Here is a 288,358-nt window from a genome sequence, read left to right as displayed (position 1 = left end):
AAAGGGAAATTGTCCTTAAGATGGTAGAGGATGAAGTCCAAAAGTGGGCACAAGAGGGGTGCAAAAGTCAGCTTCCCAAGGGCTTTATCTCTAAGAGGTAAAGCTTCCAAGCTTTACCTCTCCAGGTTGATGCAGGAATATTTATTTCCTGCATAGAAAGTATAGCTTTTGCTGTTTCTTATAGTTAAAAAAAGCCCCTGACAATTATTGGTAGGAAGGGGAGTTTTCCTTGTAGTGTAGCTTTAGGCATAGAGAAATAACATTTGAATGCCATGTCACATTTCTTGCCATTTTCAAGTCCCTTCACTGCTCCTGGGAACCCAAGTCATCTATTATTCAATTGTGATGAATGTGTTATACTTCTATTGATCCCCCTCATTGGAGTCACAGATTGAGAAGTCTTCATGCCTTGGTTGAGACATGCTTTCTCACAAGCATGGAATCCATGAAGCCTTGATAGTAAAATTTGCAGAAATAGCATGTAAGTTTGTGAGAGGCAAAGCAATAGGTGCTCACATTTGAAAGAAGAAGAAGGAAAAGACCCAATTACAAGACATTGTAACTATGAAATTGTAAATCTCTATATGGTCTAGGGCCAGAAGAGTAAGCAGGAAATAAAGTATCAGCAACACTACAGAGGAAGGCAAGAAAAGCAGCTTAGTGTGAGGTTAGAGTTAAAAACAAAACAGAAATGGATATCAAGTATTGATGAGATCATGCACAATGTGACCCACACATTAAGCTGGTTTTGCTGTCTTGACCTTCTTCCTAGGAACGAATTTCAGCTGTGGACAGCTCCCAGTTTCCGTTTGTCTCCTTTATTTGAGATGAGTTTAAGAAGCAGTAATCACTGACAATAAGATAGTGGTAATCCTCTGGACCAAACTTAGTAGCCCTGGCTAGTTCCACAGGGAAGATAGCATAATTAATCAAAATCTAGTTTTCTTTAAACCTTTTTTAGGAAAAAAATCCCCTAATTTGAACTAATGTTAAAAAGGACAACAATCAATTCAACCTGTAAACTTTTATTTCACAAATTATTAGAAGTCAGGCTAGACATTAGATGGTTTAAAGTTCTTTCTCTCCCTCTCTCTCTCTCTCTCTATCTCTCTCTCTCTCCCTCTCTCTCTCCCACTTTCTCTCTCTCTCCCTCTCTCTCTTTCACTCTCTCTCTCTCTCTCCCTCTCTCTCTCCCTCTCTTTCTCTCTCTCTCTCTCTCTCTCTCTCTCTCTCTCTCTCCCTCTCTCTCTCTCTCTCTCTCTCTCTCTCTCTCTCTCTCTCTCTCTCTCTCTCTCTCTCCCCCCCCCACCCTGTGGATTGTCCTGTGGCAAATCAGTGTATTTGGAACTTATTACTTCCCCCCCCAATTTCTGTGAAAATGTCAAAAGTATTAAAAAGAAGAGGCAGTGTCAAGGTTCATTTGGTCTAGGCAGTAATGTCTTGATGAAAATAAGCTAGTATAGCATTGAGAATTACTTTAGCTAACTACTTGTCAAAGCACACTAGGAAACAGAAACAAAGCTTTCTGGTTATTGAAATTGTTGAAATATGACCTTTGGACATAGAGAAGAAAACCATTATCTTTTCAGGATGGCTAAAACATATTTCTGACTAGAAAGAGGCAGGGATTAGATGACCTCTTGAGGTCCCTTCTAGCCTTAAGATTTTATGAAATTTCCACTTGTAGCTATTTGATGTTCTCATAACTATTATTTTACGTGGTCAAGTAGATTTCTTCTCTAGCCTAGATACAATTTCAAATATGAAAAAAAGAATTTTCAAGTAGTATAGCAGCTCTAAATAATTAAAAACAAACATTTGTGTGTTTTGTTTTTAATGGAGAAAACAAAGGGGTTGTAAAAGGACAGCATAATCATTCTTCTGTATTGTTTTCATTTTGGTTCAAAACTAGAATTATAGAATGTTAGAACTGAAAGGACTCTTAGAGCAAACATATAGCATAACAGCTAGAAGTAACCCAAAGTACAGAATTTTAGATTGTGGACTGTTATCTAGAAGAGAGATTAGAATGCCAGATCATACATGAGAGGTATCTGTAGCACAGGAAGAAATTCCTTTGGACCATGAGTCCAAATGTTTCATCCTTATTTCCATTACTAATGAGCCGAGGTAGCATCAATTGGTCTTTGCTCAAATGAGAGATGGATAGAATTGGGAGATAGTAGATATAGTGGAAAGGACTTTGCATGAGTCAGAAGTACTAATTCTGGATATGCCATTACACTAACCATGTCTTTCAATAAGTCTCTTCCCCTGTTTTGACCTCAGGTTCTTCCTTTGCAGAAATTAGGAGATACATAGATTTGAAGTTCTTAACCTTTTTTGAGTCATCAACATCTTTGGCACTGTTTTGAAGCTTCTGGATCTTTTCTCAGAATACTGTTTTGAAATTCATGAAATAAAGTATGTAGGAATATAAAGGAAACCAATGGTTAGTTACAATAAATATATATTATCCCCATCCAAGTTTACAGACATCTTGAAATGTATCCATAGAACTATGGGATCTATGGATCCCAAGCTCAAAACTACATTAGATATTATTTAAGGTCCCCTTAAAAGCTTATCAAGGAGAAAATGAGAACACTGAAGTTCCCTTGATGAGTTCAATTCTCAAGACATAGGTGAACTACATCTAGGTTACAGAAAGGATGAGCAGATGCTATTATTAGAGTAGTAGTGATATTGAAAAGTGCATAGAGAAAGAGAGAGGTGACATAAAACTGGAGAAAAGTAAATACTGTCTTCATTTTCAAATAGAGGAAAGGAAATGAAGCATGTAAATCATTAGCCAGTAGATTTGATTTTAATTCCTGGAAAATTTTTAGAAGGCATTACTAAATGACAGTTAGTGAACATTTACAAAACAAAAACAAAAACAAAGATATCAGAGAGTTCACATGGGTGCATCGTCAAAAGAGCCTGAATGATCACATGTTGCTTTATTGACAGGATTACTAGAATAATAGATCAGAGAAATGTTGTTGATGCTGCTAACCTTTTGGCAAAACATTTAACAGTATCTCATGATTAAAGATGGAGAGATGTGGATTAGTTAGCAATGGGTGAATTGGAACTGGTTAATGGGTTTCATAGAGTGGTCGTTAATGAAACAATGTCAGCCTCAAAGGAGATCTCTACTGGATGACCCCAGGGAACAATGCTTGGTCATGTGCATTTTCAAAAAAATTCCATAACTTATAGGAAGACAGGATTATAAGGCTTACCAAATTTGAAGATCACAGAAAGCTGGAAGATATAGGTAACATGCTAGATAACTAAGTCATGATCAATATTTGAGACAGATATAATTAGATGAAATTCAATAGAGGCAAATGAGTATCTTATATTTGGATTTTTTTAAAATAAACTATATAATTTACCAATTTGCAGCAGGGAAATGGTTCATTTTAGTGAACTAAAAGCCCAATGGAAATGAATAGTGTGGTATGTAAGCCAAAATGTTGATGCATGATTAGGATGCATTACAAGAGATGTAGGATAAGGAAATATAGTGGTGATGTTCTTATTTTACTCTTCCCCAAACAGACCACATCTAGAGTATTGTGTTTAGTGTTCAGTGGACTCTTTATGTGAGTTTAAATCTGGCCTCAGATGCTTACTAGCTGTGCGACCCCGGACAAGTCGCTTAACCCTTTTTGCATGTTCCCTCATCTGTTAAATAAGCTGGAGAAGGAAACGGCACAGCATATCTTTGTCAAGAAAATCCCCCAAAAAGTGGTCATGAAGAGTTGGGCCTGACTGAAAATGACTAAACAACACCACCACACTTTAGGAAGTATGTTAATAAGGTAGAAGGGATCCAAAGGAGATCTGGTAGGATGGTGAAAAGCCTAACATCTGTGACATATGTGGATCTTATTTCATGATTATTGCAGGATTTGGGGATATTTGACCTGACAAAAAAAATACTCAGGTACCAGATACTTGTGATTAAGTATTTGGATGGCCATGGAAGTAGAATTAGACTTTGCTGCATGATTCCAGAGTGAAGAATGAGGAAGGTAGAAGTTGTAGAAACAAATTTAATCTTGGAGGATTGGGGGAAAAGAGAGAAAAGACTTCATAAAACAGTTTTTCATCTTACAGTGGAATTATCTCCTAAGAGGTAATAGCTTTGCCCTCAACAGAGGTGGGTAAGGCTGACTGGCCATTTCTTAGGTATTTCACTGAGGCCATGAGGTCCTTTTTATCTTTGGGATTTTGTGGTTCTTCTTAGTATATTATGATGATTTCCATAACAGTGCAGGGTGGGTTTTATGACTTGACTAAGAAAGATAATCTCAGCCATATGTTCACTAGCTTTTCAGATGCAATAGCATTTTGGAAACTTTTTTTTCCTTTCCTTTATTGGATTGCTTTGGGTCATCCCCCCACTATACCTCCATTATGGATTTTGTCTTTTTTCGCTTCAATTAACTCAACTAGCAATACGATTGAGAATGATTGGACTTTATCAACCTCACTGAATTTCCTGAAGAAAATAAAAAGCCATGCCTTAGAGCGGGAAGACACAGGTCACACTAGGCTGAGCACATAGCAGGTGCTCAATAAATACTTGCTGATTGGTTACCTGATCAGATAGAGCCCTAGGCTTCATAGTAAATGTTCACTATTCTTTACTTGGCAAGTTTACTGTGTTCCAAGTAAGGCATTAAAACACACAGCATGAGCATCATCAAGGGGTGGGGCTAATTCTGTTATGTAGAGGTATCTTAGAAAGAATTGGTAAGACTTCCTTCAGAGGCCATGCCGTTGATTTAGGAACCTCTGATTATTAGAGCATTTTAAAAAATTTCTTCCTTGATGGGTCTATGATTTCAATGGTACTAGAAAATTTCTAACAAGCAAACTCCCTCTGCCAATTCAAATCAGATTATATATATTTATCAAAGTCAGGAGTTGATCTAGGTCTTTTGACTCTGAGGCAAGCTCTCTATTAAGCATCTCATATTCCCTCCCTATATTTAAAAGCTGATCATATTCAAATGTGGATTAGATATGCATCATATAATTAGGCTTTTTTTGTGTTCTCCATTTATACTTCCTTACTAGGTTGTAAGATTTTTGAGGGCAAAGGTTGTATTTTATTTGCTCTTGTAACTGCTACATTTAATGCAGTGTGTAATAAGTGATTGATAAATATTTGTTATTAATGAATTAATAATAATTCGTGAGCAAATGAATTTGGGACTTAAAAGATGTGTTAGAAATAATCAAATCTAAATCCCTCCCTTTTATTGGTGAGGAGTTTGAGGACTGGGAAGGTTAATTGATTTCCCTAAGGTGAGACAGCTAGTCAGGGGCAGCAATGTTATTTCAATGCTGATTCCTTCAATCCTAAATTATTTTACTCTGTAATGATGTATGTTGCAAAATATGCTCTAATATTTTACAGGCTTATGTTGGCAATCATTCTCAAGTGGATTCAGTTATTCTATGTATAAAAATTTACGTTAATATAGAGCCTTAAGACTTAAGAAATGTTTTCCTCACATAACCCTTTGAGTTAAGTAGTAATAAATCCATATTTAAATAATAATAGCTGGCATTTATGTAATGCTTTGAGGTTTACAGAGTACTCTACCTACCTTATCCTGCTTGATTTGGCTCATTGTCATCACCAAAATAATAAGTGGCATTTTTATATGACTTTGAAGTGTGGAGTATTTTAGATGCATTATCTCATTTGAACCTCACAAGAAGCCTGGCAAGTAGGTTCTAGTAGTATTCCCATTTTATTGATGAGCAAACTGAAGTTCAATGAGGATAAAGGATTTCCCTTAAGATCAATATTTGAACGCTGGATCAAAATTCAATATTATTTTTCTCTATATTCTGCTAATTTTCTGTGCAGATCATCTTTTGTGTCTTATTTTCCCTGCAGGGTTGTAAATTTCTAGAATTCAAGCATTGTGCCTCAGTTTCCTTGTTATTTCCCCAGCGTCTCCATGGAAAGCAATGTAGTATTCAGCCTAAAGTGGATATTTAATACGTGCGGAAGTACTGCATGCCTTGATGGAAAGAGAGAGCTTGGTTTCTGCCATTATGATATATGTATTCTGATAACATTGATGGTAAGAATCTGCCTCCTTTCGCAGAGTGGGTCTTACAGAGAAAGTGGTAGAAGTGATGAATTTTAATCAGGGTTAGAAGTACTGTGAGACTCACTTCTCAAAATGCCCCTGAGATGGAGTGATTTGGGAGCTCAGATGGAGTTTGGCTATTTGCATAGGTGGCTGGTCATGTTTGTCTACTGCAAAGGGCAAAATTGTCCCTGAAGAAACAAGGTTTATGTAGTGTAGTAGAAAGAATAATGCAGTGTAAAGGACAGGATCAGAAGCTCTCCCTTCAGATTCTGGCCTGCATGACCTTGAAGAATTTATTTTTTCCCATTTCTAAACTTTATATTTCTCCTCTCCAAAACTATGGGGTTGGGGGATATGTTCTCATAAGTCCTTTCAGTCTATGGAGACTAAGACTCAATGCGTTCTGAGTATTATGACCTAATACTTGAGTCTCAATGGTTTGAGTCCCAGTACATGGAAGACAAGGTGGTGTAGAAGAATACTGAACTGTGGTACCAAAAATAGCTAGATTATTGCCCGGTGTCTTCATTTGCTAGCCATAAGATCTTGGTTAAGTCATTATAGTTCTGGGAGGTTCAGAAGGCATTTTCTTATTTATTCAAAATAGATGGGGGCTGTAGAGGCACAGAGTGGCATATATGAAATACAAAGTAGAACCCTGGGGATTGAAGAGTCATTAACTAGAATTCTTGAGTACCAGACTAGATGTCTTGAGTTCCAGTCTCTGACTCTAGCAGCAACTATAGGACAACTAGGTAGTATAGTGGACAGAGTGCCAAGGGTGGGGTGAGGAAGACATGAGTTCGAATCTAACCTCAGATATTTACTAGCTTTGTGACCCCAGGTAAATCATTAAGCCTGTTTGTCTCAGTTTTCCAATGCATAAAATGGGAGTAACAATACATCTACCTTCCAAGATCAAATGAGATAACAATTGTAAAGCACTTAGCCTAGTACCTGGCTCACAGTAAACTCTAGCAATGTTATCTATTATTATTGTTATTAGCACTTACTAATTTGGTCGTCAGCAAGTTGTTTTCCCCCCCTTTTTACCTCAATTTCTTGAACTGTAAAAATAGGACAATATAAATCTCAGTTTGCTATTTTAAGGGTTAAATGAGGTAATACATGCAATACTTTAAAAAATTGCAGTACTGAATAAGTGCAACATAGGATAATAAAATGATTATTGAATAATGAGTATGTTTAAATAAATCAATATCACTAAGGTCTCAGGTCCCAATTTTATTAAGTTCAACATACATATATTAAGTGCCTATTATATGCAGGACTGTGGTAGGCACAGGGGATGTCTTAAAGAAGCTGATGAGGCCACTACATTAGTAGATAGAGGGATAGATAGAAATATAATATATATTATAAATATAAAACATGTCTGAAAGAGATTAGAAGATGATTAAGTACAGAATGTCCTAAAAAAAGTTAAATAAGGAAGAAGCATAAAACCTAATGGCTGTCAGGAAAGGCTTCATGGAACCTTGAGCTGGGAGCTTGGAGCATATGAGCTCACATGGCACACGTGAGCTAGGCCTTGAAGGATTGTAACACTGTTAGTGGGCAGATATTGCTGGAGAATATATTCTAAGTAGGGGGAAGGCCTATGCAAAATTACATGGAGGTAAAGGAAGCCAGGGCAGGATAACAACATGATTTTAAGCCTTGATGATGGGAAGATCACTGGCGTCATCAGGAGAAATGGAGAAGCAAGAAGGAAGAATAATTTTAGGAGTAAGTCTCCATGCCCTGAGAATTCTGGTAGATATGCTTGTTCCCTGGACTAGGAAATGGAGGCAGGAGGCAACTTCTGTGTCTGAACCTTTGAATTCTGGGTTATACCAGCCCTCTCATCGAGGAAAGATTTGACCAGTCTCCTTTATTTCCTTTACTCTTACCACCAAGTCAAAGAATGTACCAGATCTGGTAATGGTGAGCTATGTTATACTAGAAGGTATGTATTGATGAAGAAGTTCACAGATAGCACAAGGGAAAGGATTTTTTGTTTGTTTTTGTTTTATTTTGTTGATGCTGAGCAATGAAAGTGGGTACAGTCTTCCTTAAATGATTTTCTCGTACAAGCATCATGAAGGAACTATCCCCAGATAACACGGATGTGCTTAGAAGAACAGATTGGCATTACTTCTTGAGACCCTTTCCAGCTCAGTTGGCCTCTGATGGCTCAGATTATTCTCTTGCTGATACAGCTGCTCCAATTTGCAAAGTTAAAGAAAAAAACCCTAAAATTTCCCTTCATGAATAGTCCCTGGCTATTGCCACTTTGTAAATTAATTTCTACTATATGATTTTGTTTCCCCTAAAATTTAAGTTAAATGAGTGCATGAAGCATATCTGAGCTCAGGAAGCTGGAATTATTGCTTATTATACCAAAAGAGCCTAGAAACTGCTGCAGCCAGCAAACACTAGATCTCCTTGCCAAATTGAGAGAGATGACAGCCAAGGGCAACACTGGCTTAACATATAAACTCATTTGCAAAAAAAAATACTTACGGAAGAGGAGGAGGATGATGGAGTTGCGTCAACCTCATAAAATAGCAAGAAGCAGTGGAGAGGAAATCAATTTATAAAAAAAAAAGCTTGGCTAGAGACCCAAGTGAGCAAAATCAACACAAGGGAATTTAAGGATGAAGCTAGAAGAATGACAATAAATAGATGAAAACAATGAGAATATCTGGAAAGGTTTTGATAACAAGATATATTCTCCAAATATGACAGTGAACTATTAAATTTAGACTCTAATATCATGTTTCCTAGTGTGTTACATGAGACAGTAGAAATGAAACTAAAGAAAATAAAGATAAGAAAAGAAGCTGGACTAGAAGACATCTAGTAAGGGATGTCCATGTTGGATTTGACACAATTTGAAGGGTGTTGAATGATCAAATTTCAAGGTATCTGAAAAGAAAGGCATTGAAAAATATCTTAATACATTTACTACTCCTTCACATACATACACCCCCATGAAAAGACTAGGGAAACATATGTCTAAATTGTTCTATGACTTCCTTGATAGACATTATCAAAGAATCCTCAGTTAAAGTATTCCCTGTTGTTATATTGTTCAAGGACTCTTCTATGCTTTTAACATGTGTGCATATGTATATATGCAGAGAGAGAGAGAGAAAGAGAGAGAGAGACAGAGACAGAGACAGAGACAGAGACAGAGACAGAGACAGAGACAGAAACAGAAACAGAAAGGTAAGTAGGCCTGTGGGTAAATGATCATTCATGCCAAAGCTGTTTGCACCATCATGGAGGTTGCCCAGTGTAGAGTCTAAATGCAATAGGAATTCCTTTTAGATGGTGAGGTCATACAGATGGTCTTTTTTGTAAAGGGCAGTGTACTGACTGCATCATGCTCTGGAACATTGTAGAGCTTCCTAAATGAAATCTATGATCATTTAAAGAAGTTTATATACATATATAGGGAGGAAAGGCAGAATGAAGAATGCCTGTTTTATAACCTGTGATATGAAGTTAGTTGAACAACCCATGGAAAGCTTATCTATTGATGATTATTATCTATTATCTATTGATGATTATTACTTGAACAAGCATTTTAGATGGACAATGAGTTGGATTCTGAAATGAACGAGACAATATGAACAGATTGGATAGCCCTTGGTTAAGTTGTTCAATGCCTTTTAATGACCCCCACACTTTCTTTAAACACAAAGGTTCATGCACGTTGTTTAATAGCAGTGGTCCTCTTTATGCTGTAGTTGCAAGTCATATAATACTTGAGTCTCTGGACAACTATGGCTAAATTCAACCAAGGGGCATTGGAGAGGAGCACAATGGAGAAGAGTTGTCTGAACTCATTATTGGCAAAGAATTACATTGAAGAAGTGGCATAACAGAAGTATTTTCAGAAAGATGTATGCGATGAAATAGGAGGACTACTTTCGTGGTAAGAGTGAGGGATTGTAAAGCAATTGTGCTCCTTTAGCAACTATGAATAGCAAGAAAACTAAGGGTGATAAACAGATGATGATCATCAAAACAAATGGAGTTCAGAGGAGAACATTTGGAAAGGATATTCCTTTTTCTGTGCACTTTGGTAATATATTTGTTCCCAGATCCAGGCATTGGAGACAAAGGACAAGAAGATAGCATCTAGGGTTTCCCAGTAATACAGACTCTTTGGATTCTGGGTTATTTTATTTTAGGCTTTTTTTATTAAGAAAACCTTGAACTAATCTTTTCTGGCTAGTTGACCCCTGTCAATACTACACAGAACTTAGGATTATCAGAGGGTATGCATTTTACGCAGAAGTTCACAGAAGGCACTGGGGAAAGTGGATGAAGAAGAGAGCAAACTGGCACATTCTTCCTTGGTTTTCCCATATAGTCATTTTGTAATAACCATCATCAGATAGCACAACACCTTAGACAGACCACCTGTCAAGAATTTTATGAAAATGTGGCTGATTGTAATGTAGATGAGGAGACATGAGTGGGTTGAGGTCTTTGTTTCTGGAGGGAATTCATACTTCAGTGAAATCAAGGTGCCATTGAAGTTTTGAAATACTCTTATTATTCTGGGAAAAAATGAATTACTAGAAGTCTAGATTTAGGGAGACTATAAAACAAATAATGTTAGAACTAGATGATACCATAGAACAAAGGATATTGGAATCATGTCATGTTAGAGCTAAAAGGGAACTTAGGACCCAAGACTTAGAACTTTAGAGGTAAAAAGGATCTTTGAGCATGATTATAATAATTCGCTTACATTTATACATCAGTTTATAGTTGGAAAAATGAGAACACTTTCTACACAATATTATTTAATCCTCATAGATACCCTAAGTAGTAGCAAGAAAAAAGATATTAGTTTCTTTTTATAGATGAGGAGAGAGACAAATTTACATACAACTAGGTTGCATCACTAGTATGAATTCTCCTTATGCCTTCTATAGGGATACTTCTGCCATACCCAAGCTGCATAGTTAAATAGCATGCTAAAGCTGGGAAAGAGCCTTGGAAACCATAGGAACATAAATTTAGACCTCATTGGGCTCTCTCCTCTCATTTTAGAGATGAGAAACCTGAGGCCCAGAGTAGTTTGTATAGTGGCATGGTAGTAAACAACAACCAGGTATCAGAATAAAAGCACAACAACCTATGTTATTAAGATTCTCTCCATTGCTGTCCTAAGTCTACAAAACAATAAGTTAAGCCCTAATTTGTAATACTTTCTAATTACCACGGTGTAAATGTTCACAGTGAAAATTTCAAAATCTGGTACCTTGAGCTGGTTTGAGCACACCACTCTGTGTGCATGAGAGAGAGAGTTAGGGGGTGAAGCATGAAAGAAGAAAAGTGATGACATTCTCCAATAATGAGCAGCATATTCTTTGTTTAAATAGCATGAATTAGTGAGAGGATCAGCATTAGAATTCGGGTGACCTGATTATCAGAGTCATTGTCTTTTCCGGGAAGGGAATAAGCATTTTTATAGTGCCTTCTACGTACCTACTGCTAGGTTGATTTTTTTGTTTTTTTTTTTTAATAAATATTATATTATTTGATTGTACAACACCCCTGTGAGGTAGGTGTTACTATTACTCCCTCCCATTTTGCAATTGACAAAACTGAATTGCCTCATAGGTTAACATGACTTTCCAAAAGAGTCAAAAAGGAGTAAGAATCTATGGCTAAATTTGAACTCGGGCGTTACTGATTCCAGGCCCAGTACTCTTACCACCAACCAGCTCCTTTTCAGCAAAATCAAGCTATCATAGAACAGAAGCAATTAAGACAGCATTTAATGACTATAGTTTTAAAACTAAAAATAATGAAAATTGAAATAATCCTCAGCATTTAATAATAAGACTTATCTGTCTCTTAAATTTTAAAAAGCTTAGAATGTTACCTATACATTGATATTGTGAAACTCTCTTTGCATACATTCAAAGATTTTAAACTAATGATCCCTTTAGAAAATGTTCTCAATCTATGGCAAATTTCACTAACACTGTCATCAAAAAGTTCTTTAGCACAAACTCACAGACAGCCAAAATGTTTCCTGTAATTTGCATATATTTTCCACACTTAAAATGTTAGTAATTAAGATTTTTGTGCTCACTTGAAATAATATATTATTACTGAAAAATAAATAGAATAATAAATGCAAAGTGTTGGCCCTGGAGGCCTATGCAAAACATTTTCATGGTGCAGCAAAGCATATGCTCAGTTCTTCATTAAGAGATTTTAAAATAACTTAGATTTAGCAAGAAACTATTCTCTTTTATTCAGAATTAATTATATGCTGTTTTGTGCACCATAATTTAAAGTGCTACCCACTTCTAATATGTAATACACAGAAGAAACTATGGTTACGATTCATTAGAATTGGCTTCCTCTCTGGTATTTAAGAACATAATGAATACATGGCCCAGAAATGGTGTTTGCTAAGTGAATCAAAGTTGCATAAAGTACTGATAACTAACACTTACCAATCCTACATTTTCTAGCACAGTGTTTCTCAGTAGGATGTGAAAAGTCAAAAGTGGAATTTGTGCATAATTAGCCTTTGTCTTTTTTTTTCTTTATTTAAAAACTTCAGTGTGAGTTTTCTTAAGGACTATGAAAACTAAGGAAGCTGGATGTGCATTTAGATATACTTTCTGTCTTAATGGAACACAAAGGAAAATTTGTTATTTGTAGGAAACATTATTTTGTAGTAGAAAGGGTACTGAATTAAGAGTCCAAAGACCTCAGTCATAGTCCAGGCTCATTCCACATCTATAAAGAAGATGCTTCAGCTAAGTTGGGGTTTCTTAATCTGGAGTCCATTTAAAAAATCATTATTTGTTTTTTTTAACATTGATTTACAAAATTGAGTTCCAAATTCCCTCCCTCTCTCTAGCCCCTTCTTGACCCATTGGGAAGAATAGCAATATGATATTAATTATAGATGGAAATCATGCAAAATATATTTCCATATTAACCATGTTATAAGAGAAAATACAAATATAAAATTAAAAAAATGTATGCTTTGATCTGCATTCTGAGTTTATTAGTTATCTCTCTTGAGGTGAATAGCATTTTTTACTATGGAACTTTGGGAATTGTCTCGGATCATTATGTTGACTGGTGTAGCTTTCAAATTTGATCATCATTGCAATATTGCTGTTACTGTGTATAGTGTTCTTCTGGCTCCGCTCTCTTCAGTTTACATCAGTTCACTTAGTTCCTCCCAGGTTTTTCTGAAACCATTTTTGGTCATTTTTTTCGAGCACAATAAGTATTCAGTTGCAATCATGTACCACAACTTATTTAGCCACTCCTCAACTGGCGAGCATCCTTTCATTTTCCAATTAAAAATAATTACTGCATTTCAATATAATTTTCCATTTGATTCCTATGTATCTTATGTGTCTAAAATATTCTTCTTAGAAGTGGTCCATAGCCTTCACCAGGCTACCAAAGGAAACCATCTCTCTCTCTCTCTCTCTCTCTCTCTCTCTCTCTCTCTCTCTCTCTCTCACACACACACACACACACACACACACACATTCACAGTGTTAAGAGTCTCTTTGTAGTAAATGAATTCTAAAGTCCTATCCTACTAGGATCCAAATATGTTTTATCTTTTTTGACTATCCTGTCACAGTATAGCTCATGCTGAGTTTTCAAGGCATCCAATGTACCATGTCTTTTTTTGTTTTTGAACATGAACCATCATCAAGCTATTTCTCCCCGACCTGTTCCTGCCCTTGAACTTTTTTAATTGAATGTTAAAATATAACACATACTTTGAGCTGGAAAGAATAAAGCTATCATTTGGAAAAGATCTTAGAGCACAAAATGTCAAATTTGAAAGGACCAGAGAAATTATATCATCTAACCCCTTCATTTTACTGGGGAAGTGCCTTCCTCAGAGGCACTCAGAAAGTTATTTACAGAGCTAGGACTAGAAACAAGGCCTCCCAGTTCCCAGTCCTAGGCTTTGCCTACAATACATATCAGGATGTGCATGGACTGAATCTTGGAATGCCATTTGGAAAACAATGCAGCTGTGTTTGGTTAGTGTCAATTGTGGGTGCTTTAGGAATGGCGCCCACTTGCCACGATCAGAGGAGGAGGGGTTGATTAGTAAGAACACACTTCATTAACACTGCACTTTCTCAATCACAGTAATTGTGGCTCTTCCCTGAAAACATCAAGTGGAACAGGTTTCATTTTAACCAAATCAATCTAATGTGTCGAGATTTACATAATTCCCCCTCACTGCATTTTTAGAGCAGCAGGGCTTTTAATTTACATTGTCTGTGTAGTCTGTAATCAAAGTGTTAAGAACACAAGGTTTATTCATTACATGTGCCATGTGGTGAAAGATTTACATAATATGCTGAATCTTGCTGGTAGATTACCCTGTCCCCAACCAGCCCTCATTCCCATCCTAGATCTAACTTATTTCCTCTAACTGGATAATTTGATTTGACCAACCTCTGTGTTCTACTGAACATTTATTATACAAAACTATTCACATAAACTCGATAGTAGCTGACAGTCAACAGTCCCCGAGGTGAAATTCTGCAAAGATCAACCAAGTTCCCTGTATTCAGAAAAAAAAACGGGGAACTTATTATGCAGATGCAGCTATACAGTGGGCTCAGGATGTGTTCCTCTTTTCATTGGAAGAAGAGATACCTGTATTTGGCAAAATGTCTGATAGCTCTGATTACTCAGAACCCATCTTCTGGGACATATCAAATTCATACATAGGTATGCAACCTGTGCAAGAAGGAACATTGCCCAGTGTGCTATTCTGTGACTCCCAGGCTTTCTTTCATCTTGAATTATGTCTTTTTTGCTCATTTGAAATTCCCTTTCAAAGTGCCAAAGAAGAGGAGATTTTGCTTGAAAACTTCAATAGTTAAAACTGTAAAGGAAAGATCTGATCTTTCTTATAGTTGTAAATATGATAAGAAAGTGGAGGAGTGTGGTTTAAAATGCTTAGGTCAAATAATTTCCGTCATTATCCTCTCACCTCAAAAAAAATTATGAAGGGCTGATCATGTTCCAGTCACTGTGCTATCTCTCATGTGAGGAGGAAACCAGTTTTCCAACAGTACTCCCATCCATTGTCTCATTTTTAATCATCCTACACGGTTCTCTGTACAGAACTCAGTAAGGTATAGACAGTATTTAATAAATGTTTGTTGAATAAATGAAAGTATGCAAGACAGATATGATAATCATCCCCATTTTTCAAATGAGGAAACACACTCAAAAGTGAAGTGACTTCCCCAATTTTATGGGATACTGAGCCAGAAGGCATCCCAGAGATCAGATCGCCTACCTCAGTCCCCCGATTTTGCAGATTCGGAAACTGAGAACTAAAGAAGTGGATTGACTTGGACATAGTTTCATAACCACAGAAAGGCTCAAAGTCAGGAATTGAAGCCTGGTCCCTGAGCACTGTTCCCAAGGTTGTTTCTAAGGGGCCGCATTAAAAAGACAGAACTGCAGCCTAAGCCCTTGAATTCCTCGAGCTTGGTTCCTTCCTACTTGACTGTAGTGCTTTCCTAGAAATGCTCTCTATGAATTTATCTGTTGTTGTTCAGTTGTTTCAGTCATGTCTGACTCTTCGTGACCCTATTTCGGGTTTTCTTGGCAAGGATGCTGGAGTAGTTTGCCATTTCTTATTCCTGTGAATTTAACTGCATGTCACACTAAGGTTCCCACATCCCAACTAGCTTAAAACATAGATTATGTATCCCTACCTCTGTTGGAGAGGATAGGTGTGGGAATGAATGCCAAGAGATTTCATATAAGTACCTATTATATTCAAGGCCCTAAATTTACACAAAGTTGAAGAAGACATTCTCCCTGCCCACAGAGGGCTTAAATAGAAGACACAAAATCAATTCAGTTCAGTTGAATTGAGTAAGCATTTATTGGGGGCTAGAAAGGACCACTGATATTGTCTAGTTGAATTTGCCAATTGAAAAATATAGGAATTAAGGGTAAAATCAGGGAGGTGACTTGCCCAAAGTCCCTTGGAGGAGAGTTAATCCTTAAAACATTTTTTTTTCTGCTTGCAACCCCATCCCTTGGGTGTATGTGTATATCATGGAAAGTACATGGGGTTTGAATTCAAGAGATCTGGGTTTGAATTCCAGTTTTGCCTTGAATCCCAGTTTTGTTTCATAAACTTGAACAAGTAACTTCCTTTCTTTTAGCTTCACATGGACAAAGCTGATAGACTGGATTGGATTATCTTAATGGTCCCTTCTAGTTTTACATCCAGTGTTATCCCATCTTCACAAATATTAGCATAAAAGACCTTCCTCATACTATTGCCATGTGGACAGTAACATACTTTGAACTTTAAAGTGTCATTGAAATGAGAACCATATTATAACTATTATTATCTTCTGTGCGTAATGAAGGTATTGGACTGAATCCCAGGTATGTAAGCTATATCAATGAACCAAAAACTATGTGTCACAGGGATCCAGTATGAGAGAGTTCATTTGTGAGCCACACCCCAAAGTTATGGCTTTGATGCTTCTGTGGTTCCATTTTCAAATACTGAGTCATCCTGTGGACAGCTGAAAATGCTGTACATAATAATCTGAATAAGTCATTACAGAATGTGTCAAATCATAGAATGAGATTTGGAAAACAATACAATGTTAGAACTTAGAATGTTCTAAAATGAACCTGAAATACCTCTGTGTGCTAGAAGCTTCAGGACCTGCCAAGCTGATTTAAGGGATCAAAGTTGGAAGGAATGTTGAAATTGAATGTTGGTGCATAAAATGCTAACGTTAAAAGAGACCTTAAGATGTAGACTATTGGAGTTGGAACCTTTAAACATAAACTATTGGTAAGAAAGATAACTTAGAACAAATAAAATTTCAGAGATAAGAGGGCCCTACTAACATGGAATGTTTGAAATTCAAGGGACCTTCAAGATAATCTATTTCAACTTCCTTATTTTGCAGAGGAGACACCCAAGGGAGTGTGGGAGTCTGACTCACCCAGTGTTCCACAGATAGCCAGAGAGGAAAACCCAGAAGAGAACTCTTCCAACTCTAAATTTTATAATCTAATCATGTAGGTAAATTGGGGATACTCTCAGTTTTTCCATAAGATAAGGAATGTGTTTGTTAGTCATAACAATTGCCAAATACTTCCTGCTATCATTGAGGATAAGGTCCGGGTACATTAATAGCACCTGTCTCATGGGCAGCTAAGCGGCACAGCGCCTGGAGCAGGCTTATCTTTGTGAGTTCAAATTTGGCCTCAGATACTTATTAGCTGTGCGACCCTGGGCAAGTCACTTACCCCTGTTTGCCTCAGTTTCCTCATTGGTAAAATGAAATGGAGAAGGAAATGTCATAACAATCCAGTATCTTTGCCAAGGATACTCCACATAAGGTCACAAAGAGCTGGACATGACAGAGGAGCAACAACCTCACAGGTTCTTTTGAGGAAGAAAGTAAGTAAACAAACAAATAAAAAAAATGAATAAATGAATGAATGAATCTATCTGCAAAGTATTTGAAACCTTAAAAACCTCATATCAATGTTATCTAAGTATTAGGAAGAAGTTAAGAAATTTCATTCTCCCTACTGTTAATAGGAGCTTACTATGGTATAGTCTTCCAAGCTCAGATCCAGCTGATCAGCCACATTTGGACATAAGGTAATTTGACCTTAACATAGTAATGTCATTTTGATCTTCTTCAATCAGCTAAGCTCAAAAAAGCTGTGTTACGTACAGGATAACAACAACAGCAATAGCCAGCATTTATACCATACGTGCTATGTTTCATACACTGTACTGTCTCATTTGATTCTCACAACAACTCTTTGAGATAGGTACCATTATTAACCCCATTTTTACAGGTGAGGAAACTGAGGCAGATAGAGAATAAGTGACTTGCTTAAGGTCTCACAGCTAGTAAATGTCTGAGGGAGGATTTGAACTCAGGTTTTCTTGATTCCAAGCCCAGTGCTCTAACACAGGGTGATAAAGTATGCATACTGAAATAATGTACATCTTAGATCCTCAAATAATTTACAATGTAATAGGGTAGATAAGAAATGGACAGAGAAGGTTTTATTGCAATTTCGAATATGGGTAGCTAATGGAAGATAAAATACTTAAAGGTGTTTTATACACCTTAAAGCACTATAAAATGTTTGTTTTATAAGTCAAGAGATATATAGAGGTAATTGGATAGATACATGCATGTATCAAAAAGTAATTATGTGTACATATAAATATCTATATCTTCTCTCTCTGTGTCTCTCTGTCTCTGTCTGTATCTCTCTGTATCTGTCTCTCTGTTTCTCTCTGTCTCTCTCTCAGACTGTCTCAGAGAGAGAGAGAGAGATACAGACATACAGAGAGAGAGAAAGAGACAGAGACAGACAGAGACAGAGAGGAAGACAGAGAAAGAAGTTGACCATAGGTTTACAAGTCAAGAGGTAGAAAGTATTCAAGATTTCATGAAGACAAATTCCTTCATTTTATAGGTGAGGACACTGAGACCAATAGGTTTTCAGTGTCTTTCCAGATGTCACAGAAGCAGTCATTTTCAGAGGTGAGATTTGGAGCCATGTTCCCTAAATCTACAGTCAATTCTCTTTCCATGCCCCATAGCTTTCCTGATACCCAGCCCATCTTCCCAGTCCATCATGGGGCATCTAAACAGAAACAGCATTACTTGAGGAGACCTGCAGTGCTTTTATTCTTGTCTATTATTGCTCTTGAGAGTTTAGGGTCACTTTTATGCCATGTGGAGACATTAGAGGAAGACTCTAATGACAGAAGGGGATCCCAAAGTCCTTTGAAGTGAACATAGAACCACACACTATTAATAAAAGAAGGGACTTTTGAAAGTAAAATGTCAGAGTTAGAAGGAGCCTTACAACGAAAGAACTGAGGGGAAAAAACACAGTAAAGACCACCTAGTCCAATATTCTCATTTTGTAGAGGCAGGAAATGAAGGAGTAGTCATATGACTTATTCAAGGTCACACAGCTAAGTAGTAACCAAAGTCGGTTTTGAGCCTAGATTCCCTGAGTCTTTGCATAATGCTTTTCCTGCTGAATTATGCTGCTTTAGAGAGGCCATAAACTATAGGTGTTGTCCACATGAACCATGGGTTTCCACCAGCGTTGGCAGTTTTTTTGGCGTTCGTTTTCTTGTGGTAAAGCAAACATAGCTAATCCTGGTTTAGATTGTTAGTTTAGTTCCCCGCCCCACCCCCCCAAAGTTAAACAATGCAAGTAAAATATTGCCAACTTATAATTCCTTTCCATTGTTTTGATATTTCAAAATATTGAGTTTTAGGGCTGGCATCCTTTACTTGAGCACACTAAACTGAAAATCTGGAGACATTTTTATTGAGAACAATGTGCCTTCATAGTCAATTTGTGGAGGGTGAAGCCGTGCTGAAATTCCACAGCCTCCTTCACTCTACTTTTACTCTGGGTGTTAGTGCAATGGATTCTTGACAGCCACCCTATAGAAAGACCCTGGGACCAGGAGGCATGGCTTTGGAAGAATATTTACTGCTTGCCAAGTTCTACCTGTACCTTTCAATCACTCATTGCCTCTGTCCAGATACAGTAAAATAAACCACCTCTATGTAAAGTTCTTGCTATTTTCTTTGGGTGATATGAGGTAGTTGGAGGCTTGGTCCAAGATGGTTTGATTCCCATCTTTAATACCCACCAAAGAAAACTAGTCCCAGTTTAATCTGGCTAAATATGTATGAGAGGTTGGTTCTAAGGACCTACCTTTGTGTACTATCAAGGAAGAATTATGGGGAACAAGTAGTAACCTCATACCCATTGAATTGGGAATACTTCCTCAGGCAGTGGGCAATGGCTTAACCTCAGACTGGTGATTTAAAGTGATATATAACCCACTGGACATTGTTTCTTTAACTATGTATTGTCTAATCCAACGTGTATATCCTGACGGTCTGTTATGTACAAGGCTTTGTGTGGGCTGCAAAGGTGAATACTTCGTCCCTCACAGGGAGGTCTAATGAAAACAGTTTGTATATATGAAGGCATTAAAAAAATGGAGCCATTATACATGAATACTTAAATTGTAATCTTTCTACCAATGTAGATAATTACCTCTCTAGGCCAAATCAGTTCATCTTTATGAGTTATTGTAGTTAAAAAAATTAATCATCCTGTTTGGCCAAGCTGGTCTTGAGACCCTCTGTACTTTGATTCTTTTTTGAGAAATACTTAGTTCATCCCTGGACTTGTCCTCAAGGTATGACTGGCTTTATAAGACCTGGCCAGTGCTTGTCATACATAGCTTTAGTCTCCCAAGGTCATCTTCATACCAAGAAGTAACATCAGAGTAATGGGAAATGGTGGTGGTGGGGTATTTATTCTGCTGATACTGCTCCTGTTGCTGCTACTGACCATGATCCATGTTCTCCACTCTTGTGGGACTCACAACTTAGAAGGGGAGATAAGATATGTACACAGATGACTAAAATACAAGGTAGTGTGAATAAAGGGACCTAATAGTGATACAAGCAAATTGTCTCTGACTTCTCATTCAAACACATAACAATTCTATTCAGTATCACTCTTGAACTAGGTGAGTCATCGTCTACAGTCAAGGTAAACTGCAAAACTGCCTTTAATGAGTGAATCAGACAGATTACACGCTGGGTCATTATAGCTCCCCATTGAGCCTAAATTCACGTATTTTCCTCAACTCACACATTGCCTTTAAATCCATCTCTACTCATCAGAACTAGCAGCACAACTTGGTAACAACCAAATTGTAAGGACAAACAGCTTTGAAGGAGAATGAGAACTCTGATGACTGTGATAACCAACCACAATTTCAGAGGACTCATGATGAAACATATTACTCACCTGCTGACGGAAAGGTGATGAAATCGGTGAAATAAATGAGACATATAGCTTTTAGATATTGCCAAGGTGGACATTTATTCTGCTTGACTGTGCATATTTGCTCCACATTTTTGCTTGATTTTTGTTAATTGAAAAAATGAATTTTAAAAGAATCTCTCTCTCTGTATATATATATATATATACATATATATATGTATATATGTATATATGTATGTATGTATGTATAGCTATATACCTATAGATATCTATGTCTATATCTGTTCATGTGCTGCTAAAGAGTGTATTTCTACTAAGGAAGTGCTTTTGTCAATTACTCACTAACAGGTAAAACACTTTAAAAATATTTATTTTATTTTTAATTTATGGAATAAAACCAGCATTTCCAGAACATGGTATAATTTTTTTAAAAGCTGATTGTACATAAAACTGAAAATCTATTATGTACAACTTGCTAGTCCTTTTAAATATAATAAAATTACCATGTAAATTTCTTTGTTTTTCTTTTTTGCCTCCCCACCCCCAACTTAGGGACACTTTTTTGAATGTTTCATGCTTTTTCTAGATTTTTAACAGTTAGTAAAAGTTTTATTTTTCTTCCCAAGCTGTATTGTAATTTATAAATGTCCTGTTGGAGAAATAGTGTCCTGTTTATGTATTTGGTTTTTAAAAAAATGTGTTTAATTAGTGAAAGATCCTGCTTATATATTGTTTCAACTTTTATTGAGCACTTGCCTCAAAACAACCCTATAAAGTAGAAAAAATAGGTATCTGCCATTCCATTTGGTTTCAACTGTATACTACCAGATGCCCCTCCTAGGATAAGTACATCATTTGTCATCTCATCACCATGCTGCTAAATCAAGTCCTGATTGCCACCACTTCCTTCAGCCTCCTCTTGCCTCTGATCGGTGGGCTGGAGCTTGAGGGAAAGGGGAGTGGCAAAGTCTCCCCAATACCTTACTTTAGAGAGGGCAAAAACTGAACTCTCAGCTCTCTCTGCTTTGTATCAGCTCCCTCTCCCTGGTTTCAACTCCAGGCAGCAAGATTCTCCACCCTTTTCTTGCCTTCTTTTGTGTGCTATATCCCACCCCCCATTAAACTGAAAGCCACTTGAGGTCGGGTCCTGTCTTTCTTTTCAATTAATTGTATCACTGGTTCTAATCACAGTGCATGACATAGTAGTTGCCTAACAAATGTTTATTGGATTTGGATTTTGGGAAATATTTGGAGGATTTTTATTGGGACTGTAGGGTGGGGAAACTCAATTTACCAAAGCAAATCAGGACTTCCTTTTGATGGACAGCAGTAGATAAATTCTAGAGAGTAACTTGAGATCCCCCAATAGTTAAGTGACTTGCCAAGGACTGCCACATTGGACAAGTATCAGAACAAGTATTATACCCATTATAAGTACATATGAGACTGAGTCTCAGAAAGAGAAAGTGAGCTTCCTAAAGTAATAAGGATAGATACTTGGGCTGGAACTTAAACTTAGGCCTCTTGACTCCAATTTTGTTACTTTCTCTAACATGGCTCATCATCTCCACGCTCATAATTTGAGATACCACCACCAGCATAGAACTATTCAGTACATCAATATTAATTTCCAAATGGAAATATGCATTATTTTTTATGTGTGTATTTTTTTCCTTCTTTTGAATCAGAAAGTAAAGGTCTCCCATGGAGAGACTATTTACTCTGTCTTGTGTCCTGGCTCTCAGTTCCCTCTATCTGCCCCCTCCCCCCCCCCCACCCCTATGGTATTTAATGAAAGACAGAACACTCAGGGGCCTTGATAAACGCTTGATAAATTATTGACTGAATCCCTATTTAGATTTAAATTCTAAGAAGTTTTATATCCATATCTGAATATTCTAGAGCATTTTATAACCAGCATCAGATTAACTGATTAAGAAAAATTAGGAAAATTAGGAAAAATTAGGAAAAAAAAATTTCCATATGATCTAAAAATATCTTCTAACATGAAGAGTGCCCTTCATTTGGACCTGTTGGAAGATTGAATTAATCTATGGATTAATTCAAGGTGCTGTCTTTCTTAGGGCAAAATAAAAAAGATTTCCAGCCAGTCACTTTTTTTCCCCCGAAAGCTTGTCTGACACTATTAAATATGAATGCTGCCAGCAAGAATACTAATTTCTCAAATGTCTGCAGCTAAAAGCAGTAGTTTGTGAGTTCAGTAAACACTCATATTTGCTCACTATCTAGTAAGCATATTTCTGCACATGTAAGAGACAGAAGAAAGATAGGCAACCATGAAGTGTTTCAGACCAAAGTGATTACTAATATCTCCCTGCTGCCTGAAGTTTAGGAAGATTTCTTAGATTTTCAACATTTTTCAGAACATTTCAAAAAGAATAAAACATACGATTGCATAAATTGCATTTAGTGGTAATGTCTGTAGGAGAAAAAAAGCTGATTGAAAAAGTGATCATAGTTTCATAGTGGGTGGCCACTATGAAACAGAATTCTGCTAGGGAAAGAAGTACATGTACTAAACAAACACACACACACACACACAGAGACCCCTTTAAGCGTTATAATTTTATGTCTCCTTTTCAGTTAATGTAGCTATGGAAATATTCTTTTACATATATTGAAGTGATATGCATTTAGTTAGAATGAATTCATGTTCAAATATTTAAGGAAAAGATGCAAAATCCTCTTATTTTGAGAAGAATAAATTGAAACATAAAGAAATCATTTGATTCAACAGTCATAAAACTTCATTAAGTGATGGGAGAGGAAATATACATACTGCTGAAGCTGCTTTATAAACCACATTACCATAATTACGTAGATATTCTTCATCTGGAATCCATGAACATTTATACACATATATTTATATTTACATACATACACACATACATACACTCATTTGGTGACTATATTGGTTTTCTTTGTAATGCTATGAATTTTATTTTGCTCATTTAAAAAACTATCTTCTGATCAGGGGTCCATTGGCTTTATTAGATTGCCAAAGGGTTCTGTGACACACAATAATAATAATTATTAATAACAACATCAATAATAGCAATTATATAGCACTTTGAGGGTTTTCAAAGGATTTTATAATTATTATCTAGTTTTATCCTCAAAACACTCTTGGGAGATTGGTGCTATTATCATCTCCATTTTGTCTCTCCTATTTTACAGATGAGATAATTGAAGTCCAAATAGGGAAAAATGATTTAAACTAATAATACAAATAACCCTCCATAGTTGGAACTTCAACCTGGATCTCCTGATCCCGAGTGCAATTTTCTTTCTATTAGGTCAAATTTCCTTCACTCTATTATTAAGTACTGAGTCTGTATGAGTACCTTATTTACTTTACTGAACCTGTTTCCTCCCCCTTAACATGAAAGAGCTGGACAAATACCCATCGCAAGTCTCTTAGAGCTCTGATAGTCTGTCATGAATGAACTTGATTTGATAGAACAATTAATCACATGGCTGGATTCCTTATCAAGAGATATTGGGTAGATGTGAGATAATGTGGCTATTCCTTTTTCCTTGGGCTGATGTTGCTGGTTTTGTTTATGACCCTTGGGTAATTACATTGTGTGCCATAATTATTGTCGTCACTATTCATTTTTCTCCTTTAAAAAAAAATTTCCATTCTCTCTCTCTGCATTTCATGAGTTTGAAAACAATTTAGTCTTGTTTTCCTGGAGTGGGAGAGCAAGACACACATCGTCTCAGCAGGCATCGATGGCTCTGAGACTAGCAGGAGATCCTGCAATTCCCTTCATGTCACCTATTTCCCCAGACCAACCCCATTCATCCCTGAACATGTGCCTGCCATTCAGGCAGGTTAATGAGGGCTGCCCAGGGTAGGAGATTGGCTGTCTGGGACCAACTGCTTTGAGTGGAGCTTCTTGTTTTTTTGGTTTTTTTTTTCCCTCTGTCAGATTTGCCCTTCAGAAAAGAAAAGAACAAGGAGAGAAAGCTGTGGTTTTCCAGCTGAGACACAGGAATTGGAAGAGGGGGTTTGCAGGAGATAAATCAAAGAAAATTGACTAAGAATTGGTACAAACAAAATTTGAGCTTAACAAGTGCCCTCCTGGCTGAGAAAAAATTACTTCTCATCTAGGGGGGAATGGAAAGCATGTTGGCAAACCTTTAGCTGCTGGGGGATTGTCATGCTTTCCAGATACTCAGGACCAAAGTGGCACAATTCGCCACAGCAACCCACTAAGCCTGGAGCCTTCCTGGACTCCAGATAGTCCCCCTCCCCAGCTCTTTGCCTGATTCCAAATGAGAGAGATGTGGCTAGGAAGCCAGTTGTAAGGGAAAACAGAAAAACAAACAAACAAACCTCAGTGTATTATTGTTTTTGTTGTTTTAGCATACTACAAGCTTCATAAGAAAAAAAGCATTTTGTCATAACACTTAAGGAAGCAAAAGTTCAATTTAATGAACAATGGAGTGAGTATTTCTGAAACACCCACTATTGGCCTAGAATTGTGCTAAACCAAAAAAAGAAACAAAAGACAATTCTAGCCCTCAAGGAGCTTGCAGTCTGATCTGGGAGACAACATGTCACGCATGTATACAAAGCAAGCTGTTTACAAGATAAATAGGAAATAATTCCCAGAGAGAAAGCACTGGAAATGAAGAGGGGTTACAGGCAGCTTCATGTAGAAGGTGGGATTTTATTTGGGACTTAAAGGAAGCCAGAGTGGTCAGTAGTCAGAATGCAGGAAGAATAGCATTCCAGGCATGGCAGAGAACCAGAGAAAAATGCCTGGAGCCAAGAGATAGATGGAGTGTCTTATTCCTGGAATAAGCAGGAGGTCAGCATGCCTGGACTGAAGAGCTGAAAAGTACATGTCAAGGAGTAGGGTGTAAGAGGACTGGAAAGGTAGGAAGGGGCTTAGTAATGAAGGGCTTTTACCCTGCTTCTGGAGGCAATAGGAACCCACCGTAATTTATTGAGTGAGAAGGGGGTGGTGACATGATTAGACATGTGATTTTGGAAAAATCATTTTAGTGGCTAAATGGAGAATGGATTGGAGTGGTAACTATTTTCAGATTGACCCAAAATTTCAAGGAACAGTGTTTTGAAATCTGTAATTTCTAGAACCATGTCTACTAAACAATGGAATGACATGGGCGAGGAGGGTGTAGCAGGAAGGCAATATGTTGTATTCAGACATTTTTTTTTCTTTTATTAGATTAGCATTAAGAATTGGATTCAAATCTTGACTCTAATATTACCTTGGTGACTTTATATGATACACTTTTCCCATCCAGGTTTCAGTTTCATCATTTTTTAGAGAGCTGGTTGAACTTGATGGTTTCTGTGGTCCTTCCCAGTTGGAACATTATATATTTTTAGTTCTGTACCTGATCTTCCATTATGTTCTAACATTCTAAGTTTGAGAGTTAAACTCTCAATGTTCTGAATTTTCTTCCAGCCATAGTTCAAAGTCATTTCCAATTCTAACCATCCATTAACCTCCTTCGAGTGCAACTAAGCAGGGGACTTATCTGATAGATAATAAGCCAAATTTGGGAAGTTCATTTCCTTAATGACTGCTTTTTTCAGTTGCACTTCCCAAGTCCTTTGCCTCTAGACAATGGTTAAAGTATTGTTCTCTTAGAGACCCCATGACTTTATTCTTGGGAAGTGCTGTGTTCCTTGGTTTGGTGTCTGATTCCTGGATTGGGCTGAATTATAAATTCAGAGCTTCTGAGTGACTATGCCTTTTCTATTGCTGGTCCCTTTGGCCTGAAAGGGACTAGTCAAACAAAGTGTAGAGATGTGACATAATAGCCAGCCACTGAATGTTGAAAGTGGAAGGAGCCTAGAAACAGACAGTGTCAAGGCTGGAAGGATATTGAAAGTGAGAAGAGAGGATATAGAAAACTTAAGTAAGCAGAAGCCTTAATCATCATTGTCACGATATTTATAGAATGTTTGAAAGTTTGCATTACATAAATTATCTCATCTGGTCTTCATAATATCACTGAAAGGTAAGTGTGATTATTACCCCCATTTTATATATATAATACACTAACACAATCACCAATCTCGTTCATCAATGTTGTCATTTTGCAGTAAATGAGGACAACATGTTTTACAAGCTCTTTCTATGATTTGCTACCAAGAGTTCTGTTGCTTATAAAAAGTCGTCATCCTGCAGCTGACATCGTGATGAGCCTCTCCACTCTCAGCTTAGTCTGATCCTCAGATGTCAGACATATATATTCTCTCTGTATCTATACTTGCATATTTCCATTTGATGACATGCTAGAGTTTGCATAGCCTTTGGGTACCTAGGATCACCATTATGAGGCATCAGAAAAGGAAATTAATTTTAGAATATAGGACAAACGAATGTTGGATTTGGAGGAGACATTAGAAATATATAATGTTAAAATAGTCTGTCAAATCCAGGTGTCATTTCTCCTTTACAAATGGGGAAATTAAAGATCAGAAGGGGATAGTATATGTCCAGTATTCTTACAGGAGGTCACCTAATGAATGTCTGCCTCAGTTTCTTCATCTGTGAAATGGAAATAAAAAATATTACTTACCTTTCATGCCTGCTGTGAAAATAAAATTAGATATTTGTAAAGTGTTTTGTAAATCTTAAAGCGCTATTTAAATGGCAGATATAATCATTACCATGCTGTTATAGATAAGTTTGAGAAGGTCCTTCCTCCCTCCCTTCCTTCCTTCTTTTCTTTCTTCCTTTCTTCCTTTTTCCTTTCTTCCTTTCTTTCTTCCTTTCTTTTCTTCCTTTCTTTTCTTTCTTTCTTTCACCCTTTCTTTCTTTCTTTCTTCTTTCTTTCTTTCATATCTTTATCTTTATTATTCATTATTATTCTTCCTTTTTCCTCCTATATTTCTGTATATATGCATATATACATGTATCTGTATATATATATATATATATGTGTATGTGTATGCATATATACATACACATGTATGCAGAGAGAAAGAACAAAAGAAGGGAAGGAAGGAAGAAAAGGAAGGAAAGAAGGAAGGAAGGAAGAAAGAGAGAGGTAGAGAAAGAAAAAGAGAAAAAGAAAAAGAAAGAAAGAAAGAAAGAAGGAAAGGAAAAAGGGATGTTAAGAAAAGTTGGTGGTCAGCTTTTTAGACAAGATCCCTTCTAAACTCTGACTGGTTCTCAGGAAAAAAGATGCCTTATCTACTTCAGTCCTGTATTTGAGGCCTTTATAGCTTGGATGAATCCACCAGGACTTTTATTCCTCCAGTGTAGCCTTCAAGAGCCAAAGATCACTTCCATGCCATAAGGAAGTAGATATCAGAAGACAGCTCACTATTATCAGTCAATCAATCAATATTTATTAAGTGTTTACTATGTGCCAAACACTGTTCTAAGTTCCGGGGATATTAAAAATAGCAAAAGAAAGTTCCTACCCTCAAGAAGCTTACAATCAATATCACTTGTCATAGGCTCAGAACTTACTTCCCCAAAATCTTTGGGACAAACAGTGCAAGAGTTGTTATCCTCATTTTGCAGTTGAGGAAGCCAAGGCTCAGAGAGATAAAGGGAGTTCCCCCATGTCACACGGCCCTTCTTCAATTATCAGAAGAAAAAAACTGAGATCCAGAAAAGCAATGTGATCTTCCAATACTACAAAGACAGGATATTTCTGAACAAGTCTTCAAACTCAATGCTTCTGAATCCAATTCTAATACCCAGCACTTAAACCCAGGTCTTCCGACTCCAAAGCTAGTGCTTTCTCCATGATGCTACTTTGTCCTTTGGTTTTATTTAAGATTGCGAGTGGGGGTGACAGTTTTGACCTAATGTTGCAAAATAGAGCTATGCCTTTGTATAACTGCCATCAACAACTCAGTCTTTTGGATTCTGGGTATTTTTTTCCTGCTAATTAATGAGGAGCATAGTCCTTTGAGGTGTTTTATTATTCTTCATGCCTATAGAGTCAGGAGAGGGGAAGGCAAAAAAAGTGGAGCCAATGCCCCTGAAGGAAGTCAAATCAGGATTTGTTGAATTTTGTTTTCTCTCTCTCTCTCTCTCTCTCTCTCTCATAGGCATGTGCACACACACACACACACACACACACACACACACACACACACTTCTAAGTTGCTTCTTTTTGCCTCGGGGATAGGGACATATCTATAGGCTTAAAAAGAACAGCAACCCTGATAAATAATTTAAACTTTTTCAAGTTGATCTCAACCCATAACCACCAAGAGACAAGTCAACCCAGCTCTTGCAGCCAGGCCAGCAAAGGCTTAGAACAAATGGACAGAACAGATAAATTAGCAAACGAGGAAAGGAAGGCCAACATGCTGAGGGGAGGCAGGGAAAGGTGGAAAACAATCTTAGGTCTTAGGGACTACAAAGACCAACTGTTCCTCCTCTCAAATTTAAGGTATATAAAATCTTGTAAAAGCCGCTTTATAAAAACATATCTGTCCACTGAAGATCAGAGATGTCGAGTGATTTGCTCAGAGATTAGTAGCTTGATAAAAGGGTTGGAAATTCCATAGGTCTTCTGCTTTGTAGTGAAGTTGTACAAAAATTCTAGCTCTTAGGGAAAGCTAACAAGAAGAAAAGGAGGGTGGGAATGTTGGAAAAATCCCAGCTCTTAAAGATAGCAAAGAACCCTGTCCTTTATTTAAGGCAGATAGAGTTTTTATCTTTTTATATTATATATTTAAAATTTGCCACTGAAACCCAGAGAGGTTGAGTGATTTATCCAAGGATGCACAGCATATTAAGATTGCTGTTTTTTTTTTTTTTTAAATCAAAATACTTTGTTGAGACTAGGCTAGGATCATATGATCAACATATACAGAATATCTTTTATTTTGTTTAATATTTTATTTTTATTCCCAATATAAAAATAATTTTAACATTAGTTTTAAAAAAAGTTCCAAATTCTCTCCCTTCCTCGCTCCCTTCCCCCACCCTGAAACAGCAAGCAATTTGATATAGGTTATACATGTTCAATCATGTGAAACATTTTCATATTAGTCATGTTGTGTAATAAAACATAGACCCCTAAAACAAACACACACACACACACACACACACACACACACACACACAGAGTGAAAAATAGTATGTTTCAATCTGCATTCAGGCTCCATAGTTCTTTCTTTGCAAGTGGATAGAATTTTCCATCATGAGTCTTTTGGAATTGTCTTGGATCATTATATTGCCAAGACTAGCTATGTCATTCACAGTTGATTATCACACAATGGTGCTCTTATTGTATAATGTTCTCCTGGTCCTGCTAACTTCTCTTTGCATCACTTCATTTTAAGCCTTCCCAGGTTTTTCTGAAATTGTTCTGCTCATCATTTCTTACAGCACAATAGTGTTTCATTAAGTTCATATATCACAACTGGTTTAGCCATTCCCCAATTGATGAACATCCCCTCCCTTTCCAATTCTTTCTCACCACAGAAAAGGTTGCTATAAATATTTTTGTACACATAGGTCCTCCCCCACCCCTTTTATTTCTTTGGAATACATACCTAGTGGTAGTGTTGCTGGATCAAAGGATATGCACGGTTTTAGATCCCTCTGGACATAGTTCAAAATTGCCCTCCAGAATGGTTGAATCAGTTCACAACTCCACCAACGGCTGAAAATTCTCTAGTTGTTCCACCTTCTAGTAAAATCCTTTTTAACTCTGTTTGTGAAAGGAAGACTTAAGGGAACTTAGTTCGTTTGGGTCAAAAAAGGACCTGGATACTGTTGTTTATATTTGAATTAAATCTAATAACTATTTATTAAACCTCTCTTCTTTGAAAGGTCTTGAGCTGGGTATTGGGAGAAATGCAAAGGAAAATCAGATGTTTCCTTCTGCCTGGGAAGGGACAGTTAAATAAAGGCATTAAGCTCATGGAAACAAACATTTATTAAGTACTTACCACTTCCCAGACACTGTGGTAAGTACTTTACGCATATAATCTCACTTGATCCCCATTCTATAGCTGATTAAACTGGGAGAGGTAGAGGTTAAATGACTTGCCCAGAGACAAATAGCTTGTAAGCATTTGAGTCTGAATTTGAACTGTTGTCTTCTTGACTTGAGGGTCAACATTCTATGGACTGTGCCACCTTTATGCCTCAAGTAATTAGAATAAAATTTGGCTGAGATAATGACAGAGTAGACAGAGCTGTATTCAAAGTAATAGCCAAGGGACTCTAGGAGGGAAATGCTACTTTGTACTTGGGCGATCAGTAAGGGCTTCATGGAAGCGATGACTTTTGTGATGGCCCTTGAAGTATGGTGAGGATTACAAAGAGCAAGACCAGGGGATTGAAGATGATATCCCTAAGCATAAGGGAGTCTGTGGGCAAATACCCAGGGGTGCAAAATGAGGTCAGTGAGCAGGATTTTTATTTCTGGAAAAATCCTTGTAACATATTTTAAACAAGATACCTTGTAAACATCTAGAAACTCACAAAGAGCCAGCATGGCTTCATCCAGCCAATGCTGGATGCTTCAATAAGCATATTTTAATTGCTTGCCATGTGCTGTGCTTACTATGGAGAAAAAGAAAGGCAAAAAATACTGTGTGCCTTCAAAAAGCTCAGATTCTACTAGGGGAGACAGCATGAAAATAAGTAGACAAAAGATGCATACAAAGGAGATGGAAGGTTAACTTAGAGTGTTACCTCTAATTTCTGTTTTTTGGCAAGGTTACTATATTAGTAGATAGGGATAGTGCCATAGACTTCTCCTGTATTTTAGCAAAGCTTGGGACAGCATCTCCCATAATAGTTCCATGGACAACATAGCAAGATAGACACAGGATGGTCATACCATTAGTGAGGGTATGAGCTGTTTGAATGACTATAGCCATAGAGTTGGTATTAATGGTTTTTAAAGGGCATCTTAGGAGGTCTCTATTAGAGTGGGGATCTGGCATTGACTGTGCTGTTTAAAACATTTTTTTTTGGTTTTCACATCAGTGACATAGATAAAGACATACATAGCATGATTATCAAATGGGCAGTGAATGTTAAATGTAGAGTCAAAGGCGACACTTTGGACCTACAAAGATCCATATATGCTGGATTGTTGAGCCAAATCTAACAATACGAAATTAAATAGAGACAAATGTAGTCATAAGTTCAAAAAATAAACTTTACAAGTACACTATTATGGAGTTATGGGGTTTTAGTGGATTGCAAACTCACTGTGAATTGACATTGTGGCACCAAAACAAAGAGAAAAATAATATGGTTTTAAGCTGTTTTAGAAAATGAACGCTTGCAGAGCCCGACAGAACTTTCAGAGTCAGCTGCATCTCAAAGATGCTACTTTCCCACCCTGATGTGAATGTTCCGTTAGTCTCAAATGGGCTTTGGATAATTTTATTGATTCTCCTTGATTCACAAAAAAGTGTTTGTCTTCTGTTTACTGGAATTTGGGGGATGGTTATGTCTTTATGGGGTCTATGAAGTCACTGGCACAGAGGGCCATCATCTTGATATGCAACCTGGGCACACAGTAAGCACTTCCTAAGTGCTTGTTAACTGTCTGACTATATGGGCTGTTTCCTTTTTGTGTGATGTTTCCTTTACCTGGAGTATCAGCTATAGGACCCTGATTGAGGGGTGGGGGGGTCTTCACCCAGTGAGTTTGCATTCTCAGGGGAAAAAAAGAGCTTACAAACTGAGGTGCCCACAGAACATATGCCCTGCCCTGCCTGGAAAAGCCATTTTTCCAGTGTATCCTCGGCAATGGGCCAGTTGTACTGAAATTAATTGAACTTCACCTCCCCTTTCCCATTAGCTTGGGCTGTGGGGTGAGGTAGCTGCCCGCAAGGGGGCTGGGCCTGGGTCATCTAAAGCAAGCTCTCATTAAGGCAGGTCACTAAGGCTTGACTAATTCATCTCTGCTCTTCTGCTTGCACCATAAACCTTGGCAAAAACTCTGACTCATTTTTTGGTCCTGTGATTTCATCAGATTAGGGGGTCCCCTGTGAGGAAACTCCTTCTCCTAATGCAAATAGGCAACTGCTCTGAAACTTGGAGCTTTGAGGAGTCGCCTGCCTCTGTTCTTTGTGCAACTGATGGCCTCAGAGCCAGAGTTCTTAGACTTGTTTGCATCATAGACCCTTCTTGGATTTTGGTGAAGTCCAAGGATTCTTTCTCAGAATTATGTTTTAAAATGCATAGAAAAATACAGAATGTCATAAAGGAAACCAATTATGTTGTATTTCATATTATATATGTGTGTATATGTATACACATATATGTATACATATGTGTATGTATTTATAAAGTATATCTTTAATTTATGTAGATGTATATATTTATAACTACATATAAATATGAAACATAATATATCATTAGTTTTCTTTGCAATGTAAGTTGTTTTCCATTTGCATATATACTTACATATACACATGCACGTATATATGTATATGTATATATGTGTGTATACATACATATATACATACATACACATACATACACATACAATATATGTGTATGTATATGTATATGTGTGTGTATATATATATATATATATAAGATCAGGGCCCAAGGTTAAGAACTTCTGCCTTAGAGAGTAGCCTGCCTCACCAGAATATCAAAAACTATCTATGGGTGTTGTGATGTTCAAAAAGTTCAGGAGACATAATTTCTGTGAAATTGAATCACTTTATTAATAATGCCAGTGTTTTAATAAAAGGACCAGTGGCAATCTTGAATGCCAAAGGCATCATGGCAGCAGGATCCCAGCTTATATGCCCATTGGAAGAGGAGTGTTCCTGGGGGTGGCAATCATTGCTGACCAGTTAACAATTAATGAGAGGTGGCGTTTACAAAGAGAAGCGAGCTCACTCTAATGTGAGGCTGAGAGTGACCTGTCATACATGAATTGCTGTGGGCAATCCAGACAAAGAATCTGTATCGCACACCCACACCTGAACTACTTGGATAGAGCATCAGTACCCAGAATGAGTAATGAGGTAATCCTATCTTCTATCAGCCCTGTCCTTGAGAGATTGGACAAGAAAACAGAACAGAGAAAAGTATAGCTAGGGTCTCCTCAATTTTAATAATTGACTATTAATATGAGAAAGAAATAATCATTTCACCATAGGAGTTTAAGGCTTCCAAACTGCTTTCCTTACAACCAATCTGTGATGTAGGTTATGCAAGAGTTACTATCTTATTTTATAGAAGGGGATATTAGGATTCAGACAAAAGAAGTGACTTGTCCAAGGTCACAGGGCTAGTAAGTGGCATTTAAAATCTGTATTCCAGATCAGCATTTGTCTGTCCTCTGTACTATCAAGCAGCTGCTGGAGACTTTATAGGCCTCCAGAAGGACATAGATGCTCCCAAATATAGGATGAAGACTTTTCTAGGAATTGTGGGTAAGAAGAAAGACGTTAATCAGAACTGAAAGGTCCCCAAGAGATAGTGGGGCCCAAGAGAAAGAGTATTAGAATTGGAGTCAATCAATCAATACCAATGCACATTGAGTACCTACTACGTACCAGACACTGCAGTAAGCACTGGGGATACAAAAAAGAGGCAAAAGGCAGTCCTCCCTTCAAGGAGTTTATGATCTAAGGTGGCACTTGGTCTGTAGCACATACTTTACTGCTTACTCATGGCCTTTGTGACCTTGGACCATGCATTCCATCTTGCTGAGACTCATTTTCCTCATCATTGGGGATCAGCCTGCAGGAGGCATGCCCACTGTCTTCAACCATTTAAGGAGATGTGATACAGCATAGTAGATAACAGAGCTCAAAGTTGCCTTAGGAGATATTCAGTCCAACAGCCTCATGGTGCAGCCACATGCTTTGAGGCCTAGGCAGATTACAACTTGCTCAATGTCACACATGTGCTAAGTATCACAGGTGGGATTTGAAGCCAGGCCCTTGGATTCTTGAACCTTTCTACTTTCAACAGCCTTATGCTATGCAGCAGAGATCAGACTAATTCGCTTGTTCTCTAGGAGCAGAACTATGATCAGTGATTGGAAATTGAAGAGAGACAGATAACATAATATAAGGAGGGAATATATGTATAATATAAGGAGGGAAAAAAACCATCTTCCTAACAATAGTAGCCAATCAAAATGAATTGCCCTGCTTTTGTACAGAATGATTTCTCCATTACTGCAGGCCTTCAGATGGATTACTATGTGTCCATTAAGTTTCCTTGTGAGCTCAATTTCTCCTTTTCTAAAATGGAAGGTTGCTTCTTATTCAATTCCAGGTTGGACCAATTACTCTCTGAAGTTCCTTCCAACTCTCAAATTCCGGGCTTTTTGATTGGTACAATATGGAGGCTTTATTTCATGATCTCTAAATTACTTTCCTCCAAATTTTTTAAGACTCCAGAAGGCTGGGATAGGAGAGAGGTGGTACCACATGTGGGTGGTCCCTTCCTCTCTCTACATCAATTTCCTCATTCATTAAATGAAGGATGTGAACCAGGTGACTTCCAAACTTCCTAAGACTCCATGATTCTACTTAGTAAAATTTGGATGCTGAAGGGGGAATGGATGAGAAGGAGCCTTTGTTGTGTCTCTGAAAGTGTTATGGAATAGTTGTTCTCATCAGGGTCGAAGCAGTGTCCTGAGTGTTGGGAACCCAGAAATTGTCCCTGCATCCTCTGGGACTGCATACCCATACCCAGACTCAACACTTATTCTTCACATCAGGGTTTTCAGTGGGCAGACAAACTAGCTGGCATGTTTATCTCCTACTTGTATGAGTGTGGAAGTCATTAGCAGCGGGCGTGTTTTTAGTTACAGTGGCCCATTCACAAAGCAGGCCAGTCATGCCAGAGAGGACAAGATGGCAGGCTTCCTTTCTAGGGATTCTGCAGAGGGCCAAATTTCCCTGACTCATTATAGCTTTGTTTATTTCATTGCCTCTGAAGGGTCAAAGACTACATCCATATCCTTTCACTCTCCCTGATACCACTGGACAGTTTTACATCATTCTCCTACCCTGAAACCCAGTAGGGAACAGGACCATAAGGTGGCATACCCTGTCACCGTCTCACACCCTATGCATATCCCTCCCCCCCATAGAACAACATTTTGACTGGAACAATCATGGTCCATACAAAGACTGAGTGGACAGACCTCAAATCCCAAAAATCTGGCTTTGCACACATCCAGCTTAAGAGGGGGTGCGGCTGGTCTTACTGAGCCACACAAATATTTACAGGATACAGAAATGCAGTGGCCAGATCCTGACGTGGCCTGGTTTTTGTTTAAGCAGGATCTGGCTGCAGGCTCTTTCTAGCAGTGACTTTCCAGCTGCCAGTCTCATTTTCCGTTGCGTTGGGCCCAATTTCTACTTGCTTTAGATATCCATTTTGTGTCATTGTCAGTCTTGTAGTTATATCCAGCATCCAGCCTGCCTCCCTCTAAGCCAGGGTTGGAACTACCTTCTCAGGCTACCCTAGAACCTTTAAATTTGTTTGTAGCTGATAATTTAGGTCTATCCATTGTGACTACTGTGTGGATTAGATCCTTTTCGGCGGTCTTGATTTCCTTTGGGGGCACCAGCTTGTGGAAACATTGCAATTGTCCTTCTTTGAATCGTAAGTTCCTCATTAAATCTTACTGGGTCTGTGGAGGTGACTACCAATTGCTGTCTGACCTAGTTACGGAGGCCTCCAAAGTTAGCACTTACTTATCTTAATAAGTAGATGGTAATGATTTGCTTGTTGCAACTGAAAACATGTTTCAGTTTTAAATCTTCCACTTTGTGGCTGTAACTTTAGGAAAGGGTTTGGGGGGAGGTGCAGGAAACAAATTGGTTTTGATTATGTAATTAATTGCCAGAAAAAAAGGTGGTGTTTTCCATTGGGGGGCTCAACATTTGTTTTTGTCAGCAGCTGATGGGGCTGACAGAGGAATATCTAATGCTTCATTTATTTTTTTTTCTCTTACTATTTCCTCTCCTTGATCTTCTTCCATGTTACACTTGGAAAGTTTTCTTTGGAGTAACAATTCCCTTAATTCTCCGATTCCAAAGTTGTCTCCATTAAACTCAAACAAGCAAATGGACACTAGAGAATTGCTCCTAAGGTCTTTGGAGCTATTCGTGTTTTTCCTAAATTCGTGGAGATTTAAATCAGAACAGTTTGGCGTCTAGCTGATGACTCAGTGGGATTCCTGTTTGAAAATTGCATTGCCATGATAAATTTATTTGGCACTCACTGTCACATAGCTTAAAAGTCATGTAAAACATTCTTTTTTTCCACTATATCTAGGTCTAAAAATATTACCTTTCTGTGTTTTTTGCTTTGCTGAACATCTTTTGAGGAATTTAGGGAACTGACATTTTCATAGGCTCATAACAGCACAGAGGTTCCAACCAGAAGATGCCAATGAAATTATCTTGTCCAACCACTTCATTTTGCCACACTTGAAAAGGATTTTTACCCCTAAAACGTGTGGTTTCCCTCTTTTATTTTTCCCTCTTTAGAAATGGGCTAAATGTTAAGAAACATCAATAGCTGAACAATTCACACCCCCTGAGCATTCAGTTAAGGGCAGTATTAGGGCTGATGTGGATGTTAGCACCCTGGGCAGTAAACTTCAGGGGAAGATGTCTCTCTTATTTTTAAATTGACATCCTTTTGTTTTCACTATACCTTCATTTCTAAATATATCTGGCCACTAATTTCTATGCAAAGAGATCTTTTGTAAGAAAGAATAAAAAGGAAAGAGAGGAAAAATGGTTAAAAATAAAAACAACTTGGCAATCAATCAACAAGTACATATAAATAGACGACTATATGCCAAACACCATGTCAAGGCCTGAAGGTACAAAGATAAAAAAAAATACTACCCTCAAGGAGCTTACAGTCTAGCCAAGGGTGACAACATGCACACATAGTAGTACATACAAAATAAAAATAATGTCATTTCAGGGTTGGGGAGCTAGTGATTCTATGTGTGTGTGTGTGTGTGTGGATCTAAGACTTGAAGGAAACTAAGAATCCCAAAAGGAAGAGATGGGGGTGGAGAGCATTGTAGGCATAAAGGCCGGTATAAGGACACAAAGACAGGAGACAGAACAAGTAAGAAGATCACTTTGGTCATACTGTTTTGAGCATGAAGGGGAGTAATCCATTTTTTTTCTCAATTACATGTAGACACATTTTTTAAACTTTTTAAAAAAATTTTGAATTTCAAATGCTATCTCTCCTTCTCTCCCTTCCCCACTTCTCAAGCAGACAAGAAATTTATATAGATTATACATGTACAGTCATGCTAAACATTTTCACGAAAGCCATGTTGAAAAAGAAAAATGCAGACCAAAAAAACCCCAAAATAATAAAGAAAGCAAAAACAAACCCAAAAAAACATGCTTCAATCTGCATTCAGATACACACATACATATACATACACATGCACACATATACACATACATATACATATACATGCATGTACACACACATATATACACAGACGCATATGTATGCACACATATATATATACATACATATATACATGCATATATATATACACACACACACACATGTGTGCATACTTTCTCTGGTGAAAAGGCTTTTCATCAAAAGTTCTTAGGAATTGTCTCAAGTGTGGGAAACCTGAAGCTTCAAGGTGGTCCCCACTTGTGATGATTGTATTGCTGAGAATAACTAAGTTATTCACAGTTGATCATCATACAATGTTGCTGTTACTGTTTACAATGTTCTCCTCATTCTGCTTATTTCATTTTGCATCAGTTCATGTAAATCTTAAGGGAACAATCCATAATAAACTCAAAACGTAGATTGGGGCCAGGTTGTGAAGTTCACTGAATAAGGGAGTGACATGGGCACTTCAACAATATCAGTTTGGTACTTGTGGGAGGGCACTTGTAGAAAGAGGAGATTTAAGGCAGGAAGACCAAATTAAGAGGCTAGTACCAGCAGTCTTGGTAAGACATGATGAAGTCCTAAACTAAGTTGCTAGATTGACAAGTGAGAGAGGGAGACTAATTTGAGATGTTTTAAGTGGTAGAACTGATCAATCAACAAGCATTTATTAAGTGCCTATTAAGTGCTAGGCACTAAGGATACAAAGACAAAATTGAAGTCCTAGTCCTTCAAGAGTTTATATTCTGTAAGAGGAGACAACAGGTATGCAAATAAAAGACAGTTTGGTTCTGAGACTAGTGATCTTCCTTCTGTGCTAATTACATTGTCTTCCACGATAACGAGAGGGCAAGCTATTCCAAGTTAGATTCAAGGTAGAAATCATATTGTGAAAAAATTAGAAATTGAATCTCATCCCATTATTTTAATTATCTGTGTGAGCTTGAGTAAGGCACTTCACTTTTTATGGGCCTCAATTTCCTCATTTGTGTATGAATGGATTGAACTAGATTATCTATAATGTTGTTTTATTTGTTCTACCCCTCCGGGTCTGACAGTTTATTTGGGTATGTAGGGTGAGTGAAAATGAGGAGCAGAGGATGGCACTGGGATTGTGAACCTGGATTCCTGGAAGGAGGGAGGTGCCTCTAACAGAAAGTGAGAAGTTTGAAAGAGGAGTGGGCTTGGCTCTACTTTGGGCATGTTGAGCTTGAGAGGCTGACAAAATATTCAGACTGAAATACCTAATAGGGAGCTTGTATTGTGGGGCTAGAAGGCAGGAAAGAGACTAAGACTGGATATGTAGATCTCAATCATCAGCATAGAAATAATAATTAAATTTATTTGAGCTGAGGAAATCAGAGACAGACAGGTATACACACACAAACAAAGATAGACAGAGACAGAGTTAGACAGACAGAGACAGAGAGATAGAAACAGAGAGAAAGACAGAGAGATGGAGACAGAGAGACAGAGACATAGCATGAAGGGAGAAAAGAGTAAAGGGTCAAGGACAAAGCCTTGTGGGTGTGATATAAAAGGGGATACAGCAAAACGCAATCAAGAGTGGTTAGAAAGTTAGGAGAAGAAGGAAGAAAACATAGTGTCACTAAACCCCAGAGAGGGCAGAGTATCCAGGAGGAATGAGTATAGTATTAAATGTTGTAAAGAGGTCAAGAATGATGAGGATTGGGGAAGAGGTCAGAAATAAAATTCAGGTCTTTGGCCACTAACACCAGTGCCGTTTTCTTACCCCACTTTGCCTCTCCAGCAGGTTCTGGGATTAACAATAGATCTTCTTAAACTAATTTGTCAGACTGTTATAGTATTTTCATCAAGTTCTGGCCCTGTATTCTTCCCAGTTAGAGGCTCCCAGAGAGCCTATTTCATAAAAAGAAATGCCCATCTTGCTTTCCCATTCAAGCGAAATCTAATCAGCACTCTCCAACCCCCAAATCTGTGGATCCTTATAACAACTCCAGATAAGTCATGTGCTCTAAGAGTTTTTCAGCACCTGCTACTTCCATACAAACTGCCCTTCCTTTTCCCACTCTGCCAATGCCAGATGCTTCAAATCTTCCTAGGTTTAACCTTGTTTTCTTATGGGGAATCAATATCCGGAAGGTTCAGGACATGATTTGAGGATCCAAATGTTAGATTTCCTTTGCGCCTTGGTTTCACCACAACGCTCAAAAATTGTCTCAGTATGTGGCTGAGACACAAATCTGCCCTGCTAGATAGGCATTGCTCTCCTTGTTTATTCACCGCCATGAATACTGACCCTAAAGGACAAGGCCTACAAACTGTTCCAACTGTTTCATCTACTTCTTCATGCTAGACCAACTCCCCAAAAGCTTGTGGCCTATTTAGATTGCTTTATTTCATGTGGCCTCTGAGAGAGTTTCTGTATGCAAATCATTTCACCTGCACTGTTCAAAGGAGGTGCTTAATAAGTGTTTTTCACTGAATTGAGGAGTCTCATTTAATCCAATAATGAAAATAACAATGATAAATCGCAAGACAAATTTGCATTTAAATAATTCATTTTTCTCCCCAAAGTACCTTTATTTCATTTGCCTTCTCAATAACCTTACAACACTGGTTGAACTAGTCATTATCCATAATTTACAGATGAAGCAATTGAAGCAGTAGCATAAAGTGACTGGTTCAGGGTCCCACAACTAGTGGCAAAATGAGGAATCTGATCTCTGATCCCAAGTCCAGGGGTCTTTCCAAAATTCTTTAAGCTTCAACAAATATCAGGGGATCTATGGAAGTACTTGAAAGTTTCATAGTCTCCTCTCACAGGTTTCTATTATTAATAATTGTCATAATAATCATCAGAATGTACGGAGTGTCAGACCTGGAGGGGTAGAACAAATAAAACGTTATAGATAATCTAGTTCAATCCATTCATACACAAATGAGGAAATTGAGGCCCATAAAAAGTGAAGTGCCGTACTCAAGCTCACACAGATAATTAAAATAATGGGATGAGATTCAATTTCTAATTTTTTCACAATATGATTTCTACTTTGAACCTAACTTGGAATAGCTTGCCCTCTCCTTATCTTGGAAGACAATGTAATTAGTACAGAAGGAAGATCACTCGTCTGAGAACCAAAACTATTGAGTTCCCATCCTGAGCCTATCACTGAATTTTTGTTTAATATTTATTTTTCTACTAAAATTAGTATTTTTAAACATCACCTTCATTTCGAGCGTTTGTCCTTCTCCCTCCTGTACTGACATCTCCTGTAACGAAGGATAAAAAAGAGAAAATCAAAGTTCGGCAAAAACCACACAATACATCAATTAAAGTGATATTTGTGGTTTCTATACCCAGAGTCCTTCACCTTAGTACAAAAAGGGAGGAAAGTACTTTTTTTCCATTCTTTTTCAGGGCCAATATCCTTGATCATTATAATGACACAGTACTCACTTTCTTTTTCTTGTTTGTGGTTGTTTTTCTTTTCATTTGTATTGTATTATTTTGTAAATATTAGTTTTATGATTTTTCTTACTTGATTCTACATCAGTCCATAAATGTTTATTGACCCACTGTCTGTGCTTATGAATATTCTGGTGTATATTTCTTTACACATTTTAAAGGGTGTATGACTAGTAATGGGATTTCTACGTCTAAAGACATAGACATTTTGGTCATTTTTAAAAACAGAATTCCATGTTTTCCAGAATGTTTGAACCAAATCACACTCTATGAACAGTGAATTCCTATGCCCATAATTTCACAATCCCTCCAACATTATTTCCATCTTTTGCCACTTTTGTGATTTATTTAGTGCAAAGTGAAATTGCAGTTTTATTTTTATTTACCTGTTCTTTTTATTCGTGATTTGCAGTATTTTCATGTGACCATTAACTATAATTCTTTTTTGCAAACTTTTTTGGCTCATTGAGCGATAACTCTTATTCTTAAATATTTTAATAAGATATTTATTAGAACATTATTAATTGCTCCCATACCCTTATCAGATTTTTAATGTCAAGATTGTTTTTTTCTGTTACTTCCATCAATAGCTTCCCTTCTTATCCTAGCTTCATTGATCCTGTTTGCAGAAAATACTCCCAATTTCATGTAATCCAAATCATTGCTCCATATTATTTTTTTTGTGATTGCCTCTATCCATTATATGGTTAGAAGTCTCATTCCATGAAGATAATTTTGAGATGTATTAAATCTCATTATCTTTTATTTTTAAGGTTAAACAATATTTAGATTATTTTTTCATATTGTTATATATAGTGTGAAATGTGACTTTATCAAGTTACTTTCTTTGTCTAGGTCATCATCGATAAAATAAGGATGTGGTAGACCAGAAATGAGCTGAGGTATTTTCCAGTTCTAAGATTCTCATTCTAATACTCTCAGTTCTAAGGTCCTTTCCAGCTCAAATATTTGATTTTTTTTGTTCTAACCCTGTACATTTTAGGGTACTTTCCAGTTCTGACGTGTTTTATTATGAGACTTCACACAATCCAGTCTTAAATACAATGAGTTTCTATACCTATTAACCCAAAATTTGTATCAGTGATCTCAACGATATTGAAGGATAATATAAAGTTCTTTAAATCTTGAAATTATTTAGATTTCAAATGAGCTATTCCATTACAATAGGTTTGTCAAAGCACTAGTGCTTGCCTTCACTAATGAAACAAACAGCTTCCTCCAAAAATGTTGAGTAAGAACAAAAAAATAGTCAATATGTTATGTAACACACATCTTTATCTGTTATCTATGTATCTATCCATAAAATCTAGAAATAAATGTATCCCTGTCAATGCAGATATAGATGCTATAGGTATTGGACTCAAATGGAAAGAACTGTGCATATCTCAAATGAAGCTTATGCATATTTCTTTTTTAGAGAATAGTTGTGCAAACTAAAAGACTCATCTGAGGAACTAAAACATACACAATTAAAACACACTGTAGGAAAGGCTAATGGGAAGATTGTAATTTCCTGCTTTAATATCGTGATGGTATTTCTCCCTTCTTCTAATACCTGCCCTTCCGCCTCCACAAACACACACACACACACACACACACACACATATGCACACACACACTAAACTTCTGTATTTCTTTCAAGGGCACCACCATCTTTCTGGTAGCTCATGTTTGTAAACTTGACATTGTCTGTCAGATTCTTGACCAAAAAACAGTCCTAACACTGACATTTGTGCCGTCATCATTGGTGTCATTGTTCTTGCTTGATGCCGCTGGGCACTAGTAGCTTTTCTCTTCTAGTATGTTATCACTAGTACGTATTTGTTAGGAAAACTTTTATTTTGTTTTAATTTAGATTTTAATCCATCAGTGAATGATTGACTTAGTCCAGTAATGGTTATTATAGAATAGTGAAGACTTAGCATTTTCTAATTTGCACAGGAGTAGAGGAAGTAGGAATTCATTAAACAGTCATGATCTGTTTAGATAATGATAGTGGCAGTAGCAATAATAACATTTATATTGCACTTACTCTGTGCCAGGCACTACACTAAGCACAATTATTATCTCATTTGAGCCTCATAACAGACCTGGGAGGTAGGTGATATTATTATCCTCATTTTACACATGAAGAAACTGGGTAAAACAAAATTGAAGTGACTTGCCCAGGATCTCACAGCTAATATAAGTCTCTGAGGACAGGACCTTGTATTTAATTGGCATAAATAACTCCCAGGTAAGGAAACTCCCTCCACATTTGTAGGGATGGCTTGGATTAACTTCTACAAACTTTAGCTGAAAGTGATTTCAGAGAATAAATAGTTCCTTACTTCTTGTTGTTGTTCAGTTAGCTTTCAGTCATAACTAACTCTTTATGACCCTGTTTAGGGTTCTCTTAGCAGCAATACTGGTTTGCCGTTGCCTTCTCCAGTTCATTTTACAGATGAAGAAACTGAGGCAAACAGGATTAAGTGACTTGTCCAGCCTCACACAGCTAGTAAATGTGTGAGACCAGACTAGAACTCAGGAAAATGAGTGTTCCTGACTCTAGGACCAGCACTTAATCTACTGGTCCACCTAGCTGCCCCAGTTCATTACTTACGTATGAGGAAACTGAGGCTCACAGAGAGGGAGTGGCTTGGCTACTCTCTGTAGGCCAGTAGGTGGATGGATGTAACTGAAGCTTTGTCCTTAAATCTTTTCCTACAGTTCTCCTTCCCACTACATGACACACACTACACCAAGTAATTCTGGATATTAAAGCTGAGCAGTCTAAAAATATAATTAAAAATAAACAGTTCTCAAATCTGGCTCCAGTCCTTCAGATGAATTTGTAAGGACAGAGGATTGTTAAATGAATGGCCCTTTTCAAGTTCAGACCTCTAAGAGCTTTAGATCTGACTCAGTCTTCTATATAAAGAGGATTTTCTCTTCATCCTTTGTCCACTTAAGATCTTTTAACCATCCCGTAAAATATCATTAATATAAATGGCTTCTGATTAATGCATAAGAGTTTCCTGCTTCATATGTGATTCTTTATTTTTAGATAAGTAAATGGCATCAATACTAGGAAAGGATTGGTAAAGCTATGAAAATTAGAGCCAATCCCATTTCAGGGATAAAGAATAAAGTTTAAAAAATGGTGGGGGGGGTGGTTATTTTAGAGGAATTATTTTTGAGGGGAGGTAGGTTTTTATTTTTTGCTCATGAAAAATCACTGGCTAAAAATCATAAAATCATAGATTTGCTGAGTCAATTTGGCTGTAAAAGAAATGATTAATGAAATAAAAGATAAGAGAGATCAACCCTTGCTGTTATATATTTGTGTCAATTTCTTCCCATAGATATCAGATTCATATTAAATACATTTCATGCAAAGATTTTAACTTACTCAATGTTTTCTCCCTTGATAGATATAATTTATTTAGTTTTAATTTGTTTAAAATTCTATTTAAAAATAAAAGCATTTTTAAGAACAAAATCAATGCAGCCAAAATAAGGAGCTAAATGATTAAGTAGAGGAAAAGATTTTTGTCAGATATCTTCCATAATTATCTTACACGCATGAAAGATATGGAATAGATACAGATGTAAAATTCCAAGAGCTGTAGCAGTAAAACTGTAATCTACCAAGATGAAGCAACAGTTTTCAAAAGATTTGAAAACTACCAAAAACTGCATGAAAGATCATATCAGGCCACTAGTAATGTGAACTACAAATCCAAACAACTCCAGTCTTTCACCTCTTATCTTCACAAGTGCTAAGTGATATAGTCACTTCTGTAGGAGATGTGGGAATGTGGGCCTGCCATTACATTGTTGATGGAGCTGGAGATTAGTCTATCCATTTTGGAAAATATTTGGAATTATACAATGAGAGTAATGATCTTAGCCTTTGTCCCTATGATGAATACTGGAAAAATATACTAAAGAGGTCAAAGACAGAAAGACTCCTCCCAAATCAAAATATTCATAAAATTGCTTTATGGCATTAAAAAATAAGGGAAAAAAGTGGCTTCTTGACTGCTGCCTACAAACATAACCATATCTTCTGCATCTTCAAAAACCCTTACTTGATGCTTACCACAGTTCTTGGCACAAAGTAGGTGTTTAAAAATGTTTATTGATTTATTGAGTGATTCATTCTACCATTTCCACTATCTGTTGCTGAGATTTTTCTTTTTCTTCTGTACCAAACTCTGGGGGAGGGGGGTGGGGAATCATTTCTACAAGGAGCCACTATTTCCTCTCTTTTCACTTTCTTCTAAACCCATCTAGATCTGGCTTCAGATGTCATTCAATTGAAATTGCTTTCTCTAAAGTTATGAGTGATCTTTTAATTGTCTAATCCAATGGCCCTTCATTTGGACACATCCTAATTGAACTCTGCAGCATTTGATACTGTTGATCACCTTCTCCTACTGGATATCTCTTCTCTTGGCAATACACGATCACTCTTTGTTGCCAGTCAGGCAATATTATGTTTTGGGCTATGTGCTGAGCACTAGGGATAACAAAAAAAGGCAAGAAACAGTTCCTCCCCTCAACAGGCTTACAGTCTAATGGGGGAACTCACCTTCTACCTCCTGCAAAGTAAAGTAAGCAAAAGCAGGAGATTATATATATATATGTATGTATGTATGTATTATAGCCCTCAGCATGCTTAGCATGACACAAATCAAGTAATTAAGTAATTAATGGTCTTTAAATATTTCATTCCATTCATTCATTCATTTACAATGACTTCAATAATATAAATGCAAATGACACTAACAGACATTGTAGCTCTAACTAATTGTAATAAACGATATCAATCTCAGAGAAATATTGATGAGACATTTCAGTAGAAAGATGAGAGACTCCGGATATGGTATTTAGTATGTGCTGTCATGCAAAGCTACATTTTATTGATTGTTTTTATTTCTTACCTGATACATCTAATGAGAGATGTGAAGGGATAGAGCAGGTTTAAGGAAAAAGACAGTAGTGAAGTGTAAAAAGTAAAAATCTGTAAAACTAAGAATTAAAATTCTTTAGAAAAGCTTATCAAGATTGAACTCCAAGTTTTCCCCAGCCCAACCCATACTTGAGCAGAAATCCCTTCTAAAACATTCCCAATATATCATCATCCCTTCTCTCCTTGAAAGATGTTATTGAGGGGGAATTCTCTGACACCTGAGGGATCTTGTTCCATTTTTTTGGACGTGCTGTTTGGCAAGGATTTTTTTTCCTTAGACTAAGCTAGAATTTGTCTTCCTGTCTCTTCTATCCATTGTTCTTTTTGTACTTTCTAAGTTTAAGCCGAATAAATAGAATTCCTCTTCCATGTGATGGACCTTTAAATGCACGGAGTACTCATGTCCCAGTCCTACCCAAGTCCTCTCCAGGATGAATATCCCTAATTATTTCAATCAATTATTGTATGAAATACTTTCCAGTTCCCTTACCACACTAGTTACCCCTTTCTGTTTGTACGTCAACTCATCAATTTCTCCGCTAATCTATGAAACTATGAAAAAAATATAATACTTCAGATATGGTCTTAGGAAGATTTATTTTCCATATATTAATTTATTCAAGGAGATAAATAGAGCAAGAAGATAAACAATCTTTAAAACTTTCTTATATTATCACATTCTTCAGTCCCAGCTTCTTACCCTTTTCATTTGTAAGTACTTTGGGTTTGACCACTTCTGAAACTGATAATCCCAGAGGGAAATGGTTTCGTATTCTGTAATAGCACTGATTCTTATCAAACTTTAGAGTTTATAAAGCAATTCTTGGTCACTTTAGGAATAATAGGGAAGATGTTACCCTCAAGGAAACAGATTTAGCAAAATTATGTAACTTGCATGTTGCCACATAGCTCAGAAATGGCAAGGCTAAGTAAGATTAAAACCTGTGTCTTCTAACTCTAAACGTAATACTTTAAAATTACTTAAATGAATATCATAAACATGTAGAATATTAGCAAATGCAGTGCAATTGGCTTTTTTCTTTGTATGAGGCATAATATGTCTCCCCCCCAGGAGCATTACCTCACAAAATATTATCAACAAACCATTTTCTTCTTTCCTAAAACATGTTGGGGGAATTTCACCCCTGAAGATGACAAATAATTTTGAACTGTGGGGAAGTTATACTATGGTTCCATCTTTTTTTTTATTGATAACATTTTAATATTTTTATCGTCATCTGAGATTCTATAGTATCAATTGAGGGTATAGTTAGACAATACCAAATATCAAATTAATCATATCAGGTTACACAGAGAGGCATCATTCGGTATTGGGAAAGTATAGTCTTTACAATCAGGAAAGATCTTAATTTTAATACAGTCTCCAACATTTATTTACATTGTATCTAAGCACAAGTCACTCACCATCTCTGAAACTCAGCTTCCTCAGTTGTAAAATTTGCTGTCCCTAGTTACTTCACCTCCCAACTTTGAGCATCTTCAGTGGCTGCCCCTCAAGCCTGGAATTCTCTATCTCACTACATCTCCCTAGCTTCAAGCCTTAACTAATCCCACCTTCTGCAAGAAGCCTTTCCTAGTTTTCCTTAATCTTAATGTCTTCCTGCTAGCTAACATTATCCTCAATTAATCCTGCATTTTTTATACATTTTATTTTTACATGGTTGTTTGGTTGTTTGTATCTTGTCTCTCCTATGAGACTCTGAGCTCCTTGAGAGTAGAATTGTTTTATTTTTGTTTTCTGATTTTTTCCCCTTTCTTTCACTTTCCAGTGCTTAATACAGTCCTTGGCACACAGTAGAGACTCAATAAATGCTTGTTAATTGATTAACTATATATACAAGCTGATTTATAAAACAAAGGCTTTTGAATTGGGGTAAGACATCTGTTTATTAGTTTGTAACTTTGTGTTTGTTATGTAGCTCATTGTTCTTTTTTTAATTTTTTAAAATTCATTTTGAACTTAAATACAAAAAGAAAAAAAACATTTCTATGTACACAGTACAATATTAAAAAGGATTTAATGTAAAACCATGAATTTCCATTTAAGCTTTTTAAAAAAAAATATGTAATACTTACTATGCAATGTTTTCAAAGCTACCCTGCTTTTCTGTGTTCCCTTCTAAGTTTTCTTTTGTTCTCTGTTGTGCACTATACAGCTAGTTGTTTGTTTGTTTTTTTTTAAACAATCTGGTGTTAAACTGAATTTAGCTGGCCCTTAAAAACTGTTTTGTAAGTATAATTGCTGCCATATTAATTGCTTATCTGAGTAAAAATCAAGTTGTTTATTTGGTCAATTGAGCAAATTAGGAAATTCACGTTAAAAATAGACATTGAACCAGTGTTGTTTATTTTGTTTTCATGACTGGAATTTTCACTTTTCAGAGGTTTAGGATGTTAGGGTTAGAAAGGAAGCTTGCAATACAGAATGTGCATTTTGGATGGGGCCTGAGAATACAGAAGACTATTAGAACTGGAATGGCAAATATGAATTGAAAGATAGTAGAGCTTAAAGGTAATCTAGAGATCACATTAAAACATGCAGTACTGGATTGCAGTTCTGGTTCTGACATGAGACCTAAGACAAATCCCCTCACTTCTCTTAAGCTTTGTACCACCTGTTTTGCAATTCCTATAGAATTGGAAATTGTTGTATTCTATTCCAACTCTCTCATTTTATGTGTGAGGAAATTTCAGTTCAGAGTGTGAACTTGGAAGTCACTTGTCCAAGGTCACATAGAAAGTTAGAGGCTGATCAGTTTTATTGTCATTCTATAGCCATGGACTTTTTGTAAAAACACCAGTCAATCAGCCAATCAGTCAAAAATATTTATTAAGTACTTAATTTGTGCCAGTACTTATTACGTACTTAATTTGTGGGTTAAATATTAGGAATAAAATTTATCTAAGATCTACCCGATTATTTAATTTTAATCCTCTTCATATTTCTTTTGGGTTTTGGTACCTGTGAGAACTTCTCTCTCCATAGGGAGAGATCTATCTCTATGCTTACAAGCTGTTAAAAATAAATGAATTCAAGTAGACATAAAACAGTAGATTGGTACTGTTTAGCAACTTTGTGGTTGTTAATATATGCACATATACAAGCACATATACACATGCACATCAAGATATACGTGAATATGTTTGATATATCATGTAATATAATATACATAATTAGATTAGATTATTTTACATCACATAATATCGTAGTGTACCGTATTATATTACATTATAGCATACTATTTTGGACTATATCATATTGTATCACTTTATGTCATGTCATGCCATGCCACATTACGATACTCCTTCAGTTTATTTCATTGAACTTAGCCTACCTGGAAGAAAACAACACATACATAATTTCTTAGTACAGATACTTCCATAGAAGTTTTTATTTTTCTGAATATGGGTCACAATACCAGAACAGGAAGCAATTTGGTCAAACTTTAGGATAGAAGAAAAAGAGTATTAAGTAAAACATTTTATTTACACTCATTTCTGGCAATGTACTAGCAATCTCAGAGCTTCTTGCATGTTCAATACTAGACCTACAGAAGTCCTGGGGTCATAACTGTCCATTATAATGTTTGCTAGTCTAGAAAAGGTAGTTGATGCTTATAGATTGAAGAAAAAATATTACTACTAATAATTCATATTTCTGTAGCACTTTAAGGATACAAAGTGATCTTAATGCTCACCATATCTCTATAAGATAGTTATCACTACATTATTATATCTAATAATTAAATGACTAGACATTTATATTTAATATTAATATTTGAAATATAAGTATTATATAAAATATAATTTAATGGTTATTAATTATCATCAAAATTATTGTTTTCCCTATTTTAGAGAGAAGGGAGCTCCAAGTGAGATCTCTTCAAGTTACCTTGCATAGGGATTGAGATATAAACCCCCACTTCCTTGAAGACTAACGTTTAATGACATTCTCCTATAGCAGACTGTGTCTTCTATGTTCTACTATGGGATAGTCTAGATTTATTCTTTTTTTAGAATAATTTTTAAAAGTGCATTTAACACCTTTATATAAACATGGTTAGAATATTAATGTATTTTTTAGTCACAAATTCTCTCTACCCCCTTCCCTCTCTCTCTCCCTCTTTCCCTCTCTCTCTCCCTCTCTCTCCCCCTCTCTCCCCCTACTTTCCTTCTCTCTCCCTCTCTCTCCCTCTTACCATTTCCCTGACACTTCTAATAACCCTACTGGAGAGGAGAGGAAAAGAGAAAATCTACAGTTAAAATTTGTATGGAAGAAGAAAGGGAAGCCCCTGACCAGACAGTGGTTTTCTCATATGCTGGGTGACTGTTTGTTTATTCGTTTCCCAAATATATTAGAAAGGCTGTGAATATTTATTTAGTTCTGCTTCTAATAGCCCTTCTAATAGGGAATTATTTGGGCACAATGAAAGACATTTGTAAATGAGGCAGATAAGACCGGCAGCAGACAAGGAGCGTTTTGTCCAACACAAGAATTCTATTGTTCCCTGTTCAGTTGTCAAGTGCCTGGGGAACCGAGAATTTATGGTGCTGGGACAATGGTCCTTTCAGTGGTAAGGCTAAGAAGCTGTGAGATTCCGTTCCTCTGCTTTTCAGACCCTCTAATCTTTTTATCGGGCCAGGACAATGCCGGATTCAGCTGCTGGGAGATCCACAGGGCTGTCCATTTACCATCAGGTATTGTGGAGTAATTACCATAGTGACAATGGACTTTTTTTTTCCTTTTCTTTTCTTTTTTTTCTATCAAAGTAGGAACACTTGGAAAGATGCTAAGGTTGTCACTTTGCATTAGACAACGCTGAAGACATGGCTTACTTAAAAAAAAAAAGATAATCTTGTTAAGGATTGGACTTAAAGTGCCACTATGTCAAATCCATTTGGGGCCCAAGAACTGTTTATTGGCCATTCATTGAAGTTTTCTTGTAATTACGGGTAGACTTTGAACATGATACCCAGTAAATACAATGGACTGTCTGATTGCTTCAGAATTAAAATGTGCACTACAGGCAGCTTTTAGGCCTTGGACACAGCACCAGAACGTCATTTAAAGACGTGGCAAACTATCAAAACAATCAGAAGCGTACCACACATATTTGCTGTTCCTCACACAAGGCATCTCCAACTCCTATTATTGCGCCTGAAATTCTTTCCCTCTTCATCTCTGCCTCCTGGCTTTCATGGCCTCATTTAAGTCTAAATGAAAATTTTTCCTCCTGCAAGAAGCCTTTCCTGGTCCTTCTTTCCTCTGTGATTATCTCCAATTTAATATGTATACATATCATTGGATATATTATACATCAATATTGTATATAAGTCTAAGATTTTATATATATACATATATACACACACATGTACATATGTATATGTGTAGATACATACATATAAATATAAATCTCATTTGTGCGTAATTCTTTGCATGATGAGTCCCACATTATACTGTGAGCTCCTTGAGAGAAGTTTTCAATATTTTTTTTGTGTCCCCAATGCTTAGCACAGTTTTTCACTCATAGCAAGCAATTCATAAATGCATGTTGTTGACTAGACAAATGGGTACTGGGCTTGGAGTCAAAGAGAAAAAAAAAAAGGTATTTATTAAGCATCTACTACATGTAAGATATGGATAGCTAGGTGGCTCAATTGATAGAGTGCTGGGCCTGAAGTCATGAAGACTAATTTTCTTGAGTTCAAATCTGGCCTCTTACACTTCCTAGCTGTGTGACCCTGGGCAAGTCACTTCACTCTGTTTGCCTCAGTTTCCTCACCTGTAAAATGAACTGGAGAAGGAAATGGCAAATCACTCCAGCAATTTTGCCAAGAAAACCTCAAATCGGGTCATGAAGAGTTGCATATCCCTGAAAAACAACTGAAGAACAAAAGAGTAAGTAAGTCACTGCTAAGCACTTTTCATATACCATCTCCTTTGAGTCTCATAACACCCCTGGGAGGCAGGTCCGATTATGATCCCCATTTTGAAGTTGAAGTAACTTTAACAAAAAGAGAGTTAATGACTTAACCTTAAATGTCTAGATTTGAACTCTTGACTCCAAGACCAGCACTCTGACCACTGGGCTATCTAGTTTCTGCAGATTTTTATTTCTATAACAAGTAATGCACAAAGGGGTGTTTTATTTTCCTTTTTTTTTCTTGGTCCCAGAAATCAGAAAAATAGTAGCAGTAGGTGTACATTCCAGAGAAGCTGGTTTTAGCTCAGTCTAAGGAAGGACCTGTTAAAAATCAGAGCTATGTGTAATTGGAATCGACTGCCTCATGAAGTAGACAACTTCCTGTCACCAGGAGTCTGTAAGTTGAAGCTAGACGGTACTTGTTAAGGGATATTATAAGAAGGATTAGTGTTCAGTACAGATATAACTGTACAAGGCAAATGGGATCTGAATTTAGAGAGAATTGATGGCACTTGTAGTCTTTTAGTAGCTAGGAAAAAAATATATAGTTTAGCACCTAGTTAGTAAGAATAATTAGTTAAAAGAGACTACCAGATGGCCACTTTCTCTCCTCCTCTCCTCTGGCTAATCTACCTAGGCATCAATCAACTTCCCAGAAACAGCCTACAGATGCTATCCCATAGTCTCAGTCCTCCCCACCCCAACAGTGACCTTTTAATAGGATGGCTTCCTGCCACTTGCCCCAGGCATGGTTTATGTTACTTATCCAGGGGAGGAGAAGGGAAAGTGCTGCTTACCGTTCTGGGAGCAAGTAGGACCAGGTAACATGTGAAGTTCCTTCTAGCACTGTAATCTATATTCCTATATAACCTTAGGCCAGTCATTTTCAACTTCTCATGTCATACAGCTGTAAAAAAAAATGACCTAAAACACCAAAAAAGAAAACAAAAACAAAAACAAAAAACCCAAAACTATGGTTCCTTCTAGCTTTAATGTTCTATGAATGTGTGTTCCAATGCTGGTGATATTTATCATGTATGGCTCAAACTCACTGAATTAAGCATACACTATTTTGTGACTAGTTTCATCTACCTACATATATGCATATGTTTATATGTGTATCTGTCCATCTATTTCTAAACATAGATGTGTGTGTGTGTGTGTGTGTGTGTGTGTGTGTGTATGAAAATAGGGATTACTTTGATTGGTTCCTTTAGTAGCCTATTTATAGCTTTAAAAAAGACAATTTTCAGAGGCATAAAAATATTTTTATTTTGGGTAACTTTTTGATTCCTCATCATGGAATGGATGAATATATCCTGTGTTCTTAGAGTCTGTGCTAGAAAGTCTTAGACTATCAGCCCGGTGACCAAACTTAGCCTCTTTTATTTGAATTAGCTTAGATAAATTCAGCACCAGGTTACCTGAAGTGGGGATTATTTATTATCATTATTATTGTTTTTATTATTCACAGCAATTCCTCAAGGCCTTCAACTAAGTTGCATTATGGTTGTAATCCATATTTATGGAAAATATACCCACATTGTTGAAATTAGAGGTCTCTTAAGTTTTTAAGAATTAAGCATTGGTAATTGGTAAAAAAAGGTAATCAAGAAAAAGAACAAGAAAAAGAAATTGCAAGGGACTTTCTAAAGTTGAACTGTTTTGTTTACATTCCTACATGGAAAGATGATGTGTATGATTCATGAGACCTCAGTATTAGGGTAGCTGAAGGGAATATGCATATATATATATATATATATATATATATATATATATATATACACATATGTTTATGTATATATATAAGTGAATGTGTATGTATATATCTGTGTGTATATGTGTATATATATGTATATATGTGTGTGTGTGTGTGTATATATATATATATATATATATATATATATATATATATATATATAAAGAGAGAGAGAGCAGACACAGGGTGAGTTGAAGATGAAGGGAAGGTATCTGAAAGAAATAAAATCAAATTAAGGGATGAGAGAGGAATATATTGAGAGAGGGAGATAGGGAGAGATAGAATGGGGTGGCTCAATCGATAGAGTGAAGACTAATCTCACATAAAGGTGGCAAAAGGAAGCAGTTCTGTGGGAGGAGGGGAGAGGGCAGGTGAGGGGGGAATGAGTGAATCTTGCTCTCATCAGATTTGGCCTGAGGAGGGAATACCATACATACTCATTTGGGTATCTTACCCCACAGGAAAGAAGAGGGAAGAAGATAAAAAAGGGGGGGGGGATGATAGAGGGGAGGGCAGATGGGGGTGGAGGTAATCAAAACAAACACTTTGGAAAGGGGACAGGGTCAAGGGAGAAAATTCAATAAAGCAGGATGGGTTGGGAAGGAGCAAAATATAGTTAGTCTTTCACAACATGAGTATTGTGGAAGGGTTATACATAATGATACACATGTGGCCTATGTTGAATTGCTTGACTTCTTAGGGAGGGTGTGTGGGAAGGGAAGAGGGGAGAGAATTTGGAACTCAAAGTTTTAAAAACAGATGTTCAAAAACAAAAAAAAAATAGTTTTTGCATGCAACAAGAAAATAAGATACACAGGCAATGGGGCGTAGAAATTTATCTTGCCCTACAAGAAAGGAAGGGAAAAGGGGATGGGAGGGGAGTGGGGTGACAGAAGGGAGGGCTGACTGGGGAGCAGGGCAACCAGAATATACGTTATCTTGGAGTGGGGTGGAGGGTAGAAATGGGGAGAAAATTTGTAATTCAAACTCTTGTGAAAATCAATGCTGAAAACTAAATATGTTAAATAAATAAATTTTAAAAATAAAACAAACAAACAAAAAAAAGAATTAAGCATTGGATGCCAAGGATAAGTGCTGGAATGTAAGGATGGTACAACCTCTGGAAATTCCTCTCTACTTGTAAAGAATTCATGAATTAATTCTCTGTGGTCCCAGATCCTGAGCAGAAGAATTTATGGAGATATCAACAAGAGTTGGTCATTGGATGATGAATGTGTACATTCCAGAAATTCATAAATCTTTGACTCATTAAAGTACGGAAATTTGGGGATGGGATTCAACAAAAGGAGGACCTAGTCTAATACAATGAAAAAATCTGTGGTAGTACTGGAGTGTTTAGCATCTAGGGATCACAGCGGATAAAGCAGTGGACCCAGGTTCAGGAAGCCCTGGGTTAACATCCAGCCTCAGTCACTTTTTAGCTAAAGATGTCATCTAAATATGCCTGCCTCAGTTTCCTCACCTGTAAAATAATGAGCACCAAACTGCCAATGTTGTTCTGAGGTTCAAACAAGATCATATTTATAAAGTACTCTGTAAGCCTTAAAGTACAGTTAAAGACAGTACTATGAACAATGATTATCATTTAGGACTATTAGTCATGTTCTCTCTGTGTATGTGTGCGTGTAATTGATACTTATATTCGTCTCTATCATTAACACCTTCCATTGGCTTGCCTTTCTCTCCATGTAGAGTCTGCCATTATAACTATATAAATGCATATATTTATATGTTAGAAAAGCAAAATAAACCAACATAGGAGAAACATCTGAAGATATTTGCCAAATTCTGTATCTAAAGCCAAATGATTCTCTGAAAAAAAAGCAGAAGTCAATCTTAACTATTAATATTCTGAAATCACGTTTGATCTTAGTCAATCTGAGTTTCAAAATCTTTTCTATGGTTTTTACCCTAAATTAATGTGCTTATTATTTAAACTATTCTCCTGGGTCTATTTATTTCACTCTGCTTCAATCCATATAAAGTCTTTTGAAGTTTCTCTGAATTCTTCACAATCATGTTTTCCTATGGCACACTAATATCTCCTTCCAGTTATATACCAAAATTTATTAAGACATTCCCCAGTTGATGGATATCCACTTTGTTTTCAGTGTGTGAACATATTAAAATGCTGCTGTAAATGTTTTCACAAATGTCCATATGGGAACGTTTGATCTACCTTGGACCTCTATAGGGTATGTACTTAGTGGCAGAATAATGATGTTAAAGGTTGTATTTGATTGAGTGAGTTTGCAATATAATTGTAATTTTTTTTCTTCTGGAAGTAGACAAATTCACTGCTCTTGAAACAGTTCTTTGGTTGCCAGACCTGTCTTCCCACAGTCCCTCCAACATTTGCCAATTTTATCATCTGACTGACTGATGGGTTTAGGCTAAAGCTCAGAGGCATTTTAATTTGCATCTTCTTATTAATAATTTAGAAAAGAAGTGTCAAACTTATTACATGTGGCCACTTGCTGGGGAACCAAATTAAAATGTAACTAAAAAATTTACAACAAAATAAATAAAAATACAACAAAACATAGATAATATTAATTTATGGTTTTCTAAGTCAATATGCTATGGCAGGAATCTATTTTTGACTTTGACACCGCTGATTTAGAACATTCAGATGGTAGGTGATAATTTTCATTTCTTCTTTAGAAAACTGACTGTTCATATCCTTTGGACTACTTGTCTATTGGGGAATAACATTTGTTCTTAATTATTTAATATCAATTCACAATATACCTTGGAAATAAGACCTCTGAAAGAGATAAGCATGGCAGATTTCCCCTGCTAATTAATCACTTCTCTTCCAATTCTAGTTGCACTGATATTTTTTTTTTTGTCTGTGCAAAAGCTTTTACATTTTTGTAATATAAAATGCTCATTTCTTTTCCCCTGTGGATACTTTCAAACTTGAAATCAGGTTGTTGCTCCCATCCCCTCTCCTCTCCTCCCTTTCCTTCCCCTCCTTTTCCTTCATCTCTGATTCTATCACTCTATGATAATACTAGCACTACCTACCTCACAGCATCATTGTGAAGATCAAATCAGACAATGTGTGGTAAATTATTTTAAAACTGAAAAGCCACATAAATATAAGCTGTATTTATTGTTCTTGCAGTAAAGGAGAGTTCTGATAAAGAGCAGAAAGCCACACAGGGAAATAAATTAATAATATTTTATGATATTTATTACTCGTAAGAGGAGATGCCAAAATGGATGTGAAAAGTATAAGATCTCAATGTGTGTCCATGATCTACGGTGACCCCCAGATGATAGTCCATAGTCGGCACACATAGTAGGGTGACTCCAGGACGTAGAATCATGCAGTGCCTTTCCACACTGTGAGAGAAGTCCCAGAACCCCTTAGGGTTATATAGAGTTTTAGACAAAGAACCAAATGACAGGGTAGGAGACTATTCTGTCAGTCATCCAAATTAGAAGAGAAAGAGAGTAGTATATCAAGGACTAATGAAATAAAGATATTTTCTAAATTGCCTAATGGGGGGTGAGAAACAAAGGTCAAGGATATAAAAAATTTAAATTTAACTGTGCTAACCAAGCAAATGGCTGAGTGCGGTGAGGTGTGAAGGGTACAGATAATGTCTAGTCCCTGGGTTCATTGACTTTGCCTTGTTGTTTGTCCTTCATTCTTGAAGAGGGCTGTGACATCAGGAAGGTGATGCTATGACTTGCAAGTGAATTGGATTTAAGTGAGGAAGGGTACTCTGCCCAAAGGAATGTAAATTCTGATTGCTGAGCCTCCTTAAAATATGTTAAGGTTTATGGCCTAGATCTTTCTTTCTTAAGGGTCACGCCTTAGACCCAAATCACTCTGGCTCTTGTTGATTGGCCAACAGTAGGTCCCAGCCCAAGCCCATCATGATCCCTCCCAGATTTTTTTATACACACACACACACACACACACACACACACACACACACACACCTGTGTGTGTATGTGTGTATTTGATGAGACAAAAGAGGTCATTCTTTGCCACGTCACTTACCTAGCCTTAAGAGGGAGAGGGAGAAGGAGAGGGAGTGGGAAGCAAGGTACATTTCCATGGCTGAAGGCTGCCTTCTTAACTTTGGGTTTACTGGCTAGAAATCTTTCTCAAAAAACAAGTCTTAAACCCAATTTATACTGGAGCTCATAGAGTGGACAATAGATCCCAGCCCTCTTAGAACAGAATGTAAATACTAAATAGTAACTGTTTCTCTTTTGGGCAAGAATCCTGAGGGTCTTTGCCTCCCAGTTCGATTTTTTTTTTGAGTTTTTGATTAAAGGGGCCATCCTTTAATTAATTTCTTAAAGAGGCCTATTCCTTGAATGGGTGTTATTTTACTCAAAGGGAGAACCCGAAAAGACCTTAGCCTGAAAGTGCCAGGGTCTCCTAATGCATCCTGGGCCATCTCCAGTAGTCCTGGTGAATATCAGGCCACTGAACCCAGATGGCTCCAGAGGAGAAAGTGAGACTAGTGACCTTACACAGCCCTCCCTCACTTAAATCTGATTCACTTGCAAGTCATGGGTCCACCTTCCTGATGTCCTGGTCCTCTTCGAGGACAAAGGACAAACAGCAACAATAAATGTGCATTATCATAAATACTTGGGAGGCTGAGGACATAACATCAGTTCAGATTTTCTTTGAAAGGAAACAACATGGTTTGGTGAACACATGAGACTTGGGTCTTATGGGCTCCTTTACTGATTATCTTTGTGTCTTGAGCAAGTACCATCCTCTCTCTTTGTGTTAATTCTTATCTGTAAAATTAATTGTTTGACTAAAGGATCTCTCAGGTCCAATTCATCCTAAATAACCTATAAAAACTGTTCCTGCCCCAATACTGTATCAAAGCTAGGCTTGAGAATACAGTGGATGTGTGTTGAATTTGACTTTAATTGGCATATCTGTGAGACTATTTGACTTAGTAATTATATTTGTTTTACAGTTCCAGCATCCTCTTTCCAGTTGTTTATATGTGATTTTATGAGTTTTTATGCTACCTTCCTCATTCACTAATATATGGGAAACACTGTGGTATAAAAATGAAAAGTGCCTTTGACTAATATCAGTTCTGTCACTCATTACATGGTAGATCTTTAGCTAGCCATTTCATTTTTTGAGGCCTCAGTTTCTAACACTACAAAATAGCAGATTTGTCTTTAATGAATCCAGGTGACTTCAGTTCTAGCAGTTTATGCTCTAAGTTCTTTACCAGCTCTGCTGATCTGTGTTCTATTTTGTAATGCTTCAGTATTCCAATATTCTATGTTCTAAGTTTCCTGCTGATTCTAAATGCCCCATGTTCTAATTTTCTGTTTCTAATTTCCTTCCATCTTAAGAATTTTATGATTCTCATCCAGTTATATTTTTGTCTGATGGTGATTATTCCTCTGACGATTTCAGTTTAGGATTGGAAACTAGGGTTCGTGAATCTTCCACATGAGTCAGAGATGAGTTAGAGAATCCCACAATGATGATACATGGCAAAGATCAAGTTTGTATCATAACAAAGAAAATTAGCAAACCATATATAGAAGGAAATCTGAAATCACAGTTGATGATTATTTACCATAGAACATAACAAATTGTGAAATGATTCAAACCTCCTGAATTGAATTATGGGATACTCCCTCTACCCTGACATCTTCTGTGTGAGATTTCAAGCTTATCTATAGCAGAGGAAAGTGTTGTAACAACTTAATTACTGAGGAAGTACTTTGGGTAGAATGTCACATATTATAGTTGGCAGTTCATTCAAGCTCAGGATGTTCTGTGACTTCTAGTCTTTCACGCAAACCTGATCATCTCTGAAGCACACCTGATTATCTTTGAAGCACAGATGTTAGAGTAGAAAGGAATATTGGAAGATCAAATTAAACTACTAGGAATTTTAGTATACTACATTTTGGAGCTAGGATGTAGCTTAGAACATATAACAAAAAAGATCAGTCCCAGAAGCAAGAAATGTAAGGAAACGACATCTAGAAAGAGGATATAATTTACCCAAAGTCATAAAGTATGGTTGGTGACAGTCAAAATGAAAGCATGGGTCTCATGCCTCTAACCCTAGTGATTTTTATGACAGATGAAATTAATCATGGACAAGGGTGTTCTTTTTATTCCTCAGTTTCCCCATTGCTTCACCTGAGCTGATTCCTGTCACTTTCTTAGTTTCTACGGATTTCGTGTATCAGTAAATAAGTCAAATGTAGTATTTGAACCCCTTAAGAGGTTTGGCCTTGGAATCAGTAAAGTTAAAAAAAAAAGCATCAGTTGCCAAAAAGTCACAGGATTGTGGTCTGAGGGGATGCTGAGGGAATTAAGCAGGCTTTGTTACTATTGCCTGAAGGGCTAGAAAGATAAGGTAATATGGCACAGAGATGGAGGACAGATGGGCTCAGAAGGGAAGTGAATTTGTAACAAATGATTTGACGACAAGGAGAGTCAGGAGGTGTGGGGGAGGAGAGGGAAGATGAGTATTCCAGTCAAGGATGTCATGTCAAAAACAGCAGATCTGCACAAAAATGTCATAATATACCTTTACAGCCCTCTTAGACATAATGAACTCTCTGTTCTCTCAGCGACTCTGCTAAAAGCTTGAAGACCAACTTAGATGTCGGAATGTTCAAACACTTTTTAAGAAAGGTGTTACAGACACGAACTGAGTTGATTAATTTTCTTGTTCCCTTTCCCCACCCCCACCCCTGACATACAGCTCCTTCTTTTCCTTTCTCTACTTTATGAAAGCAACTAGAGCTCAAAGCTGCTCTGGATAGTTGTGGCTGCCGCTCATTCATATGAACTTTTAGGTTCACTCTTTTAATTGGAAGAAAAAGTTATTCAATAACTTTTTTTGACAGTATTTTATTAATTTATCTTTTGCAGGACATCATTGGGGAAACTGGGAAAATCTAAGACTTGTGTCTGTATTCAGTGGGAGAAAGCGCTGTTCTTAAAACCATAACAAGGAAGTAGTTGGGCAAGGGACCACTAATTAGGAGCAGAAACTTCTGGTCCAGTGGAAAGAATAATGGTTTGAATCAGAAGACCTAGCTTTGAATTCTAATTCAGTTATGTTCATTATTCCCTATGTAACTTTGGGCAAATTAATTAACTTTCCTAGGCCTCAATTTATTTTTCTGTAAAAAGAGGGCGATGGCTTGAGTAGTCATAGCTAGCACTTAGAGCACATGTGAAGCTTTACAAATGACCCCATATATATTATCATTTGAGGCTCTGAATAACTCTATGAGGTAGGTACTGAAATAATCCCCATTTTACAGATAAAGAAACTGAGGCAGAGAGAGACTATCTTAGACAAAGTCACCTGGATTTGAACTCCTCTTATCCTGACTCCACACTTAACATACTGTCTACTGTGCCTCTGAGCTCTCTCCAGCTTTACATGACTTTAAGGTCACATAGTAAACTAGCTAGCACAGTGGATAGAAAAGTAGGCCTAGGCAAGTCACTTGACCTCTGTCTGCCTCAGTTTTTTCCACTTTAAAATGGGTCTAATTATATCAGCAACTGCCAGGATTGTTTTGAAGATCAAATGAAATACTATTTATACCGTGCCTAGCACATGGTAGGTGCTTAATCAATGCTTGTTCCTTTCACCTTCCTTGCAGTTTGAGGTAGGATGTAAACACAAATCTAGTGGCCTTTCTCCCATACCACATTTAACTTCTTAAGTTCCCCATTTGTGAAATAAGGACTGGAGTAGATTATCTGCAAGGTCATTTCCAAAGCGCTATCCCACAAGACGCTGGTGCCAGGCTTACTGGTGTATACAATCTCAGTCCCTCATATGATATGACTCCCTAGGATTGTGTTTCTAACTCTCTTTGAACCCGGGTTGCGACTACAGCAAGAAGCATCCTCTCATCTTCAGCGAAGGACAGTTGTGAAATGACTTGGCTCAATCTACTATACTATAAAAATGAAGGTTCTGTGAAATTTATTTTGGAGATTTAGGGTGGGTGAAACTGAAAGATTATTTTAGAGACTTAAGGTGGAGAAAGTTTGGTTTCTGGATGTTGGAAATTTGAGCGAACTTCAAAAAAAAATCTGTCACAGTGGGAGGGTGTTGAAGGCCTCTAATTCTCTCTGAGTTGGCTTGGGAAAGCAGACATCAGGTCTTTCTGTTGGAAAATGTCACTCATTTGTTCTTTTTAACTCTTTGAAATTGGGCAATTTCCCCTCTGCTTTTCAGTCCAATTATCAGATTCACAGGTTCAAAGTCAGGCCATTATGAAACCAATGAAAGGAATACTGATGGATGGGGGTGGGGGTAGAATTAGCCTCTTCCTTTTACTCACCCATCAAGACTCACACCCTTTTCCCATTCTTGGGAATTTTAGGGCAGGAGAAGGGATTATTTCGTTATTATTGTTTTCTCTCTGTATAATGGAAACCTCTAGGCATTGGCTCTAAGCAATGAGTACAAAGAGGATCCAAAAGGGGGGCAAATGAGCTGCTTTTGCAACACTATCTTAGGATCATGGGATGGGATTTAGATATGGAGAAGACCTGGAGAGGCAATTTATTTCAACCCCTGAGTTTTACAGAAGAGAACATAAAGGAGCATACTGGCACAAATGGGGTCACTTACTATCAGTCTATGTTCATATGTGAAGTTATTGGATGCCAGCTCTTATCCTCTTTCAAATTCTAGACTCCTTAGGCCAGGAGGTGTGTAAAGAAACACCCTAGATTACCCCACAAACAAAACTTTTTGTAGGCCTCTTCCACTGCTGACTTTCTTTGTGACAATGAGCATTTCATTTCCTCTCTGGGCATCAGTTTTCTCATTTATAAAATGAAAGCAGTGGATATAGAATTTCTAAGGCTTCTTTAAAATTTAGTATCCTGTAAGACTATGAATCAATACTACAGTCTTACACAGCAGTGTTTCTTTTCAGATTTCTAAATCTTCATTCAAGTCCTATCTACTAACCACAGATGTGTTCTGATGATCTGTCTTGGGTACTTAACTCTTTTCCTTCCATACCAGCTTTCTTATTGATGTCATCAGTTGCTTTGAGTTAAATTGTCTCTACACAGATTGTTCCATGATCACATACCCAGTGATAACCTCCATCTTGAGCTCCAGTCTAACATTAGATTGCCTATGATACATCTCAACTAGCTACCTCTTAGGCATCTCAAACTAGTTATTCTGAAATCACCTCAAATTTTATGTTTGAAAAAAAGAACTCACTCCAAACTACCCTCCACTCATCTGCCAATATGATTTTTCCTAAAATACAGGTCTTACCAAGTTACTCCCCTATGTAATAAACTCTAGTGACTCCCAATTACCTCCATCATTCTAGTGTTCTTTAAGACTCTATTTAAATGCCTCCATATGCTGGAGCCCTACCCTGACTCCCTCCCCTTCTAAATGCTAGAAACTCTTCCCTCGGGTTACTTTCTATGTATGTATGCATGTATATGTGATGCATGTATGTATATATTTGTATGTAAATATGAATATGTATGTGTACATATATATATATTATATCTTGCATATAGATAGGTATTCACATATCATTTCCCCGACTAGAATGTGAACTCCTCCAGGATAGGGACTGATTTTTTTTTCCTGTCTTTGTATCTCCTTGTGTAGCACAGTGCCTGGCACGTTGTAAATGTTTAATGCTTGGAGACTAAGAGATTAATAATTTTTTTATATATAGATCAAACATTGGCGGCCTTTTTTACTCTTTGCGTTAATTATTGGTCCCATGTACTAGTATCTATTCATCGTCCTTCCTCATTGATTCATTCTTTCTACTAGTATGTATAACCCACCTACCCTTTGCAGTGTACTTAGCTGGGTACTAGAAAAAATAGAGAACATAGAATTTTTGAGTTGAAAGCAAACTTAAAGGTCATAGTGAAATGCTATCTGACCTTGGAGTCATGTGACAAGGGTTCACATACTGGCTGTGAGACCACGGATAAGTCATTTCTCCTCCTATGTGTCTTAGCTTTCATATCTACTAATAGCATCTTAATTAACTCTCTCATGGGATTGTTGTGAGAAAAGTACTCTGGAAAATAGTAATAAAAATTACCAATGATTATATATAGCATATATAATTATATATTATAATACTATAATTGTTATAGCATATTATATATTCCATATATAATAACATCTATCTATCTGTCATCTATCCCACCTACTGTGTTCCAAGCGCTGTGATAAGCCTTTTACAAATATTGTCTCATTTGACCTTCTGAGGTAGGTCCTATCATTATTCCCATTTTATAGTTGAGGAAACTGAGGCAAACAGAGATTACGTGACTTACCTAGGGTCATATAACTATTAAGTATCTGAAGCTAGATTTGAATCCAGGTCTTTGTGACTCCAGGCCCAGTGCTCTATCCAGCATGCCCCTTAATTACATCGTCCCTTTTGACATTTTTCATACATGCCACATCTTCCATCTCCTTGACCCTGCACAGGCTATCGCTTCTGCCTGGAATACACTCCCTCCTCAGCTCTGCATCTTAGAAGCTTTCCTTTCAAGAGAGTTCTGAAGCTCAAATGAGATGATTGATATAAAGCACTTTGCAAATCTTAAAGGACTATATAAATACCAGTTACTATTATTAGTCTGCAGCCACCAGGCGTCCACTCTGGTGATGACTGCCTTCCCTGATCCTTTTACCACACTCCTACTGAGCTGAACCAATGCTCATAGAGTAACATAGGGGTATACTGCTCAATGTTTAATTGGGGTAGAGGAAGGAGGATGTATACATACTTATTAATATGTTTTTTAAATCTACACAATCAATTGATATGAACGCTCCCACTGAAAATTTAACAATTGGTTCTTCTCTTGCAAGCCGATGAGAGCTGTCTCCAACATACCTTTGCCTCTTTTCTCTCCAAGACCAGTTCCAATGTCACCTCTCAAATGAGATCTTGACTTATCTACCCAACTGCTAGTCAGTCATTCTCCCTCAAAATTACCTCTTATGTATTTTGTATGTCACATACATGTACTTGTATATGTTTATGGGTTTCCCCTGACAGAATATAAGCTCTGTGAAGGCAGAGGCTGTTTCTTTTTTGTTTTTATATCTTTAGCATCAACGGGGCCTGTCACATAGTAGATTTTTAATAGATGTTTGTTGACTGATTCATTAATTGATTGATACAGATGAAGAAATTTAGTTTCGTAAATACTCAGTAGAGTTTTGAATATCCCCCAAGTTATTGACAGAGCTGGGACTTACTCCGGCTCAGTTCCACGCCCCTACCCCCGCCACGCTGTCTGAATGCTATGCATAGACATTTCAGACAACTATATGCTTAATGCTTTTGTCTTGGATTGTTTCTCATTCAATAACAAATGGACTTTTCCTCCTTTGCAGCCAGAACTACAGTTTTTGGAGAAGCAGTCCCAGGAGAGTGATTTTTGCAGTGACTCGTTAAGTGACCAATCAGATGGGTGGTGTATGTTACAGAAATTGGCAACAAGTGTCCAATGGGTGAAGAAGGTAAGCCCAATTCGTGCTGTGAAGAATGTGTAAACTCGCTTAGAGATCTAGATTCAACTTCACATCTCCTAGCTTTGATCGGGGAATTTTTCACACTTGGTTTTAGAATCTCCTGAAATATCTACCTAGATTACAGTCATACACTGTGGAATGTTGCCCTATTGGAAATTATTTCCAAATGATGCTATTAACCAATTATATCCAAACCCATTTTACCTTTGCTGAACACCTGCTGGGACATGATTCAGCCCATGATCTTTCAACCTTAGCCAGGGGGTTGATGACAAGAGCATAATGTGATGAAAAGGTCACCAGACTTGTAGTCTGCAGACCTGGGTTCTAGTCTTTTCACTTTAGTCACCGTGTGACCTTATGTGAACATGTCACCTCTCTGGGCTTTGGTTTCCTCATCTATAAAATGAGCGTATTGCAATAATTGATCTCTAAAGTCTCTTCAAGCATTAATATTTTCTGAGCTGGAGCTCACTTACCTCCATAATATACTTTTTGTGCCCTCCATGTATTTTCATGGAACTAATTTTCACAGAAGTATAAATAGTTAGGGGCAGCTAGGTGGCACAGAAGATAGAGTCAGGAAGACCTGAGTTCAAATCTGTTCTCAGACACTAGCTATTTGACTCTGGGCAAGTCATTTAACCTTGTTTGCCTCAGTTTCCTCATCTGTAAAATAAGCTGGAGAAGAAAATGGCAAACAGCTCCAGTATCTTTACCAAGGAAACCCCAAATGGGGTCACGAAGAGTCAGACATGACTGAAATGACTAAACAAAATAAGTTGTTAATGCTGAAAGGAACCCAATTCAGTCCCATTATTTGGGTGAGGAGACTGAGGCCCAGAGAGATTAGGAAATTTGCTGAAGAGGGTAGTATGGCAGAGTAGATAGGGTGGTTGAAGTACTAGATTCAGAGCCAGAAAGACTTGGACTCAAATCCTGCCTTCACTTACTGGCTTAAACTTGCAAAATCTTAGTTACCACCTATGTCAAATGGATATAATAATGACACTTGTCATGCCTACTTCATAGGGTTTTTGTCAAGGAAACAAGCATTGGTTCAGTATTTGCTATGTTCCAGGGACAGTGAATTTCAAAAATAAGATAATTTATGTAACATTCTCAGCATTCTTTAACACGGTATACAAATGGCAGTTATTATTATTATTATAAAGAGGTAGGGCCGTGATCAGTTTCATGACTTCCAGCCCCTTGCTTTTTTCCAGCACATCACTATGTTGGCAGGGTCTCCCCTTATTTCAGGAGGATTGTTTTGGAATGCTTGCCTTACTGGGCTCTGATTAATGTGATTATTATGGAAGGAGCCACTAAGTGAGATTTCATTGCTCTGGCAATGTCAGAACCCTTGTCTAATATGCTGCCTCAAAGGCAAACAGCAGGAGGTCACCTCCTTTCTGAAAGGCTACTGCTTCAGCCTGACAGCACTGTGACCTTTTCTAGATCTTTACTCAAGAAGGTGATGGGGGTCTTTGACTTGGGAAGAGCCAGAAAGCAGGGAGCTGCTCCCACTGGGCTAGCTCTCATTCTGCTGAAGCCAGGCTGGAAAAATTAGCTGGACAGGCTCAACTACAGCTAAAAATCTTGTTTCTTTTCAAATGGAATCTCAGAGGGTCCTTTTAAAAATAGCTTTTTCTACTAAGGCAAGGAAGATACTTTGTTGAGTAGTTAGGAGGGAGCTGGAAGGAGAGATTATAGCCATCAGTTATCCTTAACCTTGGGAGGTAGTGTGGGGAACAGAGAAACTGGGATGTGATCCGAATTATACCCTTGTTGATCTGGGTGATTTTTAGTGCCTCTTCCTATCTTTCTGCCTCATTTTACTCTTAAGAGAGGCCATTAGTCTAGAAAATCCAAGGTCTTTTCCTTTTCCTGATGACAGAATTTCAGGGTTTGAAAGGATTTTAGACATGATCTAGTCCAGGAGAGTTTAACCCGGGATCTGTGAACTTGTTAATATACAAAATATCCCTGCAGTCTTATTACAATGTTAAGCTTTACAGACACGAGGTGACTGCTCCTAGTCAGATTACTAGCTTAAAACTTCTCTGAAACTTTTGAAATGTTTTGGAATATCGTATGTATATGTGTATATATGAATACATATGATACATTCGTGTATGCTCACACATATAGTCATGCACACATATACATGCATATATACACAAATATGTATGAATATATAACTATCTTTTTGTAATTGGTTTCCTTTGTAATTTTGTGTATTTTATTTTATAAACTAAAAAAATATATCATTCAGAAAGGGGGTCAATAGGCTTTCCCAAGCTTCTGTATGGGTCCATGACACATGCAAAAAAAGTTCAAAACCCTCTGACCTAAGCCAAGCCAGACCCAAATAAGTATAATTTAAGAACACATCTAGAAATGATCAGGCAGATTTTAAGGTCTACCAGTGAGAGAACCCACTATGCCCCAAATTAGTGATTCTTTAAATAGGTCTGATTTTTAGGAAAATGTTTCATGTCTTAGTCAGAATTTACCTCTTTGCAACTTTAACTTTTTACATCTAGTTCTGCCCTATGGGTCCAAGTACAACAAGTAAATTTCCTCTTCTATGTGATAGTCCTTCAAGTGCCTCAAATTGGTCATCATGTCTTTTCCTGAGTATTCCTCCCTTCTTTGGGCTAAACATTCCTAGTTCCTTTCAGTCAATTCTTAAATTACAATGTGACTTTATTAAATGCATGAGTACATTTTTGTTTGGAGAACTTAGGAGAAGTAGCATGGCAAAATTGAAAGAGCATAGAATTTGCATCCAGGATTTTCTGCCACTTATAACCTCTAGGACCTCAAAAATATAATTTAAACCCTCTGGTCTTCTACTTCCTTACTTGTAAAACAAGGGAACTAGACTAGATCATCTCCATGTCTTTGGCTGTTCTAAATTTATGACTTTATGGTCCTCAGTGCCTAGATCTCTATGATTTCATAAATATGTGCTGAAAACAAATCAATAAATAGATTCTTCATGAAATGAGAACTCAGCTCCTGCCAGAATCACAGGGATGTCAATAATGAGGAATGCTCCCATGTAATTGTGAAATTGTATGTATTGCTCCTATCCCATCCATATATTTTACATTCACTTATGTTAAACCTCTACTTGACAGATGTCTCGTGCTGGGGGAAATGTCCTTGAATGATGATCGTTTTATTTCTGGCAGAGAAATTGGGGCCCTCTGCTTCACAGTCCCTTTGAACATTTCAGTAGGCTTCCTGCCTGACATTTTCTAGGAGAATTAGACAATTAGAATTAGGCATCAATGGAAACGAGTCAGGAGTTAAGTATTAAGAGCTTATATTTAATTTTTTGAGGAAATCTATTGGATTTTTTCATACAGAAATGAAGAGGAACCAATTTTGGATAGTTGTGTGTCTGGCATAATTGCCATTTCAAAGGGCAAAAGTGAACTAATCTATGGTTCCCCATATATGGAAATAACACATCTGAGCGGGGGCGGGGGGCATTGGAAACATAATCTTCTGAAAGTGGGTTTTCGCGTGTTAAGATAATTAGCTCTCTAGCTGAAGTCCATTGAAGTTCACAGAAACAGAGTTTAAAGCCGGAAGACATATTAAGCATTATCTATTCCAATTCCCTCATTTTATAGGGCTAGGTGATGGTGCCTGAGTCTCATGTGAGTCAATACTGTGGAATGGAGGAAGAAATACTTAAAGCTACCTGGAATCTGCATTAACAGATACAAGTGACAAAAATAAAGCAAGATCGATCCCTCTTTCCTCAACTCTGGCATGAACAAATCCAGACTGTTGTCTTTAATTCTGTGAACCCCATTTCGGGACCAACATTGACAAATTAGAGTTTGGACATAATTGTGAGAGGATATAAGACTATATCATATAAGAGTCAACTATAGGAATTGGAGAAGTTTAGCCTAGAGAAGATAAAATATAGGGGGAACATACTCAGTGTTTTCAGATATTTGAAGGCCTATCATGGGAAAGATGGATTATGCTTGTTTTGTTCTGCCTCCACCTCTGGCTTCTCCAGCATCAGAAAAGCAGAGAGGCCAATTATGGCTCAATATGATCAAGACAGGAATCATCATTTGTTAAGCACCTAGTATGCAATAGGTACTATGCTAGGCATATAGAAAACATGGACAAAGAGTGAAATGAGCTGTCATTCACAATCAGCTTACATTTTAATTGGGAAGATGAGTATATAAAACATGTATTGTACACATTAAGTTAATTTAAGCAAATATATACAATGTAGTTAAATATAAGGTATTTAGAAGGGAAGGCACTAGCAACTTAGTGAATAAGGAATGACCTCCTGCTGAAGAGGGTGCCTGAGATGATTGCTTCTTTAAGGAAGAAAGGGACTCTGTAAAGTAGATCTGAAAAAAAGAGATAATTAGGTGTGTGGAGGGCAGTCAGTGCAACTTCACAGATGTGTGGAAAGAGTGTGTCCTGAATGAGGAATAGAGAGATGACCACATTGGCGGAATATCCAAGTAGGGAAGACAAGTAAAATCTGAAGGTGTTGGAAATACAGGTTGGGGCCAGATTGGGTAGGGTTTTAAAAGCTAAACAGAGTAATTTTTATTTTATCCTAGAAGAATCACAGTCCATTAGAATTGGTTGAGTAGGGGAATCAAATGGTCAGATATGGGCTTAAGGAAAATTACTTTGGCAGCAGTATATTGAATGAAGTAGGAAAAGATTTGATTCAGGGAAACCAATTAAGAGGCTGTTGGTAATGAGAAACTAAACTAAGGTAGTAACTGTATGGATGGATTGAGTGGGGAAGTGTTATAAAGGTAGAAAGGGAAAGATTTGGCAATTGATTGGATATTTGTGGTGTGGGTGAATTAGGAATTGTAGATAATGCTGAGGTTACAAACCTCAAAGACAATGGGAATAGTGGTGCCTTCAGCAGAAAAAGAGAATTTGGAAGAGGAGAGGGTTTAGGGGAAAAGGTAATGAATTAAGTTTAGGATGTTTCGATGTCTCTGGAATATCTAAATGGAAATATCCAATAAGAAACTGGTGATCTGGGACTGAAGATTTGGGGAGAGATTGGAGCAGGATATATACAGATCTGGGAGTCATTTAAGGTATAGATAGAATGTCAGGGAATGCTGCCTACCAACTAGAGCTATACCAGGGTGAAATAGATTGGTTCTGGTGCTCATGTCTTCCTTCTTCATTAGTAGTCTTCTAGGAATGCCTGGATGGCCATCTCTTGCCTATATTGGGAATACAGTAGAGGGAACTGACAGTTTAATGTTGGGCTTAAAGCAGAGAACTTTTCTGGTTCCTTCACATTCCGAAGTTTTGAGTATAGTGACAGAATCAAGACTAGTACTAAAGAATCCTGATTCCTAATTTGGCTCTATTTCTACTATACCAGCTTCCTTCCCGATGGCTACTCTGTATTGCTTTACTGACAGTACCCTCACTAAGTTTTCACATTGGTCTAGTTGAAAGGAGAGTATAAGAAACATCCTTTTATCACATGTAAAATTCGAGTTTGGGTTTGATGAACTTCTCTAAGGCAGCTCCTAACTCTGCTTTCTGTGATGCTGTGAACAGATAAGCTCTAAAATAGCTTCCAATTTGAATTACTTTTATCCAGTAGTCCTCTGATCACTTTTGGCTCCTGGCTGTACTCCCAGTAGTGTTTCCATTAGGGGGTCTCTTGAAAAAGGGAATGGGAAATAGAATACCCTACTAACTTTGGGAAGTTGATTCAATCCCCACACACTATGTAGGATTCCAGAAGCTAGTATTCAGATAATAAAAGATTTACTAAGCACTTACTATGTCTCAGGCACCATGCTGAGTGCCAGAGGTACAAAGAAGGGAAAAAAAAATCATGCTGTCATTGAGCTCATAGTCTAATGGGGGAAACAACATGTAAACGGCTATGGACAAACAAGTTATATATTGGATAAAGCTTGCATTAGAGGTCAAACATATGCATAGTCACTTCCATTGTAAATACTGAAATATATTTAAATTCTTCCATAAAGAGAAAGGAGATTACTTTGGTGGAATGTTTTATGTGTTTCTCCATGCATTAGGCTTATCAATACCCTATTCATTTTGATTGGTTTGAAGGTGTTTTTAAAATCATTTTAATTTACTTAATTCCTGATGAATCAAAGAATTTGCATTCCCTTTTTCAGAATCTAGACTGAACAGGAAAGATTATCCTCATATCATTCTGTAATTAGAGGTGTTGGAACCATAAATAGTGACAAAATTGAGATAATACCTTTTTGGCAGCCAGCCAATTTTAAACAGTAACCATTATACTGTCTGAAACAATGGGATGAGACCTTACTTGATTCAACCTTAAGAGCTCAACAACAGTTGTCTCTTCAATCTCTTTCTCTTACTAAATCACCGAGCGAAAATAATTTAGAATTTACATATTTAATGGCAGGCAGTGTGACACAGTAGCTAGAAAGCAAGACTTAGGGGCAGCTGGGTGGTGCAGTGAGTAGATCACTGGCCCTGGAGTCAGGAGGACCTGAGTTCAAATCCAACCTCAGACACGTGACACGCGTACTAGCTGTGTGACCTTGGGCAAGTCACTTAACCCCAATTGCCCTGCCAAAACAAAAAAACAACAACAGAAAAAGAAAGCAAGACTTGAAGTAGAATTGTAATTTTCTCTTATGCACTTAGTATTTTTGTGACCCTTTGAAAGTCATTTAACATATGACTCAGTTTCTTCATTTGTAAAATGTGAATAACTGTAGCACCTACTATATAAGGTTGTTACGTAGATCAAATGAGATAATGTATATAAAGAATTAGATGAAAGTCATTTCATAATCATAATCATCCTTGTCAAAATTATCCTTCCTTCTGACTGATTCTCATGGTTATTAGTTTCTTTTAGGAAGCAAGGAGAGGAATGTCTTATTCCCAAGGTCAAAATTACTTTTTAAGAATTATTCCAAAGCTCCTAGAATCAGTGTTGGGAGGGTTGCCAGAGATCACTTATTCTGGTATTTCTTATCTAGTCTGCTCTATTAATATACTTCTCTATTTTTAACCATTATCAAACGGTTTTGTTGAAAGGAAGGCATTTGTTATTTTTAGTACAGATCTTTGGCTCCATATTCTCCAGTTTCCTATGATCTTCAATGGCTCATTGGTGAGCCAAGGTAAATCAACTAATTGCTCAGTATCTTAGAATATGGCAAAGTGAAACTAACCCTGGCCTGGGAGTAGGAAGACCCAAGGTCTAGTCACTGGTCTTCTAACAGTTTGCTATGGACAGCTTGGTGTTCCTTTCTGGGCTTCAGTTTTTTTCATCTGCAAAATGAGAAGGGTGGACTGAAAAATCTCTAGTTACTTCAGTGTAGTAACAATTTAGATTTGAAGATCTTTTCCACCCATTGATAGGCCATGTGACCTGCTTACCTCACCAGAAGCCCTGTGGTGGGAGGAACTTGCTGAGAGGAAAAGGAAAGTGTGTCACAGGAAATGCTGACAGAGGGAGAGAGAGAGAGAGAGAGAGAGAGGAGAGAGACAGAGAGCAGTCAGAGCTGCAGGCCCCAGCAGAGGGGTGGAAGGTTATAGGATGGTGAGGTTCTATGCTGTGATATTGTGTTTTAAGTTCCTTGCTGTTATGATAAAGCGGGCTTCCTGGTTTTAGTAGTTGTTTGCTGCTTGGATGGGTTGGACTTATTGGTTATGGGATCTGGTCCTCTGGTGTCTTAATAAATGTTTTACTTCTTCTACCTTCTATATGGAGAGTCTCTCATATTTTGTGATACAGAATTATGTAGGCATATTCATAATTGTTGTTGATATTGTGTTTATTGCCTTGTTAATAATTCAGTTAAACAAAAGTCTCTGGTAGTTCTAAATTTCTATCTTCTGTGATCTCTTTCTTCTGCAGTAGTTTATAATTATAGTACCTAATTGCTCTAAAATTTTGTTTTCACCTTCAATGACCCAAACTCCTCCGACCTCTAACTTGTTATGTACTGTGTTCTGAAATTCTATGTTCTGTTATCTGTTCTACCACGTACATGTTATAGTTCTCGCCTACCTTAAGTGGAAGTAAATTCAGAAAATATCACAAAAACCTATGATTATGATTTGGAAAGGACCTCAGAGATTATCTAATCCAGCACCCTCATTTTGTAAATGATGTAAAAAAAAGGACCAAAAAAGTTAAATTACTTGCCAATAGTCATGCAAGCAAAGGAAATTGAATAACATCCTGGAACTGAAATTGGGAAAGTAATGAAAATAGCTTTGTCCCCAGGCTTCTAGAGAATGGAAAGGATGTATGTAATATCTACATGTTCTATCTCTTTGTGGCCATAGTAACCATTACAAGACAGAGGATATGTAGGACTATTGTGATAAATGTTAACAAATGACTCAAAAAAATCTACACAGAATGCATTTTTAAGTTTCATCTACGTTAACTTTTTCTACATCATTTTCCTAATTCTAGATAATCAACAAAACAGTGAATTGAGGCTCGAGCCCTTTTGAACTTAGCTCCTACTCACCCTGGGAATATGTTTAGAAATGGTGTGAAAACAATGACTAGCTATTAATTAGTTCTTGTTGGTAGGTAAAGAAAGGTTTTCACTTCAGTTACCCTTTCAAACAATGGGTGTTTCATGTGAGTATCTTATCAGAATAGTGTGCATATGAAAAATTTTGCGAGAACTAGAGATTATGGATAAAAATAAATAAAATTTAAAAATGATAGAAAATAAAAGGTATGGTAGTGTTTCTCAGAACAGCTTCAAATCTTCAGTCCTTTTTAGATAGACAGCAATGACTAATGTGAGTTTATTTTGTCAGTCAGTCAGCAAGAATGTGTTAAGTGCTCACTACTCACCAGGCACAAGGTTAAGGGCTGGGATTAATTAGGAGGATGGTGGTTGACCAGTCTCTGTCCTCAAAGAGAAAACATTCTAGTGAGGGAGATGACCTGCACATAACTATAACTATAACTATGTTTTTATATGTATATAAATGTATATATCTATGCATATATATATTTATGTATTTATACACATATTTATTTATATATAACAAGATATAAACAAGGTATGTGAAGGTAATCTGAAAGGAGTAGATGTTAGCATCTAGGAGTACTGGAAAAGGTCTTCTGCAGAAGGTAGGAATGGAGCTGAGTCTGGAAGGAAACTAGAGATACTAAGCATTGCAGGTAAGGGGGCAGAGAGTTTTAGTCATCCTGAGAAAAAACAATGAAGAACAGTGATGGCAGGTAGAAAGAAGTGTCTGAGGAACTACAAGTAAGCCAGTGTGGCCTTAGTGTGGGCTGCTAGTGGAAGAGAGGTTAGGTGTAAAACATCTGAAAGAGACAAAAAGTAGTCAGGTTGTAAAGAACTTTAAACATCAAAAGAAGGACTTTCTATTTGATGCTGGAGGTAAAAGTGGGTGGCTGGAGCTCATTGAGCAGGTGAGTGACATGGTCAAAAAAACTTTTTAGAAACATTATCTTGGCAGCTCAGTGAAGGTTTAATTGGTGTGGGGACAGACTTGAGTCGGGAAGACTGGTCAGAAGGCTATTGCAACAGTCTAGTTGAGAGGTGGGGCAATGGGCTGGAAATCAAGAGGACTCATCTTCCTGAGTTCAAATCTGGCCTCAGACACTTATTAGCTGTGTAACCCCAGGCAAGTTATTTAACCCTGGTTACCTCAGTTTCCTCATCTGTAAAATGAGGAAATGGTAAACTACTCCAATATCTTTGCCAAGAAAACCCCAAATGGAGTCACAGAGTTGGACATGACTGAGCAGCAACAAGTTGAATAGTGTTGAATACCTGTGTTATGGTCATGGTTATGTGAGTGGATAGAGGGGGATATAATGGGGAGAAGTTTTGAAAACAGATTGGATATGTGGGGTGTTTTAGTAGAGTGAGATGACACCAAGGTGGTAAACCTGGTGCCTTTAACAGTAATAGGGAATTTTGGAAGGGTTTGAAGGAAAGACTAAGATAAATCCAGATTTCCTGTATACACCTAGGGGAAAAAAAATCAGAGATTTATTCACATAGTAATAGGATTATGTATTTGGAAGGGATCTTGGAGATCATCTAAACTATATCCTTATTTAACAAATAACAGATAATATTTCTGTGACCTTAAGGAAATCATTTTCTGAGTGAAAGAAAATGATTTCCTTAAGGTCACAGAAATATTATGTATAAATAAATGAATAAATGAATGAGTGACAAAATTCAAACCCAGATCTTCTGATTCTATATCCATTAGCCTCTGAAAGTATAATAACATGAACAGTGTCCTTAATAGGTCACATTTACATAGTATTTTGTGTTTATAAAGTGATTTCCATTATCTTCTTTACTTATAAAAGATTGCTATCACGTAGTAAGCATAAGTATTAATTGGCACTATTTTACAAAAAGGTAAATTGAGGTTCATAAAAGTTAAATAAAAAGGCAGCATAACATGGTAAAGAGGTCAATATTTCATGAGAAAAAGGCCATGGTTCTAGTCCTGCCTCCAATATGTACTGGTTAGATGACCGTGGGCATGTGACTTGACTCGTGAAACTTTCTAACACCATGTATAGATATAGACATAGATATAGATATAGATATAGATATAGATATGGATATGGATATAGATATATAGATATGTATATATATATATTTAAAACACTATATTTGTTAATATGTATTAGTTAAGAGTTTCCATACTAGAAATTCTTCATTTTACTTTCATAAAATAGCAAGTTCAGCCTCAAAAATTAAAATAAAATAAGGATTGAGAAACTTGCCCAAGCTGGTATAGCTATTAAATAGACAAATCAAGACTGAAAGCAATGGAGGTTTTTGTTCATTTCTATTTTCACTATCGCTTTGCTCTCTAAACTTTGTATTTCTTTATTTGTTTGTTTTAAACAAGTGGTCATAGAGCAGGTGCTTCCCCTGCTGCTGAGCAAGCGAAGCTTTTCGCGGCCTTTCTCACCCTAGAATTGGGCCAATTATTCTGAATGGGGAAAGACTCAAGTGAGTATTTCCTTGCAATCTTACACTAACATTTCCCATGCACCTGATAATGTCGCTATTCTCTTCTGATTGTCAAAGTCAAAATGGCATCTCTGAGGCTAGTATTAGATTTCTCACCTTTTAGAGATCAAAGCCACACAGTTGCTGATGTTATTCAAAGTCTTCATGTCACCAAATAAAGAGTCATCAGTTCATTTATTAAGAACAGTACATCCGGAGAGATAATTTATATCTTTCTCCTTAAACGTGCTGCCTTTAAGGTAAGGACATATATTTACATTTCATTTTCAATGGCTTCCTTTGTCAACTTCTGGTCTCAGTGCTGATCAGTAGTGGGGTAGGTAAAAGGCATTTAAAAGAGATATTTTGAGGGGCCAAGTGTATGATACAGTATTTAACCACATACTAGCTTGATGTTATATATTCCTATATAGATACTTTGCTTTTTAGACAGTAATTTTCAAATTTATTGAAAAAATGAATATTTTTTCTTCACTATACATATTCCCTTTGTACTCCAACTCCTTTTGTGGGCCCTGGGCATGATGAAACACCTGTCAGTGATACTACTCTGCCATTATCTGTCCCTCAAATAATGTATCCAGTAGGACACAATAAGAGACCAAGTCTTCTTTGTCCTAATCCAACGCTTTTCCCATTATATGTGCTGCCTATAAGAAGAGGACATATATTTACCTTTCGTTTCCTTGAGTTTCCCTTGCCAACTTCTGGTCTCAGTGTTGTCCAGTGTTGGGAGAGATAAGGAGAGAGAGAGAGAGAGAGAGAGAGAGAGAGAGAGAGAGAGAGAGAGAGAGAGAGAGAGATATGATGAAAGGCTTAAATGAGCCTTAAACTAAATAGTTAAATACCATATAATTCTCACATGATTATAACAATGATAGTAGTAACAATAACTAATTATTTTAAGATATTAGGGTCACAAAGTATTTTATAATAATAATAATAATGTGGATATTTACTAATGGGTGATATGAAGTTTAGGGAAGTGAAGTAATTTGTCCAAGGTTACCCAGCCAGGAGGTGCTCCAGGTGAGACTTAAACTTGAGTATTCAGAATGGAACTGCAGAGCTGTTTTATAACAGGCAATGCTGTCCCTTAAACATTTTAGAAACATCGTGTTGGCAGCTAAGGGAAGGATAGACGGATATAGGGAGAGATTTGAGTCAGGAAGACTGGTTAGAAGACTATTGCAATAGTCTAGTGTAAAGGAGGGGCAGCTAGGTGGTGCAGTGGATAGGATGCCAGTCCCCGAGCCAAGAAGACTAATCTTCCTGAGTTCAAATCTGGCCTCAGACACTTAATAGCTACGTGACCATAGGCAAGATACTTCACCTTATTTGCCTCAGTTTCCTCATCTGTAAAATGAGCTGGAGAAGGAAATGGCAAACCTCTCCGGTATCTTTGCCATGAAAACCCAAATGGAGACATGGAGAGTCCAAACATAACTGAACAACAACAATTAATTTATAATCTATTGACCTTTAGGATATGTCCATTATTTATGTTAAGCTGTTCTGTAAAGGATTTTTGGTTTTGTTTTGTTTTTCTTCTATACTAGATGGGGGGCGGGGGGAATCATTCACATTGGGAAAATTGTTCCTGAGGGCAGCGAAAATCATTTCCTTTTATTTGATGGAAAAGCTTATGTTAGATTGGATAATAAGGATAGTCATTCTTGGAGCCTAGGAAATTGTAAAAAAATACTTCATTTCTTCCGCTCCACTCTCTTACCCACTCCTCTTGTCCCTTCCTCTCCCCTCCCCATCACTTCCCTTCCTTTTCCTTCTTCTCCTTTGCCTTGAATGGAAACATGATGGAACAAGTCAGTTCTCCCCAAAGCAGACTGGAAAATGGCCCAGGATGTCCAGTCACTACTCAGAGGTCCTGAGGGAAATAGGCCACTGCTACTCAGGCCTCCCCATATTTCCCTAAGGGATAGAAGAACCAGTTCTTCCAGAGGCAACTAACCCAAATTACCCATGTGTCCTCTGGGGCACAGGGTGCCTCCGGCAGTTCATAGAATGAAGGAGGCTAACAGGATATTTTGAAATTTCTTCTCAATTAATTGTGACTGGAGTGGACCTGGGAGATTGCAGGGAGGGAAGGGGCAGGTGTCTAAGCATGGAAGTCAGAGGAAAAATAAATCGTAGGACTCTGGAGAGCTGAAATAGAGACCGTACAAAATCTATATACAGTCATAACACAATAGAGATCCTAGAGCTCATATGTGATCTACCATAATCTCTGATTTTATAGATGACAAATTGAGATTTGGAGTGGGAACAGAAGCTATGCATGTTATACTGCTAGTAAGCCACAGGATGGGGATTCAAATACATATCTCTGTTTTCAAGTTGAATTTCCCTTCCATTAATAAAACAAGTGGTTATTAAGTGCACACTATAAGAAACCAATGTGTAAGGAGCTTAATAACATACTTAGTTTGTGTAAGATAGGGTCCCCATTCTCATGAAGCTTACAGTCTAGTAAGATAGTAAAATACTACCCCCCAACAAAAGGTAGAAACTATATTATAAAAAACAAAAAAAATTGAACTTATATTCATATAATTATATAAATAAAATGTATAAATGCTTTTTAGGAATTACACTTTATGAGATCTGAGAGGGAAGGTCTGTATCTACTAGGAGGATCAGATGAATTTGCCTGTGGAAGGAAGCTTTTGAGTTATACTTCAAAGGAATTAGTAGGCAGTTTGGAAGTGAAAAATGGAGAGAGGGACATCTAAGGCACAGGGAATAATATAAGCCAAGTGTTGGAGTTGTGAAAATGTAGGGCATGTCCAGGAAACAGGAGGAGCTCAGGTGTGCTACAGTATAGTGTATCTAAAAGGAATTACTATAAAATTATTCAGAAAGGCAGGAGGGCCTGTGGATCCTGATTGTCTCCAAGATCAAATGTAAAATCCTTGGGTTAGCATTTAAAACCTATCACAGCTTGAACCCTTCCTACATTTCCAGTCTTCTCATACCTTATTTCCTTCCACACACGAGACAATTCAGCTACTCTGGCTTAATGGCTGTTTTGTACAAAAACCATTCCATCTCCCTTCTCCCTGCATTTGTGCTCATTTCTTCCCTCCTTCCCCTCCCCCAATCCCAGCCCTATGTCTGGAATCCTCTGTGTCTTCAGCTTCCACTTCCACCTCTCCAGGTTTACTTCAAAAAACCCCAAACTCACCTTCTCCAAGCCTTCCTTGTTGCTGCCTGGTTTCATCCATCTGAGACTGTCTTCCCTTTGCTCACTATCTTGTATGTGCAATGTTATCTGCATGTCTCACTCTCTTTTGAATATGAGAGTAGGCACCATGATTTTGTTTTTCTTTTATGGGGGGGTTTGTTTTTTGTTTTGGGGTTTCTTAATTTTTTTTTCCTTTCCTTGTCTCCAGAGTACTTAGCACAGTGCATGGTATAGAGTAGCTGCTTCATTTATGCATATTGACTGACTGACCAATTGACAGGATCAAAGCATCATAGGGCATCTAGTCCAATCCTCTTCTTTTATAGATGAGTTACTCGAATTTGACAGGCAATAGAGAATCCGCGAGGATTTTTGATTGGAGGTGTGATAAGACCAAATGGATACATAAGGAAAGTGAATCTGGTGGTGGAGTACATATTGAGTTTTAGAGGGAGAAAGCACAAGCAGGATAAAGCTTTAAAATGTTCTTAGAATAGTCCAGGTGAATGGTGATGACTTGACTGGCTAGCTTTATTGTTGCTTTCAAATATATTCTCAATTTCAAAATTCTAGGATACTTCCAAATATTGTTGAGTGGTCATAAGCAGAGAGTCCTGATTTTTCTTTCTTTCCTTCACTATCTTCCTCCTTCTATGCCTTCAGTTTTTTAAAGTAGAGAATGAATTTATATATTTTTAAATCTAGTCCCCTGAATGCATGGAGTGATCCAGAGAACATCTCCACATGAATATAAAAGACAGATATTTTTTAATATCTTTCAATGTGTCTGTCCCTGTCTGATTCTATTTCAGAGTTTAGGGAGGCACAGAGTCATGTGGAGTGTTTGAACACTGTTGTTTTGCCTCCAAACTTACCTTTGAAAGATGGGCTCAGCAAAATAATCGTTCTTTGCTTCAAAAATTTTTCTCTCAGGCTTTGTGGCAAAGATGAAAATCTTTTCTTTTTCTTTTTTTTTTTTCTTTGTCCTTCGCTCATTGTCCTTCCCATGTAAAGATGCTGGCATGCTTACATAGGTGCAGTGACTAGAGAATCAAGTCAGATAATTCTCCTGGGTTCAAAGTTGGAAATCTTGCGATTTTGGGGGAGGTTCCCTTCTCAGAGTGTCAGGGACTTTGCCTGTCAAATGGGAAAGATGGTTCTGTCTCTTATAAGACTCTTCTGCTGATCATATGAGATACAGCATGTGCACAGTACACTAACACAATTTACAGTCAATCACTGTCAAAATGTTAGATGTTTTTGCTGGTATTGTCAACTACAATAATTCTTACGGTAAAAGCAAGCTAATGATTGTTCCATCTTCTGTTTTGCTTGGGTTTGTGCAATCTTGGCTTGGAATGGGTCAGCACCAATCAAACCGACTGTGTGTAAGGAAGGGCATGGCTAGATGATTCTTGTTTTTGTCCTATTCCTCAAAGAGGCAAGTAGTTTGCTCTATGGCAGGGCTGAAAATGCAGCCCACATGTGGCCCAGCCTGCAGTGCGATTTATGTGGCCCTCCTGCAAGCATAGAAATGTACATAAATGCATGAGTAAAAGAAGCCAAGCTACAGTAGAGCTCTCACTAAAATGGCAAATCAAAATATATTGTCTATTGTTTCAATAAAAACCTAAGGTTGGACAGCCCTGCTCTATACCATAAATAAGGATGCTACATATTCACCTCTAAGTTGGCCAACCATCCTTCAAATGTCTGCTGCTGGGCCCAAAGTGGAAAGAGCAGAAGGAAAGTTCTCAGTAACCATGGAACCAGATTGAAATTGTATTCCAAAAAAAAGACATTTATTTATTTTTTCTAACAACAACAACACTCTCTACTCATTCAGCTACTTTTGTGAACCTCGGTGAAGGACTTTTATTTTTCTCCAACCTCTATAGATTAGATGCATCATTCTAGCCTCTTGGGATCTTTTTAGATCTAATTCTGTCAAACTTGACCTCAGCTATGTCTCTATGCTTTACTTCATTTGAAAGATTAGTACATGTGCATAATATATGTACTCTACAAAGCCAAAGGCTGATTCATTATAACACTTTTCCAGAGAAGTGTTATGTTCAGGTCACAGCCCAGCCATTCATTACTGGTCTTTAGGTCTGGTAATTTATCAAGTAGAGGAATCCACTGATCTAGCAAGAGGAAGAGAAGGAACTCAAGCAAACTTAGACCTTCTAACTCTAGTCTGATAGCTCTTGTCTCTGTACCGCACTGCACCTTTGGACTATTACAGTTCATGACATGATATGCCCACAGTTTGACAGGTGGAAAATGGACAAATGACAAGGGTCATGGGATGTAACAATTCCCTACATCATATTACAGTAGAACAGCCTGTTGATCTGGAATTAAAGAACTCTGGTACAAATATGAACTCCTCTATTTACTGGTTATGTTATCTTGGGCACTCCTTTTGCTCTCTGGGGATTTATATGATCCATAACCTTGACTTCCCTTTGAAAGTCAAAGTAATCAGGAGCTGCTAGGTGGTATAGTAGATAGAGCACTAGCCGTGGAGTCAGAAGGATCTGAGTTCAAAACCGGCCTCAGATACTTACGAGCTTTGTGACCCTGGGCAAGCCACTTAACCCCGATTGCCTTAAAAAAAAATCAAAGAAATCTTGCACATGAATTCTTGGGCCTGAACATGTTGAGAACAATGAGCAGTAGTTGAAGAAAGCCCAATTTTAGGCTTGATGTAAAGAAAAACTTCCCAACAATTTGAATCATCTGGAAGTAGACTAGACTGTCTGTGGAAGTAGGGTTCTTTTCAGTAGAAGTTTTCTAGAAAAGGCTTGGCAGAGATTTTAAAGGTATTTTATCTTGGGTTTCTTCAGATATTAGTTGGACATGACAGCCTTGGAGCTCCCCATCTCTGAGGTTCTGCAATTCTGTAGGTCAGCTTTTATTCTTTTAAAGCAGGAAACACCATTTTGTCTGCCCAAGTCCCTCTGGACATTCACAAGGACCTTTTAGACCTGCTCCATTTTTCCCTGCAGGAAAATGTCTTGAAAAATGTGAGCAGACATGAGTCTTGATTTCTCAGAATGGATTCACTTTAACACACACACACACACACACACACACACATACACACACACACACACACACACACACACACACACACACACACACACACCAACACAGCCCTCTGCACTTCAAGGCCTCAACAGGTATCACTTGTGACTATGACACAATAATCCATGTTTTTAGAGTCTATTAGAGCCAATTTTGAAATAGTGCTTCCCCCACTTCATTCCTTGACAAACGGTATTTACAGTCATTGAGATATTTCATTTCAATTATGCTCTGGTGTTGTTAGAAGACAGTTCCTGACAATAGCTGCATTGCATAAACCATTTATATTGTAGTTCCAGTGCAGCTTCAGTTGCCAAACTAGACTGGACAGTTCATTAAGAAGAAAAATTAACAGCATATGCTTTGGGGATAATAGTAACAGAGAAGGACAACCTGCATTCAGGGAGCCAGTTAGGAAGGTTGTCTGACAAGGGATCCATTTATCAAAAAAATGCCATGACTCACTTAAGGCCCCTGCATAGGAATCAGCAGCTCTCACACTGGAATCCCAATGGAACCATATGCCAGTAGTGGTTAACTTTGTCTCGAAATGTAGTTTGGTGTGGTGGATAGAGTAACGGTTTTTGAATCAGGAACTCCTCGGCTTGAATCCTGACTCAGACATTCATAAACCATGAGACCCTCGGCAAATCAGTTATCTTCCTCAGTCTTTAGATTCCTCATCAATAAATCGAGGGGATTTGGCAAAATGGTCGTTCTAGGTCCTTGCTAACTGTTACTCTATGATCTCATAAGGGATTGCCAATGCGTAATAAAATGTCCATATGTGACGTCACTTCCGTATCGGATATAAACATTAAAGATGTCGTCTTGACCCTTATTGAATGCTAAGGCTAATTGGAGTTGGGGTGCGTATGTGGGGACTGCTAGTTGGTAGAAAGGATTCCTGCTCAGACCATAGTGGAGCATGAGGGCCTCTGTATCCCTTCCAACTCTAAGATTCTAATGAACCATTAAAAAATAGGAATAAACTATATATAATTAACTATGTTATGTAACTTGCCAGTGCAGTAGGGCGAGATCTTGGGGTTTTAGTGGACTTTAAACTCAGTATGAGTCAGCAGTATTTCATGGAAAGCAACAAAAGTTAATTTGATCTTAGGCTGAATCAATAATAGAGTCCAGAGTGAACAATATGCTATACATATGGTCCTCTTCCCTAGGCAGATCACATTTGGAAGATTCTGACCAATCCTGGGGCCCACATTTTAAAGGTATAGACAAACTGAAGGTTTTTTATTGTCTTTCTATTGATCATTCTGTCACACAGCTCTATTACATGACAGTCACAATTTTGAATAAATCCCATGTCTTCCTAATAAAGCTGCATACACTGGTGTTTTGTCTTAAGAGATTCTAGTTATCAAGGTTTAACAGTATTATATTTTATATCTTTAAAAACAGAAATTGATTCAGGAAATTTACCATCAATCAGTTATTTGTTATGCATAGTTTGGATCCTAGAACTTTTTTCCCAGATAAATAAATGGGAAAGCATTTATCAACTGGTTATTGAATCCCTAGAACTGTGCTAAGTTCTGGGGATAAAATTATGAAAGCAAAGACAGCCCCTGCCTTTAACAAGTTTGTATTTAATTGACAGGGGCGACATGTGTAGGGGAATAGGGATTAGGGAGGAGTATTTTAGTTTTAAGGGGAGTAAATGGAGCTGTAGGGGAGTAGATTTCCTCCCCTTTTAAGAGCGACAATTAGGTTGATTTGACCGTGATTAATTTTTCCAGAAATGGAAGGAGTAGGGGTTTGGGTAGGGCAAGGAAGGGTTCTAGGTGGTGAGATAGTTCTGGAGGAGGTGTCCAGGGAGGAAGACTAGTTATTTTAGTACTTCCATATAGGGCCTATTGATGAGAATTAGCTTGATATTTAAAGATAATAATAATAATGATGTTTCTGTAATTATGAAATATATTACCTTCAAAAATACTGTGAATTATGGAGTTCAAATATTGATTCCATTTTATAGGAGGAAACAGAAATCCAAAGAACTTAGCTTTATAAAGATCACACAACTTACAAGGAACAGAATTGGGATGGGCATCTGGATCTTCATTCTCCCATGTTTAGTGTTTCTTCTGCCATACCATTTAGAGGCTGCTAATTTCTCCACCACACAGTGTTGTACTGTGTTGAGCCCACAGTAGATGCTTAACTGATGTTTTCATATTTTATTGTACCAAACTTTACATGTTTGGTCTATGGAATGGTAGAAATTATTTTTGTTGCTCTCCATCTCTGAAAAAGGACTCAATCAATTGGAATCAAGGTGGACCAGGAGGAATTTGAGTTAGTGACAAATTGTCGGAGTCCAAGTAGAACTAATTATCGAGTAAAGTAATGGAAACTTAGAAGTCTGGGTAGATTAACAAGGAGAAAAGATTTTCTGCCTCCCAGAGAAAGTTTGATCAGAAGCAAGGGGGCAGAATTAGCTGACCTATTGGGCTCTATATCAGATTTCAGATCCAATGATAGTTGCTCCTCATGGAAGATATACTGTGGGACTGTGAATCACATGTCTTTAGATAAAAACTACTTCAATAATTCTCTGACATTCAGTTAATGAGAGGTCTTTTGATGTTGGTTTCAGCTTACCAGTGTGAATACTGGGTCAGGTTCTCATCCTGTTAGACAGGATGGAAATCCGACTCAGGATTTGTAAATGTGAATGCTTTTAATTTATTTTCACAAAGATTTAAAAAAATAATAAGCCACATGCAATTTTTACCACATATGATAGAATAACAGGGTCCCGGGAAGCGGGACTCAGATGAGTCATAGCACATCAACCTGAGGAGGAAAATGAAAACAAAGCTCTGTTTACTGACTTCCAATAAACCCCAAACCCAACTCTGCCATTCAGATGTATTTGGGAAGTATAAATACAATTAGAGTTTAGGAGTGGACAAACAAAAGACTCTGGCAACATAGCATAGACTCCCTTTTCAGGCTCATTTTTTCCTCAAGAATTGGTTTTAACTTTAAAATATTTTATTTTGAATGGCCTGTGATAACATTTATGTGGGAGCTTTTACCACTGAGGTCATAGAATCTCTGATAGCTACTAATTTTTGACTCTTGTAAATGGCTTCCTGTTCTATTTTGTTCTTCAATGTCCTTCACTGCAATTCTCATGCACAAATCATGGTTGGTAATGTACTATTCTCTGCATCCATCATATATCTCATTTTTTTTAAATTTCCATTTTAAGTGTTTTTAGTCTTAGTTCTCACTGTGTTTCATGCTTGCTGCCATATAGCATCACTGGGAGAGTAATACTCATTTTTAAAACAAACTGCTCCACAGGTACTAAAGAAAGACCATTGAGTCTGTAATAACAAGGCTTGGGATTGAATCCCAACATTTCCACTTAATATTGTGTTACCTTGGGCAATGCATTTCCTATCTCTGGGCCTTGTTTTTTTGGTTTTGGTTTTAATCTGAAAAATGGGAAGAGGGGTGAATTTAACCGAAATGGTGACTAAGGTTCAGTTTCTGGTCAAAAATCTCATGATCCTGCCACCTGGAAGTGATGTCAATATATATTTCCTAACTTCTGAGAAATTCTATTTAGAGAGACTACAAGATAAGCGGAATTCAAATGTCATCAAAAGTAACTGTGATTATAAATCAGAAGTTGGTTTTTTCCTCTTTAAAAATGAGGGGGTTTTAAGGTGATCTCTAAGATTCTTTCCAGCTGTAACAATTTCTGATTCTTCTCTAATATTTGAAAGGATCTATTATCTCACTGATGTAAGTACTTCCTGCAATAGCACTCGTCAAATTCCTGCGATTCAATTTAAGCCTCACTTTTATTTTAGGTATTCAATTTATTTTAGATGTACTTTTTTTAAACTATGATTTCAATAGCTGAAAAAAGTTTTGTACCTCTCCAAAACTTACTGAAGAAGAATGGATCATTGGAATTTAAAGCTGGAAGGAACTTTAAATAAATATGTCATGCCGTCCAAATACTGTGTGATCCTTGTTTATAACTTCATATATGTGTATCGATACTCTATCCATCTGTCTATCTATCTGTCTATCTATCTATCTATCTATTATTCATCTATCTGTCTCCTTCATGGAGCTCTCCTAATGAACTCAGGTCTTCCTAGAGATATCTTGACATTTTATGGAAATCAATGGTGCTAGGGGGTACAATGAGTACAGTGCCAAACCTGGAATAGTAAAAATCTATCTTCAAACTCAACCTCAGACACTTACTAGCTTTATAATCCTGAGCAAGTTACTGAACCTTTCTGCCTCAGTTTCCTTATGTGGAAAATCAGGATAATAATAGCACCCAGTGTTACTGTAAGGATAAATTTAGGTATTTTTAAAGAGCTTTATGAACCTTAAGAGTGCCTTTTAAGTGCTAGGTATTGTTATATTATCTCTTGACATTCCTTGAATATCAATGGACCATAAAGGATGTGTTTTTCCTTTAACGCTTCTCTTTTGTTGTGGTTATATGTCTCTCAGATTTATGCCATTTCCAATTCACCCCCAACATGTACATGCTTTTCCATAGTCCTTTCTACTAATTGCAGTTTTAGTGCTTCAAATATAAAGACATATAGTCTTATGGAATCACTGGGTGAATATTGACATTAAAAAAAGACCTCTGTTAAAGGGAGTTCATGGTCATTAAAAGTACTGTACAATTTCCCAAAGGTAATCCAGCCTTCTCTTATTCCCCTCTTCAGTTCCATTTTCCCCAGGACACGTGTATCAAAAAATCATCTCTATGCGCTGTAGTCCAGAGACATATCCAATTCTTGGCAAAACATATTCTTCATTCTCTTGTTTTTGTTGTTTTTTTTTCTTGTGTTGGTAGTTAAACCAAAATCATTTTTTAAAATGTTTTAAAATTTTTATTGAAATATTTTATTTTTTACATTACCTTAATTTTTGAATACCTCCCATTCCCTTATTCATAAAAGTCATCACTTGTAACAAAGAATTAAAAAAGAAAGAGGAAAAAAAATTACAAAACTAACAAACACGTCAACCAAGTGTAACAACACATATTGTATTTCACACCTATAGTACCTTACTTCTAGAAAAAAAAAGGCAGTGAGGTCCATTTTCCCTGCTCGTCTGTATTCATATTTGATTTTATTTGCTGCGCTCATATTTCCTTTTGTTTTCTTTATCTTCCCTCTCCCCATTTTTTTTGAAATTGTTAACAAAGCATGGAGATGCTATGAAAAGAACACAGAGTTTTGTATTAGACGATCTGGGTTTGAAAACCTACTCTGCCACCTATTAAAAGCATGATGTTGTATTAGTCAGTTATGCTTTCAGGTCTTTGGTTTCCTCATCAATAAAAGGAGGAGTTTGGACTACATGATCTTTAACTGCTTCCAGTTCTGAATCTGTGAACTGTCCCACCACTCCCCACTCCTCCTAGTTTCACCCTTGAATGCCCTTGCTGAATTCAGTTTCCTTCCCAGCTTTCTGCTGATGTCTAGTGAAAGAATCTGTAAGTCCATAATTTCCTCCATACAAATCATCTCCTAGGAAAGCCACGACCGAGGACAAAGATCTATTTGCACGGTCAGCATGTGGAGTTAAAATCTGCCTGAGGAGGCAAGCTATAAATCAAACAGTATCAACACTATGTAGTCTAGGACTTGAGCCCATGGTCATACCTAAATCACTCAGCCTAGGGAGCACATTGTCCAGGGAGTACTGGTAGATCGTTAAAGAGGAAACCAAACCAAGGAGACCCACAGATTTCCCACAAAGCTTCAAGACCAGGAATGACACTAGTGTGGTGTAGAGCCATCCACCACCAACACGTAAGGAAATCGAATGAGATGGTATTTTTAAAGCACTTAGCATAGTACCTGCAGGGCACCATATAAATGGTTATTAATCCTCCTCTTCACCTTCTTGGCTTTGAAACTTAGATTTGTTGACCCAGCAATACCACTTCTAAGGCTGTATCCCAAAGAGATCATAGAAGTAGGAAATGTACCCGTATGTGCAAAATATTTATAGCAGCTCTTTTTGTGGTGGCAAAGAATTAGAAATTAAGGGGATGTCCATCAATTGGGGAATGGCTAAACAAGTATGGTATTTGAATGTAATGGAATATTATTGCGCTATAAGAAATGGGGGGCAGACAGATTTCATAATAATCTGGAAAGACCTCCATGATCTGATGCTGAGTGAGGGGAGCAGAACCAGAAGAACATTATACACGATTATAGACACACAGTATCTGTGATGACGAACTTTGATAGACATGGCTCTTCTCAGCAATGCAAGTCAGAGACAATTCCAAAAGACTCATGATGGAAAAAGCTACCCATATCCAGAGAAAGAATTACAGAGTCTGAATGATGGTTGAGGCAAACTATTTGCTCTCTCTTTTTTTGTTCTTTTTTCTTCTTTTTTGGTCTTGTTTCTTCTTTCTCATGATTCATTTCATTGGTTATAATTCTTCTTTACAACTTGACTATTGTGTAAATAAGTTTAATGTGCAGGTATATATAGAACCTATATCAGATTACATGCCATCTTGGAGAGTGAGGGGGAGAAAATTTGGAACTCAAAAACTTGTGGAATTGAGTGTTGTAAACTAAAAATAAAAAATACATTTAAAAAAGAATCTTAGATTTGACCAGTTTCATCAAGAATTGCTTCAGATTAAAGACAATACTTAGTCTACCACAGGAAAAAAATATCAGGACTAATTAGGGAGGGAATCAGGAGCTTCATACTTAAAAAGTCAAAACTATCCCCCTTCAATCATGGGACCAGACCATCTGAATTGTCTCAGTGGCTTTTTATATCCACTGTGCCATCTCAGAGAGGTTTGATTTGTTTTCTTCAATAATAATAATTAGTGTTTCTACAGCACTTGAAGATTTGCAAAACATTTTATAAATATGACTTCAGTTTATCCTTGTAGCAAGGATAGGAGGTTGGTGCTATTAATGTCCCAATTTAATAGATGAAGAAACTGAGTCAGAGGCTAAGTCATTTGTCAAGGTCAAACAGCTTCTAAATATGTGAAGAAGTGTTTGAACTCAGGTCTTCCTGACTCCACTGTGATATCCAAATAATGTATCAGCATTGAAAAAGGCTAAGAATACATTTGGCAAATTAACAAGAACAGCTGGATGGCAGAGTGGATAGAGTGCTTGGCCAGGAGTCAGGAAGACTCATCTTTGTGAATTCAAATCTGGCCTCCAACATTTACTGGCTGTGTGACCCTGGACAAGTCACTTCACCCTGTTTACCTCAGTTTCCTCACCTGTAAAAATGAGCTAGAGAAGGAAATAGCAAACCATAACAGCATCTTTGCCTAGAAAACCCCAAATGGGGTCACACAGACTATGGCATGACTGAAAACGACTGAACAACCACAAACTAACAACTGAAAAATGTTATTATTCAAAATATGCCTCATTTTTATTTTGGGTGCTTTATTATCCATTATATGCCATCTTTAATATATTATAACCTCTGAAGTTAGCAAGCTATACCTCTCTGAGTCCCTATTGAGGGAGAATGGATCAATTAAAGATTATTCCATAGAAACCTCTTATTTTACAAATTAGGTTGAGGCTTAATGAAGAAGTATCTTGCCCAATGGCACCCAAGTGCTGAGAGGCAATGCCATCACACTACTCAGCCACTCAAGTGTGATTGTATTTTGCCTCATTATATATCACATTCACTCTAATCCTCTAAGATCCTTCCTGAAAATGTCTTAAAATATAGAGCCACGCAGTGAATATGATCCACTCCTTTATTTAACACTTTTAAACAACTGCTGTGTGCTGAGCTCTGCACCAAGGGCTGGAGAGATGTAAAGATTAGATAAAATAGGAACCCTGCCCTCTTGAAGCTTACAGTCAAGTAGAACACAATTCTGGAGTGGCAAATACTTTGAAGGCTTAAAGGTTTGTTAGTCACACAGAAGAAAACTTCTAATATCCACAATAAGTGCCCCACCACCTACCTTGTCTGGAGGGGCTCTGAATTTCTTTAAATGAGGTTGTTGGTTGAGGCATTTTTGGAATTCTGCTTTGGATATTTCCTGTAGATTCCAGGGCACATTCTTTTAGGACTTTTGCCTTAGTAATGGTGATTCTTCCTGTGAGGGTAGATTGGGTGCTTTGGAAGAGGGGCAGAAGGCTATGCAGAGCCAGAATAATGTTGTGGGGACCATAGTAGCACCTGTCTCCCAGGGTTGTTGTGAGGATCAAGTGAGATAACAATTAGGACAATGCCTGGCACATAGTAAGCACTACACGAGTGTTGGCTCTTACAGAAGAAAACACAGTGGTTTTAGGATCAGAAGAAGTGGTTTCAAATCCTATCTCTGGCACTTCTTAGTTGTGTGACTCAGGCAATCCATTTCTCCTTTGGGGCTTCATTCGCTACATCTCTTTAAAAAGGGGAAATTGGAAGAAATGCTTTACAACAGAAAATTGTTGAATCAAAATCTTTGGCCCTATCAAGTGGTTCAAAATCAGGAACAGTTAAGATTTTATTAGTGGAAATGGCAATACAAAGATGCATGTCCTTGTTCTTGGTCATTGCCCTGTAAGGACCATAAGATCTTCCATCTGACTTGCACCTGTAATGTCCTCTATATATTGTCACCCCTGTTAAAATGTCATTTCCTAGAGAATAGAGACTGACTGTGCCTTTTTATTTGTATCCCCAGTGTTTATGATAGTGCTTCATAATAATGATTTTTTTTAAAAAGTCTCTTTATTCATTCACTCATTTATCTTAAAGGTCCCTTGAAGCTCTAAATACTACAAACTGTGATTTTCATGATCATTGGGATTTCAGATCTGGTGATTTAGATGTGAGAGAGGTATGTTTCATATAGAGAGAACATCATTGGAATCTCTATATGGGGGAATACTTTTGAAGAAAACAACTCTCAAAATGATTTACTGTTGTTGTCATTTCAGTCATGTCATGTCTGACTCTTCATGAACCCATTTGGAGTTTTTTTTGGCAAAGATACTGGAATGTTCCTTCTCCAGTTCATTTTACATGTGAGGAAACTGATACAAACTGGGTTAAGTGACTTGTCCAGAGCCACCAAGCTAAAAAGTATCTGAGGCTGTATTTGAACTCAGGAAGATGAGCTTTCCTAATTCTAAGCACAGTGCTCTATCCACTGTACCAAATTTGTCTCTATGAGTCATGACAGCATCTCCATATAGTGAGTGCATCACTAATCAAAGAGCAGTGTTATATGGCAGCCTATCACGAAGTAGTTAAGAATGCAGGAGGTGGGGAAGGGGGAGATAAGAAAAAAAAGATATTGACATGATAACCTTATTATATATTTAAAAGGAAGAGCAAGCTATACATAACAGATTTGCAGTTTCATGTGCAATCATCTTTTTTATTATGCTTTGTTATAGAAATGCTTGTTTTATTCCATATAATAAAAGTTAAATAAATAAAAAAAGAATACAGGGTAGAAGATAAACATTTAGGAAGTCCATACAGAAGGACATGTTTAAAATCGAAGTTCCCACATTGAAGCTCAGGAAACACAAGCATCAGGTGGACCAGGAGGAGCCAGTTTTGCTCATTTGGAGAATGGACCTGAAGAATATTAACAGGATGAGAGAATTTAAAAACAAAAAGTCATGAACTCTGCAAACTTTGGCTGTGGTTACTAATCCAAGGGCTGCTTTCCCCCACAATCCATGAACAAAGGATTGATGTTATCACACATTTCTTTTTTCAGATTCTTTCCAATAGCTCTCAGGCCCATAGAATATAAAGTAGCTTGATGTATCTTCCCTTCACACCACAAATTCCTTGATATGTCGCTAATGCTACTAATAACTGGTATTTATATAACACTTTAAGACTCACACAATGTTCTGCATAAGTTATGAGAATAATTTAATAACTTATTAAGCTTCAAACTACACTAAGGCATTTGAAACACGTACAGTCATTTAAAACCTTTAAAGTATACGTACATTATCTCCCTTAAGCCACACAACAACCATGTAAGATAGATAATGCAGGTATTTGCAGATTAGGAGGCTGAAGCTAAGAGTGACTTGCACACTGTAAGACTCCTGGCAACTGTCAGAGTCAGATTTTGAACACAGGTCATTGTAATGGCACCAGCCAGATGGGGCAGTTGGTAGAGTGATGGACCTGAAGTCAGAACGACCTGAGTTCAAATGTGATCTCAGACATTTAATATCTGTATGACCTTGGGCAAGTCATTTATCCTGTTTACTTCAGTTTCCTCATCTGTTAAATTAGCTAGAGAAGGAAGTGACAAGAAAACTCTAAATGAGGTTACACAGATATGGACATGACTGAAAAATACCTGAACAACAACTTTATGACTCTGAGTTCCGAACTCTGTCCATTGTGCCATATAGCCCAAATATTGCAAGATGGAAATCCAGGTCATTCAGTTCTAAAGCAGTTGTCTTAGAGTCTGAGGATTCTAAGGATTTGAGTCCTAGACTTGCTCTTTGGTAAGGATGTGACCTTATCATTCCCTGACTTAGCCCTCAGTTTCTTCCACTGTAAAATGTAGGCTTGGACTATGTCTCCTCCCAACTCTAATCTCATAATCCTTGCCTTCCTAAGTATTTCAAAGTGTGCTCACAATGGGCACTTAAATATTTTGATGGAAATTACAGCCCCTCCACTTTGCAGTAAGCAAATTAATCAATGGACAAACCATTTATTTATCACTTATTATGGGAAACTGCATTGTGCCTATTCTAATGATTAAAAAAAAAGGAAAAAAAGTCCTGTCCTCCAGGAGCTTACATACCAATGGGGAGAGAAGTCTGAATATACACTTACTTATTTGAGATAGAATAGACTAGAAGAAAGGTAAACTTAGAGAGGAAGGCACAGATAACTCTGGGAGCCAGGGACAGCCTCCAGGAGAAGGTACCATTGGGACTCGTTCTTGAAAGCAGCCATGTATGTCAAGAGAAGAGAAGAGTACATTCCCTGGCTTGAGTACTACCAATACAAAAGCAGGGAGGTGGGAGATGAGTGTGAAGAAGAGCAAGGAGGAAGCCATAGATGAATGGAGGAGAACAAAGTGTGAGAAGGCTGTAACGGCAGGAAGTGTCCAAGTGGTAAGGGGCTTAAAATTCCAAATAGAAAACTGTGTATTTGATACCAGAAGTAAGGGTGGTTGCTGATAAGTCACCCTCCTGGGTTAGCTTGGCCAAACCAGTCTATCACCTGCAGTGGCCAGCTCTCTATTGAGAAGGTGTTCTGCACTTGGTTGATGTAGTTCTTTGATTTCAATCATCCAAGTCCATCTATTCAGTCTATCCAAGTTCACTGATGGTCTGTAATGAAAAGCTTTACAGCTCAGTATCTTGGACTAGACTGTGTGAAATGTATTTGAGAACCCAGGGTCAATGCCACCCCCTACAGTTAAACACCAAAGGTTGAAAAGAAAGAATAATCAGGTGCCAGATATTAATGGTTGATTAACAGGATTTGCATTTATAGAGGTATCATTTCCCTTACAGTGCTTTTCAGCAAGAATGGGCCTTCTCTAAATGGAGTGTGATTTCTCACAATCTGCAGGAGTGATTTCCCCTCTACAGGTGGGGTGTAATCACAGCCCTCTGAAACAGAACCTTGAAAAGGATGTAATTTTAACTAGGGTGTATCACTTATTGGTGGAAAGGCAATTAGCTGGTGTTCTATTTAATTAAGACTCATTTGATGGGGGAGCATTTACTCTATCTGCCTCGTTGTCACCTCATCAGTTATTTAAGGCAGTTTGTTTCACAGGATGAAAAATGTCTATTTGCTCAGACTCCACTGGTTTCTGGAAAAGACTAGACGTGGAGTAACATTCTAATCCAAGCTCGGACATTATATTTAATGACAAGCTCCTCATTGAAATGCTAATCAAGGCTATGTCTCACCTGTTAATGAATAATTTTGGAGAAAAAAAAAACACCACACAGATGTTCTTTAACTGGGCATTTCTGAATATAACAGCAATTCCTTTGCAATAAAGAAGCTAATGAAAGTCCTGTATGTAACACATAAGACTGAGGTTGCACATATTTCATATCAATCAAAAAAACTGAAATAAAATTAATTACCTCTATGTTGTTATGGGCATCATGTCCAACTATACAATACTGGAAGGCACATTAGAAGTCATCTCGTGTAACCCCTAGTCCAGTGAATTGAACTCCACTAAAACCATCCCCCGACAAGTGTTCAACCCACTTTCTTTTTAACCCTTCCAGTGATGAAAGACATGCGTTGATAACCATGAATCAGAGGCAGTAGTGGAAAGAACACTTGAGTTGGAATTAGTTTCCCTCAGTAATTAGTAGCCCTTCATTCTGCCTTTATACTTATTAGCTATGTGACTATGAGTAAGCTAATTAACCCCGGGTAGGTTTTCCTCTATTCATATCTTCGAAGTAGGAAAAAAAAATCCTTGTAATTTGCTATCTTAAGCGTAGTTGTGGGAAAATTGGTTCAACAGTCTTCAAGTGTTCTAAGAGGAAATTTCTTTTGCTTGAATATACATATTTTGTAATTTTTTTTTTACTTCTCTTTCCTGCCCTTCCCTTCCTTTCCCATTTTTTTCTTTTCCTTTCCTTTATTTTCTTCTTCCTATAATGAAAGTATGGGAAATAGAAAACTTGATTTTACTCCTTAAAGAAAAAATGAAAAACACCTTTAAATGAATGTTAAATGTTATTTTTTTTTCTGGAAGAATATAAGCTCCTTGAGGGAAAAGGTTATTTTGTTTTTGTTTTTGGATACATAGAACCCAGAAGAGCATAAGGCTCATGATTGGTGTTTACCAAATGCTTGTTGATTGTTTTTATCAGTTTTGGAAATCTATCCTGTGATGTAGATTGAAGCCCTTTATGCTCTACTAGGGGACAGTTTAGCTGTCACAGATTGCTGAGACTGGAGTCAGGAAGACCAGAGTTCAAATGTGGCTTCAGACACTTACAAACTGTGTAACTCTGGGAAAGTTACTTCACCCTGTTAACATCAGTTTCCTCATCTGTAAAATGAGCTGCAGAAGAAGGAAATGGCAAAACACTTCAATATCTTTGCCAAGAATACCTCAAATGGGGTCATGAAGGGTCAGAGAGGACTAAAAGGACTGAATAACAACAACAAAAGTTCCCCAATAGATACTTTCCCAGCTTCCTGTGGATTCCAGCCTCTCTAGGTGAAAAAAAAAAAGAAAAAAGGAAAGAAAAAAAATTAGAAAAAAATATACTATCCTGGTGGCAAGCTTTCTGGTGATGAGAATATCCTCACAACTTAGGTAGGCTGCTTGTTCCTCTGTTAGTCTATCAATGAATAAATGAACTAGCGTTTATTAAATGTTTACTCAGGGCCAGAGATACAAAGAAAAAGTGAAGATAATGCTTGCCCTTAAGGAGCTTCTATTTTAATGAGGGTAAAACCATACTAACTTTGAGTTTACTGGCTAGATTTCTTTCTCAAAAACCAATTCACTCTGAAGCTCATAGATTAGACAATGGGTCCCTGCCTTCCAGAACAGAGTGTAAATAGTAAATAGTAACTGTTTCTCTTTTGACCAGGAGCCCCCAGGGTCTTCCCCACCTGGTTTGATTTTTTTTTTTGAGTTTTGATTAAAGAGTCTATCACTTGATTAACTCTTAAAGAGGCCTATTCCCTGAATAGGCATTACCTTACTCCAAGTGAGAACCTGAAAGGACCTTAGCCTTGAAGGGCCAGGGTCTCCTAATGCATCCTGGGCCATCTCCAGTCATCCTAGTGCATATTAGGCCACTGGACACCAATGGCTCTGGAGGAGAAAGTGAAGATGGTGACTTTGCACAACCCTGCCTCACTCAAATCAAAGTCAACTGGAAGTCATGTTATCGTTTCCCTGATATCATGGTCCTCTTCTAGAACGAAGGACAAACACAAACACAACAAGGCCACACACATACAACACTAATACAGAGCATAGAACCTATACAGAGAGGGGATGGCACCAGCAGCAGCTGGGAGAGGTTGGGGACAGAAAAAGTCTCCTTGAAGAGTTTGTGCTTAAGGAAGTCAAGGATTTTAAGAGTTAGTGGATGGAAGGAAGTACATTCTAGACTCGAAGAACAGTCCAGGTCTGAAGAAGAGCCAGGACAAAGGTATATACATAGGAGAAGTAAGCTGGAAAAAAATGGAAGGCAATAAGAGAATATGGCTGGATCGTAGGGAATGTGGAAGAGATTAAATATAAGAAGATTGGAATGGTAGAAAGGGGCCATGTTGTGAAGAGCTTTTAATGTTAAACAAAGGACTTTATGTTTGATCCTGGAGGTAGCATTAGAGCATCGATGAAGTACATTGAGCAGTAGGTGATATGGTCAGACCGATACTCTAGGAAAGTCTCTTTAGTAGTTGTGTGGAAGAGAAATTGGAGTGAGGGGAGACAAGAAGCAGGGGAACTAATTAGATTACTGAAGTAGTATTAGGTGGAAGGTAATGAAACCCAGAACTTGGGCGGTAACTGGTGGAGTAGCGATAAGGAGACTTATATGAGAGATGTAGGAAAAAAAAAAAAAAACAGGATTGGGCCATCGATTGAGTAGATGATGGGAACCAAGAAGCAGAGTTGAGACTGCCATTGAGGTTGTGAACCAAGGATACCAGAAGGATGGTATTACCCTTAACAGTAATTGCTAAACTGAGAAAAGGGGAGAGATTAGGGAGGAAATAATGAGTTCTCTTTTGGATAATATTTCAGATGCCTTCACAGCATCCAATTTGAAAGGCACATAGGTTTATATTGTGTTAGTAGTTCCTGCTTTTAAATTGAAAAGTGGAAATGAATGTCTTGCACTCTCAGATTTTAAAATACATTACAAAGAGATTATCATTAAAACTATCTGCCACAGGGCAAAACAAGAAGAAACAAATCAATGAAACAGAATAGATTTATCAGACATCCAACCAAATACATACAAAAGATTAGTGTTTGATAAACTTTTATAAAATGAAGCTGAGGAAGGAATTCATTATTTAATGAATTTACTTGGGAAAATTGGGTAGCAATTTGGCAGGAAATGGATTTAGATTTATATCTATGTCTCACCCCTCAGAGAATTTCACCTGGGTGATAGACTTGAATATTTACTTTTCAAAAACCATAAAAGAAAATAGAAGAATGCAATTTATCTCAATTGCAAAAGGCTATTTTTTTAAGATATATTCAACAAATACAAAGCATTTTTGGAGAAGGAAGAAATCACTGATTACATGAAGGAAAACATTCCGAACAATATCCAATTAAAAGAAAAACATTGGGAAATTATTTCCAGTAAATCTGACAGATAAAATTTGGCATCTAAATATATATAAGGAACTATTAAAATTTAGACATGTAACATTCTGTCCATTATAGATAAATGGTAAAAAAGAAAAAAAGAAAATATGAAAGTATAATTTTGAAAAGCAGAAACATATTTTAATAATCATTTTCAAAAATGTTCCAACATAGTAACAAAAAAAATGCCCAAGTGGATCTGTGCCCTCGTTAATTTGGAAGTTCCCTCCAAAAATGTAACTCATAACCAATCCATGCTTACCCAATCTATGTGATTCTTATCAATATACATCTCTCTTTCACTTTGTCTATATACTCATTCATTCATTCTTCTATTCATTCAGTCATCAAATATTCACTGAGCACCTATTTGTAAAGCTCTATACTAGGTGTTGTAAAGAAGACAAAGAAATACAACTGTTCTACTCTATGTCTTTGTATACACAACACTGAGTATAGTTCCTCCATAGGGAGTTGACCAACCAATAGATAAAAATAAAATAGATAAAAATTAAGGATTTGGGGTACCATTTAATAACTATTAAATTAGCAAAAATATAATTAAAAGGAGCAAGAAAACTCAAGCTGCGGGGATTATAGAGGAGTGGATATATCGATTCCTTGCTGATGGAATATTAAACATAGATTGATAGATAGATAGATAGACAGATAGACAAATATATACATTCATTCATATATTATAATACGTACATACACGTATATGTAGACATGTATATGTTTTTACATTTATACCCACACACACGTATGTATCTATACATGCATTTATGCATGTGGGTATATGTATCACATATATATATATATATACAAAGTTTAGTCCATAATAGATTGCATTTTATTGCATTTCTCAGAATATTTAGGCAGAATTTTTCAGCTTTTTCCTCCTGATGTTTTTATATTGTCACAGAATCTCAGAATTTGAAGGTTGGAAGTGACCTTTAATAGTCGTTTATTCCAATCTTTATATAAAAGAAATCTCTTCTCTAATGTAAACAACATATACAAGTTGGTATGGTCCCAAGAGTCTTTTCATCTTCACTGGTAAAACAGTATCACCTAAGGTATCACAACTTACTGCACTCTGTGAAGGACACATGAATCCTAACATGGCTCACACTGATTATTAAGCTCATCACAGCCAAAAGGTCATGTGTGTTTTCCTGGTTTTTGTTTTTTTTTGTATTTTGTTTTTCTTTGGATTGCTGTCTGCTCAGGGGATGAAAGAGAACATCATTCCTCATTTTGAAATCAATTAGCACAGCATATAACCTTTTAATCCTTAGGCCATATTCATTGTAGTTCATTTTCTAATAACTTCTGACAGGCTTTGATGATTTTCTCTGTGAAAAATCTAAAATATATCTTTGGGTTATCTTTGACCTTAATAAATATTTGTATTTATGTATGTATGTATGTATGTATGTATGTATGTATATATATAGATATATAGATATATTAAAAGTACAAGAACATCTCTCTTCTTTTTCTTGATGTTTCTTCTACCCCTTTTCCATCCTGCTCCTTGCTTGCTCCACAGCCTTTCCCTGCTACTCATTTGTAGACCAACTGTTCATATTGATATCAGGCCTAGAGTTCAAGTCAGATTAACTGGGTTCTAAGTCTGAAGATTTTTTTTATTGAGTTTGAGAGAAATATATATATTTTCAAATGTACAATGGGGAAAATGTGTAGAACAATTACATTATTTAGAAGACTATTTAGAACTGGAACAGACTTTTTTTAATGGAATATTATAGTGTCAAACACAAAATATTGGAACTCAATAAAATCATAGAACACAGAATGGCAGCGATCAAAAAAAATGTTACAGATCACCAACATAATGACCAACCACATTTCCTGAGGACTCCTGATGAAACCTTTTACCCACTGCCAGATAGAGAAGGGATGGACTCAATGCAAATTGAAGCATTTTTTGAGGGGTTGGCTAAAGCAAGAATTTGTTTTGCTTGACTATTTGTAATGGGTTTTACTTCTTTTACATTTTAAATGGGGAAAGTAGAGAAACATGGGAAGGAGAGAATTTGGAATTAAAATAAAATTGAATTTAAAAAATTTTATCACCATATCACATATCACCGTATTTTATCACTATATCACAATATCACCATGTTGAGTGTCTTCATTTTGTAAATAACGTCGTGCTGATATTGGGAGTATCAGGTATTATTTTAAATTCAACCTAGGGAAAATTATTGCATGGGGTTTTATTAAGGTGATTAGAACATAGACTCTTACAGCTGAAGGGAACCTTAGAGAAGATGTAGTATGGTGAGCATACCAAGGATTATGGAAGCGATGTGACGTGTCCTAGATCATACATGGCTTGCTGATAGTACTTGTAATATTTCTAATATAGGGTTATTATGAGAGGCAGCTTGATATAGTTTAGAGAAGCACTGACCTAGGGTCAGAAAACATTTAAATCCTACCTTATACATTAGCCATGACCAAGGCGGAGTTATTTAATTGTTCTTAAAATGTAGGCAATAATAACTTTAATATTTATCTCATAGGGCTGTTGTAAAGATAATATGTAATACTGGTGTATATATATACATATATATATATATGTGCATATATACATACATGTGTGTGACTATATGTATATATATATTTATATATCTCTTGGTAAATTGTAAAGTGGCTATATAAATGTCAGTTATTACTATTAGGGAGCTAAGTAGCATAGCAAAGTGCTGGACCTGGAATCAGGAAGATGTGAATATAAATACTGCCTCAAACACTGTGTAGCTGTGTGACCCTGGGCAAGTCACTTGGTTTCCATCTGCCTCAGTTTCCTCAATTGTAAAATAGGGATAATAATAACACCTGCCTCCCAGTGTTGTTATGAGGATCAAACGAAATAAGTGCCTTGCAAAACCTAAGGTGCTACATAAATGCTAGTTATTTACTCAGTTTGGAAGGATTCAATGAGAGGAGAAATGGAAACGGATGCTTAGTAAATCAGAAAGGGCTATATAAGTAGAAGTTAGCATTCATCATGCTTTTAGGATCTCCTTGTTGCTTCTTGTGCTTGAGCTTCTCTAGTCTGTTGGTGCTGACTTCTCTAGAACAAGAGATCTTTAAACTTGACAAGAATCACAGGCACAGTCCATCTCTTCAGCTGGAACTGTCTGGGCCAAAAATGCCTCTGATGACTTTGTTATTTGGGCTATCTCATAGTTGATACTTTGCCAAACAATCTTTCACTTACTCATATTTGTGTGGTCATTTGATTTCAAAGGTTTTGCAAAAGATGTGCAAAATAAAGTAGCATAAATGAAATTGAAGGAATATCTAAAATACATACTCAAACCCAGCCCAGTAATTTAATTTATAAGATCAAGGGATTTAAAGCAGGAAGGGACTTTAGAGATCATCTTCTAATCCAAGTCTATCATTTTGCAAATGAGAAAACCAAGTCCCCCAATAAGAGAACGGACTTTGTCCAAAGCGGCATAATTAGTCAGTTGTAGAATTACAAGCAAGGTTCTTTCTTCTACTACGCCATTACATTACTTATAATGTTTATAACATTTATTTATAACATGATTTATAACAGCAACAGTAATAGCTAATATTCTTATGCTCTTTAAAGTGCAGAGATAATGTGATTTGATCCTGGTAATAACCCACCTTGGCAAATCTAGCATTGCTTTACACAAAAAAAGAGTCAGTGAAAATCTGATTTTATGACATGAGGTTCACATATTTGAAATCGAATCAGCTTGTTTATTGCAGAGGGTCTGTGTGATATTGCTAGTGGTTAGATACCCTAGTTTTTAATGCAGTGGCTTGAGTTCTAGGCCTAGCTGACTGAGAGAAGGTTTATAATTTTTAAGCCCTGGGTCAAATTCAGGGGAGTGCTGGTAAATATTTAATAACAGACTCCTCAGGAAAAAAAAATCACTTGTGATATATTTTTAAGCTTAATTTAAATTACCATTTTTCTCTATCACTTTAAGTCTTGAAATCAATGAACCAATGAATTTATAATTTTAAAAGTTTGACAATTTCTGAGGTATAAATACTTACATTGAAAATTTAACTATTGGCTTTCCAAAACATATTGGAGTACTAGCACCAGAAAACGTACCTTCTCTAAGAAGTATTCCATGCCCTTTCTTTGAACAATTTCTTTTGTGTTTACTATTTATAGTGTACATTTATCTAGAAGTTTTATTTTATTTTTTAAATGTGTATATGACTTTTTTCCACGAGTAGATTGATGATTCTGCCTAATGATTCTGTCTTCTCTATACTTCCTAGCATGGGTCCTTCCAAAATGATGCTCAGTCAGTATTTGTTGACTGCAATAATAGATGGATGGGTGGACGGGTGGATGGATGGATGGATGGATAGATAGATGATTTATGGATGATGAATAGATGACTGCATGGATGGATTGATAAATAAATGAATGAAGTAAAGGAATAATAAAGCATATATGTATTTATGAGGTACAAAAGAAATGGGAAGAAAGTCATATCTCTTAGCACTTTAATAATCTACAAAATAAACTCCCCACAGTAACCTTGATAGAAAGGTGGTGGAATAAGCATTACTCCTATTTTAAACTTGAAGAAACTGAGCCCCAGAGAGATTGTGACTTGCCCAAGATCACACTGAGGAAATAGGATTCAACAGGAAGTCCTGTATGCTAATGAAGTTAAAAAGATATGATTGCCAAACAAACTCCTCAGTACCTCATTTCTTGGCATATTCATCATAGCAGAACTCATCATTTAAGGAGAAGATGCATTCAACATAAAAATTACACTTTCAGAAATTACCTGAAGACAAGGCACATAATATGGGAATGATTCTCTTGACTTCCTTCTAAACTGGTGAAAGTAGCAGAGGGTTCTGAAGTGAATAATTACCTTTAAGAAATGTAAAACACTATCTCTAAACCTCATCCCCCATAAACATATACCCTATAGAACTGCAACAGCTCTGAATGCATCAGAGACACTCAAGCCTCATATCCACTGGACAACCAATTCTAGCAGAGCTGAATGTTAGCAAAATTCTGCAGTGAGTGATTTTTCTCTGTTCTGCCCAGACTTCTTTCTGTACCCTCTGCTTCCCATCATGCACAAGCACTATTTCTTTCCCCTTCTCTCTTTCTCCCTTAAAATCTTCTCTGAAAGAAAGACTTGGGTAGTAAATGATCATTGTCATCAAACATTTTCTGTAAGGCCTGTCATGTGGAAGAGGGCTGTGATATTAATTAAGGTGGGGCTTTTTTTTTTTTTTTTACTGTTTTCTCTTTTGGAGCACTTATTTAATCAAGTGTCCTTGATGAGTCCGGCCTTTGTTTCTTTGATTAAATTAGGAGTCTTTGATGACCTCCTTGCCTCGAGGGAAAGCCTGGTTTGCATGGGTTTGAGTGACATGTTTGCAATGCCAGAGGCTTTTAGATCATGTGGGTTTGAATCGCACATTGTGGTGTCCTTTGACCCTGAACAAGATACATAAACCCAGAGGTTGGCGTTCTCGCTTGGGGCTCTCACTCACTGGAAGAGTGGCAAGTGACTTGAAGAGACTCTGGGCAGCCGTTAAGAGACTCCTCGGGCTTGTAAATCCATATGTTGGTGCTTTCTTGGTAACTATGAATTGTGATTTGAATCAGACAAGGTCTGCCTGTTGATGTTTGTAATTTCTATTTGTTTGTATTTGCTCTGAAGTTCAGGTTGCTGGCTTTTCCTCCTGAACTAAGTGAGTTTATATATGTATGTGTGATCCAAATGAGATTGTTAGCCCCATAAAATTACTTTCCTTAAAGCAGATCAAAGAACCTGTGTTAGTGGCCTTCTGTGTGCTGGTTACTGTTGGTCTTTCACAGCCACAGTAACTACTGGCTAGATGGTTGTTACAAGGGCTTAGGCTTTTTCTTCATGGACATGAGGAAAACTCCAAGGAATGGCCAGAGAGGGAGATTTCAGATCCATATGAGAAGGACTTCCTAAAGAATTAGAGAAAGGGGAATGGTCTGCCACAGAGGTAATGATTTCCTTACATCACTGGATGTCTCATTTTGGGGATGTTTTATAGGGAGATTCTCATGGAAAAGTCTAGATTTTCCAGGACTTGGCTCAAATCAAGGGTATGGTGGTCAGTGTTTTAACAACACATTTTCTATAGCGAAAAATATTCTCATCATATAATTATAAGCTTATTTTGCATTAAAAATTTTCTCCATCGCTTTCTCAAGTCTAGAGGAGACAATACACAAAAATTTTTAAAAGAAATCAAACCATGACAACAACTTAACTAGATGGACTCTGAGATCCCTTTTAACTGATGACTTTCTGTGGATCTACTATGAAGATCAATCAGAGAACAGGGATATAACCAGAGAAAATAAAAAACTCATAAGGGCTATGTTTGATTCAGCAGCATACATACAAAAAATGGACAAATCCAGAGAAGATTAGCAATTTTGGGAAATATTGGGGTTTTTTGACATGGAAAATGTTCAGATGTGTTTTTCTTGATTATGTATTTTGCAAGATCTCATATTTTTATTTCTTACTTTTATTTCCCCCAATGTGAGATGGCAGAAGAGTATGTGTGTGTGTGTGTGTGTGTGAGAGAGAGTCGTAAGAGAGCAAGTAAGAGATTATTGTTATTTAAAAAATATTTTAAAAAAATCTTTAAAAAGATGACAAATAAATTACTTTCCAACTCCATACACACATCCACATACACACACACACACACACACACACACACACGCATACGTACACTCATACAGGGGCAGAGTAAAGGGAGGGGATGTGATTGCTCTTATAAGATATCTTAAGTTCTAAGGAAAGGAGCAAATAGACTGAACAGATTTGATGAGGAAATCCTTGAGATTTGTATCCATCTTTTGATCTTCCTATCGTAAGTCTGTGAACATAGCAGATACTTAAGAAATAATTATTGAATTAAATCAAGTCGAATCATATAAAGGGACAGAACAAGGACTAATGAGTTGAAGTTTGTGGAGGTAAATTTGGGCCCAACATGCTTCATTTTCTAATTAATGGGGATACTTTCTCCATTCTTTCAGTAGGTCACAATCCATCCATGTCTTCTTAGTGATGCGATTATTGTCAATATCCTTCCACAAATCTTTCAGTAAAATATCTACTTTGGGTGTTAAAGGTTTGCCTTTCCATGGCTCTGTTATTTTTATATTGGTATCAGTACGATATTTTGTTGGTTATTTCTCATTCTCACTACATGATGAGCCGATCTCAATATGACATTCTCAAACATGCATAAAAGTGGCAAAAACTCACTCGCAATATTTTGATTTCCCAGTCATTAGAGACACTTCAGTAGTGGCTGGGTCAACTCTTGCCAGGCCTTTTGCAGAGAGGATGCCTGCACTGGGTGAGAAGTTAAATCAGGATGACCCATCAAATCTTTTCTAACACTAAAATTGTTATTCTTTCGTCCATCATTTAAGAATATGAATAAGTTTTAGTCCTTGTTTTACTTTTCACCAAAAAAAATTCATTTTAAGTCCTTTCACTGTTAATGTAGTGAAAGGTTTGGCATACTTCTAAAGAAATTTCCAGTATGGTAAACAGTGAAATGAGATTTTTCTGTGGCTATGGAAGACCATTACAAATGTCTTCCCCTTATAGCCATGACCTCCCAGAGTGTCAATAGTAGGAGACTGACTGTATTCATTCCTTTGCTGCATTTCCAAAAGGATGTAAAGCTGAAAGCTGTGGCTTTATTTTGAATCAGTATTTTCTCTTCTTCTGTGATGGGATCTCTCTGGCATTTCAGCTTTGTCAGTGGTTAATTCAATTTACCTCTAAGGAAACCAATATTTGCAGGAGTATAGTGACCCAATTTTTCAGGTATCAGGTCAATAGAGGCCTGTTAAATTTCATTTACATAGCAATTTTCTTCTTCAAAGAAAGGGATAAATATCTAGGCAAATGCTGAGAGGGTAGACCAGGCCTTGAATAGTCTTTGAAGCCAGCAGAAAGCCTAGCTGTATATAGAAGCTTCTGCATTAAGGATGCTAATTTGGCCAATCAAGTAATTAAGTCCAGAATCTTCCCTATGATTTAAGTAAGTAATATGATTGGTATTCTATCATTTCTTATGGCATCCCAAAGATTGAAAGCCAGCAGCAGTGCCAGAAAAAGATGTTACACCATTTCCCCATTCTATTTTCTGAAATCATGAATGAGCTTACATTTAAATGATCTATTTTATGTTGATACTTATTTCATATGATTTTGGTTTTTTTCAAGGGTTAGGAGGCACTCATAAAATCAGAGTTAAAGAAATAAAAGGGACCTTTGAGGCCATCTAATCCAACTTCCTCATTAAATATTTGAGGAAACTGAGGCCCAGGGTAGTTAGTTAATAATAAAAATAATGTTATAATCTCTCTCTCTCTCTCTCTCTTTCTCTCTCTACATATATATATATATATATATATATATATATATATATATATATATATATATATATATATACACATATATATATGAATACAGAGAGAGACAGACAGAGAGAGAGAGATGATCTAGGTCCTTTGAGTCCAGACAGTAATCTCTCCACTTTGTCCCTTGCTACTTAAGACACTCTATCCCTGGCTAGATGTAGCATGGCTTAATTAGAATAAAGGACTGGCAGTCAAAAGACTTAGCTCTGCTATCTGTTTTATCAGCCTTGTGACACTGGGCAAGTGACCTTACTTCTGGAGTCTTTTGTCCATCTGGAGAAATGGAAATAACACAATCTACATCACAGGGTGGTTACTGGTGGAAGTGAAACAATGTTTAGAAAGCACTCCTTGACATAGAATGTTCTAGATAAGTCAGAAATAAGGGCATTATATGTTTTAATGCATGCATATGTGAATAGGATTGAGAACTAGAAGGAACTTTGGAGAACATCTAGTCTAATTACTTGCCCTTCTTCTTCTTAAAAATGAGCACACTGAGGTCCAGAATAATAGAGATTTATACAAAGTCTTCCATGGAAAAAATAGCAGAGAGGATATTTTAGCTCCAATAGTTTGATTCTATTTCTAGTGGTCTTTTTCTTATACCACTGTACTTCAGGAAGGGATTCATGCTGTCACTAATGTCAGGCATCTTACCCAGAGAAACGACACATAATCATTTAAGATATGACTCTTCATCATGTATAATTCTCATCTATGGCCTCCAACAACCTTTCTCTAGGTCTTTGGTTTTGTTTCGCTTTTTTGTTTCTTTTTAACATTTTATTTAGAGATAGTATAACTCATGGGCTGTTCATCTCTTATTGTTTTCTGTTACTCAGTGGCATTCCTAGATCATTTCCAGATCATACATTTTGTGGGCAATATATTTTATACCACTTATGATGTGTAAGTCCCAACACCATCATTTAAGTACCGTATACATTACGACATTGCCTTTGAAGTGTATCATGGAGACTTCCTTGGGGTTGGCATAGCAAACATAGTTTTAGTTACTATTTTATTTGTTCATTTATATTTGAAAATCCAAGTTACTTGGATCCTGGAAGAATTGGAAGAAGTGTTGAAAGCAGATTTTAGTGGAGTTCAGTTAGGAACATTCTCCCTGAGACCATTCAGAACACCAGCTACCTAAGTTCAACATATCCTTATAAAATGTGGATGTTAACTACTCCTAATTAAATTTCATATAATGGTTCCAAAAATGCTTATTTTCTCATTTTATAATGAAAAGTGAATAATGTGTAGAGAATCAGAAAGATATGGCTTCAAGTTCTGCCTTTGACATAATGGCTTTGTTTCTGTGAGGAAGTCATAATCTCTCAGTGGCTCAGGAAGCTCTCCAAGTCTTGTCTATCCCTCATAGAAAAGTATAACACTTACCCTTCTTAGACAGAATGATTGGGAATGAATAAGAGGGTTGAAATACTCCCTGTAGTGATGTCTCTCTGACATACCCACCCATGACTGACTTCCTTCTTAGGGACACTGTAGGTTGTCAAGTGTAAAAGCTTGAGAATATTCTCCAAAATAGGCTTTCAGACACTGATGTTCCACTTTTTGTAGACAGTATTAAAGGAATGTGTATATACATATATATATATATATATATATGTATATAATTTGTGATTCATTTTGTTCCTTTAAATATAGGGTGAGCAAAAGAAGAGTCCATCTCATTTGCATAGTGATATCACCAACTTAATAAGTATTAACAAGTATTATCATTCATAGGGGCAACTAGGTGGTACAGTGGATAGATCACTGGGCTTGGAGTCAGGAAGACTTAGCTTTCTGAGTCCTGGCCTCAGACACTTACTAGCTGTGTGACCCTGGGCAAGTCACTTAACCCTGTTTGCCTCAGTTTCTTCTCTTGTAAATTGAGCTGGATTATCTTTGCCAAGAAAACACTAAATGAGATTACAAAGAATTGACATGACTAAGACAACTGAACTACAGCGATTATTTTCCCATTATAAATATGAGAAAATTGAGGTCCAAATAAGTGGATCCCTTGCTCAATTTCATATACCCTGATTAGTGTCAGGACAGATCTTCTGACCCTGAATTCCATGTCTTTCCATTATTGTGTTGTCCTCTTTGATATTTATCATAATATCATAGAATTTAGATTCAGAAAAAAAATTCTTAGAGGGAATATAGGTTTGGTCTAGAATTTATTCTAGACCAAACTCCTTATTTTACAAATTAGGAACTTGATGCTCAGAGAAACTGAATTATCCAAGATTATGCAAATATTAAAATACTATCACCAAACTTGTGCCATAATCCAAAGTTTCTCCATTATACCTTCCTGCTCCAATAAGGATAACCTACTATATAACTCTACAAGTTCCCAGGTGGCCTCATTGTGGCATGAATGTGACATTCAAGTCTTGAAGATTGTGCCCACAGAGTATATAACCTTCCACCAAACTGAAAAGAAGCTTCAGATATATTTTCAGCAATATATTAAATCTGATCTTCAATGAGTTCAATGATTTCCAATTCAGCCAATGACTAGTTGTCTAATCCTTAGGCAAGTCATTTTCTTTTGCCAGGCTTCAATTTTCTCATCTGTAAAAAGATAAGTTGTACTGAATGGTATTTAAAGTTTTTTTTTTGCATTCTATGTTTTAATACTCTCTGTCCACAATCTCACTTTATAAGGTCCATTTTAGCTTAATATTGTATTTTCTGATATTCTATATACTAAGCGTCTTTCCAGCTCTGTTATTCCATAAGGGTCCATTCACATCTAGTATTCCATGTTTAGGCATTTTCCAACACTAACAATCTGTAATTCTGTGATTATACTAATCAGATTGACTTTTGGCCTATTGATCTTATAACAATTTAATATCAACTTATTTATTCTTAATAAACCTATTTCTATGAGGTTCTCTGGGGACATTTTTGGCATGTATATTTTAAACACATTTTCTTGGTATTCAATGTGGTTAGAAATATTTATGCCTTATACAAAGCTGTATTTTCTTTGTCTCCAAGTCAGTAGATAGGCATCTTAATTGTGTGTTCAAATAATTTTGCTATAAAGGAAGACATTGTTGAGTTATATAGGAACTGACTTTTTGTCTAATTTTTGTAAAGGGAACAGAAGAAAACCTTCATCCCTAAATTTCCATCCTTTGTGGTTTAAAGATTGTAACATGGAAAAGTTTCTGGTAATGTCCGTTTAAGAAATGAATCTTTTGTCCTTTATGAATATATTAAGAACTCATCTTATGGAAGAAATTTGTACAGCAGAGGAAGTGTGACTGTTATATAAAGAAAAATGCAAGGATGGCACTAAAACACTTTGTGACCTTGTTAGAGTTACCATACCTTCTCAGGTCTTTGTTTTCTTATGTGTAAGATAAAGGGCATTAATCTAGATCTGGGGCTTTTAACCTTTTTATATCCTGGGCCTCTTTGGAAGTTTGGTGAAGCCTATAAAGTCCTCCTCAAAATAATATTTTTAAAAGCATAAACAAACAAATGAATGTGTGCATATATGTATGTTTATATGTGTGTATATATGTTACACAAACATGCATATAGAGACTTGTGTATAAAATTTACATGTGTGTGTTATATTTGTGTGTGTATGTCTATTGGAAAAGAAAACCAACTGTATTGACATAAAGATGTATTTATTTTCCCCCAATCCAGTTTATGATTCCCTAAAATCTATCTCTGGATGTCAAGTTAAGAACACCTAACCTCTAGGATATTTAATGTTCCTCACTCAAATACATTATATGCTATAATATTCCTTCTAACTCTAAGGTTCTGTGATCTATGTCCTAACATTTTAGATTACTTTCTTTCAAATGCCCCTTATGAAAAGTATATCCTTTAAAACTACAAAGTCTAGTGCTAGGGTCCAATGTAAATTACTTGGTAAGTATGCAGCCAATTTGATTAACACTAAGAATAGGATTTAACAGACTTTCTAACCTGAAGGCCTTAAAAATAGCATAGGTAGTTATTCATCTTTGGGGATGATGTGCTCTTGCCTTGAGTAAAGTTGATGGAATTCAATTGGATGGCTATTTGGCTTTATGGCATTGAGAATATGACCCTTATTGGCACAGAGTTGAATTAGATCTGCAACATTCCTGCCAAATACATCCTCACATGACTCCTGATTCTATTATAGGCCAAAAACTACTGATTTAAAGATCAACCAGCTCTTGATTATTTTGTTTTGAATATCTAAACCCAATTTCTCACTGCAATGTAGCATCGAGCTGTAATTGAAGTCAAGAGCCATTGATACCATCTCTGGGATTCATTTTCCTCATGTGTAAAATGGTGGCATTGGATTAGACATAGTATCCATCTTTAGATGTTATAATTATCTTCTTTAACAACACTACCCCCAATTAAAAAAATCTCTTCCCTGATAGTGATTGTCCTTTTTCTTATGCTGCCATTTGCTAAGGCTTAGAATGACCATAGCCTATCCACCCCATGCATGTACCTCTGCTACTGACTCCATCAGTGTCTTTAATGTCAATGCCTTCATTGCTGTCCCGACTATCACCCTAGTGTAGATTTATCTCATCTTTCATGTTAACTTTTACTGTAGCTTCCTACATGGTCACTCTGCAAACAATCTACTCCACCCTCCCCTTCTGCCCTTTGGGTCTTGATAAACTTACCTCTTACATTTTGCCAGTGACATCTTCCTGAAACCCAATTTTCATAATGTTAGTTCCCACCGACACAGAATCCTTCAATGTCTCCCCTTTGTCTACCACAGAAAGACCAAACTTCTGACTATGGCATTCAAGTCTTTTCACAAGTTAGCTTTCAGTCCTTTATATTATCTTGGTGCAGTGGATTTGGAGGAGCTTTCTTATATAACTCTTTATTTAAAAAATATTTTTTTAAAATTATTATGAATTGAATAAACTATCATGGAGATTTAGATTTACAAAGAAGAAAAAGAAATATATATGAAACTAAGAATGTTAAATCAGCAAAAGTTTTTTTTTTCTTAATTTATTTTTCTGAGCACTTTCTTTTTATTCTGGCTATATCTTTATTTTTAAGTACTTTTCTTATAAGCAACAGATTTTGGAATTTCGTTTTATCTAATGTCTTCCTTTTTTTATTTTATTGGATCATTTAATCTATTCACATTTGAAGTCAACTAAACGCATTGCCCTGGCCTTGCCTAAAAATGCATATCACAATCTAATCATCTGGTCCTTCACCTTTCTAGCAAGTAGTGGGAGCCAAGCTTCATTATCAGACTTCTGAAGTCATGCCTGGTCAGTATATAAAGCTGTAGGCTGTAGTTCTGTAGGCTTCCAGAGTTGTTTTCCTTTCAAATTTTGTACTTACTATGGGCATTATTCTGGTTCTGCTCATTTTGCTCTGCTTGGGTTCTTATAAGAATTCACATATCTCAAAATTTGTCATATTTATCATTTTCTACAGTACCATTGTGTTCTATTACATTTATATACTACAATTTGTTCAACCATTCCCCAGTTAATGGGCACTCACTTTATTTCCAATTTGTTGCTACTACAAAAACTGCTGCTATAAATATTTTTTGTTCATATGGATTCTTTCCCTCTGTCTATGAAATCTCTGTGGTGTATGACTAGTTGTCATGTCTCAAGGTCAAGAAGGTGTGCACACAGTTTCCTGACTTTTGGGGTATAATTCCAAATTGCTTTCCAAAATGATTAGACCTATTCATACCTCAGCCAACAGCATGTTGTTGTACTTCTCTTCCCAAGGACTTTCCAACAATGATCATTTTCCTCATTTATCATCTGCCAATCTGATAGGTGTGTGTATGTGATGTGTGTGACATGTATATATATATGCACATGTGTATACATGCATATATGCACATGTATATATGTGTTTGTGTCACATGTGACATTCACTTCATCATGTGAAAGCTACCTATTCATATGCTTGGGCCCCTTATCCGTGAGGGAATAGATTCTATTATTGTATATTCTTCTAAACTTTTTTTATATTCCAAAACTCTGGCAATTCCTCTCTGACAAGCTCTAAACCAATGCTTCAAGAACACGTTACAATAAAGTACAGGGGAAGGAACTTAGTGGTGGTTTCTCATTTCTAAAATGGAAATAATACTACTTAATCCTTTCAATCCATAAACTATTATTTAAATGTAAGCTGGTTTAAATTTTACACACACACACACACACACACACACACACAGACACACAATACACATATGGGTATAGATTGCATATATAGTAAATATAAATATACATATATGTGTATATATTTATACATGCACAAACATGTATGTGTGTGTATATATATATATATATATATATATACATATATATATATATATGCATACTTTCAGTTCTCTGGGTACTGCCACTCATCCCTCTGTTCGACATTTTTATTAACTTGCAGGAGTTAGACATTAACATTGCTGTTACTCCTCTTACTGGCCCTGCACTCTAAGGGGCAGGAAGTGTGACCAAACTCATCTGGCACAATTTAGATAGGCAATTATAGACAGGCTCTGATAACAACACTGACTCATCATCATCACCATTTTCTCTCCATGATGATACACACTGTTTGGGCTCCATAGCAAGAGTAACCACAGCTCATCCTGATCCAGGTGCCTGAGTTCACTCCTGCCCACCCCAGTGATAGTATAAGGGAGGATATACCTGACCCAACACCACAGTCTCTGCATCTGCCCCATGATTTTCCCTATCTTCCTCAGCACTCTCTCTGCAGCATCGGCCTCCTAAAATTCTCTCTCTGAACCAAGTAATACGTTCTATGCTCACATACTTATCACCTGTAAAATAATCCTATATTCAACACCTTCTGAATCAATATCTCTATAGCCAGATATCCTTAACCATTTCTTTACCAATGCTGACATGATTAAGCATCCCTCTCCCCTGGTGCCAGAGTTTTCCCTTGGTCTCATGAAGGATAACAGCTATCCTGCTCCCATCATCTCAGGAGTTCAGTATCCCTGTATCCTGACATCATAATGAAAATTGTACTGTTGAAAATGTCTTATTGGTAGCAACTTCAACAGGTCAAAGGAACTATAATTTAGTTAATAAAGGTACTCATGCTAAAAACTCTCGATCAGTTTGTTTATGTGTATCATAACCATTAGGTTAACAATTCTTTGGCAATCTACTGGAGCTTATGGATTCCTTATGAGAATGTTGGTTTTAAGTGCATAGGATGAAATGCGTAGTCATTACAAAGAAAACCAAATATGTGGAAATGAAATATCAATATACTTAAAGGCAGCTAGGTGGTACAGTGGATAGAGTATAAGGCTCAGAGTCATCAAGACCTGAGTTCAAATTTGACCTCAGACACTTACTACCTGTGTGATTTTAGGTAAATCGTTTAACCACTGATTGCCTCAGTTTTCTTATCTGTAAAAATGGGGATAATAATAGTACCCATCTCCCAGGACTTCTTGTGAGGATCAAATTAGATATTTGAATATGTTAGCTAAATGATCTGAAAATAGGCTACATCTCCCAAATCTAGCCAATATTAAAACTGAGTGCGGGCTATCATTCATGTTATTTTTCAGTGTATGCCTATATTATATACCATTTCCTTTCAAAGAGATCCGTGGAGTGAGTATTCAAAGCAATTATTCATTTATTCAAGTTGGCAAATATCCAAAGCAAAACACTTTAGTGAACTGTTCTTAGTCTACAGAAAATTTGCATTTATCATTTAGCACAGTACTTGGCACATAGGTACTATATGAAAGTGACCTATTATTAGGATTGTGATTATTACAGTTATCAAATTATTTTTAAAAACAAGTTTAGAGACTGCAGTTAAGAACTCTTGCCCTATACTGAAGGTGATAACATCCCCTCCATATTATGCTAGACAATTTTCATGAGTTTCTGTGATCTCCCTAAAATTCACACAATTACAAACTCAAAAGAGTCCCCAGAGGCCCTCTAGTCTAACCCATACCTGAGTAAGAATATCCTCTATAACATCCTCAAAGGTGGTTTTCCAGACTTTGCAACAAATGAGGGGAGATCTACAGCCTCTAGAAGTTACCCATTTCGCTTTTGCATAGCTATAGTTTTTAGGAACCTAATCTCCCCCCTCCCCCTGCCCCATGGCCACCTCAATCCCTTACATCCAACCCAAATCTGATTATTTGAATCACATGGTGACCACCCTCCTTGTTTGAAGCCTCTTTTTCATGTGGGTAGTTTAGGTTTGTGGTGTCAGATGCTCAGTCCTCTACTCTTCCAATACTTCAGCCCTTTCCTGACATAGTCTATACTCTCATCTTCTTTGAGAACCCAGGCCCCTTTCTACACTAAGTGAAGTTGAAAGAGGATTTTTATTTAGAGGTATGTATCTAAAGACATGTAAATATGCTTCTTTTCTAAATCAAACTTACTGCAGGCTCAGATCTGCTTCTCTAACTTGTTGACTTAAAAGAAAGTTCTGTATAAGATCTGGAGGCTTTTATGGACCTGAGCTCAGTATTGGTTGGCAGTGTGATACGGCAACAGAGAAAGCTAATACAATCTTAGACTTCATTAAGAGAGCTATAGGGACCAGAACACCACGGATTGGGGCAGGCAGAGTGATGGTTTTGCTATGCTTGATCCTAATCAGGACACATCTAGGGAACTGTATTCAGTCTGGGATGCCACAGTTAAAAGACATTGATAAACTGGAATGTCTAGAGGGTGACAAGATCCTGAGTTCCTGATATAAGATAATTGACTCAAGAATTTAGGGATGCGTAGTCCCAGAGAAGTAAGTGTATAAGCCTGTGTGTGTGTGTGTGTGTGTGTGTGTGTGTGTGTGTGTGTTTGCATTGTATTGAGGAGTTGTAGGAAGGAGATGATAACAGCCTTAAAGGGCTGTCTTATGGAACAAGGAACAGACATGAGAATAGAAATTGATATAGTGGGTGAAGATCGAAAAGTGAAAAAATATTGAAGAAAAACAAACCTAGGCTTTCAATTACCATCATCCCTAAAGTGGAATGGGCTTACTGTGAGCTAGCTATTTCTCCTTTGCTGAAGGTTTTCAAACAAAATCTCAATGTCCATTTTTCAGGTGTTTTCTTGTTCAAGTATGGGGGTCAACTAGATGGCCCCTGAGGTCCCTTCTAATCCAAAATTCGGTGATTCTGCTTTTCCTGGAAAGGACTGGAGAGTAATGGATATGATCCATGCCTTGAGTTCTGTCACAGTTGAATCATCAGCTCTTCCCCACTGTCCCAGGGTATAGCTTTTGGTGGATAAAGACAGCCTACCCAGAGCCTCCTAAACTGAACACACAGGCTCTGCATCTGAGCTGTTTGTTTGGCCTGCTGTGTGGGCCTCTTCTTCCAGGAATCCTTTGTGCAGATGTAACTCCTCCAGGATAGCAGCAGGCAATAAAAGGCCTATAATACGCTCTTGACTGTTCTCATTTCAGGGGAGCAACGTGCAAGGAACATTTTTCAGAGGTGAAGAATATTTTCGTCTACTTCAGGAAACTTTTAGAGATTATTATATACAGCAGAACGAAAACTGAGCAGGGAGTCAGGAACCCTGGGGTCAAGTCATAGCTCTGCAATTGCTATCTATGGCCCCTCCACTTGCTTTCTCTAGGACTCAGGTGTGTGTTTGCTTGTTTTAATCTGTAAACTGTTTTCATGTGGCTGAAAGGCAATGTATTATAATGAAATGAGGGCTAGACTAGAAGTCAACAGAAGTTGAGGGTTACATCCTGGTTAGGAGAATCACTAGTTTTATAACCATGGGAAAGTCACTTACTTTCTTATAGTCTCATTTTCCACATTTGTAAAATGGGAATATTTATGTTTTGGCTACTTACCCATGTAGTGGAGAAAGCATCTGAAGGATGAGGGAAAATGTCAGCAGGCAGAGATCATAGGAGTTAGTCAGTCAGCAGGCATTTATTAAGGGCCTACCATGGACCAGGCAATGTATAAGCTCCGGGAATACAGAGAAAGGCAAATGGCTCCTCCTCTGCCCTTGAGGAACTCACAGTCTTGAGGAGACAACATGAAAGCAACTATATACAAAAAAACGATATATGCAGGATAAATTGGAGATAATCGTTGAGTGAAGGCACTAGCTTTAAGCTAGCTAAGGAAAGACTTCTCCTCGAAGGTGGGATTTTAGCTGTGACTTGGGAAAAAAAAACAGGGAAAGCAGGAGGCAGAGATAAGGAATGAAAGTATTCCATCATGGGGTAGAGCCAGTGAAAATACCCAGAGTCTGGGGATGGAGTGTCTTGTTGGAGAAAGAGAATAGAAGCCAGCAGAACTGGATTATAGAGTATGTTTAGGGCAGTAGAATGTAAGAAGACTGGAAAGGTACATAGCAATCAAGTTATGAAGGGTTTTCATGTCAAACAGAAAATGATAGAGAGACATAGATGTATAGTGATACATACACACGTACATATACGTACACACATATGTTGGTTGGTTGTTGTTCTTCATTCTTGAAGAGGACCAGAATGAGATCACTATACTAGAGTCAAGTTTCAATATGTCCAACTGTGGCTGATCAGACCAATATGAGCTCAGAATCCTCTACCATAGGTTGAGCACAAATAATCCGTGTGAACATTTGGGGTGGATACTCTAAACTTATGCATCCTGCTTCCCTTGAGCTGTTTCAGTCCTGCTTTGCTTATAGAGCACAGCACTTTCTCTAATGTGGGCACACCATGCTGAGCGGTCCTGTGCCAGTGTCCCCTGTGTTACACAATCAATTCCAAAATTCTTAAGAGAGACTCTTAAAGGACTATTTTATAGGGAACTCACATAGGGCAAGTGTTCACATGGTGGTCAGAAGAAGCAATACAAGGACACTCTCAAGGTCTCTCATATATACATATATATATGTATTAGATATTGAGATGTCTATATATGTATGAATGTATTTATGTATGTAATTGTGGAGGTGGTACAGAGCCATTGAAATTTATTGACTAATGAGTTGACATGGTCAGATTTGCATTTTAGGAATATTAATTTGATATCTGATTGGAGAATGGAATGGAGTGTGAAGAGACATGTCAGGAAGACTAACTCTCAGGCTATTCCATAATCTAGGTATGAAGGGATCAAGGAGTGCACTATGGGGGTGTCAATATCAGAGAAGAGAATATTCAGGGTGAATTGGAAGTAATCTCAGAGAGAAGCCACTAGCATTAAGGGGGACTAGGAAAGGTTTCTTGCAGGAGATGGGATTAGCTGAGACTTGAAGGAAGCCAGTGAAGCCAGGAGGCCAAGGCAAGGAAGTAGAGCATTCCAGACATGGAAGACAACCAACCTAAGATAACCAGGGTTGGGAGATGGAATGTCTTGTATGAGGAATAGAAGGGAAGCCAGTGTCATTGGATCATGGGGTATTTGGAGGGGAGCAAGATTTAAGAAAACTGGAAAGAGAGAAAGGGGCCAACTTATGAATGGTATTAAAAGTGAGAGAATTCTAAATTTGGTCTTGGGGTAATAGGGAGCCACTGGAGTTTATTGAGTGTATGGAAGGGGATGGAGGAGGCAAGAAGGCAGTGTTGGATAAGTGACCCAATCAAAACTATGCTTTAAGATCACTTGGGTTGCTGAGTGAAGGAGGAATTGGGTTGAGGAGAGACTGGAGCCAGGGAGTCTGAGCAGCAGGAGGTAATGAGGGCCTGCACCAGTAGGGTGGCAGTGTCAGAGGAGAGGAGGGGATATGTATGAAAGATGTGGCAAAGGTAGAATCAATAAGACTGGGCAATAGATTGGATAGGTAATAAAAAGGGGACTTTAAATACGATCAAACCTAACCTCCTTAGGCTATATATCAGGAAAATGAGGGAACAGGATAAGCAACTTTTACAGATCATGCAGATACTTAGTGGAGCTGGGAATCCAACCTAGGACTTCTTACTCAACATTTGCATGTGCACTCTTAGAAATCATCTAGTTCAATGACTTTGTTTCACAATTAAGCACAACGAAGCTCAGAGAAAGAAAGAAAATTGTCCAAGGTCACGCAGCAAGGTAGCAATAGGATTTTAGACTATCAGGTCCACAGAGCCTCAGCCCCATATTTCTGTCTCCATGCCACACTACAGGGAGCTTAATCTAGGAATGTGGGATGGTGTATGTAAATTCAGGGTAGAGTGAGAAGTAACATAAACAATCTTCGGGCTGCAGATTTTGATCAGAGCATGGACCATGGGAATACTTGGAGCAATCTGGTCATATTAAGCTCACGGTAATTGGAAGCAGCTTGATTTCTGTTGTTCTTCAGTTCAGTTCAGTGTGTCATCAACTCACATTGATTAAACTGGAAAGATACGTTTGAACCAAAGTGGATTGGGGTCACAGGTTGGATTTGGGAAAATGTTCCCTTTCCGCTCAGAATTCTAAATACTCTAAGCAATTATTATTTGAAACAGACTCTTCCCTTATCTTAGCAATTATGCCAGCAGACTCCATTAGCTCCCTTGTTGTTTTCTTAAGACCACCTCCTGATGATCCGTCCTATGACTGTTTATACTTAAAAAAGAGGCAATTTATCGAAAGTGGTTCTCTGCAGGATGTCAGCTCAAATGGAAAGGTATCCAAATTGCTTCCTTTCTCAGACACTTAACAGTCAATCTTTCATGCTGTCTTCTGGGTCATCATGTACTTTTTCTTGCCTTTGCTCCTTTAGTTATTGGAGGTAGTCGTTTCAAAGGAAAGTGTAGACTAGTGTTCAGTGCCCTCTACTTGCATTCAGAAGATCTGATTTCTTTTTAGACTCAGCCACAGATTCATTCTTTAAGTCTCTCCATTTTGGTCCTCGTTTTCTTCAGATATTAAAATATTGGGATTAAATTGAATGATCATGGGGATCGCTTATATCTCTTGACACTTGTGGTTCTTGAAGGTCAAGTCAAGAAGCATTTATTAAGCACCTACTGTGTTCCAGGCACTGTTCTAAGCAATGCAGATACAAAGAAAAGCAACAACAACAAAAAAATCCCTTTTCTCAAGGATTTCCCAAGTCTAAGAGAGAAGACCACATGCCAACAACTATGTACAACCAAGACATGTGAAGGATAAATTGGAGATGATCTCAGAGAGATTATCTGGTATTTTTTGTTCAGAGGTCTGTCCAAGCTCTGACCTTCTACATTCTAAGGTCTTTATGTAGCTCTGAAGGCCTGTTGTCTGTTTGTTCAAATTTCTCAGCACCCTTCCATCTCTGAACTTTCCCATTCTAAGTTCTTTTCTAATTCTCAAATTCTTCAAGATAAATAAACTGGAGGGGCAGCTAGGCGGTGCAGCAAGTAGAGTACTGGCTCTGGAGGCAGAAGAATCTGAGTTCAAATCCAGCCTCAGACACCTGACACACTTACTAGCTGTTTGACCTTGGGCAAGTTGCTTAACCCCAATTGCCCTGCCTTCCCCCCTGCAAAAAAAAGTAAAAAAAAAAGATAAATAAACTGGGTTCCAGGAGTCAAGATGGTGAAGCAAGCAGTAAAGTACCATAACTCTTCCATATTCACCTCCAGACAATGATAAAATAGAGCCCCCAAACATATCCTGGAACAATATAACTGGCAAAAATGTGGGGTGAAACAATCTTTTAACCCAAGAAACTTGGAAGATTGGAAACAAAGGTCTGTCTTGCTCAGGTAAAAGGGGGACACAGTCAAAGACAAGAAGTGTTCTAGCAAGTCAGCATCAGGTCCCATCTTGGCAAACCAGTGGGAGATCCTGAGTCCCAGTGAGGTGGAGCAGGCAGATGCCAACACCAGGAATCCCCACTTGCCTCAGCATAGACAGGGGAACAACCAGACTCCAGTTCCAAGAACAGCCATATGCTTGAGCCCTGGACAGACACCCTACAGTTGCTAGACCACCATATGCTTCTGTGTAGCCCCTGGGAACTGCAGAAACACCTCATCGTTCTCAGCACGTACCAAACACCAGTACTAGGACTTCAGCTCAACACCAGGTAACCTGCCAGACTCCTACAGCCTCCTACAATGCCAGCCATCCCCCACCCTACCCCCTCAGGGCAGCACCAGGTAAACATCCAGGGCCTGCAGCCCCTAGCACAAGAAGCCTGAGACAACCCTCCTTCCACCTTGGGAGCAGAGCTTAAATTTAAAAGAAAAGGAAAAGGTCAAAAAGGATGAGCTAAAAGGCAACAAGAAAGAATATGACCATAGAACATTATTATGATGACAGGGAAGATCAAGACACAAACTCAGAAGAGGACAACAAGACAAAAACACCTATGGTTAAAACCCAAAGAAAAACAGGAAGTGGTCTCAAGCCCAGAAAGATGTCATGGAAGGGCTCAAAAAGTTTAAAAATCATATAAGAGAGATAGAAGAAAAATTGAGAAGATAAATGACAATGATGCAAGAGAATTATGAAAAAAGAGTCAATGGCTCGGAAAAAGAAAACAATTGCTTAAAAAGTAGAATTGGATGGAAAAGGAGATATAAAAATCCACCAAAGAAAACAACTCCTTAAAGAGTACAATTGGCCAAATGGAAAAGAAAGAACAAAAGCTAATTGAGGAAAACAACTCCTTAAAAATTAGGTTTGGGCAAGTGGAAGCTCATGATTCTATGAGACATCAAGAATCAATGAAACGAATTCAAAAGAATGAAAAAAAATTGAAGATATGAACAGGAAGTTTTCAGATGAAGAAATCAAAATTATCTATAGGCATATGAAGAAGTGCTCTATGTCATTTTTGATCAGAGAAATGCAAATTAAAACAATTCTGAAATACCACTTCACACCTATCAGACTGGCTAATATGACAAAAAAGGAATATAATAAATGTTGGAGAGGATGTGGGAGAATTGGGACATTAATGCATTTTTGGTGGAGTTGTGAACTGATCTAAACATTCTTGATAGCAATTTGGAACTATGCCCAAAGGACTATAAAATTTTGCATACCCTTTGACTCCGTAACACCACTGCTAGTTTGTATTCCAAAGAAATCATAAAAAATGAAAAAGGACTTATGTGTTCAGAAGCATTTATAGCAGGCCCTTTTTGTGATGGCAAGATATTGGAAAATGAGGACACTCCCATCAATTGGGGAATGGCTGAACAAACTGTTATATGAATGTAATGGGATACTATTGTGCAATAAGAAATTATGAACAGGCAGATTTCAGAAAAACCTGTAAAGACTTGTACAAACTGATGCAAAGTGAAATGAGAAGAACCAAGAAAACATTGCACACAGTACCAGCAACATTGTGCGATAATAACTATTAATGACAGCTTTTCTCAGCAATGCAATGATCTAAGACAAGTACAAAGGCACTTGAAGGAGATGTTATCCACATCCAGATTAAAAAAACTGATAGACTCTGAATGCAGAGTGAAGCATACTTTTTTCACTTTATTCTTTTTGTGTTTTCCCCCTTTTAATCTGTTTCTTCTTTCACAGGTATAAATAGTATGGAAATATGTTTTAAATGATAGGATATCTACAACCTACATCAAATTTCCTGCTATATTAGAAAGAGGGAAGGGAGAGAGAAAAATTTGGAACTCAAAATCTTTTAAAAATGAATGCTAAAATATTTGTCTTGACATGCAAGTGGAGAAAATGCTATTAAAAATAAACTGGGATTAAAAGGAATAATCTCCAGAAACTTTTGAATAGGTATAAAGAGTGTTGTAGGATGTGTTGGAAGAAAAAGAAAACATTTGAAAATGAAATATGGGCATATTTGTGGGTTTTGTTTCATTTTGTTTTCTTTGTAATGATGGTGTTAGATTTTATTTAACTTCTTCATCATGGCCTTCCCTAACAATCTATCCCACCTTTCTGGGAATTCTATCATTGCTTATTTATGTCCTACTTAACATTGCTATCTGCCAACTTTCAAAATGTGTCTTATCCCTTCCTACTAAGCTGTAAACTCTGTGAGGACAGGGATGGTAGGTTATTCAGTTCTGTATCTCTGTCATCAGTCAGTGTATACACACACACACACACACACACACACAAATATACACATATATTTATATTGACTGATGATTATTCTTGGGGTCAGTAAGGTTATATTTGATTTAAGTCTCATAGACTTAGAAGTCAAGTATGCAAATGTTATGCTTGACTTATATTGGTTTAAAATATAATTTATTTTTCTTACCAGGTATGAGGATTTGAGTGTTCATTGTGAAATCTTTCCCCCTCTTTTTCTTTCCTCCTTTCCTCTCCTCTATACATGCAAAAATATTCTGCAATATAACATAGGAATATATGAACCTGAATGATTGATTTAATAGCTCTTTACCCTTCACAAGAACAGAAAATTTTCAGTTATTAGATGTGCACACTATTTATTGCTCTAAGGCATTTGTAAGTGGGTTCAGGGCCTTTGATGTCATAAATAATATTACATTATGTAAAACATCTGTTTATTACTGACATTTTGCCCTAATCTTTCTTCTTTGTACTTTAGCTCAGAGGGAAAAAATATTTTCAAAGAAAAAATAATCTTTCTTCATCTTCTTCCCCCTCCTTTTCTTCCCTCCCTTCTTCCCTCTCTCATTACCTCCTTTTTTCTCCTTCTTTTCCTTCATCCCTCAATTCTTCTCTATCCCTGTCACTTCTTCCCTCCCTTTTCATCCCTCCCATTTTTCATTCACTTTCTTCCCCCCCTTTCTCTTTTCCTCTCCCTACATCCCCCCTCCCTCTATCCTCACACATACATATGCAGTTGTTATTCATAGTCAAAGCTGACACTGCTGACAGTGTTGTTTCCTGCATTGGCAATGTATTTTATTCATCTTAATGATTAACATTTTAAAATATTACAGTGAGAAAAAGAAAATCGAATGGCTTAAGTTGGGCATAGATAATAAGTTCCTCCTCGGATAAATGACACTCAGTTGCTATATTTCCTTTATTCCAATGATTTCCACTCTCTTTGCTATAACTCTCTGTTAGACAACATGAGATTTCATGACCCTAAGGCTTAGAAGTCACTAGAACTAGTGGTAATTACATTTTAAGGAATGATGAAATTTGCTCATACAATGAGGCCTCATGGGAAGAACCCTGAGCTTGGAGCTAGAAAACCCATATTCACATTTACCATTCATGTAGCTATGTGAATGTGGACAGTAATTTCTGTCACCCAAAGTTTCCATCACCATAAAACTGGTACAATAGTACATGTTGATTATCTCTGTTTCTATTAGCTCCTCCCCATTAATATTGTGTTCAGAGAGTGGGAGGTAAGAATAGGCCATGATAGGTGAGAGAGACTTTGAAGGATCAGAACATGATGAGTTCAAAAGGATAGTTTCAACTTCAATGTTAACATGGCCCAGACCACTTTCAGAGGAAGAAGATGTAGATGAACATGACCATAGCTAAGAAGGTAGGAAAAATCAGGAGTGTGATATTTTATTTTCTCAGCACCATATTTTGGGTGAGATGTTAACAGGCTGGTAGATGTCCAAAGGGGTATATCAGGATGGTGATAAGATTAGAGATCAAGCCATATTTTACTTAGAGAATAACTGTTGCTGCTGTTTCATTTCAGTCGTGTCTGACTCTTTGTGACCCGATTTGGGGTTTTCTTGGCAAAGATACTGGAGTGAGTTGCCATTTCCTCCTCCAGCTCACTTTACAGATAAGGAAACAGGGTTAAGTGACTTGCCTGGGGTCACATAGTAATGTCTGAGACTGGCTTTGAACTTGGGTCTTCTTGACTCCAGGCCCATCATTTCATCCACTGCAATGCCTTGTTGCTCCAAATAGGACCAAACTATTTCTATGTGGCTGAAAAGCTCAAAACTAAGAGGGATGACTGGGCAGTTACAGGTAGACTAATCTCTGTTCAATGTAAGTAGTGGTAGAGGTGGGTTTAGAATTAGAAAGGGCCAATAGAAGAATAGGTTGCCTTCAAGGCACTAGTGAGTTGCCCATCACTAGAAGACATTTAAGAAGTGTGCTTGCCTTTAAGAGACTAGCTGAGTGAAAAGTATGGCATCTTGCCCTTCAAAGAACCCACTTCAATTCTGCCCATCTCCCATAGAATGGAGATGTGGAATGGACCTCAGATACCCTCATACTGTAAAGGTGAGAGATAGAAGGAAGGTAACAATCATTTCCTACATCCTAGGTACTATGATAAGACCTGGGAATACAAATACAAGCAAAAAGAAAAGATAATCCTTGCCCTCAAGGAGCTTACCTTCTAGTGGGAGAAGACAAAACATAGAAAGGGAACTGAAAAATGTATTCAGGGGCACCCACAAGAGTGCTCGGTGCTGAAATCCGGACCGTCAAAAATACATCCATTAATGGAGTGAAGTATGGCTGGTCTGGGTACATCCTCATCATAGATACCCAGGAAAGAACTCACCAATGAAAAAAGTGAATTGGCATGGTGGAGAGAGATTTCTGGGTGAGAAGACCCCAAGCACGAAAGGAATCTTCATAGTAACAAGACAGTTGAGTTATGGTAATAACGTCCAAAGAGTCAGAAACACAGTAAAGGGGGAATAAAATGAAATGGATGAAATGATAAATGAAGAAACTAAAGCTCAAAGAGGTTTGAGCTGGGTGGCCCAGTGGATAAAGCGCCAGGCCTAGAGACAGGCAGATTCATCTTCCTGAGTTCAAATATGGTCTCACATACTTACTAGCTGTGTGACCCTGGATAAGTCACTTAGTCCTGTTTGCCTCAGTTTCCTTATCTGTAAAATGAGCTGGAGAAGGAAATAGCAAACCACTCCAGTAACTTTGCCAAGAAAACCCTAAATGGGGTCACAAAGAATTGAACAGGATTGAAAAACAACTGAATGGCAACAACAAAAACAGGTAATAAATGTCAATGCTAGGATGTGAATCTTGTCCTCTGACTCTAAATCCAATGTTTCTCCACTGAAGCACACTGACTTCCTAATGTATTTTCACAGCATAGACCCCAAATTTTATAGTACCTAGCTACAGTGGCCTGCATGGGGCTATATACTTCTTAATACTCATGGGGAGCTCTCTTTAATTCTTGTCATTTGGATTAGTTCTGATTCAGAAAATGTTTTCTGCTCCCCCTAACTGTGGGTGGGTAGATAAATAGTAAAGAGTCCCTGCTTAGGTCAGGTTCATCTTCAGCTTTCACAGCACCCTTGTAGAATGGGGGGGGGGGGTCTCACATTTCCAGTTACTTAATTTGGCGTGCTCATTAAATCCTGCAGCCTCCATAACAGATGCTGGGCATTTGAACTTGGTGGCAGTCAAAGAACAACAGTCCATGAAATGACCCTCTTCACAACATCATTTGCATATTCAGCTACCAAGGAGATGTCTGTGCTTAAAGGCAGCCACTCTGTCTAGTCCCTAAAACAGAGAAGGGGCATATTAGCAGGTTTGTCATATCAGACTTCCTTGTCCTTTTCGGCATTGTTTTCATAGATGAAGCTAATTCTGTGGATTTGATTTGAAGACAGAGACCAGCTCAGTGTTGAATGATGAGACACACACACGGAATATAATATGCTTGAATTAATTTGCATAACAGGATACTATTGGTTACAAAGCTGTGTTTGTTGTAGGGGGGATGTCGCAGTTAGGGAGCAAGGCTTTGAGGTGCCTTCACAGATGTAGCCTAGAATTTTGAGTTATGATGAAGACTTGGGGGGTGTTATTCTGGATGTGATGATAACATAGCTTTGATTTGAAATGAGCTTCCTAGAAATAAAAGGAATGAGCGTGCTCATTTGATAGCTGAGACTCTGTGAGCAGGAGCTGGTGGGTGCGGATAGCGGGGAGATTGGGGGAAGGGGAGTTTGCAAGACAAACCTTAAATCCATTTAGAAATTTTCTAAGCTGCTTCTGCTCCTTCTCTTCCCTGCCTCATGAAAATTCCCAACAGATGCCCTAATATACTCAAACAGCTTTACATGCCATTTTCTTTAACAAAGACAAAACCTAGCATGGAAAGACTGTTTTTTTTGATAGAGGAGCCACAGGTTAAAAGTGGTTATCTGCCTATCAACAGAGAGGAGCTCGACAGGCCTTTGGAGCTCTTCTTTTTGTAAATGCATCTTCCTGTCATATTATTACTTTGGTGACTTTGAAGAGAACTTCCTTTCTTTTCTGACAATATTTCCCTTCATCACGAAATGAAGTCCGTGTATATAAATGCTACTTAGGCTTCTTAGTGGGACCCAAAAGCAGTATCTTGTTAGAATAGCGTTAATGGAAGGATTGTTAAGGAACCATCTTGGGGATCGCTATTAAAACAAATTAGAGTATCGCTATTTACCCCTAATTCTAACTACAGTTGAGGTCTCATTTGGAATTCAGCCTTCCATTAATTTTTATGCAATATTCCTGCAAACCCCATCCCGTTGCTTCCATCAATCACCATGCATTACACCAGGCTCCAGAAGCACATTTCACAGAATGGATCCCTCAGGACCCACATCTATCTTAACATATGCAGAAGTTCAGAAATTCTGCGTTAGGGGAATTTTCTTTAACTCCATCCTGCTGCTGAAACCAGGATAAATTTGCTTGTTGTTTACTATGGTGAGATATCTTGGGAGTTCCAGCAACCCTAGGATTGTACCTGAAAAAGAAGAATGGGTTCATTGGCTGGATGAACTTCCTTCCTGTATAATGTGATTTCTGGCATGTCTAGGACATTCTGGCTAAACTCTTTTTCCCCTCTTGCTCCAGAGTAATACTTTGCTCGCTCCAGATTAATATTTCTCACATCGTCTCCCAAGAAGCATTAATTATGTCCATAATTATGGACTGCTGAGAATACTGGCCATTATGTAAAATGCAGTTTTACTTATACAAGACTGAATTTTAAACTTGATCTGAACTGCATTCGTAAATGCTAGCATCGTGCTGTGAAAAGCACAATCAACTGTGTGTCAAAATACCAACACTCCAGTCTAAGAAATTCCATTTACTAGCTGTTTGACCTTGGGCTACAATTCCCAGAGCCTTAGTTTCTTCGTCTGTAAAATGAGGGAAACAATACCTGCCCTTTAAAGCTCACAGGGTCACCATCATCATCATCATCATCATCATCATCATCATCATCATCATCACTAGCATTTCTACAGTATTTTTAGGTTTATAAAATGCTTTACAAATATTATCTAATTTGACCCTAGGAGACAGGTACCATTGTTTTCTCCATTTTAAAGGTGAGGAAACTGATGTAGACAGAAATTTGTGAAATTTGGAGTTGGTCAAAGGGCTGCACTTGAGGACCTAGAGGGCCACATGTGGCCTTGGGGCCACAGGTTCCCCACACCTGACTCTAGCCTAAAGTCCAAGAGATAGTGAGTGTCTAAGGATTTGAATTCAGGTTCTTTTAGATTCCAGGCTTGGAGTTCTCTCCACTGCACCATCAAGTTGCCTTGTTACCACATGATGCAAGGTGGATAAAGTGCTTTGTAACCATAAAGTACTAAATACTTACTTTGATAATTCAACAGACCGTAGGTGTTCTGAAGATCATACCCTGAGATGTTATTTTTATGAGTTTCTATAGCCTAAATGTGTTATCACGTGGTGGCAAGGTCTATCATAATAAGCCTTACCATACTTAATTAAGCCTGTCCTGGGATGATAAAGAATCATGTCATTGCAGTTCAGTAGTTTCAATTGTGTGAGAATCTTCATGACCCCATTTGGGGTTTTCATGACAAAGATACTGGAGTAGTTTGTCATTTCCTTTCCAGCTCATTTTACAGATGAGGAACTTGAGGCAAACAGGGTTAAGTGACTGGCCCAGGATCACACAGCTAGCAAGTATCTGAGGCCAGATTTGAACTCAGGAAGATGTGTCTTCCTGACTCCAGGCCTGGCACTCTATCCCCTTAGTCACCTAGCTGCCTATAATAAAGAATCATAGAATCTTTGATTTGTAAGAACTATACAATCTAACAAATACCATTAAAAAGAAAGAAAGGTAATAAATAAATATTATATATATGTGTGTATATATGTATATATATACACACACAAATACGTATATGTGTATATATATGTATGCACACAGAAATATGTATATTATATATATTTGTGAGCATGTTGTATGAGTGTATATATATATATATACATCTACAAATACTATACATATACATATACACATACATACATACTTATACATTTACCTGTTTATGGAGAGAGTCAGAGAAAGAAAGAGAGAGAGAGAGAGAGAAGAGAAGAGAGAGAGAGAGAGAGATGATACTGGTAATAGTTATAATAGGCAATTAAGTATACAATGCATAGAGCTCTGCTGGAGTATGGAAGATTTGAATTCAAATCCACCCTTAGACACTTAGTAATTATGACCCTGGAAAGCTCATTTTACTTATCTGTGACTCAGTTTACTCACGTGTCAAACTGAGGGATAATATTTACGTCTACGATTTAGGGTTGTTCTGAGGAGAAAAATCAGATAATATGGGTAAAGTACCTGGTAAACACTAAAGCACTCTCTAAATGCCAGTTGTAATTGTTAATAATATAACAAGAGCAGTGCCAAGAACTGGCTTTTTAATAGCACTTTTTGCTTTTCCTTTCAGAATTGCAAAATGGTCTGTGTACGTTGTTTCATTATAACCTGTCAGAACTCGGCCTCTTTTTTCATAGTCCCAGAGAAACCAACCCAGTGTCATCACCATGTCACAATGGTGAATGCAGAGGAGGACTTTAGTCCCTATGAGTTGGCATTACAATTAATATTTACATTTATTAACAATAAATTGCCTTTACTTAATTGCTATTTTTGTTAGCTATGCAATCTGGAGGTAGAATTCAGCTAATCAGTGCCATCAAGGTCTTGGGAATATTCTTGATCACATTCTAATGGTAAATGAGTTCAAGAACATATTTTCCTAATAGTTTCTGAAGCATTCTGGTTTACAAATTCCTGACACTGCCTTCCTTGCTGTTGAAACAAGATATTCTACCTCCATACTCCGAGCATTTATTTTCCCTGGCTACTGCTCCTTGCCTGGAATTCTCTTGTTCCTCATTTCCATCTCCTTGCTTCCTTGACTTCCTTCAATTCCTAGCTAAAATTTCGCCTTCTACGAGCAGCCATTCCCAAACTTCAGTAATTCTAGCTCTTTCCCTCTGAGATTACCCCAAATCTTTCCCGTATGTAGTTGGCTACTTGTTGTCTCCTCCATTGCACTGGGGGCTCTTGAAGTCAGGGACTGTCTTTTGCCTGTTTCTGTATTCCCCTCACTTAGCACAGTACCTCGCACATAATAGGCACTTAAGACATTTTTTTTGACTGACAAAAAAGATTTACAGTAATTTTTATGGAGTATAATCATAAAACTGACAGTTCTTGTAGTAGAAATGTTAAAAGTTTCAACCTGACATTTTATTTCTGCACAACCAATTAACAAATATTTATCAAGTACTAACACACACACATACACACACACACATATATATTACATAATTTTAAGATTTTCATCTTTCTTTAGAAGTCATATTATGCTATTACGTGGTCTAGAGGAAGTGCTTGGTTTAATTATTATTAAACTACAATGGGGAATGAAGGGGATGAGACAAATAAATCATCTAGTTCTAGTGCATTCGGTGTGAAGATAATATGCTTTGTTTTAAAAATGGAAACCCACAGAACCAGGTACAAAAGTATCAACTTTAATTGAAGCCTTAACATACACACACACACACACACACTTCACAGTTTATACACAAAAATAATTTGTCACCATGAGAATGAGCACTTCATAAATGACACTATGGAAAACTGGTAGGTTTCATATCATACCACAGTGTTAGTTTCCATTCCCTCTTGTTAGGTAATGAAGGATACAATGAAAGTTTTCTTCCCCTTACTAGCTATAGTAATCCTGGGCAAGTCCGTTAACCTCTGTTTGCCACAGTTTCCTCAACTGTAAAGTGAAGATAATACTAGACCCTCTCTCTCAGAGTTGTGAAGATCAAATGAGACAATATTTGTGAAGTGCTTAGCACAGTGCATGGTACAGTATGCACTTCCTTGCTTCCTTCCTTCCTTTCTTCTTTCCTCCCTCCCTTCCTTCCTCCCTTCTTCCTTCCTTCCTTCCTTCCTTCCTTCCTTCCTTCCCCTCCCTTCCTTCCTTCCTTCCTTCCTTTCTTCCTTCCATATTTATCAGGTACCTCCTATCCCATTCATACCACTGTATTCTTTTTTGTGGGGTTTAAGATGTTGGGATAAAATATAGTCCCTGATCATACAGGGGGTTATAGCATACTGGGATATGCAACATAAATACAAATTTCTTTTGGTAGGTCTGTCCAAACCAAAGACTTATTAAGAGTCTACTACATGCCAAGAATCAGTCTAAGTGTTGGTGATACCAAGAAAAGCAAACCAGTCCCTGCCCTTAAGGAGCTTACAATTAATGAAGAGATGTCTGACCTGGGCACCCTCCTTAATTGTAGTTTCTGGGATGAGAGGTCTCTGCCCTCCAATCAGAGGGAAGATAGAGCCCTAGGTGCAGAGGGTATTGCCAATGTGGGAGTTCTAGGGTTGAAGTGATTTTGCAGGATGAAGTGATTCCTGTGACATGATGGAGAATTCCAGGAAATGTAGCCAGGTGAGAAATAAATTAAATATGTAATTACCATTATAAGACAAGTGAAAAAAGTCCTATGTGAAATTGGTGCAAGGGAGGCCATTACCATCAAAGGGGATCAAGGAAGGAAGGAAGGAAGAAAGAAATGAAGGAAAGAAAGAAAGAGAGAAAGTAAGAAAGAAAGAAAAAGTTAGAAAGAGGAAAGAAGAAAGGAAGGAAGGTAAGAAAGAAGAAAGAAAGGAAGAAAGAGAGAGAAAGGAAGGAAGAAAGAAAGAGGAGAGAAAATTAATGCTGGAAGAAATGTTCAACAACTCTGATTAGAGCCCTGCTGGAGGTTTACATCTAGTTCTGGCATCACATTTTAGAAAGAACATTTTCAAGCTGGAGAGCTTCTAGGAGGCAAAGAACAGAATGGTGAGGGCCAGTAGAAACTCTGTCATGCAAAGGCCAATAGAAGAACTAAAGCTTGTTTAACCTGAAGTGCAGAAGACTTAGAAGGGCCAAGACAGCTGTCTTTATATGTTTAAAGGACAATTAGGTGGAAGAAAGACTAGGTTCATTTTGATCAGCTGTTTAGGATAAAACTTGGAATGATGTATAGAAGTGAAAGGAAAGTATATTTTGGGTCAGCATAAGGAGTAATTTTCAGATAAAATTTAAATTAGGTTAGTTGCCTTGTTTGTAGGTGAGTTCCATGTGACTGGAGCTCTTCAAAGGGAGAATGCTTGACTGCTTATTTGGGGTATTGCAAGGGGCATGACTACTCAAGAAGGAATTGAACAAGATGACCTCTGACATTTCTTCTTGTCCTGACAAAGGTAGTAAAAGAAGCAAGCCTATGTAATAGTTTTCTATTTGTTTGTTTGTTTGTTTTTTGCTTGTGTGTATGTGTGTGTGTGTGTGTGTGTGTGTCTGTTTTAATCAGTAGAACCTTCTATAGTTTGAGCATAGTGATCCTGGTCCAACTTAATAATAATCCCTCACATTTCTAAAACTACCTTGCTATTTACAAAGTATTTTTGAATAGTAGAGTCATAGCACTAGAAGAAACCTTAGGGATTAGTTCCTTCTATTTGGGAAACCAAGATCCAGAGAGGTCTTGTCCAGGGTCACAAATCTGTTAAGAGAGGCAAGATTTGAACCTAGATACTTTGAATCCACATACAGTACTTTCTCTTTTAGGCTGGTCATACTGCCAGGAATAATTATGATTGGCAGAAATAGTACCTCCCACTGTAGCCCCAAGTTTCCAATTAATGCAAAAGGTACAGGGCCTTTCCAAAGCTTTCACAGATACTAAGGGATTCAGACTTAGGTGTATTGACTCCAGGCCTGGTGCTGTCCACATACATTTTTTTATTGTTTTGTTTTGCTTGTTTGTTTTGTTTTTAAACTTCATCTCATTTGTTTAAGAAACCCCAGTGGTAGGAAAACTCAATCTTCCAATGCAAGTGTAAAAACCTAGTCTGGAACACAGTAGGACATCCCAAGTCACCTGGGGATACTGAGGCAGGATGCCAGAGGTGATAGAGATCTGGCCTGAGAGTCAGGAAGACTTAGGTTCAAATCCTTCCTCTGACAAATATTGGCTGGATGACCCTGGACAAGTTACATAATCTGTCCAATAACATTAAAATAGCTCTCATTTACATGACTCTTTAAAGTTTGCAAGGAGCTTTACATACACTGTGTGGCTTGATCTTTACCAGTGATTCGGGAGGTAGGTGCTGTTATTATCTTTCTTTAATGGAGGAGGAGTTTGAGACTTAGGAAACTGTGTGAGTTATCCAGTTACACAGAGCTAGAGCAAGGTGTTTGAGATGAGATTGATCTCCCTTCTCACTGCTGCCTTCTGGTTCCCCTGACTTCCTTTGAGACCCACTCTAAACTCCACTTTCTGTAAGAGGCTTTTCCTGGTCCCCTCCGGAAGCTGGTGCCTTCCTTCTGACCCTTCATCTGCTTTGTAATTTATCTTTATGGACCTAATTATTTTCATGCTTCGCAATTAGAATGTGAGCTTCATGAGGACAGGGACTATTTTTGTCTTTCTTTGCTCCCACAGCCCTTAGCACAATGCCTGGCTTAAAAAATGCTTATTAACCGACAAAGGCAGATCTTCTTGACTATCAATATAGTGTTTTCTTCACTTCCTCAGCTACTCATCATCTTTACATCCATCAACATGCTTGGATGACACTAGTGGCCTAATTCTAAAATTCCAGTCTCCCCTGAGTAAGGTTGGGGCAGCTAGGTGGCACAGTGGGTAGAGTTCTGGGTCTGGAGTCAGGAAGACCTGAGTTCAAACCCACCCTCAGACACTTCCTATCTGGGTAAGTCACTTAACCCTGTTTGTCTCAGTTCCTCATCTGTAAAATGAGCTGGAGAAGGAAATGGCAAACTCAGAAAACCCCAGATGTGGTCATGAAGAGTCAGACATGACTAAAATGACTGAACAATAACAAAGATTACCAGACCCATTTAAAATGAACTGTATTTATTCTGTTGTTGCTACTGATTTAAGGAACTGCTGTTTTAAAACACTTCCTCCATCCTACCCCACTGCCCTGTTCTTGAGCATACTTGCTAACGAATGTGTGTATTTTCTTTGACTGTGAAGTCATTGACGTCTTCTCTTTTCCTTTCAGAGGCAAAATTGGGAAGGTGCACAGCATTGAGGTGATGCTCTTCCTGAATGGTGGTATTCTGTCTGGAGACGGTTCCAGTTGAATGTGCTAAGTGGCCTGCCAGGTTGAAGACTGTCAGATCTCCGGGTACAAAGGCTGGATTTACAGAGATACTCCTGTGCCTCTCACTTAACCAAAAATGAAGGAGAACTACTGTTTACATGCTATCCTGGTCTGCCTGGGAATGCTGGCTAACAGCCAGGCATTCTCAACTGAGAAAATGAATCATTTAAGACCTCTGCACGCTCATCACGAAAAAGGAAAGGAAGGTCAGGTTCTTCAGCGTTCCAAAAGAGGCTGGGTCTGGAATCAGTTTTTTGTAATTGAGGAGTACACTGGACCAGATCCTGTATTAGTTGGCAGGGTAAGCAATTGACCTCCCTTTTTTATTTCAATGTTCCCTGATGGTTCTGTGAACCTTAGACTTCATTGGCTAAAATCGTAGGATGATGGTATCAGAGAATTAGAGCTGGAAAAGCTGTTAGAGAAAGACAAAGCCCAAATAGGTTAAATGATTTACCTGATGTCACACAGATGGCAAGGGATAGAATCAGGATTAAAATCTTGATTATATGGAATGTGTGTATTTCCAAAACTCTATTTAAAGAGGAGTATCACAAAAACCCACTGAGAAGAGAGCTTCTAGCATGAGAAGATGGTCAGAAGTTTTAGATGCTACACAGATACCAAGGAGGATGAGGACTGAAAAAAGAGATGGGTGAATTTTTCATTTAAGAGATCCTGGTGATTTTAATGATAATTTCCCTTAAATGATGAGGTCGGAAGTCAGACTGCAAGTGATTGAGCAGTAAGAACAGGAAGGTCAGAAAGTAAACTCAAAGTATTTAAACTGCTCCCCACCCTACAATTTTCACTGTGGAAAAGAAGATGAGAGAATAACTTGAGGGGATGGTAGTACCAAATGGAATGTTTTGTTTTGTATTGTTTTATTTTTATGCATTTGGGACATGTTTGCAAGCATAAGAGAAGAAGCAATTTTATAGAGAAAGATGGAAAATTTGGGGAGGGGGAGCAGGGGGCAAAGAAAGGAGAAAGGGTAGAGGGAAAGAAGGGTGATAATTAAAGCAGTGATTTTCCAGAGGAGGAGAGAAGAGATGGGATCAAGTGCACCAGTAGAAAGGTTATTTTTGAAAAGGAAAAGGACCACTTATTTCTCTAAGCCTGGAAAGGGTTTAGGTTTGTATTAAAGTAATTTGAAGTATGGAACTTGTGAGCAGAGAAGACCTCCAAATTATAGCATTTTTCCCAGTGAATTATGAGGCAAAATTCTCTGCCAAAAGGGAGAGAGGAAGAGGTGATATAAATAGCCTAAGAAGAGAAAAAGTTTTGGAACAGAGACTGTGGTGAATAAGATGGAGAAGCCATCAAGGAAGAATAGAATTATTATTATATAGCAATGAGGCCCCAATGAAGATCACATAACATACATTTTTCAGTCAAATGAATTAGCAGATTTTTGTGAGTTCCTTGTTTGCTGTGGCACATGAGTAGGAGTAGAGAAAGTAGGCCATAATCAAGGGTTGTGGTTTGAAAAAGGATGAGTGAAGACAGGTCAGGGGACTCAAGAATAATGAGGAGTATCAAGCTGAACTGATAAATTATAGGGTCAAGATTTTGAAGAAAGGGAAGAGAGGTTGAAGAAGGGGTGATGCCCTGGAAAAACAGGGAGGGGTAGAGTGACTGGGGTTTGCAGTGAGGAAAGAGAACACTTCCCTTCCAAACTTAACATTGCAAATTCACTTTCACATCCGACATTCTGTGTTATAATATTCCTTACAGTAATAACATTTTATGCATCGAGGTATCTTTTGCTTCCAAAAATATGTTCCAGGATACTACTCCTCATACTTTTTCCATATCTTTTTTCCAACTTCTAATAATCTTTATTCCAAAGCACAGTCAGATACCATCATTCAATGATTCTATGATTTTATTTATTTATACTGATAAAGGATAGGTGTGTTAAAGGCCTTGGTCCCTGGAGGGATAATGATACAACAAAGACAGAACATATCTAAGTAACATTGAAGAGATTTTCTGAATTTTCACTACGGACATGACAAGAGAATAGAAGATTAAATTTAAGTATGATCATTTTAGCTTGGACAATGGAAATGGCTGTCCAATACATGGTTACATTAACAAAGTATTTCTTCTTCGCAGATTGTGGTGAAGTGGTTTCTGTATCATGTATTAAGTTAAAAGCAGATGATGATTTGTTCAATCTCCAACTTTTAATATTTATAATTGGTTATCAGAAGTGAAACTTCACCATGAAAGTTGCATGCTTTGTTGAAATGGGGAAAATTTGTATTTGAATATAAAAAATGAAAAAAAAAGTCTACAATCCTTAGGGTTGGAAATTGGCAAGAAACCAATGCCTGGTTCACTTGATAGCATTTAATGATTTACCGAACTACTTTTTTGTGTGGAGCTTAATAGTAAATCATATCTGATTAAATGGAAGTAGTATAAATCCCCTTTTATGAGATTCAAATGAGAATTTACATCTAACTTTCATCTGTGTTAGTGCTGTCAGTGAAATGAGAAGAATCTAAAATATTTTTTAAAAGTTAACCATATGGATGATCATAAAAAATGTCTATTTAATTCCCAAGAAATTTCATGAATTAAAATACAGAATCATAGGATGTTAAAAGTGGAAAGGATTTTAAAATATGGACCACTGTGTCACATATTATAAGAACTGGAAGGGACTTAAGAACATAGAATTTTTGAACTGGTAGGAATCTTAGAGTGGAAGGGTGATAATCTGCACATAAGCAATACTAGCTTTAGCAGTAATAGTTCAAGCTAACTTCACAGATGTGGAAACTGAGATGCAGAAAAGGCAAGTAGCTTACCCTGAATGGCCAGTGCAATAGTGGAATAGCCAGAACCGGAACTCACAGCTTGTGATTTCTTTGGCATTTTCCATGACACCACCATTGCCCCACATTTAAGGGGAGAGCTAAAATCAGAGCTACTCAACCATCTCAGTAAATTCAATCAAATTGCAAAAGACTTAAAGAAAATTATTGTATTTCCAATTACACACAAACCGGGGATAAAGAGAATGGCAATCTTTGACCTTTTGCTTAGAAGACAAATACAGCATTTTAAAAGTATTTAATGTCCATTTTTCTTGCAAAAATAAGTTGATGTGAATCACACATATTGAAAGATTATTTTAAAATTTTGTTTTTGAGCACTAACTGTTCTTTGTAATTTTTACCTAAGGCATCCCTTTGGAATGAAATAGAATTTATTTAACAAAATTATTGCCCTTTGAATTCACAGAACCATGGAAGGTTAGAGCTGGAAGGGACACTAGGATATAGAATGTAAGAACATAGAATGTGACAGACAGAAGAGATCTTAGAATATTTTGTCAGAATTTTAATAAGCCTTAGAACAACATGCGGTGCTCTGTTTGGAAGGGACTTTAGAATGTTAGGATGTTTCTAGCTTGAAGGGACCTTAGATCACAGAATACCAAAACTCAAAGAAACTTTAGAGATAATCATTTTACAATTTTAGATAGAACTAGAGAGGTTAAGTCACCTGGCTATGGTCATACAGCAATCCGCTCCAGCAGTGCAGAGAACCAGAATTCTGCACACAGTAGGTATTCAAAAGCCAGTGTTCAAATGCATGAAGTGAATGTTAATCAATGAATCAGTGAATAGTATTCTACTGATTTCATGTCCAGTGTCATTTCCACTCTATCGCAATTTTATTTTATAAACTTGATGCATTTTAACTTTTAAACATACATAGTAATAAGCACTTATGATATATAATGACATATAATATGTACATATACACACATATGCACATATAATTCACTCTTTATACATGTGTTATATGTGAATATACATATATAATATACATTTGTATATGTTGTATTATTCATAATATGATGTTATTGTGCATATGTATCATGTATGTATTTACACATATATATGTATTTATACATGAGGGAGGGAGAGATAGAGTGACACAGAGAGAAATAGACTGAGAGACCAAGACATCAAGGAAGACTTGAAGCAAAGAGTTAAGTCTTCCTCAGGCAAGACTACTGGCTGTGTGTACCTGGGCAAGTTGGTTAACCTCTCAGTGACCTAGGAAGCTCTCTGGGGCATATGTTACAGAGAAGGTGCTGACCTGCATTTGGAAAAGTAATATTCTCATCCAGGAGTCCCTCCTACCAATGAAATCACATGCCCAGTCACCACACACACACACACACACACACACACACACACACACACACACACACATACTCTTCCCATGGATCTCTACTCATTTAAAAACATTGTGAGAGAAGTGAACTATTTTCAATCTCTTTGAATGATGGCGAAGTTGTCTATCCAGACCCACTACAGTACTTTGTCAAATCTTGCTTAACTATATAATTGTTTCTTTTTGACAGCTATAAAAGATTTCATGGTCCTATGATAATTTGCTTTTGTAAACTTCTAGCATCTTGGACACTGGCAAAGGTCTATGGATAGAGTCACAAAGGTCCTCAATATCTTCCTGTGAACAGATTGTCTGTGCTCCCTCCCACTTAGATTAGAATAAGGGAAATAAAGATTGGAATTCAATAGAGCTGTTAGTGCTGAATAAAGCAAAAGTCTATATAATACATTGTCTTTGGAAAAATGGGGGTTTTCTCTTTTTGCAACTCATAGTATAGTAGCAAATAAGCTAAAATTGTAGTCTGGGAAGAGCTGGGTTCTTATTCTGGCTTTGATGACAATTGGCATCAAGAGTCACTTGTATGGCTCCTGGAAAGTCATTTTTTCCTATCATCCTGGACTTCAGTTTCTTTCTTTGTAAAACGAGGCTATGATATTTGCACTATCTCATAAAATAGTTGTGAAGGGAAAAAGAAGAATACTTTGGGAGAAAAAAAATAAAAGCCTTAAAATACTGTATAAAATGAGAGTCAATTGAGTAGGAGGAGAAAGTTACCCATTTGAATGCCATCACTGCCACCCTGGGAGATACTAATGTATTCATTCATTCATCAAACACTTATACACTATTATATCAAGACCATTTGTTGTGCTGTGCGGAGTACATAGATTAAGAAAACAGAGTCTCTATCCACATCTCACAGAATCACACAGAATCTCGTAATTATAATAGACCTCAGAGGCCATTTAGTCTAACCCATTCCTGAAGGATTCCTCCCACACCACCCCCTACACCCCTGTGGTCAATGTGCCATAAAAGCTCTTGCTTGAATGCCTCCAGCAAAGTAGAACCCACTATCTCCTGAGACAATCCATTTTGCTGTCATATAGCTCCATTAGAGAGTTTCCCCATACCTCAGATGCCAGTTAAATACATATCTTTTCAGTTCCCACCCATTGCTCTTAGTTCTACCCTCCAGCCAAGTTGAAATGTAATCCTTCCTTGTGACAGCCTCCAGGTACTGGAATCCAGTTATCATGTCCTTCCTAACTTTTCTCCAACACCCAATATCCCTGATTTCATGAATGAATCCCAATTTGGTATGGACTCAAGGTCCTTTACCATTCTGGACACTCTCCCTTGGATACTCTCCAATTTATCAATGCCACTCCTGAGATGTGGCACCCAGGTTTCTTCATAATATTCTTACTGTGGTCTGGCCAGGACAATATATTGTACTCTAATATCCCTAGTCCAGGATATATAGGGGCTCACATTAAAGTAGCCCATATGCAGAAATAAGTGTAATCCAAGGCAGAGTGTGATAAGTAGCATGATGGAAGTGCTAATATAGCATGATGGAAGTTGAAAGGAGGGTGCCTGTGTAGAATCTGGAAGATTTTATGGAAGAAGTGACATTTAAACAGAACCTTTAATGACAGTTAGGTTTGTGATGGGTTAGAATGATGAAGGAGACCATTCTACACATAGGGATTAAAGGCACAAAAACATAAGTGATGCTTAGGAAATAACTAGTAGTCTGCTTTGTCTGGAACAAAGAGGAATTTACTAAGAAACACAATGGAAAAAATAAGTTGGTACCAGATCCTTGATTATCTGAAAAGGGAATATAAACTTAATTATGAGCAAAATGGTAATATTATATAAATGTGATTTATTATCATTAATATTCTTATTTATGAATTTACTAGATACTAGATAATAGGGAGCTGTGGAAGGTTTTGAAGTAAGGTGATACTATATCTAAACTGTACTTTTAAAAGATAGCATAGAATACTAATATTAGTATTGCAGCTAAGAAAGGTGAAAGTCCACTATGCATTTCTTTTTCCTGTCTGATATGATCAAGTTCTAGAAATTTTGAGACTCATCATGGCACAATGGAAAGAATAGACTTTGGAATTTTGAGACTTGAGTTCGAATCCTGGCTCTGCTATTTAATTTGCCTTTCTTCACTTCATCTCTCCAGCCTTTAATTTCCTCCTGTATAAAATGAGGTGGTAAGACTAGATGGGTCCAGGTGTGTATCTATGAGTGTGTTGAATAAATTTCCGTCTGTATAATAGGAGTCATGTAGATCATATCATAGTGAGGTAGAAAGTTAAAAAGTTGTGCACTGGGGTATATTTGGCGCAGAGCTTATTAGGAATTCTTTTCCCTCCCTTCCTTTAGTTGCCCTTCATAATTTAGATTGTTGGCTCAAGCTGTCACTTCTTTATCATGACACCCTATTGTCCAACAAGGACAGCCAACCCGGCTTGATCCATCCATTTCATCCCTATTTTATTTGCTCATATTCTCTGTATTGGAAGGTCACACATATTTTTTTTTCTCCTCCTAGCTCCACTCTGATATTGATTCTGGTGATGGGAACATTAAATACATTCTCTCAGGTGAAGGAGCAGGAACCATTTTTGTTATTGATGACAAATCAGGGAACATTCATGCAACCAAGACACTGGACCGAGAAGAGAGAGCCCAGTATACGCTGATGGCACAAGCTGTGGACAGAGATACCAATCGACCACTGGAGCCACCTTCAGAATTCATTGTCAAAGTTCAGGACATCAATGACAACCCTCCTGAATTCTTACATGAAAATTACCATGCCAACGTGCCAGAGCGGTCCAATGTGGGTAGGTACCAAGGAACCCTACTCTCTTTTCTTTTTCATTTTTTATAAACATTAGGCTCATTTATATACAAGTAAACATTCCCCAAACTACTTTTCCACAATTCAGTAAAGAGAGGAAATAAGTGGGGGTGGCTTTCAGGCAGTTGTCAAGGTACTGCTAATACATGCAGCTGGGATCTATATTAAATGAATTCAATATTATAACATAAAACTTATGTAACATAAATCAAAGGGGTTTAATCTGCATTATTTGAGGAATCTTTGCCCTGCTAAAGGATTCCCTGGAGGGCTGCTTTAAATTGCCACTTCCCTTAGCACATTTAATTTAATTCATTCATTCAGATTCATCTATTTGATCCTATGAGCAGCTCCATTGAATACAAATCTACCCCATATACTCTTCCCCTATGAAACATCATTTTGCAATGAGGTCATATTCTAGATAGACTTCTTTCTATGAAAATATAGTGAAACCTTTACTTTAAGAATATTTGGTCAATTACCCATTTAAACCATTGCTCCTGGGGACCTTACCACTTTGTTATCAGCCCTTAGCATAGTGCCTGCCACATAGTAGGTGCTTCATAAATGATTGTTGACTAGATTTGATTTATATTTTATCTATCATCATTTTTTTCAGAAACAACAACAAAAAATAAGTCTGACAAACTTATCCCAGTGTTGATGACCTTATGCTCACTTATTAAATAGTAACAATGTTTTTACAGTTAACAGTTGGGGATAGATTACTTGGGTGACCAGAGACCAATGAGCCTGCACCAGTCCTAGCACCAGAATAGTAGAGGCTTTGAGACTAGACTTTTTCACAATCTATGCTGATTTAAGATTGACGTATCATGCCACCATATTGCAATGGAATGCCACCTCCCCACTCAGATCCTCTAGCTCAAGTGTTTCATCAGCCAATGGCTACACCAGAAATGAAGCATTGAAGGCTTTTGAGGGAAGATGACAATCAATTTCCTGCTTAGTTCTTTGGTTGAAATGCTCCAGAGTCTGACCCAACAGATGCTGACCTTGGTACCCAACAGATGTTGACTGTTTTTTTTGTTCCTCTTCTTCTTTTTTTTTTCCTGATGGCTACCAATCCCATTTGAACAGGGAAGATATGATTTCCATATCAGCAGGGAACAGCATTCTGGACAATATTTATAGCAGCAAATTAATTAAAAAGTAGGATTAGCAATTTTATTACATGCAAAGCTACAATAAAATAATATATTTATTACACTACTACAGATGGCAGATTACACCCTGTCATTTCATGAAAAGTAATTCATCATTAATTATCATCTATTACATTCTTTGGGAGGAATTGTAGTTAATTATTTGATTTACTGAATGGTCTAATTTCTTGAGTCTAGAAATGTTTTTTACAATAATATTTGTAACATTAATTTAACTACCAAATGTAGTAGAATTGACCATGAATATATAATTTTCATGTTTGAGTTAACTAATTAAAATATATGTGTTTTGTTTCTTTTCTTTTTTTCATTGGGAGAGATAAAAGGGAGAGAAAATATTTTATTAATTAATAAAAACTAAACACTAAATTAAACACCTTTCTAATTCAAATGCAAAAAACCCAAATGCATTGCATTGATGTTCTTGCTTTTTTTCAATTATGAAATGAAACCATATCTATAAATATATGATTTGTATTGCTTAGGCAATTTGAGTAAAAGAATCTGTCTTCTTTTTCAGGTACGTCTGTGATCCAAGTAACAGCTTCGGATGCTGATGACCCTACCTACGGAAACAGTGCTAAACTGGTTTATAGCATTCTGGAAGGCCAGCCCTATTTTTCTGTTGAAGCACAAACAGGTATGGGAGATTGAAGTTGAGTTTGCATGGTTTTGTTCTCTGATCCCAATCCAGCATCAGTCAATGGGCAATCAGAAGATATGGCTGACTCAAGCATGTGTTAGCTGTGGAGAAGTCAATTCACTTGTCTGAGGTCCATTTCCTCATAAGACCATATGTAAGGTAAAGACTATGGGCAATTTTATTGGTATAAGATCACTGCCAAGAGCTCTTTTTGCCAGTTCAGATCAGCACTTTCTCTACAACTTTTAGTCTTAGAGCACTGGTCTGGCTAGAGGTTTAAGTCAAGTGATGCGCCTCACAGTCACAAAGAGAGGATATAGCAGTGGCAAAATGTGAACTCCAGGCTTTCTGACTTTGAAGCCAACTCTCTTATCTACTGTGTCATGCTGTTGTTCCACTTCCCTGCTTCTCCTTAAAGACTATAGAGCAGGAGTTCTGACCCTTTTCTGTGTCGTAGCCTCTTTGGCAGTCTGGTGAAGCCTATGGACCTCTTTGCAGAATAATGCTCTTAAAAATGATATTTGAGGGAAATACTAAATTTCCATTGGTAGTTAGTGCAAATGAAATTGTATTTATATTCATCCAACTTCACAAATGCCCTGAAATCACCTATTACTTGGAGGTCCTTTTATGCTACATTAAAAACTATGTATGTGACGGTGTGTATGCATTTGTATATATATGCATACATGAATGTGTATATATGTATATGCATATACACACATAAACACATACATGCACATAAATACAGTATGTGTATATAAACACACTTACATATATAAACATACATGGATACATGCATGTATGTATGCATGCACATATATATTCCATAAAACAACATATGTCTGATTGTTTGGGGTGCCCTTTTGAAGCTGATTTGGCCCTTTACAAAGAAATGATTTTAATTCTTGGGTTCTTTCAAAGACTTAATTCAAGCACCAGCTCCAGCAGGAAACCTTTGCCTAGTACCTCTAGCTTCTAATGCCTTTCTCTTTATGATAATTGTTTACCTCTCTATGTATCTTGTCTGAAAGCTAATATTCATAAAGATCTTTAATGATTACAAAGCACTTTACATGTGTTACATCATTCGATCTTCACAATTCTCATGTGAGGGAGGGCCTATTATTATTAGCTCCTTTTTACAGATGAAGAAATAAGCTGAGAGAAGTTAAGTTACTTTCCCAGGGTCACATAGTTCTGTCTGAGGCAGAAGTCAAAATTAGGTTTTCCTGACTTAAAGTGTAGCATTCTATCCCCTGCAATATCTAGCTATCTATTTATATTTTATATGATATGGACCTATTTATATACATGGTTTCTGCTTCTTTAAAAGTAAACATCTTGAGGGCAGAGACTGTTAATACCTCTCTTTGCATCTCCACTATTTACAACAGTTCCCGGAACATAAGACGAACTTTATAAATGCTTTTTCATCGATTGACAAATCACGTTGGATACTTATATTGAATTAATACAAAAAAGAGATAAAGAATTTCAGCAAAATCCATCAATAAATCAAGAAAAATCTGACAATATGTGTAATATTCCAAAGCTATAGACTTCCCTTTCTTCCACCTTTGCAAAGGAGCACTAGAGGTTTTTTTCTCATATCTCTTCTTTGGGGCCACGCTTGTTCTTTACGCTTTTGCAGCACTCGGTTTTGATTGGTTTGTAGATATTTGTCTTACCATTTACATTTGTGAACTTTCATCTTCAGTAGCATTATATTCCAAATTTCATGGCCCATCTAGCAAAACTCTTGGCAAATCCTTGGAGAAACACTGTCTTCCCAGTTTTTGAACAGAGATTTCAAAATGGTAATTTACCTCCTGTTAAGATGAGAGAGATATCAACACTCACAAATACCCCAGATTTCTTCTAGCACCTGGCACTGGAAAATGTTAGCAAGCTCAGCTGGTACAGTATAAAGATGGAGAGCAACACACTTGATCTGGTAGCAAAGCTTCTTTATCATTTGCTGAGTACACTGGCATAGGTTATATGAGTGCACTAGAAAATTAGTAGACATAGACATGCTTGAACATTCCTAGGTACTATAAGGATAAATGAGTGAATTAATGAAAGGAAGGAAGGAAGAAAGGAAGGATTTATTCAGTATTTAATATGTGCCAAATTCTGTACTAAAAGTGAAGACAGACTTTGCCTTCAAGGAGCTTATAATAGGATGGATAAAGCATTGATAGGGTAGTTGATTTGATTATGTTTTAAGAATTGAAAAGGTGGTGAGGAGAGTACACCCATGGCAACTAGTGAGTAGATAACCAGGGGGTGAAGAGAAGCTTGATTAGATCTCAGCCAAGAAGTTGTAGGCCACTGAATCAATTACCAATCAGGCCAGTGGGGACTCAGATAAGTAGTTTTGGGGTTAAAAGTGTTAAGTCCTTAGCGTCATGGTTTCTTGTCTAGGTGGCATGGTGGTTGATAAGGATATCATCAGGGAATGAAGTGAAGCTTAGCTAGATCCAGGCCAGGCTATAGTAGGCAGAGCTGAGGCAACCATCGCTTAGTATAGCAGAATCTTGTGACATAAGAGGAGACCCAAGATTTAGCCTTTTTAATATCTTTCTTCACTTGTTTCTTTGATTCTGACCATACACTCCATTCAGGAGAGGTTTTTAATTTTATTTGTGTATCATGGGCCTCTTTGGTAATCTGCTAAAACCTGTGGGCCCTTTTTCAGAATACTGCTTTTAAAAGCATAAAGTAAAACAAATAGTATTACAAAGAGAAGCAATTATGCTGAAAAATGGTCTTTGTCTTCATCTCTGTCTCTGTCTCTGTCTCCCTCTGTCTCTGAAAATTCATAGAGACCAGCTTACAAAGCCCTGCTGTACACCATGTTTGCTCATGCCTGAAGCCAGATTCTACCCAACGTTAAACCATCATACATGAACTCTTTTCTTACTAGCTAGCAGCACTGAATGACCTTAAAGAAATCCTAGCATAGTGAGCTACATTTTGTGACAGCTGATATAGCACAATGGAGCCAGTGGGCCGAGTGGACCATCCTCCTCACTGCTCATGGTTATACCTCTGATCGCTCTGGGAAGCAACCAAATTTCCTGACAACTGTAATATCTAACTGAAGCATCTGTGTGTATATCTATGCATGCATGTGTTGAGGTGTGTGTGTATAAGGGATAATTGATAATCCTTTAGTTCATAGGGATGGGGAGATAGGGAAGTATGCAATTTTCATGTGATTCCAGGGTCTCTAAATGGCAAGTGATGGATGGGTTATACTTTCTATCTTTTTCCCCTTACCCATACAGGTATAATCAGAACAGCACTTCCCAACATGGACAGAGAAGCCAAGGAAGAATATCATGTTGTAATACAAGCCAAGGACATGGGCGGACACATGGGTGGACTCTCAGGGACAACCAAAGTGACAATTACACTTACTGATGTCAATGACAACCCACCAAAGTTTCCACAGAGTAAGTGCTGAGATTTTTTTAAGGGCTGACATTTTTATTACTAATCTTAGTAATAATCCTAGCACTTTCTATTACTAGTTTGTATTCATCATAGCAAGCTCATGACATAGGTACCTCAGGAATTATAATCTCCAGATGAGGGGATTATAATATAATATCTATAAAAACATAATAATTTGTAATTTATATAACTTATAGTGTAATAAATGTAATATTTCTCACCGTCCTTGTTTTGAGTCTTCCAAGGAGTTCTTTCAAGCTGTCAAAGAGAGGAAACTATGTAAAGAATATGTCAGAGCCCATTAAGGTATAATGAGGTAAAAAGAACATTCCAAGATGAAAACATGGTGGTTCACACAGTTAAGAAATAGATGTTTTTGTCTGAGGATAGTACTGGGGATACCCCTTCACATGCTCAAATTGACCTTGATATGGACAAGTTGGGAATAGTAGAGTAAAGAGTGGTCAATAGAAAATCATCTAAAAAAAGTCACATCAACAAGCATTTATAAGGGATTGCTATATGCCAGGCAAATTAATAGTTAATTCAAACTAGACTACCAGCACTAAATGGCATCTGCTGGAGTTTTAAAAAAAAAAACCTCAAGGATGAAATTAGAGGTGTGGTCATCAAAACATAGAAACTCTCATTACAATGGTACAGTGTGCCTTAGGCCTGGCAGGCTCCAAACATCACAGAGAAAGTCTAGAGGGGAATTATGAAATCATGAGACTCACCTCCTTTGCAAGATGTAACACTGGGCCTTAAGCCTCACTGACCTATGTCCATTTCACAGGCTCCAGCCTTATTCGGAACCAGTACCAGAATCTTTATATAAAGTCCCTGAGGACAAGAACTGTTTCATTTTTGTCTTTCTTTCCCTAGCATATGGCATGATATCATATATCTATTAATTGTTAAATAAATGCAACACATAAGTGAATTTGGCCCCAGAATTTATACTTTTCACTCCTTTTTAAAAATTCTGATCATTGGAGCTGAATTCAACATACCTAGACTAAGGAATTTCTTTGCTGCTATGCGTTTGAAATTGTGGTCAGAGATCTATGACTCCTGATCCCTAATTACTTTTACTACTTCTTTGGTACTGTACAGATCAATGGATGCACAAATCTGCCAACAAGTCTTTCTGTCCTTTCACTTATGTCTCCACACACTTGTAGAATGCACTTTCTAAGTTTGATTTATATGGGAAAAAAGAATACATATAAAATAAGACATGATTCACCAGAGTAAGGGTGTTACAAGGTTTTGGGTTTTTTTTGTTTGTTTTAATAGAAAATTGGCAAAATAGACACCATCATCTGATATTAAAACTGATAGGTGTGATTGATGAGACACTGTCAGTAGTATTCAAAAGATCACTGAGAATGGGAAGGGTGCTATAGGAGTGAAGAAAAGCAACAATCTCAGTTTTCAAAAGAGAAAGACAGAGAATCATGGTAGGGAAGGCAGGGCAGAGAGAGCGAGAGAGAGAGAGAGAGAGACAGACAGACAGATAGACAGAAAGAGACAGAGAGTGACAGAGAAAGACAGAGACAGAAACAGAGACAGAGACCTACCTGAAATAGAAGGTAGGTTTGACTTTGATTACTGGGAAATCCATTCTACAGTGGATCAGATCAGAAAAGAGATAGTTGGTCAATATCTAGAAAAGGATGTAGTGTATGTAGCATGACTTTATCAAAAAATAGGTCATGTCAGCTGAATTTTCCTTTCCTGACAGGTTATTAATGGATGAGGGGAGTTCTAGAGATAAAAGTTACCCAGATTCTAGGAAACTGTCTGATTGCATGTACACTTAAAAAAACCTTTAAAATTTTAATTTTCTTTATTGTGTTAATAATTGTTAACATGAAAATTTCAATATACAAAAAAAAAACAAAAGCAACAACAAAAAGGCCATCAAACTGTAGATGTCTGCTAGTTTATTGTGCTATTTTTTTATTTATATTAAATTTAATTAAGTAACATCATTTATGTTAAATTTAATATTTTGCTGTATTATCATAACAAAACTGTTTTGTTTCCCTGTTTGTGTCCCCTTCTAAACTGCTTTCTATTTCACTCTATAAACTTTAAACATATTTTATTGATAGCCTTATACTTTTTTTTGTGTATCTTTTACTACCCATGAACTCACTTGCCCTCCTCTAAAAACCATCCCTCGTAAGAAATATATATATATATATATATATATATATATATATATATATATATATATATATATATGGCCCAAGAAAATGTCAATATATAGATCATGCCTAAAATGCATGCAAATTTGGGAATCATGTGTAAAGTGATGATAATTAAATCCATGGGACCTAATGAGATGATAGAGGAAGAGAGTACAGAGATTAATGGAAAGGGCCCAGGACATAGCCTTAGGGTAGCCTTAGTGAGAGAGAAAAGGACATAGATGATTATCCTGCAAAAGCAACCTTACAAGAATTGATCCCATTGAGAGGGAGGCATACATTATAGGACAACATCACAAAAAGTCGGGAGGAAAAGAGGATCAACAGTACCAAGAGCTCCAATGTTTGGTAGAATGCAATAGGACCTTCTTCTTGTTGTTCAGTTATTTCAATCTCTCCATGACCCCATTTGGGATTCTCATGGCAAAGATGCTGGAGTGCTTTGCCATTTCCTTCTCCTGCTCATTTTATAGATAAGAAAACTGAGAAAAACAGGATTAAGGGAGTTGCCTAGAGTCACACAGCTAGTAAATGTCTGAGGCTGGATTTGAACTCAAGAAGATGAGTCTTCCTGATTACAGGCCCAACCTCTATCCACTTCGCTGCCCAGCTGCCCCCTCAAGGGAACCTACCTGTGTCTAAACATTATTCCTTTGGAATGCAGTCTCTTAACACCCTGGTTAAGAGTAAGATTAAAAATAAAATAGAAAATACAATAGCTAGCATAATAGTAGCTACCTGTAAGATTTGTAAAGTGCTTTAAAACAATATCCAACTCAAATAGAAACACAGGAGACTAAACAGTACACAATGATCCCTGAGAGCCTTGTATTGACTGAGAAAATCACATATTAGCATCATCTATGTTCTATTGTATTTTTATTTCTTTGGTGAATATTTCCCGATTACATATTAATCTGGCTCCTGACACCCTCCTGTGTTCAAAACCTCTGCTTTACAACAACCCTCAGTGGTAGATGCAATTATTATCTCCATTTCACAAACAAGGAAACTGAGGCTGGAAGAGGCTAATGATTTGCCCAAGGTCACACAGCCAGTTAGCATCTGAGGGAGGATTCAAACTCACATCTTCCTAATTCCAAGTCCAACACTTTAACCACTGAGCTGCTGAGCTGTCAAAATTTGCCCTTAACTCTTATCTAAATCTAAACTTGCTTATATTGGATTCCCATATGCCATTTTTAAAAATTTCCTCAAGAAGCATAGATTTTGAAAAGAGACTGAGGAGTCTGAAGGCAGGGACTCATTGGGGCCAAGATTAAAAACTAAAGTCATGATTGAGGTGAGGGGTCGCTAGGTGGTGCAGTGGATAGAGTGCCAGGCCTGCAGTCAGGAATACTTGTCTTCGTGAGATCAAATCTGGCTTCAGACACTTATTAGCTGTGTGACCCTGGGCAAGTCACTTAACTCTGTTTGTCTCAGTTTTCTCATCTGTAAAAAAAGCTGAAAAAGAAGATGACAGACAGATACTCCAGTATCTTTGCCAAGAAAATCTCAAATGGGGTCATGAAGAGTTGGACACAATGGAAATGACTGAACATGAAGCAAAAACAAGGCAAATGCAAGCTCATGTAGCAAATATTAAAATGAAAGAAATGGCTGACCCCTTTGTGCAGGCATCTCTCAACAGTGCTGCTGCCTGCCATACGATGAGACCCTTCGCAGGTTATAGATTCATAGCTGGTGGGAGACCAAGGAGACCTAGAGACTGTGACCTAGAGAGTCTTGTTGACTTGACCAGAATCACATATGCAATAATGATCTATGGAAAGAGTTAAACCCAGTTCCTTTGCCTCATGAGCCAAAGCTCTTTCAATATACTAGGCTACCTACAGAGGTAGGATGGGGAGTGGTTCTCTCTCTATGTCTGTTGGCTTGTTGGTTTTTGGTGTGGTTCATCTATTAGATCAGAAGCTACAATTTTTTCATTGTATAGAACTCACTGTGTAAACCCATTCTATTGATGCAGATCTGTAGATCATCTATAATTTACATATGGATAGATGTCGATATAAAATTGGTAAAGTTAAGTGATCTGTGCAGTGAATAGAATGTTACAGCTGGAGACAGACCAAGAAGACCTGAGTTCTAATTCTTCCTCAGCTTATTAGCTGTATGTTCCTAGGCAAATCATTTAACCTTTCTGCTCCAGTGTCCTCTTCTATAAAATAGGGATAATAATAGCAAAGACTTCCCAGGGTAATTGTGCACATCATTTGGGATCAAAATTATAAATAACTTTATATACTTTAAAGGATGAAGATGAGGATGATAATGATGATGAGGATGTGCCTAGTAAGTATTAGGAGAACCTGAAATTAGATCTTTCTGGCATCACTGCTGACATTCTATTCAATGTGTCATGTCCGCTCTCTTTACATAAATTTGAGGACAGTGAGAGCTCAGAAACCATTCTCTTCTTTCTCTAATATTTACCTGATAGACTTCCAGTTCAACAAACATGGACCATTGGTTGAATAGTAATAATGCCTTCCCTCCCTGTTTACCTCTCACTCTATCCATGAAGGCTTCTCCACCTGCCAAAGTTCACCCTTGCTTGTCCTCACTTTGAAGTTCTATATTTAGAATCTGATCTGTACACTCTTTCCTTTGATTATATGCTGCACTTTTTAGGCCTCACTGATATTTTTAAACACATTGTTGGTCTTGTATTGCATAAGTTTTGCCATTCCCAAATAAATTTTTTAATTACATGGGCCATGACCTACTGTTTTTCCATATGTCTCACACAATGCCGAACATGCCAAAGATGTTCATGCGATTGACTGATTCAGCAGTTATTACTATTGAAACATTCTAGATATTGATGTATGAAAGGGTGATTAATAGGCATATAATCATAGGAGACAGAAGGTGGCTTTTGTAATTAATTCTTGGGTCTTGTCATTTGCTAATCAATGCATGTAGAGGAAGAGAGAGATAATTCTTGCTCAATCTGCCCTCCAGGTTGGAACCGAAGTAGAATAGAATTATTAGGAGTATTAATAGTATTAATTAATAGAAGTATTAATAGTATTAATTTTTAGTTAATATAAGTTACCGCAATTATCACTGAATTCATAGAAAGAATGTACTAAATTCAGCATTTATTAAATGCTTACTATGTTAAAAATTCTATATGCATGGTATTTGTGTGGGAATGTAATTATTTCTTGATTTGCAATGTGAATTAGAATTATTTTTCTATCCTAAATGCAACTTGGGACACTAGTTTTCCATATTACCACCTACCGTGCCTCTAGTATAGTCTATTCCTTCAAAGCATCATCTGACATCCATAACAGAACATTTGCTTTACATTTGCTTATTTTCTTCCTTTGTTACTTTGTTTTTTTACTCAATCCATATGAGTTTGAAATCCTTTGTGTAACTCATTGTAATGTAGTGAATTCTAAATTATTACATGTCTCTTCAAGACCTCCTTGAAATGCTCATGGAGATGAAACTCCCTTTTTAAAAGTTATGTGCCAGGGTTTTTACTAAAGTCTAATGGACCCTTTCAGTTTGGAAATGTTTTAAGCTGTGCTTCTGTCTCCTGAGGACAAGACTAATTGTAAAGGTACCCATAGCCTGAATGTTGGCCAATAAAAGATAGATTTTTTTAATCACAGTTCCTCATTAATAACTGTCTTCTAAGGTATGGAGGCACTGGGATAGATAATGGTGGAGGGAGAACCATGCTGAAATATCAAAAGCAAGATGTTTTTCACTATCAACAAAACAAGGCAAAAATATTTCTTTTCCTTCTAGGTGTATATCAGATGTCTGTGTCAGAAGCAGCTGTGCCAGGGGAAGAAGTAGGAAGACTGAAGGCCAAAGACCCAGATATTGGAGAAAATGGCTTAGTAACCTATAATATCATTGATGGGGATGGCATGGAACTGTTTGAAATTTCAACAGATTATGAAACACAGGAAGGTGTGGTGAAACTTAAGAAGGTGAGGAGAGGCAGAATGTTCCCACCTATCTTGATGTGAACATTCACTCCAACTAATGATTTCTTCCCCTCTGTCATCTTTCCCTGACAAATCTAGAAGAAATTATGCCCCAGAATCAACTGGGATTAACCAGACTCTATGCAAATGGTTGAGATTCATTCATGAAACTCACCCTTAATGCCAACTGTCACATGTTATTGGTCTGGACTAATGACTTATTCACAATAGAGGTTCTCAAACTTTTTGGTCTCAGGACTCCATTATACTTTTAAAAAATCACTGAGGATCTCAAATAGCTTTTTAAATGCTGGTTATATTTACCATATTAGAAGTCAAAAAAATCATGGCATTATTATGAAAGTAGTTTATACCTCATGGACCTCCCAAAAGGGTCTTGGGCATCCTTAAGTGTCCCTGAACCACACATCTAAAACTGCTATTCTATAGGATTGAAGAAAAAAAGAGGAGCTTTTAAAAGAGATATCAAATCAATTTCATTTTAAAATTATGAGACAATTATAGTATATTCTATAACTTATTTTTTGAAACTGATTTACCACTTGAGAAATCAACACCTTTCAATCTTCAAAGCATATTCAGCATGAAATCAGAATTGAGTGATAGGGTTACCTTGGTTTTAATCAAGTATTCATTTTCAACTGGATAGTGCTCCATGAATATTAAGATACAGTGGGTAATGGTGAAAATTGGATTGCAACACTGATAAAAATTAATTTGAAGAATCAATAAAGAAGTAGGAGATGGAAAAAGAAATATTGAGGTCAACTGAAACTGAGAGGATGAGGAAGTTTTTGCTTATGGCAGAGCAGGTGAATAATGTTGGGTTTTTATCTATGCAGAACTTTGAGAGTTAGATATAAATTAGAAAAAAAAAACATTAGGGAGTATTAAAAAAAGAAATAAGATGAAAATACCTCAATTACAAAGAAGAAAGAGATTGGGGCAAGTAGACAGGTGAAACCTAGAAAATTGAAGTCCTGGTGTTGTGGAAAGATTATTGAATTTGTACTCAGAAAATGTAGTCTCCCATCTGAGCTTTGCCACTTAGTCAGTAAGTCAGTAAACATCTATTAAGCACTTTCTGTGTGCCAGATACTGTACTAAGCACTAGAAAAGTAAAATTCAGTCCATGCCCTCAAGAAGCTCTAAATCTAATGTGGGAAAACAGTACACAAAAGGAAATTGAAAGGGGGTTAAGAAAGGTACCCAGGCAAAGGATATGACAAAGTCCAGTGTAAAGGAGTACAGCTGGTTGGAAATCAAGAGATGGCTGTCTGGGGAGCTCTGTTCAAATGGAGGCTTTGGTAGGAGTTCTTTGTCCCACTCTTAGATCAGGGTATGACCAAGGCTGATGCAAACTCTCAGGATGATAATGTTCCCAATGATGGGGTTTCCTGGGTTCATGATGGAGTCCAGTGCAAATGAATGCAGCTGGTAGGAAATTGGTTAAGTGACATTTGAGAAATCATTTTATATCAATGGTCCTTTGTGTCACTTTCTTCTTCAATTCTGATAAAATTGAAAATGGTTTTAGATAAATAAATTATAACAGTAACCATGTGAATAACAAGAACAGATTAGGTGTCTCTTGATTTTATGTTTACAAAACATTTTTCCTATAGCAGGTAGTCTAAACAGTGGTACCCTTTTAATTTGTTGTTGTAGTTCAGTTGTGTCTGACTCTTTGTGATCTCATTTGGAGTTTTCTTGGCAAAGATATTGAAGTGATTTGCCATTTTCATCTCCGGCTCATTTTACAGACGAGGAAAATGAGGCAAGCAGAGTTAAGCAATTTGACGAGTGTCACACAGTCAGTGAGTGTCTGAGGCCAAATTTGAACTCATGTCTTCCTGATTCCAGGCCTTGCACTCTATGCACTGCTCCATCTAGCTGTCCCGTTGGTTCAGAAGATCAATGCAGAAAATATTCCTCCCTCCAAGCCCGTATGTGCCTGATGCAATAGAAATACTTTGGAGTTTTCCACTGTGAAATGATGGCGACACTAATGACATCTGGCATGATACTGTCAGCTTCCCTTACTAATTAATATTACTCCTCTTTGTGCTTGACGCTGACATATGAGTACTTGACATACACTAGTCCTGAATCCCATTCTTCACTTTGGATGTAATTGGATGGTTGGTTGAGCAAAGGTTGTCACCTGTTTTCAATGCATTCGGGGCATAAACACACAGTGTCTCTACAATCTTGAAACATTTAAATCACCCCATGGAGCTCCAACATCGCAAATGAGCTCCCTGAATATGATTAATCTGCACATTCTTCTCCTCTAATTCAGTGTGTTTATTCCAAGTGAAGAAACAATTTTCTAAAAAGCAACCATTTAAGATCAAGGTGGTGGCTACCGTTATTTAATTTATTAAAGAACATTTGTCTCAGCTTGTACTACACAGTTTGGGAATCTAAAGTAAAGAGTAGGAAAGTGATTTATAAAAATATAAAGTGAATTTCAATCAGCAAACATTTAAGTGACTATTACCTACTATTATATGTACCAGTTCCTGTGCTTGTCACTCTAAATATGAATATAAAAGCGAGACAGTCCCTACCCTCAAGGAGCTTACCTTCTAGCGGGAAGATCCACTATGTTCACAGATAAAAAATAAATAGAGTAGATTATGCAAAATAATACAGTAACTTTTTTCTGAGGAAATAGAAAGAATAACAACTTGAAGATTTAGGAAAGGATCCTCGAAGGAAATGGCCTTTAAGCTCAGTTTTGGGGGTAAGGGCATGCCTAAAGAATGGAGATGACTGGGGAGAGCAGTGAAGAATGGTAATGAGAAGTCACCTCTTTAAAGGCATAGGGGATCAAAATCTGTGCACAGAGAACAGAAAGTTGGCAAGTTCTGTTGGAACATATAGTGCATAGAAGAAAGAATATTCAACAAGCTGGAAAAAAATTGTCTGGATCCAGGTTATAAAGGACCTTTAAAAGATTCATGTTAAAAAAAGATAAATGTATTTTATCCTAAGGCAGAAGGGAGCCACTGGGATTTCTTGGGCAGGGAAGACATTTTCAGCTCTGAACTTCTGGAATTTTATTTTTCAATACTGCCTCTACAATTGACAAGCTATGTAATCTTCATATCATTTATCCTCTCTGGGATGCAATTCCCTTATCTACGAAACGGGAATGGCAATACTTGTATGCATTTCCTCATGTGTTTGTTTTAAGAAAAGTACTTTAGAAATACTTAAAGCCCCAGAGAAATTGTTTTACTTGGCAATGACCATTTGTCCAACACTCCAATCCCCATTCTGATCCAGTAGCGATCATAGGACTTGGAAACTTAAAGATCACCTAGTCCAACAGCTCATTTGATAAACAAGGAAACTGAGACTCAAAGAAAGGAAGTCACTTACCCAACATCATAGGGAATGAGTGGCAGAATCAAAATTTGATTTGGTATAACCATCCTTGCACCTAAATCTTCAAGTCTATATACTCTATCAAATCCCAGATGGCCAATATGTTTTCCTTCCGAAAAAAAAATGGATACTTAGGGACAGGGCAAAGACCAACACCTGGATATTAAACAAAAACACCTTTAAGGGCTTCACCTAACTATTTGATAAGTGAAGACTGATTTTCTTTTCCTCAAATAAATGTTTAAGAAGCAAATTGCTATTAAGAATATCTGTCTATCCATCTATCTAGTTATCATCTACCTAAATTATAAGGCAACAATTAGCTCTTAATGAACCAGTTAATATGATTTAATATCTGAAGCCCACACATTAAATTCTTAATACCTTCATAACAAACTAGGATGATTACTTGATATATAACTTTTGGTAATGGGAACATTAGCTTTAAGAAAATACCCCACCTGGAAAAGACTGAGAACATTGAAAGGTAAAACTTAAGAATGTCAGAACTCAAAGGAATCTTAAACTGTAGAATGTTAGGACATAGAAGAAAATAGCATATAAAAATATATAAAATATTGGAATAATTGACAAAGAGAGAGGAGTTAGTCAATTAACATTTATTAAAGATCCACTAAGTGATGGAAGCTATATTAATTACAAATAATTCAAGAAGAATTTAAGTGCCTATAATGAAACAGGCACTGTACCAGGCTGTGAGTATACAAGTATAAAAATGAAATTGTTCTTGTCCTCAAGTTGCTTACATTTTACCAGGGGAAAACAACATGTACCCAAGTAAATATATATGTGCTCTACAGTCATCTTGGTGCTATGCTCCTACCCTTGGGCCTCCCTCCACCTCCAGCCTGGAACTCCACTTCCAGCTCTGATCATGTTCCCTGGGCTTCTGATTGGTGAGCAGTGATCATAATTATATTAGTGATTTGACCAGACTCACCCATTATGCTACTGCTCCCAGGCTATTTTCACCTCATGCCACCACAAGTCACTTCCTGACATCTTTCCATTTCTAGTTCTGGGAACAGGAATCTTAACACTACTGTTCCTTGAAAGAATATATCAATCAGTTGTCCTATGACTCCATTCACTCTCCCACAGCTCCCCTTACCAGAAAAGCTCTCCTAGCTATAAATCCCCTGCGTACATTGTTGTTTCTCATGAGAAATAAGCTCATAGAGAATAGGGATTATTTTGTTTAGTTTTATATCTGTATCTCTTGCATTTATCACGATGTCTAGCACATACTAAGCACTTAATAGATGTTTTCTCCTTTGTTCATTCGTGAAAAGCCTCCTTCGTGAAGTGGCACTTGAGAAGGGCTTTGAAGGAAAGCAGGCATTCTGTGAGGTTGAAATTAGAAGAAAGGACATTCCCTGCACAAATGGGAGATGCCAATGTCAGTCTATGAGGAACAGCTGTTTGGCTGGAATGTAGACTTCATGATGGAAAGTATTATAAGATCTGTCTGGAAAGAATGGTTGTAGCAAGAGTGTGAAAGGCTTCAGATGCTAAACAGAGCAGTTTGTCTTTTATCCTGGAGAATAAGATTTCTGGATCAGGAAAGTGACAGTCACACCTGTACCTTAGGCATATAAAGTTAGTAGCTGATTGGTGGATGGATTAGAATGGGGAGAAATTAGATATCAGAACTATTAGAAAGCTCTTGTAAGTCTAATCAAGACATAATCAGGGCATAAAATAGTGGCACTCGCTTGAATGGGAAAAATGTGTGTGTGTGTGTGTGTGTGTGTGTGTGTGTGTGTGTGTGTGTGAAACATGATATGGGAATACAACCAACAAAAGAACCTGGAAGCTGATTGTATATGGTAAATGAGGAAAAATGACAAATTTGGGATGACTCTGAGGTTGTGGACTTAGGTAACTGGAGAAATTATTGTGGTCTCAAAAGTGAAATTAGAAAAAGATGTTCGTAGAGGGTTGTTTTTTGGGGAGTGGCAGCAGTTAGCAGTGAGAAGACTTCCTTAATTTGAGGTTCTTTTGGCACATCCAGCTGTAGATGCTCAGTGGGTAATTGGTTATGTGTTATTGCAGCTCAGGAGAGAAATAAGGCATAGGTGTAAAGGTTTGAGGGGTCATCTCCATAGAAATGAAAACTGAACCTATGGAAGCTCATTAGATCACTAAAGAAGAAGGGGTGTAAAGAGAAAAGAAAGCATAAGATAGAACCCTGAGATTTGCCTACTCAAAGGAAGGTAGTACACACACTATAATCCAGCAAAACAAAAGAGAGAGAGAAGAAAAAGATAGATGGCTAGGAGATCAAAGAGAATTCAGTGTCATGAAAATACAGCAAAGAGAAAGGGTGAATAGTTTCAAAAGGGCAAATAGTTTTAAAAGCTAAGTTTTGAGAATATGATGCCAAAAATGTGCATGTTTGTGTGTAGTTAGAGCCATACATGTATGTTTCTATATCTATCAATATGTGCACATATACATATATATATATATATATATATATATATATATATATATATATATTCACAACCCAAGAATGCATCTTGACTAGTTGAGAATATGGTCCCTTTTATAATAAGCTGAATATGATTGACCCCCAATCAGATGGTAAATAGATAATATAATGGAAAATGCATTGGAAATGGAAGCAGTTTTAAACTGGTTTTAAACTCTGGCTCTGATATTTACTTGGGTAAAGCACATCACTTTTCTGGGCCCCATCTTTTTCATCTGTAAAATAAGGGGTTTGGATTAAATTATCTCTAAACTTCCTTCTAGTGCTAGCATTTTATGATGCAATGATGGATAATATTCTTTCTCTTACCAGCCTGTAGATTTTGAAACCAAAAAAGCTTACAGTTTAAAGGTGGAGGCTGCAAATGTTCACATTGACCCCAAGTTCATCAGCAACGGACCATTCAAGGACACAGTGACAGTGAAGATTGCGGTGGAAGATGCTGATGAGCCTCCAATGTTTTTAGCACCCAGTTATATTCATGAAGTCCAAGAAAATGCAGCTGCTGGTACTATTGTTGGTAGAGTCCATGCCAAAGACCCTGATGCTGCCGGCAGCCCCATCAGGTATGTCTATGCCTTAAAGCTTGTGATCTTAGTATACTGGACACGGGCAGATGATTTAGGGGCTATTGTTTGAAGAGAGAATGGCAGTAACTGGGCATGTGTGAATAGATTCTTTGGGGACATTAACCCAAAGGATCCACAAGGCAAGCTAGTATGGCAATACCAGAGGTAATATTGGACCAAGACTTAGGTGACATGGCATCTAATTCTGACACTATCTGGGCCTCTTTGGGAATGACTATGGACAAGGAATTTAACCATTCTGCTTGGTATTATCCTTAGGTATAATAATGGGGAAGATAAAACCTGCCCATCCTACCTCTCAGAGCTCGAATGAAGCAAAATTCATTTCAGGAAAACACTTATTAAGTACCTATTCCATGCAAAATAATGCATTGGGAGCTGATGGAGATATAAGCTTAAGCCAAGAGACAGTCCTTGCCTAATGGATCTTATAGTCTCTATAGAAGATGAGATACAAGAGTAGGTGTCTATGATGCACAGTATTTCATTAGTTCACCATAAAGGTACAAAGTCCTATATGAGCTGTGAGTAGGAGGAGGTCATTATCAAAGGAGAAGAATCACAGAAAGCTTGAAATAAGAAGTGGCATTTGGATTGGACTTTAAAAAATGTTTAAGAATTCATTGAGAAAATAAAGATTGGCAGGACATTCTAGTAATTAGAATTAGCACAGAACCAGGAAAGTAAACATCTAGGTTTGATGGACACAAAATTCATTCAGTCTGGTTGTACTAGAGAATGTGTGGGTAGGATTAGCATAAGGTGAGTCAGGAAATGTGGGATACTACTATCTTATGGAGGTTATTCAATGCCTGACCAAGAAGTGATGATATTAATGATAATATATGCAATTTCATGTATATATAGATAGATACATAGATATATAGATGAGGGATAACAGAAACATAAAATAAAAGCAAAACATTGTTTTTAAAGAGCTCTATTGTCTAAGAAAACAAACTTGAAATGAATTTTGTTATAAAAAGAAGGGCAACAGGTACTCTGCTGGATGTTGGCTTGGTTAGGGTTATGTTAAAGGTGTAGGCTCCGTCTGGATATGAATGGATGATTGGAGAGTTGGAAAGAGGCCAAAATAGAGGAATAAATGAATAAGGTTTGAATATGAAAACTACCCGGCTTGCTTAAGGAGATAAGGGTTATTAAAGATAGAGAAGACTGAGAAGGGTCTTTAAAATCCTTAGCATGAAGACAGTCTCAATTTGCAAACCAGAAAATGATATTAAGATGCAAGAAGGGGGTGGAGATCACACCTAAGGAAAAAAAAAATTCAGACTTAGAGAAATCGATTGCAAGGTATGCATGCTAAAATCTCCTTAGAAGAATTTTTCTTAATTGAGTAGATATTCATCTCTCTTGCCTAAAAGCATGGGATAATCCATCAGTCACTCTAACCCCTTTGGAGAACTTTTCACTTCTCCCCATGTGATCTTTCAAACCAATTTTCCCTGGGCAAAAATGCCATGACATAAAAAGGGAAGACTTATTGGGTAACATGGCTTTTCTTCAAATATTTGATGAAATGCTCTATTTGTTCCCAGAAATCAGGCATGTGAACAAAAGTTGTAGAAAGACACATATCAGTTCAACATATATTTAGAGTAAAAGGGAAATAACCAAGCCTGGGGGATTGGAGGACAGGGGTGCAATACTTAAGATGAATTGAGTTCCTTGTCACTGAAGGGGATAAGCTGAGGTTGAATGATCACTTACAAGGGCTGTTGTAGAAGGGAATCTTATTCAGATGTGGGTTGGACTAGATAAGAGCTGAGGTTCCATTCAATGCTGAGATTCTTTGATTGTGTTCCTAATTACTTAGGTCAGGTTCTGCATGGTCACTCCTTTTCATAATTTCTATAACCATAATTGTGCATATTCCTTTTATCCTTTTGTGTACTGAGATTAAGAATCCAAGTCCAGTAGTGGAGAATTGAATTCCTAGATGTTTCATCACTATGATGCCAAATGACTGGCTTAATATTGCCGTAGAGATATTATGGCTTCCATTAAAATTGATTCCTCAATTCAACCAATGCCAATTAAGGACCTGCTCTGTGGGAAAGCCCTGTATTACAGTGGGAAGGGTCCTATATTTGGCATCAAAGGCCCTGGATTTGAATACTCATTCTTCCATTTATTACTAGTGAGACATTGGTCAAGTCAATTAATCTTTCTCTGGGCCCTGGTCTCACTAGCTATGAAATCTTCTTTTCGATTGACTCTAAGGTCCCTTTCAGTTCTAAATCTGTATTCCTATTATACTTTGTGTAAGGCACTGAGGATAGAAGGACAAATACAAAGTAACCCTCAAGGTCAAGCTACCAATAATCTATTAGGGAAATAAAACATGCACACAGATAAGGAAATACCAGAGAATTTCAGATGGTAGACAGCACTTAGAAGTTAGTTTCTCAGGGATGGTTTCATAGGGAAGGGGGCAATTAAAGCAAACCTTGACAGAAGGTAAGTGGAACATGCCCTCTGGAATATGCCTCATGCTTTCCCACATTTGGAGCCCCAGGGGGTGGCTGCTACCTCTAATTCAGGAGATAATTATGTGGATGACCATGCCAACTAAGGTACTTCCTGAGCCCTCCCTAGTGTTGCTTCCTCTTAACAATAAGACAGTAGACTTAGCAAAGACATTTACTAAGATAGCAAGAAGAGCTAGTACGAAATGTTCCCCCAAAACTTGTGGCATATTCTCTAGCAAATACACACAGTATCCCTAAAAAGCACAGGATCAAACATACATGATATTGAGGTGTATGTCAGAAGGAAAAGTGTGGCAAAGGGTTAACTCACAATTCGTGGCCCTGGAACTCTTGTCTCTCTTCATGTAGCTCCCTTTAGGGACAGGGTCTCTACCACTCTTCCCTGACATGAAAGGCCATGATCTCTGAAGCTGTCTCTTTGTGTGATTGTCTACATTCTTCTGCCTTTGCCACATCTCTGTACTCTATGCTGAGTGCATTGTTTCTCTCTGGTACAATATCTCTTGCGACAGGGTCAGTATAGTGGGGAAAATCAGGGAAAATCACTTACGTTAGACAATCGTCAGAGCTAAAAAACTAAACTCCCAACTTCCCACTTGTGTCCCCTTCTCACGCTCTGCGCCTCCTCTTTATGTATTCACACCTCATCTCCCCCAACTAGACTGTCAGCTCCTTGAGGGCAGAGATCCTGTCCAATAGCATCTTCCCAGTGTGCTCCTTGGAGCTGTAGAAATGTGTTGATTGATGAGTTAGTTCTCAGAGCTCAATAAAATGAGCCCTTTCGGATGCAGCTTTCCTATTCTCATTTTCCTTTAAGGACCAGGGCTGTCAACTATTTTTAGGGAATGAATAATTCATCCAATAAGTCTATTAATGGCCTTTTCCTGAGTACTATTGTAGGGAAACAATTAATATGAAGGAGTGTTTTCTGACCCAGTTCACTTCTTTATCCATTTAGATTCTGCAGCTTACTCTCAGGTTTTCTAGCCAAGTGTGGCATCTAAATTCAAAATGAATGTGGGCCAAACACCTCCCTTTGAATCACAGTATCTTAGCATTTCAGAACTGGAAGGAATCTTAGATCACAGATTGTTAGAGAGGCAGTGTGATAGAGTAGATTGAAGAAAAAAGAAAGGCGCTAACTGAGTCAGGAGATCTGGATTCATTCCCAGCTCTGAAATGTACTAGTTAGAGTGCCATGGAAAAGATACTTCCCCTGAGTCTGAGTTTCTTGATCTGTGAAATGGCTAAAATGATACCTGTAACACCCCACCCCACCATATGCTTATCATAAGTAAAACATTACATAAATATGATCTCCTACTGGCACAAATGCAGGGTGTCTCAAAAATCCTAGTGCAGTTTTAAACTTTAATAAAATTAAACTTTTAGTTTAATAAATTTAAGCTTAAGTATTAGTGAACTTAAAAGTGTACTGGGACTTCTTTCTAGGAAATCCTGCGCAGCTGAACTAACAGGAAAGTACCTCACTGAAAGTTTCATTTAGGGATGTAAAGTTTCCCAGGCCACCCCTGGGGATGGAATTGACATGCTCATAGCAGTACATCAGTTGTTAGAACTGAAAAGCCCTTCACACTATAAGTTGTTTGACTACAAAAAACAGAATGTTAGAGCTGGAAAGACCCTTAAGACGTTATCTAGTTTCACATCTCCATTTTTACAGATGAAGAAACAGATGCTCAAAGAGGTCAAGTTACTGAGAACATACAGTGAGTTATTGGCCAGAGGCTCTGAATAGTAGGTAAGCAGAGTAGCCAGACTTAAGAGCCATCTGACGCTCTTCATGGGCTCATTCCTCTTCAGAACTGAACTACATGAAAAGGTCTGAAATTAAATAGCATTAGCATAAAATTTTGTTAGCATCTCGAAATGAATAAAGATAAGGAGATTGATTTTAAGACCATAATGAACCCTGAGAGATAAATTTAGATAAATGTGAAATTATTTACCGTGCCTTATTCTAGAAGCTGGCAAAAGCTGTAGAATTTGTGATTTTCTGAGTAGTTGGGGAGTTAAATAAACTTGTTTCCTAAATTCATCTTCATAAATATTCAGGTGATAGATGGATATAGTAAATATGTAGAAATATGCAATTATTCATTGCAGTTCTCAATCAAATATGTTGTGTCATTTTCCTTTAATGCATTACAGAAGTATCTTTAATGCTACAGAATGTTTTCTATAGAAAGATGTACATAATAAAATGTGGGGAGTGAAACTACACAGAGTATAAGTGGTCTGAGGGCAGTGACTATGTCTAAACATTTTTCCCCCTCAGAATGTAGAATAATATTTTATATACAATAAGATATTAACATATGCATATCAAATTAAGTTGAATCTCATAGAGCTCCAACAGCAGGCCAGAAGATCTCTTTGACATCAGAGCTTTCTTCTCTGTAGATGGAGGGGGAAGATTAGACAATCTCTGAAATGCCTTCCAGTTCTGTCATTTTATGTTCTAAGACTTATTCTCCTTCTCAATTCTACTCCTAATGTCTTACATATTTAACAGTCTATCATAAAAGAGCTTGTCCAATGCTGCTGTTCTATTTTCTAAAGTCCCTTCTAAATCTAATATTTTCTGTTCTATATTCTAACATTCCTTCCATCTTTAATATTCTTGTGATGCTTAAGTAATAATCCGAAATATTAAGTTAAATCTAAGAAGCTTGAAACATTATAACATTAAGTAGCCCATAATGTGGCATATTTAAAATCTTAATTTGTGTTCTGCTTAGATATTCAATTGATCGGCACACTGACCTCGACAGATATTTCAGTATTGGTCAAGAAGATGGTTTTATTAAAACCACAAAGCCTCTGGATAGGGAGGAAACAGCCTGGCTCAACATTTCTGTCTTTGCAACTGAATTCCGTAAGTATTCTTTCAAGAATTTTTAATGGTCTTTATTGAGAATTATATTCCTATACACATCTGTGCACTAATTTTTTAGTGAACAACAATATTCTACATAGCTACAATTAAAAGGTTTTTTTTCAGTCATAAACATGACTTTCACCCTTATTCCCAGGTGGATTGGGGTAGGGGAATTAGTACAAGAAGAAATACCTCTTTTCTGTGGCAAAAATGAGCACAGACTTGACAAGAAATTGGCCCTGAAGTGATAAAGTCTTGAAGTTTAATCTTCTAACTGGATGAAGTCCTGTGGCCTACTCCCATATATGAGCTTGTCAAACCTAGAGCCACCCCCCCCTCCACCCCAGACCATTCAACCTGCATACTGTGGGACCTTTAATCAAGGGTCATGAGCTATTTGGGGAGAGGATATCTCTCCTTTGGAACTGAATGTCTTCAAGAAATAGCCACCATGGTGGAATGAGAGTATATTGCTTCTTTTTTTATTTGCAAATTGCAGTTTAGAACCCTTTCGCCCATTGCCAAAATCAAGCATTTCAGATGACCACCCTTATCACAAAAGTCTATTATCTAGATGACAGATCATTGGGGTTGACTATATGGTAAGTTATGGAAAACCCTTAAGGAAGTCAATGCAGACACTCTGCCTTGCCTTTTACTGTGTATATATACATATTTTTTTTCTTCCAGACAATCGACACCAGGAAGCTAAAGTCCCTGTTGCCATCAGAGTTATTGATGTCAATGATAATGCTCCCAAATTTGCAGCCCCATATGAAGGCTTTATTTGTGAGAGTGACCAGACAAAACCTGTTTCTAATCAGGTACATCCTACCTCAAGTTATTGAACAATGACGAATGAAGTTCTTTGAAAGGGTTTGATGGTTATTTTTATTTCCTTTCATTATTAGAAAGAGTAGGGATTCTGAGTCCTAGTTAACCCTTTACCAATGTTTCTCATTTGCAAAAGGTTGATGTCCAGTAAAAGGGAGATGATGAATTTACTCATTTCTTTCCTGGTCAGACCACATCTAACTTCTGGTGTCTTATTTTGGATTCCACATTTAAATATGGGTGTGGACAAGCTTTAGTATATCCAAAGGAGTGTAATGATAATGGTAAGGGGACACAAAACTGCATCATTCTTGAACTAGTTGAACAAATTAAGGAAATTTTGACCTGTAGAAAAGAAGCCTTGGGGGGAGTGAGACAGTTATCAAATCTATAAAAGATCTTCCCGTCAAAGAAGGATTAGGCTTATTCTTGAAGATCCAGAGGGCAAGACTGAGATAAATGTGTAAAAGTTTCAAGGAATTAGATTTCACTTCAATATAAGTCAATGTCCTTATAATTAGATCTTGATGAAGAGTGAATAGGATGCCGCATGTGATAAGAAGTTCCATGTGATTGGAGTTCTTTAAGGAGAAGCTGGAGTGTTATAAAAGCATTTCCTTAATTGGATTGGGGGTAAAGAGTATAGGGTGAAGTAGCTACCCTTTTGGTCTCTTCCAACTCTGAGATGTTGTGATTCCAATTAAAAGCATTGTGTTTGGTAAGGCATAGTACAAAGGAACCTATTAAAATTCATCAAGTGATGTGTTCTCCAAACATGTCTTGTTTAAGTCACTTATTTCTTCTTTTTCAGCCGATAGTTTCCATTAGTGCTGATGACAAGGATGATACAGCCAATGGACCAAGATTTCTATTCAGCTTACCCCCTGAAATTGTCCATAACCCAAATTTTACAGTCCGAGACAACAGAGGTTTGTACCAAAGTTCATTTCTATTAGTATGATGTGCCCGCCCCCAAAAGATAACAAATGACTTTTCTGTTGTAGAGCACCTAAATGCTTGAATAATCTGTTTTGTTAAACCAAAAAAAAGCATGGTACCTAGACATAAATGACTCTTGGCTTGAAATAAGTCAATACAAAAAGAATTGTGATATTTTCATTTTCAGCATACTTTCCAATTACACAGATCACACCCCTCCTTGCCGTAATAGACAGTGTCATGAATTTCATGGTTTTGTGGCTGGGAATAGAAAGGGCACTAAGGCATATCAGTTGGAGGAACTAGGGAAGTGTAGCTTGGAAGAGATAAATACATGGAGACTTTCTTCAAAAGTGTGAAATGTAACTTCTGGGGAAAAAAGCAATTGACTGACTGTCTTTGGACCATACACCACTGGTCAGGAATATTATAAAAAGAAATTTCTACGTATATATGACTTGGCTTAGATAATGTCTTGGGTCTCTTCCAGTGCTGAGCCTCTGTGATTCTTGGTTGCTGTGACCAAAAATTGAATAAATAAATAAATGAATAAGCATTCTTATCTGGTGGCCAACCTTCTGGTGAGAGGCTCTATGAACTCAAATAGGCAGATGTCCAGATGACAGACACCATTCCATCTTTGAACCCATCCTTGAAGGTGTTCCAGGTTAGAAGAACTTGCCAAAGATTATGCTGCCCTGATGGTGCTTTCAAGGTCACCTCTACTAAGTCATAAATTATTAGAGAAGAGGTTCCATGAAGGACTTCCTGCACCAGGGTGTTTTGTTTTGTTTTGGTTTTGTTTGTTTGTTTTTTAAATGCCTGCTCTCTGTCACTAATGAGTTTCATAAACTTGGGAAAATTACAACCACATTTTCTTTATCTATAAAATGGAGGGTTTGTGGGGGAAGGGGAATTTAATAATACTTAACCCTCCCTTCTTCACAATGAGCTTAGGGGATCCAAAGCAGCTAGCTCAGGGGTGAGGAACCTGTATCCTCAAGGCTATATGTGGCCTTTTAGGTTCTTGGGTGCGGTCTTTCTACTGAGTCCAAGTAGAACAAATCCTTTTATTAAGAGGATTTATTTTGTGAAGTTTGGATTCAGTCAAAGGTCTACACTTAAGGACCTCAAGGGTAGAGAGCTGTACCTGATGTCAGTATGACCTAAGTTCAAATCGTGACTCAAAGACTTACTAGCATGTAACCCTGGGCAAGTAACTTAACTTTTACCTGCCTCAAATTCCTCACGTGTAAAATGGGGATAATAATACACCTAGCTCCTAGAACTGATGTGAAAATAAACATGTTAAACCAATATATAAGATCTATCTATTAATATTACTACCATAAAGCTTCATATCAAAACCTCTTGTAGTTAGAAAGCATTATCGCAATGCAAGAGGTTATTATGATTATGATTGTGAGTAGTTAAGCTTCCCTGAAGTGATTCTTTTTGTAAAGTGAACACCACTTCTTTAGTACAGATAATTGACCTTTTCATGTACCAATTTGGTCCATTTGGATTTTATCTCTACACGACATTTATTTTGAGCAGAACATATATATGATGCTGTCTGCATTGACACCAAGGATTGTTGAGGATATAAATCCTAATGATCACCAGCCTAGAGAGGTGAAAACACCTTGTATCAACTTGGGAGAAGTGGCTTCTCTATTTCTTTATCTATTTCACCTCCCATATCTCATATGTATTTATCTTTCCCTACTAAGTACTTGTGATATTTCTACAAAGCAAAATGCTTTTACCCAGGGAAGTCACCCCATTATTCCTTTTACCAAAAAATAGACTGGCTAGTTGTTTGTGAGAATTTCTTGGTCTGCTATTATGACTACTGTAATAAGCATCAAAAGCATTTTTCTAGTAATTTGGCATACATATGTTAATCTAGCTGAAGGGCTGTCATGAGGAAGAAGAATTAGATTTGTTCTGTTTGTTCCCAGGGGTCAGAAGTAGAAGGAAAGAGCTGATATTTCCAAAGGAAAGATTTCAGCTTGGTGGGAACTAAAAACAGATAGATAGATAGATAGATAGATAGATAGATAGATAGATAGATAGATAGATAGACAGACAGACAGACAGATAGATAGATAGATAGATAGACAGGCAAACAAATAGATAAATGAATAAAAAAATAAGTAAATAAATAGAAAGACAGACAGACAGATAGATAGATAGATAGATAGACAGACAGATAGATAGATAAAAATAAAAGAAAGTCCTAGCAATCATCTATACAAAAATGGAAGGGGCTGCCTTACCAGAATAAGTGTCCTTTTGATGGAAAATTTTAAGAATGAGCTAAATGTTGTTCATTTGCCTGGGGAGTTTGTATGTGTTATCTCTGCTCAGATCTAACTTAGACTAACTTTTATAATTCAATAATTCCACTCTCCAGTCCTTAGTTTCTTTATGGACAGTAATAATAGCTACTATGTATTTTATGGGAACATTTTGAAACTCAAATAATTTGAATTTTGTTGTTAATCATCTTTAAGATGTCTATAGGAATTTGTTTTTACTTATAGATTTGTCACAGTTCTTAAAATAGGACGCAATCCCCATTCATAGTTATTATGCATCAGAGTGTGTAAGTCAGCTAGTGTTTTATCTCTGTCTTCCTTTTGCTTATAAATAAGGTAATCTTGAACTAGAAACTCCATTTTGTGGGAATTGCAAGGTGGATTTTTATTTTTATTTTTTTTTTCTAAAGAAAAATGACTTTATTAACTGTGGCAAACCATTAATGAAAACTCTAATGTTTGGTGCTATTACAGAGCTTGAAAGTGAATATAGTCCTATAATTATCATTTAAGAGAGTTCCTTTCTACTGGGCTCCTCGAAGTAATTACATATTGCAGTAATCCGAAAGAAGTAATCACATTCTCCATCTTATTCATAGACAACTTTGTTACCAAGCCTCTGTGTACTGACTGTTTCCCACTGAAAACATAAGATAATGGGTTAGCTCATGCTGAGCTAGCGCATCCCGTCCCTTCCTTGCTGAGTGTTTACTCCCATTATATCATGTAAATAAACAGCATTGTGTTTGCCTAAATTCCACATAAGCTTTTGGTATCTTGAAAAATAAGAGAGCAAAACCATTTTAATACATACAGGTCTTTTTTCTTCCTGCACCAGCTCCCCCTCCTCTCCATCATCTCTTTAATCTTCTACTGTTCTCCACACTAATCTTCAAAGGAGACTCAGGGAGGAGAATCAGAGTAGAACACTTAGATGCCTCTTCTCCATTCAAAATCATCAATGGAATTGTACTTGTACGTGTATGAGATTCTGTGTATGTGCACACACAGGCGAAAAGAAAGTCATGTAGAAGTGGCATTGGCCTGTAGAAAGAGCATGGCTTCAAAGTCAGAAAACTGTATTTTGCGGAAGAATAGGCTAGCTAACTTTGAGAATTCCTTGGTCTGCTATTATGATTACTATACTAAGTGTCTAAAGCACTTTTTCTTCTTTAAACCCAAACAACACTTCCTACCTACGTGACTTTGGAAAAGCTGCTTGACCTTCCTGGGCTTCAGTATCCTTATCTTTAAAATGGCCATATTGACCTAGATAGCTGAAGTACCAGCTCTTGATCAATGTCTATCAACTTTCTGAACTTCAATGTCCTTTATAAAATGGGGGTGGTGGTATTTATACAGTCTCTTCCACAAGGTAGTTGTGAAGAAAGTACCCAGCTGAACTTAAGGCACTAGTAAATGTGAGCTATTCTTGGGGGGAATAAACGAGTGCAGACTTTTGATTTTCACAGTGTGGGGAACTCCAGGAATAGAAACTCCCTTCACAGATGAAGGAAAGCAGCTGCTCTGCTCTTAGAGACTTATTTGAGACATTGAGAAGCTAATTGACTTATCCATGTTCGCAAAACTAATATATGTACGAATCAGAACTTGAACTCCGCTCTTTCGGAGAGATCCGTCACACCAAGTTGCCTCTCTCTGCTGTTATAATTTCTCTGAAAAATGTAAGCCTTTTGTGACATCTCCCCAAATGGTAATCTTCTAGATGTAGCTAGGTGACACAGTGGGTAGAGTACTGAGTTTGGTGTCAGAAAGAATTGAATTCAAATCCTTCCTTGGACACTAAGTAGGCAAATCTCTGAAATGTTCTGCCTCAGTTTCCCCATCTGTAAATTCAGGTAATAATCCCACCTTCCTCGCTGTTGCTTTGAGGATCAAACAAGACAACATATAAAGCACAAGATGATGATGATGATGAAGGCAGGATACATACGTTTATGGGAACAGTGAGGCAGGGTGTTGTAGTAAAACAAACTTGACTCTGAGATCAGGAACCATGAGTTCTAGGCAGGAATTTGCTTTTTCACCTTGGGCAATATACTTCATCTCCCCAGTGGATCTGTAAATTAGGCTAAGAGCTCAATCTAGGTCAACAGAAAACAACAGGTTAAAAAAAGGTAATGTGACCTTAGGTGTCAGATACAGAAGGATGGGATTCAGAATTAGGGAAGCACCGATGCCCTTAATGTCCTCACTCCTGAGCAGCCCACATCTAGAATATTTTGTTCATTGATGGGCTTCATGTTTTTAAGAAGGATATTAATAAGCTGGAATGTGTCCAAAGAAGGGCAAACAGAATGTTTAAAGTCATTATACTTGTCAAGGGTCTTTCATGCCTGTTATTTCAATTGATCTCGTAACACTTGGTGATAAATAGATCCAAGTTGAGTGATGAGAAAAATGAGGCTGAGGATGAGTGGCTTCTTTTAAAAAGTCCTATAACTACTGAATGAGTTTCCTGACTTCCATTTCTCTATTTGTTCTGCTAAACCTCACTGACACTGATCCTGAGAGTAGAGATTACTTCGACTTTAAGAAGTTATTCTTTTGGGCTGAGTATCCAAATCAGCAAAAGGTGAAATATGAAGGCAGGGATGACCTTAAAATAGAAGAAATTTAAGAATTTGATGGGGCTGGAGTAGTTGGTGTCTAAGGGCCCTTCCACTCCGACATTCTGTGTTTTATGTTCTCTTCTAACTATAATACACCATGTTCTAAGTTCCTTTCCAGCTCTAATGTTCTAGAATTTGCATACATTCTAGAGGCTCCTTTTACCTTTAATAGTCTTCATTCCACTTTCAAACTATCATGTTGTTTTAACCCAGCTAGCAGCTTTGGTGGGGGCGTAAGATCCCTCCCCCACAGCCGGGACCCAGGGGGCTGCCGGGACACCAGGAAAGCACAGGTTCTTTTTATCTGCTTAAACAAGGAAAGCACGGTGAAGGGGTTGACCAGCTTACTTTAATCCAGCATTCAGTTAGCATTTAGGTAGTTCAGGGGAGCATACAGACAAGCATCAAGAGACAGACCAAATACAGATTCATTGACTTACTTCAGGGGAAAAAACCAGCACCCTGAGGTTCAAAACATTCATTTAGTTCGGGGGAAAACGAACCAGCATCCCGAACCTCAAAACCAAAATACAAACAAGTTACAAATATCAACAGACAGACCCAATACAATTCATAGTTACCAACATCTGGGCTCAGCCCGAGAGCAAGGACTGGCCCAGAGTCATGCTTCTCGTTGCTCCCACACCAACCGGAAAAGGAAAAAGAGAGCTCTTCAAGCTGTCCTCTCCCCTCTTATAGGGTTTTTGACATCATCAAGTGCCGCCTGAATGACCGGGGCCGATTGGTTCTTGAGTTGGCCCCTCTCCCTAGCGTAGACGTTAACACCTCCCCTCAGCCAGCCCCATGACTCATCACACAGGAAGTTGTCTGCTTCCTGGCATGCTCTCTGGGCTTCCTGCCCCGGAAGAGCAAGCCACAGTGTCCAGAAGCTCAATGAGGTAAGCTGAGTCATTCAAAGAAAACAAAGGCCATTCCGGTTACACAGGTTCTCAGATATCTTCCAATTCTTAACTGCCACAATTTTCTATGCAAGTCATAAAGAAGATTGGTCCTTAGTCATTGGTTTTTTTTTTTTTTTTAAGGTTCTAGACAAATATTTCATATTCTTCCTTAACATTCTTCAGGTTTAATTCTTCTCTTGATATCAATTCCATTCTTTATATTTTAACTATTGTATGACCTTAAGCCAGTCACCTAATCTTCTTGATCCTAAATGGGAAAATAAGAAAACTGGATTAGATAAGCTCCTCCCAGCTCTTACATTCTATGAGTTAATTCAGACTAGGAATTATGATTAAGTCCTGATAGGGACACTGGTCCTCTCCACCATGACTGAAAGTCCATTCATTTTTATCATCAGAGACAGCATCCTGAACTCCACCTTCAAAGAAAGTTGTGAAGAATTACTGAAAATAAGACTGTAAAACATGTCATCATGACAGTCTCACTTTGTGAAAATGGAAAGAGAAAGTGTTTGCAAAAAAGTGAAGCTCACTAATTATGGGAGAAAACTTTGTTTTGGCAAAGACACTTTTAACACATATGTCATAGGCTCATTACTGACATGTAATGCATAAATCATGGTTCATTTTCCTTTCCAGTTCATTTGTCCTTACACAAGTAAAACCTAGGAACGTTAGCAGATAGCTTTCCCAGAGAATGAACATCAGCTCACTGTTTTGCTTGTCTTCCCCACCCAGGTGGCACCTGAAAACATGCCCCCAAAAAAGTACCTAAAGGGTGGCAGTTGGTTCCCCAGAAGGAAGCACTCCTGCTCACAAGTCATCTTACATAGAAGGGGGTTGATTCAATACTGTAAAGTGAATAACAAGGTCTCATAACCAATCCCATGCACAGTAAAAACAGAAAAAGACAAATAAAAACAACAAAACCTCCCTTCTCTTTCTGGTAGGCATCTATTTTCCCATAAGGATATATATATGGTAGGGTGGTACAGTGAGTAGAGCACTGGCCCTGGAGACAGGAGAATCTGAGTTCAAATCCAGCCTCAGGCACTTGACATACTTACTAGCTCTGTGACCTTGGGCAAGTCACTTAATCCAATTGCCCTGCCTTCCCCCCCCCCAATTTTTTTAAAAAGAATATATATGGTAAACAAAATATGAGATTTATTTGAAAACTAGCAGGTATAATGGGCCAGAGTACAAAGGATCATAGTACTTATAGCTGGAAGGGACATTAGAGATAATCTAATCAAAGATTAGATTTACTTCATTGATGAGGAAACTGAGACCAAAAGAGGAGAAATGACTTTTCGAAGTAACAAAGATAGGTTCAAAGAAAAGATATGAATCAGTGGTCTATAATTTTTTTTTTTAATGTCAAGGCCCTCTGCACAACACCCTCGGTATATGACGGGTAATTATAAAAGATACAGTTGAGTCAAAATTGTAGATCATTAATGGCAGCCTGTAGATTTTGAATTTTATTCAGTGAATAATGACTAATCACTGAAAATTCTGGAGCAATAGGAGGACAGAAAAAAAATAAATGGAGTCCCACCAATTTATGGACTTAGTTTCTGGATTGAAAGCACATTCAAAGTACTTGCCATTTCTCAGTTTACAGGGTGTCCCAGGAAACCTGTGTGTTCTGTGAGGGACAATTTACAAAGATGAATTAGAGGCAGAAAGAAAGCGTAATTATTTACATAAGCTAAAATGGAGAACATTAAAAGACATCTGCCATTTTGATCTGCCAACACATCTTGTCCATATTGGAGCAATTAAAATAAACTTTTGCAAGACCATCTTGGCTGTCTTTAAATTATACAAGCAGAAGACCAGAAGTATCTCAGTATGCTATTTGAGGCTTCTCATAAAAAAGATGTCCTCAATTTAGGGGGAAAAAAGATAGTTGCCAAGTGGTCTAATCATGGTAAGCTTCATTCTGCTGTATGGGCTCAGCCAAAATCTTCTCTAAATGCTCACATGTAACTGAATAAGCAAGACAGACTTAACCCTAGAAATAATGGAATTGACTTGGAAGAGTGGAGTAAAATGGCACACTTTTGGGAACTGGGATATCTATGAGCATGTGTGTATATACACATACAATCATGCACACACACATATACATATACATTCTGAATGTATAGACATACATGGATACCTATACCTACCCCATTATATGTGTGTATGTGTGTATATATGTGTGCTTGTGTGTGTGTATGTGTGTATATATATATATATATATATATATATATATATATATATATATATATATATATCGACACACACACACATGTGTGCATGTATGTATACATATAAATTCCGGGACAGTTAGGTGGCATAGTGTATAGAATGTCAGGCCTAGAGTCAGCAAGATTCATATTCCTGAGTTCAAATATGGCCTCAGACAGTTACTAGCTATGTGACCCTGCGAAAGTCACTTAACCCTGTTTGCCTCAGTTTCCTTATCTGCAAAATGAGCTGGAGAAGGAAATAGCAAACCACTCTCGGATCCCTGCCAAGAAAACCCCAAATGTTGTCATGAAGAGGAAGACACAACTGAAAACAACTGAACAAAAACAATATATGCATTCTGCTTGCATATATACTTGTGTGCATATATATATATATATATATATATATATATATATATATGTACATTTATAACCACATTTATAGATGGCAAATCTGCAAAGAATTCAAGAATCCCAGTTTTGGAAGAAGCCTCAAAGGCCACCTTAATCAACCTCTCAACAATGTTTATTAATAGCTATCACTTATACAGCATCTACTATGTACCAGGCACTGTGTTAGGTGCTTAAAAATATCTCATCTGATCCTCTCAACAACATTGGAGGAAGGTGTATGGTTATCTCCATTTTACATTTGAGGAAACTGAGACAAACAGAGTTTAAGTGACCTGTCCAAGGTGACATAGCTAGTAAGCATCTGAGGCTAGATTTGAACTCAGGTCTTCCTGCCTCTAGGCCCTTCTCTCTATTCACTGTGCCAACCCACTGCCTCTAATTTATTAATCACTATAGAGCAGACACCATGCCAAGAGCACTATTTATGGCTTTCCCTTAGGAACGATCATCAAATATCTATTGGAAGAGCTCCATTCATGAGGACCCTCCTACATGGTATAAACCATATTCGTTGTTGCAAAGCTGAATTTTGGAAATTTTTCCATACAGTGAACCAAAATCCTCCTATCTTTAGTATATGCTCATGGCTCCTAGACTGGACTGTGGCCTATTTGAAATAGTCCTAACCTTTCCCACTTGACATCTCCACAAGTACTTAAAGACCACAGTCATGACTAAGCTAAATCTACTTCTCTCCAGACTAAAGATTGGTTCTTCCTGCAACTGGTCATCCTATGCCATTGGTTTATAATAGCCTCACCATCTTGGAAACCCTGTTCTGGAAACACTCCATCTTGTCCCTCCCAAAATGTGACTCCTACATCTGAAACTCCACATTTGATTCTTCCCTATACTCTTTCCTTCTGTAACATGCACTATCTTCCACAAAGTAGGTGCTGAATAAATAATACTCAAGTGCCTGTAAGGCTTTTATGAACCTGAGTTTCAATATAAAATGTCACTTTGCCCTAACGTCAAAAATCATATGCATCAGCTCCTTTATCTCTGTATTATTCAGATGTATCAGAATGGTGTAAGTGTCAAGCTTTAAAACAATATAAGGAAATTAGAGAGATCTACAGGTGGCAGGCAGTGTGACAGGTAGGCTGATAAACATGATTAAGAGAACAGAACGTAGGTCCTATGAGGAAAAGGATAATGAACAAGGATCATTTATCCTGAAAAAGAGAAGACAAATTGGCAACTAGAGAAGAAAAAGGATGGAAAGAGATCATATACTGATTGTCAAAAGACCTGGCTTCCGGCCCATGCTCTGCCACTAACTTGCCATTCGTCTCTGTAGACAAATCACTCTCCAGAACTCAGTAGGTTCTTTGGTAAAAGGAAGAATTTGGACTTGGTGATGGCTAAATTTCTTGAGGAATGTATCCTACTCTTGTCAAATATATAAATGTTTTTATTTGTTTATTTTTGGGATGATGATCAGCTCTTTTGTTTGGGCATAACAATCAGCTTTTCATTCTATTCTTAAGAGCCTGAACAAGAGGAAACATCGTTGAAATGCAGGTGAAGAGATATTTGTGGGACATAAGAAAGAAATTTTTAGCAATTAGGACTGTTCTGTTTGCACCTGAAAAACTCCAAGAGAAAAATAGCCTCTACATTGGGTGATATAGATTTAGCTAAGAGACTAAAGAGAGGATTAGAAGTAGGATGATCCTTCAAAGTTTCATCAAGCTTGATGAGTCTACCAATGGCTCAAGAAAGCACAATTCTCCAGTTCTAGATGATCAGAAGAAAGATTATTCAGACTAGAGAAGGAGTCTCATAATAGATTCTAGACCAAGCTGTATCATTAACTATGTAACCTTAGGCAAGTCATTTGTCTCAATGAGGCCTAATTTTTTCATCTATAAAATAAGTCAGTTGATCGACTTTTAGAAACACCTAAGGTCCCTCCTAGGACCAAATGGTAGTAAGTGTCTGGAAAATGCATAGATAAAAATGCTGATGTATGTGGTTTTTGTTGTTATTATAGAGTGATGCTTTATGTTGAAGCTCACTTTTATTAAATATAGAGTTAACCAACTTAAACCAATTCTAAAATCCCTTCCAGTTCCTGCATTCTATATTCATTTCAAATCAACAAACAAATATTGAACTCCTTCAATGTGTAAGGCAGAGGGCATACAAAAATGAAGAAGGATGTTAATAGTAAGACTGAGGGAAGAGATAGAGAGCAGATAGAAGGTAGAGGATCCACTGTGTATGGAGTAATCTGTACAGAAATACTGTGGAAGGTAAGTGGCACAGTAGATAGAGTGCCAGACCTGGAGTCAAGGCTACTCATCTTCCTGAGTTAAAATCTGGCCTCAGACACTTCATAGTTGTATGACCCTGGGCAAGTCACTTCACCCTGTTTGTCTCAGTATTTTCATCTGTTAAATGATCTGGAGAAGGAAATGACAAACTACTCTAGTATCTTTGCCAACCTTAAATGGTGTCACAAAGAGTCAAACACGACTGAAATGACTGAACAACAACAACAACCACAAAGACACAGAGCTGAGAGTGGGCAGAGATCAGATGGCAGTTTAGTTTAACTGGAACATGGCATATGTGAAGGGGAGTACCACAGTAAATGTGGCTGAAAATGAGAGGAAAAATGAATAATATTTCCTTATCGATATACTTCCCTCGAAAATGAGTGTGTTAGCACACTCATGATGATGGCAAGAATGAGCAGTTCCCAATAGCCAAACCAGATTCTATAGAAAAGATAGTAAAATACGATGATTGCCATATTGGAACTGAAGGTTTGTTCCTAGAAAAGATTTCCTCACTCTAGCAAACATGTAAAGACTGTTGAGGTTAGCTGGTGTGGAAATTAAAATTATTTGGGTCATCAGATTGACCACTGAAAATAATGACCGCCCTCAACTCACCCTCCAATCTGAACCTGAATTATAGTTCCCTCTTTTGAGTGAAAGAATAAATGAATGAACAAATGAAGAGGAGAATGTAAAGTATTTACTGTCAAGTCCCATGCTAAGCTCTGGTATTGGCATTTCTTCCTTCTTTCTTCATTGGTTCTAAAGATCTATTATCGCATGCATATGGATGTATCCTTTAATAAATCAGGTTCAAAATCCATCACTGAATTAGTGGTAGTAGATGGGAGCTTCCTTAATTGCAATCTCTCCTAACTACTACCCCCATAACACACATACATCCTTTACAACAATTTGTTAACCTTCCAGTGATGAATTTTCCTCCTCTTAGCTAAGCTGCTATTGAAACAAGAGACATACATGACATTCCAAGATTTTACAGCTTCATACAAGCTGTTAAATCATGTGTTATACTGGCATAGCCTTTTAGACTTCAGGAGCACCACTATGACATAATAGGGTACAAAAAAGATATCAACCGATGTCTGTTCTTATATGCAGAAATAGTTGTCCTCGAATAAATAACCACACATATCTCTCTATTCTATAACACTCAAACCCTTCCCTCCTTAATATGTTTTAGCCCCTTCTCTAAGAAGTTCATTTATATAGCACAGTAGTAGGGTGGAGCACAGACCTCTTTCTGGGTTCTTTTGGCAGCTTTATTCTCCTCTAGGATAATTTTAGCTCTTTCTTTTCTCTCCTAAAGTTACAGTTAGACTCCTTGCCTACCCATATTAGAAAAAAAATCATTTTTATCCTATCACCAGCTTAGTGAAAGTCATTAATGAGAATCATCCAGAAATACAAGGCAGATATGTATGCAGAGATATAGATGTAGATGTCTCAGGTTTTCAAGGTCATGGTTTCTACTAAAATAATTGAGTGGAAAGGAGGGAATAACCAGATATAGAATTCTATTTTCTTTTCTGTTAGTTGATTTGGGCAACTGGATTTTATAGAGTATATTTGCTTCATAGTAGCCTATTGGTTTAGCCAAGTGTCCAAGTTGAATGCCAAAGGGCCATTTTTCTACCAGTGGTTTATAAGAATAGAGATCGGATTTTACTGAAGGAGGCATTCTTTCCCTCAGTATGGCTCAGAAGCCAATCATACTTTAATAAAGGTTTGTGATAGTCAATAATAGATACTATGACAACAAAACAATCCAACCTTTATGTTTTACTGTCTAGTGATGAGCGTAGCATGATTAGCTAGATACGTCTCAGTCACATTGTCAATCCGTTGCCATATCCATAATTAAAGCCCCTCCCTTTAAAAAGGCTTGCCAGGGTTTGTGTTATCCTAGCATGGTCTATCAAGACTCAGAGTCCACCTCTAAACCATGCTGAAGCATCAAAAAAGGACCCAACTTAGCTAATCAGTTCTCCTAACACAGTATTAGATGAAGCAGCATTGCAGTGAATAGTTAGTTCTAGTCCTCAGAGTAGGAAATGGGTTACAAATGGGAAAATAAACTCCAGGGATCTTAGGGGAGTTAGTATCATGAAATAGGAGCTGAGGTTGTTGGTAACTATCTGATCTGTATCTAGAATGAGTGGGGTTTTATGACATTGTGGTGGGATCTGATTATAATATAGAACTGTTATTTTGGTGAAATGCTAAGGGCCATTTGTTGGGGACCTGATTTGGTTGATGTTCCCATAACTGACGTTGCTTTAGCTCTCAGTAGATTTGAAATACATGCCTTCCCTTTCTCCCAGATTTATTTCAAAGACTAATATTAATATATGTAAAAAAATCACTGTCTATTTTATATGTAGGAAATCTAAAGCTGAAATAAACTAAGTAACTTGTAAATGGTGGCATAGCTAGTAAGCAAGATAGCTTGAATTTGAACCCAAGTCTTCTCACTCCAAGTCCAGCACCCTTTTTCCTTCACCAAGTTACTTCTCAAATTCCTGTCATCCCCAATGTTTCTAGGTCCCACCGTGTAATCTGGTCTTTTTTTTTTATCTGTGTGGCTTATTCAAATTGTCATATGCTTTTTCCATAGAGTAGCTGGTTTAAAAAATACAGCTATGTATTATAACAGACACTCTAAATAGACATTGAGAAACTTTACCTAGGAATAATGAACGATTAGGCAATTCATGGTTTTGGAAAAGTTTGATTTGATGATTTGATAATATCAGAATATCTAAAAGGAATCAACTTAGAAACTTAGATTTAGTTTAGGTTTTTTTTGGCTTTCTTTTTATCCTGAAAGAACCAGTCTCTATTATGTTCTGGCTTTTTGGCCCCAGGATTTGTAAACTGTTTATTATTCTCTGTGACTTAAACATTGAGATTCTATACATAATTGATATTTTCCTATGACAAGCATTTATCTTTATTCCCTCCCATCTCCTCCCCCACATTAAGAAAGGGAAAAAAAAACTGTAACAAATATGTGTAGTCAAATAAAACAAATTCTTACATTGGTGACATTCACAAAATATACATGTCATTCTGTCAGTCAGTCAATAAAGATTTCAGTGCCTACTTTATGCCAGTTACCTTACTAAGTACTGGGGACAGAAAAGAAGAAGACAGTCCTTGCCTTCAAGGAGCTCACATTCTAACAAGAGAAGCAACAAGCAAATAAATATGTACGAATAAGATACACACAGGATGGATCAGAAATACTTAATGGAGAAAGCAGGGGTTGGGAAAGGCTTCCTCTAGAACATAGGATTTTAGCTGGGAATTGAAGGAAGCCAGGGAAACCAAGAGTCAGAGATGAGGAAAAGCATTCCAGGCATGGGGGACAGTCAGAGAAAATGCCTAGAGATGAGAGATGGAGTGTCTCGAATGAGATACTATTTTTAAAGTGAAATGTTGAAACATTTTTTTTGGTATTGGCCTTTGCAAGGAAACTCCTGGTGATTCCTCCTCCTCTTTCTACGAAGATTACAGAAGGTTTTGCAGTTCGTGATCCACAAATGATTTTGTGAAATGCCATAATTGAACATCTCACAGATGAGGGAAATGAGGATCATGGTAAGACAGTGGATAGGTATGATAGTGGATAAAAGGTTTTATTTGAAGTTAGAGAGATCTGAATTTTAATCCTGCCTCGGACTCTTACTAGCTGTGTGACCCTGGGTCAGTCACAGATCCTCCTTCAGACTTATGTTCCTCTTTGGCAAAATGAGGTAATGATAATACCTCATAGGATTTTTTTTTTTTGGTGAGGATCAACTAAGATAACATATGTAAAGCACTTTGCTAAACTTAAAGCATCATTTAAATTTCCTCCTCTTCCTCTCCTCCTCCTCCTCCTCCTTGTGGTCCTCCTTCTCCCCTTTGTCTTCCTCCTTCCTTTTGTTCTCCTGCTCCACTTTTACCTCCTCTTCTTCCTCCCCCTCTTCTTCTTCCTCCTCTGTCTTCTTCTCTTTATTATTGTTATCATAATTATTTCAAAACTTGCACAGAGATAGAGATAATAAACAGCAGAACAGGGAAACAAACCCAGGACTTCTGATGCCAAATCCAGTGCTTTTTCTACTTGCCACCTGCCTCCTCTTCAAAATGAGAGGCAAATTCATCCAACCCTATATCCATCTATTCATGCATCTTCCAGTAAACCAACTACTATATGCACAATTTTATCCTTATGTAGATTTGTATGATTCCGAAATTATTTGAAAATCTATAAAGTTATGCAATTTGAAGGAAACATACGATACTAGCGAGTTTTAACAGATGTGATTTTCACGGGGATTTACAAATTGGCACACCTTGGTTTGATGGTAGTCTGGGCAATAACTGGTTGTGCAGACACATCCATGATTATTATTTACGCATAAGAAATGAAGGGAAGATGCATGGAAATAAAGTAACACCCATCGAACAGAGTAATGAGATAGTCACGCATTTATTACATGGAAATGACAGCTCTTAAAATAACCTTGAGACCTAGCTGGTGGAAGGTTACAATGAGAAAAAAAAGGTTTACTCTGAAGAGTTTTGTAGCTGTAAAATACTATCCAAATATGAACTACAATCCCATGACTTTTAGCCATACAGAAAAATCTGAGAAAGAACCCTAAACAGAATAATATTTATCATGGTTATATATAAGAAGCATTTATTTCTTTCAGAACTTCCTGTTCAGAACTATTTCATATCTTGAAGTTAACTGTGCAGTCACCGGTCATAGCAATAGAATCCAAAACTCTTTAAGGAAAGCAACCATGCCTTATTTGTAGGGAGCTAGCTGTACAGCGCATAGAGGGCTGAGCCTGGAGTCAGGAAGATCTGAGTGGAAATTCAGCCTGAGGCATTTAGTAGCTACGTGACCCCTTGGCAAGTTACTTAACCTCTGTCTGCCTCAACTGTAAAATGGAAAAAAAAAATAGAAGCACCTATTTCCCGGGGTTTCTGTAAGGATCAAATAAGATAATATTTATAGTGTTCAGCACGGTGCTTGACACATAGTAGACATTTACTAAATGTATATGCCCTTTCCTTTCCCCTCTTATTTGTAATTGAATGTCCACCAGCCTAGCACATAGTAGTCTACAACATAAAATTAATGACATCATAAATGGTCTTCAGATGATGTAGAGAAAGTATTTATTCCATTTCAGGTTGAACTACATAGCCTATGATTTTCTTGCCAAAACTGATACTTTGTCACTCTCTGAATAAATTATTTAATGAATTAATTAATCAGTCAACCAATCAATGAATGAAGAAGTAAATGAAAACCAAACCATTGTTCTCATTATATTTTGGATATTCTTTAATATTTATATGCTTCATTCAATTCTTTGGTATATTTAATATATTAGATACTAAAATTCCTTTTAGAAAATTATTAGTCATAGAATAGCCCGTTAAATGGAGCCATATTTATTTTTCCTTTTAAGAAAACTGAGGTTAAGACAACAGAAATGAAATTATATAAAGAGTTAGTGACAAGGATAACACTTTTTAAAATAATTAATTAAATAGCCACCCTGTGAAGTAGGAAGTGAATAATCTCCATTTTATATATGAGGAAACCGAAGTAAAGAGAGGTTAAAGAACTTGTCCCATACAACTAATTAGTTTGAAAGCCAGGATTGCCATCCTGGGGTCTTGCAACTGCCAGGTTAGTGCTCCTTCTGCCATACGTCATTTTTACATATGTGGACGATGAGTCCCAGAGATGAGAAATGACTTCTAGGAGGTCATACGGTGAACATGTAGTGGAAACAGAAGCAGAATCCAACCTTCTGAAGTCCCAACCCAGCTCTCTTTCCTTTAAACCATGTTGTTACTATATATTGTGAAACAGCATTGGACGTACCAATGTTACTGTAACTGAAAGAATCGCCACTTGGAACTTATGGGAAGCCTTTCCAATAGAACAATTAATGCTGCTTGCTGAACAGGGGTCCTTCATAGGAAGTTGCAAAAGAAAACATTTATCTTCCAAGTTTATTATATAATATTAGCAACTTAAAGACATCGCAAAACATCTCTCCCCATCATGAAAGAGCAGGGGGTGAAAGGGAATTTACCTGGGTAGAATATTAAATACATTAGCAGATAAGATTTCTTAATTGGATGTTTCTGCTTAATTAAACATAGCTAACATTTATATAGTGCTTATTATGCTCCAGGTACTATGTTAAGCTGTTTATAATTGTGTATATACTTATTATCTCGTTAATTCTTTTTTTTTGTATGAGAGAGGGTTCAATAAGGAGAAATGACTGAAATGAAGAATAAAGGCACCAATAAAATACATTAAAATAACACATTTTATAGCACTTCACTAATAATAATAATAATAGCTTACATTTAATGACACTTTGTGCCAGGTACTGTTATAATTACTTAATAATTATTGTCTCCTTTGATTCTCATGACCACTCAGGAACATAGTTGTTATTATCCCCATTTAACAGATAAGGAGACTAAAGTAAACATAGGTTAAAGGGTTTGTCCAGGATGACACAGCTACTCAGTATCTAAGGTTAGATTTGAACTAAGGCCTTCCTGATTCCAGGCCCAACCCTCTAGTCACTGTGACTCTGATGCTTTTACAAAGCACTTTCCTCAAAACATCTCTATGAAGGAAGTAGTATAAAAATTATTTTTGCCACTCTGAAAGAGAAAAAGTGAGGTCTATAAGAGTGAAGAGGGTAGCGCAAGGTCACACAGCTCTCAGTGATCAAGCCAGGACAAGAATCCAGGAGTTTCTTTGTCCAGTACTCAGTTCTTCTTGTGGGGCAGCTATCCCACAAACAGAATCATGGTTTTAACAAGATTTAAGTTGCTGCCCTCTTAAGAGTTAGCCCCAGAGATATATTGATAATGAAAAGAAACAGAATGAGGAAGGGTTCCAGCATACCAGGCCAATATGAATACTTTGTTGGGGGTGCAAGAAACGGACAGGAAGCACATTGAATAAGAAAATATGGACCAATCTGTACCAAAGAAGAGACACCCATGTGGATACGGCCATGGATTCAATGGAACAGGTCTTGGGTGGAGAATTTGTCATCATAACAGATACTTGGCTTTTCTTAGTACAGGTATATGCCCGGTACTATTCTGAACTGATTCTGCCTGTTTGAGTGGGACTAGACAGTATCTTACATTTAATAATTAAGGAGACTGAGATGAGTTGAGGGCCTCACACAGCGGGACTGATGATGTTGGACTGCCAATTAAACTGCTCAGGGAGATTCAATTTCATGTGTTTGTACTAAGGTTTAATTCAATTCCACAAATATTTTCTAAGCATCTATAGGGCCTGGAGCAAAATGGAACTTTCAGAGAGTCAAATTCAGGCTTCCTATGTGGGAAAATAAACAACAACAACAAAATAAACCTCCCCTGAAACTCTAACAATTAGCACTATCTAAAAGTAGAATGGGGCATCTTGGGAAGTAGCAAGATCCCCCTCACTGGAAATTTTCAAGAAAGGCCATTTAGACAGTTGTCAGGTATTTTATAGGAGGGACGTTTTGTCCCACGTGGGTTGGATTGGATCTCCTCAGAGGTCCCCTCAAATTCTGAAATTCCATGATTCTGTGAAGATATTTGTGTCGGGAATGGGGAGTGGGGGGGTCATTCAAAATTTATAAGGATAATAGCCCTTTGCCCTCTTGTCCTAAGGGAGTTATGGAGGGGAAGGCATTAAACGTTCCTAAATCTCTAGAATCTAAAAGAGGAGAGCATAAGAAAGTGCCATGTGAGCTTTAACTAGAGAACCAAGGAAGGCTTTCTGGAGGAGTTGGAACTTGAATTACCTTTTAATTGATGGTTACCACAGGACATTGATAGATGAGGCAGACATCAGGGAATCAGAAAATGTGTTGCAAACTTAGTATGCCAAACAGCCTCAGTCATTCTTAGATACTTAGATTAAGGAACAAGTGAGGAAGATTTGGGGAGTTAACCTCTATGAGGAGGAGAGTGACCTCCCATCTTTCTTCCTGAATGTTAAAGAGTCCTGTCTGCCAGTCAAAGGGACCCAATCAAACAGAAAGCTTGCTTTTTCTTCACAGACAACACTGCTGGTGTTTATGTCAAACGTGGTGGTTTCAGCAGGCAGAAGCAAGACCTATACCTGCTACCAATCGTGATCAGTGATGGGGGGATACCTCCCATGAGCAGCACCAATACCCTGACAATCAAGGTCTGCGGATGTGATGTGAACGGGGCATTGCTGTCCTGCAATGCTGAAGCCTACGTCCTCAATGCAGGACTCAGCACAGGGGCTTTAGTTGCCATTTTGGCCTGCATTGTGATTTTGCTGGGTAAGTTATGTCCTTCATTATGTGTCTGAGCTGATTTATTCTTGGTTAGATATGGGAGATTAATTTTAAGATCCATGGCTTTCAGCCATAATGTACAGGTGGTTCAAATATTTAGGTTGTCTAATATGAGTTAAGCCAACTGTGCCCTGCTGTACCTTAACCTATCTGATGAAAGGTAACCAGGGAAGTGAAAGGGTCAGAGATCATGACATAATGAAAGAGATGATTAAAGGAACTGTGGATGTTTAGCCTAAAGAAAAGATTTAGTGGGGTAGGATTCTTGACCTCAAGTATTTCAAGGACCATCATGTGGAAGAAGATTAAGTTTGTTCTCTTTCACTCTAGGAAGGAACTTCCATAATGGAAGATTTCAGTCATTAAGTAAGGAAAGAGTCATCTCAACTCTGTACCCAAAAATGAAATGGGCTACCTTGGGACAGACTTAACTTTCTCTTTCTTAAAGAAATGACCTGAAATTCACTAAAAAGATCATGGAGATCTAGAGTTAAGCTAGAAGGGGTCTTAGAACTCAAAATGTTAATTAAAATATCAAACATTTACAAAGAACCGTGAGGTTTTTAGAGCAGCTTCCTTACAGTACCAAGAGATAAGTAGGGAAGTATCCCTGTCTTCATTTTCCAGATGAGAAAAAATGAAGCATAGAGGATTCAGTCTATCATATGTGACTCATTTGAGGTCATAGAGTTTATGTGTCACACACAAGAACTGAACACAAATTTTTTGGCTCTATTAAATTTTCATTCAACTACAGTACATGGCCTTTCCCCTTTTGATGTTAGAATACAGAACATCAATGTTTCATCCATTCACCTCTTGCACTTCTAGAATTAAAATTGGAGATATCTCAGCAGACTCTTCCTCATCTAATCCCTTCACCTTATAGATGAGGAAACTGTCAGGTGTGCTACATTAGAAGGGTCTTAGTCACAAAGGAATAATGGACTTTCTTCTAAAGAATTAAGATCAAATAATCAATCAAGCAACCAATTAAAGACATTATATTCTGGCCCCATAGTGGGCATACAATTAAAACAAAAGGAAGCAAAACCAGTCTCTGTCGTCAAGGAGATTACATTCTAATGAGAAGAGATAACATATATAAATCAGAACAAATAAGATAAATGCAGAGTAGATGGAAGATAACTTTGAAACTATTTCTTTGGAATTGTTAGTTGAAGTTTTATGACAAAAAGAGTCTAGATGTCCCATAACCTAACCTTTCTCTCTTTAATTCAAGCTCAGTGGTACAAATCTGTGGGAGACATGTAAAGGAAATTGAGAACATGAAAAAATACTCTAGCTTCACATCTTCTTTATCTTTCTCTATAGTTATTGTCGTATTATTTGTGACCCTGAGAAGGCAAAAGAAAGAACCACTAATTGTCTTTGAGGAAGAAGATGTGCGAGAAAACATCATTACCTATGACGATGAGGGTGGTGGAGAAGAAGATACGGAGGCTTTTGATATTGCCACCCTCCAAAATCCTGATGGGATTAATGGATTTATCCCCCGTAAAGATATCAAGCCAGAGTACCAGTATATGCCCAGACCTGGGCTTCGACCAGCTCCCAATAGTGTTGATGTTGACGATTTCATCAATACAAGGATACAGGAGGCTGACAATGACCCGACGGCTCCCCCTTATGACTCTATCCAGATCTATGGCTATGAAGGGCGGGGCTCAGTGGCTGGCTCTCTCAGCTCCTTAGAGTCGGCCACAACAGATTCTGATTTGGACTACGATTATCTACAAAACTGGGGACCTCGTTTTAAGAAACTAGCAGACTTGTATGGTTCCAAAGACACTTTTGACGATGATTCTTAACAATAAAGATACAAATTTGGCCTTAAGAACTGTGTCCAATATTCTGAAGACCCCAGAAGAAATGTAAACAGGTATTTTTTTAAAATCAAGGAAAGGCTCATTTAGAATGGCAACATTTTACAGAGAGGATCACTTTAATAAAAATGAGGACCTCCCAGTGGTAAATACTGTGAAGTACCTTTTCTCCCAAAAGGCAAATATAGAAGTTGGTTATCGACTTCACTCAAGAGAAACCACTTGCCGTGCAAAATATTTAAGTGAAGGAAAATGTTAACAGTGGACTTAACAATGAAGGAATTTTTTTTTCTGTGTTATGGACATCTAAATCTTTTAAGTCAAAGAAGCTTCCACAAAATTAAAAAGGACAACAGTTCTGAGCTGTAATTTCGCCTTAAAACTATGGACACTCTGTACGTAGTGCATTCTTAAACTTGAAATATATAATATTCAGCCAGCTTAAACCCATATGATGTATGTACAATACAATGTACAATTATTGTCTCTTGAGCATCAAACTTGTTACTGCTAATTCTTGTAAATCTTTTTGCTTATACTTTCATCTTAAACTAATACGTGCCAGATATAACTCTGTCTTGTTGCAGTGGGAGGCGCCCTATTTCTATGTCATTTTTAATGTATCTATTTGTACAATTTTAAAGCTCTTATTTTAGTATACATACAGATTTCAGTATTCTGACATGTAAGAAATGTTACAGCATCACACTTATATTTTATGAACATTGTACTGTTGCTTTAATATGTGCTTCAATATAAGAAGCAACCTTTGAAATAAAAAAAAATGATTCTTTTTTTAATCCTTGTTTTCAATTCTTAAGCATTTAAAAGGAGCCCCATGTTTCTAATGTCCCATTTATAGTTCTAATGGACAATTGTGACCTTTTAATAGCCCTATTTATTATCTGTTGGAAATTTGTCTGTTGCCTTGTTAAGTGTTTATTTAAAAAGCAAATACATTTTACAAATGTTTTTCGAGAAGATTCTGTAATGTCGTGTGAATAATTTTGCACCCTCTCAGTAGAAGATGTGGCTTCTTTCAGAGCACAGATTCTAGAAGGAGATGATGCTCGGAACTGAGGGTTGGTTCTCATTTTACAATATATGTTATGTAATGTGCATTTATATTCTTTCTTAGTAATTCCATGATTGTGTGATAATAAGGCAACGGAGGTCCCATAATCGCCCACATTTGTGGTGGAGGCTTCATTGTCTTGAATGAACTCCTCTGGTATACCAGAGAATTCTTAAGTCTTACCCCATGTGATTAAGATGTTCCTCATGATGTTCCACCTGGCAATTTGTTTATATGAATAACAATTATGACTCTAGAATTTCAAGATATTTTTGTTTTCCTGCTGTAGAATGACCTCATCTTAGAATAACCAGACATTTAAATTTTTAATGAAAGATAGTTATTTCCTTCAGATTTGCTATTTTTAGCATTTTTAATTGAATGAAAGTATCTATGGCTTTTTTTTTTATATTTTATTTCAAGATGGGGCAAGGGGGAAGGGGACCGGGATAGGCTCAATGTGTCAGCTCAGCTCTGTATACACGTCTGCAGTCTGCTGAAACATTATGGATCTTCTTGGACTATATAGCTCTTTGCTGATGCTTTATCTGCTCTGGAGAATCAGAGAGGAAAGATTTAAATGGAGCTTGAAAGGACACAGAAATATGGCACTTTGAGAAGATGCTCTAATCCTCATTCTCATGACCTCTGTGCCATAAGTGTCACGCTCCTCATTTGCAACGAGAAGATGACCTAGATTATATCCCAAATGACAAATAGAGCAATAACCAGTGTGTGTGTGTGGTGAGGTCGGCTTGAAAGAGGTCACACTAGATGACCTCGCAAGTCATGCCAATGCCGAGATGTTAGGATTCTATAATTAGCAATAGTAGGGGAAAGGTAACATCAACATAGCACATCGTTTTTCTTTTTTCATCCCAGGAACAGTTCAAGTGGCCTATCTAGGATTATAGTCAAGGCTTAGATTTTCTTTCTTACTCTCTCTCTTTCTCTCTTTTTAAATTATATAATGTCATTCTATATGCTTTGCTTGGGACAACTTTCCTTTTAATTACTTTTAGTTCAAAATCGAGTCACAAACAGAGATAATCACTTTCAAAGCATTCCTACGAGCTCCTCGTTCACATTGACCACTTTGTATTCAAAACAAAGTTTTGCAGGAGATGTCAATGGAACCAAGTCCCCAGATAGGGTGAATTCAGAGTCCTCCATTTTACTAAAGGATTATGTCTTTTCTCTAGCTTCATAATTTTGCCAGTTGGGTTCTTTTTTTCTATTTTTTAATAATCCAAAGAATATTTTGCTAGATTTGCACAGTTCTCCACTTGAATTTGAAACAATGGAAATAGGCAAAAATATGCAGAAATCATGCTTACATGAGAATACAAGTACAAGTAATCCCATTGTAAAGGTTGATGTCAAACGACACCATTGGAACTGTATTAGGGATAGAATGGATGACTTCATTTTCTACATGTTTATGTTCAACTTAAAAAGGGACACTGTCCACTACTTTCTTAAGAGTTATAAATGGTTTGGTTTGGAGGACTTTTTGTTGTTTTTGTTTAGTTTGGTTTTGGCTTTAGTCTCTGTTGTTTGTAGAACCCTCTTAGAAGCTTGGAAATAAAATTTCTTTCCCTAATTAATTTGTCATTTTTCATTTGGCATATGGGTTTGGGAATGGAATGTAAATGAGCATGGGGTGTCTTCATCATTCCTGCAGTCTTGTACTAATCTAGCTCCCATCTATCAATCATTTCACCATTTCTAAAGTGTTTTCCTTACAAAAAGGCTGAGAAATAGTTTGGCACATGTCAGTATTCCCATTTTACAGGTGAGGACAGTGGGGCATAAAGTTAAAGCCTTATGAAACCAATAAATGGTTTTCCTAGGAGTCAAATATTTTGACTACAAACCATATGTATGTATATTTTTTCTAAAACTCTCTCTTCCCAGGTCACTGAATTCATAAATTTCTAAGATTTACATCTTACCTATATTTTAGTCATCCACGGTCTGATCCTTGTTGTGTCACCCATGGTCACCCATGCATGTGCTATGTCAGTGATTCAGATTTCTTATGTCCTCCTCTGTGATCATAATCTATTATTTCATCCTAGCTTCTCCCTCCCTCATAAAACTCATCATTGTCTTCATCTTGATCCACATCTTTCTCATCATCTCTTCTTTCCCCTGTCTACTTTGGTTTCACTTTACTACCTTCATTGTCTTGACCTAATTCATTAATCAGATCCCAATACTCTACCCTTGAATTTGTCCCACCTTAAGCTTCTTGCTAGCCATTTTAATCCAAAACCAGATTATTCCCACCAATGAACTTCACCTCTTCTATTTGGAATGCCCCTGGAAAGAACCACAATTGTGTTGACTAGGTCCATTATATGTTATCTGTTCTTGACTGAGTCTAGATCTTCTTACTTAGTATTCCTTTTTACCCTTCTTTCATTGACTTCTTGAAATAGCTGTTCAACAATTTCATGTCTCCACTACCCTCTCTCTCAGAAGATGACCTTACCATTTACTTTATCAAGAAAATTGAGGCCATCTGTTATGAACCCTCTTAGCATTATTCCATACCTCAAAAACTGTTATAATACCTCATTTTATCCTCCCTTGAGTCTCTGAGGAAAAGGTCGTTCTTCTTCAGTCCATATTCCTTTCTTCTTCATATTTTCTTTCATCCTACCCCATCCCAGGAGACTGACTACTCAATTATTCCTCTTTTTCCTCTTATCTTCAAACAGTCCTCAACTACTGGTCCATTTTCTTCTGTCCACCAACATGCCTTTCTTAAGATAGATAGATGGATTGATGGATAGATAGATAGACAGACAGACAGCTAGATGGATAGATAGATAATTGGATTGATAGATCGTTGGATGGATGGATAGATGGATGGATGGATATATAGATAGATGATAGATAGAAAGATAGATGGATGGAGATAGACAGACAAAAACGTGTTTGCCCCTGTAATATGCTCGTTTTTTTCATAAACTCTTAGAAACATTCAAATTTGCTGCATCCTTTTCCCCATCCTCTACTCAGCACTCTTTTTAAACTGGCTGCTGACTCCATTAACCAACTACAATTGCTCTCATGTAGGCCAGCTATTTCTTAACTGTTGAATCCTGTTAAAATACAAACTATTTCTTAATTGCTAAATTAAGATTAATATTGAATTAATCTTCCTTCAATTTGACATTTCTGCAGTTTCTGACTGACAACTAATCCATCCTCTGATAATTTCTTCCTGTGATTCTTTGATACTGTTCTGTCCTGATTTTCTTTCTACTTATTTGACCTATCTACTCTCTCCTTTGTCAAATTGTCATCTATATCTCACCACTACTTTCAAATGTTCACCAAATCTGTGTCCTGGATTCTCTTCTCTTCCCTCTCTTCACCCTCTACTTTAGTGATCTTATCATGTCCCAAGTGCTCAATTCTTGCTATACCCATGGATCACTCCCAGATCTGTATATCCAACTCTAATATGTCTCCTAACTATAGTCATAGTCCCAGCTGTCTGCTAGATATATCTACCTGGATGTCCCATAGAAATCATACATTCATCTACTCTAAAATGGAACTTGTTACTTTTGCCTCCAATTTTCCCCACTTCTGTAGAAGGTGATACTATCCTTATAATCACCCATGTTCAGAGTTTCAGAATCAGCCCTGACTTTTCCTCTCTCTCAACCCTTATATCCAGTTAGTCATCAAGTCTTGTCAAATTTACCTCTATCCCATTTCTTGCTTTCCCTTGTCTCTTCTCTAGTCACACAGCCACTACCCTGTATGGAGTTCAGTCCATCATGTTCTCTCACTTGGACCATCCCAAGCTTTTTAATTGGTCTCTTTACTTCCAGATAATTATTCTTTCTAATCTATGCCCCACACATCTGCCAAATTAATATTACCCAAAGTACAGACATGACCAGGACATTTCTCTCCCCCAAAATCATCTGGGGCTTTCTGTTGTCTCTATGATAGTTTATGAACTCCTCAGCTGGGCATTTGATGCCTACAAGTACTTGCCTTCTCTATAACTTTCCATCAGTTTTGTATTGTTTCCATTCATATACTATATATTCTAGTCAAACTGGCCCGCTAGCTTAACTCTCTCGCTCCTCAACCTTTACAGATCACCTTCTATCACCTTATAACTTTGCACAGGTTGTTTGTCATGTCTCTAAAAATTCTTGGCTCCCTTAAAAAGGCATCGTTCTGGTACTGTCTACTGACTTTAGCACTTCTGGATTTCCTCTTGTCCTCTGCCCTGGTGGTACTCTTTCTCTTTTGAAATTACTGGGTATTTATCTATCTGTGAACCTGCTGAATCACCAAGTATAATATAAACTGCTAGTTGGCAGATATTGGTTTGTTTCTGTCTTTGCATGCAGGGGGGTGCTATCATAGCTTCTTACACATAACAGGCATCTAATACATATTCATTCAACTTCCATTATACTAGGGGTGGAGGAAGAACATTGAATTAAGAATTGGAAAACCTGGTTTCAAACCCATTTCTGAGGCTGCTTAACTTTGGAGAAGTTACCTGATCTCTGTAAGGTGATATTATCTCATCTTTGTAATGGGAATGGAAATATGACTACTGTTTACCTCACTGAGCCAGCAAGAGGAAAATATGCTTTCTGTCAAGGACTACACTAATATGTACTATCTGCTCACTTTTTTTTTTCTGATCAGCCACTCCCAGGCGATTGGTGATGTCTGAGTGCATATATGTGCATGTTTTTCCTAGTAAGTTCTAGCCACCATCCATGCAGCTTACAAAATCATTTCTTAGTAAATTAGATAATGGCTCCTGTATTCCAGAAGCTCTGAGGAGCAAAGTGTCTTATATTACTTTAAAAACAAAGAAGAAGAATAAATTGTACCAGTGTTTGGAAAACTACTCTAGAAAGTATAACTGCCATACATTTTCTTACTTCATATTTGTGACATCTCTATCTGGTATGAAGGTCAGGGGTTATGTCTCTTTCTTAGTGACCCTTCAGTTTCAGGAGATTCTCCTTTTCTGGAACTTGAAGCAAATGATGAAGAATTCAAGGAATTGTTTTTAAAAAACAGGCTACTATATGTGAGTGACTGCAGGATGTACTGGAAAGGACACTGAGAAAGGAGTCAGCAGAGAGGGGCACTAATACTGTCTAGCTTTTTGTCCTTGGTAAAGACCTTTCTGTTGTTGCAAATTCAGTTTCTAGATCAAAAAAAAATAGAAGCTTCAACGAAACTTGAAATTTCAAGCTAAAAGAGACATTAAAGATTTTCACCCATCCCCCAAAAAACTGTATTTATTTTATGTGTGTTTATTGTCTCTTCCAATAAACTGTAAGATCTTTATGAGAATAGAGTATTTTTATTTATAAATATATATAATTATAATTTATACATAAGTACAAATATAAATAAAGGTATTTGGTGCACCTACAATAGTGCTTGAAACAGACAGTGTCTAAGTCATAGTTTATTGACCTAGCACACCCCCTCATTTTGCAAATGACAAAGCAAGTAACTATAGAGGTCGTGACTTGCCCAAGGTTACAAGGGGAAGAGGAGGTAAGTATCAGAGTAAAGATTCAAACTCAGATCCTCTGACTCCAAACAGTATTTCTTCTTTTCTTCTCTTTTTTTCCTTTTCTTTCTTTCTCTCTTTCTTTCTTTCTTTCTTTCTTTCTTTCTTTCTTTCTTTCTTTCTTCCTTTCATTCTTTTTCTTCCTTCCTTCCTTCCTTCCTTTCTTCCTTCCTTCCTTCCTTCCTTCCTTCCTTCCTTCCTTCCTTCCTTCCTTTCTTTCAGTAGATTGGTAATATCTCCTTCCTTCCTTCCTTCCTTTCTTTCTTTCAGTAGATTGGTAATATCTCCTTCCTTCCTTCCTTCCTTTCTTTCTTTCTTTCTTTCTTTCAGTAGATTGGTAATATCTAAAATTCCTTCTAGGTCTAAAACTTTATAAATTTATGATGTTTTTTAGGAAGCTGGATATTGTACTGGAACAAAGTTTGGGATCTGGAGTCAAGAGAGACCTTCTTGAGTTTGACTCCTGTCCCCTGACATTTTATTAGCTTCAAAACCATGCGAATCATAACCTCTCACCCTCAGTTTACTCAGCTATAAAATGCGGATAATAATATTTCTAATATTTACTTACCTCATAGGACAATTTTTAGGATCAAATGAGATAAGTGCAAGTAAAATATATTGTATTTTTTCTTGCAAATTTTTGCATCGTTCTTTACCTAATGCAGAAGCTAAAGGCTGAGATAACTTTCTGAAGCTAGGTATTGTTTTATATAGAAAACCTTTAACCTATGACCTGGTACATTTTTCCTTCCATAACCTTTTGCTAATAAATTCTCGTCAGTAATAGACATTTCTTTTTCACTATGTAATCAAGACATTGATTTGTGATTGGTCAAAGGGGATGTAGTTAGAGGTTTTTGTCATCCCAGAATCATACAATTATACACACATACACACACATATTACATTTTGGCTATAATATATTTTAAAAATAAAAAATCAAATAAACTATCCAGATATGAAACTACCTCCTCTAAAGCCTCATCAGAACATGGAAATGACCGAATGAGGAGCTAGCTGGCCATAACAATCTTAAAGGGCTTCATGTATGGATCTGATGAAAGTCAGAGTCTGCTGTCTGAGCACTAGCCTATGTTTGGAGAAGCCTATCAGCTGAAGATTGGACACCAGGTAATAAGTGACTTTGGCCACAGGAACTCATTAGAACTTATAAGCCAAGGCCTCGAGGGGTTATGGTTTGCATCAGTGGAGGGAATACATAATATTGATGAAATCAGATCTTTTGGTATATCACTGCTTATTTCTCGATTCATTCAAAGGACATTTATTAAGTGCCCACTATGTGCAGGACTTTATGCTAAATGCTGCAGGAGACAGAAGAATAAACAAGGCAAATTCTCTGTCATTAGATTTATGTAAATAATCATTTATTTTTTCAATGGTAGAATTCCTAATACTAGGGCAAAGGGCTAGGTGAGTTCAGAGACATAAGAAGTCACTTCTTGCCAAGGAGATTAGTAAGAAGTGGCATCTGATCTGAGCCTTTAGAAAAGGGAGAGATTTCAACAGGCACAGACAGGTAGAGAAGCTATTCTACATGTAGGGAAGGACAAAAGCAGAGGCTCAGGCTTGGCCAAATGCCCAGTATGTTTTTCTTAGGGTTAGCAGTCCAGTTTGACTGAAGCTTCTAGCCTGGAATACAGCATCCTCCACAGTCCATATCTAACCTTCCTCTGTAGACTCACCTTTTATCTCAAACTCCATTTTAATTCACTACATGATCCAGTAAAAAGTCCTCTCATAGCATTAAGCGGTCTATGAATCTGAAAACAGAGCTCACCTGTGACTCTGTAATCCAGAGAATTGGCTCCATTTTGCAGGTAGATATGTTGGCTAATTCTACACAACAATATGATTGGTCCATTGCTTGGTCACAATTTCTTCAGTCACTGTGGTTAAACTTAATTGAGAGTCAGTGTAAAATAGAAGAGAATGCAATGAGACTCCAAGTATTTAGCTTACAATCCTTATTCTGTCTCTAACTGGGTCTGTCACTTTGGGTAATGAGATTAACCTTTTACCCCTGATTTACTTATGGTTAAGATAAAGGTGTTGAATTAGGTGACCTTGACGGCACTTTCCTGCTCCTAACACAATGATCTTACGAAATGAGATGATGCACATAAAGTGTGTTATAATCTTCCATGTTTCAATACTTTGATGATTTATAACTTCATCATTGTGGATACTTCCTACACTGACATAAATTTGTGATGGTTCAATTGTTTTTCAGTTGCGTCTGACTCTTTCTGAACTTATTTGGGGTTTTCTTGGCAGAGATACAAGAGTGGTTTGCCATTTCTTTCTCCAGTTCATTTTACAGATGAGGAAACTGAGTCAAACATGGTGAAGTGACTTGCCCAGGGTCACACAGCTAGTAAGTGTCTGGAGCCAGATTTGAACTCAGGCAGATGAGGATTCCTGACTCCAGGTCTGACTTGGCCAGAGTAGCTAGTAATATGCTGAGGTAGGGCATGGAGTCAGGCATTCCTAACGCTAAGCTTAGCGCTCAATCTCATGTATTGCTTTGGCGGACATTTTTATTGTTCACTTGTTTCAGTTGGGCCCTAACCCTTCATAGGTACATTTGGGGCTTTCTTGGCAAAGATACTGATGTGGTTTACCATTTCCTCCTCCAGATCATTTTACAGATGAGAAAACTGAGGCAAACAGGGTCACACAGCTAGTGAGAATCTGAGGGCCATATTTGAACTCAGGAAGATGAGTCTCCCTGACTCCAGGCCTGGCACTTTATCTATTGTGCTACCCAGTTTCCCCTGTCATAAATTACAGAGTCACATATTTCTTAGCAGATGGATTCATGGGATGCTATGGTCCAACTCTATATCAAATGTGTGTGTGTGTACACATCTACACCCACATATGCATGTACATATACTTACACACATGTATAGGTGCATGCATACTTGTGTACAAACATATATGTACATATATTTATACATATGTGTATAGATATATGTACATATATGTGTATGTAGATTAATATATGGATATGTCTATGTTTGCGTATGCATATACACATGTGCATGCACATACATTTCACATGCACATACATATACACATTCACATATACATACATGCACACATGCACACACCCATTAATGTTCACATACACATGTATGCATGCACACAGACAAATATACACACACATGCACAAACACACATTTGCATATATACGCACATACATATACACACATGCACATTCACATACACAGATGCATAGGCATGCACATACGCACATGAACATACACATACATACACACATACATACGCATGCACATACACATGCACACACATACACATGTGTTTCAACAAGCCGGCTAGCAGCTTCTGCGGGGGTGTAAGATCCATCCACAGCCAGCACCCAGAAAGCTGCTGGCACGCTGGGAAAGCACAGGTTCTTTTGATCTGCTTAACCAAGGAAAGCAAGGTGAAGGGGTTGACAAGCTTACTTTAATTCAGCATACAGACAGCATTCAGTTAGTTCAGGGGAAAAAGCCAGCACCCTGAACTTCAGAATAAAATACAAATAAATTACAAACATTAACAGACAGACCCAATACACATTCATAGTTACCAGCGTCTAGGCTCAGCCTGGGAGCTCAGAACAAGGGCTGGCCCAGAATCGCACGCGCCATCGCTGCTGCAGGAATGAGCTCCAAAGAACAGACAGCCAACCCCTGGTTTTTATATCTTTTTCAGCATCAGGGGTGAGTCACACATGCGACTCACCCACGTGACCTAGAATTGTCACAAAGAGGCAGACTTAAACCCACGTGGTCTAAAAGCCTCTGTTCTCCCAGACATGTAACTAGGCCCTCCCTGGAGTTAGCCCCACCCTGGGCCCCACCTTAGTTGCCAATACACACCCACTAAGGTTTTACACCTAACAGGGGTTTGGGCCTGGGGCTTAGCACCTAGTAAGACTTAATCAAAGACACTGAATTAATCAAAGGAAACAAAGGCCAAACTCTTCAAGGGCACTTGTTGAACTAAGTGCTAAGGAACCCATTTTGATTACCAACACAACATGCACATGCACATACATACGTAAACATTCGCATACACATATGCACACATAATACACACATACACATTCGCATACACATGCACATACACACATTCGCATGCACATATGCATACACATGTACACACACATTTACATACACACATGTGCATATACACATACATGCACACAAACGCACATACGCATGCACATGCACACATACACATATGCATACACATGCATACACATTTGTGTACCACATGCACATACATATACACACACACATACATTCATATACACATATGCATACACATACACGCATACATACACATACGCACATGAACATACACACACGTACACATATGCATACACATGCACACACATTCATGTACACATATGCATACACATGCACGCACATATACATAAACATACACACATACACATTTGCATATGCATTTGCATACACATACACACATGCATGCACATACACACACTCACATACACGTGACATACATGTACACATACACATAGACATATGCACACACAATAATGTACACATTCACACATATGCATACACATACACATATACACTTTGCATACACATGCACATACATATATACACATACACACGTATACATTCACATATGTATACACACGTATACATGCACATACACAGATGCATACACATATACATACACACATAAACATACACATACATACACATACACATTCACACACACGACATACATATACACATACACGCATGCACATACTCTCATACACATTTGCACACACATACACACATGTGTGTGCACATATACATACGCATACACATACACACATAAACATTCGCATGCACATGCAATACACACATACACATTCCCAAACCTATGCACATACACACATATGCATACACATACACACATACATGCATGTACACACATACACACGCACATTCATATACACATATGCATACACATACACACATACATGCACATAAACACACATATACACATACACATATACATACACATACAAACATACACATTCACATACATATATGCGTACACATGCACGTACACATGAACACACATATACATACACATATACACATTTGCATACACCTATGCATAGGCATATACACATACATTCATGTACACACATGCACATGACATGCATGTACACATACACATGCACGTGCACATGCACATACACATTTACATACACACAATTATTCCAAGTTGGACAGGCCTCTGATCAGGAAAGAACCTCTCCACACTTAGCTTTTGGTCTTTAGCTGACAGACACACAGCATGTTAAAGCCTTTCCAGTCGATGGGACCTATCGGAGTTTATCAGCTTTTGCTGTTGCTTTTGGGACTCCCAGACCCCTCCATGACATGATGAGGCATCAGAAGCTGATTTTAGTTGCTGTTGAAGCTTTAAAGCTCCAAATACAATATGAGGCGTGATGATTATAATCATCTTCATTATTTTATCCCCTAAATCAGGGATTTCATTTCCATAGTAACGATGAACAAATAGTAATAGCTAACATTTACATAGTGCTTTAAGGTTTGCAAAGTATTTTACATACATTATCTCACCACATCCTCAGAGCAGCCCTGTTGAGGCAGGTGCTATCATCATCCCCATTTTACAGTGGAGGAAACTGAGGGAAATGACTCAAATGACTTGCCCTGGCTAACTTAGCTAATAAGTAATTGAAGCAGGATTTGACCTCGGCTCATTCTGACTCCAGATCCAGAGCTCTAGACACTCTGGCATGACTCCTCAACAACAACAAAACAAAATAAACAAACAAAACATGTAACAATGGCATAACCAAAGCTTTGGGTTTCTTCTTACAAGAAGATATTTTCAAATATTTGGACTCCTAGATCAAATTTATCTTGTCCTAGTCTGCTCTTTGTGCTTCGTGTACATGGGCCTGTTCCATTAATAGAGGGCATTTTCATAGAGTTCCAGGTCATGCAAAACCCATTCCTTACGACAACCTTGTGGATCATGTGGTCTATTATTACCAGTTCACCAGCTATTTGATAAGTACCAATTGGATGTAAAGCACTGGCAATACAAGGGCAAGAACAAAGCAATTCCTGTCCTCTAGGACATTACAGCCTATTGAAGCCATTCATGAAAATATTAGATACTGTATATTCAAAGTAATTCCACATTTAAAAAAAAAATTGTATCCAGACCTTTCAGGTGGAACACCAGAATTCAGATCAGCAAATATTCCATTACACAGGGCTTTAGAGCCCTCCTTGGGGGCTTGAGAGTCTAACTGACTCACCCATTGTCAAAGACCTAATGAGTATCAGAGGCAAGGCTTGAAGTGAAGCCTTACTGACTCGAAGGCTATCACCTCATTAACTGTACCACACAGCTCCCCACCATCTTTCTGGAGATGAGAAAACCAAAGCCCAGAGAGATGCGGGGATTTGTCCAGACTCAGACAACTAGTAAGCCTTGGAGTTGGTCATTCTAATCCAGGTCTTTTCACTCTAAATTCCGTACTGTTTATATAATGCCGGACTAATGTTAATCTCATTGACTTTTACTGGAGAGCAATTCAAACCTTTCATTAGCCTACATATGACTCAAAAGTCACCTCTTGGTTCAATCAAAATGAAAATTTTATTTAGAACTGGTGTGTTTAGTAGCCTCATGCAGACAGAGTTCTCATAGGCCACATTTGTAGCTGCAAGACTGCTCCTAGAGAAGTCATCACCAATTATTATTATTATTATTATTAATTATTATTAGTGGAAACCACTATCAGTAACAAATTGATGAACGGAAACAGATAGAGTAGATAGACAATAGACAAATAGATAGATAGATAAATAAATAGATAGATAGATAGATAGATAGACAGATAATTTGAATACCTACTTCCAACCTGGCAGTTAGTCAATAAACATTTACTGAGCTCCTATTATGTGTCAGGCATTGTACATGGCCTACTACATCCTGCCCAAAACAAAAAGGAGAGAAAGAATCAGGACTCTTATTCTCTGTTTACCCACTCAGATTAAAGACACCACTCTTTAAGGGACAATTGATGCAACAACATTGAGGTGAACTGGGGCTTCAGGGGATTGCTCTGGGGTTTGATTCCCAATAGCACCAGCACAGCTGCTGCTGGTGGTGACCTGGTAGAGCAGCTAAGTTATAACTGCCCTGAGGCACCAACTGTGGTTCTGAGGAAACACTCACAGAGGGGTGGAATTTGTACAGAGAAGGCAGGGAGTAGAAGAGGTAAGTGTTGATCCTTAATGAGTAAAGGGTAGGCATGATTCTGTTGTTGATTGTAGGGAAGGTGGGATTTAACCCTTCCTCCTACTCTCTAATTGGATAATCACATACCCCACAACCACTATAATGACTACCACTGACTGCTCTAGAGCAGAAATCAAATTCAAATTAAAACAGGGGCCAGCACCTGTCCATAAGGATCTCTGGAGGCTGCGTGTTGACTTAGAAAACCATATATTAACATTATCTATGGTCTATAGTATTTTTATTTGTTCTGTCAAATTTTTTTCCCAGTTTTGTTTTAATCTGGTTCTTGAAAGCATGAGTCTGTGCTGCTGTCAGTGTGTTAGACACATCGGCTCTAAAGGATCATGACGTGGAAGTGCTGCCCATTTCTCTTTTTGTGATTATTTATGTGTTTCATTGATTATCTTAGCCTGGTTTTGACTGTCCCCACTCTAGAGATGAGAAAGCTATGATTCAGAGTAGTAAGATCGTTTTTCTAAAGGCACACAGCTGCAAAAGGGGAGAATTAAGACACAAAGCCAGGCCTTCCAACCACAAAATAATATTCTAGAGACAGTTTGGTATGGTCAAAAGAGATGGAAGGAGCTTTAGTAAGCATCTTTGGCCAACTTTCTCATTTTACAGTTGAGAAAACTATAATAGGAAGGAGGGAAGTGAATCACCCAAGGAACACATAACAATTATAGACAATGGGAGTTCTATCTCTGTCTATTGCTCTTTCCTTCTCATCCTGCTGCCCTCCTTTGAAGAAACGTTCCATCGGTATGAACATTTAATAACGACTTGTCCATCTTTTAACTGCGATGAATATGTCTGAATACAAATTTCATGATGATTAGGTATTTTTATTTTATTGAGCCTTTTAGCCTGTTTTATTACTGGAAATGCCCTGGTCAGAAGAAATGGGAATCAATAATGTAGTTTTATCATTCTAATATCTCCCAGAAGTAAAATCATCTGAAGTAGTTTGGGACAATAATTGATAAACAGTATAATAAAATTTTACCAGTGTTTTACATTTAATTTTAGAACAAACATAAACATACATATCAACTAAGCAGCTTCTGATTGAAGTAAGAGACTCATCTCCCTAGAGGAAAACTACCCCTAAGAATTGCGAAATGATCAAAAGGGTAGTAAGGTATATGGAATGGGAGCTGGAGTCTGGGGACCCAGGCTTGAGTTTGCTTAGTTAACCTTTCTACTCCTCAATTTTGTCAACCATTAAGCATGAAATAATTAATTCACTGCCCACTTCATGGGGCTTTACTAATTACCCATAGTGTTCCAAGAAAAGAGAGATCTGATAGATTATCTAGTCCATGATATTAGCCTGGGGTCTGTGGAAGGGACCTTTGCATAGATTTTAGAGTTTTATGAGCTTGGATGGGGAAAAGAAAATAAATCTTTATTTTCAATAACATCTAACATAAATTTCATATTTGCTTCAGTTATGAATAACATTTGAAAACATTATTCTGAGAAGGGGGCCTTAGATTCACCAAGCTGGCAAAATCACCCATGAGAAAAAATGGTTAAAAACCCTTATCTAGGCCAATTTCTTCATTCTCCAGGAAGAAAACTGAAGCCCAAACAGATTTAGGACATCCCTCTGGTCACAGAGCTGATGAATTTCAGAGGATGGATCTGAATCCAGATCTTCTATCCCCAGTTCTCTATTATACATCTTTGTGGTTGTTGTTTAGAAAGATTAAAGGATATAATGTTAGGCAAGTATTTTGGAAGCTATAAGGCATTCTATAAACATGAGTTATGGCCATTTTAGTGAAAGGTTCTTTCACAGGGAATCCCAGGTTCTAACTCTGCCAGGAACTCATTTTATGACCCTGCTCCAGTTATTCTTCCTGTATGGCCCATCCCATTTGTAAAATGAGGTGAGTGAGTGTAGATTAGATACTCACTCTGTCCCTACTGACTGGTTTACCTTGGGGCCAAAGCTATAGATATGAGAGCCAGAAGTAGTAGTACATGGAGAATTCTATTAAGGAGCTGAAGTCAGTTCCAATCTAAAGAGCTGCTTGATCCTGGAAAGCTTTGTGAAGATTAGTTCCCTATAAGCAAGCATATACTAGAGTCAAGGCTCTAGTTTAGGCAGCGTTATTTCTGTTCAAGCCTCAGATTACAGGGAATAGAGAAATTCTTCTTTCTTTTTCCCCCCTCTTCTCATTCCCATTTTCAGACACTAATCAGATATCATTGTGAGATATTTCTTATGTATCCATTCACTGGTGGGTGTAGGCTATATGCATGATTAGAAGAGCCTATTATGGAGAAAATGGCTGAACACAAAACATTTAGAAATGGGCATGATTATTACAGGACCTTATGCTTTGATTTTAGACAAGCCCAAATGAACATACTATCTTCATTCTTCTTCTTCGTCTTCATTCTTCTTCTTCTTCTTCTTCTTCTTCTTCTTCTTCTTCTTCTTCTTCTTCTTCTTCTTCTTCTTCTTCTTCTTCTTCTTCTTCTTCTTCTTCTTCTTCTTCTTCTTTTTATTCTTCTTCTTCCTCCTCCTTCTCTCCTTCCCCTCCTTCTCCTCATTTCCCTCCTCCTCCTCCTCCTCCTGCTTTTCCTCCTCCTTCTCCTCCTCCTCCTCCTCCTCCTTCGCATTTCACAACTAAGGAGTACCATTGTTAATGTAACTACTGTTGCTCCTTCTGTCTCTTCTATTTCTGTTTGCAGTGCCCAGATGACCCTATCATGTGTAAAAGCTTGGTATCATCTTTGACTGTTCCCTCTCTTATTTTATCCCTTAGCAGACAGATCTAATCGATTCTACCTCCACCCTAAGTCTTACATCATTCTCTCCTGTCTAGTTCCCTAGTTGCCTCTCAGGGAAAGAGCCTCATTACAAAGAATGATAGAGTTTCTTAGTTGGAAAGCACTTCCTTGGCTATTTAAATCAACTACTACATGAATAAGAATTCTCTGTACAACATTCCTATTATAATAAGTAGTCACATTTCACATCAGTTGGATTTCCTGGTGTTGACTCCATCCTCATCATGTGCTGTGCTCCATACCCCCCATCCGGGATAAGATCATCACTAGGAAAATCTTTTTAGCTTTGGTACTCACATTTTGTTAGTATCCTCCTATATTTCTGTCCTTCTTATTAGAGAACTGGAAGGCACACACACACACGCACACACATGCACACAGACATACATACACACACATTCCTCTTAAGGCCCCCCTTAAAGCTAGCTCAGATGCTCAGCCAACTCTCCATTTTCCATCAACTGTATTGCTTGGTTTCAACTTTACCATCATTTTGTGCCTACCTTCTGCTCTCTCGTCCTTTTCAGCTTCATTTTGCATGTTGTCTTCCTCCCTTTGATTGTAAGCCCCTTGTGGTCATGGAATGTCTTTTTCTTATTTGTATCCCGAACACAGCACAGTACCTGGCTCATAGTAGGCACTGAATAAATGTTTGTTATATTGCAATGCATTGTTTAGAGAATACTAGGGAAGGGGGTACTGACCACCTGTGGGTACAGCCTATTCCATTTTTAGGTAGTCATATCAAGGGTGCAGGGCCATGTTACGCTGAGAGGAAGCTTCCTGTCTTTGCATCTCAAAGTATTATGACATAGAGCAGGAGGTAAAGTCAAGCCCTGGGATCCTAGAGACGGAGGCCCCAGTTACAATTCAATTGCACAACTCCAGAAGATCAAGAATTGAGTCACAGATATGGTGGTCATCACGGTGTGGAAGTAATATGCCTTTTGTGGTAGGGTCAGGGCAAAGCTCTCCTCAACCCAGGCTAATTACATCTAATCGTTGTAACTATCGCGAAGGCAGATGAAATCATATCTGAGTTATTAATGTCACTTACACAAAGTCTGCTGGCATTTTAGTTAGTTTTACATGGCTTTCGATATCTCAGTTATGGTCGGTTCAAGAAAAGGCATACTTATTCAATATATGCACAGGTTCCTGGAATCTTAGAGCTGAAAGAAGGGTGCTTTGCTGTTGTTGTTGTTCAGTGGTTTCAGTCATGTCCAACTCTTTGTGACCTTATCTGAGGTTTTCTTGGCAAAGATACTGGAATGGTTTCTTTCCCAGTTCATTTATAAGAGGAGGAAACTGAGGCAAACAGGATTAAGTGACTTACTCAGAGTCACACAGCCAGTGCCTGAGGCCAGATCTGAACTCAGGAAGATGAGTCTTCCTGACTCCAGACTCTTTACTCTACCCACTGGGCTACCTAGCTTCCCAAAAGAGTCCTTAGAGGTTAAATACTGAGATTACCTCATTTGACAGAGGTGGACACTGAGGCCTGTAAAGTGGATGAGATTTGTCCAAAGTCATACAGCTAATTAGTGGTAAAATTGAGGACTAGTTTTCACATCTCTTGCCTTTTGGTTCTATGCTTTATGTGACACATCTCCATGACTCCCTAAGGTCAGTTATGTGTTATAGTGGATAGAGTGCTGTGCCTGAAGTCAGCAAGACCTGAGTTCAAATCTTGCCTCAGACACTTACTAGGTATGTGGCTCTGGGCAAGTCGTTTATGGCCTTTCAGCCTCAGTTTCCTCAACTGTAAAACCTATCTGCCAGGCTGTTGAATCAAATGATATAATATTTGTAAAGCACTAACCCAGTGAAGGGCACATCTTAAGCATTCAATAACTGCTTGTTTCTGTCCTTCTTCTAGAAGGATAAAATGCAGTTTGGCATACTAGATTTAGAGTCAAAGTCCTGGATTCAAATCGTGACTAACTCTAACTGCCTAGGTAATTCTTGGGAAATTTATTTTCCTAGGGTTTATTTTCTTCATCTGTGAAATAAAAGTCAGATGGGGCAATCTCCATGTGTTTTCTAGATGTCCATCAGAATAACAATGTAAAACTTCCTCTGATTCCTCATATTTTGCATTGAAGAAGGCTTTTATTTTTTGAGGTTTCTTTTCAAGCTCCCCTCCCCCAATTTCTTGTGTCCATTGTTTCTGGGAGAATGGGCTAGGAGCCCATAATGAACATGGGTAGAAAATAGTCCCTTTTACCTGTCTCTTCTTGTTAGGTGAAGCACAATCATATTTTGGTCTGATTGCTTTCAAGGTGAACAATTTCAATCATATTTTAGGTCCACTTTTCTCCCATCAGCTTAATTGAGCATTCATGCAGAGGACGAGGAGAGGCCATTTCCCAAGCGTTATTCACAGGAATTTGCTTACGACTAGAGTCTTTCAATTATGTCAGAGGGTAGTGGAATTCTTTCCTTAAGCTGAAAATGAAGGGCCAAGCCAGCAGCTCCCAGGCAACTCTGGGCTCATTCACTGGGCATTGCTAGGTAATGACAACAACAAAAAAAGATCTGTGTGGCAGGGGTCAATTTCTCAGAATTTGTGGGGACCTCACAGGTCATCTAGTGCAGGACACAGCTGACACATGAATCACCTCTCTAAGACCCATGACAAAAGCTCCTCTGGCCTCTGCTTGGGCACTAGTGGCCAGGAATGAAGAGCTGTCCAAAAGGGCTATGCTCAGCAGTACTAATTGTTCACAAGCTCCTCGTCCTCCAAACCTGAGGTCTGCCTTCCCATACTTTGCAATCATAAGGCCTGGTTCTGCCCTTTGCAACCCATGCAGATTAAAATGAATCTTTAATCTTTATAACAGGCCTTTGCGTACTTAGAGACCAATATGAAGCCCATTTGCTACATATCATGACATTGGCCAAACCTTCCTTGAACCTCATTTTCATCATCTATTACCCTATGACTTCAACCACAATCCTTCTAACTTCCTTGTGTGTAACCCTCTTCCTTGGTCACTATTCCCTTATGTATATTGTTTTCCCTTTTAGACTATAAAATGCATTAATAAAGGGCCAAATTAATATAAATTCATTTTTGGACAGGATTTCTAAGCCAATAGATGAAGGGAAAGTTGCAGATATGCTTTACCTAGATTTTAGCAGAGCTTTTTAAAAAGTATCTCATAGTAATTTTTGCAGACTATAGGCAGGGATGGATTAGATAATAGTCATATGGATTTAGAAACCTAGTTAATTGGGCTAGACTATTAGTTAATGTTACAATGTTAATCTGGCAAGAGATCTCCGGTGGAATGCTCTTTGGATCTATGCTCAATCCTGTGCAACTTAGCATCTATGACTTGGATAAAGGTATAGAAGATAGATGCTCATCAAATTTGCAAGTGACACAAAGATGGAAGGAATAACTAACACACTAGATGTCAGAGTCAGGATCCAAAAGGATCCTGACAGGCCAAAGCCTAGGCTGACTCTAAGAAGATGAAATTAATTAGGAAGTCTTGTAAAGTGTTGTACTTGGATAGAAGAAAATAACTTTTCTGGTATAAGATGTAGGACCCATGGTTAGAAAGTAGTTTTTGGTGAGGAAGGAAGGAATGTAGGAAAGAGAAAAGGAAAGAAAGAAAGAAAGAAAGAAAGAAAGAAAGAAAGAAAGAAAGAAAGAAAGAAAGAAAGAAAGGAAGGAAGGAAGGAAGGAAGAGAAAAGGAAAGAACAAATGAATGAAAGAAAGAAGGGAAAGAAAAAAAGGAAAAGGAAGGAAGGAAGGAAGAGTCTCAAACTCTATATGAATCAGCAATATGACTTAGCAGACAAAGAAGCTAATGCGAAATTGAACTACATTACATGGGGTCTATCCTCGAGAAATAGATACGTGATGGGACCATTGTACCCTGCACGTATCAGTTATCATTTGGAGTATTATATTCAGTTCCAGGCATCTTGGTTTAAGAAGGACATTAATAATCTCTAGGGTTCCATAGGAGGGCAAGAAGGTTGGTGAAGGGCCTTGACTCTATGATACTGAAGATGGGTTGAAAGGACTGGAGATGATTAGCGCTGAAGATAAGAAGATACATGGGGAAAATGATTGCTATCTTCAAAAATCTGTAAGCATTCATGTGAAGGAGAAAGTAGACTAATATTGGCTGTCCCCAGAGGGAGGAACCAGGAGCTAAGAGGAGAAGTTGAAAAGACACATTTAAGCTTGGTGTTAGGAACAGCTTTTTAATGGTTAGAGATTTCTAAAAGTAGAACTTGTTTCCTTTAGTTGTGATAGGTTAGCACTCCTTGGAGTTGTCCAAGCAAAATCTTGCCACAAGTAATCTATCTATCTATCTATCTATCTATCTATCTCTCTCTCTCTCTCTCTCTCTCTCTCTCTCTCTCTCTCTCTCTCCATCCATCCTTCTATCCATCTATCTATTGATATTGATATCTATATCTATACACACACATACACATACACATATATGACTGCTTGCCAAATACAGTAGGATTCCATTTGTGCAAAGGTGACTTTATTATTGTTGGATTCTGTTCATAACTAGGTTGCCATTAAAGTCTTTTCCAACTCTCAAATTTTGTGATTCTTTGCTTATTTGTTTGTTCTTCATGGGCAGAGACAGTGTTACTTTCATATATCTATATCTCTAGTGTTTGGCACAGTTCTTGGAACATGGTAAGTACTTAACAAATATTATTTTCACCTCTGTAAAATGAAGAGGGCTGGAAGAGATAATTTCTAAGATACTTTCTAATTTGAAATCCTATCATCCTTTCTTTATATATTAAAAGCCTGATTTTTCCCCCTTTGGAAAGGCAAGAAAAGCACAGATTGAAAGGAAGAATGGGGCAGCTTTAGTACAAATATAATTTCATATCTACCCTTTCTCCCCAAGCCTTCCCTTTTCCAGGATAAATATCCTTAGCTTTTCAAGTGATCTTCATATGTTCAGGTTTCACCACTCTCAATTGTTAGGTTCTACTGTAGAACTGTTAAATTATTTCCTACTGAACATAATCCCCCAGGTAGTATCCCTTTAGGTCTAGATACAAGGGAGCTACATCTCTCTCATTCTAGACACATTGCCCCTTTTAATGACATTTACAAAAAATCAGCAGTTTAGACCACCATGTCTCACTATTGACTCATGTTTTTGGTGGTCATGTTGGTAAGTTAAGCCTTTTGCTAAAGTCCTATATATGTGGTAGCTATTCTAATCATCATTATTACTTATATTATTAGCTGCTATTACCATTTTTGTTAGGTCATTATCAGGCTTTAAGTTTCAGCTGCTTGCTTTTTTTGTTTAAACCAAACGTTACTTTGGCTTTCAAACTCTGGAAATTACTGAGTTTGATCCATCATCGGCAGGGTAATCATCCAACCCCATCCCTGTCCCTGAACTCATCCCTTAGTTTTATTTTCTCCAGTTAAGATGTCTGAGCTGAGAAATAGAGGCATACAAAATGAATCTTTTAATAACTTAGAGGACTGTCCATTAACTAAATTGAGACATAAGGCCTGAGTAGTTGAAAGACGAAAATTACTTCTAGCCAGGATCATTGCCCTCTTTCACTGTTGTTGGGCTTCACAAGAGGAAGAACTGGAGGAAAAGTCCTAATGCAGTTTGTTTGAAACCTTAGCTGCCTGCATCCCACTGCTTATTAGCCAATTTTTATGTCTCTCTGGGTCCCTGAGCATTAAATCTTAAATAGGAGCACTTGAAATTCTATGGGCTCACTGCTGCTGCTCTGAGAGTCTATACAGGACATACCATGTGATTTGGCCAGGGGGTGGGGGTGGGGCATTGAAAGGTTTTAAGAGATTAAGCAAATGTGGATGACGTGTATGTCATCATGCTAACCTGGACCATGTTTCAGGGTGGGTTAGCAGAAGGTGTAACTGATTGGGAAGGGAAAGAATGGCTTCAAATCACAAATTGGCTATTAACTGAGTTATTTTTGGATAAATCATTTGCCCTCTCTGGGCATGGGGATGGCAGGATTGGAGTTCCTCTACAGGGGTGGGGAACCCACTGCCTCAAGGCCATATGTGGTCCTCTAGGTCCTCAAGCATGACCCATTGACAGAATCCAGACTTTACAGAAAAAATAAAAGGATTTGTTCTATGAAGTTTGGATTCAAAGAGCTGCACTTGAGGACCTAGAGGGCCTTTTTATTAAGGGGACTTATTCTGTGAAGTTTAGATTCAGTCAAAGGGTCATGCTTGAGGACCTACATGTGGCCTCAGAACTGCAGGTTCCCAACTCATGCTAGCACTTGTTAGCTATGTACCCTCAGTCAAGTAATATTTCAACAAGCCACATTTTCCTCATTAGGAAAATAAGAATAACTTACTCTTCCTTTCTCACACAGTTGTCAGGATAACAGTGGGTGATTAATAGTTGGTGCCTGATAAATAGTAGGTGCTTAATGAAAGTTTGTTGAAGTGACAGAATTAGCTCAACACTTTGTCGCATTTAAAGCACTCTATGCACGTATCAAATATATAAAGCATGTTACTTACAAGCCATCCCTAGAGTCCGGAGGCACTGCTTTCAAGCCTCACCTCAGGTACTTACTGGGTAAGTCATTTGACTTCATGGATAACACCATACCAGAATCTGATGAGAAGATGGAGATCTTCATTGTTAGAAGACATTGCTTCACAAGAGTAGCCTATCATTCTGTACTGAGAAAGCCACAGGGACAACTATCCTATGCTATACAGGAGGGGCAGCTTGGTAGAGTATCAAGCCAGTGCATGATGGATAGATGAGTGGAATTGGAGTCAAGAAGATATGATTTCAAATCTGACCACACATTGTATGACCCTGGACAAGTCACTTAACTTGCTCTCTTCCTCAGTTTCCTCATTTGTAAAATGGGGATAATCATAGCCGCTCATTCTTAGAGGCGTTGTGAGGATAACATTTATAAATCAGTTTGCAAACTTTAAAGTACTATACAAAAGCTGGTTATCCCCCTCCTCATCATCATTACAATATACAAATATATTATTGCCTGAAGTCAGATTTCTAATATTCTGTTCAGTCAGTCAACAGTCCTTAAATGCCTCATACTTGCCAGACTCTGTGCTAAACACTGAGGATGTAAGGAAAAGCTAAAGCAGAATCTTCACTCTCAAAGGTCATTTGCATGAGGCAGATAGCATGCACATACCTACAAACATATGGGATATACACAGAGAAGGGAGGTTATCTCAGATGGAATGCATTAGGGAAAGGCTTTCTTGTGCAGCTGGGATTGAAGCTAAGTCTTGAAGGAAGGCAGGAGGCTAGGTAAGGAGGAAGTGTTCTTCAAGCATTGAAAACAATCAATAAAAAGACAGAAAGTCAGGAAACAAAATGTCTTTTATGATGAACAAAAAGCCATGAGGACAGTGTCACTATATTATAAAGTCAATGGGGGTGAGTAAAGTGTTAGATGGGGCAGCTGAGGGGTGCAGTGGATAGAGTCCCAGGCCTGGAGCCAGGGAAACTCATTTTCTGTAGTTCAAATCTAGCTTCAGACTCTAGTTTTGTGACCCTGGGCAAATACCTTAACCCTCTTTGCCTCAGTTTCCTGATCTGTAAAATGATCTGGAGAAGAAACTGGAAAACTGCTCCAGGATCTTTGCCAAGAAAACCCCAAATGAGGTCATAAAGAGTCAGACATGACTGAAATATGACTGAACAACAATAAAAATTGTCAGATGACTGGAAAAAATAGGAAGGTTGCAAAAGGCTTTAAACTATTCATATCCTATTCAGGTATGCCAGTTTCTCAGAATCAAAAGGCTCTGATTTGAAATTTTTTTAATAATGCACTCTCAATGGGGTCTCTCATAATACTATTCCATACTTCCATAACACTTCACATTTTACAAAACATTTTCTTCACAATAATCCTGTGCAGTTTACCACAATGCCTGACACATAGTAGGTTCTTACTTAATAAGAGCTAGTTGACTGACTGTGGTAGATGGGGCAGATAATAGTATTCCCCTTTTATATTTGAGGCAACCAAGCATCACAGACGTAAACTGAATTGTTCATGTTCACACAGCTAACTAGTGATTTAAGGGAGCCAGGAATCCCAGACTTCTGACTCCAGTTCCAGGGCTCTTCAGACTGTATCATACTTCTTTCCTCTAACTATTAGAGCTCATCTCTCCAACTATATATCTTCTGGGTCCTATCTGGTTTCTTCTGTATTTTGGTTCCTAGACGTTTTCCCAATACAGATGATATTAGCTAAGAATAAGAAGTCCAAATGAAGTGTTTTATGGTCTGATTTAGGCAGAAATAATACGAAGAATGATTTTTTTAAAAGTTAGAAAAAGATTGCAGTGATGAAAAAAAAAGTTGTGAACTCTGTGTTAGGAGAACTAGATTCTAATCTTCATCCTAATGAGCTATGTGATCTTGAGAAAATAATCTTTCCTCTGCAGGTTTCTGATTTCTTACCGGCAATTTGAGTGGGCTTACCTAAATGATGTCTAAGATTGCTTCCAGCTCTAATGGACTACATTATGAGGCAGTCAGGTTCTGAATGGACAGAAGGTGGGACTTAGAATTAGAGAGGTTTGAGCTCTAAGCCTGCCTCGGACATGTAGTAGTCATTTGGCCCACTGAACCTTTCTGTTCCTGTTTCCTCATCTGTAACATGGGGAGAATAGTAGCACCTATCCCACAGAGTTGCCAAGGTATGTAAAATGCTTTGCAAATCTGAAAGTTAACATATGTAAATGAATTAATATATACAAATTGTTTTGCAAACCTTACAATGCTATATAAGTGCTAGCTATGATTATTATCACTATGATCAATTAATTTCATTTCTAACTAGCATTCTATGTTCTCATTTCAATCTGGCTCTAACATTCTACTTAGTCTGGAATAATAATCTTTTATTAAGTACCTGTTTTGTGCAGCACATTGCCCTAGGTGGTAGAATTCAAACATATGGACTTTGTTCTCAATCTAATAGAGGGGAAAGGTATTTACAGAAATATCTATGATGCAAATAAGAGAATATCACAAATTGAAAGGAGAGATCAAGACAAAGTAATTAAAAAAACTGAGAGGTGAGGAGGGAGAGGAAGGGAGGGTAGTAGAAGGGAGAGGGAGAGAGAAAGGGAGGGAGGGAACGAGAGGGAGAGAGAGAAGGAGGGAGGGAGGAAAAGGGAAAAGGGAGAGGGAGAGGTCATTTCAATCTGGTTGGGGAAGAGAAAGATTGACAAGAGAGAAAAGATAGGATTCATGGGGGAATTCGCTCCTGAGTCAGATGCTAAAGTGAGGATAGCCATCCACAGTGTGACTGCAGGCTGAGATAGAACATAAGCTCCAAGGACTTGACTTTGAATATCACCTCTGTCTTTTTACTACCTTTGTATCCTTGGTAAGTCTTTCAACCCCTATGGGTCTCTGTTTCCAAAAATAAGAGAGCTGAACCAAATTGTCTGTAAAAACCCTTATAATTCCTTTTGTTCAGTTGTTTTCAGGAGTGCCCAGCTTTCCCTGACCCCATTTGTTGTTGTTGTTGGTTCTTTTTTTGGACAAAGACCCTGGAGTGGTTTGCCATTTCTTTCTCCAGCTCATTTGACAGATGAGGAATTGAGGCAAACAGGGTGAAGTGACTTGCCCAGGGTCACACAGCTAGTAAGTATCTAAGGTCAGATTTGACAAGACTCAGTGCTCTGTCCACTATGACACCTAAGTGCTCTTTGATTCTTAAGTATCCTGAAGACAGAGATCTTTAAACACTCACCATGCTGTTCTCCCTTCTAGATGACTCAATCTAGACCAAAAGACACTTTCAAGCCCTGACATTCTATCTTCTCTGTTCTAATGTTTTATGCTCTATGTTGCCTTTGAAATCTACAACTCTGAGTCTACATTGAATAGTTTGTCCCCATTCCTTTGCTTCAATTAATGACAATCAAGTTTCTTAATGGAAAAATGCATGAATATGTCAAGGAGCACCTCCCAAAAAGTCAGAGAGGAGGAATGTCATCCAAGGGGAAGAGAAAATCAATGTTTCAATGGCATTTATCTGTCATATTTGCTTGACTCTCTTTCTGGAGACAATGAAGGATAAAACAACAGAACGTTATGGTCAATCAGGAACTTTTTGGTGAAATGACTGCAGGGACAAAGGAAAATTATTCAGATAAGTGACCAGGACAGAGTGGTGTTTAACATAGTTGAAGGAGAATGTTAAAATAGCTCTCTTGATTATCTTTGCTGGAGCTGGGGCCAGCCTGATTTTAGTGCATTTTGTGAGAAACATGATTGCATTTCAGATTCACAAGCTCCATACCTGGGAAGACATCCAAAAATGGAGATCTGGGGCTCTCTTTACACTTAACCTTAAAGGCAAAGACTTTCACAGTCTGGGCTTTCCTGGGTTTATCTAGAAGAGCAGAGGCCATTCATTATCTTCTATGGCCCCCAAGCTTTCTTTCTTAGCACAGGATTTGACTTGCCAACACTGGACCAAAAACAGCAACATCTCTCTACAGACTTTAAGTAGCATAATATACAAAGAATACTGGATTTGGGCACAGAAGATCTGGATTTCAATCCAAGCCCAGCTATCTGCACGACCTTGAGCAAATAACTTAAAATCTTTGAGCTTCAGTCTCCCTCTATAAAATGAGAGGCTTGGCTTAGTTTAGAGGTTCTTAACCCGGAGTCTGTTAACTTGCTTTTTATTTTACTTTTTTAACTTTGATAATTTTTTTAAAAATACCATTGTTTTTATTATGAAAGGGAGTCCATTGGCCTCACTAGTCTTACAAAGGGATCCAGGGTGCAAACAAGGTTAAGAACCCCTGACCAATTTCATTTTCTTTATTGTTTTTCATTTTTTGGTCTGTTTTCTTTCACAACATGATTAATATAGATATTAATATGGAAATATGTTTTACATGATCTCACATGTATAGCCTATATCAAATTGCTTGCCATCTCCAGGGGTAGGGACAAAGGGAGGGAGAGAATTTGGAATTCAAAATTAAAAAAAAAATGTTAAAATTTGAAAAAAAATATTTAAGAAAAAGAACCTCTGGCTTAGAAAATCTCAAAAGGCCCCAACAGTTTCAATGTCAGTGTTTTCTCTTTGAGATTACCTTTCATTTGAATTGTATTTATCTTGTATGTACATTTATTTGTATACTCTCTCATCCAGTAGAATGTGAACTACCTGAGGGCAGGGACCCTGTACTTGACTTTCTGTGTATACTTAGTACTTGAATCAGTGCCTGGTGCAAAGTTTGTTTATTGACTGATTATATGTCATAAGAGAGACAATGATTTTGCTCGTCCAGTTTCTAAACCTTCCCATTCTAAGCATTCACTGGTGATACTAATCAACCCATAGACATTTGTTCTTTGTGATCATTAATGGACAAGCACATTGAACATTCTAGTTCACAACCGAGTCTCCCAGAAGTTTAAGAACCTGTACTGTGCACATTAAGGAGATGGATAATTAAAGCATATGGAGCCCAAACTATGGACATTAAAAAAATTTATTTCATGGTAGGAATTCTATAGATTGTTTATTTGGTACATACTTCCACTGCACCCAGGCCCATAAGGGACATATCCAAAGTATGTATCATCTGACTATTTGATTATATTCCTGTATGCTAGAGCTGACAGGCACACCCAGAGGTATTCTGGTAAAAGTTTAACAATCAGGTCTCTGAAGAGCTAAATAAGGAAACTGGACACACTTTTTAGCTTAATCTGCATTATTATTATTTTCTCCATCACTTTCTTAAGCAATAAACCAAACTCTGATGTATAACATTTGCTACTATGTAAAGGATACTACTGAACATTTAACGATTAGCTCTCTTTCCAGGGGGTTTGAGCTGGCTCCAACACGTCTTTATTCAAACTTCTGTGATCCCTTTGTGATGACAGCCCACCATACTCATAGGTTTGGATCTCATCTTTAAACTTTCATTTCTCTTTGAAGGAGAGAATGTTCCATTAGGTTGGGTTACCATGAACTGCTTCACCTTCAAAGGACTAGAACTTCCTTTCATCTTAAAGGTGACTTCAGTCTCTCAGAGAGCCTGAGCATCTGCTACAGGAATACTTTCTCTGATGCAGAGATATAGTTACAACACTCCACTGATCCAACATCTTCAGCGGCTGCCTAGCACCTCTTCAATCAAGCTCAAACTTCTTAGATGGTATTATAAATCTTACCTAATCTGGCTGCACTCTATTTTTCACCCTGATCTCTTGGTACTTACTTCTACACACTCCACAGTGCAAAGTGAATGACGTCTTGCTCCTTGGAGAATTGGTCACACTTTTTTTTAAAAATGTGCCTGGAACACGCTTCTTCTCCCCACTCCACCTCCATTCATTCTTGTGCTATCCATTCTTTAACAATCAATTCAAATAATTGCCTCTTCCAGAAAGCCTTCCTTGGTAGGCCACTCTGGTTCTCAATTAGACCTTTGTTCTTTCTGTCCAAACCCATTGAATTATTTCTCAAGAACTGTTCTAGACATGGGAGAGACAAAAACAAAAACAAAGCGTCCTTTGCCCTCAAAGAACTTACATTCTATCCAGAGAAGTCAAACACATAAACAAATAAAGAAAATCACAGCAGCCTCAACCTCAGTATGTGAAAAGGCTGCACACCACACTGAAAATAGGTAAGTCTTATTTTCATGTGATTTAAGGTTGAAAAGGACCTTAGTATTCACTTAGTCCAAGGCCTGCATTTTATACAGGTGAAAACTGAGGCCAAGGTAGGTTAACTAACTCACCAAATTCAAGTAGTTACTAAGTCGGGCAATCTAGATCATAGGAACAAAGGAATAAAAATCTAGATCTGGATATCAGAGGCCATCTAGTCTAATCAATTCTCTCTTTTAACAATGTGGAAACTGAAGGCAGTGAGATTTAGTGATTTGCATAAGGTCTTTCAGGTAGGAAGGGTCTGACATGGGATTTGAGACCCATCCTCAGACTCTCAATCCAATGTGTGTGTGAGTGTGTGTGTAGGTGTGCGTGTTTTCCCATTAGATAACAGCTGCCTCAATCTGAATATTTGAAAGGGCATAAGATCTAACTGAAAATAAATAGCTCTTCCAGTGGACTCTGATTGGCAGGACTTAGTCTATTCTAAACAGAGTTCTGAGCTCCAAGTGGGAATCGAATAATCGATAGAACACTAAAGGCTGAAACCCATCCTGAAGCTCTCGGGAAGTTGGAAGGGCAAGGCTGACCTTTCCTTGTTGGAGGCTCACTCCAATGTTTAATGAGGTTGCAGACTCACAGAAAAGTGCATGATCAGCGGGTGTCAGAAAATTATTTCATACTTATTAGATGTTGATTGTTGCTGACACAGACTCTTTCCTTCAACTTTCCCCTAGCCTCCAGGGGTCTTATTGCAGGATCTAAGCACTGGGAAAGGCCATATCTAAGGGTTGCCAGCCTTAGAAAGAAGCCATGTGGTAAGATGGAAATAATACTGGCCAAGGCAACAGAAGATCGGAGTTTTCATCATGTCTCTGCTACCCCCTAGTTGTATGATCCCAAGTATACATAATGATGCCACTACTTACCTTACAGGGTTGTCATTCACAGATCAACTTCAAGGCCCAGCTCTGACCCACATTAACCATATGACTCCAGACACATAAGTTTTTCCCTATGTGCCTCAGTTCCTTTATTTGGCATAGGAAAATATTTCTAATAGCACTATCTCATCATTTTTATTTTTATGAGAAATAAGGCATTGCAAAAAGAGAGGCCACTATGTTGTAGTAGAAAGGCCACCGGCCTTGAAGGCTGGCCAGACCTGAGTTCCAATCCCACCTCAGATCTTTACTAGCTCTATGGACATAGGCAAGTCCCAACTTCTCTTAGCCTCAGTTTCCCCATGTGTAAAACAGGGATAAGAATAGCTATCTTAATATGCTATAATATAGTATATTAATATAATAATGTCTTAAATGTGATAATACATGTAAACCGCTATTCAAATTATAAAACACCATTTAACTCAGCCATCATTTGACTGTAAAGTAGTACACACAGGCAAATTATTACTATCTATGGAGATAAACTGATTTCAAAATTCCATACATTGAACACATGGAGAGAGGCAGTATTGCATAATGGCTAGAGAATTGTCCTTGGAGCCAAAACAGATCTGAGTTAAAGTACTGCCTTTGACACATAGAAGCTTTGTGACAAGCATCCACATGGGCAAGTCATTCAACGCACCAGCGCTACAGGCAACTCTCAGACTGTAGACTGCAGAGAAGATGGTTACTTGCATTTGACCAAGGAATTTTCTTCAAAACTCAGCTTAAATCCCACCTTTTGCAAGAAACCTTCCTCAGTTTACCCTTCTGCTAGTGCCTTCCTTTGAGATTAACTTCCATCTACCCTGCATGTATCTTGTAGGTGTGTTCTTATTTGTGTGCTATATTTCCCATTAGCACATGAGTTTCTAGAGAGCAAGGTTGTGCATTTGCCTTCAGCTGTATCTCCAAGGCTTACTCTAGTTCCTAGCATACAGTAAAGGCCTAATAAGTGCTTATTGTCTCTTTGCTGAGGGATCTACTATTCCATGATTCCTAATCTCACAAATCTTAGGTTTTAGTAAAACATGGCAAATGAATAAGAGAAATTCTAATCAAGTGTGATTTGAGGTACAAGGAAGGAAAGTTCTCAGTGGTATCACTCCACTGCTTCATGGCCTCTTACTCTCTAATATGTAACTGAGTTTCTAAGCTTATATTTGGAAGGAAACCAGAAAGGATCACCCTATCCAAAAATACCTCCCTCACTTGTATATTGTAGCTCTTGAAATTAAATTTATTTCAATTCACCTCCAAATTAAGCACCTACTGTGTACTAAACACTGAGGAAGATATAAAGTTTATATAATACTTACCTAGGAGTTTACAATCTAGCAGATATCCATTGTGGGTTCTTTATTCTGGATCTTGGGAGGCTCTTCAGTCTTGAAGTATCCCCTATGAAAATGAGAGTTTCCTTTTAAAAGGGTAAGTCCTTTAGACCTTACTTATAAGCATAGGACCAAAATAGAAATCACTTAACAACTGGCTGAAACCAAAGCTCTTTTAGGACGAAAAGACATTGAGGGAAGGAAAGGAAGAGAAAGGCTATGACAATATCAGATAATGCTTACCTATTTCTTGAAAGGTCATTCTGTTGTACCTGTGAAATTTAGTTCAATGATTCTACATCATAACTTTGCTAAGAATCTACACTATTTCTTTATTTTACTTTACTTCCTTCATGCCAAGCTGGGCTACTTGCAACTCTGGAAGAAAAAAAGCATTCTATCTCCTACCTCCAATCCTTTGCCCTAGCTCTACTGCATGTCTGAAATCTTCTCCCCCTAATCTCTGCTTCATAGAGTTCTTAGTTCCCATGAAGTTTCAGCTCATATTCTATATCTTATGGAAGACTTTCCTGATCCCCTTAGCTGCTAAATGTTCTTTCTCTCTTCATATTCTTGTATGTATAATTATCTATTTACATGTTGTAATGCCCTAGGAAAATGTAAACTCCTTGAAGGCAGGGACTGTTTTAAATTCTGTCATTATATACCCTGTACTGATCCCTTGTACCAAGTAGGCACTTAAATATTTGCTGGATTTTTATCATAATTATCCACTTGATACTGGTCCTAACCACCACCACCATACCCACTTGTTTACCTCTGTATTTTAATACTTTGCTTGTTTTCCCTGTTGCCTGAACAGATTCCTCGGTCATGTGACAAATTAGATTAGCTAACATTTATGCAACATCTTGGAGATTAAACACTACATTCCTCATAATAGCCCATTGAGATAGGTGGTGCTACTATTAGTTAAAAGACCTGCGTTTAAATGCCATTCCTTGGTAATACCTGTGTGACCTTGAAAAGTCATCTAGTTTCTCCAAGCCTCAGCATCCCTATTTGTAAAATGAAAGAGATTGGTTAGACTAAATGATCTCTAAGATTCCTTCTAGTTTTTATGATCTATGTATGATACCTATTTTCCAGATGGGAAAAATAAGGGTCAAATTAGGGAACTTATGAGACAATGTTATCAGGAGTACTAAGTTGTAGAGAAGTGTTTGATTTCAATTCTCCTGGACATAATGTTTTTCTCTTCCATCAAGTTCCCTCTGCTCACCAATAAATCGACCACTTGCATTACCCCTTTGGTTGCTAAAGTGAGAACAATTTTAATGGCATAATGCTAATGCTCAGATACTAAAAGCATGATATATTACGACAGTAGGAGAACCAAGCACTAGACATAGATATAGATATAGATATAGAGAGCAAGTCATATGAGCCCAACCAAAACGATTATGCAAATCATGTATTGTATTAGCCTACATTTAATCATCAGTCCAGTTGCAGTCAGTCAAAAACCCTTAGAGCAAGAAGGTTTCTTAGACTATAGAACATAGAATGTCAGAGACAGATGAGACACTGGAAACCGAAGTGCTCATTTTAGAGAGGAAATAGGATCTGAGAAAGTTACTTGCCAAAAGTCACATAGCTAACAAGTATCATCACAGATATTAGGACTCAGAACTTTATTTACCCTAATAGAGAAATAGAGGCAGAGCTAAGATGAGAAATTGACCTATGGGCTGTCAAGGATCATCTTGATCATGTTATCAGAATGAAATTTTACAAATGACATTTTTTAAATGAATCAGTCATCAACTGGGTCATGAAAACCTTATGATACTTTTTATATCTATAGGCATTGAAACTGGCATCTTTATTTTCTTCTGCTATTTAACCAATATAAGAAGTAGTCCATTTTCCATCAGAAGTAGTCCATTCCAAATACACTTAGGATTCCCCACCCCATCTTCTAAAACATAAGGAAATCAGTATTGCCAATTGCTTGTCCTTGTACAAAGTCGTCAGGCTTATGCAAGTTTTAGTTTTCCCACTAGTAATATGAAGGAGTTCTACTGAATAAGTTCCCTCCCAATTCTAATATGCTATATTTGAGTATCCATCCCTTCTAGCTCTAAGCTATGGTTTCTCATCCAATTTAAGGAAAACCATGCCATTGATAGTGAGAGAAGGCGATAAAGAAAGTATCTAGCCTAATTTGTTTATTTTATTGATGAAGAAACTGGATTTCAATGACTTTCCCATAACTGAAAAGGGACTAAGTGACAGAAACAATTTTTGAACCCAATTCTTATGATTTTAAGGTTAGGGTTCTTTTCATTACGTAACATTGATCTATGACCTCTTCCAGTTTAACATTCAATGTTCTATGGGGCCTCCCCATTCTTGTAGTCTGTATTTGTATGACTTAATTTCAAGGATTGTGTCAAATTCTGAAGTTCTTTCTGCTTTCCTGAAACATAGTCCTAAGCTGAAGGAAGCAATTAAGCTAACTAATAGGGGATCTTTCAGTTCCAATGATTCATTTTTGAAAACAAAATAAAGCCTTATTTTCTCTTGATAATGACATAGGAAAGGTAGATTTTTACTGTGCTTAGGTGCTGAGAGTGGCAATGTGCTGACATTTTTAAGAAATAATAGTATCTGAACTTACCGATTTTTTAATGCCTCACTCACATTGCCACTTTAAATAATAGCATCATTTCTTTTCCTCTCAAGAGGTCAGGGGCATGCTCTCCAGCTCGTTAAGGCTTCAGGGACTTTTGCATACACTGGGTACCCACTGAGACCTATAGTCAAAGCTGGTCATTTATTTGTGCTGCTCTGTAAGCTTAAAGGAGTTTATAGAGGTGAGGAGAAACACGTTGAAAATCATTTCCATTTTCTAAGACCTAAGAGATGGAGCATCAATATACTATACCAAAGTCCTGACAACTGAATTAACATCAGAAATGGTTATGGTTTTATCAGTGGAAATAATATGAAAGCAGAGGCATTATCATCTGCCTAGCTGTTACATCCTAAGGCAAATGGGGCCTTTCCATCTGCCCTGCAGCTGACCTCTCCTAAATATATTGTCTCTCCAATTAGAATGTGAATTCCTGGACTGGAAGGACTGCCTTGCTTTTCTATTTGTATCCCTAATTCTCAGTCCCCTGCTTTGGACATAGTAATAGTATATTACCAAATAATAATATATGCCTATAATATATTACTAAATATTTTACTAAATAATAGTATTAATTATTGAATTATTAATTAGAATGCTAAATTATTACTGGTAAATTACTTTTTTAAATTTTTCTTTCCTTCCTTCCTTCCTTCTGTAAGAAATGGGAGGAGTTTTGTTTCCACAGAATTGAAGGTATACCTTTACTCCCTTCCCCACCCCAGCTTTAGCAGAAACCAGGCCTCAGGTCGGTCAGGTGAAAAGTCAGAGGCTTGTATGCATGCTTAAACCAGTCATTTGAGGAGGGCATGATGTAGGCAGTCAGGGGGTTGTATCTGGCCAGTGAAGAACCTGGTGGGAGATTCAAGGTGAGGGTCTATTAAAGGACTGATGTCCATCTGAGTCCTTTGTACTTTCTCCTGTACTCTGTTCAGGGGAGGTGCCCATTTTTTCAGGGGGAATAAATGTAAATTATAATTAAAACGTTCCTAACTTCCTAATGAGTCTTGCTTATTCCTAGACAATGTGAGTATGTTTCTAACCCTTCCTTCCTTCCTTCCTTCTTTCCTTCCTAGATTGAGGATCAGAAGGGAAGAGCACAGCATCAAAAGCTAGGCTCATTGAAAGCCACTGGATATCCCTAGTTCTGCATTGATGACCTATACAGGTTGAGCATATGCTCCAGGAAAAGAACAACAAAGCGGAGAGAATCTGTGCCAAAAAGATCCCATAATTTCCTAGTTTTCAAATGAGGCAGTTGGGCTAGATGATTTCTAAGGGTTCTTCCATTTCTAAGACCTAGGATTCCTCTAGATCAGCTCCACTTGGAATGCCTATTCCAAGATTTCTGTCTCCTGTAGGAGTAAAACTCTTAGCATTCACTAACTGCATTCAGCCCCCTTGGGAGTCACCAGAATGAATCTCCCATTCTTCTCTGGGCAAGGGCCCTGCCTTCCTTTGAGTGGGCTACTTCCCCGTTTCCTTAAGCTTCTTAAAGTCACTCGGTTCAACTCTCTCCTCAGATCTCTGGAGCTCCCCACCTCCCACATGCCCTGTCTTCTGTTTTAAACCGGGTCTCCCTCCCAAAGGAGTTCACCTAGTGCCTCATAGAACAATCCCCCTTAGACCCATGCAGTGTTGTGTTAATTATAGCAATCAGCCTACTCAGGCTGACCTAATTAAGCCTCATTAGCTTATCTCTTCATTTCAAAGCCTCTTCTCCCTGGTGAGGTTTTTACTTTCGGGGTTTTAAATGGATAGGAGCCTCAGGAAGTTTGCTTCTCCTCGGCCAGCCTTGGATTTAAAACAGTTGGAGAACTAAATCCCTTCAAACCAAGTTTGGTATTTCAGTCAAGGCTGAGCAGGAGAAACAAAGAATCTCAGAAGGATCTCACAGCAAGTGTCTGCCCCTAACCTACTCTGAATAAATGTCTTCTCTCCAACATTCCCTGATATCCAATTTCTGATGGAAGAGCTCCAGTGAATAGGAACTCAGGAATAATGAGACATGGTCAGAAAAGTGTTGGACTTGGAGCAACACATCTTTTTTTCTTTTTCTTCAATGCTTTATTATTATTATTATTATTGGCCATAAAACTTACTAGCTGTATTATCACGGGGAAAGCATTTTATATTTGCAAGCTTCAGTTTCCCCATCTGAAAAAATGAGGCTCATTGAGCAAATTGTCTGGGTTAGTAGAGTGCTCAGAGGTCATCTAATACCTGTTTGAGAATCTACCTTGGTGTAGGGGAAATCATTTTGGATGTGCAGTAAGTAGGCCAGGTTTCAAATCCCTTGGCCTACCACTTAGTAGATGTGTCACCTTGGCAAATGTCTTAATCTCTCTGGGCTTCTGAAGGGGTTGGTATAACTGATCTTTAAGGTCCCCTCAGGATCTAAAACTATGATTCCTCTATACCATCATTGACAAACCATCTCCCACCTCCACTTGAACTCTGTAGAAGAACCCCACATACAGTAGTGTTCCTAATAATGATCACCTAGCAAGGAACATACTAGCTCCTGAAGAATAGCACTGCTTTTTGGATAGCTCTAATTTGTCAAAGGTTTGTTCTTAGCTATATCCAGTCAAAATCCATCCTTCATAGTTTCATAAGCAAGGAGAAAAGAAGAACTAATATAAAAGGGATAGGAAAATAATCAATTAACAAGTACTTATTATATACCAGGCATTGTGCTAAATATTCCAGACACAAAAATAAACCAAAAAAAAAAACCCAGTCTTTTCTCTAAAAGAGATTTTATCCTTTTTTTTTTTTTTTTACTTTTTTCAAGTAACAAGTATTTATTTTCTCTTCTTTTCACCCCCTTTGGGGAAACAGGGGACAAAACCCTTGTGACAAATATGGACAGTCAACCTAAAAGAGTATCACCGTGGGTATGTCCACAAATGTGTTTCATTCTGGATATTTAGCTCATTTCCTCTCTGTCAGGAGATGGTTAGAATTTTCAGGAATGATACTCTGGAATTATGTTGGTTACGTCATTGAGAAGAGTTCTTACGTGTTCTAGAGCTTAACATAATAAATGCTTGCTGACTTGATTTTCAAAGTTGTTTGTTTTGTATGACGTTGTTATTGTATAAAGAATTCCAGTTCTGCTCCTTTCACTCTCTCTTCATTTCATACTGGTCTTTTCAGAATTCTCTTAAACCATCACTTTAACCATTTTTAATCACATAATAATATTCCATTTTACTTATATACCATACTTTCTTCTGCCTTTCCCCAAATAATGGACACTAAAGATTTGGGGACAGGACAACCATGTTTGTCTATTTTGCACCTTAAGCACATCATCTTTCCATTGGAGTGGCTTACGTTTCCTAATCAGGCCTATGGAGTTGTGATAGATTATTTCTTCATTCAAATTTCTCAAGATTCTTCTTTTCCTCCTCCTCTTCCTCCTCATCCTCCTCCTTTTTCTTCTCCTCCTCCTTCTCCTTCCTCTACTTCTACTTCTTCTTTGTAATATTGTTCTCATCGCATAAATTGTGTGCACAGTTTAATAACTGTCTGGACCAGTTTACACATGCATTCTCATGAGGGGAGACAGGTTCTACCGTTAGTTGAAATGGGAGTACAATCCTTTTGTAAATCTGAAATATTGTCTGCAGTTCTAATCATCGCAGTTTTTTTAAAACATAGGAATGAGTTGGAGTGTGTTCAGAAGAAGCAGACGAGGTTAATGAGGAGATAGGAGACCATGTCATCTGAGTTTTGGTTAAAATAACAGAGGCTATTTGGCTTGAAAAAAAGAAGACTATGGAAAAGGCATTAGGAAATTGAGAAGCCATTATTACTCTAGGAGAAGATCCAAGATGGAATAAATAGCCATGCTCTCCCAACATTCCCCTCTAAACAACTTTAAAATAATGCCTGGAATCAATATCTGCAACAGCAGAGCCAACTAACCGTTCAGGCTTCAGAAACTCTCAAACTAGAGACAATAAGGAGATCTAGTAACTGATCAGAACACCCAGTACTGTGCTAGGACTGGGTGCAGTACAGGATGTTTGTTTGGCAACTCCATTGCTTATACTCACAGTTCCAAAGAAGAAACACAGCTTAAAGCTCCTAGGGAGCAGAGGCCTGAGAAGTAGTATCAGTGCCAGGGGTCCTTTCTTGGTAAGGACCAGAGTATAGAACAGGAGAACAGTAACCACAGCTCTCCTTTATCACACTACATTGGAAACACCAAACACTTCCAAACCCCTAGATACAGCTTTGAAAACAGCAGGGTGAAAAAGCTTAAAGTTTGGAACAATGCCTCCTCTAACTCTCCTCCTGGGAACAAATAAATAAGGTTCTGTTAAGAAATAGACCGGAAAAATGAGCAAACAAACAAAAAAGAACTTGATTATAAATAAGTTATTATGGTGATAGGAAAGATCGAAACAAACTCAGAAGAAAATAATGACAAAATAGCTATAAGCAAAGCCTCAAAAATGTGAATTAGATAAAAACCCAACAAGAATTCCTGGAAGAGCTTAAAAAATTATTATTTTTTTTAATCAAGTAAGACTGGTGGAGAAAAAGTAGGAAAATAATTGAGAGTGACACAAGAAAGTTATGAAAAGACAATTAACATCTTGATAAAAGAGGCACAAAAAATACTGAAGAAAATAAAACTTTAAAAAACAGAACAGACCAAATAGGAAGAAAAAAAAGAGGTTCAAAAGTTCACTGAAGAATATAATTTCTTAAAAATTACAACTGTGCAAGTGGAAGCTAATGAGTCCATGAGACATTGAGAAACAATAAAATAAAGTTTAAAAAATGAAAAATAAGCAGAAGAAAATATAAAATTTCTAATCAGAGAAAAAAAAACTGACATGGAAAATAGATATAGGGAAGATAATTTTAGAATTAGTGGACTGTCAGAAAGCCATAATCAAGTAAAGAACCTATATATTATATTTCAAGAAATCATAAAGAAAAAAAGCCCCAATATCCTAGACCAAGAGGGTGAAATAGGAATAGAAAGAATCACTGATCATTTCTTGAAACCCAAAATAAAAACTCCAAAAAATATTATAGCCAAATTCCAGAGCTTCCACTTCAAGGAGAAAAATATTTCAAGTAATCAGAAGGAGACCATTCAGATACTATGATTCTACAGTCAGAATCATATAAGAATTAGCAGTTTCTATTTAAAAAAGTGGAAAGCTTGGAACAGAATATTTCTGAAGGTAAAGGAACTAAGATTATAACCAAAAATAACCTATCAAGCCAAATGGAATATAATCCTCTAGGGGAAAATGGATACTTAATGAAATAGAGGGCTTTCAAGCATACCTAATGAAAAGATCAGAGCTGAATAGAAAATTCGACATTTACACATAAGACTCAAGAGAAGCATAAAAAGGTAAACATGAAAGAGAAATCATAAGAGACTCCATAGGTTAAACTATTTACATTCCTATATGGAAAGATGATACATGTTAACTCCTACAAACTTTATCATTATTAGGACAGTTAAAAGGACTCTACATAGACAAGACACTGGAGTGAGTCAATTATGTTGGGATGATCTCAGATAAAATGAATGGGTGAAAAAGAGGGATGCCTTGGGAGAAAGTGGAAAGGAGAGAAAGAATAGGGAATATTATCTCATGTAAAAGGAGTGTGCAATGAAGAACTTTTACAGTGGAAAGGAAAACAGTAATGGGGGGGGGCACTGTCATCTGAATTGGTTCAAAAAGGGAAGAATACACACACACACACACACACACACACACCACACATACACACACACAATTGGGTAAACAAATAGGTCCTACCAAACAGGGAAGTAAGAGGGGAAGGGAATAAGAGAAAGTGGGGTATATAGAAAGGAGGGTGGATTAAGGGAAGGGTTGTCAGAAACCAAACAGACTTTTGAGAGGGGGCAGAATAAGAGAGAGAGACAGATAGATGGGAGACAAAAGGAAAAGCAGAAGAAAATAGGATGGAAGGAAACACATAATTAGAAATCATAGCTGTGAATGTGAATGGAATGAAATCACCCATGAAACAGAAGCAGATGAAAGAAAGGATTAGAAATCAGAATTTAGCAATATGTTGTTTACAAGAAAAATACCTGAAACAGAGAGGCACACACAGAATCAAAATACAGAGCTGGAGCAGAATCTATTATTCTTCTGCTGAAGGAAAAAGTGCAGGGTTATCAATCATGATCTCAAAGTAATAGAAAAATAGACCTAATTAAAAGAGACAATTAGGGAAACTACATCTTGCTAAAATGCTCTATAGATAATGATATAATGTCAATACTAAATATATATGCAGCAAATGGTATAGCATCCAAATTCTTAATGGAGAAATTAAATGTGTTACAGTAGAAAATAGACAGTAAAACAATAGTAGTGGGGGACCTTAACTTTCCCCTCTCAGAGCTAGATAAATCTAACCATAAATTAAAAAAAAGTTAAGGAGATGAATAGAATTTTAGAAAAGTTAGATATGACAGATCTGGAAAAATGAATAGGAACAGAAAGGAGATATTTCTTTTTTTTCCCATCTATATATGGCACTTTCACAAAAACTAACCATTTACTAGCTGATTAAAAACTTGACAAACAAATGTAGAAAAGCAGAAATATTAAATGTACCTTTCCCAGACCATAATGCAATAAAAATTACATTCAGTAAAGAGCTGTGGATGCATAGATTAAAAATTAATTGGAATCTAAATAACCTAATCATAAAGAATGAGTGGGTAAAAGAACAAATCTTAGAAACAGTCAATAATTGCATTAAAGAGTCATGATGAAAAATGCTGTTCACTTACAGAGAAAGAACTGTTGAACTCTGAGTACAGAGTGAAGCATAATTTTTTTTCACTTTCTTTATATGTCTTCCTTTTTCTTGTTTTTTCTTTTTCAACATGGCTAATATGAAAATAGGTTTTGCATGGCTTTACATGTATAATTGACATTGTATTGTTGGACTCCTCATTGGGAGGGGTAAAGGAGGGCAGAAGAGAATTTGGAACATAATTTTTTTTAAAAAATGAATGTTAAAATCAATATTTAAAAAATAAAAAAAGTTAAAAAGAGAATTCCTCATTAGAGATATTTTCTAAATTATTGTAAGACAAAAGTAAAAGAAAAAGAGTATTAATATTACTTGCTTGTTCACAAAAGGGACAACTAGGACCAACATAGGGAAACAGATTTTAACTTCATCTAAGATGGAATGTGTTGCTTTCTTGGAAGACATTTTAATCATCTTATTTAGGAATTTTATTTTATTTTGAAGAATCCTAAGAATAAAGCTAGAAAGAGTACTACAAAGCATGAAGTTGGAACATTGTTGAATTGGCCCATAAGAGTCATTCTTTGGAGCACAGATATCCTTGGCCTGGCCTGCTCTTGACCCACTAGAAAAGACCCCTGGGGGCCATCTGTGACTCATTTGTGAGAAACCTCTGACTGGTCCCTGAGCCAGTTGACTTGAGGACTTGCTGGACTTTTTAAAACAAACAAAAAAAAAAAAAACAAAAACAGGTTCTAGCTGGGGTTCTCAAATGCAGCCTGCAAGTGGATCAACGAGGAGTGAGGAAGGGCAATCTTACCTCTCACTATTTCAGGTGTCACGGTGATCCCACTGGGATCTCATGACCTTCCATGTGGCAGATGATATTGGCAGCAAGAGGTGCTGAGGCAAATTTGAACCTGAGTCCCTAGTGGCCCCTGCCTCTCTTTGATATTTGATTCTTTTGTAAGTGACCTTGTGAATTTCAGAAGGCAAGAAGGTCTATAATTTCCACCAGCTGGCACATTGTCCATGGGCATAGAGTGTCAGTGGCACCCACTGGAGTGGCAATGACTATTAGCAAGGTAAACTTCAGTAAAAGGAAGGTCATCAGAAAGAAAAGAAAAGTTTGATTTTTGGATCAGACCATGACCAGCACAGCTGTAAAACGTAAAATACCCAATGAATATTGTACAACTACATTATGCTCTGAGGAGGCCCGACCATCAGTCTCCCAGCTGGCTGTTTTGTTGTTCACTCATATTTTTTTCAGTCATGTCGGATTCTTCATGACCTCATTTGGGGTTTTCTTGGCAGAAACACTGCAATGGTTTGCCATTTTCATCTACAGCTTATTTTACAGATGAAGAAACTGAGGCAAACAGGGTTAAGTGACTTGCTTAGGGTCACACAGCTGGTAAGTATCTGAGGTGAAATTTGATCTCAGGAAGACTCATCTTCCTGACTCCAGGCCTGGCATTCTATCTATTGTGCCATCCAACTGACCTCTCAGCCAGATGTATCTATACATAAATGCATTTGCTGAATCCTGTTTAAAATGTTCCCTTAATGATCTCTGTGATTCTTTCAGGCTTAACACTGTTATTTCTGTCAGAATAAGAAATCTATTCTATATCTTATTCATATTGTACATGGGATATCATTTCACTTTTACCTTTGGGCTTTCAAAAGAGGGAGAAAGGTATAGTGCCTAGACCAGTGCTGTCAAATAGAAACAAGAACATTAAATGTGGACTGTATGTTAATTTAGAAAATCACATGTCAGCATAATATATATTCTACTTTTATTTATTTTGTTAAGCTGTATGGGGTGGTGAGGGAGGATTAGCACCTCTGGTGTGAGGGCCTGTTGAACCCTTTTCAGGGCTGCTTATCCATCTTTGGTGTCCACCTGACACTCAACTCTCGCCAGTGACTGCAAGAAGCTATAGCATGTGTAGTTCTCTGCAGGTTGAGGGTAACTGACAGGCCTCAAACCCCATCGGTGAGTTAAGAAGTGTCTATTCCAAGAATGTGAAGACGTCCTGTGGCAGAATAGGGAGATGAGAACAATCTGTTCCAACAGCCATGAAGGTGACTGACATCATGGAGCCCTTACAGCTTGGTTAGACATCAAAGACACCAAGGTCATCTACCGTATCCTGGGCCATTGCCAGTTGCCCTGACTTGTGTCTTGCCACTGGACTCAATGACTCTGGAAGGGAGAGTGAAGCTGATGACTTTGTGAAACTGCCTCACTTAAATCCAATTCATGCCCAAGTCAAGATATAACCCATGATGTCATTATTCCTCTTTGAGAATTAAGGACAAACAAAAACTATTTTGTTAAATATGTCTCAATTATGTTTTAATCTGGTTCAGACTGTATACCAAAGTGTAGGCATAATAGAGCCTGCAGGGCTGCATGTTAGATACTTCTGTCCTAGACCATTGGAATTGAAGTTAAAAAGACTTAGGTTCAAATCTTCCCTTGGATACTTACTAACTGTGTGACCCTGGATAAATCACTTAACTTCTCTATGTTTCAATGTTGTCAACCGTAAAATCGGGGAGTTGGATATAATGACCTTTCAGGACCCTTCCAATTCTACTATGGATTTTACAATCCATAACTATTACTATAATTACCAATTTTCCCTGGGATGGTCAAGGTGGGAATGATAAGCCAGTAGTACACAGATTGCCCCAGCTCTGAATACCTAGCAATCCAATATGTCTGGAAGGGCAAAGTTCAGGCAGGTAGATGCTACTGCCTCTAATACTATGGCCTCTGTCAAGTGGTACCTGTACCCTCTATACTAGATAGCCTAATGCCATCATTTTGCAAATAAAGAAATCAATGCCCAGGCAGTGGCAGTGATATGCACAAAGCCACTTAGCTAGTAAATAGACAAGCTAAGACACTACATTTGTTCCATGTAGCCTTCCCACCAGGTAAAGCTGGCCTCAGGTTTTCATCTCAGTTCTGCTGAGAGGATTATATGAAACCCTCCTTCGTCTTTTCTCTGCTCCAGCGAAGTTTCTTTCCCTTATGGTAAAGGGGAACTGCGCTCCAGTTCAAATCCCCTTTTTCTTCCCAAATTCTCGCTTTTCCTGATCCTGGATGCCCCCAAGGTTGCAGCTGAAGAGAATGCTGTTTGGTTATTTGGCAATCATAATTCTGGTTTACAGTTCTATAGCACTCTAAGGTTTTGCCCACAAAATCCTGTTAACATTAGTACTCTCTTCTCACAGATAAAGGAACTGAAGCAGGTTATGATAGCAAATAAATAGGGGATCTGAATTTCAATGACAATATGTGAACAAGTCCCTGTGTGTGTGTGTGTGTGTGTGTGTGTGTGTATGTGGGTGTGGGTGTGGGTGTGTGGGTGGAGGTGTGGGAGTTGAGGAGGGGTGAGAGAGACAGATAGGAAGACATAGACTGAGACACAGAGAGACAGACAGAGAGAGAAATAGAGAGACAGAGAGAGATGGATAGACAGAGACACAGACAGAGAGATGAACATGGAGGGAGACAGAGACAGAGGGAAAGAGAGACAGAGAGATAGAGAGAGACAGAGACAAGGAGAGAAGAGAGAGACAGAGAGAGAGGGAAAAAGAGAGAGGAGACAAGGACAAAGACAGAGAGAGGGACAGAGAGAGAAAGACAGAGAGTGACAGAGAAAATAGGGGAAAGTATTTTTAGAAAGTAGGCATTGGGTGAAGGAAAAGTTGGAGAGTGTGAAAGGAGCCCTGCTGTAGAAAATGAGACTTGAGTAGAGTCTTAAAGGAAACAAGAGACGTCCCTGAGTTGGAAGTGTGGAGGGACAGCCATCTGAGGATGAGACACAGAAATATCAGAGTGGGGAAGGAATGTCCCATGCTAGGAATAGCAAGAAGGCCAATGTTGCTGGATGGTAGAGAATTTGGAAGAGAGAAGACTCAAAAGAGAAGATGGGACCAGGTTATTGCCTAACTCCACATCTAGTCTTCCTTTCACTATTCCACATTCTCTGTCCTCAAGGTTTAAAAACACTCCCCTCCCCCATTTGCCCCATAACAGCTCTGAAATAGTAATATGACTAGGTGTGACCTCCACCTATTTTAATCATTGTACCTTTTTCCCACAGGGAGGTATGGCTGTCTCTGATGTGCAGCCTATCAGTGATATGTATGTATGGTACATAGGAAGCTGCTGCTATGAATGTGCAGCCCAAGGGGAGCTCCAGGCAATCCCTATAGGACTGGGACTCCTCCCACATTGATACAATACTCAGGCTCCTTGAGAAGTCCCAAGGAGGGATAATTTCCTCTTTCAGCAGAAAAAGGTGAGTTAGGAGCCACGAAGTCATTGCTAACAAGACTAACAGGGTCCCTGTGGCTGGAAAGAAAGGTGTAGTCTTTGGGGCATACTGGGGGCATACTGTCAGATAGAAGAGGGGATGATTCCTCCTTGAAGAACACTGGTCTGCCACAACAGCAGAGCTCTATGGTTGTTTCTCATTCTGGGACAAGTTAGGTGTCTTGTGAACCAGCCTGATCTGGTGCCCAGGTTCCCAAAATCACCTCCCAGGGATCCATTTTCAATTAGAAATAAAGGATAAGCCTCACAGAATTTCAGCACTAAAAAGGGCCTTAGAATACAAAATGCTAAGACAGAATGTTAGCACTGGTGGGAACCCAAGAGCATAGTATCATTCAATTTATTCTCAAAATCTCCTTCTTTCTTTTGAGCATACCACCATAATTCCAGTCAGCAATGTTCAGACCTTTAGTTTCTTCCTTCTTTTTTATTCTGCATATCTCTGATTTCAGTTGCCAAACCCTATCAGCTCTTCCTTGGAAAAATCATATCCCCTCCCTTCTTTCCACTCATATTACCACTTACCTTGTTCAGACCCTCATCACCCTTCACCTGCGATAATACAATAGCATCCTAACTGTTCTCCATGCTCCCTGTCTCTTCATTCTCTGATCCATCCTTCATCCTGGGGCCAGAGTTCACTTTCTGAGGCACTTGGGGTGACCATTTCAAGCTTAAAAATATCCAGTGGGCCCCAATTGCCTTCAGGATAAAGCAGTAAGCATTTATTAGGCACCTTAACCAGGTGGTTTAAACCCTCTATAAGTCAAATTGTCTCCAACATGGTTTTTTTACCTTCATTTCATATTATTCCTCTTCATGTAATGTGTATTGTTACAACAAGCCTACTACCCTGCCCCCCCCAAAAAAAACCTCCTGTTCCCTCTCTTATCTCTGACTTTGTTTATTTCAGTAGTGTCTGATTCTTTAGGACCCCATTTGGAGTTTTCTTGACGAAGATACTAGAGTGGTTTGCCATTTCCTCCTCCAGATTATTTTACAGATGAGGAAACTGAGACAAATAGGGTGAAGTGACTTGCCAGGGGTCACAAAACTTCTAAGTATCTGAGGCTGGATTTGAACTCAAGTCTTCCTGGCTCCAGGCTTGGCACTCTATCCACGGTGGCACCTACCTACCCCTCTGATTTTGCTCACTCTTTTTTTATTCTTAGAATGTGCTCCTTTTTGCCCAGAGCCTCTCAGAATCCTTGTTCTTTGAAGTTCATTTTCAATATCACCTACTGGAAAAGCCTTCCCTGATCCTGCCAACAATAATGTCCATTCTCTACTTAAATTTCCCAGAACACAGTATAGCTTAGAGTTACACTGATCCAAATATCCGTGGCATCCTGCTAGAGGACTCTAAGCTCTTTAAAGACAGGGATGGTTTTATTTTTGTCTTGATATCCCCAGCCACATTTCTACTTGCTTAGTAAGTGGCTGTAGCATTGAGTCCAAAGTATAATTATTTATTGTTACCCCTTTATTGTCTGTTTAGGGAAACTGAGGCTCAGAGAGCTTAAGAAACTAGAAGGGAACTTAGATATTATAGGATTTTAGTTTTTAATGGAATATAGAGATCACTTGGTACAATGCAACCATCTCACTTTAAAGCTGAAGGAAGAGAAACACACAAAGGGAAGTGACATATCCAAGGTCATAGAGCTATTCAGCTACAGGACTGGATGTAGAAATCGGATCTTTAGAAACAAAATGCACTTTTCATTATACCAAGCTGCCAAAGTTAAACGTAGTCTCATGGCTAAGGACTCTCCCCCTAACCCTTCTGATATATTCAACTATGTTATTAGCTAGAGAAGGCTGACTAAGTGTGACTGACTTGGTATTTGTCAATTAATCAGTAAGCATTTATTAGGCACCTACCATGTGCCAGGCACAGTGGTAAGTGCTGGGAATACAAACAATAAAGTGAAATAGTCTCTGCCCTCAATTATCTTACATTCTACTCTGCAAGTTATATGTTGACAGACAAGTAAACATAATATTTACACAAAATTCTGTTATGGAGGCAGGGAATATATATTAAGGTGGAGGGTGGTATCCTCAGGACCCTTAAAGAATAAGGACTTGAGCTAAGTTTTGAAAAGGACTAGGGGTCTTTAAGAGGCAGAAATAAAGAGACAGAATATCCCATGGCTAAGCAGCAATGCTATCAAATTGGGAATTTTAAAGGGAGAAAGAAATTTCATACAAAAATAATAACTTGTATTCTATGGGTGTTTACAATTTATGAAGCACTTTCCTCACAACAATTACAATTATGCCCATTTTGGACATGGGGAGACTGAGGTTTAGAGTTTTAAAACCATATGCTTCAAATCATAATAACTAGTAAGTTCCAAAGACTCTCAGTATTCCTGGCAAAACAACCTCCATTGTCCTAGTGAAAGTGCATGGCTCCCATCACAGCTCGCTAGGAAAGAGTATTCATTTCATCTGGTTTGTCAAAATCCCACTCTCTTCAATCTGTTCCAAGGTCCTTTCCAACTCTCACATTCTTTGGTTGTAAGCTTTGCCTCATGTTAATAAGAAGCAAAAGTGGCACTGACGGATTAGTTCAAGCTCATACAATGCATGCTTTGTATACCCCTTAATCATTTTGGTGGGATAATGTACCTTTCTTAAAGAAAAAAAAGCAAGCCTGGCTCTTTTAAAGTCCTAAGTGCATGAAGATTTCAGTGGGTGAGTATTAGCATTATGCTCCTGAAATGGTTCTTAGCGTAGTCCCTGAAGGTGAGATGAAGCTGTTTGATATGTTTGCTCCGCAGAAGCTGCCTGGGAAAGAGCCAAGCTTTGTCATTACTACTTGCAAAATATCTTTCACAGCTGTCCTCTTCTTTCCACTCACATGCCCACCCAACCACTTCAGGCCCTCCTCATCTCTCACCTGCACTATTGTAACAGTCTCCTAATTGGATTCCCTGGCATCATTCTCTCCCCACTCCAATCTATCCTCCATGTGGCTGCCAAAAGAATATTTCTTAAGCCCAAATCTGACCATATTGTTCCTTGGCCCTATAATCTCCTGGATTTTCCTCAGGTCCAAACTCCTCTGAATAATGCAACTTTCTGGCCTTCTTATATATTACTCTGCTTTGCATGCTCTAATTTATGGACAAACTGGATTTCTTGATTTTTGTCTCACATGACAACTCACTTCCCATCTCTGTGACTTTGCAAAAATTATTTCTTATAAGGAATAAAGTGTGTTCTGTGTATGAAATACAGTGTTTTCTATGTACCAGGCAATATTCCAGGATCCAGGATTAAAGATACAAGCAAAAGAGATAGCCATTATCATCAAGGAGCTTATATTTTGATTGGGGAAGATACCACATAAAAAGGGGCTGGAAAGTTTAAGGGGAGAGAGAAATGGAGACTACCCAAGGAGGGGCAAGTCCACTGAATGAAGAGTGGAACCATGTGCAAAGTAAGCATTTGGGTACCCTCTGCAATGGTGATCCCAGCCTCCAGGGTTTCCCCAATCAGAGGAGAAGGCTGTGGGATAAAGGTATCTCCAGGGTGAGAAGGCTATCAGACCAGAGAGAACATCTTGTGATTTCTTGAGAGCATCAGTCATGGTTTTAGGACTTTGGGGACTTTATGTGGAAACATCAAGCCAGTCATGCAAAAGTTGAACAATATAGGCTCACTGTGATTTGCAAGGGAAATTCCTGAAAGATTGTTGAGAAGGAAGGGTCTTTCTCTGCTCTCCCACTCCCATCTCTTCGGTTTAGTTATTCAAGCAAGGGCACTGGTTGGAGGCAATGCATCCAGCCAAGAACAGAGAGGAGATACATATCCATGTACAGACATAGGTATGGAGAGACAATGATCAAGGGTAGAAGAAGCTTCAGTGAGCATGATGCCCTTGTGACAACAAGAAATATCAACAATAGACTCAAGAAAGAAGCAGATCCTAGGAGCCCCAAAATATACTATGCCCAAGAGGAACTGGATTAAGGCTCTACATAAAGAGAAAGAAATTCTAGACTCTTTACTACTAGAAGTTGTGAATTATTGTTTGCCACTTGTGTGTGCTAATGTGTGCTTCACTATCATTGCATTCTAATTTTGAGTCAGCCTTTTTAATGGATATTGTATATATTTTTGAAGGAGTACTCACCAGGCATTTTTTGGGTGGATGCCATTTTTTTTCTATTTTTTTTCCTAAATGGCTTTCCTAAAAACTGATTAAGTCTACTGACTGATTATTAATGGGAAGCACACTGGTTGGGGCTTGAAAGGTATACTAATATCAGTAGTTGCCCATAAGGTCATAATTAGAAACCAAAGTAGTCCTGGGAATGTGGGTCTTAGTTGGAGGATGATTCACACATGTACACATATGTACATTTCTTTCCTTTTAAAGAGCATAATCTTCTAGAGAGAAGGGATTATTCAATTTTTCTTTGCCAAGCATAATGTTTGTTACCAAGTAGGTGCTTAATAAATACTTGTTCATTGATCGTTAGCAGAAAGAACACCAGAACTGTGAGATCTGTTTCTAGGTCTTGTAATGTCACTAATGCAGCTTTGGTAATTCACTTTATAGACACTGATTTAAAGTTTGAAGGGCATTTAGAGGTTATATAGTCTAAGCCTCTCCTTTGGTAAAGAAAATGAAGGACAGTGGGGTTAAGTGACTTGCCTAAGGAGCAGCTAGGTGGCACAGTGGAGTCTGCAGGACTTGAGTTCAAATCTGGCCTCAGACACCTATTAGCTGTGTGACCTTGGGCAAGTCATTCACCCATTTGGCCTCAGTTTCCTCATCTGTCAAATAAGTTGGAGAAGGAAATGGCAAACCACTCTAGGATCTTTGCCAAGAAAACCCAAATGGGGTCATGGAGAGTCAGACATGACTGAAATGACTCAATAACAACTACTAAAGTAACAAATGTTTGAAACAGAAAATTTGGGGATTTTATCTCACCCAGATTCTATGACTCCAAATCCAGTGAGGTTATGCGCTACAGTAGGTATAAGAGTGTTGGACTTAGAATCAGGAATCCCTGAGTTCAAATCCTACCTCAGACACTTACTAGCTTTTTGACGAAGGGCCAGTCATGTAACCTCTTTCAGTACATCTCTTCATATAAAACAGGGATAATAATAGTACCTAATTCCTAGGTAGTGAGATCAAATGAGATGACCTGTACAGTGCTCTATAAAGCTTAAATTGCTGTATAAATGGGAGTCATTATTTGCTATTACTATTTACACTGAATCATATTCTCTTGCCCTGGGTCTCAGTTTCCTCCAAGAAAAAAATGATGTTGGGCTGAATGATCTCTAGGGTTTCTCCAGATTGTAAGGATCTATGAATTTCTACCCAGTTATGTACAAATGTCCTTGTGTTTCATTTTCCTCACTTGTAACATGGGTATGGTAACGCACGGTAATATAATCATCTCCCTAGGTTGTTTTGATAATGTATACTACCAATGCGATACCCACAGCAACTGTGATGAATATGCCTGCATATTCCCAGGTTTGAATGACAGAATATGAGATTCTCTTCGTTGAAGACGAAACCAAAACATTTATTCAAACACCAGAAAGCCAAATCCATCATAGTAACAAAGAAATCCATACACATTACCAATGCAGGGGACACCACCATCCTGAAGCCTTCCCTCCATCAGGCCTCCCCACAAACAAGCTCCCTTAAGCAAAATCACTCCCTCTCTCACTCATGCCAACTGCTCTGCTCTCTCTGCCTCCTCTTTTTTTCCAAGCTCCAAGTCACCCCAACTTCCTGCTCCAACCCTTCTTGCCCTACCCCTTCCTGCTCCACCCATTCAGCAAGCTTCCCCCCCTCCACAGCCTCCATGTGACTCAAACTCATCTGACTCAGGCTTCCATGTGACTCGAGCAGATCACATAGGCTTGTTAATGGATGGGAAAGATCTTCCCATTGCATTAACATTACATAATGAAATGCTATTTGCAAAGTGTTTTGTAAAATGTTAAATACTGTGTAAATGCAAGCTATTATTTTAAGGTTGGTGATATAGGTTGGAACCGAATAATAAAGGACCACAAAAGGCAGCTGAGATGTTTCTGCTTTATCTCATAACTGTTTGCCATTCAGTGCCCTGCATAATCTAGCCTCCTACCTTTCCAATCATCTTTCTCCTTACTCCTTGTTACATACTCTTTGATGGAGTGACACTAGCCTCCTTTCTATCTATTCTATGACCAAGACTCTCCATCTCTCAGCTCTGGACTTTTTCTCTAACGTCCTCCATGCCTGCAATGATTTCTCTCCTCATCTCTACCTAATGGTTTCCTTGCAAATACAATATCATATTCTATAGGAAACCTTTCCCAACCCCTCTCAATTCTAGCACCTTTTCCCTTTTTTATTTATCTAGTATATAGCTTATTTGTACGGATTTTTCTATTATTCTATTATTAGATTATAAGTTCCTTGATGGCAAGGGCTATCTTTTGTCCCTTTTTGTATCCCCATGGCTTAGCACAACGCCTGGCACAAAGAAGGCACTTGATAAATATTTATTGATTGAATGACAGCAATAACTTAAAGGTTTTTTTACTTGTTTGCTTGTTTTTAATCAGGGTGGTCAAGGTGGTCAGATCTATGCATCAAGAAAATTCATATCAGTGTTGGTGTGGGATATCTTGGAAAGAACAAAGAGTGGAATCAAGGAGATCAGTGAGAAGGCTACTATATTAGCCTGACTGAAAGTGGTAAGAGTATGAGCTTTGCTGTATCTGGAAGGGTGGAGAGAATAGCATGGCAGCCATTCTTTTCAATGAACCATGAAAATCTGAGCAGTAAACCAAAGGTGAGGCTGCCCCCCAGTTTCTGTTCTTTGTGGAGTGCTTCTCTTGTCTTTGGCCTCCACTTTTAACAGCCTGTCTAGTCTCTTGTTTTGGCTTTAAGGGCTACAATGTGATCTTTCACTCTCTTCATGGGCTTTGCAGACCCTCAGCCTGCCCCAAAGGAAACTCAGTGCGTAATGTTTCCTCTCTGGAATTCTCCAGTGCTTCTAACCTTGGCCTCTTCTCTTCAGAAGCCCCGCCCCCTGGCCACCTCTGGCTGTCTCTCCTCTCTCTGATCCACATAAAGGTGTCAGAATGTCCCAGGGAGCTATTAGCCAACAACTCCCATCCTGACATCAGCTCCTTAGAAGGTTTCTGGGCATCAGGAGTGCATCTGGAGTTCTGAAGCCCGAAATACAAGGCAGCTTTTATCCCCGGACATCTCTCCTGAAGCTGTGAGTCTGATTGATGACAATGCTGAGGATTAAACATTTATGTTTGGAAGCCTAGGAAAATATTGAAAGGGAGTTTAAGCACAAGGCACAGACAACTCCATTGTCTCCTGTGCCCAAAATGGAATGCTCTCTACAATGCTCCTGTAATAATAAAATATTTCATGTTTATGCAACACCTTTTTTTTCCAACAACTCTGTGTCATATGCAATGCCTGTAGCAGTATTCCCCCCAAAAAAATTTGACCAAGGGCAGGAGCTTTGAGAGGTAGGTAGTTTAATTTTTCTTAACCCCATTTTATAAAGGATCAAAAAGAGTTTAACTGAGTTGTCCAGTCACATATCAAGCAGTTGCTCAAGAAGGAATTCCGCTAGGAACTGAGGATCCAAAGACAAAACTGAAAACGAAAAGGAGCCTATGATCTAGCTGGGCCTGACACAATATTCATTTATCTAATTACATACAAAATAGATACAAGGCGATGGCGGTGCAGGGTGTTGTCAAGTAGAATGTGGTAGTTAAGCTGAACCTTGAAGGGCAAAGCCAAGATTTTCACCCTAACTTCTAACTCTGATTCTAGGACTTTTTCCAACTATATCATATTTTCATGGTAAAGAAAACAGTTTTGATTTAAGATTTCTAAGAAGGAAGTAAGCAATGCATGGCATGTTTTCTGAAGATTATCATTCATTCATTTAATAAACATTTATTAAGGTCCTGCTATGATCAGCATTCTACTTGGGTAGAAGGAATTAAACAAGACTGGGTTCCTGTCTTCATAATGCCTAGGAGATTAGATAGTAATATTTATCATATAAAATGGAGTATTATGTAGAGATTTAGATTCAACTTACTCTTCCAATCCACAGGTTTATTAGCACGTTAGGGCCCCAGAGCAAAGCTATCTATATCTCCCTCAGGTTTGATGGGGTGTCCTTATGGCACTATGGAGTTTCCTCTATAGGGCGTGGGGAACCTGGGACCTTAAGGCCACATATGGGCTTCTAGGTCCTCAAGTGTGGCCCTTTGACTGAATCCAAACTTTACAGAACAAAATCTGCTCTAATGTTTTCAGCTTGGGCCTTGATTCTGGTGTGTTCTTCCTGATATCCATAATGGTAATTAGCATTTACAAGGGAATATTAACTGAGGATATAAGAAAAACAGAAGGGCAAAAACAACCTCCTGAACTAGGGGCACACTCCACTTTTCCACTTTGGTCCATAGAAGAATGAATTAAAACTTTAAGCAGTTGCCGCAAAGCATTATCCTCATCAAGATCACTTTCAAATGTGGCAAAGCGGATGAACAGTCTCTTCCGTTCATTGCAGGAAACAATTTCTTAGCTGTGTTGTTAAGTCACCCCTGGGCTTGATCACCCAGGTTGCTTCTTTAGGGTTTCATTTCAGGTTTCTCTGTAGGCAGTATCTGGTATAGATTCTTAGCACTGGGCCTCTGCTCCTTTGACCTTTCAAAGTCTCACAAAGCCTTATACTAAAGGAAAAAAAAAGACTTAAAAAGGAGGCATTTCATCTCAGACAGTAGCTTATCTAGGATTCCACAAGCTCCCAGTCTGGGCGCTGTGCTTAAAAGAACCTCTCCACTGGTCCTTTGGAGCTAAGAGAGAAACATCCTTTCACTTGGTGTAAGTCTACCAAGAAGGAAAAACAGAATGAGTTCCTCCGCTGAGGCCTTTTGTATGTACTCTCAATTTTGACATGGAAGCTGGCCAAAAGATCTTTTACTCACCACCGGCAAGCTGACAGTAAGCAGTCACCGAATACCTATACGTGCTCTGAAGGGAAGAGCTGGGCCCCTCCATTCCTCCTCCTCATAAATTTCCGGAAGTAGGCTGGCCAAATAGCCATGTGGGAGCTCCTAATTCTGGGCCCTCATTGTCTAGTATACCCCTCTCCCCCCATTAAAAATTACATGGGAAATAACTGAGGGTGATGTAAAGAAAGTCTTATGTGAGTTCATGGTTCTGTAATATGAACTACTTTTCTGAGGCTTTATAAAATCAGATTTAACTGAGGCCTCTGGGCTAGTTTTAGTTGTCACATCCCTGTTCCTACAGATCAAATGAGGTAATATTTATAAAGCACTCAGTGCAGTGCCTGTCACAATGTAGGTACTATGTAAATGCTAATTTTCTCCTTCCCTCTTATCCTAGGAGTTACTGGAAGTTCCCATTCTCCCTACCCCAACTTAAAAAAAAAATCCCTTCTCTTCCTTCTTTCAGGATTTAGAGCATACCTCTCCCCCCCTTTCCTCTTCCCACCTGCTTCAAATTAATCCAATTAAATAAATATTTACTAAATGACTTCAATGTAGAAGACAGTGTTATGCACTGGATATACAGAGGCAGTCTTTGCCCTCAAGAAGCTTACAATCCACTGGGAGGATACAAGGGTAGGTAATGAAAAGGGCTTGAAAAAAATTAACATATGGTTGAGGGGATTGGGTGGGGAAGATTAATAAAGACCTTAAGGAGATGGAGGACCCTGCGATAATTTTTGAAAATAAGAATTTTAAAAGTGGAGTTGAAGAGAAAGTAGATTCCTAGAATGGGAAAGGTTTTCCAATGGGAATAAGGAGGCAGAAAGGCAATAGATGGAATGATAGACAGATTTGATATTCTGCCAACCTCTCCCCTGCCTGATCGCCAGTATTCCCAAATTTAGTAATCCACAAGACCAAGGGTTATCCCCTTGGCCTAGTACCTTTGAATGGCTGCCAACCATTGGCCTAAAATTCATATTCTGTTGACAACAGAAGAGTCAAGAGGGCCAAAATTCCATAAATATGGGTCATTAAATTCTACAAGTCAATGAATTTCTTTTTACTCTAAAACAGAAAAATGGGATGCCAAGGCTTTTCCCCTATCCCATCCTATGCTACTTAGAGCTGTAATGGACATCATATCTAGATCATCTAAAGTATTCATTTTGCAAATGAGTAAATTGAGTTATAAGGAGGTTCAGTGATATTCCCAAGATGGCATAGATAAAGAATAGCAGAGGAAGAATTCAAATCCAAGTCTTTTTAATACAAGGCTAATGACCCTGTCCTAATACTATGATGGCTCTTTCCAACAACGTGATCACAAATTATCCCAATGAAAGAAATAAAGGAGAAACAATTAGTTAAACAACAATCTTACTTAGTATTCAAAATTTAAAATAACAGCCAATATTTATACTCCATTTTGAAGCTTGCAAATGCTTTCACAAGGCACGTAGGTGGCACAGTAGATAAATTCCTGGTTCTGGAGTCAGGAAGACTCATCTTCCTTAGTCTACATCTGGCCTCAGACACTTACTAGTTGTTTGACCCTGGGTAACTAACATTGTTAGCCTCACTTTCCTCATCTGTAAAAAGAGCTAGAGAAAGAAATGGAAAACCATTCCAGTATCTTTGCCAAGAAAACTCCAAATGGGGTTATGAAGAGGCAGAAACCGCTAAAAATGACTCAATGAGAACAAAGGATTTTACATATATTGTTTCTTCCGATACCCACAACTCTGTGAGGCAGGTGCTAACATATTCTCCATTTAACAGATGAGGAATATGAGACAAACAGAGGTTAAGTGACATACCCAGGGACACACGGCTAGAAGGCAGGATTTAAACTCAGCTTTTTCTGACTCCAAGTCAATGTACTCTCCACTATGCCTTTTAACTGTCTTTATACCACCAACCTACCTCTAGAGGACAGATACTATGATGGAAACAAAGGCAAGTCACTGAGGCTGAATCAGAGATCTGCCAATAAATGTTTAACAATGGTTTCTCCAGAAAAAAAAATCAAGACACATTTTTTAGCATAAACATTTTCTCTATTTCTTTCTCAACTCTAGACAGTCAATAATATAATAATTGAAAACCTGAATTGTAGGATTTGCCAATTCCCAAAGTATAAATTCGTCCCTGGGCTGAATCCAAAATGGCACAGTGCTTTCAGCATGGTGTCAGGAAAGCTAAAGGCCAGAATGATCTGAGGCTTGTCAAAATGCTCAACCGAATACTAGAGCTTGGAGCAGGAAAGCCAAAGTTCAGGTCTCAGCTCACCCACTAGTCAGCTGTCTTACTTTGAACAAATCACTTAAGGTCTCTGATCATCAGTTTCTTCATTTATAAAATTCAGATAACAGAACTTGTATAGCCCATCTCACAGAGTCACTGTGAGGATCAAGGGTGATCTCATATGTAAAAGCATTTAATAAGTAACTTTGTAAAAATGATAATAATAATAGCATATCTGATTTGTGCCTCTTAAATTAATGTGTAGGGGGGGGGTCTCTTCCCCTGGCTTTCCTGGGGGAACCCCAGACAAGGCTACTCGAGGTCCAAAGTACTATTTAGGTACTCATCCTTCCCAAAACATACCTTGTGAATTTGTGCTGGTCAGCCAGAGACAAATTCCAAACAAATAGCATAGTAAAAGAAGTATCAATAAAATATTTCTGCCATAAACCTTAGGCATACTTTTACACAAATATGTACACAGCAAGTTGATACAATGGGAACACACTCATCCAGGCTCCAATCCTAGGTGGGCACTGTGAAGCAGCCTCACTGTCAGGACACTGGAAACCCCTGACCACTCTGAAAGGCACCGACACTACCCCGAGGAACAACTCCTTTCCTACCTTGAGGAAATTTGAATAAAAACTTGCCTGGTGGAGAATCGCACAATTATCTCAGAATTAGAACTCACAGAATGATCCATGTACATGTTTCAGCAGTGCAGCCTACACTTCTTCCCTTCTCCACAACCTTGGATCTTCTTGCCCCAGAATAGAAGCATATTTTTATTTTTACATTATGGTTTGTTCAGTAACTTTAAACTAAAATGTAGTTTTAAATAAAGTTTGGACTTGTCTAGAAAAAAAAGAAAAGAATAGAACCTTATAAAAACCCATACCACCTTGTATAGGAGGTACACTCCTGTATTTGACTTCTTCATTCTTCTAATGATCCCTGTGGGGTGATTTTTATTTACCCAAATAAAGCTTGATTACTTCCTAGAGCTCTTCCAAGGTTCTTTCCTTGCTCAGACACAATATCTTTTCTACACCATCCAGCTGGGTCAGTAGATAATTACTAGCCACTGACCAGGGTTGGGACAAACAAGTATTAGCAGCTGCATCTACTTCCCAAGCTGGGATTTAGAGAAAGTAGAAAGCAAGGCTGAGGCCACAATCCTTGTACCCCAATAGGAGAGCCTCTCTAAGCCTCCTCAGTACTATGACTGCGTCCTCCCAGATGTTTCCTCTCAAACATAAATGGCACATAAGGGCAACACATTACAAAGCCCTGATATGGCTCACCTCTTTCTTCTACTGCTCCCTGGGATCCCAAAGTGGAAAATATGCTGTGATATAAATACATACATAGGAAGCACATATCAAGAGCATACTTATGGGCTGCAACTCATGCCTCTGATGCTGGAGGACTGCCGATGACATCTGGTAGGATCCTCATGAGGCTCTCACTGGCTGTGATTCCTGTTGTTTTTTTTTGGGGGGGAGGGAGATTTTGTTTTGTTTTGTTTTGTTTTTTAGAGGGGGAAGGCAAGGCAACTGGAGTTAAGTCACTTGCCCAAGGTCACACAGCTAGTATGCATCAAGTGTGTGAGGTCACATTTGAACTCAGGTCCTCCTGACTCCAGAGCCAATGCTCTGTTCACTGCACCACCTATCTAGCTGCCCCTTCCTGTTGCTTTCATGTGGTCTGCATTCTTTCCAAAGTATAATTTTCTATTCAACATTGCACCCTGCTGGTGTTGTACGTACAGAATAATTAATGATGTTACTTCACTCATCTCAGGGCTGCTGCTTAGCATTATCGAGCATATTTCCAGTGGTCATGAATGATGTTGTACAGCTTCTCTCTGCCTCTGGTTTCTAGCATCAGCAGGAATCCTGAGCTGTTGAGCCATCTCTTCTTCATAAGTGGAAGAGTGGACTCTACCATACTTATTTAATTTTAAGATCAGAGAGACTTCTTATAATCCTTTTAGAAAGGCAGAGGCTATGATAAAAATAAAACCTTTGTAGCTTTTCCTCCCACAAATTGTGTTTTTCCCTTCTCACGCTCTTTGCAATAAAAAAAATCTATCTTCAAAAGAAGATCCTTTGTCTCATGTTCCAAGCTATTTGGAACATAAACCAGTCCCAGCTAAGTAGAGTCAGAAGATGTATGTCTATTTTTTAACCTCGACTCTATGCTCACTCTGAATCAGGATCTCTGTAGGAAGATTCATTTTATATTAAAGTTAAAAAATCCTCATGACTTCCTGCTTAATGTCCAATTGTTATATTGTATACAGGTAATTTCACTTTAAAGGATGCAACTTCCCAGGACTCCCTGGCTTCAAGGCCCCCAGTTTTCTCAAACCCAAGATTCTTTTGATCTCCTACACAATTGAATGGGAAGTGAGAAAGGGTCATCAATAAAAGAAAACTGGAGAAGGGGCTACTGTTTTCCTCCAGATTGGTTGTATTCTTGCCTCTAAGATATATATGTGGCCACATATCAATCAATCATGCCCAAACATTAATTGAAGTCCAATTCCAAACAAATATTTTATGCTGTAAAATATCCTCTGACTCTAAGGGAGAAGGGAAGGGAATAAGCATTTATTTAACACCTACTATGTGACAGGCACTGTGCTCTTAGCACTTTTTATAAATATTATCTCATTTGATTCTCACAACAGCCCTGCAAGGTGGGTGCTATGGTTATTCCTATTTTACATTTGAGGAAAACAGAGGCAAAAAGAAGTTAAGTGACTTGCCCAGGGTCATAAAGCTATTAAGTATCTGAGGCCAGAATTGAAATCAGATCTTTCTGACTCTGGGCCCAGCACTACATTCATGCTCCACTAACCACCTCTAACATTACTTGTGCTAAGATCTCTTTTTTACTATTGTATTGTCTATCCTAAGGATTTGTTTACATCAAAAGACTGTTCTATTATTCTATTATACATGTACATATATGCATATATATATGTATATTCATATACATAGCTACATAATACACACACACACACATATTATTTTTTTTTCTATGTTGAGATCCTTTCCAACTGTAATAGTCTATATTCTATGTTCGACAGTCTCATCTCCCTTCCAGCCCTCATTTTCTGTCTTTTTTTCATTCTTCATTCTAATGTCCTTTTTTGCTTTTCATATAGAATTTAAAAGTAGAAAGGGGCTTAACAGAGCATTACTTTCAACTGATTCATTTTACAGATGAGAAAAATGAGGCTCAGGTCACACAATTTGCTCAAAGTCACATAAGTAAGAAGAAGAGCAGAGATGACCTTGTATGTTGCAAGGCTTCTTCTAGCTTTAATATCACTTACAGGTTATGTTTGTGACGTTTCCACTTTATATATATTTGTTATATACACACATATACACACATGCATAAGTATATATATAAAAATTGGTAGAAAGTATTTTAAACACAAACAATAGTAGGTCTTTTTATCTCGGATATATAAAGGGAAAAAAAAAGCAAGGCCAGGATTCCTGTAACTCTGGAATATTTGTAGATTGAGTGGTGCTATCTTCCTTTTCAGAAGCTGTTTCACCATCGTTATGATTCTAATTCATTTGAGATCTATACATATACTTGCATACATGCATAATGAAGGTATCTTCCCAATCCCTCTGTCAAATGTGCTGATTGTTATCCATTTCAGTGTTATTGAAATAGCTCTTTAGAACTTGCCCACAAATGCAGACGGTTATTTATCCTGGGCATCCTTCCATCCCAACCCATCAACCCTAGCACTTTAGAGACTTTCCTGTTGTGTTTTAATGCATCAGCAAAATGGAAGCACTTTATATGGCACTGAAAGAATTTAGCATGTGGGCCCTGACCAGGGATGGAAAGAGAGCACATTGCTAAAAGAAGAACATCTGCATTGGTTTAGAAACACTCTGAGTTGGAAGATGACTTGGATGTCATGGAGCCCAACATATGGTTGTACCATTGCATTAAAAAAAAAAACTAGTAATGGGGAATTCACTACCCCACATGGCATTTTATTCATTTCTACGCAGATACAATTGTTAGAAAGTTATTCCTTATGGTGAGCCCACCTCCCTGTAATTTGCTTTCTTTGCTGCTATTTCCACTCTCTAGGGTCACATTCAAGTTTTATGTCTCTTTCATCTCATTGCCTTTCAGATATTTAAAGAAATTGATGAGATTAAAATATCGAACTATTACTACTCACATGGATCCATCGTCTCATCTGGATGTTCATACTAATGATGTCCATCATAATAATGATTTCCATCACAAACTCATCCATGCCTGACCATCCTATGTGACTCTTGGCTCACATCCCCCTTAAATTAATTATGGAAATTCTACCCAATGTATAGAGGGCTTTCTGATATCAGGAGTATACCAATGAAGCAGCCTGGCCCTCTACTTATTCTCTCTCCCTCTTAACATATAACAAGGCCATCTTCTCTTCCTGTCATACATTTTCACATTGCTATTTTTTTATTCCTGTTTTTTAAATGACGCACTGGCCCATATATAGACCACATTTTTTTTTCAATAATGGGTTTGTATGAACCTCAGGGTGGCATATAAACCAGGCACTGTTTTATCACTTGTATGCCTCTTGTGTAGTAAAGAAAGAGAACTTCAAAAGACAACTCTGATCAACACAATGGCCAATCATGACTCCAGAGGACTGGAGATGAAACATGCTACCCACCTTCTGAAAAAGTCAGTCAACAAGAATTTAGTAAGTGCCTACTGCTTTCCAGGCACTGTGCCAAGCACTAGAGATGCAAAGAAAGATAAAAAACAGGTCTTGTGCCCAAGGAGCTTGATGGACTCATTTGTGAAATAGGGATGATAATAAGAATAGCATCTGTCTCAGAAAGGCAGTTGTAAGGAATACATGAAACATCATATGTAACGTGCTTTGCAAACCTTAAGGCATTATAAAATTTCTAGCTCTTAAATGACTTGCTAGAGTCATACAAGTAGTACATTTCTGAGGTGGTTCTAAATCTAGGTCTTCCTGAGAAAATTCTGCACTAGGAAATGCTTTCTCTCAATTAACTATGTAAGGGTCTTCGGAACATCTAGGTTTGATTCCTTGTTCTGATATTCACTACTAAGTGATGGAAATTATAGTGGGCCATGTATTTCACCTTTCTGGTCCTCAGGTTCCTCATCTGTAAAATAGAAAGGGCAATAACTATGCAACTTATTTCCTGAAGCTATCATGCTAAAAGTTCATCGTAAAATTTAAATTGGTATTTAAATGCAAGTTAGTCCACTGGCTTAAGAAAGAGTCTCTATAACATTAGAGTTGACATGGCTACCATTTTGTATCTCTCATTGTTCCTTGCACCATTCAAAGATAGCCCCGAATATGAAAGACCTAACAGTGGGAAATTTTTTCTTTCTTTTTTTTTCATGTTTTTGAGGGGGGAAGGCAGGGCAATTGGGATTAAGTGACTTGCCCAAGGTTGCACAGCTAGTGTGTCTGAGGCTGGACTTGAACTCAGATCCTCCAGACTCCAGGGCCGGTGCTCTACTCACTGCTCCACCCAGCTGCCCGCAAGGGGAAATTTTTTCTTAGTCATGACTGATTGCATGCCTCTCTTTAAATTCAACTAGTGTTGGTTTCCAGGGGGCGGAGCCAAGATGGCAGCTGGAAAGCAGGGATTAGCATGAGCTCCCTGCCGAGTCCCTCAAAAACCTATAAAAAATGGCTCTGAACCAATTCTAGAACTGCAGAACCCACAAAACAGCAGAGGGAAGCAGGCCTCCAGCACAGGACAGCCTGGATGGTCTCTGGGTGAGAACTATCCCACATGGAGCTGGGAGCTGGGAGCTGGGAGCTGGGAGCTGGGAGCTGGGAATGGAGCGGAGCAGAGCCCAGCGTGAGCAGTGAGGACCAACCAGACCAGGAGCCGGGTGGAGTGGGCCCTAGTGCCCTGAATCAGTGAGCTGCGGTAGTTACCAGACTTCTCAACCCACAAACACCAAAGACAGCTGAGAAGGTTAGTGGGAAAAGCTGCGGGAGTGGAAGGAGTTTGTGGTTCGGCCACTGCCCCCGGGGCAGCGGAGGTGGGGCAGCTACAGCTACAGTTGCTTCAGGCCCCAGGCCCACCTGGTGGGAGGAATTAAGTGGCAGATCAGAGCAGGACTGCACAGCCTGCTGAAGATCTAAGCCCAGTCCGGGTTGGGGGTTCTTGGGGAAGGAGGAGTGCTGGTGTGGCAGAGCCGGCATATCCCCCCCAAACGTGGAACATAGAAGTCTTTAGTCTACAAGCAGTCATACCCTGCTGAAAAACTCAAGGATCAAGTTAGTTGGTTGGTAATATGGCCAGACATCGAAAACTCACCCAGATTCAGACTCAGACTTTGGATTCTTTCTTTGGTGACAAAGAAGACCAAAACATACAGCCTAAAGAAGTCAACAAAGTGCAAGAGCCTACACCAAAAGCCTCCAAGAAAAACATGAACTGGTCACAGGCCATGGAAGAGCTCAAAAAGGATTTGGAAAAGCAAGAAGGAAAGAAGAGGTGAGAAGATAAAAAGGGGGGGGATGATGGAGGGGAGGGCAGATGGGGGTGGAGGTAATCAAAAACAAACACTTTGGAAAGGGGACAGGGTCAAGGGAGAAAATTCAATAAAGCAGGTATGGGTTGGGAAGGAGCAAAATGTAGTTAGTCTTTCACAACATGAGTATTATGGAAGGGTTATACATAATGATACACTTGTGGCCTATGTTGAATTGCTTGACTTCTTAGGGAGGGTGGGCGGGAAGGGAAGAGGGGAGAGAATTTGGAACTCAAAGTTTTAAAAACAGATGTTCAAAAACAAAAAAACAAAAAAAAGTTTTTGCATGCAACTAGAAAATAAGATACACAGGCAATGGGGCATAGAAATTTATCTTGCCCTACAAAAAAGGAAGGGAAAAGGGAATAGGAGGGGAGTGGGGTGACAGAAGGGAGGGCTGACTGGGGAATAGGACAACCAGAATATACGCCATCTTGGAGTGGGGGGGAGGGTAGAAATGGGGAGAAAATCTGTAATTCAAACTCTTGTGAAAATCAATGCTGAAAACTAAATATGTTAAATAAATAAATTTAAAATAAAAAAAAAGATCAAAAATAAATAAATAAATTCAGCTAGTGTTATTATCAGTTTCCTGTTTCCCAGTGTTTAGTCTCAATGTCTATGTTTCGCTCATTCAGTTGGGCTTGATCCTATAATTTAGATGGCCTGGACACGACCTTCTCTTTGGGGCTCCCTCTTTACATTTCAGTTTTCCACTTGGCCATCCCCCTTTTCCTTTGCCCCTTCTTTCTCTACACTTGCCCTCCGGGTTATGGTAACCTAGCTGGGACACATACTCCTCTGGCCTTGTGTGCCCTCTGAAGGCCTTTGTGGCTATTGCATGGCTCAGGCAGCCCCAACCTCACCAAGACTTGGACTTGAATGCTGCCCTCATACTTAATAGCCATGCATTTGAGTGCAAATTATCTAACCTCTCTTAGCATCAGTTTCCTCATTTGTAAAATGAGTATAATAATAGCCCCTTGACAGGGTTATTTTATGGATTAAATGAGATAATAAATGTTTTATAATAAGTCTTTTGCAAAAGAAAAAATGCTCTGCATTGGCTATTATTAAAATAGCTTGTATCCTGTTATCTTTGCAAAAAAAAAAAAAAAGATGGAATGGAAGGGGAATGGGTGAAGCCATAGTATGATTTCTGAGATGGTACATAGTGGCAGATATTTTACAAATATTGATGACTTAATATGGTAGTGATTGTATTTTTGATGCTAAGCTAACAAGTGTGGGAAAACAGTCAAATGGCCAAATCAGCAAAGAAATTTAGGAATAGATTGACCTCAAATACATGGATGTAGGGTATTCTAGTCTAGTCATCTGGTTTGAGCTGCCTTATCTACATATATAAATATATGTTGGGAAGAGAAAATGGCTCAGAAGATACTCTCAAATATGCAATAACCAGCAGAGTATATGTGTGATTTTTTATGCATACATGCACATGTATATATATGACAAATGCATGTATGTATATAAATATATATGCACGTGCAAATATAAACCTGCTTTTAAAATATCTATATACACACGTGCACACATGTATATACACATGTGTGTAATCACCAGACACCCTTAAGCTAGAAGAGAATCATTAGTGTAAATTTCCCTCGTAACACATGGGGACCAGGTCAGCCATTCAAGATGTTTTCCCCATCTGTGATTGTATCAGATTTCCATTCTTGCAATATCAGGATGTGTATAGGAATTCCATCCCCCCCCCCTTAGATTCTAACTGTAGCAATTTAGTCATGTCTCTGCCATGTCTGGGAGTATAGAAATCACTGGGGAGAGAGTCTATTCATCTTTGGCTGTCTGAGCATTCCAGAAGTGAGGTGGGGCCATGATCTGGGTTAGTTACATCACTATTAAAGTTAAGAGTAGCAAGATATGGCTTCGGGCTTTGCTGGTTATTTCACATCTGAGAGGATCTTCTAAGGCATTTCCTCTCCTCACCAAGGCAGCAGGAAGAGAGAGAGCATAAAGGAGGAGCTGATAGATTACAGGTGGGAAAGCTGAGCAAAATAGCAAAATGAAGGGAGGGAAAAAGGAAATCCTGTTTTTCTTCTGATAGAAGAGGAAGATTCAATTCCATAAAAATAATGGTTTCCTAGCCAGTCAATTTGACCTATTTGATTGTAATGAACTTTGAAACTTCTTTTGAAAACTTGCTTGGTTTTCTTTAAAAAATACTTTAATAAACCCTATTTCTTCTAAGTTAATTATGTTTTAATCTTACTTCCTACTAAGTCTTTTTCTAATCTTGTCCTCTTGCTTATCTTACCTATTTCTTGTAGGTGATAATTTTCAACAGCAGATATGTGCTTTTGAACCTGCTGAACAAATATGAAAGGAAAGCAAAACAAAACCAAACCTTTAGCTTGCGATCATGGGCATCCCCACTAGGCCTGGATGCAGGTACCAGTTGTTCAACAATCTATTTACAAACATAAATTTAGAATTTTTGAGATTAGCAGCAACTTTAGAAATCATTTAGTGCAAGCCTCTCATTTTATATGCAAGATAGGTTGGTTCATATGGTTTGTTCAAACACATACATAGATGAGACTTCTAGTGGCGTAGATAGAAAACAGTCTCATCCTGACCCACTTTTCTAGAAAGGAAGAGAGCTGAATGCAATGTCTCCACCATTACCTGCAGCAGGACTACTAGAGTGATTTTCTATTGGCTCCAGTCATCAAAATAGGTACCAGAGTAGAATTACATCTCTCTGCTCCTTTCAAATATCTGTGGTCTAAAGATATGAGCAGGGATGTGTTGATAAGTGTTTAACAACCTGCTATAGGCAAAAAAAATACATTTGACACATTTTAAGTTTAAGTGCATCATTAACATTTTTCCATCACTCTCTTAAATTTAGATAATCAACAAAACAATGAATCATGCCATGTTTTGCAGCATTTGCCAATTTCCATGGTACAAATGCTCCCAATGAAAATATAACAATCGGTTCTCATGAGCTGGTAGGAGTTGGCTCCAGTATATCCCTGCTCCAAGGTTTTGTAGGAAACAGAAAGGGACATTTGGTAACACAATATTAGAACCTAATGTATTAGACTAATACGTGATAATGTGAGTATGTGTAAACACATACATATGCACATATACATATATGATTATAATTACTGTATGCCATCTGTTTATATATGTATTATATATCTATATAATTATGCAATGTGTTAGTTATATATCATATTATATCACATTATATTATACCACATTACATTACATTATATTTTTATGTTAAACCATGTTATGTCATGCCATGCCATGTCTGTCGTGTAAATGAATGTATTAGAACAAACCTTGAACATATAACATTAGAGAAAGAATGAATCTTAGGAGAGAAAACATTAGAATACTGAATGATAGAACCAAAGGAGACTTTAGAACACAAAATATTATAACTTAAGTTGTTAGACATGAAAGAACATATACCATATAATTTAAGAATTAGAAGAGAACTTGAACATGAAAGGTTACAATTGGAAGGGAACTTCATTTAGTTCAACCCCCTTATCTAACAGAAAAAGAAATAGTGACTCAAATTACATATATAAGATCTTACTGATCTCTGTGTATAACTTGCCCATAGTCACATAGCAACAGATGTCAGGTGATTAACGGCAGAAAGATGTATCATGGAATCAGAAGATCATAGAGCTAGGGGCAGCTTTTTATGCATCTAGACCAACCCCCTAATTTTATAAACAAGGATCAGAGAAAGGAATGGCTGCCTGTGGACACAAAGCTAATAACTGCCAAAGTCAGGTCTCAAACCCTGGTACTCTAAATATGGTGCGAATTGGGCTCAAAACTATGTCTTCTAACTCCAAATTGAAGGCTCATTCTACAAGACCATGTTGAGTGAGAGAATTGCAAAGAAATGAGCAATAATCACTCTCACCATGAGTTAATCATTGTAATAACATGTATCAACCCTAAGAATATGTTAGAAAACAGATGCTCTGAGATTTATGGAGATTGGGCTGGTATATCAGAACAACAAATTCTGCAAAGCAGACAAGACATTCTGCTATTTCATAAACTTTCCAAAATGGCATAGATGTTTAGCTTAGCAGAAATATCCCCAAATCACATGGTGGGGGGAGGGGAAGGAAGTGCTGGCTCTACTGCCTTCTAGTCCTTCAAAAGTGTGTGTCTCATATACTCTTCATCTTGAGTTTATTTCAGTTTATTTCCACTAAGCAGAAGAACGACATCAGTCAGCACGGATGTTTTTCTGAGTCTGTCAAACAGTAACCTGGGGATAGAGAAGGTAAAAGAAAGATATTAGTAAATCACAGGGGACTGGAGATACATCACATGCTGGTGTCAACTCAGGAAATCTCTGGGTGTTATAATAAGCATCCACAAGTAAAGCCTTCCACCTAAACAAGAAAGGATAGGTAGAACATCATAATCATTAGTGCCATCCAACAAGAAAATAGCTTGCCCCAGGAGGTAGTTAGTTTCCCTGTCACTAGATGTCTGTAAACAGAGAGCAGACAGCTACTTGTCAAGGCTGTTGTGGGTAGGATTCCAGGCTCTTTGTTTGAATGGATGATCTCTCAGATGCCTTCTAAACTTGAAGATTCTGCAAACTGATGAATCTGATATTTTTGAAAGCACCTATAGTTCTAGGGTTTAGTCAAAGTAGCTTCATTAAAGGAATGTATTGTGTGTATTTATCAAAAAAGCAGTTTCATTGAAGGAATGTATATGTGTGTGTATGTATATACATATATATGTATGTACATATATAAACATTGTGTGTATATTTGTATGTGTGTATATATGTGCATATATGCACGTGTATATACATCTGTATATAAATGTATATGTATATGAATAAATAAAAAAATCAAGAGCTTTTTCTTAATCACCTATGTTTCAGGCACTGCTAGAAACTGGGGAAACAAATACAAAGAAAGAAAAAAAAATCTCTTACAAAAAACTTAATAAGTTGCTTAAATCCTAATACAGTGGTGGTGGATAGTCAATAAGTACTTATACATACATACATACATACATTGCATTCTGTTATGGTAATCAGAGTGGGATTTTTTTATTGTTTTCTCTTTTGGAATGTTGAGGCAATCAAGAACCTTTGATGAGTTTTGCCTTTCAAATGTAATAGCAAGAAAAGTGAGTTTTTGTTATCTTTTGTTTCTTTATTGAATCAAGAGTCTTTGACCTGCTTAGGAAACAGGAAAGCCTAGTTCACATAGTTTTGAGATGCATTGTTGTGATGCTCTTTGACCCTGAAGAAGTGTATATAAACTCAAGGGTTAGCATTTTGCCCTTGGGGACACACTCCTTGAAAGAGTGTTGGTGAGGAGACTCTGGGTAGCCATTGTTAAGAGCCCCATGGCTTTGAAAACCCAGAGGTTGGTGCTTCTCTTTTTGGTAACTATGTATGTCAGGGCTGTCCAACCTTAGGTTTTTGTTGAAACAATAGACAATATATTTTGATTTGCCATTTTAGTGAGAGTTCTGGGGTAGCTGGGCTGCGTTTACTAAAGTATCTGTGTGAATTTCTATGCTTGTAGGCAGGCCGCATAAATTGCACTGTGGGCCATAGGTAGCTTGCGAACTGCATTTTGGACAGCCCTGATGTATGTGATATCTTGATCAGACAAAGCCTGTCTGTTGATCTGTTTGTAGTTTCTGTTTGTATTTGCTCTGAAGTTCAGGGTGCTGGCTTTTCCCCTGAACTAAGTGGATGATATATGTATGTTTATATACATATATCTATAGATTGTTAACCTCTTAAAGTTGCTTTCCTTAGAAAAACAGATCAAAGAACCTGCCTGTATGCTTTTGTTTCTAGTCTTTCACCATCATACAGCTGCCTGTAACATTGTTGTTACACATGCACATGCGTGTGTATATACATGTGTGAGGCAACTAGGTGTCACAGTTTGGCCTGGTATCAGGAAGCCCTGAATTCAAACGTGGCCTTATTCCCTAGCTGTGTAACTTTTGATAAATCACATGATTGCTGCTTGCTTCAGTTTTCTCAACTGTGACCACCACCACCACCACCATCATCATCATCATCAACTTCTTCTTCTTCTTCTTCTTCTTCTTCTTCTTCTTCTTCTTCTTCTTCTTCTTCTTCTTCTTCTTCTTCTTCTTCTTCTTCTTCTTCTTCTTCTCCTCCTCCTCCTCCTCCTCCTCCTCCTCCTCTTCTTCCTCCTCCTCCTCCTCCTCCTCCTCCATTTTGTTCTATCTTCTGGAAATCAGTGAAACCCCTCTCTCCACAGTGACAAAGACCCCCTGGCCACCCTTTCCAGTACTGGCTGTACCTTCCTTCTGCCCACTTGTTGAGGAAGGGGAGTTGGAATCCTCTTCACTCCCCATTGCCACAACAAGTTTCTCCTCTCCCCTCCATCACTCACTAACCTCTCCTTCTTTAAGGTCCACATTGGTTTTCCACTTCTCCCTCTGCCTTCTCTTCTCAAGTTCTTCTCTTTATCCACACTGCAACATCCAAATCTTTGTCCTCTCTATTTTCTCCCAGGCCATCTCCCTGACACCAGCTAGTTTCTCCTCTTTTCCTCAACTTGGCTCATTGGTAAACTAATTCAGCTCTATACTGTCTCCTTCTCTTGAGTCCCTGGCCCTCTGAACATATCACATATTGTGTACTGCCAAGTCTTAACATTGGTCGATTCCCATCTACTTCCTTCACTAAAAACTTAAGGTAATATATACAGGTGGAAGAAAATCATGCAAATATTCTTATTGGGTGCTCTACAAATTTATGTTATGCAACCTCACTTGGAACCTCACTGCTAGATAATCTTATTTTACTTCCTTTATTAACTCCCTGTACCACTCTATACAGCAGCTCTTCCAAACATTTTCATCCCTCCTCAAGCCTCTCTTGGCTTTTCCTCGCCCCAATCTCTCAGTTAAGAACCTTGCCTCATATCTTTCAGAAAAAATATTGAGGCCATTTTCAATGAGTTCCTTCTGTCCTTTTCTTCATCTCATATCACTCATATACCTTCTACCTCTACCTCCTCTATCTCTTCCTTCACCCCTTGCCTCATGAAGAAGCATCCTTACTCCTAACCAAGACCCACTCATCTACCCGCACAATAAAACACATTCCATCCCATTTCCTCTGCTCTGTCATCTCTGCTCCATCACTTATTTTCAATCTCTCCTTGTCTACCAGCTCCTTTCCTATTTTCTACAAACATAATCATGTTTCTCCCTTCCTCAGAGCATCTTCACTTGATCCTTCCAACCCACTAAATGCCATTCAATTTCTCTTCTGCATTTTGTGGCAAAATGCATCATACAATACATATAATACATACATCATATAATACATACACAAAATGCATCAAAAACATTATATACTAGATGTCACCATTTTCTCTCCTCTTGCTCTCATCTTGCTCTCATCTTAATTTCTTACAATCTGGCTTCTGATCTCATCATTCCACCAAAAAGCCCTCTCCAAAGTTACCAAGGATCTCTTAATTTCCAAATCTAATGGCTTTTTCTCCATCTTCCTTTTCCTTGATCTTACTGCTGCCTTTAAAAGAGTATTAACCTTCTTCTCCTCGATACTTTCCTCTCTCTCTAGGTTTTCAGAACACCACCCACTCCTGATTCTCTTCCTACATATCAGACTACTCCTTCTCATTCCTTTGCTGTATCATCATACAGGTCATACCCTCTAACTGTAGTTGAATCACAGGGTTCTAACCTGGGTCTTCTTTCCTTCTCCCTCGATGCTACTTCCGTTGATCATCTCATCATCTTCCATAGATTTTATTACCATCTCTGTCACATGACCCTTGAACTGAACAGCTGAAAAACAAGGATAGATAGATAGACAGATAAATACTATTAACTGTGCTAATATATACACATATGGGCATTTTAGTAACAGGAAGATGTGGATGGAGAGTTGGCTTTGAGGGCAGGAAGATGTAAGTCCAAGCTCTGATTCTGATATATATATATAACTCTGAATGAATCGCTGAAATATAGGATTGCTTCAGGAATCTCTCTAAGACTATAAAATTCAGAACAATTGCCAACTACATCTCCCCTCCCCCATCCCCGACACACACACCCATAAATGCATTTACATGCATATCTAAATAAGTCCTGTCTTCATAGGAATTTTTGAATAGAGAAATCTCTTCCAGTTTTGACAACATACATGAATGTATCATACAGATGAAACTACTTAAGGAAAACAATGGATATCTGCAGGGATTTTTGGCAGTCACCATAAAATATGAAGTGAGAAAACCATTCTCAGAATAAGACTATAAGATTAACTTTCTGTGTGAGCTTGTTTAAAAAAATCACTGATGTCTTCTGAGTTTCAGTTTCTTGGTCTGTAAAATGACTAGATGCAATTAGATGACCTGTAATGGTTCATGGAGCTATAATACTGCATCTTCATTCAGGTCTGCCATCGAGTGGGTAAGGCTCCCTCCAATTGTAACATTTTTATAAGTGCCAGAACCAACAGCTACAGAATCATGGGGTTGGAAGGGACCTGAAAGGGGATCTAATCCACTCTGATAAAGATTTCCAGACAACTGACTACCTGAACTCAGTTTGAATATATTGAGTAACTCAAATACAAATAATTGGACTCCAAGTCCAATGCTCTATCCACTAGATCTACTACAAACAATGTTGCCCAATCTCAACTGGCCCACAACATGGCAAAGGTATCATTTCCCTGTGACTGAATCATTCACCTCCTCATCATAGGGGCTATTCCAAACTTTTTCATCCCTTCCCAAGGCTTCTGTGGCTCCCTATCCTATCACTCTGGGCTGAGGACTTTGCCTCATATTTTACTAAAAACAAATTGAAGCCATTTGCCAAGATGCTCCCCTTCTCCTTTTCTCCTTATATCACATTACCAAGATGCCTTCTGCCACTATCTCTTCCTTTACTCTTATCTCACATAATGAGATGAGCCATCCCTTTACAGAGACTCATAACTGAAGTGTCATGTTCTTTCTCACCTCCATATCCAATCAGTTGCTAAGTACTGTCAGTTGTACTTTTATAACATCACTTCTATATGACCCCTACTCTCCACTGACAGTTCTATCACCCTGGTGCACTCCATAACCAAGTCACCCCTGGACTATCACAATATACTACTGTTTTGTTAATCTGCCTCAAATCTCTGTTCACTATAGTTTATCATCCACTCAGCTGTTTAATTGATCTTTCTAAAGCACTGGTCTGACCACACCATCTCTCTATTTAATGAACTCCAGTGGCTCCCTATCACTTACAGAATCAGGTATGAAATCCTCTGTTTGTTGTTCAAAGTTCTCCATAGTCTACTCCCTCGTAGCTTTCCAATATTCTTGTGCCTTTTTCTCCAACCCCTACTGGGGGGCCGAGGAAGGACATTCTGAAATCCCACATTGATACTCTCCTGCTTGCTCTTCCTCACACAAGGCACTCTAGATCCTGATACTGGGCATTTTCACAGGCTGTCCTATAGGCTGGAATTTCCTCTCTTCTCATCTCAGTCTCCTGGCTTCATAGTGATTAGCACAGTGCCTGGAACATAGCAGATGCTTAATTTATTTTTTATTGATTGATTGATTGAGTTAGATGTTTGGTCTTCTCTTTTCACACTAGAACCTCCACATTAGCTAACTCTTTTAAGATGAGGGACTTCCCTCTCTTTTTTTTTTTGTTGTAAGCCTTATGTTCTAAGTTCTCTACCAATGCTGCTATTCACTGTTTAAAGTTCTACCTTCCCTAACTTAATATTCAGCTCCCTCTCAACTATATCCTTCTTGGCTCTTTGTCATAACAATCTGAGTCAGAGTCCCTCTCCGCTGTAACATTCTATGCATCCATGACTATAAGATGCCAGATTTCTCTTGCCCTTGGAATTCTATTTTTGAAAGAAACAATACCAACTGACTGTTCTAACAGAGAAGTTTCTGGGTTTCCTTTGATTGAGTTTATGTTCAACTTTAGAATGCTCATTTTGGATCATTCAGACAGAATGCAAACAGCCCCATGATTTTTATTGATCAAAAGGAATGTGTTTAAACAATCCTCAATAGATTTACAAATTAGAGAAACTTTTTCCCTCTATTTCAAATTACATTCAGGGAGTAACTTCCTTCACTTTAATTGCTCAACTGTGCCTTTATTACACTGAAATTCCCCATCAGTTTTTAAATGTTGCAGCTGTTTTTTTCCCTCTATTTGTCTCTTTCAGAGTAAACCATTAAATTGCCATTTCAATCTTCTAAAAAATGCTTATGATTGACAAAACTTTATGAAACAGTAGCAAATTGGAAGAAAATTATAAACGTGAGCACTGAAGAGCTAAGATGTATTCACAGCAAAATCTGCCATTATAGGGTAACAGTGTAATTGGCTGGTTAAATAGATTATAAACAGGTTGGGGGTTCTGTGATTTTTTTCCCTAAGACTTATGATTTTGCAATTTAACATCTTACTGACTCACAAAGGCTCCCACCAAAGACCATCTTGTTTGGTCTTAATTAATACCTCTCATTTCCATGTTACATTAAAGTTTATATAGATTTTTCTTCAACTAAGCCCTGGGAGATGATGAAGGCCAAGCATATTATCACCATTTTACAAATGAAGAAACTGAAGCACAAAAAGTTAAATGATTGCTCATGGATACACAGCTGGTAGATATTGGAGTTGGTCTTTGAATCCTGATCTTGTAACTCAGTCTAATGTTCTTTCTACTAAATCAAGCGATCACTGATAAGTCCAGGGAAATGTCATAAATTTTATAATTATAGAATGTTAGCTTTGGAAGAGACTTTAGAAGTTGTCATCCACCTGTTATCTGAAAGAAAAATCCCCTGCAAGTATACATGCAACTTCTCTTTGACCTCTTTTGGTCCCTTTCATCTCTACAGATTTGATTCTGTATAGTCTTCTACTGATGGGAAACTCTCTGTCCACTGAGACAGCCTTTTCTATTGTATAGTTCTTCTTATGTTAGTTAAAAAATGCCTTCCAATAGTTTTTATTCACGTGTCCTGTCTCTATCTTCCTGGACAAACTAATGCAAGTTTAATATGTCTTCCATAAGATGGCCATTCAAATATAAAGATGATCATGTTTGGCCCTAAGTCTTTTCTATGGGCTAGAATATGGTTGATTGTGTTTCTCATGACTTACTTTCTATTGGTTTATGTCATCTGGTCACTGTCTTCAGAATATGTTCTAACTTGTCAATGTCCTTCCTCAAATTTGGGCCCCAAATTGAACAAATGTGGTATTATCAGGGCAGAAGACAAAAACACTGAAAACACCCTTGTTGAAAGGAAATGCTCTATTGGAAGGTGATTATCACTATAAATGAAAAGAATCCATTGAAGAAAAGCAGTAAACTTGATGTCTTGACCATTTCCCCCCAAAGATTAGTGAGCCCTGAAGATAAATATTACTAGTAATTTTTGTCTCAATATACAAAATCTACCAAAAATTAATAAATTATTTTGTTGCTAAACACTTAATGATGAATATCACCAAAAAGTTTAGAGACATTGAGCTTTGAAGAACAATTCTTTTTATAGGTTTTCATTAAAAAAATTATAAGAGTCTCATTGAAGCATGTTCTTCTAACTTCATAAATAACACAGAATTCTAAATTAAAGTAGGCCTTGTCCAAAAGACTTATTTTTGAAACTGCAGCTGGATGAATGAATGAAAGATTTTCAATGGGCCATGATGACTGAGGAGAAAATCAGCCATTTTCCCCCTGTAATGAAATTTACGTAATGTAAAAAGTGATTTATTTTATTTTGCTCAAGATTTTTCCCAACCATCAAATTACTGGACTCTATTTAGAGCCTGAGGTCTGGAAACCTCTAGATCTTGAAGAAAAGAGAACTAGACTGGGAGTAAAGAGATAGAAATTCTGTGCTGGTCTTTGTAACTAACTTGACAGAAGAACTTGAATAGTAGGACAAAAGAGGAATAGTAGTAGTACTACTAGTGGTTGTAGTAGTAGTAGCACTTGTAATGGTAGTAGTAGTGATGGTGGTAGCAGGGGTAGTGGTGGTGGTGGTAGTGGTGGTAGTTTTTTTGTTATATTCATCAGCATCACCATAATTATCATTCTACACACATTTATTAACTGCCAAGTGTATGTTAGGAGGTAATATCAAAGTAACTGACTCTTATAAAGCACTTTATATTTTTACAAAATATTTTAACTACAGCAGCTAGGTGGCTCGGTGAATAGAGCATCAAGCCTGGAGTCAGGAAGACTCCAGTTCAAATCCCATCTCAGACACTAGCTAGCTGTGTGACCCATGGCAAGTCACTTAATCCTGTTTGCCTCAGTTTCTTCATCTGTAAAATAAACTGGAGAAGAAAATGGAAAACTACTCCACTATCTTTGTCAAGAAAAACCCCAAAAGGGTCACAAAGCGTCAGACAAAACTGAAAAGACTAAATAACAACAACTCATTTTATATGGTCTTTGCAACAACCCTCTAAGACAGGTGATATTTTAACCCCATTTTCAGATAGGGAAACTGAGGCTGAGAGGTCAGGTGAATTGTCCAGGATCCCATATCCAGTAGGTATCTGAGATAGAATTTTATTCAATCTCTGTGTTTTAATTTCCTGATCTGTAAAATGAGAGGGTTGGACGATATGAACTCTAAGATTCCTGCTTACTAACAATCTTTGTTCTACATTCTAAAACGCTCTTTACCCTCTGATTCTTGATCTTCTAAATGCCAATACATAGCGGTATAAGGCTTTTTTCCAGGAATAACATTCTGTGGTGTAAGGTCACTTCCAGCTCTGACATTCTTTGGTTTGATGTTCTAACATTGTGTTCCAAGGTCCTGTCTGCCACTAATATTCTATATTCTGAAATCCTTTCCAACTCTGAAATTCTATTACTCCCTCAGTCTGTGTATTTATTTTTTTAAATTTCTTATGGCCTTGGCATTTTAGCATTGCTACTAAATGCTTGTGTTTGATGCTAATTAAAACCATTTTAGGCATTATATTTTTCAATTAAGATGTAATTTACTAAACCAATCAATTATTGTCTAACGTAAAATTCTAAAGGTGGCTTTGAAAGTGCTGCATCAGAAAAGTGGGGAGCTATTCATTACTTTATTGAATATCTACCCCTGGATCTGAGATGTTAAACAGCTGAGTACCAGGGGTGAGCAGGGGGTCAGAGCTCTGAAAAGTGCTGCAAATGGGCTTTTCCCCCCCAGCTAATGCATTACAATAAATTAGGGCAGAATTTAAGAATGAGTCCCTGCTGGTATTCCCATAATGTTTAATAAGTGGCACCAAATCCATGTGCTTTATAGTAACATCATTAATTTATGTTCCAAGCAAAATGGAAATGTTTAGCATTAGGCATGGGTGTGGTAGAGAGCCTAGACTTTATAAACATGGCCTTCATTTTGAATCCATAGCTACATGATGTTGTCTAGGTCGCCTCATGTTACTGAGCATCAATTTCCTCACCTGTAAAAGGAGGTTAGTGTATGGCCTCTAAGTTTATCTCCAGCTTTATTCTCTCTTGAGGCCTCGACATAGCATGGAGGTGACCTTCAAGGTTGATTCTGTTCTAGCTCCATTCTCAGCAGCTTCTAACTAGCTAGAAAGGCTCAGGGTACAGGCTTAGCAATGCAGAGTATAGCTACCCTCTGATGACAACATTGTATGTAGAATCAAGAATGATCTCAAGCCGCAGGAACTAACAAAGACAGTGTTGTCGTGGAAGAACACTGTAGTTGAAGCTGGAAGATCTGAGTTTGGGTACCTCCTGGTCGTGGAACCTTAGGCAAATCTCTTCCTGCTTCTTTTACTTTCATTGCAAATTGGGTCTGATTGTATCCTCCCTACCTACCCACAGAGTGGTTGTGAACAAAGTAACCTGTAAACACCAAAACACTAGAAACGAAAACAGTTATTCTCAAAGAGTCATTTTCCCCAAGGTACAGAGAGGTAGAAAACATGAAAAAGATGGAAGGAAGCAAATACTGTAAAGAATTCATTGAGCTATTGAAATATTAAAAACTCATTTTGGTCCCATGAAAAAGCACATGCATGAATACTCATGTCCAAGCACCTTAATTTTCAGGTTTTGAGATGTTTTTGTGTTCTGTTTGCAACAAAAGCTCATAAAAGCAAATTTTCATTAGATCAGAACTTGGTGTCTCATAAAAGGAACAAGATGAATACTAACACTGGGCCTTGAGGGTCAGGGGAAAGCTTGCTTTTCCCATTTCCCTTTGCTTTTTCAGATGATTCTATTCATTTTGGATCCAGATAAGTCCTTTGTGCAAGGGTTTCTTGATTTAAATGTTATAATATATCAAGCCAAGGTTCATAGTAAGAAATGTGCTTCAAGGCTGCTCCAATTTTGCTGCGGTAAATTTATTATTTAAAGAAAACCCTTTGACATACAATATTTTAGTATCTTAAAAATGTAGGAAGGATCACTGGGAGGGCAAAGTAGGGAGGGGAGATGAGCTATGACCTTCATTAGCTTGCTAGGAGGGTCAGAGTTTTCAGCATTGTTGGAAGTGGTGTTTGTTGAAGCAACTATTTTGGGATAACAAATAGAGGCTAGAAGGAGTTAAGACATGATAGCACAGTGGGAAAGAGCCTTGGATACAGAGGCAAAAGACCTCATTTTCAAATCTCAGCTTTATTATTTATTAACCTTGTGTCCTCGGGTGAGTTACTTTATCTCTGGCCTGCTCAGCGGCTGCATCGACAAAATTAGGTGGCCGTAGAAGCAGTTTTTAAAGTGGTGGACTTGGCATTAGGGAAATCTGATTCATATTCCTGCCTCAGGCTGTTAGACCTTGGGCAAGTCACTCCACCTCCTTTTGCCTCAGTTCTTTCATCTGTAAAATGGAAATAATCATAGCTCCTATCTTCCCAAGTTGTTGTGAGGATGAAAAGGGATAACATACATAAAGAGCTTTGCCAACCTTAGCACACGAAATAACTGCTAGCTAATATTATTGCCAGCCTGGATTAGATGAAGAGACAAAGCTAGAAGGGAATGTCTGTATGAGTTTGAGGGAAGTCTCTTGTGGAGTGCCCTCAGGAACTGCCTTTGGCCCTATGCTATTAAATATTTTCATTAATCACTTGGGTGAAGACAAGGATGAGGTACTTAGCAAAAGAGCACATATGACATGGAGCTGAGATCATCACATGAAATGGTAATCGGGGTGTAAAAATACACACATACACATATAGGCATATATATATATATGTTATATATAGGAAAGCTAGAATATCTACACGTACCACAAGGACCTAGACTGTCAAAAGAGCCATGATGTATAGACAAAGACTGAAATTTCCCAGTAAATTCTACCATTCACTCTGTGTGTGACCAGCTAGGAGTGCAATGAAGGCAGATGAAGGCTTGGAATCAAGAAGATCTGAGTTTAAATGTGGTCTCACACATTTGCTAGCTAGTGATCTTAAGTAAGGTAATCTGTTTGCCTCGGTTTCCTGAGGGTTAATGGAGGTTAATAATAGCACTTACTTCCCAGGTTTGTCTTGAGCATAAAATAAAAAGGAAAAAAAAGTCTGTAAAGTGTTTAACACAGTACCTGGCCCATAGTAGGGCCTATATAAATGCTAGCTGCTATTATTATTTATTATTATTATTATTAATTATTGCCTTGGGCTAGTTTGTCATTCAATTGTTTAAGTCATGTCTGACTCTTTGTGAGCCCATTTAGGGTTTTCTTGGCAAAGATAATGTCATGCTTTACCATTTCCTTCTACAGCTCATTTTATAGATGAGGAAACTGAGGTAAATAAGGTTAAAGTGACTTGATCAGGGTCATACAAGTAGTAAATGACCCGAGATTGGATTTGAGCTCAGTTCTTCCTGACTCCAGGCTCAGCGCTTTACCCAGTGTGGTACCTAGCTTCCTTTGGACCTTTGAGCTACTTGCTCTAACCTTTTTGGCCTTTATAAGTATCTGTAAAATAGAGATAATATATGTACTATGTACTGCACAGTCTTATTCTTAGGATCCAATAAGATAATACCACAAAACATTTTCCAAGTGCTAAAGTAATTTATGCATGTAAAACATTATCCTCTCTTCTTCTCTCTCCTACTGCTCCTTATCAGTCTGCTTTGTCTTTTTTGAACCTTTTTTTTAATCCTTAATGTGGAGTTTACTCAAAGAATGTTCCTTACCCTTGACCTGTTTCTCCCATCTTTCTATGCTCCTCTCTCCAAACTCTCAGCAATAGCATTCATTCTTACAACTTACTCTATGTAGATGACAGCAAAGACTACACCCCTAGTTCTAGCATTTCTTCTGGGCTCCAAACCAACATCTAAATGATGAAACATCTCAACCAGGAGAAGTCACTAGTATTTAACTTCAAGATGCACCAAGGCAAGTTAAATGTCCTTTCTTCTAATCTTTCTCCTCTTTCTGACCTGTTGTTCTATGATACCACTTGTCTTCTAGTTTTCTGTATTTGAACCCTTGGGGTTATCTTTCATTCTTTCCTCCCCTTTCCCTCTTCTCCAAATCCTGTCAACTGCATCCCCAATAATATCTCTAGTACTTTGTACTTCCTCTACCCTAGTCTAGACCCTCATTACTGCAATATGGATTATTAAAATCTCCAGTTAAGTCTTTCCACACTCTCTACTTCAACTCAGTCTTTATAATGTGAGAATCTGCTTTTTTATACATATATTTAGTTACATTACTCCTCTGTATAGATTAGTCAGTGGCTCTCTATTACTTTCAGACTAAAATTGAAATTCTTTGCATATCATTTAAGTCTATGTACAACCTGGGCACAGCTTAACTTCCTAGCTTTATCTCATATTACTGACTTTGTTGTATTCCTTGCTCCACTCAGTCTAAGCTGCTTTTTATCCCTAAACATTCCCTGTGTTCTTATGCCCCTATGCTAGATACATGTGAAAGTCTTTTCTCTTTATGACTTGAATTCCTAGCTATCCTTTAATTCAAACTCAAATACTGTCTTCTCCAAAAAAAATCTCTCTAGATGCTTTCATTTAATAATGACCTTTCTCCTTGGATCTCAAACATTATTCCTTATTTTTCTAATATACTTTGTTGTTGTTCAGTCATTTTTCAGTTGTGTCTGACTCTTTGTGACCACATTTGGGGTTTTCTTGGCAATAATTCTGGAGTGGTTTGCCAATTCCTTCTTCAGAATATGCTTATTTATGTATTTATGTCTATATAATCCAGCTGTGTTTATATCTTATCCTACTACTAGACTAAACTCACCATGATGGCAAGAACCATGGGTTATTAAAAATTTGCATTTTCACCAGCAACTGGCATAATGTTCTACACAGAGTAAATGGTTTATTTGCTATCATTTGAGCTTTAGCTTTGAGCTCTAGCATCCTATATTCTAAACTCTTTTGCAACTCTCCAATTCTATTTGCTAATTGTCCATGTTATAATAATTGACATTGATAATTTTATATCTTTAGAATTCCTTTACTAATGGTCTATTTTCTGAATTCCTCTTCTCTAAGATCTTTCCCCATTCTGAAGAATGAGGAATCTATGATTTTTGTCAAGTGTTTAATTTAGTCAACTGAAATAAATAGTTTCTTTTGATAAAAAAAGCCATACATGTCATCAGTAGCCATTGTTCAAAGGAGGGGATCTGGATCACAGATGTTATTGACCCGCATGACTTTAGGTTCAATAAAAAGGATTCACAGAGGATTTATCACTGGGAAGTGACAAATGGACCCTTTCACTTTTCATTAGTCAGGAACTAGCAATAGCTTTAAATGACAAACATTGTCTATTCCAATGACCTTTGACCTATTGATACTTGTGATTTTCTTAAATTAATATTCTGTCTGTTGAACACTCACTTGCCAATTTCAAGAATCTATACTCTCTCTTCCAGTAGCTATTATAGAAACTTCTAGCAAGACTTTGGGAAATGATTCCTTAAACCTGAACAGAGAATGGCAAACCATGGGCTGTCTAGTGCCAATACTACTGGGATTTTCATTGGAAAGATAAGGAAACTAGGGAATCTCTTGCTCTGATGAATAAACTAGAACACAAAAGGATTTTCTCCTTCTAGGGAAATTTAACATTCATCTCTACTTTTACCAGCGCTTGAGGGGATCATAGAACCTTCACTTGTTAGAATATACCTAGTCAAATTATGCCTAAAGAAGAACTCTGTCTACAACATTCTCAACAAGTGGTCATCCCCTCACTGATTAAAGATGTTGATAGATGAGGAACTCACTATTAAAAAAGGGAATCCATTCTAGTTTTGCATACTCACTTCTTTCAAACTGATGTTTATTATTCACAAATCTGCGCTTGACATTGTTCATCAGGGGGTAGGGCAGATAGGATAATTTTCTTCAAATAATTGAAAGATATCATATGGAAGAGGGGTTAGACTTGTTTTACCTGATACAAATATCTTTTCTTCTCTTTAATAAACAACAAAAGGCCCATTAACTTATAATTTTGTTTCATGATGTCGTAGAATCAAAGTAAATCCTTACCCTTATCACCTTCCTTAGGATATTCTCTAACATGTCAATGTGCTTTCTAGTATATGGCTGCCCAAACTGAATATGACAATAATGTTTCTATATAAGGAAGTGGTATAAGTGGAGAAAATGCTGGACGTGGAGAGAGGAGGTCCTAAGTTCAAAACCCAATTTGGGCACTTACTGCCCTGTGAACCTGGACAAATTACTTCATCTCTCACCTCAATTAGGAAATTGGCAAATAATTCAGGTTATAAAATCTGTGTAATGGAAATAATAATAGCTTCTATTTTACAGGGTTTTGCATATATATATAGAGTACTTTGAAAACTTTAAAGCATTAATATCATTATTAATTATTATTATTAGCTAACATTTATATAGCACTTATTATGAGCTAGGCATCATGCTAAGTGATATTTATAATGATTTTCTCATTTTATCTTCAAAGTAACCCTGGGAGGGAGGTGTTATTATCATCTCTATTTTTACATATGAATAAACTGAGGCAAACAGAGGTTAATTGATTTGCCTAGGGTCACACAGCTAGTAAGTATCTAACATCAGATTTGAATCCAAGTCTCTCTGATTTCAGGCCTAGCACTCTATCCATCATAGCATCCTAGCAAGTCTCTCCCTTTCTATTCTTCAACAAAAATCATAGAATTTCAGAATCAGAAGAGAACTTAGAGGTCATTTAAACTAACCCAGACAAAGTCATTCCACATACCACTGCCATCTTGCTTTTCTTGGAACACAGGTATAATGCCATCATTCCCATGATCATCATTTTCAAAGTTCTCCCATTTCTCCCAAATCAGGTTCCAGCATTCCTTTGAAATTTTATCTCCCTCTGCATCCCTTAACGTCTTTCACACTTTGCTTAAATAGGACTTTCTGTGTCTCTGTCTCTCCCTCCCTGTCTGTCTCTCTGTCTCTCTCCCTTCTCTCTGTGTCTCTCTGTGTCTCTCTCTCCCTCCCTGTCTATCTCTCCTCTCTCTGTCTCTCTGTCTCTCTGTCTCTCTCTGTCTCTGTCTCTCCCTCTCTGTGTCTCTCTCTCTCTCTCTCTCTCTCTCTCTATCTCTGTCTCTCTCTCTGTCTCTTTCTTTCTCTGTCTCTCTGTCTCTCTCTCCCTCCCTCTGTCTCTCTTTGTCTCTCTCTTCTCTCTCTCTGTCTCTCTCTCTCTGTCTCTGACTGTCTCTGTCTCTGTCTCTCTCTCTCTGTCTCTCCTTCACTCTCTCTCTCTCTCTCTCTCTCTCTCTCTCTCTCCACCCCCGCCAAAGTTTGAATTTGCCAAGCATTGTGCCTTTGCTCATTTTATTCTGTCAGTTTGACTCTCTTCTCATTTTGGTCTTTTGAGAACCTTAACCACTGGTACAATTCTAGGTTAAATACCACTCCTTGCAAAAAGCCAAACCTGATCTTCTACTACTCTTATCTAATAAATGGCGCTCTCTACTCTTCCTTTAGCCCATTTTAATCTCCATTCTCTTCATCTGTGTGCAGCTCTACCAGGGCAGAGACTATGTCTTTTATTTCCCCTGTCTTTCCATCCTTACTATTTTTTTGGTATCTCACCTAGTAGCAAACAAAATGTACTACAAAGATAAAGCAGCTGATGAACATATCTTCTTGGGTCTGGCTTACAGGAGCAGTCTCTTACACCACCCAGCATCACTCAGGCAAATTCAAAGATGGAGTGTATTGGGTTTAAAATAATATACTATGCTCTCACCTCTTACAAAGGGCCAGAGACACCAACAATCTAATAACTTACAAATGTCAAAGTTACCTATGATGTCTTCCTTCTTGGTCTCCATTTATTCGAACTTCCTCCACCTTAATCATTCTTCATATAGTTGCCCAAATAGCATTTTAATGTACCGGTCTGTTCACACATCACTAGCTTACTGAAAAGCCTTCATTGGTTCCCTTCTGCCTGCAAAATCGTATGCAAATTCCTTAGCTTAGTATTTAAGACCATCCCCCATCTATCTCCCATCTTCCTTTCTAATTTTGATTCACACAGCATGTTATGTTCTGTTCAAACTGGACTGTTCGTTGTCGCTTGTTCTCATCCTGCACCATCCTTCCTCTATTCAACTGTCCAGGCTCTCTTGTATGTCTGGAGCTCACTTCTGTCACATCTTCGCTCAAATTATTATTATTTTTCCTTTCAAGGTGAGATCGGGTGTCACCATGTCAATGAAGTCTTCCCTGATCCTCTCAATTGAAAGTAGTTTCTTCCTCAATTTTTTTTTAAATTCACCTTATCTGGAGTGCTCCTTTTTATCTCATTGCTCCCTGGTATCATTTATTTGTGTATAAAATAACACCTGCGCTTTTTGATTGTAAGGTTCTTGAGGGCAAGAACTTTGTTATTTTTTTCCATTTTATGTACCCTGCATTTGTCACAGGGTTTTGTATACAGTAAGCACTTAGGGAATGTTTGTTGAATTAAAATGTATAATTTAGAGCTTACAACACCTGGGAAATGGTCTGTGTTGGCTGAGGGTTCTTGGGCTTTCATTGCTTGAGAGGGAATGAATGAGTACTGAACCTGGAGTCAGGAAACCAGGGTTCAAAAGCCAGTTCTGCTAGTTAACTATACCTAGATTGTTAACTTCATGGGTAGGAGTAAGGTATAAGAAGCCTGGAAAGTTTTGGAGGTGGGAGAGGAGAGGAGGTTACAAAGGGCTTCAATTGACAATTAGATGACTTTATATTTGATTCTGGAAATGACAAGAAATAACTGGGGGGATAGGGATAGGAATGGTATGGTCAGATCTTTGCTCTAGAAAAATCCTGTTGGTACCTAAATGGTGGGTAGATTAGATTAGGGAGAAAGCTGAGGATGAGAGGCCAATTAAGAGCTTATTACACTCCTCAAAGTAAGAGATGATGATTGACTGATCTAGGGTTGTATGAATGAAGGGGAAAAGACAAATGCAAGAAATAGTATAAAGGCAGAAATGACTGAATTTGACAGCAGATTGTATAGGTGGGATGAATGAGAGAGAGGAGTAGAGGATAGCATCAAACGTGAAAACCTGGGGACTAGGAAGATTTTGATGTCCTCAGCAGTGACAGGGGGATTCAGCAGTGGGAGGGAAGGATTTGCGGAAAAAATATGAATTTCTTTTTTGGGCATTCGGGTTTTGAGTTTTCCAAGAAAAAGTTGGAAATGAGTGACTGGGCCTGTTTATGCAGGGTACCAAAAATATCTTATTAAATTTTAAGCATTAAACTTTTTAAGATTTACAATTTTATGCTTTAATAGGTTAAAACTGAACTAAGGTGTTTGGTTTACCCTGTATAGATCTGGGTATCATCTGCACAGAGATAATTAAAACCACAGGGACTGATGAAATCGGCAAATGAGATAGTACAGAAAGAAAAGTGAAGCAAGTCCAAGACAGAACATCTGGGAACATCCACAATCAGAAGAACTAGTGAAGGATACTGAAGTGATCAGACTGCTAGGAGGAGAATCAGCAGAAAATAGTGTCACAAAAACATAGACGGGAGAAAGTATCCACTAAGAGAAAGTGATTGACAGCGCCAAAGGCAGGATCTAAGTCAAGAAGGATGAAGACTGAGAAAACACCATCAGAATTGACAACTGAGATCACTGGCAACTTTGGAGAGAGCAGTTACATTTGATTACAAAGTTTAAAGCCAGACCACAGAGGGGAAGTAGGCAGTGAGAGGAGAGGAAGTGGAAGCACCAACTGAAGATTACTTTCTGAAGGAGAACAGTGGAGAACAGAGAGTTAGGATGATAGGAAGTAGGGATGGTCAGACTTTCTCTCCTTTATCACAAATTATAAAGTGAAGCATTCACTTTGTGCCAAGGTTCCATTACTTCCACCTCAGTATGACATATCCCTCTGGGTTACTCTCCAATTTGCTCTCAAAATTGTGTACTGGGTCTGTAAAGGGTGGCTGCTACTTTGAGGTTCAAAAGATAATTGTGATACTCTCTCCAAAGGCTACAGCTCACAAGCCACCACAGGGCACTGCCCATTAATGGTCATGATGGACCCTTAGTAAAGGCAAACTAACTAACGTGACATAAAAAACGGGAACTATAAAACAATTACCCCCTCCGCCCCCATAATCCTGGAGTCTCTTCTCCCACAGCTACATAGTACCATGATTGTGAGGCCCACATGTATGGAAGTATGATGTCAAAGTGACTCTCTACTGAACAGCCTGAAAGCGCTCTCCTTTCCTATGGAGTCTTCACAAACTGTCCCTGGCCAAAGTATCCCTGCTGGGTGAATTGCTTAGCTAAGATCCTAACCTCTGCTCCTCTTTATATCTCAATTCTCAGTTTTCAGAATTAGTCTTCTCTTGAGTCCAAAACCTTGAGGCGGCATAGTGAGAGTCAGGACAGAACCGAGTTCAGATCCTGACTCAGACATGTTCTAGTTGTGTGAATCTGAGCAAGTTATTTAACTTCTCTAAACCTCGATTTTCTCATCTCTAAAGTGGGGATAACGATAGCATCTTCCTCACAGGGTTGTTGTAAGGTTCAAATGAGATAATATTTGTAAATTATTTTATATATTTTAATTATTTTTTCTAGTGCTAAAAGTCCTACCCCCAAAGCTTCTTCTGGAATCAAGAGACTTGCTTCTCTGCATCCACATCTGTCTGTAAGATATATCTCCTTCTTACTTGATGCCATGGCTCCTACTATTTGATAACCCCTCCTCATGGCCAATGTAGGGGGTGGGCAAGCAGGAGACAACCTTCCTTCCATTGGAGAGATTCCCACTCAGAAGACTCAGAGGAATCACTCTACTTCTGGCTCAAACTGACAAACTGGTTTCGTGGCTGGCAAGTCAATTATTTAAGGGTCATCAGAGTTGTAGATATTATTTTGCTTTTCTAATGCCCAGAGTTTCTTTAATTCAATGAGAGAGTTATTCATAACCCATAAAGACATCACTGGACCTTCAGAACCTTATCAATGAATTAACACTTCATTACCTTTGTCAACTACTTCTAGTTTTCTGTGACTACATCAACTTTGGGGGAGGGGTAGGTACTGTTCCCCTCTCATGTACCCCATACTAGCAATGACAACATCAACGTTTTAAGGCTAGGAGTGGTGTAAGATGGAGTGCAACGTCCTCATTTTACAGACAAATAAACTGAAACCTGAGGAGGTTAAATGATTTGTTCAAGGTCACGCACATAGTATGCTTCAGAGGTAAGATTCAAACCCAGATCCTCCAACCTCAGTTGGAGTGCTATTGCCATTGTACCTCAATGATTTGACCCTTGCTAGTGAGACTCAGATGGCAAATAGAATTTCAATTGTCAGTTGCTATAAGTAGTGGAGGATGAAATTATCGCTTAGAATAAAATAAAAAGGATCATCCCTTTTACTTTGGGGAGAGAGGGACAGACACAGTGAAACACAAATGTACAGAAAGAGAGACAGAGACACCCCCAAAACAGAGTCAGAGGGAGACAAAGATAGAGACATAGAGGTACATTGACAGAGAAAGGAAATAATGAGAAAGAGAGAGAAAAGAGAGAGAGAGAGACAGAGAGACAGAGAGAGATAGAGATAGAGAGAGAGACAGAGAGAGAGAGAGACAGAGAGAGAGAGACAGAGAGACAGAGAGACAGAGAGAGAGAGAGAGAGAGAGAGAGAGAGAAGGATGAGATGAGAGAGGAGAGAGGGAGGGAGGTGGAGAGAGAGAGAGAGAGGAGAGAGAGAGGGAGAGAGAGAGTGTTTCCCAACAGCTATCAGATAATTAAAGTTCCCCAATCCTACTATATCATGTTTCTGTGCCAGGCTTATATTCTGTTTTCTGAATTTTTCATCTATTTCCTATTTCTGTTCAGGTGGTCTGTGGTATACTACAGTGACAGTATTGATTTTATTTCTACTCCCATATATCTTCACACAAAAGCTCTCCACCACATTTTTTTCCTTCTAGTTCCTGGATCTTTTCACATTAATATATCTTCTTAATATATGATGTTACTCCCCTTCTCTATTCAAGGCACATGTATGCTTGTATGTGCATGCATGTGCCCATGCACACACGTGCAGACACATACCTCCTTATAGCAATTCTGTTCATCTTGAAAAAAGGAGTGTTCTGGCTCCACATTAGCTCTGCACTTTTTTTTTTTTGCTTTTTGGTAGGGCAATTGGGCTTAAGTGACTTGCCCAAAGTCACACAGCTAGTACAAGTGTCAAGTGTCTGAGGCCAGATTTAAACTCAGGTCCTCCTGACTCCAGGGCCAGTGCTCTACTCACTGCGCCACCTAGCTGCCCCAAGCTCTGCACTTTTATCTCACCACTGTTCAATGTTTCCTATGATCAAATCTAATGCCTCCTTGCATTAGCAACTCTAGATCACCTTGTTTATTGACCATATATTTATATTTTCATATAAAACATATGAAACCACAGGTTTTCTTCCTCTTTTTTTCTGATTTTCTTTTCTTTAGAGGGATACCTGCTCTGTCCTTAAATCCTTAAACTATAAAGAAATCCCTTTGTCTCCCTCATCCTGTCCTCTCTTTAATCTTTAATCTCTACAAAAACCTCTAAAACTACATCATCGTTCTGAAACCTCTACATAAGCATAACTCCCCCAAATATCAGGATCTCACTTAGCTTTCTTGCTAGGAGACCCATACTGCTTTTTTCATCAATAAAGGCCCCCTTGGTTAGGAGAAAAATGTCCAAGTGAACTCTTTCACACCTGAAACAGCTCTTCCAACTCTAAACCTCATCAATATATGCATTTGTATGAATGAATATAGATGAATATGTATCTATCTCTATCAGTCAATCTATCTACCCCAAGGTCTATCTGATGTAAACAATGTGTTTTCCCCACTTTGAAGATGAAGAATTTGAGGCTTAGAAATTTACTCCTCCTCCCCAAACAAGTCACACAACAAAGAAATAGAAGACAAATACTAAATTGCTGACATTTAAATGTTGTACTTATTATAAATTGTAAAGGACCTTAGGGAAAAATGGTGCCCAACCTACTCATTTTACAAATGAGGAAACTGAGGCCTAAAGTGATTAGTTACCTTCAAAGAATTACCAACCTTTTGATCGGGAAAGGGCTGCAGAATCCATCTAGTCCTGTGTATACTTGATTGAGCATCTTTTTTAAAAACAAGGATGAAAAATGATCAGCCAACCTCCTCTTGAAAGCTTCTAGTAATGCGAGCTCCACATTCCACTTTTGAATAGGTCTAATTGTTTTTCCCTTTTATTGAATGGACATTTGCCTTGCTACATCTCCTATCCATCACTCTTTTTGCTGATCCACTATACAAGGCTAAGCAGAACAAATCTAATCATTTTTCCACCTGATAGTCCTGGATGACTGTGATTATGTCCCTCCTCAAAACTTCTGTTGCCAAAAGTGTGTGTTCATGTGTGTGTGTGTGTGTGTGTGTGTGTGTGTGTGTGTATGAAAGAGAGAGAGAGGGAGAAGGAGGGAGGGAGAGAGAATAGATTGATTTATAGAACATTCATTAAACACTTAACTATGTATCTGCCTCTGTGCTAAGCATGGAGCTTATAAGTACAAGCAAGCAAGCCCCATAAATCCAGTGCCAACAAGACAAACAGGCATTTGTTAAGTGCTTACTGTGCCCCGGACACTGTTCAAAGCCATAGGGATTCAAAGAAAGATAAAGAATAAATGCCTGATCTCTAGGAGCTCACAATGGAAGAGTTAGTCCTGGAACATCCAATAGGTGTATCAACACAGAAGCTGAGATGGAGCCTGGGGCTGGATCCATAAATCTGTGAGTTATCTGCAGAGGTATGATAATTAAATCTTTGGGAGAGTGTTGAGCTCATCAAGACAGAGAGAAAAAATAGAAAGAGAAAGGGATGAAAGTAGGATGGAAACTTGGGGAATATGTACAGTAAGAGGGTGGAATATAGATAATCAACCAGCAAAGAAGAGGAAGAATGGTCAGAGTTAGGAGACCTAGGAAAGCATAGTATCAAAAAAACCCTGAGAAAAGAGAATATAGGAGGAGATATTGATCAATAATCTCAAGTGAAGCAGGGTGAGAAGGATAAGGACCAATGACACACCATCAAAATTTAAAATTAAAGGGATCATTGATGACTTTGGAGGAAACAATTTCAGTTGAGTGACAAGCTCAGAAGCCAGATTCATTAGGGTTAAAGAATGAGTGAGAAGAAAGAAAATGGAAGCTCTTGGTATAGACAGGTTTTTCAAATTATTTGGCTAAGAAGAAGAGGAAAAGGACAAAATCTGAGGACGTGGTAGAGTCTAATGAAGCTTTTCTTTTGTTCTTTCCTTTTGTCCCCAGTTGTTATAGGGGAGACTTGGACATGCTTAAAGGAAATAGGGAAGGGACCAGTGGATAAAATAAAGTTGAAGATTCAAGAGAAAGAAGAGATAATCAAGGTACAGCCACTGGTGGTGATTCTTTCATACACACTCATACATAGTCGCTAGTATTCTAAACTCCTGATTTCCTATAAACAATGATGCTCCGGAATATACTGTTTCACTTGCACACACGCTGACCTATGTACTGAATGCTAGCACTAATTTCCTTCTCAACAATTCACCTGTTAAACCACCTTCCATATGTCTTGGAGTGAGTTTCTCCCGTAATTCCCAACACAAAGTTCAGAGTATATCCCAGAGCATGTCAAATAAGATCACAACGTTGTTGGCAGTTGTGTGTCCCAGGACAACCTTCAGGGTATTTTTCTGTTTTTTGGCTTAAGCATCCTTGGACTCTAAAACAAATAATCTTACAATGATATGGTGCTTAGTTCTCTCACCATCCTAGTCAACTTTCTCCAGGCATTCTCCATCTTCTCTGCACTCCTAATCTGTGGTGCCAAGAACAGACTATAGCACTGCTAAGTCATAAGTCTTCTTAGAGATCTGTTCCCAGAATTGGATGAAGTAAGAACAAGAAAATCTTCTCCCATGCTTTGGGTGCTAAAATATTTGTAAGTAAATGTATGTAGTAATATGTGATACATGGCAACTTACAACCAAAACAGCCCAATAATGAAACTAATTGGCCTTTGAGGTAGTGACTTCCCTGTCACTGGAAGTATTTAAATAGAGCCTGGGCAATCATAATATGAAGGAATAGGACATGAAGAACACTAGATTAGAGCTCAAAACATCACTGAATCACAATTTCGCCACTACCTGCATGAACAGGTCGTGTAAGTTACTCCTTCCATCAACACTAAAATAAAAGAGTGGATTTTCTATGATCTACAAAATCACTCAAAATTCTACAGTCCTATGAATCTAGGAAGCTCGTCAGGAATGCTATAGTAAGATCCATACTTCAGGAAGAGGGGAGAGTAGATGACCTCTGAGGTCTCTTCCAACCGAGCTTCGATGATTCTATGAATATATGAAATATGTAGATGCTATATGAAGAATTAAGATGCATGTTTTATTCAGTTTTGCCCATGGTTCAAAAGGTATTTGATATTTTGTGGGAGGAAAACTACATAACCTGTAAGGTCTGGCTACCTACAGAGGAAGAACAGACTTTAAAGTTCACAGCCATCCAAATTTTCAGAGCTGTAAAATTGACTTGTGGAACCAAATCATTTGGAAGAGTCTTCGTTCTGTGACTGCAGTTCATTAAATTTTTAGAGGCCTCAGTGCTCGAAAATGATGAGATTCAGCAGGGCTGATACCATCAAAATTCATCAGCGTACACGCTGTGCACATCTGAGAGAATCTCCCATCAGTTGTACTCTCTGTGTGTATGAGGGCCTGGGGAGCAGTGCAGCACCTCAGGAGAATACTGGTATTAGATTCAAAAGGCCTCAATGTGGCAAGTTGTAGATGGGTCATCAAAGCTCATAATGGAGTATAAGAAATTAAAAATTGGCAGAAGAACTATGAGGATGGGTGACGATGTGGCTGTGTGGAGGGTGGATAGATTAAAAAAAAACTTACTAACCATTAAAGATGCCCCAAAACATAATGAACTGACTCAATGGGGAGTGAATTCTCTGTCAGTGAAGGTCTCCAAAGGATGACCACTTGTCCAGCATCTTATACAAGGGTTTTCTTCTTAGGCAGAGGTTGGGTTACATGACCTTGGAGGCATCTCCTAACTGAGAATCTAGAATTCTTGATTCTATGCAGCAGGGGTGATATAGAAAAGAAAAGACACATGGAGTGAACTAAAAGATAAGAGACTTCTTCACCCTCACCCTTTTTTCCCTAGTGTAAAACAGAAAAGAAAGAGCAAAACAAATCATTGAAGAGGAATAATATAAACACAAATGTTAGTTATTGTGAACAAAAGAATACTTTGGGTTTCTCAAAAGAAATGAAAATAAATGCCTAGAAGGCATAGAATGGGAGACCAAAGAAAATAAGGAAGATGGGTATTTTCAATGCTTGGACAAGGCACGCACTTTAAGCATCTACAGGAGTTGGCCACTCCTGTTGTGTGGTGTTGTGTGGTTGTGTGGTGATGTGAGCTCCTGAGCCTGTAATTGTGTTTCTGGTGTTTGGACTTCATCGTGTTCCTGACTCTTCACCATGTTCCAGTCACACATTATCTATCTTTTGCTTACTACACCTTTTAAGTCCTTTTAGATCTTTACCATCTCCCTTACTCCCTGCTCATTGACTGTAGGTACTGAAACAATAGGTGGTCACTTGGCATGATAATGTCCATTTTGTCTGTCTGTTTATCTAATGATGCCACAATGGGGCTTCATGATAATGAAATAATGGTGATATTGGGAAATAAGGTTGTTAAGACAATGGTATACAGGATGATGGGTATTCAATAATGCTGCAGTGATTCTAGTCACCTAATCAAGGGTTCTTCAAGAGACTATGGCAGATTTAATTCCTGCATCTTCAATACCTGTGGAAGTTGAAGAAGGTCTCATTGGACTGAAATCCATTTTGTTAATTTATTTTTCATGAGGTGCCTTGGCCAAACAATTGACCACTTAAAAGTCAATCTACCAACAATGGGATGCTCTAGTGTTCTATCTGAGCAATGGCACTGAGTTTTTGCATTGGCCCCAGAACACAGAGCTTTCTCAGTGGCAACTCAGGAGAGATAGGCCTAGCCATCCATGTGGGGGCGGAGTGGGGAGTGCTGGGGGGAGGGGTATGAAGAATGTAACCAGATAGTCATCCCATTGAGTTGGCCTATCCATGTGTATATCTTAGATAAGCACTGAAGATAGACAATGAGCTCCGCCTAGAACTGAACAGGAAGAAGAGAGTGGATGAAATTGAATTTTGAAAACTTTGTAGTGCTTTTGATAATGACAAACTGTTTCCTGACTTGAAAAATTCATCTTTTATAAACCAATATTTTCTCATAGTTTATAATAGCAGACTTCCCCCCCGCCCCCCCACCTCCTTCTCGTTGGTTTTACTTGACTATTTTTTCCCATTCTTTATTCTGTTATAAGAGGTAGATCTCAGCTATACTGGACTCTTGGAAATGTAAGTGATGTAAAAACAAAACGAAATAGCAATAAGGGGAAAGTGATTTTATTGATGTATGGAACTCCTCCATTCAGCAATGAAGCTCAGCAGCTTCTTTGTAACATACATTCGATTCCACTCTCCAGACCGTTTCCTGAGACCAAGAAAATATCTCTGAGTTACAACATAGTATGTCAAAACTGATAGGAACCTTAGAAGATGGAAAGTCAAAGCTGGAGGGTAGGATTTTATAGCTACAAGGGATTGTCGTATAAACACACATATGTATGCATGTACATGTATGTGTGCATATGTATGTGTATGTATACATGCATGTATATACATGCACATATGTATGCATACGTGTATGTACATACATACATACGTATACCTATAAACACATATAGAGTTAAACAATAGAATTAGAGTTAAAGGGACCTGAGAAAATATCATTTAATGGATGAGGAAGTGGAAGCTCAGAGAGGGCAAGCAACCTCTCCACGGTCACCCAGAAGAATAACAGACCAGTGCTACTCATTCTGATTCACTCTCTGACGTTTTTTCACTTGGCCTCAAGCTTGCTGGCCCAAATTCTGCAATTGTTATGGATTCCTCTTATTTTGTGATTGGCTTCAAGACAGTCATCTTTTTTCCACATTTACATCCTTGTTATCGATCTAAATAAGATATATTGGAAGTTGATTCTTCAGTGTGCTTAAGTAAATCAATTCAGCTACATTCCTGTTCCAAGGAATTTTATCTGAATGGAGGTGAAGGTGGCGGGGAGGGGTGTTTTGCATGCAGCCCTCTCCTTGCTGATGGAAATTTTCCATCTCTGAAAAAACAAGCTTGCTCTGGGATCAAAAACACCTTCCCGTGAAGTTTAATTTGGATTTTTTTCTTCCACAGGACAATCAAAATGGAGGCTTGGCAGTAGCTGCTTAATTTGAAGGGCATTATTTTTAGCTCACAAAGGATCAGTGGCAGTAAAACAATTAGGATCTTTTGTCAAGTTAATTAAATTTTACTAAGTGTAGTAATCTCCAAGGATTTGGTACACCAGGGGTAAAGGTAATTAAAAGGCAAATTCTTCCTGGTCTAATAAGGAGCAGGAGCCGAGACTCAGGCTGCAGAGGAATGTTTTGCATACTGAAATATATTCAGAACTCATTTATAACTAGAGGAGGGCAAACCCTTGGGTGGTTCAGTTCTTGAGAGGGCTCACTCGAGGACACCACTATTAATAAGGATGATGGAATGATGTCCAGACCAGAAGCTGATGCCTGCCTAGTGCCAGCAGAGGACCAGGGAGGACAGCATAGAGCCTGGAAATGATAGAGCACTGCTATCATTTAAAGAACGGGAGCCCATTCCCTCACCTTACCTTAAGGGTTCTTTATCTTCATTAAGTTCTCAGAGGGCAGGGTGTCTGCACTAATGGGAATTCCGTTACCTGTGCTATTCACTTCTTGGAACACAGGGAGAATAATAGAATTTAATTCAACATGACCCTAATCATTAGCTAATCCACTCCACTTCCTCCTTCAGGGGTAACCAAGGAGAGTTCATCTGAAAGATGAGTGTCCAGGAAAAGAGTTAAAAAAACAAAACAAGAGACCTCACTCATGTCAGGTAATTAAGGATTATATCAAGATGGCCATCCTACATTACTTATCGTCAGCTTCAGATTCTCAGCGTGCTGGTAACATTTTCTAATTTACTTCATCCCTAATTCATTGTAGTGCTCCATTGATGGTTTCTGCAGTATAAAGAAAATTTAAGGAAGCTTCCCAGAGGACTTTGAACAGATTCCTGATGAAAAATTTACAAACAGACATGGGCAAAAGTCATACATTGTGTGTAAGCCTGAATGAGTTGCAATCTGCATCCTTAGTTGGAATACTCATAGTGATGCGATTATAGATGGAGTGGAATATTTCTGTCTAATAGAAATCTGTACTTCCCAAGTGTTCACTGACTGGTATATCAAAACTAGCTTTCTTCCAACATGAACATGTATTACCAAATTTCAAAATTCTAAAGATCTATAATTTCACTCATGTCAGTATTCATCCCATTGACATTTATCCCCAACCACTCCATGGACAAGTTATGACAGAGAAAATTGTTATGTTGATGATGACTCTGCTGATGAGACTCCCTGAGTTCAGCTAGCCTGGCACACAGTCTGTTGCTAGACCTGATCTATAATCAAAATCTTCTCAGTGTGGCAGGACTTTAAAAAACCTGCACTAAACCTATAAAAAATGGCTCTGAACCAATTCTAGAACTGCAGAACCCACAAAACAGCAGTGGGAAGCAGGGCTCCAGCCCAGAACAGCCTGAACGATCTCTGGGTGAGGTCTATCCTGCACGGAGCTGGGAGCAGAGTGGAGCGGAGCAGAACCCAGCCTGAGTAGTGTGGACCAACCAGACCAGGAGCTGGTTGGAACGTGCCCTAGAGCCCTGAATCAATGAGCTGAAGCAGTTACCAGCCTTCTCAACCCACAAACACCAAAGACAACAGATAAGATTAGTGGGAAAAGCTTTGGGAGTGGAAGGAGTTCACTATTCGGCTACTGCCCCGGGGGCAGCGGAGGTGGGGCAGCTACAGAAGTACAGCTGCAGTTGCTTCTGGCCCCAGGCCCACCTGGTGGGAGGAATTAAGTGGTCAATCACAGCAAGAATGCACAACCTGCTGAAGATCTAAGCCCAGTCCAGGTTGGGGGTTCTTGGGGAAGGAGGAGTGCTGGTGTGGCAGAGCTGGTTCATCCCCCCAAGCGTGGAACATAGAACTCTTTAGGCTACAAGCAGTCATACACCGCTGAAAAACTCAAGGGTCATGTTAGTTGGTTGGGAATATGGCCAGGCAGCGAAAACTCACCCAGATTCAGTCTCAGACTCTGGAATCCTTCTTTGGTGACAAAGAAGACCAAAACATACAGTCAGAAGTCAACAAAATCATAGAACCTGCAACAAAAGCCTCCAAGAAAAACATGAACTGGTCTCAGGCCATGGAAGAGGTCAAAAAGGATTTGGAAAAGCAAGTTAGAGAAGTAGAGGAAAAATTGGGAAGAGAAATGAGAAGGATGTGAGAAACCATGAAAAACAAGTCAACAACTTGCTAAAGGAGACCCAAAAAAATACTGAAAAATATACTGAAGAAAACAACACCTTTAAAAATAGACTAACTCAAATGGCAAAAGAGCTCCAAAAAGCCAATGAGGAGAAGAATGCCTTGAAAGGCAGAATTAGCCAAATGGAAAAGGAAGTCCAAAAGACCACTGAAGAAAATACTACCTTAAAAATTAGACTGGAGCAAGTGGAAACTAGTGACTTTATGAGAAATCAAGATATTATAAAACAGAACCAAAAGAATGAAAAAATGGAAGACAATGTAAAATATCTCATTGGGTAAACCACTGACTTGGAAAATAGATCCAGGAGAGATAATTTAAAAATTATTGGACTACCTGAAAGCCATGATCAAAAAAAGAACCCAAATATTATCTTTCAAGAAATTATCAAGGAGAACTGCCCTGATATTCTAGAGGCCCAGGGCAAAATAGAAATTGAAAGAATCCACTGATTGCCTCCTCAAATAGATCCCAAAAAGAAATCTCCCAGGAATTTTGTCACCAAATTCCAGAGTTCCCAGATCAAGGAGAAAATGCTGCAAGCAGCCAGAAAGAAACAATTTGAGTATTGTGGAAACATAATCAGAATAATCTAAGATCTAGCAGCTTCTACATTAAGAGATCGAAGGGCTTGGAATACAATATTGCGGAGGTCAATGGAGCTAGGATTAAAACCAAGAATCACCTACCCAGCAAAACTGAGTATCATGCTCCAAGGCAAAATATGGATTTTCAATGAAATAGAGGACTTTCAAGCTTTCTCAGTGAAAAGACCAGAAGTGAATAGAAAATTTGACTTTCAAACACAAGAATCAAGAGAAGCATGAAAAGGTAATCAAGAAAAAGAAATTTCAAGGGACTTACTAAAGTTGAACTGTTTTGTTTACATTCCTACATGGAAAGATGATGTGTATGATTCATGAGACCTCAGTATTAGGGTAGCTGAAGGGAATATGCATATATATATATATATATATATATATATATTATATATATATGTTTATGTATATATATGTGTATATGTGAGTGTGTATGTATGTGTATATATATGTATATATATACATACATATATATATGTGTATATATATATATGTATACACAGAGAGAGAGAGAGAGAGAGATAGAGAGAGAGAGAGCGGGCACAGGGTGAGGTGAAGATGAAGGGAAGATATCTAAAAGAAATAAAATAAAATTAAGGGATGAGAGAGGAATATATTGAAATAGGAAGAGATAGAATGGGTTAAATTATCTCGCATAAAAGTGGCAAGAAAAAGCAGTTCTTTAGGAAGGGAAGAGAAGTCAGGTGAGGGGGAATGAGTGAATCTTGCTCTCATCATATTTGACCTGAGGAGGGAATACACATACATACTCAATTGGGTAACTTACCCCACACGAAAAAAGAAGGAAGAATAAGATAAAAAGGGGGGATGATAGAAGTGAGGGAAGATGGGGGTGGAGGTAATCAAAAACATATACTTTCAAAAGGGGACAGGGTCAAGGGAGAAAATTCAATAAAGGGAGATAGGTTAGGAAGGAGCAAAATATAGTGAGTCTTTCACAACATGAGTATTGTGGAAGGGTTATACATAATGATACACATGTGGCCTATGTTGAATTGCTTGACTTCTTAGGGAGGGTGGGTGGGAAGGGAAGTGGGGAGAGAATTTGGAACTCAAAGTTTTAAAAACAGATGTTCAAAAACAAACAAAAAAAAGTTTTTGCATGCAACTAGAAAATAAGATACACAGGCAATGGGGGGGTAGAAATTTATCTTGCCCTACAAGAAAGAAAGGGAAAAGGGGATGGAAGGGGAGTCAGGTGAGAGAAGGGAGGGCTGACTGGGGAACAGGGCAACCAGAATATACGCCATCTTGGAGTGGGGGGGAGGGTAGAAATGGGGAGAAAATTTGTAATTCAAACTCTTGTGAAAATCAGTGCTGAAAACTAAATATATGAAATTAAAAATAAATAAATAAATAAATAAACCTGCACTAGGCTGAAATAACCTTTGTGATTTCAGGCTACCCTTCATGCCATAAGGAGGCATCAAAGGAAGATCCTCACAAAAGTATTCCATAGTTTGGGGGAAAAATCCTTTTGGCTTCTGGTATTTCCTTTATCCATATCCATATCTATATCTATATCATTTATATCTATGTGTACATACATATATATATTTATCTACCTACCTATCTTTTTTAATGAAAAAAGACTTTACTCTCACTAATTCATCTTTTTCAGTGCCTATTCTTATGTTATTCTGGCTTTCTCCTCTTTCACTCTACAGAAATTCTTTGGAAATTACCACTAATTCCCTTTCACCAAGCTCAATACTTATTTCTTAGTCTTCATTCTCCTGTATTTCTGTTTCCCTTCTTGAACCTCTGTGCTACTAATTGCAATTAAAGGTCTTCCACCACCCATTTAATAGGCCTCTACTATACTCTGAGGGTAGCCATTAAGCTCAGACTAGAGAGCTGAGAGAAGAAGACAAAGAAGGGAGAACTGGGAAAGAGGATGGAGAACTGGAAGAGAAGGATAGACAGAGAGAGAACTGGAAGGTCTCTGAGAACTGCAAGGCTTTTCAGAACTTTGGGAGGAAAGGATGCAGGCAAGCAGACAGTTAGGAATCATGAGGGAGTATTTACAGGAAGGCCCTAGCAGAAGGGAAGGTTACAGGATGGCTTGGCTCCTTGCTGTGATATTGTGTTTTAATTTCCTTGCTGTTACATTGAAGTGGACCTACTGGTTTTGGGATATGATTGTTGCTATGTCAAATTGAAATTATTGGTTTTGGGACTTGATCCTCAGGTATCTGAATAAATATTTTATTTCTTCTGCCTTCTACATAGAAAGTCTCTTATATTTGGCGATTCCAAACTACACAGGCATATTCATGGTCACCATTGATATCGTGAATTTTGCCTTACTGATACAACCTCTTTCTTCGTTTAGATGCCACATCATCCAGATTTTCCTGATACTGCTTTGGTTCTATATTCCATGTTCATGGTTCTTCTTCCTCCTCATGCTCTCTAAATACAAGCATTCCAAAAGGTTTGTTCCTTGGTTCTCTATTCTTTATCATACATACCCCCAGGGAGCCCTACATTAAAAGACTATCTGGTACAGAGAGGATCAGAGGACCTCTGGAGGCAGAAGACCTAGGACCTGATACTGACTAGTTATGTAACCTTGGCCAGTTCCCTTAAGAGCCCAAGATCTTGCTTTCATCATCTGTAAAATGAAGGCACCACTAGATATCCTTTTAGTCTCTAGATATATAATTCTATAAATATCACCTTTATGAGAATGATACTTAGATTCATATCTGTAGCCCTGACCTTTCTCCCTAGATAGTTTCTTGTATCTCCCAATATAATGAGACAATAAAATCATATACAGTTTCAATGTGAAGTGGTGAGCCTTTCGAACTGGATATCTAGCCATCATTTCCTAGCCCATCAATTGCCCCTGCTGCACACACAAAAGGTCCCCTCCTGACTTTCTCATTTTCACTAATAATTCAGAATTAAAAACCTATGAATTCTTTTTTGAGTTTCCCCTCT

General features: G+C 37.9%; 1 protein-coding gene across 1 annotated transcript; it reads left to right on the top strand.

Annotated features, from left to right (window-relative positions):
• The first annotated feature begins 65,984 nt into the window (after positions 1–65,984).
• CDH11 (cadherin 11) lies at positions 65,985–190,764 on the top strand. The gene is made up of 12 exons (XM_036750829.1): positions 65,985–66,110; positions 134,656–135,058; positions 141,503–141,797; positions 143,525–143,644; positions 146,944–147,111; positions 153,124–153,311; positions 159,553–159,806; positions 165,106–165,242; positions 165,936–166,069; positions 166,891–167,008; positions 185,979–186,230; positions 187,581–190,764. Exons 2-12 carry the CDS (start codon positions 134,834–134,836, stop codon positions 188,075–188,077), a joined length of 2,388 nt encoding a protein of 795 aa, XP_036606724.1. The 5' UTR covers positions 65,985–66,110; positions 134,656–134,833; the 3' UTR covers positions 188,078–190,764.
• Positions 190,765–288,358: the final 97,594 nt, after the last annotated feature.

Source organism: Trichosurus vulpecula, chromosome 3, assembly GCF_011100635.1.
Source record: "Trichosurus vulpecula isolate mTriVul1 chromosome 3, mTriVul1.pri, whole genome shotgun sequence".
NCBI lineage: Eukaryota > Metazoa > Chordata > Mammalia > Diprotodontia > Phalangeridae > Trichosurus > Trichosurus vulpecula.
This window is presented reverse-complemented; position numbering and strand designations above follow the sequence as displayed.

Excerpts from the sequence above, each read along its gene's own strand:
- CDH11 (XM_036750829.1), top strand. The coding sequence starts at position 134,834 with ATGAAGGAGAACTACTGTTTACATGCTATCCTGGTCTGCCTGGGAATG. Across the intron at positions 135,059-141,502 it reads ATCCTGTATTAGTTGGCAGG|CTCCACTCTGATATTGATTC; the intron begins GTAAGCAATTGA and ends TTCTCCTCCTAG. Across the intron at positions 165,243-165,935 it reads TGTCTTTGCAACTGAATTCC|ACAATCGACACCAGGAAGCT; the intron begins GTAAGTATTCTT and ends TTTTTCTTCCAG.